The 252,634-nt window shown below is 39.5% G+C and overlaps 1 protein-coding gene across 1 annotated transcript; it reads right to left on the bottom strand.

Moving 5' to 3' along the window:
- Window positions 1–113,321: 113,321 nt before the first annotated feature.
- On the bottom strand, window positions 113,322–242,765 carry cdh17 (cadherin 17, LI cadherin (liver-intestine)). Its single transcript, XM_028817752.2, has 18 exons — window positions 242,606–242,765; window positions 196,282–196,355; window positions 189,838–189,939; window positions 189,409–189,546; window positions 187,453–187,591; window positions 186,652–186,810; window positions 183,969–184,168; window positions 179,571–179,702; window positions 171,251–171,401; window positions 161,428–161,655; window positions 154,335–154,411; window positions 151,482–151,673; window positions 146,069–146,313; window positions 141,679–141,803; window positions 136,585–136,818; window positions 132,007–132,117; window positions 131,241–131,357; window positions 113,322–114,674 (listed from the first exon to the last, which is right to left on the bottom strand). Exons 2-18 carry the CDS (start codon window positions 196,330–196,332, stop codon window positions 114,589–114,591), a joined length of 2,487 nt encoding a protein of 828 aa, XP_028673585.1. The 5' UTR covers window positions 196,333–196,355; window positions 242,606–242,765; the 3' UTR covers window positions 113,322–114,588.
- Between the last annotated feature and the right edge of the window lie 9,869 nt (window positions 242,766–252,634).

Genomic DNA, 252,634 nt, shown 5'->3' with positions numbered 1-252,634 from the left:
GCACTAGTCTATCTTGTAACTATTCTAATTTAATTTTCTTAATTTTGTTAAAATACTAGATTTGTTTCAAAGTAGACTTTATTATTACCCTCTTAAATTTGGTGATGGAACACTGCAGTAAACAATATGATGTATGGGATAGTGTAGAGAAATCTGTAGTCCAGTTCTGAAACTCTGGAATGGCAATGATGAAAAAGTCCTATGAAATTGTTATTGTTACAGTATTTAGTCCAATGTTCTTAGAATTTTAGACCTACAAAATTCTAGGATGTACTGCTACTACCAATTCTTGCATTATTTTTAAAGTCTGGAAACATTTTTAATGGATTAAGGTTTCATAACATTGACTCCTTTTTTTAAATAAATGACTGGTATAGATAATTATGTATAGTTGGAATTAGTAAATATGTATGCATTGGCATTTACAAATTAAAACAAAGTCTTCTTAGCATCATATAAACAGCATTTAAAACATATGGAGTAAGCAAATTGCAGTTTAAATGTATACGTTTAAAGATGTATTTAGTTTTTGCCTTGATTTTATATTTTTGTATATAAACAGGGAAAATGTGGTTGAAATTTTGTATATTCATAACATTACTTTCATGACTATACTATGTAATAAAAGTCTTTAAGAGAAAAAATCAGTGGTACTTTATTTGTAGCATTTTTTTTTTAATAAAAATATTGATAGTTATGTAATTTGTTTATACTGCAGAAATTACTTAGAACTTTCTCATTTTGTTATCCAAAATTCTTCTTGGATCATATGTTGTGTAAATTATGATCACTTTTTAACTTTTAGCCCTATAATTAAAAGTTTATATTGAACAAAAGAATGGATTGTGTCATCCAGTATTGGTTTACATTGTAACCGGTATTTTTCAAAGGCTATTTGTGTTTATGTGCCTTTTTTCAGTCATACTCTAGGCTAATTGCTTTCAAACCAAAGCAATGTTTCATATTTTTATTGAATCTATATTTCTTCATGTAGTTTTAAAATAAAAATAGGAACATATCTGGTTATCTATCTATCGTAAGTTTTTTTTTTTTGCCTAAAGTTAATCCTATATCGATTAAAGTTATTGACAAAAGCTGCACATCTGAACCATTGTGGTACATGAGCAGCTGTCAGGTGATGAGTCAGTGAATGTAAACAGATACATACATTAATGCATACATTTATACATAAATGGGAAAAATTGGTCCTTAAAAGTATTGTTGATTACATAGCAGCCAAACCAGAGTCTCCATGCTTGGCTGCATTTCAGTTCCATTGCTCCTTTCCTCAATACTCATGATGCAAGACCCCACTCCTGCCTGTGCCAATTGGAAGTGTCCCACTGTTTACATGGGGCCCAAAGTGACTGCTCCTTCTCACTCTTCACCTCTTTTAGCCAATCCATGCAAGGATCAAGGCTGGTCTTGAGCCAGACATCAAGTCCAATGAATTTTTTGCAAAAGAAGAATGTCTTAATTGATGAGTGCAGTCTTTCTCACCCCATCATATCACCATCTGTCTCTGAGGTCTGCCACATCAACTTTACAATATTGTGAGTTTTGGATAACTTGATTTTGGTGTATTCTTACAGTTTAAGAAATTTTCAGACTACTTCAGAAGAAAATGCAATGAGCAACAAAGACTAATAAGTTGTTACTAATAAAACATTTAACATTTTATTTTGATGTTCATTTATCAAAAATATTATAGGTTAATCCTAGGAGCAGAACTCTCCAGCCATAAAGCAAGCTCAGACATCATGTTGAGTTATTATTTTTATTAACTTTAATTGCATTTCACCAAGATGGAAAAAATATCTGCATGAAGTGTAGTTTAAAACATCTGTGCAGTGGCATCCTGCTGTCCGAAGTCTTCAATGGGCTTACGTAGGGAGCCTTGGGCTACGCCAATTCCAACGCTGGTCAGAATTCACAAAGGGTTTGCATAAGAAAACTTGTGTAGCTTACGCAAAAAAAGTTAGTGAGCATACGCCAGTCTGAGGCCGACTCTACTCTTCAGACGCTAACGCCAATAAAATGAATCAAGTAGATATTGCTGCAGACCGGAGTAAAATGGGCATGACAAATCAGTTTCGACTTCAGCCAATCATATATTAAATTTGTGTATGTCAGGCACTTATCAGCCAATCGCAAATTTAAATGTCATGGTAAATCACCTTTTTATTCAGCAAATCGCCAATCGGTGTTATTTGTCATTCACGTTCCACTTTAGCCAATTGCCTTATGGATATGTAAAAAGAAAGGTGGGAGTAATTTCTAAAGGTGGACGGTCGAGATAAAGTGACTGTAGTTTACTAGTGCTGATATCTTACACTATAGCACTCTTTCGAGTGAATTATTAAGACTACAGTGTATTTTTACCACCATTTACGATTGGCAGTTTTGAAAAATAATCATAAAAGTTTGGATGTGAGATATTTATTGTTCCTAAACAACATCTGAAGAAAATTTCAGTTAATATATGAATACAAATTTGTGTCCACCTAATTTCAATGTATTGGATTGGCTCCAGCAGACCCCCGTGACCCTGTGTTTGGATTCAGCGGGTTGGAAATTGGATGGATGGATGGATGATGTAGACTTAAGTGTGAGCTTATACTTTATTAAGTCAGTCAGAATAAAACAAATATTTAATTGTTGTTGTTTACTTAAATGTCCAAATGAAATAGTCGCCTATATTTAACATGTTACAGTAAAGACGAGCCATAAACATATTAGTTTTAAACACTGAATAAATTGTCAAGAGTTAAATCTTAACCTCTATAATACACAACCCCAAAAATGTTGATAAATAGTAATGAAAGTAATAAAACACTTTTATTTATTTATGTATTACTAATATTCCATTGTAGCCCCTTCTGCCTGCAGATCAGCCTCTGTTCTTTATTTGATGATGTCTGTCAAATATTCTACGGTATTCAAATCTATTCCCAACACACCAACAGTATTGTCACTACCAAAACAGAATTTTATTAATAATCATTCAGTATAAATTGTACAACCATTTCAAGAAATATTTACAATTAACAATAATGTGAATTTTTGTGAATTTCCCCTTGTAATTAATAAAGTATCTATCTATGTAATCATGGGTCAGTTGAACTGAAAGAAAAATTAATCTTTGTGCATTCTAAGAAACAGACTGATCAGGGAATATACTGAAGCTGAAGTATTAAAACTACAGCATTCCTACTTCTATATATCTATTATTAAAAAAATTCTTGGTGGAAGGGAGACCAGGGAGACAAGACGTTATCTTCTCGGAAGACACTTTAAAGACCTTCGAGATGAAAGAGATTGGCCATGGAGCGTCTCACGGTGACCTTAAACATGAGACTTGGTGCCAAGAGATTGCAATTTGACGTCCCGCAAGACAAGGCAGTGAGACAACATTTAAAACAAGTTCACAGACATCTAACCTAGTAGTTGTTGGAATGCTTTTGGCAGACAGACAGCATGTGCTCCCAGCTCTTAAAACAAAGAACAAGCAGAACACGCAGCTCGCCAGCAGCAGGAAGCCAGCAGATGATCCGACCGCTTCTCCTTAGCCTGCGTTCAACCAAACCCCAAAGCAAAGTGCAAAGTGGCAAAAGGACAGCTGCTGTACAGGCTTTAAAATGATCGACGCAAAGCACGACAAGCAGAAAATGCAGCTCGCCAGCAGATGATTTGACTGCAACTCATTAGCGTGCGTTCAGCCCCCCCTTCACAATGCAAGCAGTGTTTTTTGTTCTGCGAGAAAGAGATTAACCAGGGCCAGAAATTAAGGACAAGTATTGTTTTTGCAAAAGTTTTAAAACCCAACCACAGGGGATGCACAAACCAGTTTCTTTGCACTGGTCCCAAGCCCGGATAAATGGGGAGGGTTATGTCAGGAAGGATATCCGGTGTAAAATTTTGCCAAATCAATATGCTGACAACAATACAAATTTCCATACCGGATCGGTCGAGCCCCGGGTTAACAATGACTGCCACCAGTTGCAGTTTCACTTTTTGAATGAAATTACTGAAATAAATCAACTTTGTCATGATATTCTAATTTTATGACCAGCACCTGTATATATATATATATATATATATATATATATATATATGATACCTATTTCTCTGCTTTTTTTTTTTTTTGACATCATAGACCATAAGGTCCATACTAATTTAGCGTGAGCAGGAAAACTCAATAAAACTGAATAACACAAAATCAAGTGACGGTGAGATACGAAGAAGGCAGATTCACCAGCGTTTATGTGTCAGCTTTTATCCCTCCAGATCAGAGAATGTCCAGTTGCATTGCCTCAAAACACCACTCACATCTACAATTATTTCCAGTTTCAAATAAAAAGTAACAACGTCAGATCCCTGAGTAGGGGGGTCGGTAGTATGCTTCGTGGTCGTGACTGAGAGAATAAAAGTGAAAAAAAACGGTAACTTTCACAAGTCCTACTAATGTACAGCGGCTGTTACAGACACAAACCAAAATGCATGTGTGTACTGTATAATATTAACAATAAGAGCAGCTCACTACTGAAAACAGTAAATATAGGAGGCAGTTGGGATCGAACCGGGGTCTCTTGATTACAAGTCGGCAAATCTTACTGCTACGCTACGGAAGGTGTTGTATCATTCTTGAACCTTTTGTGAAAGTGTTTATTTGATCTTTGGACGTCAGGCTTCACACATTCTATAGTTTATACCTACATTTTGTAACATTTATTACTAAAATATGAAAAAGTTTCTGTTTTAAAAATGTGTTTACACAGATTATTGTAGAAACGGAACACACATGAAATGCATGTGTTCCAAATAACGATCTATTATTTCCACTCGAAAACTCCAGCACTTCACTCCCAAATAACCAATCAAGGCATGAGCTGGGAGAACATTGTGCACGTGGAATGGAATATCAGACTGCTTGCTGCTTGTCTTAATCAGCACATTTACAGGACAAAAGACGCTGAGGGAGAGGTGCGAACGGATTTTAAGGTAGGCCGGATCTACGAGTTTTTTCGTAGGTTCTGGTAATTCTAGTGTTAAGCAGCATACGATGGTGGTCTGTAGGATGACAGAGATCAAGAAGAGGAAGAGAGTGAGGGCAGAGCCAAGGATCAAATGGTGGAAGTTGAAAAAGGAAGACTGCAAGGTTGAGTTTAGGGAGGAAGTGAGACAGGCAGTGGGTGGCAGTGAAGAATTACCAGACAGCTACAGCAGATGTAGTAAGGGTAACAGCAAGAAGGCTGCATGGCGTGACATCTGGAAAGAGGAAGGAGGAAAAGAAAGCCTGGTGGTGGAATGAGGAAATACAGGAGAGTATACAGAGGAAGAGGATGGCAAAGAAGAAGTGTGATAGAGAGATGCAGAAAGTAGACAAGAGTACAAGGAGATAAAGCACAAGGTGAAGAGAGAGGTGGCGAAGGCTAAAGAAAAGGCGTATGATGAGTTGTATGAGAGGTTGGACACTAAGGAGGGAGAAAAGAACCTGTACTGATTGGCTAGATAGAGGGACCGAGCTGGGAAAGATGTGCAGCAGGTTAGGGTGATAAAGGATAAAGATGGAAACGTACTCACAAGCGAGGAGAGTGTGTTGAGCAGATGGAAAGAGTACTTTGAGAGGCTGATGAATGAAGAGAATGAGAGGGAGAAGAGGTTGGATGATGTGAAGATAGTGAATCAGAAAGTGCAACGGATCAGCAAGGAGGAAGTAAGGACAGCTATGAAGAGGATGAAAAATGGAAAGGCCGTTGGTCCAGATGACATACCTATGGAAGCATGGAGGTGTTTAGGTGAAATGGCAGTGGAGTTTTTAACCAGATTGTTTAATGGAATCTTGGAAAGTGAGAGGATGCCTGAGGAGTGGAGAAGAAGTGTACTGGTGCCGATATTTAAGAATAAGGGGGATTTGCAGGACTGCAGTAATTACAGGGGGATAAAATTGATGAGCCACAGCATGAAGTTATGGGAAAGACTAGTGGAAGCTAGGTTAAGAAGTGAGGTGATGATTAGTGAGCAGCAGTATGGTTTCATGCCAAGAACAAGCACCACAGATGCAATGTTTGCTCTGAGGATGTTGATGGAGAAGTTTAGAGAAGGCCAGAAGGAGTTGCATTATATCTTTGTGGACCTGGAGAAAGCATATGACAGGGTGTTTCAAGAGGAGCTGTGGTATTGTATGCGGAAGTCGGGAGTAGCAGAGAAGTACATAAGAGTTGTACAGGATATGTACGAGGGAAGTGTGACAGTGGTGAGGTCTACAGTAGGAGTGACGGATGCATTCAACGTGGAGGTGGGATTACATCAGGGATCGGCTCTGAACCCTTTCTTATTTGCAATGGTGATGGACAGGCTGACAGACGAGATTAAACAGGAGTCCCCATGGACTGTGATGTTTGCTGATGACATTGTGATCTGTAGCGATAGTAGGGAGCAAGTTTAGGAGATCCTGGAGAGGTGGAGATATGCTCTAGAGAGGAGAGGAATGAAGGTCAGTAGAAACAAGACAGAATACATGTGTGTAAATAAGAGGGAGGTCAGTGGAATGGTGAGGATGCAGGGAGTAAAGTTGGCGAAGGTGGATTAGTTTAAATACTTGGGATCAACAGTACAGAGTAATGGGGATTGTGGACAAGAGGTGAAAAAGAGAGTGCAGGCCAGGTGGAATAGGTGGAGAAGAGTGTCAGGAGTAATTTGTTACAGACGGGTATCAGCAAGAGTGAAAGAGAGGGTCTACAGGACGGTAGTGAGACCAGTTATGTTATATGGGTTGGAGACTGTGGCACTGACCAGAAAGCAGGAGACAGAGCTGGAGGTAGCAGAGTTAAAGATGCTAAGATTTGCACTGGGTGTGACGAGGATGGATAGGATTAGAGGGGCAGCTCAAGTTGGACGGTTGGGAGACAAAGTCAGAGAGCCGAGATTGCGTTGGTTTGAACATGTGCAGAGGAGAGATGCTGGGTATATTGGGAGAAGGATGCTAAGAATAGAGCTGCCAGGAAAGAGGAAAAGAGGAAGGCCTAAGAGAAGGTTTATGGATGTGGTGAGAAAGGACATGCAGGTGTTGGGTGTAACAGAACAAGCTGCAGAGGACAGAAAGATATGGAAGAAGATGATCCGCTGTGGCAACCCCTAACGGGAGCAGCCGAAAGAAGAAGAAGATTGTTTTTACAAACGTTTTAAACAAAAAGTGAAAATAATGCTTATGTAACAATTCCCATGAAAATAACAATCTCTTTAAATTGTATATCTGGTAAACCAAACCCGGGGGTGGGCGAGTGAAGCGAGCAGGTGGAGGAGCCCCCTAGTTATATATAAATAAAAGAACAATGTAATGGGGATAGACATGTTTGCTTGTAACATACAAAAAAGAAATAAAACTGTACAATGCAGTTATAAAAATTAAAGACAAAATGCAGATGACATGAATTGGCTAAATAGATACACAATTAGCTAACAGATACACAATTTCAAATATGCAGAACTTAATCAACAATCTTTAAGAAAGTGTCCTTTATTATTGATATCAATAGTTAAAACAAACACAACTCTATTATGCACGTAAGTTTAACACTCAGAAATAAAAAGGCCAAAGACAAATAAAGCAAGTGACATGTTTATTAGAGGAGGGGCTGAGATGGAATCCCAAGTTTAAATGCCTTAGTGATGCTGACCTTGTGCTTCCAACTGTCGCAATTCAAGTACAGAATGTCAAACTCTTATCTCTCACAAGATTTACTTTCACCAGTACTAAAAGTGTATTAATGCATATTTTAAATTTCACTTTAAACATATATTTACATTTATATATATTTAGTTTTTATTCTTTTCTAAATTCAGTACAAGTGAAATGGTATTCTGTTTAACAGAATAATGTGTGCTGAAAAGAACAAAGAAAGGACTGTCTCCCCTCCCAACACCACATGATGTACCACTCTCTGTCTGCTGGTCCATCAATGAACAGACCTTCTGCCTCTGGTAGAGAAATCCTTTCAACTGTTTCTAGAGCTTTAATAAGAGCCGATTACAAACACAGAAACAGAGAGGACATTACTCATAGAGACACTTTCTGTACTCATTACAGATTCACTGAAGCCAAATGAGACATGAAGAGTAATCTTCGAGAGCGTGAACTTTATATTAGAGCAAGTCAAATCAAGTCAAGTTGGGGAGCGTGCACTGGTACAGTGTGTTGCCGCACCCACTACACAACGAAACAACTCGGAATCCTGGTTTGCAACCCCCCCAGGCAGACACGCGGTCCAGTCCCACCCTCCGGAAATGACCCTCTATCTGCCGCAGCCAGTTGTTACGTGGGCGACCCCTTGGCCTGGTCCAGCCACTCGGGTCCCCAACAATGAGGATCTTACAAGCCGGATCACCCTCAGGGAAACACGCCACATGGCCATAGTGCCATAACTGATGCTCCCTCACAATGCAGGTAATGTGCCTCAATCGGGACTCCGTAAGCAATCGCTCATTCGACACAAAGTCAAACCAACGGTACCCAGTACCAGTGTACAGGCCGGCCATGATATCAGGCAACCTCGAGGGGATCCTGCAAACCCTCAGGATGTCCCACAGGGTAGCTCGATCAACTGAGTCAAACGATTTGCGAAAATCAACAAAGGCTGCAAAGAAACTCTGCTAATATTTGCATTTGCGCTCCATGAGAACCCTCAGTGCCAGGATGTGGTCAATGGTAGACTTCTTAGGTGTAAAACCAGACTGTTCCGGTCGCTGGTAGGTGAACAAACAATCACGGATCCTATTGAGGACGACCATAGAAAGGACCTTACCCGGCACCGAGAGCAATGTTATCCCCCAGTAGTTGCTGCAATCCAGGCGATCACCCTTCCCTTACCAGATAGGGACAACAAGTCCCGTTTTCCAGTCAGTTGGGATGATGCCAGTCTCCCAAATGGAAGTAAAGATTGCTTGCAATGCCAGGAGGACAGCCTTACCACCAGCCTGGAGAAGTTCATCCCGGATACCACAGATCCCTGCTGCCTCCCCCCCCGCCACCCTCAGCTGGTTCACCACCTGTGCAATCTCAGTGAGATTGGGTGGTTCACAGCTAATTGGAGGATCAGCCTCAAGAACCGTGAACCCAGAGATATCCAGCCTCCTAGCCAGAGGATAAGCTTTGAACAACTGCTCAAAGTAGCCAGCCCAGCGGGTCACAACTGCAGTACCATCCGTAAGGACCGTTCCATCAGCCGCCCTGACTGCGACTCTCCGACTCCGATATTAGAGCGTGCATTTGAAATGGTGATTAAAGATGACTGCTGCATTTCATCAAGATTGAAAAAATATCCACATGAAGTGTAGTTTAAACCATGTCAGCTTAAAATGAACAGGCTCTGTGCAGTGGCATCCTGCTGTCCGAAGTCTTCAACGGGCTTACATAGGGAGCCTTGGGCTACAACACTTCCTACGCTGGTCGGAATTCACGAAGGGATTGCATAAGAAAACTTCCCTAGCTTACTCAAAAAATGTTAGTGAGCATGCGCCAGTCTGAGACCGACTCTATTGGCGTTAGCGTCTGTGTCTAAGGAGTAAAGTGAATAGGGAATAGCTTGTCATTGCGTAGCTGGCTGCACGCGCAGGACCTAAGTGATGGCTTGCAATCCCATAGACATAGAATTACTAGACGCCTCATGACCAGCAGGATCGTACGTCAACGTCGCCGCCATATTGCGAGAGGCACTGCTGTGGGGTGAAGTAACGGATAAAAATGCCTCACGCATGTGCTGCTTGGGATTGTACAAACCGCTGTACGCTCCAAATCAGATCACAAGGATTACATTTCATAGGTAAAGCTGAACAATTGTTTTGGTTATATTTGGCCATTAGACAATCCCGTTTTATAATCTTAACTTTAGCTACGCCAGGCTAAACTAGCAAAGCTATTCATTTATGTGCTCAAGTGAGTCTCCAAACAACGTTTTGGCTAAACGTATTTAGTCACTAACCATGTAGACTGTTGTTAGCTGTGAACATTTCTCAAACTTTGAAAGTTTCCCAAAGAAATCCACCGCAGGAAGCAGTGGGAGGTAGCCCTTAGACGGGATTTTGAGAAAGCTGTCCTGTGATGTGTGCCGTGCTAGTTTGGTAACAGATGCTGTACTGGCATCATATGATCAAAGCTACCACTTGCCCACATTAAAAAAAACAAAGGAGGTTTGATGATTCCTTCTGAGGGTCCAGCCAAGGTGGTGAAAGTAGCTGAGCGTGTTGTCCGACAGTCGACATTAGGGCAAGCTGTCAGTGTACCTTTGATCAATCAGTTTGTTTGGCTGAGATTGGTTCGGATGATGTGTTTTTTCTCAAGGAGCATATTGAGGAAACACAGTTTGAAATTGACGGCGTCAATCATTTTATGCTCATGTCTTTAGTTGTGTCTGTTTTTCACAAACTAAAGCTGCACCATATTGCCAGACTGAATACCCTCAAATTACAGAGTGGCAACACACGGAAAAAGCTATGGAAGATAGTTCTGTTTCATGGATTTTAGATCCTATCCTGTATATATTTAAGTAACCACATTGTGTGTGTGTCAGAGAGAGAGAGATTGAGAGAGGAATGAATGAAATGTTTTTAGAAATTTTAAGCCAATTTGTATACGATAACATTGTTTATTTTTGTCATTGAGTGTATCATTTCACTGTTAAAAGAAAGACACACAAAGATAACTGGCAGTAACAGTGCAAAATTCACAATTGAAGTTTGAAAAGATAAGTTTTGAGGGTAGTTTTAAAATGTGTTATTGAATTGAGCTGACGTATATGAGAGGGAAGAGAATTCCAGAGTTGAGGAGCACAATGAGAGACGCTCGAGTTCCCATAGAACTGAGTTTGATGTGCGGTACAGAAAGTAGAGCTGCAGATGAGGATCTGAGGGAGTGAGATGAGTGTAAGTCTGTTGGAGATCAGTGAGGTAGGGGGGAGCTTTAAATGTTAAGAGCAGTATTTAGTATTGTATTCAGTAGTGAACAGGGAGCCAGTGAAGTTGAGAGAGAATAGGTGTGATATGTTCAGTGGATTTAGAACAGCAGGTTATTATCCTGGCAGCAGAATTTTGAAGAAGTTGTAAGCAATGGATAAGTTTTTGTGGGATGCCAGATAGAATAGCATTACAGTAATCTATACGTGGGGTGACTCGGGCATTAATCGATACTTTGTAGCGGGGCCACATAAGTGTTAAATGTCAGTACTGAGTGCGTCTCGTTTCATTGTCCCGTTTACTGTTTATGTGCATCAGTTAATGCTGTCCCCGAAAAAGGGGACGGATGATGGAAGGAGACCACAGCCGCAAACCTGGAAAACACCTGTTTACAATCAATCAATCACAGCCGTCACAGGATTATTTAAACCATCAGGAGGAGAAGGAAAGGGAGGAGAGAAGGAGATTTTGTTTCACCATCACGACCACGAGCAACCTGTACCTGTTTTCCATATTGCGCTTATCCATCCAGTTTGTTTTTCCATCTGCCGGATTTACTTCAAGGACCTCACCACGAGAGACCCCGGGGTAGGACTTAATCATCCACCACACACACGAGGATTCACGGTGAGGCTGTTCCATTTTTTCTGGGGAGAATCAAACAATGCAATATCACTAATTCAGTCATCCGCTTTCAGGACATTTTCTTTATTACCGGACTCACGTTCTCATTCATTTTCAGTTTATCATTCATTGTTATTCGTGTTGTGTGTTTATTTGTTACAGGGACAAGGGAGGGTTTTTGTTGTGTGTATATATATTTGGTGGTGTCTTGTTATTGCTGGGGTGAAGGGATATTTATATTTATATGTTTCTATTTTTCTATTTCATTTCACTTAATACATATAATCTGTTTAATTTTACATCCTGTTTTTGTGTGCTCATATTTTTCACCGTCGATTGTGGGGGGGAAAAGTTTAATTGGTAAGAAGTACGGCTTGATAGTTAGATCATTTCTCAGTCAATTATCCAGGCCACTGGTCTTGGAGGTGTAGCTGCCGGCTGGGTAAAAGGGGGGGCTCACAAGTGGAACAGGACTGGGGAAACTCAAAAACGTACTGGAATAAAGTACAAGCCAGTACACGAGAAACCCAGCCCCTAAAACCCCAGCGAGCCAAACCTTGCCAGTCGGAAGCCGATCTCGCCATCATGCAAGCGAGTACGTCCCTCCTGATCGTCCCAGTGAAGCTGCGGGGGTGGCAGATGGATGCGGTGGTGGATACAGGGAGCCATCACACCTTAATCCGCTCAAGCATGTGGAAGAAGATTAGCCGACCGACAGACAACTTAACATCTGCCCCATCTGTCCGATTTGTATTGGCAGATGGGAGTGAACACAGAGCCCTGGGCAAAGTCCCCTTGAGGTACAGTGTACTTTCCACCACCTGGGAGATGGATACGTATGTCCTGGATGACCGGCACCTGTCCGTCCCGTTACTCCTTGGGCTGGACTCTTTAACCACCATGAGGATGACCATCCATCTCAGTCCCAGGGGGTATACGGTGCCAGGGGAAGGGGTATGCGACTTCATTCATAAATCCAAAGAAGATCTGGGCTCGGAATTCATTGGCTTCTACGCGGCAGTGAGGAGTGACGTAAGCACCTCGGCGGCAGCCCCTGTGGAGGAACAGCCCGAAGAGGTACGGCCGGTGCTGAAGAAGTGGGCCGAGGTGTGGACTGAGAAATTAGGAGTCGCCCGTGGAGTTATCCACGTGATCCACACCTCGGACGAAGTTCCAATAAGGCACCGAGCTTACCGTGTTTCTCCACTAAAAAAGGGCATAATTAAAGAACATCTTGATCAAATGCTCGCCGAGGGAATAATCGAACCATCTTCCTCCTCCTGGGCGTCCCCTGTGGTCCTCGTGAAGAAGACGGATGACACCTATCGTTTCTGCGTGGACTACAGGGGGGTTAACGGGAAGACGAGCCTAGACGCATATCCCATGCCCCTGGTTCATGAGATTCTGGAGTCACTGCATGGAGCTGCAGTTTTCAGCACACTAGACCTCCGCAGTGGCTATTGGCAGGTGCCGATGGACGAGGGGAGTAAGAAGAAGACGGCAGTCATCACCCCTGAAGGCTTGTTCCAGTTCAAAGTCATGCCTTTTGGGCTTAAAAATGCTGGGGCCACCTTCCAGCGGCTCATGGAGCAAGTCCTGAGGGGGTTGATAGGCAAGATCTGCTTTGTATACATCGATGACGTCATTATTTACTCCCCTTCTACTAAACAACATCTCCAGGACCTCGACACCATCTTCCAACGATTACATCAAGCGCACCTTACGCTGAACACGAAGAAGTGTACCTTCATTCAACCCCACATACTCTTCCTCGGGCACATTCTTTCATCTGAGGGGGTCGCTGTAGACCCCGAGAAGACCTTAGCCATCCAAGACTACCCCACGCCCACGGATTTGAAATCTTTGCAATGTTTCCTTGGGTTAGTGGGGTGGTATCACAAGTTCATTCCCCGGATGGCTGATATAGCGGCTCCCTTGAACAACCTAAGAAAAAAAGATGTCCCGTGGGAGTGGACAACAGAGTGCCAGGACGCAGTCGAGCAACTAGAGTCACCTTCAAGAGCCGCCCGTTCTGGCCCAGCCAGATCCGCAGCTCACTTTCCAGGTACAAACCGATGCCAGCAACCTGGGGCTTGGCGCCGTGCTCACTCAGAAAATCCACCAGGCTGAACACGTCATCGCTTACGCCTCTCGAGCCTTGCACGGCGCCGAGCTCAATTATTCGACAGCTGAAAAAGAGTGTCTGGCTGTCGTGTGGGCTGTGGAAAAATGGAGACACTATCTGGAGGGGGTTGAATTTGAAGTGTACACCGACCATCACGCTCTGACCTGGGTATTTAATCACCCAAAGACCTCCTCCCGTCTAACCAGGTGGGTACTCCGCCTCCAGAACTTCACTTTCAAGGTGACCTATCGGAAGGGCTGTGGCAATATTGTGCCTGATGCTCTGTCCAGGGTGTCAGAGCCACCGGGGATGGTGTGTATGGCAGAGGCAAAGAAGATGATCCTCCCTCTGCCAAGAAGCCTTGAAGACCTGGCTCAAACACAAGCCACCAGTCCATTCTGCCAGAGCATCAGGGAGGGACAGGAGCAGCAGCGTACCGACCGGGTACACTTCGTGGACCTCCAGGGGGTTCTGTACAGGACCACTCCATCCTCCCTTGGGGGTCTGCAACACCAACTAGTGGTCCCGGAAGAGCTCATCCCAGACTTCCTAACTTACTACCATGACAGTCCTTTAGGTGGTCACCTTGGAAGGACAAAAACTTTATTAAAGATCCTGGGGGTTGCGTGGTGGCCGTCTGTCCGGAAAGACGTTTGCCACCACGTGAAGAAGTGCATCACCTGCCAGCAGCTCAAAAACCCACCTGGTAAACCGGCAGGATTTCTACAATCAACAATCGCGGATGGACCGGGGGAGACTTTGGGAGTCTACCTGATGGGGCCATTTCCTGTTACCAGTTCGAGGAAGACCGTCCTGATGGTGGTGATTGATTATTTTTCAAAGTGGGTGGAGCTGTTTGCCTTAACGGACGCCAAAACTAACAAGATCTGCTCCACCCTGAAGAACGAAATCTTCACCCGCTGGGGGGTGCCGAAGAACATCGTCTCAGACCGGGGTCCGCAGTTCACGAGCTCTCTATTAGATGAACTTTATACAGCCTGGGGAGTGAAGAAAAACCTGACAACAGCTTACCATCCCCAGGCTAACATGACAGAGCGAGTGAACCGGACCCTGAAGAACATGATCGCCTCCTATGTGGGTGAACGCCATCAGGATTGGGATAAATGGCTCCCCGAGCTCCGGTTTGCCCTGAACACCGCTGTGCATGAAGCCACAGGTGAGACGCCTGCTTTGGTTGCGCTGGGCAGACAGCTAAAGGGCCTGCTTGACCGACTCCTTCCCAGAGCCCCTAATCCAGAAACCACCAGTTACAATAACTTATTTAAAATGGAGGAATTACGGCGGAGAATCCAACAGAAGTTGGTGAGTTTGACATCCAGACATGCCAAGTTATATAATGCCCGGCGTAAGGAAGCGCACTTTCAGCCGGGTGATTTGGTCTGGATTAGAGCTCACCATCTCTCGGATGCCAGCAAAAGGTTCTCCGCCAAGCTAGCGCCTAAATGGTTAGGTCCAGCCAAAATCATATCTCAAACAGGTCCAGTCAACTTCCAGTTTCAAAGGGGTATCGGCACTGACTCCAAGATAGACACAATCCATGTGGCCAATCTCAAGCCATACTTCGGCCCTCCCTTGTCCAAGGTTGGGGGGGAATGTAGCGGGGCCACATAAGTGTTAAATGTCAGTACTGAGTGCGTCTCGTTTCATTGTCCCGTTTACTGTTTATGTGCATCAGTTAATGCCGTCCCCGAAAAAGGGGGACGGATGATGGAAGGAGACCACAGCCGCAAACCTGGAAAACACCTGTTTACAATCAATCAATCACATCCGTCACAGGATTATTTAAGCCATCAGGAGGAGAAGGAAAGGGAGGAGAGAAGGAGATTTTGTTTCACCATCACGACCACGAGCAACCTGTACCTGTTTTCCATATTGCGCTTATCCATCCAGTTTGTTTTTCCATCTGCCGGATTTACTTCAAGGACCTCACCACGAGAGACCCCGGGGTAGGACTTAATCATCCACCACACACACGAGGATTCACGGTGAGGCTGTTCCATTTTTTCCGGGGAGAATCAAACAACGCAATATCACTAATTCAGTCATCCGCTTTCAGGACAGTTTCTTTATTACCGGACTCACGTTCTCATTCATTTTCAGTTTATCATTCATTGTTGTTTTCGTGTTGTGTGTTTATTTGTTACAGGGACAAGGGAGGGTTTTTGTTGTGTGTATATATATTTGGTGGTGTCTTGTTATTGCTGGGGTGAAGGGATATTTATATTTATATGTTTCTATTTTTCTATTTCATTTCACTTAATACATATAATCTGTTTAATTTTACATCCTGTTTTTGTGTGCTCATATTTTTCACCGTCGATTGTGGGGGGGAAAAGTTTAATTGGTAAGAAGTACGGCTTGATAGTTAGATCATTTCTCAGTCAATTATCCAGGCCACTGGTCTTGGAGGTGTAGCTGCCGGCTGGGTAAAAGGGGTCGGCCGTTACAACTTCAGTATTGTGTTGCATAAGAACAGGACAAAGTCTAGAAATGTTTCGGAGATGGAAGAAGGCAGTCCGAGAAATGTTACTTATATGAAAGGAATTATTTAATAATAATAATAATAATAATAATTTAATAATTGCCATTATTAGTGTATAAATGGATATAAATAATTGCATATAAATGATTGGCCAAAATCTGTTGTATGTAAACGATACTGTTTTAGACGTTATTGTTTTTTCATCAGAAAGCCCAGTTTCCATGTTAACCTGTATCAGTTTAAATAGCACTTTTGCCACCCGCAATATGGCGGACGCCCTGACGTATCGTGTCGACTGGGCAACACAGTGAATGCGGCGTCTATCTATATATGTCTATGTGCAATCCCAGCCTCAGAATCGCCTGTGCAAAGGGGTGCTGAAATAAAGAAACACATTTACCTCGAGTTGTTTTTGTATTTTATTATTGTTCTGTTTTCCTTTACGATCTCCATTCACATGTAAAAAACGCAATGGCACACCAGATGTTTTGGCCACCTGTCAGCCGACGCTGTTGGTGTCAATCGTTCAAGTATTTCAAACGTGTTTCTCTCTAGTGGAAGGGATGGCCTTCGTTTCAAGTGTAACCTTATTGATCTGAATAACTGTCTGCCAAGTGTATAGCACTGCATCTTCTATCTGAAAAGCAAAGCAGTGGTTCACTGGGAGGCTGCTCGCTCTGGACACAAAGGATATAATGAAATATAGAGAGTGAAAGGAGGAATCGGAAGGGAGCGCATAAAGTGAAGGGGAAATGAAGGCATGAAGTGAACAGTACCAACTTAGAAACTAGAATGAAGAAACTGGCACAAGGCAAAAGTGACATTAAAAGTACAGAATGTGAGATAATGAATTGGTTTTTAAAATGCAATGGTAGAAACGAAGGCCGGGTGGAGCAGGCAGGGGACACGATGCTGGTTGCTTTGGACTGCAAGCGGTACTGCACGGCGGCTGTGGCTGCACGCACCGGCAAGACATGAAGAGCTAATCTTTGAGAGCGTGAACTTGACATAGAGCGTGTGTATGAAATGGTGATTTCAGGATGACACCTGCATTTCATCAAGATTGAAAAAATATCCACATGAAATTTATTTTAAAACATTTCAGCATGAAATGAACAGCCTCTGTGCAGTGGCATCCCGCTGTCTGAAGTCTTCAACAGTCTTATGTAGGAATCCTTGGGCTACGCCAATTCCTACGCTTTTTGGATTTCACGAAGGGATTGCGTAAGAAAACTTGCGTTGCTTACGCAAAAAAAGTTAGTGAGCATGCACCAGTTTGAGGCCGACTCTATTGACGTTAGCGTCTGCGTCTAAAGAGTAAAGTGAATAGGGAATAGCTTGTCATTGCGTAGCTTGCTGCACGCACAGGACCTAAGTGATGGGTTGTAGTCCTAGCCTCAGAATCGCCTGTGTAAAGGGATGCTGAAATAAAGAAACACATTTACCTCGAGTTTTTGTTGTATTTTATTATTGTTCTGTTTTCCTTTATGATCTATCCATTCACGCGTAAAAAGCGCAATGGTACACCAGATGTATTGGCCACCTGTCAGCTGATGCTGACGATGCCAATCCAAGTATTTCAAACGTGTTTCTCTCTAGTGGAAGGGATGGCCTTCGTTTCAAGTGTAACCTTATTAATATGAACATCTGTCTGTGAAGTGTATAGTACTGCATCTTCCAACTTAAAAGTAAAAAAGTGGTTCACAAAGGATTTAATGAAATGTAGACAGTGAAAGGAGGAATCGGAAGGTAGCATGTAAAGTGAATAGAAAATGAAAGCGTGAAGTGAACAGTACAAACTTAGTACGTAGAATGAAGAAACTGGCACGAGGTAAAAGTGACATTAAAAGTACAGAATGTGAGATAAAGAATTGGCTTTTAAAATGCAAAGGTATAAAAGATGGCTGGGTGGAAAATGCAGCGACACGATGCTGGTTGCTTTGGTCTGCAAGTGGTAGCGCACGGTAGCTGTGGCTGCACGCGCCAGCAAGACGTGAAGAGATAATCTTTGAGAGCGTGAACTTGACATTAGAGCGTGCATTTGAAATGGTGATTTAAAGATGACTGCTGCATTTCATCAAGATTGAAAAAATATCCGCATGAAGTTTAGTTTAAAACTTGTCATCTTAAAATGATCAGTCGCTGTGCAGTGCCATCCTGCTGTCCGAAGTATTTAACAGGCTTATGTAGGAAGCCAATCCCTATGCTAGTCGGAATTTACAATGTGTTTGCATAAGAAAATTTGCATAGCTTACGCAAAACAAGTTAGTGAACATGCGACAGTCTGAGGCCGACTCTATTGGCTTTAGTGTCTGAAGAGTAAAGTGAATAGGGAATAGCTTGTCATGAAATGAACAGTGTCACACACATGCGCATTGGAGGCTGCTAAAGGGCTTGAGTAAGGGCAATTCCGAGTCAGACCAGGATGTGGCAGAGTGCACAGATTCTTTTTCTCGCTTTCCTGCACACCATCCACGGGAGATTCCACCTGGCCCTGTTGATGTCACTTCCGGGTCCGAGCCTATGGTGGAAAACCTTTTCGGCTTCGCCCCTTTGATGTCACATCCGAGCTCAAACCTATGGCGAAGACCCTTACGGTTAGGTCCATAAATATTTGGACAGACAACTTTTTTCTCATTTTGGTTCTGTACATTACCACAATGAATTTTAAATGAAACAACTCAGATGCAGTTGAAGTGCAGACTTTCAGCTTTAATTCAGTGGCGTGAACAAAACGATTTTCCACTTCTTTGCTTTAATAAACTCATGGGTTGCTCTTGGCTGTATGTTTTGAGTCATTGTCCATCTGTATCATGAAATGCCGCCCAATCAATTTGACTGCATTTAGCTGGATTTGAGCAGACAGTATGTCTCTGAACACCTCAGAATTCATTCGGCTGCTTCTGTCCTGTGTCACGTCATCAATAAACACTAGTGTCCCGGTTCCACTGGCAGCCATGCACGCCCAAGCCATCACACTGCCTCCACCGTGTTTTACAGATGATGTGGTATGCTTTGGATAATGAGCTGTTCCACGCCTTCTCCATACTTTTTTCTTGCCATCATTCTGATAGAGGTTGATCTTGGTTTCATCTGTCCAAAGAATGTTTTTCCAGAACTATGCTGGCTTTTTTAGATGTTCTTTAGCAAAGTCCAATCTAGCCTTTCTATTCTTGAGGCTTATGAGTGGCTTGCACCTTGCAGTGCACCCTCTGTATTTACTTTCATGCAATCTTCTCTTTATGGTAGACTTGGATATCGATATGGCTACCCCCTGGAGAGTGTCGTTCACTTGGTTGGCTGTTGTGAAGGGGTTTCTCTTCACCATGGAAATGAGTCTGCGATCATCCACCACTGTTGTCTTCCGTGGACGTCCAGGTCTTTTTGCGTTGCTGAGTTCACCAGTGCTTGCTTTCTTTCTCAGGATGTACCAAACTGTAGATTTTGCCACTCGTAATATTGTAGCAATTTCTCGGATGGGTTTTTTCTGTTTTCGCAGCTTAAGGATGGCTTCTTTCACCTGCATGGAGAGCTCCTTTGACCACATGTTGTCTGTTATACAGCAAAATCTTCCACATGCAAGCACCACACCTCAAATTGTCGTGGCTAAAAATCGTCACCAGAAGGCTTTTTACCTGAAATAAAGGCTTTTAGGAGTCTCGGGATAGGCATACAGAGTCTACAGTTTTATTGCAATAAAATAAGCATAAAAATAACAAGGTCTCAACCCAATACGGCCAAACTGATCTGAGCCCCGTACAGTTCCAAACCCAAAACTTTTATATCCTTTCTTATCACTTTGTCCTTGCTTAATTAGCTCATTCTGCACCTGGCTTTACTGTCCATTGTTTCTCTCTTGGTTTCTGTTTGGCTTATTTTGATTGGTCTAAGGCTGGGCAGATGGCTTCCTCTTACCATCTTTGGGCTTTTCTGATGTCATTTCCTATCTTCTCCGACCTCACTCAAATAAGCTCATTTGCTCAGTTTCTCTGACTCCCCTCTACTCCTGTCTGGCCTCCCCTCTACTCCTGTCTGGCCGATACCTTGAGTTCCCATGGGAACCCTTATTATCTCCTGACTTCACTGCAGCTGGCCCCTCGGTATTTCTACTTGTCTATTGTTCACTTCTAGTTTGTTTTTTTCTTATTTCTTTAACTGGCCAAGGCCTTAATTCCATATATGGGTTTCCTCTCGTCATTTCCTTTTCTAAGCCTTCCATACTTTTTTATAATGGTGGCCTGAAGCTTAAGCTTTGATTTAAAAGAAATATAGCATGTGCCTTTATTTAATCATTTGCTTGGCATGCTTGATTTACATTTAATTTCTGTACTTAGGTTAAATGCTAGTATTACTAATTTTCTAAACTTATTTATGTTAGAACATATTTGTTCATTTTCCTTGCATTACATCACCTGACCTTGGCAGCAATGCCTTCTTGCCATCTTTGCTGATTCAATATTTCAGCTGGCTTCGTACATGTGTTTCAGAGGCATCTTTTCTCTGTAGTATCGTTCCTTTAGCTTCCTATCCTTGGACACAGGTGTTCTCAATCTTCTTATCCTGTTCTTTCTTTATCTGTTCTTTCCCACACTAGCAATTTTGCTGTAAGCTTAAATAATAATGCAGAAATGACTGATTTCTTAGTTAACTATTTACTTGACCTATCTTATTTTCTTAACATTCTAATTTATGCTTAATCTAATGTTTTAAAAGCTTTTAATTACTTTTTATGGCTCTTTATGTTAATTTGCTATTTTTATGCTAATATAAAAAAAATTTCCTTCTACAAAATCAACTCCAGGCCTTTTATCTGCTTAATTGATAATGACATAATGACGGACTTGCCCACACCTGCCCATGAAATAGCCTTTGAGTCAGTTGTCCAATTACTTTTGAGCCCCTGAAATGAAGGGATTGTGTTAAAAAATGCTTTAGTTGCCTCACATTTTTATGCAATCGTTTTGTTCACCACACTGAATTAAAGCTGAAAGTCTGCACTTCAACTGCATCTGAGTTGTTTCATTTAAAATTCATTGTGGTAATGTACAGAACCAAAATGAGAAAAAAGTTGTCTCTGTCCAAATATTTATGGACCTAACTGTATGAGCCTGACCCCTCTGACTTCACTTCCTGTCTTCCCCTTTAAACACCTCTACCTTTTCCTGATTCCCTCAGTTCTGTTTTGGACTCGGTTTTGTGCATATCAGTGCTTTATAACATTTTGCAACTTTGCAGCCAGGACACCAAATATACGGGTGGCTGCCCCACACCTTGCTATGACTCTGTGTGGAGTTTCTGACAACAGTATAAGCTTAGAACTTAGAATGAAGAAACTAGCACGAAGGAAAAGTGACATTAAAAGTGCAAGAAGTGAGATAAAGAATTGGCTTTCAAAATGTAATGGCTGAAATGAAGGCTGGGTGAAGAACGCAGGGGAAATGATGCTGGCTGCTTTGGACTGCAAGTGGTAGTACACGGCGGCTGTGGCTGCACCACTGACAGGACATGAAGAGTAATCTTTGAGAGTGTGAACTTGAAATTAGAACTTGCCTTTGAAATGGTGAATTAAAGATGACTGCTGCATTTTATCAAGATTGAAAAAATATCTGCATGAAGTGTGGTTTAAAATCTGTCAGCTTAAAATGAACAGCCCCTGTGCAGTGGCATCCCACTGTCCGAAGTTGTCGGAATTCACGAAGCATTGTGTAAGAAAACTTGCGTAGCTTACGCAAGAAAAGTTAATGAGCATTCGCCAGTCTGAGGCAGACTCTATTGGTGTTAGCGTCTGTGTCTAAAGAGTAAAGTGAATAGGGAATAGCTTGTCATTGCGTAGCTTGCTGCATGTGCAGGACTTAAGTAATGGCTTGCAATCCCAGCCTCAGAATCACCTGTGCAAAGGGGTGCTGAAATAAAGAAACACATTTATCTTGAATTGTTGTTGTTTTTTTTTTTAATTATTCTTCTGTTTTCCTTTACGATCTATCCATTCACACGTAAAAAGCGCAATGGCCCACCAGATGTTTTGGCCACCTGTGAGCTGATGCTGACGGTGCCAATCATTCAAGTATTTCAAATGGTGTTTCTCTGTAGTGGAAGGGATGGCCTTCATTTCAAGTGTAACCTTATTGATCTAAAGATCTGTCTGCCAAGTGTATAGCACTTCATCTTCCAGCTGAAAAGCAAAGCAGTGGTTCACTGGGAGGCTGCTTGCTGTGGACACAAAGGATAATTCTTTAATAATAATAATAATAATAATAATTCTTTGCATTTATATAGCGCTTTTCTCACTACTCAAAGCGCTCAGCAATTGCAGGTTAAGGACCTTGCTGAAGGGCCCAACAGAGCAGAGTCCCTATTGGCATTTACGGGATTTGAACCGGCAACCTTCCGATTGCCAGTGCAGATCCCTAGCCTCAGAGCTAGGGAAAATGAAATGTAGAGAGTGAAAGGAGGAATCGGAAGGGGGTGCATACAGTGAAGAGAAAATGAAGGTTTGAAATGAACAGTACAAGCTTAGAACGTTTAATGAAGATGAGATTGGGCGCGTTCATACTTGTGTGGCCGTAAGATTATCTCGTATCTTTCCCACAGAAATAAATTGGAAATCAAGAAGGTATCAAAGCTAACCAGCGAAATTACTTTAATAGATCAAGAACATGTCTGGTGTCCAAGTTAGGCTCTTCATAGGAAAAGGCAAGCTCTGCATTCAGAACTCAACCTCTTGACAATTAAAGAAACTGAACAACTCATTTTTAAATCATGACATCATTACTATGAACATGGAAAGAAAGCTAATAAGCTCTTTGCTCAACAAATCCACAAGCAAGAATTTTGCAATTCATTCCCAGCAATCACCAACAACAAACGCAGACAAAATCATTTACCATAAAAATATAATGCACACATTTAGAGACTACTATAAATCCTTTTAATTTAAAGAAGACAAGACACAATCTAATGCATTTCTGGATGTATTACAGATGCCACAAATAGATACTGTTAGTGCAGAGGAATTGGATAAACCGTTGGAACTATCAGAATTATTAGATGCTATAAAGTCACTTCATAGTGGGAAAGCAGCAGGCCCCGATGGCTACCCTGCCGAAGTTTAAAAAGTTCTCCACCCAGCTAGTTCCCCTTTTATTAGCAATATTCACAGAAGCTAGAGACAATAAAATTCTACCTTCAACTTTTCGCCAAGCCTTAATCACCGTCTTTCTCAAACAAAATAAGAATGTATTACAATGTGCATCTTACAGACCAATTTCACTTCTGCATAATGATGTTAAAATACTCTCCAAAGATAAGATGGAGAAAGTGCCGCCTTTGGTAATATCACAAGATCAAACTCGATTTATTAAAGGCCAACACTTAGCGTCCATTCTTCAACGCCTGTTTAATGTAATATATTCACCCGCAAACTCAAACATCCCAGAGATATTATTATCCTTGGATGCGCAAAAAGCATTTGATATGATTGAATGGAACTACCTTTTCACTACATTTGAGAAATTTGGGTTTGACCCGACCGAACATTTGTGCATGGATCAGTTCAGACTACTTTAAACTAGAACGTGGTACCAGACAAGGATGCCCCTTGTCACCACTACTTTTTGCAATTGCCATTGAGCCACTGGCAGTTCACTGTCAAAATGCTTATGAGATAAAGGGATTATCACAGAAGGACTTGAACAGAAAATTTCTCTATATGCAGATGATATGGTGCTGTATATATCAGACCCACAAAATACTGTGCCTGCTGTTCTTACAGCACTAACAGAATTTCAAAATATTTCTGGTCTCAGAATTAATTTGACTAAAAGTGTGCTCTTTCCAGTGAATTGGGCACCTTCCCTTTTATCATTGCAGATATCTAGGGGTAAACATCACAAGTAAACATAAAGGTATTTATCAACAAAATTTTGCAGTGTGTATGGAAAAAATTAAGCAAGGCTTGCATATATGGTCAACCCTTCATCTCACTTTAGCTGGAATAATTAACATTGTTACGATGAATATCCTCCCTAAGCTTCTCTTTTTATTTCATTCCAATATACATCAATAAATCGTTTTTAAAGAAATTAGATTCAACCATAACCTCATTTATTTGGAATTCAAAACATCCACGTATCCAAAGAGCGACCCTACAAAAGCCAAAGGCACAAGGTGGCATGGCTCTACCTTACTTTCAATTTTATTACTGGGCAGCAAACATACAAACTGTAAAAACCTGAACATGGACACAAATAAAAGAACATATAAAGGCTTGGTCTGCAATTGCAATAAAATCCTGCAGTACTTCTTTATATTCCTTGCTTTGTGCGCCAATAAATGCAAGTTATCGCCAATATACAAACATCCCAATTGTGCTTCACTCACTCAGAATATGGGACCAATATAGGAAGCATTTTAAGATGGAGAATCTTTTATCAGTGGTACCTCTGCATGAAAACCACCTTTTTCAACCCTCGCAAACATATGTAGTTTTTGATATCTGGAAAACATTTGGGATTAAATCAGTTAGAGATCTGTACATAGACAATGTCTTTGCATCCTACGAACAATTACATTCTAAATTTAACTTTCCAGCAACATATTTCTTTCACTACCTTTAAATTAGAAACTTTATTAAACAGAACCTGCCCAATTTTCGTCACCTCCCATCTTCATCTATTCTGAAAAAAATATTTCTCAGTTTCTAGGACTTAGGCAGCACGTCTGCAATATGTAAACTATTTTACAGTCCCTCCCTTTCAAAGATCCAAGAGGACAATGGGAAAAAGATCTCTCACTCATCATCTCAGAAAAGGAGTGGAAGGTAGCAATGCAGAGAATTCACTCAAGTTCTATTTGTATGGAATGTCATGTGAAAGAATTGGCTTTTAAAATGCAATGCTAGAAATGAAGGCCGGGTGGAGAAGGCAAGGGACATGATGCTGGTTGCTTTGGACTGCAAGCGGCAGTGCACGGCGGCTGTGGCTGCATGCACCGGCAAGACATGAAGAGTAATCTTCAAGAGCGTGAACTTGACAGTAGAGCGTGCGTTTGAAATGGTGATTTAAAGATGATTGCTGCATTTCATCAAGACTGAAAAAATATCCTCATGAAGTGTAATTTGTCAGCTTAAAATGAGTAGCCTTTGTGCAGCGGCATCCCGCTGTCTGAAGTCAAAAAACAGGTTTACGTAGGGAGCCTTGGGCTACGCCAATTCCTACACTGGTCAGAATTCATGAAGGGAGTGCATAAGAAAACTTGCGTAGGCTTATGCAAAAAAAGTTAGTGAGCATACACCAGTCTGAGGCCGACTATTGGCGTTAGTGTCTGCGTCTGAAGAGTAAAGTGAATAGGGAATAGCTTGTCATGAAATGAACAATACAAGTTTAGAAGGTAGAATGAAGAAACTGGCACAAGGCAAAAGTAACATTAAAAGAGCAGAATGTGAGATAAAGTTTTCGCTTTTAAAGTGCAATGGTATACCATATATATAAACAACAAAAGGAAGTTAGAGTGGCAGAGAAACTCAAATTGCGCGTACGCACTGTTTATGCATGAGGCTCCAGCAATTCTGAAAAGTTAAGGAGCAGCTGCACCAAGAGTAATTGAAATGTGACACTGTAAGTCATGGAGGAACACAGAATAAGATTTACAGCTAATTCTCCCCTCTTTCCTCTACCAAAGATAGCAATAACAGTAAATAAATGATATCAGTTGGTGCAAGGTTGGACCATAACTCCAGCTGAATATAATTAAAGCCTCTCCTTCCCTTTCTCTGGGTGAAAACACACACACATACCGCCTGATGGTTCAGGAGGTAACAGGCTCTCTGTACCACTACAGAGAAAAAAGTTGCATAGTTAATTTCTCTCTTTTTAGCTTTTTAGCTTCCCAAACTCCAAAAAAAAGATCTTTTTTTTAGACAAGCTCAATCAAAATCACTGTACCTTTCAAAATTATTGGAATTCCCATGCAAATTCATTGCTGAACCGTCTATAGAACAACCCATATAGAGCAAATTGGCATTGGACCCTGTATACAATCATGGCCAAAAGTTCTGAGAATGACACAAGTATTGGTTTTCACGAAGTTTGCTGCTTCAGTGTTTTTAGATCTTTTTGTTAGATGTTTCTATGGTATACTGAAGCATAATTACAAGCATTTCATTAGTTTCAAAGGCTTTTATTGACAATTACATTAAGTTTATGCAAGGAGTCAATATTTGCAGTGTTGGCCCTTCTTTTTCAAGACCTCTGCAATTTGCCCTGGCATGCTGTCAATCAACTTGTGGGCCAAATCCTGACTGAGGGCAGCCCATTCTTGCATAATTAATGCTTGAAGTTTGTTAGAATTTGTGGGTTTTTGTTTGTCCACCCACCTCTTGAGGATTGACCACAAGTTCTCAATGTGATAAGGTCTGGGGAGTTTCCTGGCCATGGACCCAAAATTGTGATGTTTTGTTCCCCGAGCCACTTAGTTATCACTTTTGCCTTATGGCACGGTGCTCCATCTTGCTGGAAAAGGCATTGTTCATGACCAAACTGTTGTTGGAAGGTTGGGAGAAGTTGCTCTCAGAGGATGTTTTGGTACCATTCTATATTCTCGGGAAGCCTCGGCTCTTAGTTATGGTGTGTAATGGAGCCGAATGAAACACAAGAGTCAGTAGTCAGGGAGTTCTCAATAGCCACAACAGTGGAGAAGAAATTGTCATAAATGTAAATGTTTATGGCTGATTTCTTTATCATATTGTTGCAGAGATACAAGACACCATTCCCTTTTTATTTCTATTTGAAATCATTAAGTAATATCATTTAAAAAAATAAGTAAATCATTAAGTAAAATGTTGATGAAAAGACAGGAGACAGAGTTGGAAGTGGCAGAGTTGAAGATGCTGCGATTTTGGATGTGGTGTGGAAGGACATGAAGGCAGTCAGTGTGATAGAAAATGATGTAAAAGACAAGGGTAGATGGAGAAGGATGATCCACTGTGGTGACCCCTAAATACGAGCAGCAGAAAGAAGAAAAAGAAGTAAAAGAATAATGAACTATTCTGTTTTCTGATTACCTCACTTATCCTCGGTCTCAAATTTTCTTCCTCTATTCACTGAGAAGGTGACTACAATCATAATCCATCTCAATCTCAAGGTATTAAGAGTGTATTACATCACTTTAAATATAACATGACCTCAAGATACCATGTTTAACCTGTTTATTTCTAAGTGGGATAGGACAATGGAGGGATGGATAATGAAATATGTTGGGAGGTGAGGATTACATCAACTCAGCTGAGTCTTTTGAGGATAAACTTCTCTTTTTTTTGTCGTAGGTGTAGGGTGATCTTTTTAGAAAAATTAATTTCTTTAGAAAAAAAAGGTTAAAACTGTTTGAATTACTCTGACAAATGTATGATCACTCTCTGGGAGATGCCATGCAAAGCATCTGACTGAATTCAATGTTACATCACACTGTTTGCAATACGCATTACACTGCTGACACCAGAGGTGGATCTTCTATGAAATCATTAAAGCTTAAACTTCAGGGCCCCTAATATCGGAGGAGGCCCAGAAGCAACTTTAGTCTGCATTGCTTAAAAACTGTGGGGGTCTACTCTGTGAGAAGGGTTTAAGAAATATTTTAATAATATGTTGTAATTCAATACAAAATAATACTTAAAATTAAAATAAAAAGGTTATTAAAGTATTAAAAAAATGAAATTTGTGGTGATTTGTCATGGAACAACCCCATTGAAGAAGATAACAATGGTTACCCAGGCCTTATTGCTGCTTGTAAATGGGCAGCAGTTTAAGCTTCAGGGCCACAAAAATGTAAGTCTGCCGGTGACTGACACTTTTCTAACAGTGATCTCATTGTCACTTTCTTCTGACAGTTCAAAGTCCTTACCTGAAAGCAAAAATCTTCATCTGTCAGCAAAATTCAAGTCATCATTAATCCACAAAACCTCTCCATAGGACATTTTGAGCAGAGGAACTGCCACTATCTAATGCTGTGCTGTGTTTGTTACCATCTAGTGGAAAAAAACTATAATACACTTCTTCCCCTATTTTCTTCTATCTTGTTGATACCTGCCTATCAACTTCTGCTGACACCTACTTTTAAAGAGCTAATGCAGGTAACAAAGTAATTGCTGAATTTCCCCACTAGGAGCTATCATCAGGAAGAGAGTTCACATGAAATTTCCCACCTGCAAACTTGTATTTCCCATATATCCAGAAGCAGCATAAATTCAAAAGGGCAATAATAAAATTGAAGTGCAGAAGGTCAACCAGAGAAAGGTGATCAAAAACACAGATAATGGAATCAAAAGGACAAAACAGGTGTACAGAAGCAGTAAAATATATAAAATAAATGTGTTTTCTTGCAAAGGTGCTACAGGCACACAACTGGATCTAATGCCTGGGGCCCTAAGGAAGCACTATTTTTATTTTCATTGGCCTGTCTTGTCATGTAACTAATGAAAACTGGAGGGATCCAAGGTGAAACCAAGTTGCCTGCTGATCATTAGCTCTTTTGGGCTTTTTTATTTACCCTTTGACCAAAGTAATATAATTATCTGAAAGGGTATCCAGACTTTAGCAAGAAAATAGATTTTACAAACTAAAGATTTGAATTAAAAATAGTTCTACATTGTACTGGCTGAGTCAGGTCCTTTCAGTGGAGAGGAAGAGGTTCAGTTTATTGTTATTGCATTACTTGGTACTGTATATTATACTTAAACTGTACAATGGCCCAATACAAAGTACCTAATTTAAAAAGGAAATCACATAGACTTGGAACTGGTCTTGATTAAAAATTGGTTAGAGTAAAAAGCATCATCAACAGGGGCACTTGAGAAGTAGGCTGAAATCAGACTTACATTAAAATCTCCACTTTGACCATTCATCTGGCATTAGATCTGTGTAATCTAAATTAGGTTTGAGGTGCACATATTCAGTTCTAGATGGGAAATAGATGAGACTGCTTGTCTAATATGCCATTGTTTTAGACATGGTCCTAAAATAATTTGCAAAGCATCCTAATTTGTTCAAGCAAATACTAAAATGAACAAGTCAGACAAATATGACAAAAACAGTATTGCATATTAAAAAGCCTTCACTCCAATCAAGGGAAACTGGTTGACAACAAAGCCTACGGATATTGTGCCTTTTCGTAGTAACATTTTTTGGTGCTAAACAAAAAAAATTCACATGCAGGGAACAGAAGTCCTCCATTAAGAAGACTAGAATCCTGAATTATCTTTGAGTGAAGAGAAGTGAGACCTCTTTTAAGACTTGGAAAGAAGAGAAAATGTGAAGACCTTTCAGGTTTTTAAATTCTCAACTGCATTTATAAAATCTCTTAATTATATATAAAAGATAAAAAATATATCATAGAGAGAAACCGCTTTCTTTACATAAATAGTTGTGGGGATCTGCAATAAACTAACCAGTCATGTAATTGAAGCAAAGACGATGATAACTTAAAAATATCAAGATCAGATATTACGACAAATTGAATTTTAGCTAATCAGTCTAGCTTGATGGACTAAAAGGTCTCCTGCTATTTATCAGAATTCTTAAATTATTAATTTATGATGACAAAACAGTGTAGAAAAGCTATTGAGCCAATTAGTCTTATTTTATATGTAAAGTTTCAATTGTTCTGACATTATTCCTTTACATAATCCCACAGGCTGAAATTAGCATGGCAGGAGTCAGCCTTGAGATGGAGCATCAGTCCATTCACTCACTCGGTTTTAGAGTTGCCAATAGCCTACACCTGTACATTTTTGAGATCTACCGTAGGAAGAAGCTTGTAGTAGAAAAAGTCTGTTCCCTGTGTGATTTTTGATTGGATTCCAGTTATGTGGATATTGAATAATGCAGTGTCATCACACCAGTCCTTATAAATGATACCTATCTTAATGCTGCATAACCCCTTCTTTGTGTTTTGTTATACTTTTTATCTTGCTATTGATAGAAAGACTATTTCAACTACAAAATTCATGCCTTTAGATTTTTTTTGACTTGCAGTGAGAAGACTATACTGTAAATTAGTTTAATACTGCCTCTCTTCTAAATTACATTTGTGTAGGAACTTTGCACAGAATCTATCTTTACCCCTTGAGTAATTTCACTTACCTAGAAGCCGATGGAACCACTACTTCAAATTGTTTACAATAATTCAGTCATGTCAGTCATTCCAGTGATGATTCTTTTTGTCTCTAGTGCTCATTTAATCTCCAATGTTAGGTAGGTGAGACACTGCCACAATAAATTCTGACCGCTGAAGAAAATGTGAACATATATTAATACAATGCTGTTAATTACTCACACTTTTCTTTCTCCTGGAGGGTATTTTCCGTACGTCGCTTAAACCATCCGAGATCAGGTGCCTCATCTTGGATGAGTTAATGCCGGTGAAACTCATCCGGGATAAGTCGGTTTTTCAAACGCAGCTGTGTAGTAGATTAGTCTAGCTGGATCTAATCATACGAGATGAATGTGCGCGCCCGCGCTGAGTGAAAAGCCCATATATATTGAGTCTAGAAAACATGATCAGCAAGTCTTTGATAGGCTGTAACAAAATGACAAAAGAACGGGCGCATTTTTTTTTTCACACACGCGGCGCAAGACCTTTTATTCAAAGGACATGAAGAATTTCAAGATTTAATAAGCACAAGGGGTAACACTGCAAAAGCAGCCCAAACCAGAAAAGACGGCTGGCAAAAAGTGGCCGTCAAATTAAACGCTAAGTAGTGTGCATTGTACTTACTGAAAGCAGCGTTTCATTTCCTATGTGTCAGATTAATTATTATTTAATATGTCATAATTCCAGTTCAAATGTGAGCACAAGGAGAACATGGGAACAGGTTAAAGTGAAGTACAAGAATATACTTCAAACTGGTAAATATTGGTATATAACTATTTAAAGAATTGTTGACATAAACAATCATATATAATATTAAAAAAACATTAATTTTAAAGCTAATAAGGAGGCAGACAAGCAAAAAACAGGTGGAGGTCCACGCGGTCCAGACCTAACCCCTGCAGAAGAGTTGGCTATCCAGCAAAATGCCCATCGCCCTGTTTCTGAGGGCATTCCAGGGGGAAGCTCCTCCTCAGAACCAGTGGCAGGATGCAGTAGTCACTTCATTTCAGGTAAAGGATGGTCATTGCATATTTGTCCTCAATGTGTGCCATAGGTATGTTCCATATAGCCCTCTTTTTTGTTGGGTCAGTTGCAGGGAATGTCATATCCCTTGAACCTGTGTCTGACCAACGAGATATTGACGAAGGTCAAATATTTCATGAAGACACTGTGTCTGATTATTCATCAGGAGGAGAGGTACATTTTCCAAATAATGTTTGATCAAACTCCACTCTGATCAGTCCCATGTGCCCCAATCACATTTGGAAACCCTGGTAATGAGAATGTTAAGCTGATTGTGGGATTCTTTATGGAACTGTGGGTGTTTTTGCCTGTGTATTACCTATCAAAGACTTGCTGATCATGTTTTCTAGACTCAATATATATGGGCTTTTCACTCAGCGCGGGCGCGCGCATTCATCTCGGATGATTAGATCCAGCTCAACTAATCAAATACACAGCTGCGTTTGAAAAACCGACTTATCTGGATGAGTTTCACTGGCATTAACTCATCCAAGATGACCCCCCAGGTTTGCGGATTTGGATGTGTTGCTATGACAACACTTCCAGCAAGAGTTTCAAAAAACCGACAGATCCAGGATCAGGCCAAATCGTCAACAATTACATCCGGCTAAGCGAGTAATCCACGTACGAAAAATACTGTAAGTATTAAAAAACATGGAATAAATACATTCAAAACTGTCAATCAACTAATTAAACACAATAAAACAGAAAAGGCAAATGTTAACCAGTCCTTTTCAGTCAGCTCAGAAGCTGTAGAAGTTTACCTCTGTTGCTGTGTCTCATTTATTTACAGTGTTGTGGTGTTTGAAGGGTCAGTATCTGGAAGCAGGTGTACAGATACAATATGAGGTCCTTTGTAGTTTGGTCACTTTCTTTTATTCTTCATAAAGCAAAGGTTCTTTAAAACCCATTGCAACACTGGACACAGAGATTAAATAAGAGATGCATCTTTTAATTCAGGTTAGTGCTGTTCCCCATGGAGAACTTCCTCATACCTGGCCTGGGACGAGAATGTGTGACGCATGTAGTAACTGAGATAGATTCTGGGGGCCACATCAATACAACACCACCATCTTAGTAAACAGCAATGTTCCTGACACTTTCTGTGGACATATAGTTTCTGCTGATCTTTAATTTGCTCATTGGTACTTTTACTAGTTATTAGGAATGTTTAGCTATTTCTCATTGAAAATCAGAATTTCTTCTAAAGTCAATGTGCAACGGTTTTACTTTCTTGCATTTCTTTGAATGTTTTACTGCTAACTTTTTGACTTCTCTTCAAAATGTGGAAGAGAACAGGAGTGATTACTTTTCCTTACTGGGTTGCCACACAAGATTTTGTTGTTTGCTTTCTGATACTGTCCCCTGTTAACGAAGAAAGTCATGATCCACAGGATGAGATGGGGTTTGGTGGTAATTCCTGCAGTTTGGAAGATAGAATGTGAGGTTTTCTGCAGTTAAAGGCAGAGGAGAATGAAAATAGCAAGTATTCTGAATAAGGTTGCAATTGTTATGGAACCAGTGGCAGTGTATATATATTATTTTCAACTTTTTAGTCTTGGGTTTGTTTTAGTATAATTTTATAATCAATATTTTAACACTTCCTTTAATATTTCTATCCGTTACTAGTGCCATCTATTGGTGAAATCTTGAACTATTCTTAAATATCGATTACAAGATTTGTACCAGACAACAAACAGGTGAAGTTAAAAGAAGCCTGGTAAAAACAAAGTGGATTAGGCAGGTTTATAGTTAATAAAAGAGAAGGTCAAAACCAAATGGAAAAAAAAAACAAAAGATGAAGTTAAGTAAAGACTTAAAAAAGCATTACACTCTGTCTATTAATATTGTACTATAGCCAGGGCTCATTCCTTGGCTTGTACTTATTTTATGTTTTGTTGTTTATAATAACTCATTTTTTATGTTTCTGTGTTATTTCTGTTGGTGTTGTTTATTATTCATTAATTAAGTTAATTATCCCTTTAAAGTTGTTTGTTATGTTATCAGTATGTGTAATGAATTGTTTTGCTATGCTCCTTGTGCATTGTGGGTGGAGCCACAAAAGGGGTCACACTGTAGTCACCACTGACGGACCACCCTCAGTCTTATCTTTGAAGCCGGTCCCTCAGTAGTCTACTGAAGTGCATAACTGTACATATTGGAGTTTCTTTTTCTTTTCTTTGAGTGGATTCTGTTATTTACAGTAGATTGCATATTAGGACTTCTCTGCCTAGGATTGACATTTAGGCCACAACTCTTTGCCTTTTTGCCATTTTTGTTGTCTCAGAATACATCATAGTGGCTTTGGCTGTCCCAGCCAAAGGTTTTGACTGTTTCTTCCCTCTATGAATGCATTCTTGTGTATTTTTATAGATTAGAGGACATTAACGAGATTGTAACTTTGAAAGTCAGTTCCTGATTTTGGGCCTGATTAGGACAAAGCCTTCTGTTAGAGTTGAGAGGTCACACTACTTGGTGTGTAGCATATTCATGGCAGGCTGGGAAAGTCTGGCCTGGCTTCTTGAGCCTTTTGGAGACCTCACTCCTTTTTCACTATAGAAGTGCACTTGAATCATAACCCCTTAATTACACAAAAGAACTTTGTTTTGAGAGTTTTTTTAGTCCACCAAGGGATACCTGAAAAATGGGTGCTGCCAATTTTATAGTGGAAACGAGAAATCGTTAGTTGTCCCACTCACGTGAAATCACACACCATGCCCAAATGGCCAGTAATAGTTGTTGTTACTATAAACAACATGACATCTCCCAGTGTTTAAAAACGGCAGAATGGCATCCAAATAAAAAAGAAAAACTTACAACAAAATGATTAATACAAACAAATTATTAATAAATGAAAACAGCATGATCCAATACCAGGATTTAAAACATCTGTACATTGAAAAGAAAGGAAAGTAGTAGTGTTTTAAAGACAGACATCATGCCACATCACAGATTATCCCTTCTGTCATTAATATTTTGCAGGTAATTGTCTCTATAATAATGTGACAGGGCATTTTCAGTAATATTGTTCTTTTTTTTTTTTTAATTCTTACTGTGCTAATCAATGTAAAATTGTAGCTTTGTGGTTAAATGCTTTGTTAACATACCCACCAATACATATTTGGTTTGATCAGCTTTCTGTTTTTGCAGTTATTTTAGTTCAAAAGAAACCCATGGATTATGTACTTATTACTGTTCAGACTCTGCTGAAGCTGAGCTTTCTGCTCTTGCAATCCACTGTTGTTGGACATCAAAACATTCTTCTGAAACTACAAACCCAGTAATGCTGCTTACCTTAAAAGGTCTTCTATAAAAAACAGAAAATGGAAAACTTTCTTCATGACGATGATAAGCATTTTAACACTAAGAATATTGTTTCTCACACTATGATTTTCTAGGGATGCTATCGTAACACTTTGAGTGAGATGTGACCGATGAAGTAATCCAATATAAGTTTTCTTATGTCAACAATCAGTAACATTATCAATGAGTCTCAATATAATGTTTCAGGTACAATATGTTCCCACTAAAGTGTCATCATGAGTTTCTTCTTTTATTTATGTAACAGACATCTCAGAATCATTATTACTTATCCATGCACACTCCCATTTCTTTTCAGTCTACAAACTTGTGAATGCTTACAGTAAGAAATGTTTTGGTTAGGTGCAAAACCAACTATGCATGACCTCTTTCACCTCATCTTCAATCACAGACACCTCCTCATTATAATAAGGTTTACTTTATCATTACATTTCATGAATTTCATTTCATGTATACTGCCTGGCATAGAAGTCACACTAAAACATGGTGTACAGACAAAAGTGGAAATGTATGCATGCAGGAAAAAAATCCAGATACATAAAACTGTGTACATCAACTTCCACGTATTTTCCCTTTGTAAAGCCCAATGAACGTAAAAATTAACACATGTGCATGTGCCTACAGGCCCACCCTGACTCCTCCCATGATTTTGTATATCTGAATATGTATATCAATATACTGCAAGTAGCCCCTTCAGTTTGGTGTTTTGTTAAAAGACAATGGCAAAAGCACGTAGAAAATAGAATTTTACCAAATGCGAAGTTGAGGTTGTACTCAGTGAAATGGAAGCCAGGAAAACCATACTTGTTGGTGGCTTAGGCTGTGGTATGAGCAACAAAAGGAAATTGATGGAATGCCACTCAAAAGTTCAAGTTCAGAAATTTGCACAGTGCCCAAAATTAAAAAGAAATGGTCAGATATTAAAAGTCGACGTGAAAAGGAATATCTTAGCCCACCATCTGAGTGTTATACGGAAGCATATTAGGGCACAGAGAAGGGAAAAAAAAAATACGAACACAGTGAAGAAAAAAAGGTTGAAATGTCCACTTTAATTTCGTTGTTTATTTTGTGATTAAAGGAAAACGTCAAAAACTTCCTCTTAAAATTAATGTTTAATTTACTAGAGTTTCTCAAATCCCATCATAACTAAAGTAGCACGTGAAATACTATGTGTTCTATGTGTGTGAATCACTACGTGCTGCTTAAACAGGCTTTCTCTTGCGGTGACAGGACACAGAATACATTACATTCATGATATTACAGCTCTCTGAACATTTTAGAATACTAACATATACACGTGATATCATTTTCATGATGAAATGCATACAAATGATATCAAGTATACATACTAGTATTCTAACAGCCACAGCTCCAAGAGGATAACACCTGGAAATCTAAATCGACTTAGAAGTCAGTCATCATCATGTAAATAAACGTGTTGTCTTCTGTTGAACTGAATTGAATTCCTTTATTATCATTGTATGGTACAATGAGATTCAATATGCAACTCCTCCATATTTTCCTACAAAATGATAAAACAACAATAATTATAATATGATAGAAAACAATGAAAAATATACAATATAAAAGCATGAATACAATATATATATATGCATATAGTAGAGATAGTTGAAATGGCTCATAAAGTGACTCATGCTGTGCAATATTACACGTGTGTTGCAAGTTGTTATTACAAGTGCAAGCAGTTCTATCGTGAATACTTGATGGACTGATTATGTGCATTTATAGCTCTTGGGATGAATCTGTTTCTGAGCCTCAGGGTCTGTGCAAGAAAAGCTCTGAAGCATTTGCTGGATGGGAGAAGTTCAAATAGGCAGTGACATAAGTGAGGGGAATTCATGCAGATGCTGGTGGCTTTCCTGAGGCTGCAGCATGTGCTATAAATGTCCTCCAGGGTTTTCCGATCAACTGCTGTACAGCTGTAATTCCACACACAGATACAATGGGTTAAAATACTGTGAGTGGTGCACTGAGAGTAACAACACTAAACCAGCCACGGTATTTCGAATAGTTTGGCCATTCCATGCACCATTATATCATTATAGAATGATTACAATGAAATGCCTTGAATTTCTAAACGATATGCAATTAACTACAATATGTTTGATAAATTCCGCGTCATTGATGCAAATCTGAAAAAAGGGAGACCACACAGAAACAGTACCACTGCTTTTATGCTGGATGCTGCCAATTTGCAAAACTATGCAGAAAAGTTTGTACGCAATGGGGGAGGCTGCCGTGAAAATGTGCATGGCTTTATGACAAGTTTAGTTTTTATACAGTAACACTTTTGTGTGTACACACTCTTTATGCCTGAGACCCCAGGACAACAAATCAGCTTTTTATTTTAGCATTAATAATTGGTTATAATATTATTTTTTGAAAAGATTATTTTCAGCTGACAACCAACTTTGTCACAGATATTTGAACAGATGTACGTTGTTGTATATTTGTGGAACAGTGCAAGTGTTCCCAAATCCACTTATTGATTCCTCTCCATATCTTAAATTATTGTAGGACATGACTAATGAGGTCTAAGATTTATGCTGTTAGCTTGTTTGCTTATCTTTTATAGTATCAGCTGCTGTTTTGTTGTTAATCCGATTATTTCTTTCTTGTATAATGCACTTAATGCGTTATTTATAACTGCTGTTATCTTCTGATGTTTCAGTTATTCTGCAAATAAAAAATCTGCTGTAACTCTAGGGTTTGTCAGTGAGTGCAGTGAAGTTTAGCAGCTATCTAGTGACCGGCGAGAGCTTTTAAAAAAACTTGTTGAATCTTAGTCTAAGTCTCAGGCCAGGTCAAAAAAATGAATTAATTTTCTGCCCACTCTTTTATGGCAATTGGCTTTTGTTAATATTCTTTTTTTTTTTTTTAAGTGAATTACATTTTTTTCTCAGTTTTGAAAATACTACCATACACTTTGAACAATAGAACAATGTAAGTATGAACAAACAGATATTTGTACACTAGGTGGCAATATTTAACTTACAATAAGTTTTGTTTGTGACTTTGCTGAATTGCAACATTTGTTCAGGTTTTTTTTTTGTAAATCTGTGATCAGTGATGTGAAAATGAATATTGTTTAAATCTGCATTAAAATACATGTGGCCCTGCATACTAAGTATAAAATAATTTGGTGTAGCTTATCCAGTTAAGCATATCAACATCTGTGCTTTATGGCTTTGTACTTATGAGTTTGTTTTATGACTTTTCAGTTTTTAATCCACATAAGTGCTCTGCTCTTGTCTTTAGTGAAGAATGCTGTATATGAATATTTAATGCATTAAAAAACAGAATAGTTTGAATCTCCTAGTCAATAATAGTGAATATAAACATATCTACTCTTTAATTCTTGAGGTTTTGCAACCCAGCCACAGGGGATGCACAAACCAGTGTGTTTCTTCGTGCCAGTCCCAAGCCCGGATAATTGGGGAGGGTTATGTCAGGAAGGGCATCCGGTGTAAAATTTTGCCAAATCTATATGCGGACAACAATACAAATTTCCATACCGGATCGGTTCAGCCCCGGGTTAACAATGACAGCCACCAATACTGTTAGCCAACAGGGTGATGGCGGAAATTGGGCTACTGTTGGCTGAAGAAGAAGAAGGAGAAGAAGAGGGGGGAGACGTGTCCGGTGGCAGGAGGAGAGGAGGAAGGTAAAGAGAGTGGAACTGAGGGTAGTAACTTTGAATGTTGGCAGTATGACTGGTAAGGAGAGAGAGTTAGCAGATATGATGGAGAGAAGGACAGTTGATATATTGTGCGTGCAAGAGATTAAATGGAAGGGGAGTAAGGCCAGGTGGATTGGAGGTGGATTCAAATTTTTCTATCATGGTGTTGATAGGAAAAGAACTGGAGTAGGAGTTATTCTGAAGGAACATTATGTCAAGAATGTTCTGGAGGTGAAAAGAGTGTCAGACAGAGTAATGATTATGAAGCTGGCAACTGGAGGTGTGATGATGAATGTTGTTAGTGCATATGCCCCGCAAGCTGGGTGTGCAATGGATGAGAAAGAAGATTTTTGGAGTGATTTGGATGAAGTGATGAACTGTGTACCCAAGGGACTGAAAGTGGAGATTGGAGCGGATTTCAATGGACATGTTGGTGAAGAGAACAGAGGAGATGAGGAGGAGATGTGTAGGTATGGTGTCAAGGAGAGGAATGAAGAAGGTCAGAGGACAGTGGATTTTGCCAAAAGGATGGACATGGCTTTGGTGAATACGTATTTTAAGAAGAGGGAGGAACATAGGGTGACGTACAAGAGTGGAGGAAGATGCACACAGGTAGATTACATCCTATGTAGGAGTCAATCTGAAAAAGATTGAAGACTGCAAAGTGATGGCAGGGGAAAGTGTAGTTAAGCAGCATAGGATGGTGGTCTGTAGGATGACGTTTGAGATCAAGAAGAGGAAGAGAGTGAGGGCAGAGCCAAGGATCAAATGGTGGAAGTTGAAAAAGGAAGACTGCAAGGTTGAGTTTAGGGAGAAGGTGAGACAAGCACTGGGTGGTTGTGAAGAATTACCACACAGTTGGGAAACTACAGCAGAAGTAGTAAGGGTGACAGCAAAAAGGGTGCTTGGTGTGATATCTGGACAGAGGAAGGAGGAAAAGGAAACCTGGTGGTGGAATGAGGAAATACGGGAGAGTATACAGAGGAAGAGGATGGCAAAGAAGAAGTGGGATAGTCAGAGAGATGCAGAAAGTAGACAAGAGTACAAGGAGATAAGGCGCAAGGTGAAGAGAGAGGTGGCGAAGGCTAAAGAAAAAAAGTGTATAATGAGTTGTATGAGAGGTTGGACAATAAAGAGGGTGAAAAGGACCTGTACCGATTGGCTAGACAGAGGGACCAAGCTGGGAAAGATGTACAGCAGGTTAGGGTAATAAAGGATAAAGATGGAAACGTACTCACAAGCGAGGAGAGTGTGTTGAGTAGATGGAAAGAGTACTTTGAGAGGCTGATGAATGAGGAGAACGAGAGAGAGAAAGGTTGGATGATCTGGAGAATGAATCAGGAAGTGCAACGGATTAGCAAGGAGGAAGTAAGGACAGCTATGAAGTGGATGAAGAATGGAAAAGCCATTGGTCCAGATGACATACCTGTGGAAGCATGGAGGTATTTAGGAGAGATGGCAGTGGAGTTTTTAACCAGATTGTTTAATGGAATCTTGGAAAGTGAGAGGATGCCTGAGGAGTGGAGAAGAAGTGTACTGGTGCCAATATTTAAGAATAAAGGGGATGTGCAGGACTATAGTAACTACAGGGGGATAAAATTGATGAGCCACAGCTTAAGAAGTAAGGTGATGATTAGTGAACAGCAGTATGGTTTCATGCCAAGAAAGAGCACCACAGATGCAATGTTTGCTCTGAGGGCATTGATGGAGAAGTATAGAGAAGGCCAGAAGGAGTTGCATTGCGTCTTTGTGGACCTGGAGAAAGCATATGACAGGGTGCCTCGAGAGGAGTTGTGGTATTGTATGAGGAAGTCGGGAGTGGCGGAGAAGTATGTAAGTGTGACTGTGGTGAGGTCTGCGGTAGAAGTGACGGATGCATTCAAGTTGGAGGTGGGATTACATCAGGGATCGGCTCTGAGCCGTTTCTTATTTGCAATGGTAATGGACAGGTTGACAGATGAGATTAGACAGGAATCCCAGTGGACTGTGATGTTTGCTGATGACATTGTGATCTGTAGCGATAGTAGGGAGCAGGTTGATGAGGCCCTGGAGAGGTGGAGATATGCTCTAGAGAGGCGAGGAATGAAGGTCAATAGGAACAAGACAGAATACATGTGTGTAAATGAGAGGAAGGTCAGTGGAATGGTGATGATGCAAGGAGTAGAGTTGGCGAAGGTAGATGAATTTAAATACTTGGGATCAACAGTACAGAGTAATGGGGATTGTGGACAAGAGGTGAAAAAGAGTGCAGGCAGGTTGGAGTGGGTGGAGAAGAGTGTCAGGAGTAATTTGTGACAGACGGGTATCAGCAAGAGTGAAAGAGAGGGTCTACAGGACGGTAGTGAGACCAGTTATGTTATATGGGTTGGAGACTGTGGCACTGACCAGAAAGCAGGAGACAGAGCTGGAGGTAGCAGAGTTAAAGATGCTAAGATTTGCACTGGGTGTGACGAGGATGGATAGGATTAGAAATGAGTACATTAGAGGATCAGCTCAAGTTGGACGGTTGGGAGACAAAGTCAGAGAAGCGAGATTGCATTGCTTTGGACATGTGCAGAGGAGAGATTCTAAGTATATTGGGAGAAGGATGTTAAGGATAGAGCTGCCAGGGAAGAGGAAAAGAGGAAGGCCTAAGAGAAGGTTTATGGATGTGGTGAGAGAGGACATGCAGGTGGTGGGTGTAACAGAACAAGATGCAGAGGACAGAAAGATATGGAAGAAGATGATGCGCTGTGGCAACCCCTAAAAGAAAAAGGCGAAAAAATAAGAAGAAGAATTCTTGAGGTTTTGCAAAGATGGACACTAGAAAAAAGAACATTTTTTAAAATGCAAGAAAATTTCCATCCATCCATCCATTTTCCAACCCGCTGAATCCAAACACAAGGTCACGGGGGTCTGCTGGAGCCAATCCCAGCCAACACACGGCACAAGGCAGGAACCAATCCCGGGCAGGGTGCCAACCCACCACAGGCAAGAAAATTTATTTTTTTTAATACAAGAAAAATATAACAATATTTCACTAACAAAATATACAACAATTGACGACAGGCTACTGAATCTCTAGTATCTGCATTGGTGAAAAAAATCACTTTTGGGTTAATGCACAGACTAGAAGAAGGACGCAAAATCTGAGATTTCCTACCCCATGAAAAGTTGCTGCCCAACCTCTCCCAACAATTCTGCATGCTGAAATATTCTACGGGACTCTTGGATGCTGTGGAGCTTCCTACACTGGTGAGGAAGTGATGTCACTGCTCTTCTGGCTGTCATCCCCCTGAACTGTGGATGGAAAAAGAGATTGAGTTAGTAACAGCATCAGCTCTCGACTTGGAGTGGTATTGCTTACCTGGTGTGAGCCTTCAAGGAGCTTCCTACTCAGACTTGTTTGACAGACGTTACTATAGAATATATTTTGATGCCACCATTGATGTCAAAGATTCACAGCCACTTTGACTTATCTGTCCCTCACTGGCATAGTAGCTTGGTTCAGATGTCAGTAACAGAAAGTGGCATTGTAAGATACCATGACAAAACTAGGAACAACACAATGAGCAATTTGAATAATGGTAGACCACTGTGAAGTAATATGTCTTCAATTTAAATTTTAAGGCATGGTGATGCTCCTATTAGTCTAGCAGACATATCAATTCAGTGTTTGACAGCACTGGACCTAAATGTTTGAACTCCTACAGTAGTGTTATCTTTCCTGGGACAGATGGATAACTTATGATTTTGCTCTCCAGCAAAGCCTTTTAATGAGTTCTGTTAAGCTGAACATATTAATGGCTTTATAGATCTGCAAAATGGTGTTTCGCAATTTAATAAAATCAAAAGTCACTGTTAGCCAGTTGTCAGCACTGTGAATTCTTGGTTTATGGACTTGATGTTATTCTGGAAGAATTAAGTGGATAGGACTGGCAACCTTTGTTGGACTGAATGGCCTGTTATCGTCTAGATCACAGGTGTCGAACTCCGGTCCTGGAGGGCCGCAGTGGCTGCATGTTTTCATTCTAACCATCGTCTTCATTAGTGAGACGTTTTTACTGCTAATTAACTTCTTTTGCTTTAGTTTTAATTAACTTGACTCAGGCCCCTTAATTGTCTCTTTTTCCTTAACTAGTAGCCAAACAATAATGAGACATCAAACAAGCCACCATATGACAGAAAAAACAGAAAAATCAACAGATTTAGAAATATCTGCTGTGGCAGAATGAGAGCAGCAACAAGCCATTGAATTAAATAACGGGCTTAATTAACAGCAAGAATCGGCTTCTCATTAAGAGACTGGTTGGAGTGAAATTGGTTGGAGTTTGAAATCCCAGTTTAGCTGGTCATCTGTTGGCTCGTTTCATGTCTCATTTCTGTTTGTCTGCCATTTAATGAAGAAACAAATCAATTCAGAGGACTGACTCCTTAAAAACAGGGCTGTTGAAATGAAGGGAAAAGGAGTTAACTAGCAGTGAAAACTACTCACTGATTAGGAAAAGGGTTAGAATGAAAACTTGTAGCCACTGTGGCCTTCCAGGCCCGGAGTTCGACACCCCTGATCTAGATTGTTTAAATGTAACTAAATATACGAATATTACAAAAGGATGCTCACCTGGCATAGAATTGTAGGGAGCCCCTCAAAGCCAGTCAAAGAGTTACATAACATAGCAGTGTGGGAAGCAGGAGGGCACTGGGGCCTCTGATACTGGTGATATGGGAACACCTGAGAGAGACACAGAGACAGAGAGACAGACAGAAACTGGGACACAGTTAGAAATTGTTGCCAATACAGGCAACATGGCAAAAACTAGGGGTGCCTGACTTTTTGCTCAGTCCATCTCAGACTAGGCAGGTCAGAAAAAGGTCTAGGATAACTACTGGTCAAAAAGGGCATGTGTTCTATTACCAACAACTTGGTTCATGCTGACCGTTTAAGTGGTGAAAATTGGCAGCAAGAAGGCAGCTCAGAAGGAACATGAAAACCTTGCGGTGTGGAGACACTAGTGATGCTAGAGGCACCCCTACAATGAAGGTTTAGCAGCAAAAGAAGGATTATCATTGACCTGAAAAATCAGGTATGGTGTGGAAGCTGACCCGGACACAGATAGGCAGACATCGTTTTGAATCACCCAACACACGTTTATTTACAGTCTCTATTATTTACAGTGCACACACAACCCCAATACATCTCCAAAGTCCAGGCCTCTATATACAATGATGCCTCTCTCTTCAGGCCGCCTCCTTTCCTCTCCTCCCGAGCTCTGTCCTTCTCCGCTCCCGACTCAAGCTAACGAATGGAGGGAGGCGGCCCCTTTTATAATCACCCGGACGTGCTCCAGGTGCCTCCCGATTAATCTCCGCTGGCACACCCCAGTGTGGCGGAAGTACCGGCCGCGCACCTGAAAGCACTCCAGGTGTCCCTGGTTGTCTTCCCCCCATCACTTCCAGGTGTGGTGGAAGTGCTGAGGACCAGGGCTCTCCAGGCATCGGGGCGCCCCTTGGCGGTGACCACGGGCCCCTATAGGGTTGAGCTTCTAAGCTCAGTTCCTGTGGTCCCCAAAGCCACCAGGGCAGTCGCCCCCTCGTGGTCTGGAGGAGGCGTAATCCCTCCTCCGGTCCTTCCGGGAATCCCGGCTGGGTGCCACCCCCAGCCGTTTGCCACGATGGTTGGAAGTGATGCCTGTAGTGGGTTTTAAACTGCTAAATGCCATAGGCATATTGAATATTGAGTCAAGTGTAGAGTGAAACATATGAAGGGGGAAATGACCATTTGTTATAAAGAAGAAAGAGAGGCAAATATGAGGCAATACTGGTGGAGTGAGCAAATGGATAAGCCATTCTACTTGGTAGATACGAGTGAAATCCCCCCACAGTTGGATTTGTTTTATCTTCTGATATTTTGTTGATATCTGCAAGATCAGACCCTGTCTGATGCAGTATGCAGCACAGCTTTGTGTCCAGGTACTAGTTGACTCCTGCAACTCTTTGCTGACAGGGGTACCTATGCAGGGGTACCTATGTGTATTGTTAAGACACCACAGCTGATCCAAAATGCAGCAACACATCTCATTTTCAACAAGCCTCATGTCTTTCTCCTTTTCAACTCACTCCACTGCCTTCTTGTAGCAGCATGGATGAAGTCCAAGTCACTGATGCCTGGCTCAGTACCTACCTTTGAAGGTCCTCTGTTCCTACCTGCGCAGTCAGGTCTGCTAATGAATAGCATCTGGTGAAACCACCTCCACATGGCATCACATTTTAGTTCCGATTTATGAGTAGCTCCTTACTAGTGGAATGAGTTGCCCACATTCATCTGAACCGCTGACATCCTCACTGCATTTAAGAAGTGTTTAAGATTTTCCTCTTTGGGGAATACCTTTCTAATTGCCAGAACATTAGATTCTTTTGTAGCAAATTTTAGATTAATGGGTTTTGTGCTTGAATTGGTTTAATAGTTGCTTAACTGCAGTGTAAGTCTGGAGCACTTTTTGCTTGTTTTTGTCAATTTTATGTAACCTACTCTTGTAATTCTTATTTCAAAACAGATCCATAACTTATGTTTACTGAATTATGTTGACCTTATCTGTACATTTGATTTAGACAACATCTGCTAAATAAATATAAATTTACAGTGGAACCTTGGTTGTCAAACATACTGTAATTTGTTCCTAAAGGCTCTTCAGAAACGGATTCGTTTGAAACCTGAAACCATTTTCCCATAAGAATTAATGTAAAATGGATTAATCTGTTTCTGAACCACTTATAAATTGTTTATTTAAATTTTTAACAGTATTTTATGCATAAAAGTATATATGAAAAGAATGAACACGCATAAACTCTTACACAAAAAGAATAAATAGATAAAATATAGATAACAAATTAACTTCACTTTACTTGTATGGAGGAGAGTTGATGGCCTAAGTAGAAGGTGGTGAGGAAGGGGAAGGGGAGAGATGTTATTGTTTAGAAGGGGAAGTCTCCTTCCATAAAAACATCAGGTAAATGTCCTTCTGGGGTTTGTTCTCTTTCTCTTCTCTGTCTCTTGGCACCATTCGACTTTGCTTGAGACTCACTGGGCCTCTGTCTCACTAAAAACCTGTCCAATGAGATTTGCTTTTGCCTGTGTTTTAAAGTGTTTCTTGAAGTGAGACATGGCATTGTCATTGAAATGCTTTATGATGCTTTTTGCCACAGCTTAGTCAGGGTGATATCTTTCCACAAAACTTTGCATCTCACCCCATTTTGCACACATTTCATTGATCAAAGAACTAAAAACATCCTTCCTTCCTCTGTCTGTCAAGACATTTCCTCCACCACTGTCTTTTGCTGCTTCTTCTGAAGGTGGTCTAGTTCTTCAGTGGTGAGCTCATTCCTGTGTCCTCCACTAACTGCTCCACATCAGATTGTCAGCTTCCAAGCCCATGAGAGACACAATAACAACAACAACAGCAACAGACATAACCTCAAAGCCCTCAAAGTCTCTGCTACACTGTTTGGCCTCAATTTCCTCCAGGTCGAATTCGTTGTCTTGAGTCACTTTCACTCAGGCTTTGTCAATGTTACTTAAGCAATGGAGGATGTTGAAGTGATTTTTCCAGAGTTCTCTGACTGTTAATTCTGTGTCAGAAGCCACTCAAAAACACCTTTGAAACAGGGCTTGGGTTTGGAGTTTTGTAAAGTTCCAAATGACCTGCTGATGCATGGGATGGATTAGAAAAGTCATGTTAGGGGCAGGAACTTCACTGTGAAAAAATCAGACTCCTCCACCAACTCGCCCTCCAAGCCTGGACGGTAAGCAGGGGTATTGTCCACCACAAAAAAAGCATTTTATTGGCAATTTTCTTTCTTAAGGTATAATCTCACATTTGGGGCAAAGACTTCATGCATCCACTCAATAAAAAAATTGCCTGGTTACCCAAACATTACTATTAGCCCTCCAAATAACAGATAATTTAATATTCATCATGTTATTTTTCTTAAACGCCCTTGGATTCTCAGAGCAGTACACACGCAATGGCTTGACCTTGAAGTCCCTACTTGCATTTCTATATAGCAAAAGTATCAGCCTGTCCTTCATTGGCTTGTGTCCTGGCAATGCTTTTACCTCTCAAGTGATGTGGGTTCTCCTTGGCATTTTTTTCAAAACAGTTTCAACACTTGTTGGGGAAGAAAACCCTCAGCCTTTACATAGTCACTAAATTCTTGCACATATTTCTCAGCATCTTCTTGGTATGAGCTTGCAGCCTCCCCATGCCTAACCACACTATGTATGCCACTTCTCTGCTTAAATTTCTAGAACCAAAATTTACTAACTTTGAACACATCAGTATCAGCACTTGTACCAGGGTTTTTCTTTAAAAGGTCATCATGTAATCACCTTGTTTTCAAAAATTATAGCCTCAGAAATATTGTCACCTGCTGTTTCTCACTTATCCAAATCAGCAATCATTTTTCACTTCTTCAATCGTCTGCGATCTTTCTTTAGTATAAGCTTTCTCTCCTTTTGCAACATCAGCTCCCTTGATCACCTCTTTATTTTTGAGTATAGTATAGATCGTTGATTTTGCTATACAGAACCGCATAACAAGATCTAAGATACAAACACCAGTTTCATGCTTGGATATGATTTTTTTTTCACCTCTGTCATAGTTCTAACAACTTTTCTTTTTGTTTTGCTGTTGTCACTATGCTTCTTTGGCCGATTGTGGCTTATTTAATAATACAGTTATTTATATAAAAACAGCAAAACACAAAGAAAATCAAGTAAAAGCACAGCAAATTTCAGCAGGAGTCTGCACTGAACGGAGACTGCACTGTAATTGATACTCTTCCGCCACATGTCTCAGCCCGCGGAACACATGGGTGCCAGTTTGCCCGTTCAGGATTAGAGATTTTGTTCGGAAATTGGTGCATTTTTTTGTTTGGGAACCTATTTGTTCGAGACACGAGTCATTCGGCAACCGAGGTTCCACTGTACTTTGTATTTTCCCTTTAGAAAATCTACTTTGTGTATGTTTTATTTGGCTCCATTAGAACCGAGTTAAAGCCCCTATTGTCTACAATACATGCAGCTAAGCATTATGACCAAATGAGTGTTCTCTGACACATCCAACCAAGCATTGCACATCATTTACACTCATGAGATAATTGTCCCCAGAGTGTGCTCACTCTGGATGGTGTCTCAGAAAGTCCCACATATTCTCTGTCAGATAAGGGACAGCTTGTTAACTTAGCAAAAGCATATACTACAGATGGCAGTTGTGTGGCTGAGTGTTGTCCTTTTGAAAACGGCACCCAGTAGGCTAACCTCAAAAGGATGACATGATCTCCTGTTTTGTGTGGTCAGACTGCTCCTAGCAAACACCAGGGACTATAGGGGAAAACCTACACAATGCAATGGCCACTCATTCAGAGTGTTCTGATAAAGGATGGTGTCCAGATTTTGTCATTGTTTTCATTTCTTCTATGAGAATCCAGTGGTCATTATTCCAAGAGAGAAGTAAGACTCATTCCTGAATAAGACCTGGAGCTAAAATCAAAAACAGTGGTCAGCAGCAAATTCTGCAATGGAAGCTGTGATTAGTAGTCTACAGACCATGACATGTGCCTTGAAATGGTGGAAAGTGTTATAATATACATTGGAAGCACAACAGACAAAGATAAAGGTCTGGGGTTCTGCCCCATATGTTAACAGGCAAGACCCATCGGGTTAGGTTGCCTGAACATGGGAAAGGGAATCAGCATTTGCATTAACCTGGAGACGACCTCTACAATAACTGACAGTAAAATGGTAAGGTTGGAGGTCCAAAAACCACCTTGTGACTTGTGGAATCGACTCCTTGTGCATGACCATCCATTGAAGGGTGGCAGGATCTGTGACCAGGTTGAACTCATGGCCTAGGAGGTAATACGTCAGTTGTGTCACTGCCCATTTAACCTCTAGAACCTCCCGCTTGACCGCTGCTTACTTGGTCTCCTGGTCCAGCAATTTGCGGCTCAGTGTTCAACACTATCATGACTTTAGCTCAGCACAGTACCCAGTCCTGTGTCCAAAGTATCGATATGGAGGATAAATGGTAGAGAGAAACCAGCACCACAGGTTGCAGCCAGAGGTAGGTGACAGGCTCAAGGGTGAAGGGTCGCGGGAAGTTTTTTCCTTCTAGACGCCGAGGGACGAAGCACCCAAAGGTCGCCTGAGGACATGTGTCCATGGTGTGATGGTGGAGCGAGCTCGGGAGAGAGTGAGGCTGAGCTGTGTCTTCCCTTCGGCCCGATCCATTTGCTGGAGGAGGAGAGCCCGGACGAGTTTCCTGATGCGGTGTCCCCACTAGAGGAGCTGGAGCTCCTCCCTGAAGCAGGTAAAGGGGGGAAGGGCGTGTATCAGTTGCCTGCCGAGGAAGGTTGGCAGGCAGGGATGACGGACCTTCTCTCCAAACCTCGGGATTACCTGAAGGGGCCTGTGGGGGATCCACAGAGCCTCGATGGCTCACGGTCGGCAGGTGAGGACGAGGGGAGCTCGAGTTCACCACTGACCGACTATAGTAACTTTGTGGACTGTACGGGAGGTGCAAGCTGTTCTCCTACCCCTGCAGTCCCTTGCTAAAGTTTTCCAGGTCCTGCAGGAGATGAAGGAGGGTCTAGAGAAGAAGCTCGGCGCCCCGTTAGGAGCCATTACCAAGTGGCTTTGGACATGCAGAGCGTCATCCTCCAGCCTGCAGGACACAACGGTACAGGTGAGTAGGCCTGTCCCATAGGGGAAAGGGGAGGGCGGAGCGCAGCGGGCACAGTCATGATCAGTACTGCTTGCCAGGCCGCTCCGCCCACTATAAGAGACGCTGCCACGATGACTGACAGAGTGGCAGGGGAGCATGCGGGGAGGTAGCTGGTGGATGTTGGCTGCCAAACAACCTCACCCCAACTGCCAGTGCCAGTCTCGCGGCCTTCTAAAGAGGTGCAGACGGCAAGGGGTCCCTTTTCTTCCCATAGAGGGACTCAGACCATCAGTGCACCCCAGAGAAAGAGGAGGACCTGGAAGAAGAAACCGGGAACTCCTGACAGTGTGCAGCGTCAGCCCGTCTGTTTGAGGGCACGTGAGGGCTACGCTGCAGAGGGGTGGAGAGGCCATGAGCCCTCAACCGTGCGGGCAAAGGGGCAGGGGTTTCCTGCCTACTTCCGCTCCCGCAAGGGTTGAGATAGAGGGGGTTGGCCTTGTTACAACTGTGGCTGCTGTGGCCCCGTCTGGAGGTGTTGTCCAGAGAGGACGTCCGAGTGGCAGGGATGTCGGGGCAGCGCCCCCTAGACATTATGTTTATATTTCCACAGTCCAGAGCCATGGATGCAAGGAAGCCGGCTCCCTAGCCTGGAGAGGACCAGCCCTCACAGGACATGCCAATGAGCCCCACGGGGCTCATCTGAGAGAGGGGCAATGTGGCGGGCTTGGTGGCAGCCTCCCTGGCTGAGGATGGTGCCTCAGTTTCCCGCAGGGAAATGGAGTTCTCCACAGCCCTGTTGGGATCTGGGGTGGCCGCCAGGGGGTGTTGCATGGGTCCTTGAGCTGGCCTGGACAACTCTACAACCCCGCCCGGAAGTGCAATCAGAAGCTGGTGATCAAGCACCGGGAGCACTTCCGGGTGGGCTATAAAAAGGGCTGGCAACCACCACTTGGGGCCAGAATCGGGAGGAAGAGGATGAGGTTGCCTGGGAGGAGTGATAGTGCCAGAGGAAGCTTGTTTGTTGTTTGGAGTTAAGTGCTTTTTGGGACTGTGTTGTGGCAGTTCAAAAAATAAAAGTCTTTGTATTTTTTTACACGTGCCTCTGTGCCAGGTCAGGAGCGCCTTTATCGCAATATATATACAGTAATTACTATATTATATATAGTGTTATATAACACTTGAATTGTTATCAGAATCAGAATTCACTTTATTGGCCAGGTAAACTAATGTATATTTGGAATTTGTATTGGTGCAACATACAAGGATAACACCAAATACAAATGATAAATATAAAATGATAAAATATAAAACAATAAAATATAATGCAGCATACAAGGGCAATACAAAAAGTAAAGAAATTGCAAGATTAAAATATCCAGGCAATCTGCAGGTATACATAGATATGGACTAGATGCTCAGACCTTATCAGTAAGAATAACTACACATGGGAAAAAAAACTATTTAGGTGACATGTTGTTTTAGCTTTTACTGCACAAAGATGTTTGCCGGATGGAGGTCACTGGAACAGGTGATACCCTGGTTGAGTCGGATCAGCAATGATCTTTGTGTTCCTCATCCTTACCCTGGACCTTTATAGGACTTCAGATGTTTAGTAAGTTACAGCCTATGATCCTTTCACAGGCTCTGATGATGCATTGTAAATTGGTGTTAACCTGAACAGAGACACCACCAAACCAGACATTTATTGATGAGATCAGAATGGACATGATGATGGCTGTGCACAAATGGCCTAATATTGCTTGAGAGAGATTGAATTTCCTCAGCTGACACAAAAAGAACATTCCCTGATGAACTTTAATAATGAATGTGATGTTATCATCCCACTTAAGGTTTTATGACAACAAAGTGCTCAGATACTTAAATGATTTTATCATCCTAATGGCTGGGCCATTTATAACAAATGTTAGTTGAGCTGGTGACTGTTTCCTGATATCTCTGATCATTTTCAGAGTTTTTTGAATGTTAAGGTCCAAATGACTATGGCTACACCATAATGGCAGATTTTCCACCTCTTGTCTGCATATGGACTCATTATTTGAAATGAGGCCTGTTAGTGTTATGTCATCTAGAAATTTAAGACATTTAACAGACGAATCATCAGAAGTACAGTCATTTGTATAAAGTGACAAGAGTAGTGGGGCAAGGACACATCCTTGCTGTGCACCAGTACTAAGGGTTAATGGGTCAGACGTGTGCACCCAACTGCACATACTGTTGCCTATCTGTTAGAAAGACTGTGATCCAATGGCAGATTAAACTAGATAGTTTGAACTGGGTGAGTTTCTTATCTAGGAGTTCTGGGATAATTATATTGAAAGCAGAACTGAAGTCCACAAACAAGATCATCACATATGCCCCTGGCTTATCAAGTTGTTGTTAAATAAAGCTCAGACCTAAATTCACTGCATCATTCATAAACTGGTTGGCTTTGTATGCAAACTGAAATGGGTTCAGCAAGTTTTTTGTAGCATTCTTGAGGTAATTCAGAATTAAGGTGTTCAAAGGTCTTCATTACCACAGAGGTTAAAGCTAACGGTCTACAATGATTTAGGCATATGACCTTTGATTTTATTGCTACTGGAATGATGGTGGGGGTCTTGAAGCCAGCAGGAACAGTGCACAGATTCAGAGATTGGTTGAAAATGTCTGCAGATGCCTTTGTTCTGCACAGTGTCTGAGTGTGGAAGGGGAAATAAGGTCCGGGCCTGCAATTTTTAAAAATATTTTGCTACTTGAATAATCTGCAGATATGTTTTGCATTGCTGACAGGAGGGGGGAAGCTGAGAAGAAGAGAAGTGCAGAGTAGATTTATGTCCCATTGTTTTTCAAAGTGACGTAAAAACTGATTCAACGGATTAGCCAGACTGGGATCAACAGAACTGTTTCATGTTTGTTGTAGTTAGTGACCTGTTTAAGCCCTCACCAGACTGATGCACTGTCATTTGCAGACCATTGTTCTTTCAGCTTATCCGAGTACTTTCTTCTTGCAGATTTGATCCCTTTCTCCAAGATATACTTGGCTTTCCAGTATTCTTCACGATTGCCAGATCTGAAAGCACACTCTTTGTCCTGGTGCAGTCGTCTGAGCTCTGGGGTGAACCAAGGCTTATCATTCAGAAATGGTTTTGTTAGAATGCAAACATCATCACAAAAACTAATATATGAAGTTACAGCACCAGTGTATTTGGAGGTGTTGCCTTGCTGGTCCAGAATTACTGAAGGGGGCATGGGAGAAAGCATGATGAGCATCATTAATAGCTGCATAGCAGTTATCAAGAATATTTTCAATCCTAGGTAGGGCATTTTATTTGCTGTTGATTTTTAGGGAGGACCTGGTTAAAACTGACATGGTAAAAAACTCCCAAAATAATGATTTGCAAGTCCAGGTTATCTTTTTCAATCTCAGTGATTACATCAGTGAGTCACCAGTGCACTTCATGAGGATTTGAACAAGGGCAAATGTAAACACTGGCTAGAATTACTGAGAAAACTGGCATACCAAATAAAACAGCTTACAGTTTATTATAAGCAATTCTAGGTCAGGAGAATGTGATTTAAAGAACTGTCACATCATTACACCAACCCTGATTAATGTAGAAACACACTCCTCTGCCATTTGTTTTGTTGCAAAATTTGATAACACGGTTCGCTTGAGTGAGTCATTCAGCCATGTTTCAGTAAAGCACCAAGCAGATAAAAAAGAAAAGTCAGTTTTAGTACATATTAACAGCTGCAGTTCATCGACTTTGTTTGCCCGCATGTGCACGTTACAGAGACATGTTCCAAGCAGTGGTTGCCGTAGTCCTTGTTTCCTCAATCGAACCAGGACGCCAACTCTTCTGCCTCTGGTCCTCCACCGTCAGGCTACTGTTTTAGCTGCATGAGCATCTGTGATCAACAAAGTTTTATCATCCACAGATGTGGTCATAATATCTGGTGTCACATCAGGTGGCACACTGCAACCGATATTCAGAAGCTCTTCCCATGTATATGTTAAATGACTTTGAATGGTGACAACAAAATTAACACAAAAGGACAGACAAAGTTTGAGCACCAAACCACTGTGGCTGCCATCCTGGGCGTCATCACATGCTTGTGCAGCAGCCTTACAACTTGTGGGCAGAAATTGTTCCTGATCTACTAGTGCAAGTATCAATGGTCCTGAAACATTTGTCAGAAGGTAGGAGTGAGGAAAGTGGCTGTGAGTTTGTCTGAGGTCCTATAACTATATTGTCTGCCTTTCAAAGGCAGAAAGTTTTATGCATGTCTTGACTGAGAGTACCTGAAGAACTTCATGAGAACAGATGCAGAAATGTGAGCCGTGCTCAGAAGACAGAGGAAAAAGATAAACTAGTGAGCATTTTTCATAAGAGACAAATGTTTTGTGCACATTTCAGTTCGTCAGTTATGGTCATTCTAAGAAATTTAAAGCTGCTCACTTTTTCAGCAGAATCCCCTTCAATGTAGAAGGAAGTTTGGTGTGCCATCTGCTTTCTGCAGTTACTTTTATATTTAGGGGTGAACAGGGAGAAACCTGAAACTGAAAGAGAATTTATGATAAAATAAAATAGTAGATCTGTGAAAAGAAGAAGAATATATGAAATCATTTTTGCAAATACAGTGGTGTGAAAAACTATTTGCCCCCTTCCTGATTTCTTTTTCTTTTGCATGTTTGTCACACAAAATGTTTCTGATCATCAAACACATTTAACCATTAGTCAAATATAACACAAGTAAACACAAAATGCAGTTTTTAAATGATGGTTTTTATTATTTAGGGAGAAAAAAAATCCAAACCTACATGGCCCTGTGTTAAAAAGTAATTGCCCCCTTGTTAAAAAATAACCTAACTGTGGTGTATCACACCTGAGTTCAATTTCCGTAGCCACCCCCAGGCCTGATTACTGCCACACCTGTTTCAATCAAGAAATCACTTAAATAGGAGCTGCCTGACACAGAGAAGTAGACCAAAAGCACCTCAAAAGCTAGACATCATGCCAAGATCCAAAGAAATTCAGGAAGAAATGAGAACAGAAGTAATTGAGATCTATCAGTCTGGTAAAGGTTATAAAGCCATTTCTAAAGCTTTGGGACTCCAGCGAACCACAGTGAGAGCCATTATCCACAAATGGCAAAAACATGGAACAGTGGTGAACCTTCCCAGGAGTGGCCGGCCGACCAAAATTACCCCAAGAGCGCAGAGACGACTCATCCGAGAGGTCACAAAAGACCCCAGGACAACGTCTAAAGAACTGCAGGCCTCACTTGCCTCAATTAAGGTCAGTGTTCACGACTCCACCATAAGAAAGAGACTGGGCAAAAACGGCCTGCATGGCAGATTTCCAAGACGCAAACCACTGTTAAGGAAAAAGAACATTAGGGCTCGTCTCAATTTTGCTAAGAAACATCTCAATGATTGCCAAGACTTTTGGGAAAATACCTTGTGGACTGATGAGACAAAAGTTGAACTTTTTGGAAGGCAAGTGTCCCGTTACATCTGGCGTAAAAGGAACACAGCATTTCAGAAAAAGAACATCATACCAACAGTAAAATATGGTGGTGGTAGTGTGATGGTCTGGGGTTGTTTTGCTGCTTCAGGACCTGGAAGGCTTGCTGTGATAGATGGAACCATGAATTCTACTGTCTACCAAAAAATCCTGAAGGAGAATGTCCGGCCATCTGTTCGTCAACTCAAGCTGAAGCGATCTTGGGTGCTGCAACAGGACAATGACCCAGAACACACCAGCAAATCCACCTCTGAATGGCTGAAGAAAAACAAAATGAAGACTTTGGAGTGGCCTAGTCAAAGTCCTGACCTGAATCCAATTGAGATGCTATGGCATGACCTTAAAAAGGCGGTTCATGCTAGAAAACCCTCAAATAAAGCTGAATTACAACAATTTTGCAAAGATGAGTGGGCCAAATTCCTCCAGAGCGCTGTAAAAGACTCATTGCAAGTTATCGCAAACGCTTGATTGCAGTTATTGCTGCTAAGGGTGGCCCAACCAGTTATTAGGTTCAGGGGGCAATTACTTTTTCACACAGGGCCATGTAGGTTTGGATTTTTTTTTCTCCCTAAATAATAAAAACCACCATTTACAAACTGCATTTTGTGTTTACTTGTGTTATATTTGACTAATGGTTAAATGTGTTTGATGATCAGAAACATTTTGTGTGACAAACATGCAAAAGAATAAGAAATCAGGAAGGGGGCAAATAGTTTTTCACACCACTGTAACTATAAAGAATAAATGAGTTAAAAACTCACCTAAACTACAACACCTACCTTAGAGAGCCTAAGAGAGATTAATTTAAGGAGACATTTAAATGAAGAATTTCCAGTGAGTTCAAGCATGAACTCTTACAAGTTTCTGCCCCTGTTATTGCTAGAGAAAAGACTCTGCTGGAAATAAGGAAAGAGAAAATGAAATGAAAAAATTGTTGCAAGAAGGAAATGTTAATATAAAGAACAGTATAGAAAGCTGAAAACTGCAGAACAGAAAGCCACAATGGGTGGACTCTCTCTTAAATATACTATGCATAGAAATACAGTACATGGAAAATATATAATTTCTGCCCATTTAAGATGTGTTTAAGTGGTAGAAGTGATTGATATTTCTTAATTGAAAGTGTAGATCATAGAATACCATGATAAGAACAGATATCATTGATAGAACAATGTTATTAGCAATGTCTTTTGCCTTACAGAGTACAGTATTGTCACACCCTTCAGGATGGGAGAAAGTTGACAAAAGTTTAAAAATTTCAGTAACAGATGGGAGGGGACAAAAAGGGGATAGGGAAACTTTGACCTGCCTTTGGAACAGAAATAGGGTAGCCACCAATGTTCAGAACTAAATTGTGAAATCTGAGAGTGTGACTGTACCATGTGAATCATTAACCAAGATACCTTTCCAGTTAGTGTAAGAACTAGAAAGCATATAATAGAATGGGTCCCTAATTCAACAACTATGTTTTAAGGTTTAGGGTAATAAAATGAAGACATAATAGAGAGTGAAAGACAGAGATCTAGGAACCAAATTATTGGTTTCAATAACAAGCCAGGATAGAGTGTTAGTGCAGCCAGTTCTCTATATGTGGAAGAATGAGTCCACAGCTAAGCAGGAAGTGGTCGGTTTTAAAATGAATAAATAAATAATTAGCTGGATCAATCTCTGTGGGTGTGTGCGCTTGCGTGGCTGCGGGAGGTTGGTTGGGGTGATTAAGATGGAGTGCACCTGCATGCAAGGGTGTGGTCTGTTTTGATTGCTCCATCGGCTTTCTATGATTCACAATTTAGACGCTGCACCCACAGAGGCATGTAACGGGGAGCCGGTATGAGAGAGGGGTGATCGATATAAAAAAGAAAGAACTGAAAAAGAGAGAGCGGAAGTTAAATGCAAAGAGATGGAAGAGACAGCAACAGAGATGGTGGTGGGGGGGGGAGAGACAGCCATGCTGAAGGGAACAGAGGCAGGTAGTCAGGAGTGAGCTTCAGGGCTGCATGAGCCTGAGGCTCAGGAAGGGATGCTCCTACTGAGAGATTGCCATGAAGTAGGAGCAGCCCAATATATGGTGTTCCTGCAGATGCAGAGGGACTGGTGGAGGAGTTGCTGAGGTCCATTCTTGCTTATGTTATCAATGCTGCGAGTTCAAGAGGCTCCCAATATTGTTTCAGGAGAACAATATACTGTGTCATAGCTTGAAGGCCCAGTGGTAGTTAGGGACGGAACCTCCACCCCGATTCACAATCATAAATCAAATAGGAGTGCATCTTTGATATACTAAAAGCAAGAGAGGAGGCATCTAACCTCAGACAAATATTTGACTGAAGAAAGAAGGGGCTACATTGCATTAATAAAGTTAAATGGCTGAACTATATTTATTTTAATAATGGCTAATCTAGAGTGAAATGGCAAAGGAAGAGAAGACCATGATGCTAGTGAATTCTTAGTATCTTTGAGAAACAAACAACAATTTGAAATTACAGTGTCTATAAGTAAGGAGGGTATGTCTAGACTGAGACATTTGATTGAATTAGCTAGTGAGACAGATGTGGGTAAAACAAGCTGTTGGCAAGAATTAGTGGAATGTCCATTACCAAGGAATAGTAAAATGTCACCTGAATAAAGGGATACTTTATGTAAGGAGGTATGCACTAAATGCACTATAGAGGAGATCACGTTATTAGAATGTAGGACAATGGTAAGAGGCCCATGAGAGAAAATAAAGAGTACAGTAGATGGTAAAGTGGACATATTTGTCTGGCACGTTTAGTAATCTAGAAAGGCAGAAACAATCAAATTGGTAGGAAATATGGATGTAAGTGATGTTCTCACTGAAAGAGATATAAATATAAGGGCAACATGGTCATGTAATGGTTGGAGCTGCTGCTTCACAGCATTCTGCATTCAAACCCAGAAGATGATTCTCTCTGCAAGGAGTCTGCATGTTCTTCCTATGTCAGCCTGTGTTCTTCTTTCCTTAAGTGCTCTGCTTTTGCTCCTTTATATCAGAGAAGTTGTTAATGGGCCCTGAATGAGCACATGTGCGTGTGTTGTGACGGATAGCCATGAACATTACCCGGCCGGAGCGCCAGCTGGGTGTAAGGACCGAGGGAGATAACCTCTTTGGGACAGTATCCTCCCCGAGATGCTAGAGGGCAGCCCCCCTGGGTTGCTACTGCATCACGGAACCCCGCAGGGCATCCCGGGAGTTGTAGTTTGGAGTAGACCAGTTGTGCTCAGTGGGTGCCACCAGGGGGTGCTGCAGCTACAGCTAAGCCCTTTGGGGCACCACTTCCGCCACACCTGGAAGTGCAGCTGGAAGAAGGTCAAGAAACACCTGGAACACTTCCATATGCACTCTAAAAGGAGCTCCTTCACCATTAGTCAGTGAGACAGAGTCGGGGGTGAAGGGCAAAGCTTGGGAGGAGGAGGAGTAGAGCTGAAGAAGAGAAAGAGGAAGAAAAGGACTGTGTGTTCTGCTAGTTGGTGCTTTTGTACTGTACTGTGAAGTGGGGAGCAAAAGAAAAAGGTGTGTGTATTGATCTGATTGTGTCTGATTCTGTTTGTCAGGGTTTGACGAGTGGTATGCCCCCTAGTGGTCCGCAGTGTGTGTGTGATGTGTGTTTAACTGGGCCCAGTGGAGGACTAATGCCCCATCAATGGTTGGTTTCTACTTTGCACTGTCTGATAGGCTCTAATCCTAGCAACCTTGAATTGGATGAGCAGGTTTGACAATGCCATGTGCTATTTTAATAATATAAAATTTAGCTCGAGATGCAATGTTATTTATTCAAATTTCAGTAAGTAAATATCTTGAGAAAGAAGACAGAAATATTTACATTATTAAGTGTATAATGTTTATCGACAGTATAAACACATTTCCCCTAATGGATTTAACAGCCTCAGCTACAATGAAAACATTACAACTTGTTATGCAAGAATAGGAGCAGCTTAATAAAGTAATGTGACTGTATTGTTTTACAGTAGTTGCCTGACCACAAATTAGTTAAATTCAAATAAAGGTTTTGACAAAATTGTAGAAGGTGAACTGTTTCATTTTAGGATTGCACGAAGAATCATTATCTGTATCCATTAAGTAAATGTAAGCTGTGCTTACAGAAATGGTGCTTTTTTAAACAGATGAATTTGAATGTGGATGTTAGAAGAGCTCTTGGCAGTCCTCTGTGAGGTGGGGTATTTCCAAGTAGGGTGGTCTCTAGTTGTAGATGCAGAAAACATAAGTTGCTTAAAATTCAAGCCTTACTGCAGTAAATCCTCTAAGCAGATTCTAAATCTTTGAATTTGACTCTGGGATTCATGTGAGATGACACTGAATCTATAATATGTGCCTCACAAAGGACAGAAGTGCTTCACCATGTCTCATGCCGAGACTGCCAGTCAGGAACATGTCATTCCCAGGTACTCATTGACCAGCATCTAGAATTTTTCAATGGCAAAGGCTCTTCACAAATTGACATCCTTGCCCCATTGTCACCATCATTTTCAAATCAATTCACCTTATTTTTCATAGAGCACATTTCTGTTTGTCTAGAGCAGGGGTCCTCAATCACAGTCCTGGAGGGCCGCAGTGGCTGCAGGTTTTTGCTCCAACCCAATTACTTAATAAGAAGCACTTATTGCTCAAGTAACACTTCTGCTTCACTTTAGTTGTCTCACTCATTAAGATTTTGAACCCTTATTGTTTATTTTAGTCTTAAACAGCTGTTTTCTTGGTTTTTAATGGCTCCTAATTAGCGATAGCATGCAAATGACAAAAGAGACCAGCATTTCTACATTTAGCTTGTTGCCATTTACACTTCTCAGTGAAGGACTGAGAATTACTCATCCATTTTAGACTTCAAATCATTTGGATGATATCCTTAGAAAGGAAAAAAAAATCCAGCATATAAGAATTACCTGACATAGCAGAGTTAAAGCACTAACAAGCCATGAAATTAAATTATTGTCAAGAATTGCTTTCTAATTAAGCAACCAGGTTAGAACAAAAAGCTGCAGCCACTGCGGCCCTCCAGGACTGTGATTGAGAACCCCTGGCCTAGAGCACTGTACATAATATGATTGCTGTTTTCAGTGCTTCCTTGTTGACTTTGTTACATAATTTCATTTCTATCAATACAACAGAGACTGGAATGGGTATCCGAGAATGAATGTCTTATGAGGTTTGCTGTTAATCTCATTTGATGCTCTAATTTTTATTCTTAGCGACTTCAATTAATGCATTTAGAAATAATCTCATGCAAACTGTTATCAAAAATAACATGTCAAACAATTAGCAATAAAAATCTTGATTTATACTACAAGTGAAAAAAGGGAACATAAAAATCCATAAATAAATGGTTGCTTGACTTTGCTAACAATAATTGTGTTGACCTCCTCCCCATTTACAGGGTAACCTTGAAATGTGAGAAGGTACTGACGAGGGTAATTAAAGTATAGACTGATGAATCTGCTCAGTGCCTTTTGGAATGCTTTCACTGTACATACTGTACAACATATATTTCAGCTCTTTAATTTCAGAGCTGTCCATAGTGAACAAAGCAGATTTCATTCCAGCATTTCCAACTGAATTAGATCTGGCCAGGAAATATGGAAATGCTGACAGCCTTTTCCTTTGGTTTCCATTTGTCTCAAAATCTGTGCAATTACACTTCTTTTGAGTACCACTCAATCACTGTTTCTTACCCTATTAACCTGGACATTGTTGCATTTTATTGACTTCCACTAAAGAACTTCCTTGTTAAGCTGGATGTGCTGCTCTCCTCACTTCCAGATGATTCTAGTCTTCAGGGATGTGGACATCCTCCTGGACAGCCCTTCTTCTACAGACTTTGTTTCTCTTCTTTCCTATTTCAACCTGATACAAGTCAACAACCCTCCCATTCACAAAGCTGCTAAACTTCTGGATCTTATTTTCTCAAGGAACTGCACACCCAGAAACATAAGTGTCACTCTACTACATACATCTGACAACTTTTTCATTCTGCTCTCTCTGCTCCTTCCCACGTTTTCTGCTGCTATTCCTCCCACTGTGTTCTTCCCTTACCTCTGCTCTCTCTCTCCTTCCAGTTTCTCTTCCCTAGTTTCCTCTGCTCTCCTTCCTCCTGACCATTTTTCCTCTTTTGACACCCATTGACAACCTGTGCGTAACTTTGTCCTCTTGCCCCGATACTGTCTGTATCTTCTCTGCCAGGCCTGGACGTGAAGGACCCTTCTTCTCTTGGATTTTTGAAGCTATACGAAGTCTTCAGACAGGATAGCTGAAAGGAGATGGAGGAAGTCAAATGCCGAGGCTGATCTGGGTAAGTATGAATATCTTCTGTCTTTCTTCACTTCTGCTACTACCAGTGCTAAGGTGAGCTTCTTTTGAAATAGGATTAGTAATTCTTTTAACACTCATGGCTTGTTGTCTGCTTTTCCTATCTCCACAACTCTCCAACCTCAGCTTCCTTGACTATTGATAACTTTGCAACATTTTTTCAGGAAAGGTGGCTGTCATCAGCAGTCAATTTTTATTATCCCCTACTAGCCAACCTGCTCCCTGCAGAACACAGCACAACATCCTACTCTTTCTCTCCTTTCTCCACCACTGATGTTCCCGAGCTCCTCTCTCTTCACCCCACTACTGATCCACTTGATCCCATCCACTCACATCTCCTCCAGGCTCTCTTTTCCCTTTCATTTTTGCAATTACACGTCCAGATCTCATTCCAATAGATCACCATTGGGATGTGCTGGAACAGGATATTCGCATCATGGATGTGCAGCCGACAAATCTACAGTATCTGTGTGATGTTATCCAGCACCTTGTTGAATCAATGTCACAAAGAACTATGGCAGTTCTGAAGGCAAAAAGGAGGTCCAACCTGATAATTACAAGGTGTACCATATACATATACAATATATTATATATATAGTGGCGGATGGCCAGGGCCTGAAGTAGAGAGTATTTCCAGGACAGTTTCTTCCCTGGACCGAGAGAGGGCAGCCCCCTTGGTTTTGAGCGGGGTCATGAGCATGGGAGCTCAACCCTGCACTACCCTTGTGCCACATGCATGGCTTGTTAACTGCTAACACACAACTGAACCAGTACTGTTCTTAGCAGATCATATATATATATATATATATATATATATATATATATATATATATATATATATATATATATATATATATATATATATAATGTACTTTTTTTAATGTATTCACGTTAAATTAGTTGTATTGACATGAGAGTATTGTTGTATTCTCCTAATGAAGACAAAATAATGAGGTATAGATGTACACAGAGTACTGTCACTATTACAGAGTAGCTGTTTGTCTCAGCAATCTAGGCTAGCTAGCATCCTGCCAATGGTGTTGGTGAAATTATGGAGAGTGGGAATATGTTACATGTTAATTAGCACCTGAAAGTACAAATTTTGCTGTACTCTGTACATGGAACAATATTGACCCTATAAAGCTATTGTTTTTAAAGGTTTGGAATATTAATGACTGGTTGTTAATAAGCAATTCTATTCTTCTCTTCTTGATGTCCTGAGGTGGAGTTGTGACTCACTGCTCCTTTGACTCAATTATCCCCCCTGGCCCTGCAATAAGCCTTCAAAGAGTAAATGAGATAGACCCATTGGCATAACCAGTGATTGACTCAGCAGCTTTGTCACTGTTTACCAAAATTGTGAACCCTAGTTCAAGTTCAAGTTTAAGCACTTTATGGTCATATAGTCTACCTTAAACTGTATTGTTAAATGCACAATAATAATAATAATCAATACATATCCAATGCCAACACTTATATATTCCTTTGGAGGTATATATTGGTCACGAAAAGACCTGCAATAGCTCCAAAGGAAAATATGAATGCTTCTCATAAAATCCCAGCAGCCATGTTAACACATGTTAGATGTTGAGTGAAGAAGGGATCTAAGAGATATATATAATTTACACAACACAGATTAATAATTTAAGAAAACTAACACAAAATATCAACACCACAGAAAGCAATAATTCATGCACACAGAAACTATAACCACTTAACCTACATAAAGTACCAGAGACAACATCACAGAGGACATAACAACCACAACACTTAAACCACAAATATGGATCCAGAAAACTTTGCATGGTGAACATCCTCTTGAGCTTGGTCAGCCTTGTGTGGATAAAATTGAATCAAATCTCTGGCTAAGCCGTGGTGATAGTTTGGCGAGACAGAAGGGTTTATGCTAGCCATACAAAAATCAAATTATAAGCATGAGAAACTACAAAAAATATTTTAAAGGATGCAGACAATACATGCAGATACTGCCACAAGGAACAAGAAACCAACTAATATATCACATCAGGTTGTAAACTACTGACACAGACAGACTACATGCACAGGCACAATCAGGTGGCAAAAATTATACATCAAGAACTGGCACTACAACACAAACTAGTAGACACATAAAAGCCATATTAGAAGTACAACCCACCACAATACTAGAAAATGCCACACTTAAACTATACTGGGAACTGTACAGACAAATAAAAGTATCCACCATAACAGGCCATACATAACACTGGCAGACAAACAAAATAAAGCTAGATATATTACTGTCACTGCCATACCAAAAACATACAACATGTCTTGTAGGCAGGTGCTCCACCAGCTCACATTTCTTCAGTAAGGTTTACATCACTAGTCAACAGGCTGTGTTCAGCAAAAGTAAACTACAGTGAAAAAAAAATGATAGCCCTGTCTGTTTTTTGTTATTTGTTAGTATCTTCCATAGGTCTCAATCTTTTTCTCAGCTTTATCATTGCCTATTTCCCTAGTCTGCAAACAGGGGGCATTCTTTGCAAATGTACAGTATGTCTTTGGCCAGACCTAAGATGATTTCCTTCATCCAGGAGACAATAATGAATTATACTTCTTTAAGTAAGCCTCTCTTTTATGGTTTGGTCTCTCCTTTTTAAACTGCATTATCTTCTTTCTGAACTCGTGGCCCCTGGCCCAAAAATGGGTTGCGGAGCCCTTTAGAGTCAGTTGCAAATGTGTGTTCGTCTAAAAAAAAAAATCAAATGTTTTGTTGCTGCTCTTTTATTTTGAAGGGCATCGACTTTCCTAAGGGGTATCATGTGTGTTAAGTAGCCATTTGCTGCCAGTGCTGCCATGAAAGCAACATCCAAACTAACATTGTTACTTTTGTACCATGTACAAAATAAAAAAAAATACAATGGAATACTCGGATGAACAACTGAGAGATCTGGGTATACTAACTGCTACAATGAGCTGTTATTCTGTTTGCCAGTCTCTTTCACTTTCTCTCCAACAGTCTTTTCTTTATCTCCCTCTCACTTGCATCCTTCTTTATCTTTGTGGAACTCTTCCTCCTAACAAACAACCATTATCATCATCCCATACCACCTGACTGAAACATTTTCAGTGCCCCTGTTAAACGTGTGTGTGTTTTGGGGGTTCCCTTCATCATGCCTTTTTAAAATTTACTTATTTTGCCGATGCCTTTATCCAAGGTGACTTACAACATTTATGATACAACTGGTTACATTTCTTTTAGTTCTCCAATTGGAGCACAGGCAGGTCAAGTGAGTTGCTGGTTTGAAGTCCAAAACCTTAACTACTAGATAGATAGATAGATAGATAGATAGATAGATAGATACTTTATTAATACATCACACTGCATTTAAAAAAAGGATTAGAAAAAGATGTCTTCAGTATCTGAGTACTGCTACCATCCTTGTTGTCACAGACCCTTTACAAATTAAAAATACAGGTTGCCAGGGCAAACATGAATCTGACTGACCATTTAATTCCTATTGGTCGAGGGTTAAGACCTGGCAGGAGCATATTGCTTGTTAATCTCCTAAATGTCCATCTAGAATAAAGATGAAAACTTTCATTACCTAAAAAGGAAGAACCACACAATTATCATTCCCATCACTATGGAGTTACAAATGCACTTTACTTATGGTTAATAAGAGCTTTTCCTTCTAACATTTCGCTTCATCCAACGTCAAATAAACAGTACATGTGTTAATTTTAAGGAGCTTATACTGGAAGGCCTTAGGAATTCATGATGAAAATGACATGCCAGACTTGGAGCCAAGGATTAAGGTGAAAGTAAATGGAATTAGGCATAAGGACCAAGATGACACTGTGAAAAGTTTTCATGTTCAGTGTTAGCAGTACCTGATCAACGTAATGTCTTGAATGGAAACAACAGCCCCAATAGATTATCTAAGAAGCTCTAAGTAATGTGCTCTCAGATGGAAGCAGATATCTGAAAAGCAACTAGTATGATACTGGATCTGAAATACAAAGTAAAATGAGTGTAAACTACCGTGTCATTGTAACATATCAAGTAGATAGGAATTATAAGAAACGTAGGGTGGGTGGAGATCATGGCTTACAGAAAATTGTGCACGATTCCTAGTACGGAAATATTTTTCTTCCTGCAATGAATGAGAAATATGAAATTAAATGTTATACAATGTATATTGTTGAATTATCATTCAGGTCTTAATATGCCTAAGAGCACTTTGTGAGTGTGAAAGTGAGTCATCTTTACATGGAGATCATATATCTTCATGCTGCTGCTGGAAAGATGTTATAAACATAAGGCCATCTGATGATATGTTTGTCAGAATTCTGTCTTCCTGCTTGTTCACATGGCCTCTGTTTTATGTGTTTTGGAACTTGTTGCCTAGATACAAGTTAACTGAGCTTTAAACAAAATTATAATGGTTTAAAAGTTGCCAGACCACCATAGACTTCTTTGAAGGGCTAAGCATATAAGACACAAAACAAATTAAATAATGTATTAGATGAAGACAAATATCATATATTCAGCATCAGATAAACTTTTCGCATAAGTAATTTTTCAAGACATTTGAAAGTTTTTAATACCATTAAATTGTTGATAATTTTATGAAGCTATGACTTTTTCCCTTTGAGACTTAATACAGTATTTTTTTAATTCTGTTCGCTTTAATCTTATTAAACACACTATCGGCCCCGTGTGCCATGCAATACAAATGGATTCCATCCAACCATCTATCCTCTTCTGCTTATCCGAGATCGGGTCACGGGGGCAGCAGCTTGAGCAGAGATGCCTAGACTTTTCTCTCCCCAGCCACTTCTTCTAGCTCTTCTGGGAGAATCCCGAGGCATTCCCAGGCAAGCGGGAGACATAGTCCCTCCAGTGTGTCCTGGGTCTTCCCCGGGGCCTCCTCCCAGTTAGACATGCCCAGAACACCTCACCAGGGAGGTGTCCAGGAGGCATCCTGATCAGATGCCCGAGCCACCTCATCTGACTCCTCTCGATGCGGAGGAGCAGCGGCTCTACTCTGAGCCCCTCCCGGATGACTGAGCTTCTCACCCTATCTTTAAGGGAAAGCCCAGACACCCTGCGGAGGAAACTCATTTCAGCCGTTTGTATTCGCAATCTTGTTCTTTTGGTCACTACCCATAGCTCATGACCACAGGTGAGAGTAGGAACATAGATCGACTGGTAAATTGAGAGCTTTGCCTTATGGCTCAGCTTTCCTTTTCGCCACGACAGACCGATGCAGAGCCCTCATCACTGCGGATGCTGCACCGATCCGCCTGTCAATCTCACGCTCCATTCTTCCCTCACTTGTGAACAAGACCCCGAGATACTTGAACTCCTCCACTTGGGGCAGGATCTCGTTCCCAACCCTGAGGGGGCACTCCACCCTTTTCCGGCTGAGGACCATGGTCTCGGATTTGGAGATAGATAGATACTTTATTAATCCCAAGGGGAAATGCACATACTCCAGCAGCAGCATACTGATAAAGAACAATATTAAATTAAAGAGTGATAACAATGCAGATATACAGACAGACAATAACTTTGTATAATTTTAACGTTTACCCCCCCGGGTGGAATTGAAGAGTCGCATAGTGTGGGGGAGGAACGATCTGCTCAGTCTGTCAGTGGAGCAGGATATTGACAGCAGTCTGTTGCTGAAGCTGCTCCTCTGTCTGGAGATACTGTTTAGTGTATGCAGTGGATTCTCCATGATTGACAGGAGCCTGCTCAATAACCGGATGTCAAACTGTCCAGCTCCGTGCCTACAATAGAGCCTGCCTTCCTCACCAGTTTGTCCAGGCGTGAGGCGTCCCTCTTCTTTATGCTGCTTCCCCAGCACACCACTGCGTAGAAGAGGGCGCTCGCCACAACCGTCTGATAGAACATCTGCAGCATCTTGTTGCAGATGTTGAAGGACGCCAGCCTTCTAAGGAAGTATAGTCGGCTCTGTCCTTTCTTACTCAGAGCATCAGTATTGGCAGTCCAGTCCAATTTATCATCCAGCTGCACTCCCAGGTATTTATAGGTTTGCACCCTCTGCACACAGTCACCTCTGATGATCACTGGGTTCATGAGGGGTCTGGTCCTTCTAAAATCCACCACCAGCTCCTTGGTTTTGCTGGTGTTCAGTTGTAGGTGGTTTGAGTCGCACCATTTAACAAAGTCCTTGATTAAGTTCCTATACTCCTCTTCCTGCTCATTCCTGATGCAGCCCACAATAGCAGTGTCATCAGCGAACTTTTGCATGTGGCAGGACTCCGAGTTGTATTGGAAGTCTGATGTATATAGGCTGAACAGGACCGGAGAAAGTACAGTCCCCTGCGGCGCTCCTGTGTTGCTGACCACAATGTCAGACCTGCAGTTCCCGAGACGCACATACTGAGGTCTGTCTGTAAGACAGTCCACGATCCATGTCACCAGGTATGAATCTACTCCCATCTCTGTCAGCTTGTCCCTAAGGAGCAGAGGTTGGATGGTGTTCAAGGCATTAGAGAAGTCTAGAAATATAATTCTGATTATATATAATATATATATGTGCTGATTCCCATCCCAGCTGCTTCACACTCGGCTGCGAACCGATCCAGAGAGAGCTGAAGATCACGGCCTGATGAAGCAAACAGGACATCATCATCTGCAAAAAGCAGTGACCCAATCCTGAGCCCACCAAACCGAACCCCCTCAACACCGTGGCTGCACCTAGAAATTCTGTCCATAAAAGTTATGAACAGAATCGGTGACAAAGGGCAGCTCTGGCAGAGTCCAACTCTCACTGGAAACGGGTTTGACTTACTGCCGGCAATGCGGACCAAGCTCTGACACTGGTTGTACAGGGACCGAACAGCCCTTATCAGGGGGTCCGGTACCCCATACCCTCGGAGTACCCCCACAGGATTCCCAGAGGGACACTGTTGAATGCCTTTTGCAAGTCCACAAAACACATGTAGACTGGTTGGGCAAACTCCCAATCACCCTCCAGGACCCTGCTAAGGGTGTAGAGCTGGTCCACTGTTCCATGACCAGGACGAAAACCACACTGTTCCTCTTGAATCCGAGGTTCGGCTATCTGATGGACCCTCCTCTCTAGGACCCCCGAATAGACTTTTCCAGGGAGGCCGAGGAGTGTGATCCCTCTGTAGTTGGAACACACCCTCCGGTCCCCCTTCTTAAAGAGGGGGACCACCACCCCGGTCTGCCAATCCAGAGGCACTGTCCCTGATGTCCATGCGATGTTGCAGAGGCATGTCAACCAAGACAGTCCTACAACATCCAGAGCCTTGAGGAACTCTGGGCATATGTCATCCACCCCCGGAGCCCTGCCACCAAGGACTTTTTTTGACCACCTTGGTGACCTCAGTCCCAGAGATGGGGGAGCCCACCTCAGAGTTCCCAGGCACTGCTTCCTAATTGGAAGGCATGTTAATTGGATTGAGGAGGTCTTCAAAGTACTCCACCTACCGACCCACAATGTCCCAAGTGAAGGTCAGCAGCAGACCATCCCCACCATATACAGTGTTGACACTGCACTGCTTCCCTGTCCTGAGGTGCTGGATGGTAGACCAGAATCTCCTTGAAGCCATCCGAAAGTTGTTCTCCATGGCCTCCCCAAACTCCTCCCATGCCCGAGTTTTTGCCTCAGCAACCAACGAAGCCGCATTCCGCTTGGCCTGCCGGTACCTATTAGCTGCCTCTAGAGTCCCACAGGACAAAAGGGTCCTGTAGGACTCCTACAGCTTGACGGCATCCCTCACCGCCAGTGTCCACCAACAGGTTCGGGTGATTGCCTCCACGACAGGCACCGACCACCTTACGGCCACAGCTCCGGATCAGTTGCCTCAACAGTAGAGGCACAGAACATGGCCCATTCGGACTCAATGTCTCCCACCTCCCTCGGAACTTGGTCAAAGTTCTGCCGGAGGTGGGAGTTGAAGCTACTTCTGAAAGGGGGCTCTGCCAGACGTTCCCAGTACAAATGGATTATGAAAATTAAAATGTAACAAAACATACACAGAGAAACATCACATAAGGTATTGTCAAACATGTAAGTCAAGTCTGGCTTTTACAGGGAATGGTACACCAGGGGAAGGTCTTGAGGGAGACACAATGACGTACATATCTTCCTTTTTGCATTTATCCAGGAAGATCACAAGCCAGGAGAAGAGCAGTGACACTGCCTCTGTCTTCTCCTCTTGTGGTCCATCCAGCACATATACTCATAGGAACAAAAGGTGGACATCCTTTACATTACCAGTTGCAGAGAGGAAGTATCTGTTGACATTAGACAAAGCTTGAATTATCTATGTTATTTTTTCAACTGCCATCTTTTACCCATTTGGTTAATAGGTAAGATCTTTGTTTTGGAGCTTCAACCCTTTGTCATCTGTTCTTGTGTCTAATTTTATTACAATCTACACAAAAGCACACACATACATACATATTATATATATGCAGTATACCCATACTTTATATACAGGATGGTTTTAAGTACAAATTTTAATTATCCTACATCATTTGCAAACTTCATTTTGATATGTAGAATCCAAAAAGTCTATGATATACAACAAAATCTGTACTCCAGGGCACTCCAAATGTGACTATACTACGGAAACACTAATTAATGGAAAATAAAAAGTAATGATTAATTTAAAAACAGTCTCAGCAGACACTGTATCAAGAGTATACAATATTAAAATAATGGGTCATCAGTTATGATTTAAAAGCTAAAAGTACAATACAATCAATTTATTTCTGTATAACCCAAAATCACACATGGAGTGCCACAATGGGCTTAAAAAGGGCCTGTTTTTTGACAGCCCCCCAGCCTTGACTCTCTAAGAAAACAAGAAAAAAAATCCCCAAAAAAGAACCCCTTGTAGGGAAAAAATGGAAGCAATCTCAGGAAAGGTAATTCAGAGAGAGACCCCTTTTCAGGTAGGTTGGGTGTGCAGTGGGTGTCAAAAAATGGGGTAAATACAATACAATACACAGAACAGAACACAAGTAAACCTCAATACAATATGACAGTACAATAGTAATATCACAAGTACAGAGCAAAATGCAAGAGTAGATGATATCAAATAATGTGAGTCCTGGAGACCTTGGCCATCAAGCTGCCTCCCCACTATTGGCCATTCCACAGCCTATTCAGTGATGGGCTGGCCAATATGATGAAAGGGCCCCTCTACCAATGCTCCATCAGAGATGACTTTACCTTAGGCAGGCAGACAACTTGGCATTAGAGCAGTGGAACCAAGTGCCACATTTGAGTAACTAGAAGAGAAACAGAATAGATGAGGGTTAGTAACAAATTACAACTATCATATTACTTGTGATTTAGTGCTAATGACTAACAACAGAGATGCAGTCTGTACAGTTAATCAGCAACTCTAGTCAGGATATGCTAAACTGAAGTAGTAAGTCTTCAGCAGGGATTTGAAAGCTCAGACTGAAGGGGCATCTCTTATAGTAGCAGGCAGACCATTCCAAAGTTTAGGGCCTTGTAACTAAAAGCTCATCCTCACACTGTTACTTTATTAATTAATAGAATCATAAGCAGGCCGGCATCCTGAGATCTTAATGTATGCTCTGGTTTGGAAGTAATAATAAGTTCAAATAAGTAAGCAGGACTTTGGCCATTTAAGGCTTTATATTTGGCTTTATATTTTAAAAGGAGGACTTTAAAATTTGCCCTAAAGTTAACTGTGTAAGGTCTTAAGAACTGGAGTTATGTGTTTGTATTTTCTTGTTCGTGTAATAATTCTTGCAGCAACATTTTCGATTTTACTGGAAGCTGTATAAAGAATAATTTGAACATCCAGTGAACACTACATTGCAGTCAATACTACTAAAAATAAATGCCATTAATTACTCTGAATCCTGCGTATTTAGAAAATTCCATCATTTCCCAACATTTTTAAGATGGAAGAAACATGTTTTGGATAATTTTGTAATGTGCACCTTTTATGACATGCTAGAGTCAAAGATAAGGCCTAGATTGTAGGCCGATTCAGTTAAACTAATGGTGATTCCAGCTGAGTTAAATAATGGCAAAATACTGTTAGCATCACTGTTTCAACGGTGCTTTAAAGATGAGGCATTCTCATCCACCCACTCCTTTAAATCACTAACACATCTAATTAAAGACGACATCAGAGAAGCATCATTTGGTCTAAAAGAAAGGTATAACTGGGTGTCATCTGCATACAGGTGAAAATTAAAATTATGTTTTCTGATGATAGCTCCCAGTAGAAGCATGTAAAGCGAAAAACAGTAAAGTGATGGGGCTTTAGCAATATTTATGAGATAACTACTCTTGTGTTTGGGTGCTGTATATCTAATGGCTGTGCTTCTTATGCATGATTTATTTCTCCTTGAAATTCTAAGGAGGCTTCCTCTTTGAGATTATAATACATGCCATGGAATATGTTCTGTAATGTAAATCCAGGCTAAACCATTTATGACATTATATGGTTTTAGACAAACTGAAATTCATGCTTTTTGAATTAAGTCTATTCAGTATTGGCAAAATATTCGTTGAGGTACCACCCACTAAAAGAACATTTGTTTTCTTTTAATTTAAGCTCTAATAATCATAATTTATTCTCCATTTTACATCAATAAAGCCATAAATTAATGATGTAATTGAATAAGTATATGTTGGATTAAATGATAAATATATAGCTGAATGCCATATTCATTTGATTGAAAATTGTTTCTGATTGACATCCCTTAATGGCAACCCTTATAGAGAAGAGAGAACTAATCTGACTACTGAACCCTTCAGGACACCATGTCTAGTTTCATGCAGGAATGTAAAGGGGTACTGTATTTATACTTTGGCACATATAGAAAATGATTTGATAAGTACAGTATGTAGCAAGCTAAGAACAGTGCCTGTCTTAGTCCTGTGTAGCAGAATACTATGATCAAAAGCAGCACTTAAGTTTAACACCATAATAATGGAGACATTTTATGCATCAGAGAAAATTAGGATATCATTTTCAAAAGGAGCTAGAGCAGTTTCTGTACCATCACTGGGATGAAAGGCAGTCTGAGTCACCTATACATTTTTAAAAGACCCCTTACCCAACTGGCAGCTACACTACCAAGACCTGTGTCCTGGATAAATTCCTGAGATGAATCTACATATACCAAGCCGTACCTCTAACAAATAATATTTTCCTCTCAATCGACGGTGAATCACGAGCACACAAAAGCAGGTATGTCAAATAAATGAATAAATATATTAAATGAAACACAACAACAAAACACTACTGCACATTCCCCACGTAGAAAATATATATATATAGATATGTATATCCCTCCACCAAAGCAGCAACATGAAAACACCATATATACAATAACAAACCCTCCCTTGCCCCTGTAACATAAACACATCATAAATAACAACAATGAATGAATACAGAAATTACAATGATCGTGAACTTGAGTCCAGGTATATTAACTGTCCTGAATACGGATGACTGGTCAACAAAGAATGGATGTGTTTGAATCTCCCGGAAAAATGGAACAATCTCACCGTGTTTCCTTGGTGTGTGGTGGATAATGAAATCCAACCCCGGAGTCTCTGGCGATGATTGAACTGAAGTAAATCCGGCAGAATGAAAAACAAACTGGATACAAAAGAGTGATGTGAAAAATAGCAGGTAATTGTGGTTCGTTGTCGTTAATTGAAAACTCCGTCTTTCTCCTTCTTCCCCTCTTTTCCCTCCTGATCATTTAAATAGTAAAGAGCTGGATGTAATTGATTGTGAACAGGCGCTTTCCATCTTGGGGCTGCGGTCTCTCTCCCTCATCCGTCCCCTCTGTATTTACGGGGACAACATTCACTGACGCACACATTATAAACAGCAAACGGGACGATGGAAACAAAATGCACTCAGCACAAACATTGAAAACACTATTACTATGTAGCCATGCTACAATGTTACATTATTGTGTGGTAACAATTTTACAAAACTTTAAGAACAAAAGGTAAACTGTATTTATTTCTGTAATTATAAATCTCCTTTCTTTAATAAAGGGATCAGGAATGATCCTATTTACTAATGATTTATTCAGTTTAATATTTTTTTACAACTGCAGCAAGTTAGTTTTACAGCAAAGAAGCTAGAATCACTGGTATAACACAAAATTCATGGATCCCTGAAAAAGTGGAAGTAGGACCCCCCCACTACAGAAGTATCTTATATCTTATCTGCTATATTCCTCTTCAAATGTCTTTTAGCCTCCCTGATATCCTTCTTAATGGTTGCTGTCATGTTCTCATACGCTCTACGATTCACTTTGCAGTCATTAGTCTTATATGCCTTATAAAGCAGTTTTTTCCTTTGCAACTTCTTTTTTAAATCTTTATTAATCCACTGTGGAGTTTTTTTAATTTCCTATTAATTCCAAATTTAGGTATGTATCTGTTCTGCATTACATGTAAAACATTTTTAAACCTGGTCCACTGCTCCTCGACTGTCTCCACACTTAAAAGCTTATGCCAGTTGTGACAGATAGGGGGCGCTATCACTCCCTTGAACCCTCCGATCAAATGCCAGGTAAAATCCAAAATATTGAATTTATTATAATAATTACGTGCACAAAGCACCCTCCACTCTACACTACTCATATACAATCAACAATAATCAATAACTAATCCTCCATGCTCCCAGACGCGTTGCCACCCTTCCACCCAGCTCAGCTCGACGTCTGGGATTTCCCACAATCCTTTTATAGTCCTTGACCTGGAAGTGTTTCGCTCTCTCTGTCCATGTGACTAGGAACACTTCCGGGTCAGATAAAAAGTCTTCTTTTCATCCCGGAAGTACATCATTCCTCTTGTCCATGTAACTCGGCGTACTTTCGGGGCGTAGTGCAAATAATCGCTGCTCCTCCCTGCAGCGCCTTCTAGTGGCCCCTGTGGTATCCAGCAGGACTGTAAAGGAAAACTCCAATGTCCATAATTCCCTGCTGGCCTTCGGGGCACCTCCAAGCTAAGCTGCAGGGAGGGCTTCACCTGGCGGCCTGGGGGTATTGCCCGGCCATATCACAAACAGTGTATCTTACTTAGACATTGTTACATCTGGTCAAAATTACAACAACATACTATTCATTTAAATAAATAATAATAACATAGCAGATTCTACTTCAAAATCAATACAAAGAAAACAAAAGAAAAATAGAAATATAAAGGAAAAAAGCAAACAACATTCAGTCCCCACCAAAGAGAGAGAGAAACAGAAGAGAGATACAAGTAAAAACAAACAAACAAAAAAAAGACTTTTTAAATATATTAATAGCATGAGAGTATCAATCACATGTCCAGCATGCTTATTCTAATATTAATGAATTCTTTCCATGTTTTAGAAACTTTTTGGACATATCCTTTAAGGTAGAATTAGATTTTTTCTAATTTGAGAGAAAATAGAAGTTGGGTTGGGATTCTTCCAGTTGAGAAAGATAAGTCTGCGTCCTAGTAGTGTTGTATAGGAAATTACAATTAATTTATCCCTGTGCACTTTAACCCCATCCGGAAGTATACCAAATATCTGTGATGGATATATTAATGGATTGGGGTGATTGTAACACAAAGGCTATCTGAAAAGTATGTGAATAGTTTTGTCAAAAAATATACTAATTTAGAACATTCCCAAACCATGTAGCCTGGTGATGCAGGAGCTAGATAGTATCTTTTGCAGGTTGGATCTTGCCCTAGGTACATTTTAGACAATTTTAAAATAGATAAATGTGATTGATGGAAGATTTTTTAGTTGAATTAAAGAATGCTTACCAGATATAGAACTCTAGAGTATATTCTATTTATGTCTGAGTTAAATTCCTTTTCTCCTTATTTTTATATACTGTTGAAATTCTGGCTGAGCTTCATCAGTACTAACCAGTATAGCCTCTTTGATAGATATGAGTGGTGAAGAAAGATTCACTGATCTTGACTTTGCGGACGATGCTGTGATCTTCGCCTGACTCAATGGAGGCTGTGATCGGGGCTCTTGAGAGATTGAATGAGGAGTCTGAGTGTCTGGGCTTGCGAATGTCCTGGATAAAAACATGATCCAGGCCTTTAATGACTTCTTGGGCAAAGAAATGTTTAGTGCGTCTGTTTGAGCAGAGGGTGTTGACCGCATCGAGATGTTTAGTTACCTTGACAGCGCCATTGATGTCTCTGGTGACATGGATTGGGAGAGCATAGGGGGTCATGAGGTCATTGGAAAGAAGTGTGTGGTGCTCCTAATATCTTTGCAAAACGATGAAGGTCCAAGTCTTTACAGTCCTAGGGCCTCATGCATAACGGCGTGCATAGAATTCACACTAAAACATGGCATACAGACAAAAGTGGAAATGTTCATACAGTGGAACCTCAGTTTGCGAGCATAATTCGTTCCGGAAACGTGCTCGCAGTCCAAAGCACTCGTATATCAAAGTGAATTTCCCCATAAGAAATAATGGAAACTCAGATGATTCATTCCACAACCCAAAATTATTCATATAAAAATGATTAATACAAAATATAAAGTAAAAATACATAAAACAAATTAACCTGCACTTTACCTTTGAAAAGAATCATGGCTGGTGTGAGTGAGTTTCTAAACTCTTGTGGGATTCCACCCAACAGGACGACATGTGGAAGAGCGTCCCAAAGCAATCGCAGTCTCCCAGCGCTGTAGTAGTTCGCCGTAAAACCGAATTGAAAAGATCGTGGACATGCTATAAGCGCCTGCTGTCGATGGGTGATACAAGGAACATTATAAATGCGCAGGGCACAGTATTACTTGGCCACGACCCTGCCTGACTGGTGTGTCTGTGTATAGGAGAGTGGCAGATCCTGCTACAATAAATAACCGCTCTGCTGCTGAATAAAGCTGGTGTTGCTAAAGTACTGAGACTCAGCTTCGTGTTTTGGGGTGCAAGACGGGGACTTGCACGTCACAGCATGCACACGCGCACACACACACACACACACAGTCACAATGCTGTAGTAAACAGTATACGCTCATACGGATGTTGACTATATGAGTGAGGCACGCCGACTCAGACGGAGAATAGGAGATGATTGCCCACAAATCCCACAGCGAGAGAGAGAGAGAGAAGAACCATCAGCTCAGTTGTGATCACATGACGTTCAGCAGACAAAGCGTATATGTACTACTCGTATTGCAAGACCTCGCTCGTTTATCAAGTCAAAATTTATTAAAAATTTTAGCTTGTCTTGCAAAACACTCGTAAACCAAGTTACTCGCAAACCGAGTATTCAGATGCATAAAACTGTGCATAAGCCAACTTTCACGCACTTCTGCTACATAAATCCCAGTCAGGGTGAAAAGTAATGCTCGTGCACACGCCTAATGCCTCACCCAGACTCCTCCCAAAATTTTGTATGTTTTAATATGCAAATCAATATAAATAGCCCTTTCCGCTTAGTGTTCAGTTAAAAGACAATGGAAAAAGCATATGAAAAAAAGAATTTCAGTGAATGTGAAGTTGAGGCAAGGAAAAACATACTATTTGTTGGCTTAAGCAGCAAAAAAACAACAAAAGGAAGTGGATCGAGTGCGGAGAAACTTGAAAGTTCAGAAAATCACTCAGTTCCCCAAATAAAAAAAGAAATGGCCAGATATCAAAGTCGCCATGAAAAGGCGAGTCGTAGCCCACCATCTCAGTGTCATATGGAAGGGTACAGAGAAAAGAAAAAAAAAGAAAAAAATGTGACACTGTGAAAAAAAGGCCAAATGTCCACTTCAGTCTCATAGTTTATTTTGTCATTAAAGTAGACCATCGTAAACTTACTCTTAAAATCAATGTTTAATTTCCTAGAGTTTCTCAGATCCCATCATAACTAAAGTGGCACAATAAATGCTTCACATTCGTGTGTGAATCTCTACGTACTTCTTAAACGAGCTTTCTCTTATGCCAACAGGGCACAGAATACATTACATTCATGATATTACAGCTCTCTGAATAATTTAACTACTGAGATGTATACTTGATATCATTTTCATCCATCCATCCATTTTCCAACCCGCTGAATCCGAACACAGGGTCACGGGGGTCTGCTGGAGCCAATCCCAGCCAACACAGGGCACAAGGCAGGAACCAATCCTGTGCAGAGTGCCAACCCACCACAGGACACACACAAACACACACCAAGCACACACTAGGGCCAATTTAGAATCACCAATCCACTTAACCTACTTGTATTTGGACTGTGGGAGGAAACTGGAGTACCTGGAGGAAACCCATGCAGACACGGGGAGAACATGCAAACTCCACGCAGGGAGGACCTGGGAAGCGAACCTGGGTCTCCTTACTGCGAGGCAGCAGCGCTACCACTGCGCCACTGTGCCGCCCATAATTTTCATGATGATAGGAATTAAAGCATGTATTAAACATGGGAACACAGTGGCGCAGTGATTGTTCATGCATCACGCAAGATGCTTCCTGCGCCATGTGTGACCTTTGATGAAATAATTTATTGCAGCAGTACTGTCTCTTTCAAACATACTAACCTCCAATTCCTGTCCTTACTTTTCTTTCTCCAAATACCCAATCGCCACACAATCAGCTCTGTAATAGACGTTAAGCCATCTGTAGGCTGAGAACGGCGATTCTTTAAAACTTTTAAGGAACATTAAAATATCTTCATAGTACATGTTTAATTATTCTATCTATCTGTCCTTCCAGTGTAATGCCAGCCCCAGCAAGAATACAGCACGAGGCAGAAACAATCCATGAACGGAGCGTCAGCTCCTTGCTAACACTGTGACACCGTGTCCTCACATGTTTAATTATTAACAATATAGATTATTTAAATGAAGTTAAAGTTTTATCTGTATAATATAATAAACAAATGTTTATGCATTTCATCTTAAAAATGATATTGTCATCGTATGTAAATACGAGCTAAAGTGGCTAAGGTTGTGCAATATTATAAGTGTATCGCAAGTTTACAGTGAGGGTGGCACGGTGGCGCAATGGTAGCATTGCTGCCTCGCAGTTAGGAGACCCGGGTTCGCTTCCCGGGTCCTCCCTATGTGGAGTTTGCATGTTCTCCCCATGTCTGTGTGGGTTTCCTCCCACAGTCCAAAGACATGCAGGTTAGGTGGATTGGCGATTCTAAATTGGCCTTGGTGTCTGGGTGTGTTTGTGTGTGTCCTGCAGTGGGTTGGCACCCTGCCCAGGATTGGTTCCTGCCTTGTGCCCTGTGTTGGCTGGGATTGGCTCCAGCAGACCCCCGTGATCCTGTGTTCGGATTCAGTGGGTTGGAAAATGGATGGATAGAAGTTTACAGTGAGGTAATTGTACTTATAAGTACAAACAGGTCTACAAGGAGCACTTGATGGACTGATTGATTGCATTTATAGTTCTTGGGATGAAACTGTTTGTGAACCCCGAGGTCAGTACAGTAAAGGCTCTGAAGCGTTCGCTGTATGAGAGCAGTTCAAATAGGCAGAATGGCTGAGGCAGTATATGCTAGATGCTGTATACCGATAATTCTCATTCCGATCAGCTGCTGAAGAGCTGTGATTCCCCACTCATATACATTGATATAAATACTCCGAGTTGTGCAGTGAGAGTAATATGGAAAAAGATGATCTGCTCTGGCAACCCCTAACAGGAGCAGCTGAAAGAAGAAGAAGAAGAAGGTGCCGTGAGAATAACAACGCTAAAGCAGCTATGGTATTTGGAATAGTTTGGCTATACCGTGGACCATTATATTGTTACAGGTTAATTACAATCAGATGCATTAAACTAATAAACAACATGCGGTTAATTTCAGTGTATATGATAAAGCTGCGTCAGGGATGTGGATCTAAAAAAGAAAGGGAAACCACACTGGAACAAAATGGGAGTACGCAATATTTTTGTGTGTATGCACCATTTATACATGAGGCCCCTGGACTTGATGAAGACTGGAGTCCTTCGGTATTGGGTCTCTTCAGAGAATCTTTGGGTACCGCTGGTTTGACCTTGTAGTTGAATGAGCAGTTGCTCACGGAGTACTGAATGAGGCACATTACCTGCAAGGGAGTGTCAGCTACAGACTACGACCATGTGGAGTGATTCCCCAAGGGTGATCCAGCTGACATGATCCTTATTGTTGAGGATTCGATTGGCTGGACCAGGCCAAGGGGATGCCCATTTAATACCTGGCTGCGGCAGATAGATGGTCACTTCTGGGTGGTGGGACTAGGGTGTTGGCAACTGAGACCCCAAGCTGTTTTGTCATGTGGTGGGTTCGGCAACATGCTGTACCAGTACATGCTCCCCAACCTGAACCTAACCTGACTGTGCATTACGAATATGGAGTGATGCGTTATTTGTTTGCTAATACATCTGCAGTTTTTCAATCATTTGTTAATTATATATTCAAGGATGTTCTGGGTATATTTGTCTTCTTTTATATCAATGACATTTTGATTATTTCAAAAAACATGGAAACTCATATGTAATATTGTGTGGGAAGTACTGCAACATTTTTGAACTAATCAAATTTTGCAAGATTACAGAAATGTGAACTTCATACTGCTCTAGTATTACCATTGGAATATAATATTAAAATAAAAGGGGTTAGCCACAGACCAGGCCAAGGTGTTCAGCAATTTTAAATTGGAAACTACCTGAGAGTGTGAAGCAGGTGTAATATTTTATAGGGTCTTCTATTTACTGTTGAAAGTTTGTTAAGAATTTTATTGTGGTTATCTCCTTTATCTTGTCTCAAACAAAGAAATCTAAGAAAAAAATTGCATGGACCTACAAGCAAAGAAACTTTTGATAAATTAGAGTCCTTGTTCATGACCATCCCCATTCTGAGATATCCTAATCCATGATACCAATTTATTCTTGGAGCTTTGTCTAGTATTAGGGGGAGAGCCATTTTATCAAAAACGTTTCAGATAAAGACAAATGTCATCCAAAAAAGCTTTCTTCTGAAGAGCAGAACTATGATAGTAATAATCTTAATACTAATTGTGATCTTTTAGATGTTACATTGCATATATTTCACCAAATACTTTCTTTTCTTTCTTTAAATATTCCTCGGTTGACTCAAATCTATCTTGTTTTAAACCTCTTTGTGCTCTTTTAAACCTCATGAGCATTGGGTGCCCTGGTGGCCAAGTTAATTCTTGCCCGGACCTGGATGGCACCTGAGCTTGTTACTGTAGACCAGTGTTTCCCAACCTTTTTGAGCCACGGCACATACAGTGCACCTGGAAAATGTTCACAGCGCATCACTTTTTCCACATTTTGTTATGTTACAGCCTTATTCCAAAATGGATTAAATTCATTTTTTTCCTCAGAATTCTACACACAACACCCCATAATGACAACGTGAAATAAGTTTACTTGAGATTTTTGCAAATTTATTAAAAATAAAAAAATTGAGAAAGCACATGTACATAAGTATTCACAGCCTTTGCCATAAAGCTCAAAATTGAGCTCAGGTGCATCCTGTTTCCCCTGATCATCCTTGAGATGTTTCTGCAGCTTCATTGGAGTCCACCTGTGGTAAATTCAGTTGACTGGACATGATTTGGAAAGGCACACACCTGTCTATATAAGGTCTCACAGTTGACAGTTCATGTCAGAGCACAAACCAAATATGAAGTCAAAGGAATTGTCTGTAGACCTCCGAGACAGGATTGTCTCGAGGCACAAATCTGGGGAAGGTTACAGAAAAATTTCTGCTGCTTTGAAGGTCCCAATGAGCACAGTGGCCTCCATCATCCATAATTGGAAGAAGTTCGAAACCACCAGGACTCTTCCTGGAGCTGGCTGGCCATCTAAACTGAGCGATTGGGGGAGAAGGGCCTTAGACAGGGAGATGACCAAGAACCTGATGGTCACTCTGTCAGAGCTCCAGAGGTCCTCTGTGGAGAGAGGAGAACCTTCCAGAAGGACAACCATCTCTGCAGCAATCCACCAATCAGGCCTGTATGGTAGAGTGGCCAGACGGAAGCCACTCCTTAGTAAAAGGCACATGGCAGCCCGCCTGGAGTTTGCCAAAAGGCATCTGAAGGACTCTCAGACCATGAGAAAGAAAATTCTCTGGTCTGATGAGACAAAGATTGATTTCTTTGGTGTGAATGCCAGGTGTTACGTTTATAGCAAACCAGGCACCACTCATCACCAGGCCAATACCATCCCTACAGTGAAGCATGGTGGTGGCAGCATCATGCTGTGGGGATGTTTTTCAGTGGCAGGAACTGGGAGACTAGTCAGGATAAAGGGAAAGATGACTGCAGCAATGTACAGAGACATCCTGGATGAAAACCTGCTCCAGAGCGCTCTTGACCTCAGACTGGGGCGACAGTTCATCTTTCAGCAGGACAACGACCCTAAGCACACAGCCAAGATATCAAAGGAGTGGCTTCAGGACAACTCTGTGAATGTCCTTGAGTGGCCCAGCCAGAGCCCAGACTTGAATCCGACTGAACATCACTGGAGAGATTTTAAAATAGCTGTGCACCAACGCTTCCCATCCAACCTGATGGAGCTTGAGAGGTGCTGCAAAGAGGAATGGGCGAAACTGGCCAAGGATAGGTGTGCCAAGCTTGTGGCATCATATTCAAAAAGACTTGAGGCTGTAATTGCTGCCAAAGGTGCATCGACAAAGTATTGAGCAAAGGCTGTGAATACTTATGTACATGTGATTTCTCAGTTTTTTTATTTTTATAAATTTTTAAAAACCTCAAGTAAACTTTTTTCACGTTGTCATTATGGGGTGTTGTGTGTAGAATTCTGAGGAAAAAAATCAATTTAATCCATTTTGGAATAAGGCTGTAACATAACAAAATGTAGAAAAAGTGATGCGCTGTGAATACTTTCCGGATGCACTGTATTTCACATTAGAAAAATCACAAGGCACACCACCAAACAAAAATGTCACAAAAAGTATATTTATTGAAATATAATGAAAACCTAGTCTCAATTTACTCTACTTGCTCAGTGTGAAACCTGAGCCTGTTTAGTTGAACACAAAGCTGATATTCTTGCAGGAATTGAAGAAAGACACACACGAAAATCTTCCTCAACAACTCTGAGCCTCTCTCTTTTTTTCGTCTTTATAGCAGTCATGCTTAAAGAGCCCACCTCGCATAGATAGGTTGTGGAGAAAGGAAGCAGAACTGAAATAGCTTTGTTTGCCAGAATGGGGAACTCCTTGGCAGCAGTCAGCCAAAAACTGTACAAAGGCAGATCAGCAAAGCTCAGTTTTAGACCACGATTTTGTCTCAGTTCAGTTATTTCTTGGAAATGTCCTTTCCAACTTCAGTTGAGCTGTATGGGTTCCTAACCCAGTCAAGGTAATCAGTGGAAAGTGAAGGGAAATAACATGACAACTTCTGCTCAGTTCTTTGCAGATATTTACCTATTGTTTCACACAGTGCAGCACTGTTGACACCCTGCCATTTCTGGGTTTTTGGGAACATGTTAAGGTTGGCACTTTCAATATGCTGTTTCCAGAGTTGCGCCTTTGAAAAAAAATCCCTTTATTTTATCTGTACTTGTGAGCAGGTTTTCATTTCGGCCTTGCATTTGTGTGTTCAGGTCATTCAGATGTTGAAATATATCTCGCCAGATATGCCAGTCTTGCACACCACTCGTCACTTGAGAGCAACTTAGCGTCATCATACTTCTGATTTGTCAAAAATACTTTAAGTTCCTCCCGCAGCTCATACACATGGGCTAAAACTTTGAAACGGGACAGCCACCAGATCTCCGTGTGGAGCAATAACACTTTATGTTGCGCTCCCATTTCCTCACACAGTGTTGCGAAAATGCAACTTTTTACAGGTCTCGTCTTCACAAAGTTTATCATGTGCACAACATCCTCCAGTACAGCAGCTAGGTCTGCCGGCACTGTCTTGGCAAAGAGTGTTTCCCGGTGCAGAAAACAATGTGTCGCATTGACATCTGGATGTTGCTCTTTCACTCTGTTTACAAATCCTTTGGTGTGCGTGAGCATGCCAGCTGCTCCATCAGTGCAAACACTTACGCAGTTTTACCACTTCACTCCTCCTTGTTCAAGGTACTCTGACACAACTTGAAAAATTTTCCTCTCCTGTTGTTCTTTCTGGCAATTCCTTGCAAAACAGAAAGTTTTCTCTGATGATGACTCCATGTACAAAGAGCATATTTGCCATAAGTTGTGCATGTCCACTGATATCCGTAGATTCGTCGATTTGCAATGCAAATTTGCCACCAATGCACAACTTTTCCAAAACTATCTTTTCAATGTCAGCAGACATGTCTTCAATATGTCTGGAAATTGTATTATTTGAGAGAGGGACTTGGGCTATTTCTTCAATAGCACCAGGGCCGATCATCTCTTTTAAGATAACTTTGCAGGCAGGCAGTATTAATGTCTCTGCTACGGTGTGTGGCTGTTTTGATTTAGCGATGAGTTCAGCAACTTGGTAGCTAGCTTTAAGTGCTTTCTGGTTTTCCTCATTAACGCTGCCTGTTTCTCAGTCTGTTCATGCAGTTGAACAAAATAGTCCGTGCTCTTGTTTTGAAGTTATGGGTGTTTTGTCCGGAGATGGTGTTTAAGTTTACTTGGAACCATGGCACTGTTTGACAATTTTTCCCCACACACCAGGCATAGCGGAATTGGCTCGGTTGTTTCCCCAGTATAAGTGAATCCAAAGGCAAGATAACTTTCATTGTATTGTCTTGAGCTTCCCTTTTTGCTTTCTTCTGACCACTACTCATGCTAGGGCCTTCATCTGGGTCGGAATTTTCTCCAGGACCCAGGTCAGATTGACTACTTTTTCTTTTCAAATATTTATCCATCGCTATTACCTGCGGCGTTGTCTCACTCGCAGCATGACTATGTACTTTCGTATTTCTTCTTCGTCTTCTTCTGTTTTACTGGCGGTTGGCAACCCACTTAATTGCAGCAAGAAGTTGTACTGCCCTCTAGTGACAGGCAGAACAAACAGGCAGCTTTAGAGTACCAATTAGGTAAAATCTTCCACGGCACACCTGATAATTTCTCACGGCACACTTATGTGTCGCGGCACAGTGGTTGGGAAACACTGCTGTAGACAACTGGTAGTCTTCTTTCTTCAATTTAATTCACTTTGAATCATTGGCAACATGGATTAATGATGCATCCCACAATGCATCGAAACTTGGTTTACTGCTTCTCAGTTGTATAAATTCTGGTTTGCTGTAATGCCTTGAGTTTGTTTTCTATCAACTATTGCTGTTTTTTTTTTTTTAATTTTTTGCTGTTGTGGCTTAGTCATGATTCTTTAACTCCCCTCTTCTCTTCTCTGGTGACTGGATTCTCCTAGAATATTTTACCTATTAGCTCAGGCTAGGTGGAAGATACTGTATATCACTAGGTGATATTTTTGTTTCTAATTATGTACCAACACACTCTCAGTTTCTACTCTGCCTATGAAGCTGTTAAGTCCCATGCAGTCTTCTGTTGACCTGTGATCATGACTCTGTTATATAGGCATGAATACTACCAATCAGTTAACAGTACTGATGCAGTTTTAAGATGTTATGGTTACTTATGTTGTGTGATACACATACGTGGAGTCACTCAGTTCATGTAAAGAGATTACTGACTAACAGATGCTGCTTACATTTCTCAAATACACTTGTCAATTACAGAAGTACAGTGGAACCCCGGGTTACGAGTTTAATCCGTTCCAGAACCGAGCTCGTAACCCGATCTGCTTGTAATCCGAACGAATTTTCCCCCTTTTAAAATAATGGAAATGAGATTAATCCATTCCAGTCCCCAAAATATCATAAATAATGGAAAAAAACATGTTTTTAAATAAGAAACAAACATCAAAATACTGTATTAGTAAATATAGTTAAATAAAAGATAAACCAACTTAAGAAAATGTAACCTTACCTTGGCGGCAGATAACGGAGAGCGGCTGAGGAAGGAGGGAGGGAGGACTAGAGGACTGGCTGCATTTTCGGCACCTTCACATCAAAAAAAACTAAAATTGCACTTTCTTAACTGTACGTACGTACCTGAATTGTAAAAAAATAAACTTTCTTAACTTTAAACTTAGCCTAACACTTAACATTACGTACGAATGATTTTTTTTATGCTAATCATCTGTTTTTGCCTTTTTGGCTGCACTTTCGGCACCTTCACTTATAGCAGTTTCAGTTTTAGTATAAAGATACCTATGCAACGACGTTTGCTTTTGCCTGCTTTTTTAAAAGCTTACGGAAGTGAGCCAAGCAGGTGTCATCATAATTTGCTGCAGAACGACTAGTTGCAACTTTTTCTGGATGTTTCTTTTCAATGAAACTTGTAACCTTCTCCCACATTCCCAGCACTTCTTTAATTTCACTTGTCGAAATTTCCTCTGTCTCGACCTCCTCCTCACTACCGCTGATCTCTTGCAGAGCCTCCGTACGTTGCATGTCCTGCAGCTCAAGCAACTCCTGTGTTGAGAGTTCCTCCTCATGTTCCTCGACAAGCTCGTTGATATTACCCTCGTCAACCTGCAGACCCATCGACTTGCCGAGGGACACGATTTCATGCACTGGATCTACGTCGGGCACGTTGGTCTCGGTCTCAGTCTCAGTCTCGATCTCGGTCTCGGTATCAAGACCAAATCCTTCAAAGTCCCTCGCTGCAACCGCATCAGGCCATAACTTTTTCCATGCAGAATTCAGTGTTCTTCTGGTCACTTCTTTCCACGCTAGGTCAATCATGCGTAGGCATTGCACGATGTTGAAATGTTCTTTCCAGAACTCTCGGAGTGTTAGCTCCGTATTTTTTGTCACATCGAAGCATCGTTTGAACAGATGCTTCGTGTAGAGCTTTTTGAAATTGGAAATGACCTGCTGATCCATCGGTTGCAGGACTGAAGTCGCGTTGGGTGGGAGGTAGAGGACTTTTATGAATTGATATTCTTCCCGGATGTTGTCTTGGAGACCGGGCGGTTGGGCTGGAGCATTGTCAAGGACGAGTAACGCTTGCAGAGGCAGTTTGTTTTCTTGAAGATACTTCTTCACCGCAGGTCCAAAGCAGAGATTTACCCAGTCGATGAAGAACTGCCGCGTAACCCATGCCTTTGGATTGGCGCGCCACATCACTTGCAGTTTTTCTTTAAGAATCCTGTGAGTCTTAAAGGCTCGAGGATTCTCTGAATGATAGACTAGCAGTGGCTTCACTTTAAAGTCACCGCTAGCATTTGCACACAATGCAAGGGTGAGGCGGTCCTTCATCGGCTTATGTCCTGGCATCTTCGTCTCCTCTGCTGTGATGTACGTCCTACGGGGCATTTTCTTCCAAAAAAGCCCCGTCTCGTCGCAATTAAAAACTTGCTGGGGGATGTAACATTCTGCCTCGATGAGCTGCGCGAAACGTGTGATGAACTCGCCAGCTGCCTTCTGGTCTGCACTTGCTGCCTCGCCATGTCTTACGACAGAGTGAATGCCTGATCGCTTCTTAAATCTGTCGAACCATCCATGACTAGCCTTGAATTCTGGTTCTACTACATCCGTAGATGTGGATGGTTCTTTCTGCTTCAGGTCATTGTAAATGATGCGAGCTTTTTTGCTTATGACTGTTTCAGTAAGCATATCTCCTGCCAACTCTTTCTCTTTTATCCACAATAACAGCAGGTTTTCCATTTCTTCGTGGATAGCCGACCTTTGCTGTGTAATTACGGTCATGCCTTTTGCTACTTTTACACTCTTTATGGTCTCCTTTTGCTTTAGTATTGTGCATATCGTGGACGTACTGCGGTCGTAAATTTTGGCGAGTTCCATCACACGCACACCTCTCTCATGCTTTTCTATAATTTCCTGCTTCAACTCGACTGACAGCATCCTTTTCTTCTTGCTGCTGTCCTTTCCACTTCCCACCTTCTTTGAAGACATGGTTAATGCCCAATATGTATGATATAGCTCTGGGTAGAAGGGGTAGAGGTTTCCGGGTAAGAAAGGCGAAGTGGAAACTAGCGGTGACGTTTCGGAGCTCGGCTCGTAAAAGGGGCAGGCCTCGTAAACCGGGCAGAAATTTTGCTCGGATCGCGGCTCGTAAACCGAATTACTCGTATACCGAGCTGCTTGTAAACCGGGGTTCCACTGTATGTGATTAGTTCCCCCCCCTTATGTTCTTGCTAGTTACTGATAAAAAAGACCCTTGGAGTCAGGATTCTGCTACACTAGATTATACTACGTAGTTCTCAATACTTGCTCTTGGGCTAAAGCAGCAGCAGGACTGAGTCATAGATCAAGAGGCTTTCTTAGAGTGCTAAAAGCAAAAGATAACAGTTAACAAGGACAGAGGTCATTCAGTATAACCAATATATGTTAAATTTGTGAAAATCAAATTTATCAGTAAAAATCAACTCTCCCAATATGTAAAACTATTTAATCTATTTAATTTCCTGCGGGTTCTCCTTTTCTCTCTGGGGCTTGCTCACAGTTTGGGTCTCCCTATGAGTAAGAGAGAGATCCTTTACTGTCTGCATCCCTTTAGATTTGGGTGAGACCGGCGCCGATGTCTTGAAGCTTGGGCCAACCCGGAAGTCAGCACTATCCCGCTGCTCCGACTGCCCCACTCCTTCCACTGGACACTTGGTCATCACCCCCATCTCAACTGTGGGACTTGAGATTACTTGGCAGCCGATACTAGTCAATCGCGCTGCCCTTGTCATCTGCGTCCCGACTTTATGTACGGTACCGGTTGAACTCACCTGTACCGCCGAATCTGTCATCTGGGGAAGCTCCTGTCCAAAGCGGCGTAAGTATTCCTCCACCCGCCATATAGGTGCCTTGGCCATTGCTCCCAACTCATCGATGATCTTCTTCATTGCAGAGATGACCTGAAACAGGCTTTTTACAGGCTGGATTATTTTATCTAACTCCCGCACATTAAAGTCACTTTCCTTATCAGCTGGAAATAAGTTGTGACTTTAAAAAGCCCCGTCCTCCAGCCGCGAGCCGACAAGCATCTCCTGCGCCTGCGCAGTTGGGCCTCGCATTGCCTTTTGGGAATTGGAGTTTCAGAGACTAGCCTCAAGCCGACCACGATCCGAACCTCCTTACCTTCTTTTATGGAGTGCGATGCTTTGTCTGCTTTCCCTTCCCTTTTCGGGAAAACCACATCTGTCGGGATGTCTTTACTCTCTATCCCGTTATTCTTTGGGTCTGGCCACGTGTCCATTGCTGGCAGACCGCATGCGGAAGTCTTCCATATTCAGACATCCCTCGGAAAGCGCACAACCCTCTTCGGAAAGATTCTCTGTTTTTAATACGAATTCTGGGTGAGCTCCTTCTACAAGGTATGAACATGGGACAAAGTGTGTTATTTGGAAGATATTTTTAATCCCTTCCCCGGCACATACCTCGTCTGGGATGACGTCACCTGGAAAATCTTCCTCCCATAAGGCATTGTTGCTCCGTTGCTTGTCTTTGACACAGGGGACGTCGAGCGTCTGACTTCTCTCCGCACTGTCGGTCTGTTTAATCTTCTTTTTTCCCATGTCGGACCGGCAAATGGGCTTGGCGGTTCCCGTGTGTCGCTGTCTGTGGGTTATGTCCCCGTTAATTTTTAAAAGGTTTTCTGACCTAAAGCAACGGTCAGAATCCTGCCGGCTACGCTAATTGTGGACGCTAGGGGTCGCTGTTGCCCCGTGAAACCCAACAGACAGACGTCCAAGACACACTTGTAAAAAGCACCAAGTATAATATTTAATATTTTTCTTAAATACAGTGCACAAAGCACCATACATGCCACAATTAACAATAAATCAATAATCACTATTCAACAATCCTCCACTCTCAGCAGCTTCGTCACCAAACCTCTCAACTCTGGCTCCCTTTGCTGTGTCTCCAACAGTCCTTTTTATATTCCTTGACCCGGAAGTGCTCCTTCTCTTTTTCCGAGTCGAACACCACATCATCAGTCCTCAAATATCACAGAAGTACTGTGGGCTTCCGTCCTCGTCGCTCCAAAGTACTTCCAGGTTGTAGGAAACATAGGAGTCCCCAGGTCCTTTAGGAGCTCCCCCTGGCGGCATCCACGGCACCCAAAGGGCTGAGAAAATGGACTCCATGCCCTGCGGGAATCAAGGGGAACATTTACCGTCCAGGGGAGCTGCCACCTAGCGTCTTGGGGGAGGCAGTGCCCTGGAAAGGCTACCCTTGTCCATTCTTCCCCTCCTGCGATGTCCTGACCGGATTGAGCTGCCGGCTGTCTATGACAATGTATTGATAGATATTTTTAATAATTATTTTATACTAGCTATCCCCTGTGGCTCAGCCCGTGTAGTAGTGAAACAGGACAATCTTTAGAAATCAATAAAAAAAAAGTTACACTTTGTATTGAGAAGAATTTATATTGATAGCTTTTGTATCCAAGGGCCTATTGATATACAATATTTTTGGTTTTGATATCAGTGGCGAGAATGTAGCTGTGATCTCTTTGCCAAAAATGTAAAAAGTTTGCAAGGTATCTCTGGCCAAGCGGAAGGTAGGTACGTAAGTTTGACGTAAGGTCAAACGTTGGCACTGATCGTGGTCAGCTCTGGTGGGAGAGGGTCTCCCGAGTGGGGAGAAGAGCACGTGGCCATGATATCTCTGCCAATGACCAGCTACCATTTAAAACACACACAGCTGAGGTCTCTCTCTCAAAAGCGTCAAACATTACTCTTTAACAATCTCTAGATGATAATGAAATAACAGGTATCACTAGATAAGCAGAGGCAAGGTACACTCTAACATCTGGCGAGAGGTAGAGCAACTTGAATGGACACTGGTGCGTGAGTGAGGAAGGCCCCATCTGGCTCCCTACTCCTGAGGTCCCAGCTCCCCCTTCCCTCATCCCACAGCCTATCTCTCGGATTTGCATGAATAAATCGTTGCTGCAAGCGAACTATGATATTTAGCATGATGAGAGAAGTTGCAAAATCAACCAGAATATTCAATGAAATTATAGAAAAAAAACAGATCTAAATCTGTTAAGTAGTTCCCTTGTGAAAAGTATGACAGACATACATACAGACAAACAGACATTAGATTTTATATATATAGAGATGATGCTAGTTTTATTGTGTCTAGTCCTTTACAGTATGTTCCTTGTTGTCTTTAAATTGAGCCAGGAGTTGGTCTCGTCCGTTACGAGAGATGGACGTCTGAAGAGGGGCTCCATTAGCAGCGGTGTTATTTTTTCTCTTATTTTTTATTATCCCGAGGTATCCTGTATTTACCCAACCTGAGGAGTTTCTATTACAGTATATGCAAGCATATATAAACATGAAGCATATATAAACATGAGTGGCAAGAAAGTGGCTCAGGAAGAAACGAAATCTAAAGCTACATCCAAGCCAGGCGAAATCACAGACTTCCCAGGGCATTGCTCCACTCGAATGTGCAAGTGATGCAGGACACTATAGCTCGTCGATTCCAGAAGATCACTTGAAACTGGAAATAGCCTTGCAGTCTGCGCTTTCATCAACTCCTCGCGAGCCAGGAGCATCAGCTGTAATAGGGCTTGCCACTTCACCTGCGGAGCACAAAGGCCAAAACGTTCTGCCTGAACTGAAAGTAATGATCACTACGACGGCCACAGCCACTGCTTATGACATAAATGAGCTCAAGAAAGATATAAATAGATATCAAGACAAACGAGAAGCTGCGGCTGGAACTGCAGGAGCTGTGGCAGGATAATAAAGACTTGGAGAAAAGCGTATATAATCGTTTTGAGGCAGCCTTTAAAGGTATGCTGGAAAACATTAAGGAACACATTCAGAAAAATGCGTCTAAGTTTGAGGAAAAACTGAGAGCACTTGGTGATCAGCTGGAAGACATTAAGCAATCATTTACAACTTGAATTGAAACAGCCGCACATCTGGCATCCACCGCTGACGGAAAAGCAACAGCTGCAAATTCCAAATGCAAAAAACTCGGAGACAGACTTGCTGCTCTGGAAGATGGATGCAGAAGGAATAATATTAGAATTGAAGGTCTACCTGAGAATCGTGAAAGTCCAAATCCAGTGAAATTCATTGCTGAACTATTCTCAAAAATAACTGGAGAGGACGTTAAATCAGACACCGAGATAGCAGCAGCTTATCGCATACGGGGATCAAATACCTCTAAACCTAGGAGTTTTGTTGTGTGCTTTGAGAAATTTCAATCTAAATTTAATGTAATGTCACTTCTCAGACAGAAACTAGAGATTATATTGGAAATTAACCATATTCGTATCTTCCCTGATTTCTCACCCTCAACAGCTGCTAAACAAGCTGCTTTTTAAAACATTAAACAGTGCTTACGGAAAGCCGATATCAGATAAAGCCTCTTGTATCCTTTCAAACTGAAGTGGATATTCAAGGCAAGCATTACATCTATACCTCTACGGAGGAAGCAGAAAAAGAACTAAGAAAACGGAGCCCGACACTTTTCTGAAATATGATCGTGAGTTGCACCCTGTCAAGGCATGGTAAAGAAGATCTTACCAGCTGTCTGATCCACTTGCAATAATACTGGTACCGTAATTATACATCCTTTTCCCTTCTCAGCCACTTTCTGTTTATGTTTTAATTACAATTATATGCATATATATGTATGTATGTGTGGAAGAAATTAAATTAGTAACTTTTTTTTTTTACTATTCTAAGGGAGACTGTTAAACATCATACCCTTGGTTTATTGTTATTGTTATTATTGTATTGGGATTTACTATGCTTATCCAGGGCCACTTTTTAACACCATTCCCTGGGTTTACTATCTTACTATTGAAGATTATACGTATTTTATGCTTATAGTATTTAGACTGTATAGGCAATAGATATTTCAATTGTAATCCTCACACGCCACTGCTGAGGGGCTTGTTTTGTTTTGGACATGCTCTGTCTCTAGGTATGTCAGAAGACTGGAACTTTGTGAAGTAGGGTATAGCCTCATTTGGGGAGGCAAAATGGGGGTGTGAGGGGACTAGGGGGGGGGAGAGAAACAGAGCAAGCTATCTCTAATCTATCCTTTAAATCCTTATAATTATAATTACCAACGTAACAATAGGCTGCATGGCAATAACTCCTGGGAAAATTGGAAATTAAGGTCAAAGCTGTCTCACTTTCAGTTAAGACTACAAAATGACATCAAAAATTCAGAATCAATGTCTCCAAGATGGGACAGTTAACTTTGTGAGCTGGAATGTTAAAGGCCTGAATCACGAATTAAAGACAAAGAAAGTATTCTCTCACCTAACAGGTCTAAACACTAAAATAGTATTTTTACAGGAGACCCACTAATTAAGCAAGGATCAGTTACAGCTGCAAAAAGACTGGACTGGCCAAATGTTCCATTCCAGCTTTACAAAGAAAACTAAAGGTGTGGGAATTCTCATACATAGAACAGTCTCATTTGTAGTATCACATGTAGTATCTGATCCTGAAGGGAGATACGTGATTGTCATGGTTAATTTATATAACTGTAAAGTGATTTTGATAAATGTTGATGCACCCAATGTGGATGATAGGGAATTTATGCAAAATGTGCATCCATTCCCAATGTGAACACTCATAACATTATAATGGCTAGGGACTTTAATTGTGTTTTAAATCCAGACCTAGATAGGTCTCCTGTCACAGGGGTGATGACATCTAACGTTGTAAAGACAATTAAACAATTTGTAACTGATCACAACCTATCAGACCCCTGAAGATTTCTAAACCCAAACTCAAGAGCATATTCCTTCTACTCACCAGTGCATCATTGCTACTCAAGAATTGATTATTTCTTTGTAGATAACAATTTCTTGCCTACAATTAAATCTTGCAAGTACGATGCTATTGTTATTTCCGACCATGCCCCTCTGATCTTGGAACTAAAATCATTATGCCCCACATACTCATCTTGCAGATGGCGTCTAAACCCACTTTTATTACCAGATGACAACTGTACAGAATTTATATCAAAACAAGTCAATTTTTATCCAAATAATCAAATACATCCTCCGAGGTCTCTGCAGGAATGCCCTGGGAAACCCTGAAGACCATCTTAAGAGGACAGATTATTTCATATCTTTCCCACAGAAATAAATTTGAAACCAAGAAGGTATCAGAGCTAACCAGTGAAATTACTAGAATAGATCAAGAACATGCCAGGTGTCCAAGTGAGGCTCTTCATAGGAAAAGGCAGGCTCAGCATTCAGAGCTCAACCTCTTGCCAGCTAAAAAAACTGAACAACTCATTTTCAAATCAAGACATCATTACTATGAACATGGAGAGAAAGCTAATAAGCTCTTAGTTCAACAGATCCACAAGCATGAAGTTTGCAATGCAATTTCAGCAATCACCAACACAAACGGAGACGAAATCATTGACCATAAAAATATAATGCACACATTTAGAGACTACTACAAGTCCTTATATTCTACTGAGTTTAAAGAAGACAAGACACAATCTAATGCATTTCTGGATGCATTGCAGATACCACAAATAGAAACTCTCAGTGCAGAAGAATTGGATAAACCGTTGTCACTATCACAATTACTAGATGATATAAAGTCACTTCATAGTGGGAAAGCAGCAGACCCCAATGGCTACCCTGTCAAATTTTATAAGAAATTCTCCACTCAGCTAGCTCCCCTTTTATTAGCAACATTCATAGAAGCTAGAGACAATCAAATTCTAACTCAAACTTTTTGCCAAGCATTAATCACCGTCTTTCCTAAACAAAATAAGGACTTATTACATTGTGCATCATACAGACCAATTTCACTTCTGAATAATGATGTTAAGATACTCTCCAAAGTCCTAGCTACAAGGATGGAGAAAGTGCTGCCTTTGGTAATATCACAAGATAAAACTAGATTTATTAAAGGCTCCTTGTCACCACTACTTTTTGAAATCGCCATTGAGCCACTGTCGAAATGCTTATGAGATAAAGGGAATTATCAGAGAAGGTCTTGAACAGAAAACTTCTCTATATGCAGATGATATGGTACTGTATATATCAGACCCACAAAATACTAATACTGTATCTGCAGTCCTAACAGCACTAATAGAATTTCAAAAGATTTCTGGTCTCAGAATTAATTTGACTAAAAGTGTGCTCTTTCCAGTGAATTCTCAAGCTCACAATATTAGATTGGGCACCTTCCCTTTTATCATTGCAGATCAATTAAAATATCTAGGGGTAAACATCACAAGTAATCATAAAGCTCTTTATCAGCAAAATTTGTCATCTGTGTGGAAAATATTAAGCAAGACTTGCATAGATGGTCAACCCTTCATCTCACTTTAGCTGAAAGAATTGACATTGTTAAGATGAATATCCTTCCTAAGCTTCTCTTTTTATTTCAAAACATTCAACTATTCATCAATAAATCATTTTTTAAGAAATTAGATTCAAACATAACTTCATTTTTTTGGAATTCAAAACATCCAAGTATCCAAATAGTGACCCTACTAAGACCTAAGGCAGAAGGATTACATGGCTTTACCTAACTTTCAGTTTTATTACTGGGCAGCAAACATACAAGCTATAAAAATCTTGACACGGGCACAAATAGATGACCATACACAGGCTTGGTCTGCAGTAGAAATAAAATCCGGCAGTACTTCTTTATATTCCTTGCTTTGTGCCCCAACAAATGCAAGTTATCGCCAATATACTAACAACGCAATTGTGTTCAATCACTCAGAATATGGAACCAATACAGGAAGCATTTTAAGATAGAGAAGCTTTTATCTGTGGCACCTCTGCAGGAGAACCACCTTTTTCCACCCTCTCAAACATATGCAGTTTTTAATATCTGGAAAACATTTGGGATTAAATCACTTAGAGATATGTACATAGACAACGTCTTTGCATCCTACGAACAATTACATTCCAAATTTAACTTTCCAGCAACACATTTCTTTCAATTCCTTCAAATTAGAAACTTTGTTAAACAGAACCTGGCCAATTTTCCTCACCTCCCACCTCCCTCTATGCTGGAAAAAATATTGATCAGTCTTGAGGACTCAGACAGCATTTCTGTAATATATAAAACCATTTTACAGTCCCTCCCTTTCAAAGATCCAAGAGGACAATGGGAAAAGGATCTCTCACTCAACATATCAGAAAAGGAGCGGAAGGTAGCAATGCAGAGAATTCACTCAAGCTCCATATGTGCAAAGCATACAAATATTCAACTGAAAACTGTATATTGAGCACATCTGTCCAGTTTAAAATTGTCCAAAATGTTTCCAGGGCAAGATCCAACCTACGAACAGTGCAATCAAGTTCCAGCCTCACTGGGTCACATGTTTTGGGCCTGCACCAAATTAACATCATTCTTGACCAAAATCTTTAAATGCCTTTCAGACAGCCTTGGTGTCACAAACCCTCCTAACCCATTAACAGCTGTGTTTGGTGTACTTCCAGATGGTCTTAAAGTGGAGAAGGACAAACAAACTGTGATCGCCTTTAATACACTATGGCACGTAGACTTATCTTGCTTAACTGGAAGAATCCTAACTCTCCTCTGTTAAGTCAGTGCGTAACTGATGTTATATACTATTTGAAACTGGAAAAAATCAAATTCGCACTTAGAGGATCTGTGCAGAACTTTTTCAAAACCTGGCAGGATCTAATCAATAACATTTTAGAATAAGCATTTAAAGCACTGAGGAAGCAGATTCTCTCCCCATTTCTTTTTCTTCTCCATTTATCTATATTTACTTATTAATTCATCTATTTACTTATTTTTACTAGCTATTACTCTGCTGGCCATGTTCTCTTTCTCAGGGGTAGGGGTTGATTTGTTTTCAATCCTATTTTTGTAAAAATGTATCTATTTGTATGGAATGTTGTGTGATTACAATAAAATCAATAAAATTAAAATAAATAAATAAATTCAGCCAAAGCGGATGGGCCTCCCTCTGACTCTGCAGCTGGGGAACCACCCCATGCCTTTATAACCCTCCAAACAGTGCATTGGTTCACTTCTTCACTTCACTTGTTGAAACTCTTGTGTATTAACTGTCTTTTTGACTTTCTATTGAATTCTCTAGTTTATGGAATACTCACTCTTGTTTCAAAGTATATATATATGTAGGGCGGCATGGTGGTGCATGTTCTCCCCATGTCTGTGTGGGTTTCCTCCGGGTACTCTGGTTTCCTCCCACAGTCCAAAGACATGCATGTCAGATGCATTGGCAATTCTAAATTGTCCCTAGTGTGTGCTCTGTGTGTGGGTGTGCGCGTGTGTGTGTGTGTGTGTGTGTGTGCATGTGTGTGTGTGTGTGTGTGTGTGCACGCGTGCCCTGCGGTGGGCTGGCACCCTGCCTGGGGTTTGCTTCCTGCCTTGTGCCCTGTGTTGGCTGGGATTGGCTCCAGCCGACCCCCGTGACCCTGTAGTTAGGATATAGTGGGTTGGATAATGGATGGATGGATATATATATATATATATATATATATATATATATATATATATATATATATACTGTATATTTATATAAATATTGCCTTTGTTTACTTTTGGGGTTATTTTTAGGCAGTCCATTTGGTTACTTTTCCCTCTGCCTTTGCTCTTGCACAGTTTAATCTTTTTGTCAATAGAATATTTAAATACTAGACAAAGAGCCCGTTTCGACAACGTAAGATGAAACAGGCACGAGTTTGTGTCAGCAGTGTATGAAGAACAAATGATAAGTAACAAAGAAGTTTCTGCTTTACTCATTACTGTACAGGCTTGTACTGTTAGTTGATGAATTTTCCAGGCCTATAGTATAATATTGAATGATGAATGTTCCAGTACAATATGGAATAGTAATAAATATAAGCACCACAAACCTGATATAGGTGTATTGAATGAATGCGTAATTGAATCAGAATGCGTAATTAGGCCTGGAGGTGTAGTCGAAATTGCTTTTCAGGCCTCTAGAGCTTTAATCGAAGTCGCCTTTCTCTTTGAATTTTTGCGGCCGTAAATCCGCCGCCTGCCTGCGATGTTGGGGTTGGATGTCGGTCTCATAAGGTTTTTCGGGCAGCTGCGCAGAAGGCGACTGCGCATTCAACTTCGGACGTGCGCAGAAGGTGACTGCGCATTCGGCTTCGGATGGACGTGAATGAGTGAGTGAGTGAGTGAGGAGGCAGGTGAATTATGTATTAAGATTAAGTAACTTTTTGTACCACAGGATTTTACGCTTCTCTCTCATCCCTTCCTAAGTTTTTTGTTGTAAAAGCCCTTGAAATGAAACTTTTCATTTCGAACCTATGCAGCACCATCTTCTGGAGTACTATCTTTGCTTAAATTATGTGTTTAAAAGCAATAGTTTAAAACATATTCATAGATTTAATAATTAAAATATTTGAAGAATTTAGTAGTTGGCTCCAGCAGATCCCTGTGATCCTGTAGTTAGGATATAGCGGGTTGGATAATGGATGGATGGATGAATTTTGTAGAAGTCAGTTGTAAGAAAAAAACTTTTCTAAAAGAAAAAGGGTTCTACATATTATCCGTAGCTCTAAAATAATGAGAAATTAATTAAATTATTAGATGATAATCTAAGAGAAGTAACACAGAGAATGAGACATGTATAATAAGAATGGCTTGCTGAGCATTATCAACTCCACTTATTCAATTCAAGGTTCTTGGGATACTTCAGCCTATGCTAGCACCATTTGCTACAGAGTAGGAAACAGTCCTTGACAGGGCACTAACTCATTGCAGGGTCCACTGACACAAAAATATCCACACAGTTTATCATTGGGGAGGTAGGAGGAAAACCCAAACAAAAAGAGGGAAAACCTGCAAACCACCGATCAGACAATGGCAGGACAGAGGATATGAAACCAGGATGCTAGATTTGTGAGGTAGTCCACACCTGACATAGTGTTCCACCATATATTTATGGAATGAAAAACCTTTTTAATCCACTTTGTTTGGCTATACTGTATGAAGTGTTGTGTCACAAGACAAAGATAATGTCACTGGTAAGCTGATTTTCATCCACACCAAATTCTTTTTAATAGCAGTTATAGAAAATAATCCAGACATTCATTTATTTATGGCATTATGACGACAGGCCTAGTAGTTTAGATGGAGATGGAATGGGGCCATAACAAGGTTAGAAGGGCATGAAAAATGAATAAAAAGTGGAATTGTATGTGTCAGTATTTCAGGTTTTCACATCATGTAATAGGTGAAATTTAAAACGTAAAGACATTGTAATCTATATTTTCTAGTGTATTTGTAAAAGACACTGTATAATGACAAGAACATTTTCATACATAAGGTGTAGATCAAAGTGCTTTGCAGAAAAAGAAAAATCACAAAATACGGTATGCACCTTTTTGGACAATGGTAAAATTTAAGATATAATTATGTATAGTTAATTTAAATTGGCATCAGAAAATGTATTACAACTTATGAAAGGCCAAAGTAAAAAAATGACATCATGTTCTCTCAGGGGTTCCGTGCTGGACTAAAAAAGTGTGTTTTTAAAATTTTTTTAAATGTTCGACTATACTTCCAGATGTTTGATGCATAAAAACAAAGGGCTGCCTCCCCAGCTCTTTTATGCCTCACTCTAGGAACATTGAGCAAACCAGACTTTGAAGATTTCAGACTGCAATGAAGTATGTGTGTGGACAAGCATTCAGTAATGCAGGGAAATGTAAGATTGTTTTAAACTTTAAAGACCATTAAAAGAGCTTTAAAGGTAATCCTAAAAGACACTGGCAGCCATTGTAATGATGGTGAAATGTGATCATATTTTGCTGCTGCATTCTGAACTAGCTGTATGTGATTTGTCTGCTTCATTGGTGTCACCAACAGAAGTGCATTGCAATAATGTTACTGTTTAAAAGCAAAAGCTTGTGTAGCAGTAGGATTCACACTTAATAATATTGACTTGTTGATATTATAATGGTTAAGCCATTGCACTACTCAGCCTGTTCCAACTTGCACATCCCTATCACAGAGACAAACTGCACTTAACGTAAAAATTCAAAATACTGTATGTATTCAGAAATATATTAACACCTCGTAAGAGAAGAGATTGAACATAGATAAAGGTTTGGGCACAACTGTGACACCATATAACATTAAGCAAAAGAAGGAATATATCTTAAAACAAAGATAGGCAAGACATCTTTTCACATGGGAGTCTAACACAGAACTGATTTGCAGAATTGATGTTTGATTCATAGTTTATAAGGACTGTCAGCAGCAAGGGGCAGCTCCAGGTAGATGGACAACAGAAGTGACATTATCAGTGGAGTGGCCATTATTCTTCCATTCAGCAGAGGGAATAAGAAAGAGAAGACATTAGAACACAGCACTAATCTCTGGTTTGACGGGTAATTACCATTATCAGAGCCCTTAAGATACCTCCGAAGCGCATGCACATGACATGACCGAACGCCCAGACCCATTGGCTGGTCCAAACCAAGAGGTCATGGACATGTGAAAGAGCATCAGCCTTAGTGTGGAGGGTAATCTGATGATGAAGAACTTTAAACCGATTATGCTGAAGGGCCTGGAACCATGTAGTGACAAATTGGTTTGACTCTTTTTGCTGTGCCATCCATGTAGTGGTGCATGGTCAGAGGCAAGAGTGAACTCATGGCCAAGAAGGTAGTACATCGGCTGGTTAATAGCCCACTTGATTGCCAAGGCCTTCCATTCCACATCGGTTTTCCAGTCCAAATGTTTCTGGCTCAGGAACATGATAGGATGTTCTACATCTGTTTCTGAAGCGTCAGATTAGAGGTTGAAGGACAAAGAAAATTTAGGAGTTACCAAGACAGGTGCTGATGTAAGGGCCTGTTTCAAGTCATGAAATGCAGTCTCTGTTTATTGTATACCATACAACCATATTGGGAGCCTGCTTTTTTTCGATTTAATTGTTTGACCAAATAGTTGAAAAGCCCTTTCCTTTCATGAATTTCAATTGTGCCTTGGCAACAGGCCAGTAATTTGGAATGTGAGATTGGAATGAGGACCATGACATAATCTGGAATGAAATTCACAGGGGCTCATCCAATGATCATAACAGAGGGCCTATGCTGACTGCGCCTGCTCCATATTTTTTTTTAGTATGGGCTGCATTTTAGAGACTCTACAGAATAACTGCACAATATACTCTAATATGTTAGATGAAATGATTCCTTCTTCCTCCCAACCTTCCCTTAGGATGTCTAATAATCTCTGGGGTTGTTGTCCATATTATAATTCAAATGGTAACAGCTCTGTGGAGGCTTGTGGAACTTCCCAGTACTTAAATAACACAAGAGGGAATAACTGATCCCAGTTCCTCCCATTCCCTCTGACTACCATGTCCAACATTTGTTTGAGCACCTGGATAAATTGCTTTACTAGACCATTAGCTTGAGGATGGTACATTGAGATCTTTAAGTGCTTAATTCTAAGAATTTGTCCACTTCATTGGAAGCCAACGAGGTGAAGGGTGTCCCTTGGTCTGTTAAGACTTCTTTAGAGATGCAAAGGTCCCTACCAATTCCTGTGCATTGTTTTTGGAATTAGCTACTCTTAATGGGATAGCCTCAGGATATCGCTTAACTTAGTCTACCAGTACAAGGATGTATTTATCCCTTGTCTACAGCAAGGCCCGGAAAATTCTAAGGAGTGGTTTGTGCTTTTCTGCTTCTAATTTTCGAACAGTCCCACCCCATTATCATTGGGTAAGGTGGACTGTACATAACAGCCACCTGAATTTTGCGGGTTGTAATTTCATAAGTAATGACACAAGAGGTGGAGTCATACCATCAAGTTTCTCCATGGCTACAGGTTAGACTGGTCAATCGAGATTTCCACTGTTGTGAAAGCACATAACGACAAACAACAATGGAAAAATGCTATAACTTTATGCCCATTTACCACCACCACCCCTGTATAAGGAAGGGATAAGGGATTAGCGCCCACCTGCAGTCCATCGGCTCATCAAGGTGAGGGCAGTTGAGGATGGTGTAGCCAGCCTTCTCACACTTGAAACAGTGAAGGAGAGGGGCGTGTTTCTCCTTCACTCTTGCCATGGAATCCATGTCGCAACAGGTACACTCAGGTTTGGTGACATATGCCATCCAAAGACAACAACAAAAAACTGCTAAGAAATACATCAAATGTATGGAAAAATGTCCAAGTGATCATCTGTTACAAAAAAATGTTAACCTTGTGCTACTGTGTAGTCAAATATCTGATGATAATTTGATGTAAGCAGCCTGCTCTGTATGACAATGACACGAAAGAAACAAATCCAACAAAAAATCCCAGATATTAAACAAAGAACACAAATCCAAAAAGAAATGTAATCTCCAGTGTAATGGTTTCGTAATCCAGGAAACATAAACAGACAATGCCATGCTGCAGTTGTGATACACCAATGGTCTGATGATGTGTCCAAGGATTTCATACCAATACCTAATGGCAGTCGAGGTGCAGTTGTCTAACCTGTAGAGGTCTGTGTGTTCCTCCATTGATATGCCTCCCCAGACCATTACCCACCACCAAACTGGTCATGCTGAACGATGTTACAGGCAGCATAACGTTCTCCAAGGCTTCTCCAGACCCTTTCACGTCTGTCACATGTGCTCAGGGTGAACCTGCTCTCATCTGTGAAAAGCACAGGTCGCCAGTGGTGGACCTGCCAATTCTGGTATTCTATGGCAAATGCCAATCCAGCTCCTCAATGCCAGGCAGTTACCACAGGGCCCACTAGAGGACATCAGGCCCTCAGGGCACCCTCATGAAGTCTGTTTCTGATTGTTTGGTCAGAGACATTCACACCAGTGGCCTGCTGGAGGTTATTTTGTAGCTTTCCTAAGGTAACTGCTTACCTCCTGGAATCTTCTCCATGTCCCTGAGACTGTGCTGGGAGACACAGCAAACCTTCTGGCAATGGCATGTATTGATGTGCCATCCTGTGCAACTTCTGTAGGGTCCAGGTATCGCCTTATGCTACTAGTAGTGACACTGACCGCAGCCAAAAGCAAAACTAGTGAAAAAACAGTCAGAAAAGATGGAGAGAAAAATGTCAGTGGCCTCCACCTGTTACACCATTCCTGTTTTGGGGGTCGTGTCATTGTTGCCCCTTTAGTGCACTTGTTGTTAATTTCATTAACAACCCCCTTCTGCTACTTAACTGACCAGATCAATATCCCAGAAGTTTCATTGACTTGATGCTATACTCTGATTAAAAAATATTCCTTTTATTTTTTTGAGCAGTATATGTTAGTTTGTCAGCCTTATTGTACAGGTATAAAAATTCTGACTCATGTTGCTTTTTTAAATGGAAAAGGTCAATCTTATAACATGACTAATATTTGACTTAAAATGTAATTCTGAATTTTTATGACACCTACATTCTTCACTTAACATTCTTCACTGCCTTAATTTGCAGGTAAACATGATCAAGTTTTACTCTTGTATCCTCACTTTTTTACTGCTGTTAATAATTTTTGTTTTTTTCTTTGTTTAATTTAAGAAAAGTACTGCTCATCCATTTTGCAATGCTAGTAAGACACTGAATGTTGTCTGTATAGCTACGGTAATTATCCTTATAATTCTAAATACTAGGGCCTAAATGGAGCATGTAAATTAAGAACAATAAAGGACCTAAAATTGATCACCAAATGTGATATTATGCATTTCTGACATGCAGTCACCAAGACATACAAAGAAATCCTTTCCTGTTACAACACACTACACGAAAGGCCAACTCACTGTCAAAGGTAATTAATAAGAATACTGTGATATATGGTATCAAACGCAGTGCTCAAATCTGATAGTACAGGGAGTGAATGTTATTTACATCACCATTAAGCCACATGTGAATGGTTACTTTGACAAAGCAGTTTATGTGCATAATTATATCTAAATCCTAACTTTATGCATCAAGAATATTTTTATACAAATATTCATTTAACTATTGATAAAACATTTTTCTAGAATTTTACTTAAAAACAGTAGATTAGAAATAGGTCTACATTTTTTTTCAGCAGAGGTTCTGGTACACATATTCAGGGCTACAGTTTGCTGACTACTTTTGGAAAAATGAGCAAAAAAGTTCAACCAATGCCTTACAGTACAACCCAGAGATAATCAGTTAACCTGACATTATTTCAAATTATTGAATTTATTCATTCAATTATTGTATAGAACCATATTTAATGTGAACTTACAAACAACCTTTACTTTATATTGCATCATTATGGAGTAGGCACCATGCCAAGACACATGATAAAACTGCCACATATATTTTTCATTTAATGAGTATTTGTAGGGCAGGCTTGCTCATTGTTTCACAGTGGCAGAAGTGTTTAGAGGTGATATACCCCGTTAAGGGTGACTAATAAAACAAAGTGAGAATGAAATGCAGTGGCCTATTTCCTTTACTGAATTAAAATATAAGGCTGCAGTTCTCTCTCTCTCTCAATGACTGTGTAGCCCGTCACCTTCAATTCAACACTAAACAGCAGCTCTTGCTCCCTAAACTTGTTTTGATCAGACACCTTCTTTTCTAGCCTTACAAGGCATTTTATGAGTTCTGTTACTGACTGGCCTGTCACAAATGACTCTACAGCCAAAGTTCATTTGTTGTTAAAATGCAATGAGCACAATGTCGGCTTTTTTCAAAAATTCATTTGTCTAAAATGAAGTGGGAGGTTAAGTGAAAGAACATGTAAAATTCCAGCTTTCTCAAAATATACTTTTTTATACTGGTTCTAGATAGTATCCATCCATCCATCCATTTTCCAACCCGCTGAATCCGAACACAGGGTCACGGGGGTCTGCTGGAGCCAATCCCAGCCAACACAGGGCACAAGGCAGGAATCAATCCCGGGCAGGGTGCCACACCACCGCAGGACACACACAAACACACCAAGCACACACTAGGGCCAAATTAGGATCGCCAGTCCACTTAACCAGCATGTCTTTGGACTGTGGGAGGAAACTGGAGTGCCCGGAGGAAACCCACACAGACACAGGGAGAACATGCAAACTCCACGCAGGGAGGATCCGGGAAGCGAACTCAGGTCTCCTTACTGCGAGGCAGTAGCACTACCACTGTGCCACCGTGCCACCCATTCTAGATAGTAACTCCTTTTAAATAATAATTAATATGTAAAATATTGTAAGTTGATTAAATTCTATTTAAATAAACAAACTGAAGGTATGTCATTTACATTAAAAGTTGAACATGCCTTCGTTTTTCAAGGATGTCCTGTAGGTTTTGCTACTCAGACTCATCTTCAAGGAGACACGACTTAAAGTGATAAAATAACCATCTTCACCCAGTGATGTCAAAACAGAAACCTCACCCCTGATATGAGAAATACAGAAGAGCCAAATGATAGATTTTAGGAAGCCAAAGGCAGATCACACTTCCACTTGGATCAGAGGGTACTGTATTGAAAGAATGAGCATCTTTAAATTTCTTGGAGTGACCACTGGCACTGACAGGGCTGGCTATGAGGGTTGTCTCTGTCCCCATGTGTCTGGCAGCCATGGTGAAAATAGCTCCATGTTCCTTGACTTTGCAAAAGGTCAAGGGCTGCGGTTTGCTGGATCCTGGTTCCACATTGTTGGACTTGGTACTCCAATACTGGTGATGTGGTGAAGGAGATCGATCACATCCTAGTGAGCAGATGCTGGAGGCTCTTATAAAACTGCAGGGTCTACAGAAGTGACGAGTTTGTGAATTATGACCAAAGACTTATTGTTGCTACTCTAAAGATTCAGCTAAGGTCCAGTAGGTTGCCACCTACTAGGAAAATGAGGCTGGACCTGGATAGACTCCAAGATCAGGCTGTTTTATAATGAGTTTGCATGCAGCTTGTGTGAGGAACTTAAGGACTTGGGTGCGACTGCTGATCCTAATGTGATGTGGGAGACCTTCTGAGAATTTGGTGTTTCATTTCACAGGGCACTCTGGATATCATCAAGAGGAGTCACGGCGCATGACTTGATGGCAACTCTGGTCTGTACCAGGAACTGAGAAAGATGGCTGCGAGAACTCTGAGGGCAGATAAGGAGGTGTTTGTTAGTGACCCATGTCCTGCTTACAGAGTGAATCAAAGCATTTACACACATCTGAATCTGTTCCTTGGAGAGTCACAGTCAGGGCAGCTGATGGAAAGGTCCTTATGGATGACACTGCAGTTGTTACTCGCTGGTCTGGCTACTTTGAGCATCTGTTTAAAGTTGATCCTCTGGCTAGGACACTGGATATCTCTGGGTCCACGGTTCTTGAGGTTGATCCTCCAATTAGCTGTGAATCACCCAATCTCACTGAGTTTGCACAGGTGGTGAACCTACTGAGTGTAGGGAAGGCTGCAGGCATCTGTGGTGTTCAGGGTGAACATCTCCAGGGTGGTGGTAAGGCTGTCCTCTTGGCATTGCAAGCAATCTTTGCTTCCATTTGTGAGACAGGCATCATCCTAACTTACTTTGCGGCAATGACAGGAGGATAACACTGCTCTCAGCATCAGGTAAGGTCCTTGCTAGGGTCATCCTCAATAGGATCTATGATCACTTGCTACTAGCGACTGAAGCAGTCTGGTTTTACACTTAAGAAGTCTACCATTGACTGCATCCCGGCACTGAGGGTTCTCATGGAGCACAAATGCTAATATCAGGAAAGTTTCTTTGCAGCCTTTGTTGATTTTCATAAAGAGTTTCACTCAGTTGATCGATCTGCCCTGTGGGACATCCTGAGACTTTGCAGGATCCCCTCAAGGTTGCTGGATATCATGGCTGGCCTGTACACTGCTATTGTGAGTGTTGAGAGTGGAGGCAGAACCTCTGTGTTTTTCCCAGTTGATTCTGGGGTTCGTCAGGGGTGTATTCTTGCTCCTACTCTGTTCAATGCTTGCATGGACTGGGTGTTGATCAGAGTCGTGGGTTCCAGTGGCCATAGGATAAAAACCAAGATCCTGGCCTTTAATGAACTCTTGGGCACAGCCATCAGCAGTCTGTCTGCGGAGAGTGTTGACCTTGTCAAGAGGTTTACTTAACCTCAGCAGCAACATTCATTTCTCTGGTGACTTTTCCTTTGAAGTCAATAGACAGATTGGGAGAGCATGGGGGATCATGAGGTCACTAGAAAGGGGTGTATGGTGCTCCCGATATCTATGAAAAAGGATGAAGATCCAAGTCTTTAGAGTCCTGGTGCTTCCTGTCTTGCTATATGGTCCAGTGACCTGAGATGAAGACTAGACTCCTTCAATACTGTCTCTTTGGAGAATCCTTGGGTACTGCTGATTTGACTTTGTGTCGAAGGAGCGGTTTCTCACATAGTCTCAAATGAGGCACATTACCTGCGTTGTGAGGGATCAGTTATGGCATTATGGCTATGTGGTGCAATTCCCCAAGAGTGGTCCATCTTGCAAGATCCTCATTGTTGAGGACCTGAGTGGCTAAACCAGGTTATGGGGACCCCCACGTAACACCTGGCTGCGGCAAACAGATGCTCATTTTTGGACCACGTGCCTGCCTGGGGGGTTGCCAATCAGGATTCTTAGCTGTTTTGTGGGTGCAACAATGCACTGTACAGTTCTTGCTCCCCAACCTGACCTGACCTGACCTGATCAAGGTGACATAATCAATTGGTCTCAAAGCTTTAAAGAGGTCCTCTCTTCCTGAGTTCTTTGTCTGCATCTAAGTGGGATTGGATAAGTGCTCACACATTTGAAAGATATATACCAATACATTAATAGGCTGATATTTTTGTTCTTGCCAGGCCTCTTTTACCAAGTCCAGAATACCCATCAGTTGTCTCCTGTACAGTAGCTGGAACAGGTAAAAGCACAATGATACCTCTTGATATGTGAAAAGAACAAATAGAATAAGTGGATCCCAGTCCTGTCCATCTTCATTTACCACTTTTCTTAACATTCACTTCAATTTTTGACTAAAACCTTCTACTAAACCATCTGTCTGCAGGTTATACACAGATGTTTTGATATGCTTCATGCAAAGTAGGGCTGCTAGGTCTTTAAAAATTTCGGACATGAAAGGGATGTCCTGATCCATTAGGATTTCTTTTGGGACCCCTAACCATGCAAACACCCCTAACAACTCCCAGCCAATGACTTTGAAATTAGCCAGACTCTGAGAGATAGCTTCCGAATACCAAATGGTGTAATCTAACAGTACAAGTATATATTTGTGGCCTCAGGTTGAGGGATCAAGAGGTCCAACAACATCCATACCTATGCACTCAAATGGAACATCAATTATTGGCAAAGGCCCAAGCAGCACTATATGGAGACATCTTACCTCCTCATTAATCCTCAGCCAATAGAAGTGCAATTTAATATGTTTGAGTGTCTTATCTGGGTCTAAATGCCCACCCATCAGGTGAGAACGTGCAAACTCACAAACTTCACGTGAGAAAATAGGCTTGAGCATTTCCATGTATTCAGTGTCACACACATGTGCATGGGAGACAGTTTAAGGGCTCAGGTGATGGTAATTCTTCATTGTGTGATATTGCGCTCTCTTTTCCTCTCTCAGCAGACTGGAAGACTGACAGTTCTCCTCCAACAATGTCATGTGTATGTGACCAGGTAATTGTTAAAAGAAGCCCAACTTTACTATTTGCTGAGTTTGTGCTTGAGTTTCATATTTTTATTTTCTGAGCTTATGCTTAAAGGCTTAAGGTGTTGTTTATTATTCACTATGATAAAGGCATTTTTAGTGACATTATAGCAAAAAATATATAAAGCTTAAGAATAGTACTAGGGTGTTGTACCGTGTTAGCCATTATGAATGTAGAAAAAAGCCAAGCAAAATGACACCTTTTATTGGCTAACTAAAAAGATTACAATATGCAAGCTTTCGAGGCAACCCAGACCCCTTCTTCAGGCAAGATGTAATACAGAAACTGAAGTTCCCTGTGTTTATATACACACTCTAGGACAAGAAACAACATTGGTAAATATTTAAATGAGAAATTTTAAATGTAAAAAATTAATAGATTCATTCAGGCTAGGGTTAATTTAACAGGAGAGAAAAGAACAATGTATTGTCAAGATCTCTGGATAAGATAACTGTCCAACAAAGTCTTATGAAGTTTGTAATGAGTTTTTTCAAAACAATGTGGGTCTGTAGACAGGTTGTCTGTCATTCTGAGAGATGTAAACAATCCTCATATCTGGCCATAAAACTCTTGTCTTTATTTAATCCATGTTGTAAAGTATTAAATTTTAGCATGAGTTTAACTTCCCATTCTTTTCTCTCTTGCTGTGTTTTGAAGTTGCCCATAAGCACTGTGACTTTAAAGTCCCTCTCACAGTGTCCTTGGCTGTTGAAGTGGCCTGCTACAGGAACATCTGTGTTGCCATGTTTAATGTGGAACCTGTGTAAATTCATTCTCTGGCGGAGCGTTTGTCCAGTTTCTCCCACATAGAGTGCAGTGTCAGGACATTTCATGCAGAAAATTAGGTAGACTACATTAGATGATCTGCAGGAAAATGATCCCTTTATGTGATGTTCAAGTCGGCAGTGTGGTATAACTATACGGTCTGTATCATAGATGTGGGCACATGTTTTGCATCTTTTCTGTAGGCATGGAGATGTGCCATTTTCTGTTGGTCTTTAAACTTTAAAGTCACAGTGCTTATGGGCAACTTCAAAACACAGCAAGAGAGAAAAGAATGGGAAGTTAAACTCATGCTAAAATTTAATACTTTACAACATGGATTGAATAAAGACAAGAGTTTTATGGCCAGATATGAGGATTGTTTACATCTCTCAGAATGACAGACAACCTGTCTACAAATCTACATTGTTTTGAAAAAACTCATTACAAACTAAGACTTTGTTGGACAGTTATCTCATCCAGAGATCTTGACAATACATTGTTCTTTTCTCTCCTGTTAAATTAACCCTAGCCTGAATGAATCTATTAATTTTTTACATTTAAAATTTCTCATTTAAATATTTACCAATGTTGTTTCTTGTCCTAGAGTGTATATATAAACATCGGGAACTCCAGTTTCTGTATTACATCTTGCCTGAAGAAGGGGTCTGGGTTGCCTCGAAAGCTTGCATATTGTAATCTTCTTAGTTAGCCAATAAAAGGTGTCATTTTGCTTGGCTTTTCTCTAAAGCTTAAAAGAAAATGTCATATTTTAAGGCATAATTATTGTTCTATTGTTATGCTCAGGATAAGCTTCCTGTTGATGAACTAAGAAGGAAAAGAAGGAAGCATATGGTTCAGAACGAAAATGAACGGGGCTAATTGTGGTTATTTAAGTTATCAGTATTTGTCATGTCCCATTAGCAGCTGGATGTAGCCAATCATGTTAAATGTTTTCTGATTATGTAATGAATTCCTTGCAATTGTGATTTAATTAATGAACTGTATAAATATAGTGCAGAGGACACGCCTTTCCTTTGTAACACATGCTAATAAGATATGCTGTGAGTGTTGCCTCTTGCAAGACTTAGATAATAAATAAGAATGATTGACGCTTTCTCCTGCCTGTGTTTACTGCCTATACAGGACACCCAATGACCATTAAAATTCTTCCACAACCTTGCCTCCAATTTGACACCCAACCAATGACAGGTGCTTGAAGCAGCCATCTTGTCTGTCCTGGAAGTTGTGGATGAGCAACCTGGAAGAACTTCCCTGTTTGCCTATGATATTATTACAAAGCCCAGGATAATAGTCTGAGAATGCCCATACCACCTCCTGGAAACCAAATAAGCTGAAGTAGAACTTAAGATCAGACAGATGCTGGATCTTGGAGTGACAGAGGAGAGTTTTAGTCCCTGGTCCAGCCCCATTGTACTGGTCTCAAAATCAGATGGAAGTTGGCACTTTTGCAATGATTTTGTTTGCTAAATCTAGTTTCACAGTTTAATGACTACCCGATGCAGTAAGTAGTTAAACAACTTGGCAAGGCTCTGTATTTGAACATGCCTGACATGATGAAAGGGTACTGGCAAATTCCTTTAATGTTATCTGTAAAGGAAAAGACTGCCTTTAGTACCCCTAATGGCAATTAGCAGTGCTGGGTCCTCCCATTTGGTTTGCATGGGGTGCCTGTTTCCTTACAAAGTTTGGTGGGTAGAGTGCAACGTCCTCAGTTTTCCTATAGTGACGCCTATTTAGATGATGTCGTCATTTATTCTGGCACAAGGGAGGATCCCGTAAGGCAGGTTTGTGCAGTGCTTCTGACACAAAGTAAAGCAGGGCTTACAATCAACCCTAAAATGTAAGTTTTTGGATTCACTGCAACTAATATTTAGGCAACTTTATTTTGATCCAAGCCATTTCATTTAAACAGGGTTTGCCCACGGGTGCCCCAGCACTCTCACTGTCTCCTTCGGTCTTATTACAAACAGGTAAGGATGCTCTTTTCTTTAAGCAATTGTTCCCAACACTGGATCACTATGGAACAATGGAGATGTTGCTTCCAGAATCAATTAGAGTTGTCACTACTGTCCTATAGATTTTAGGAGACCCTATGTAAGAAGAATTAGCCACCAACAAAGCCATATTACTGTTTGCTTTTGGTCCATCTGCACTCCATTTGCTTGTCCAAGTTGGGGCAGTTGGTAATGCCTGAGATCTCCACACTTGTGGAGATGACTGGAGGAGACTTCTCCTTCAGACATGCTGCAACCTCCTCACACTGACTTATTCTTTGTGGCTGCTTTTTCCTCCTTTCTTTCTCTTTGTTTCCATTCAGAATAGTGCGGTTCCTCTAAATGACACCAATTAACTAGTCCATATTATTCCATGTGTGCTGTTGCACCCACCTGACAAGAAACTCAGGTGAGCATTAATTAAAAAAAAAAAATCACACGCAGCAATTTCCACAATACCCTTCTTTGAATTCTCTTCCAGTCAGAGACTCAGGATTACCTTCCTCCATAGGTCAAAGGCTTGCACCTGCACCAGGCATGTACTATCAAATGGCCAGTCATGGCATTTCTTTGTCCTTATGTCTTGGGTATTGCCATAATGTGCCAGCATCCATGTCATAATAGACTTTTTAGGATTTATCTATAATAAAGGGGGTCATTATTTGAGTCCATTCAGGTTTTAGCCAGCTGTATTGGACCACAGCCCATTCAAAAATCAGCAGATATGCCTCTATATCATCAGTTTTTCAGGAGGGGTTTAAGCACCTCAGAAGGTCCCAAGGTGCTCTCCTGGTGTATCGCTACTTCTGAGTTTCTCAGTACCTCAACTTCTGTAAAGCTGGTCTGTTGGTTGGCAAATTGTACTTATGGCTTCAGGTGTTGTTCAGCCGTCTGTTGCACAATTGTTGCTAAGTCCATCTGATATGTCCTCTTCCACAGGAAATCCTGTAAACTTTGTCGCTGTATAAAGGAGGCAGGATAAGCAAAAAAATGAAGCAGAGTGTCCCTTTTAATGTCCTGGTTTGTTTGCAGTGAAAAAGGGCAAGTTGACATCAAGATGATGTAAGCTATTGGTCTAACTGCTTTAGAGACATTCTCTCTTCTTGAGTCCTTTGTCTGGTCTGACTATGATCTCCTGGTCAGGTGACTTTAAAAATGCAAACACATTTTTTGCAAATATACAAAAGCAGAAGGAGAGAAGCATTCATCAGGTTGGGTGGAAGTGTCATCAGATTGTGCTCCTCTATTCTAAGGGAAATATAAATCAGAACCAAATCCTTCCCTGTAACATACTGTAAGATATCCCAAACCTTGACTAATATTCCCCTAGCCTGCGCATTTGACTGTATATACTATATATACTGTATATGTTGTGATGGGCGGCTGAGCGCCATACTCAGCCAGGACGCCTGGAAGGACCAGGAGAGGGATTATACCTCCCCAGGGCCATGAGAGGACAGTCGCCCTGGTTGCTATGGGGGTCATGGGAACCGAGCTGGGAAGCTCAACCCTATAGGGGCCCGTGGCCACTGCCAGGGGGCGCCCGGTGCATCCTAGAGCTCTGGAAGCCAGCACTTCCACCACACCAGGAAGTGCTGGCGGAAGGAATTCCAGGGTCACCTGGAGTGCTTCCGGGTGCTCGTGCAGCACTTCCGCCACACCAGGACATGCTGGCGGAGGTTCATCAAGAGGCACCTGGAGCATATCTGGGTGAGCATAAAAGGGGCCGCCTTCAAACAGTCGAGAGGTGGGAGTCAGGAGGAAGAGGACAAGGCCTCAGAGTGGGAAGAGAAGGCGGCCTGAAGAGGACCATTGAGAGGCCAGAGTGCTAAAGGGTGTTTGGTGCTGGAGCACAGTGTGTTGTGTGGGACTTAATACACCTGTAAATAGTATAAATAAATGTGTGTGAACTTAAGAACTGCTGGTGTCTGTCTGTCTGTGTCTGGGCTGGCTCTCACAATGTATACAGTAAAATATATCTATGTGTACTGTAATTATAAATATATATTGTATTTATACATATATATATATATATATATATATATACTGTGTATAAATGTTGCATGCTATGTTTTGTTTTGTGTGTGTCTTTTCTTTGCAGGTTAGGTGCATTGGCGATTCTAAATTGTCCCTAGTATGTGCTTGGTGTGTGGGTGTGTATGTGTGTGTGCGCACCCAGTGATGGGCTGGCGCCCTACCCGGTGTTTGTTTCCTGCCTTGCGCCCTGTGTTGGCTGGGTTAGGCTCCAGCAGACCTCCATGACCCTGTTGTTAGGATATTGTGGGTTGGATAATGGATGGATGGATTTTATTTCAAACTAATATTCTGCTGTGTTATCTCGGATTCGTGGTCTTTCTTTGATGGCCCTGGCCAGGTTGTTAATAGAAATGACATCTGTTGCTAGAAGCACAATGGGGTGGCATTATGACGTGTGACGTTATCCTGTGACCTCTCATTAAGGACAAAGGTGTGCAATGTAAATTATCCATATACATGATTCAAAATGGAAAACTCATGTTTTGTGTTAGTAAGTGGGCAAAAACCATAGCTTGTTACACCTCCTTGCAAAGTCTATTTTGACCAAAATTCTGATTCTGCAGATAGGGTTTGGTGCTCAAATCTTACTGCTTTTTTGGTTCTTAACTTGTATTTGACTTCTATTCTGCATGCTCCTTTCACTTCCTTTCACTCTTGTGGGTCAGCTAATGGGAGACAACAAAGAAGTTCTACCAACAACTTATTTTTTTTAATACTTTAAAAACTTTATAAAATACATTATAATGAATTACACACTGAACAAACCAAAATTTGATTGTGTTAGTAGTGATTAAATGTAAAACGTTCATGTTCCATTTCAAATCACATCAATGCATCTCCAATTTGGAAAGCTATGTGAGAATAATGTCCAATATTCATTGGTTGATCCCGCAGGCTACATCATATATAACATTCTCAGCCCTCTTAAACCCCACTTTAATCTGTGGTAATCTCAAAAAAACTTGATAAAAAAGTCATTTATTAACAATAATCCAAGCCAATATTTCCGCAACACTTTATTTTTTCTTACAGAAAATATTTGTACAATAGCAAATATAGAGAATCATAAACATATAAAATATTTGAGTTGTCTACTTGTGAAAAATGTAGCAAAGTAAAAACTTCCGAGTCCATAAAAAACATATAAGTGTCTTCAATATCACACTCTTCAGGCAGATTCAGTACTTAAGGGAATTGTTTATTCAATTTTAGGAAGTGACAGACCATGTGGTTAACAGGATAAAAATGATCGGTCTCCTTTCATAAAATAGATATACACTTTGTTGTACATCACAAAAGCTACTTTATAATGTTAAACGCTTCAAATTCCTCCTACTTTAATGCCACATTCCCCTGCAGACATGGATATCTGGTTTATAGTGACAACCCCTCAAGTCCATTTACAATTTTAGATTGGTGGCTTCTTGCTTTTAATTTTGAAGTCTTCCACATTGTGTGTATGTTACCATCAAACACTGAAGTGCATATCCTTTATTGTTTTTTAAGTGATTGTAATGAGCAAAGCTTTTCACATTTACAAATTAATCATAATAAATAAGAATATGTCCAGATTATAAAACATGAGTATTGAAATATATTTCTAAGTAGGAGACCTGTAATGAATTAGACTTGAATCCATCTTTGCCAAATCAATATCTGTTTGTTGCCTTTTCAGATGAGGAGGAATTTATAGAGCAAGATTCCTTGTATGATATGATATGTCATACTCAAAAGTAACATTAAAAGTATTGCCATATCTGTTGGAAGCTGTGTAGTATATTTTTATACCTACAAAAGCATTAACATGTCCTGATGAAGCTCGAGGCTTCACTACTTGAGGAGTATCTGTTGCTCAGAATCATTTTATTATAACCACATGAACAAGCATCTCATAATTCTTTTTGCCTAGTAATTTTCTTTCCACTACAACACTACAATACACCTGACTGGGCATTACACTATTACTTTGTTTTTCGATACAGTTTTCTTTGTTACTTTTATTGTTTTCTCTCTGACCCTTCAGTTAACACATTTCAGTAACAGCATGTTCCACTATATAGGCTTTATCCAGGCCAATATGGAGTTGTTTGGGTGAAGCATTATCATAAAAAACAAAACTATAGTCCTAAAAATAGACAAAAACCTACATTTGATCTAATCACTCTATCAGCACTTATGTAGATAAAGGTTTATATAAACAGGATATTTTTTCAGCATTAGTCCACTTTCAATAATATGTTTTCTTCATATTTCTTTCTTCACTTCCTGACTTCTGTTTTTTCAGATGACAGAACACAGCAATCAAGATAGCACCTGCAAAAAGTTTAAATTAGATTTGATTTGAAATTAAATAATGAACAAACCATTAGAATGCACACACACTGATTCTGATTACAGTATATCATAAAATCCTTGAGCAATATGTCAATAAATAAAACAAAAAACTAGGTCTAGGATAGATATTATTATAAAGCATGGACAATGATAAGGTTACAAGCTTATCATGTTTGCAAGTCATTCCACTCACAGTCCAAAGAAATGGTGTTAGGTCTATTGATTTCTCAATTGCTTCAATAAATTGAACTAGATTAAACAAATAAGAAAAGGAATCAGATACTTATTTATGTTTGCACATGCTTTTCTTGCCTAATTATAATTTAGTTTGTCTCTTTCTAAATCCAATGGTACGTGACTGTGTAAAGTTTCATACTTTCTTAAGGAATATTATGCTGCTTTTCTGCTGACACCATGAACCAATCAGACTGATGAATTATTTATATGTAAAACGGCACTTATAAAATTACTCTATGTACTGAACCTGCTTAATGTAGATTCAGAGTTGTGGGGAGCTGCAGTCAATCAAGGCAGGATTGGTTTGCATGACTAGAGCCAGATCTGGACAGAGCAACAGTCCATTTGAGGGCACACTTATATATCCACCAACACTCACTTGCACTGCACTAATGTAGCTAAATCTGTCTTTTGGGGCGGGGGGTAAAAAGAACAACCAGAGAAGAATTCTGGTAGACATTTCAGGAAAGTTTAAGCTCTACACAGGCAGAATTAACTCTTGATTTGAACCCAGTTTTGTGGTGCTGTGAGTAATCCACCATACTGCCTTCCCTTCTTGTAAGATAAAGCTGTAAAATATATAGTGAAATAAAAATGAAGCCTTCTTCTTAAGATGACATGTATATTTGCAAGCCTGTAGTCTTATGTTATAAGTAGCTGTAAGATGTAACTCAATGCAACTACCATTGATGACTATCCTTGACTTATATAAGCTGTCTTTGAAACTTTAACTGAAATTATTTGCAAGATATTTTTAGTAAATATTGCCTACATGCAACTATTATTCAATTTCCAAATAGGATTTTTCTTCATAAAGTAAGATTTTTCATATTCTGTTTAATAGTTAAATTTCATGCTAGAGTCCTTGTGTCATTTTCTATTTCTGACCCATTATATACAGTACTGTGCAAAAGTTTTAGGCAGGTATGAAAAAATGCTGTAAACAAAGAATGCTTTCAAAAATGGAAGTGTTAATCATTTATTTTCATCAATCAACAAAATGCAGTGAATGAACAAAAGAGAAATCTAAATCAAATCAATATTTGGTGTAACCACCCTTTGCCTTCAAAACAGCATCAGTTCTTCTAGGTACACTTGCGCACAGTTTTTGAAGGAACTTGGCTGGTAGGTTGTTCCAAACATCTTGGAGAACTAACCACAGATCTTCTGTGGATGTAGGCTTCCTCACATCCTTCTGTCTCTTCATGTAATCCCAGACACACTCGATGATGTTGAGATCAGGGCACTGTGGGGGCCATACCATCACTTCCAGGACTTCTTGTTCTTCTTAACGCTGAAGATAGTTCTTTATGACTTTGGCTGTATGTTTGGGGTCGTTGTCCTGCTGCAGAATAAATTTGGGGCCAATCATACGCCTCCCTGATGGTATTGCATGATGGATAAGTGTCTGCCTGTCTTTTTCAGCATTGAGAACACCATTAATCCTGACCAAATCTCCAACTCCATTTGCAGAAATGCAGCCCCAAATGTTCAAGGAACCTCCACCATGCTTCACTGTTGCCTGCAGACACTCATTATTGTACCGCTCTCCAGCCCTTTGACAAACAAACTGCCTTCTGCTACAGCCAAATATTTCAAATTTTGACTCATCAGTCCAGAGCACCTGCTGCCATTTTTCTGCACCCCAGTTCCTATGTTTTCGTGCATACTTGAGTCGCTTGGCTTTGTTTCCATGTCAGAGGTATGGCTTTTTGGCTGCAACTCTTCCATGAAGACCACTTCTGGCCAGACTTCTCTGGACAGTAGATGGGTGTACCTGGGTCCCACTGGTTTCTGCCAGTTCTGAGCTGATGGCACTGCTGGACATCTTCCAATTTCGAAGGGTAATAAGCTTGATGTCTTTCATCTGCTGCCCTACGTTTCCTTGGCCGACCACTGCGTCTACGATCCTCAACGTTGCCTGTTGTTTGTGCTTCTTCAAAAGAGGTTGAACAGCACATCTTGAAACCCCAGTCTGCTTTGAAATCTTTGTCTGGGAGAGACCTTGCTGATGCAGTAGAACTACCTTGTGTCTTGTTGCTGTGCTCAATCTTGCCATGACATGAAACTGTCTTCCACAACCTCACCTTGGTAGCAGAGTTTGGCTGTTCCTCACCCAGTTTTAAGCCTCCTACACAGCTGTTTCTGTTTCAGTTAATGACTGTGTTTCAACCTACGTGTGACATTGATGATCTTTAGCACTTGTTTGGTGTAATTGGTTGATCAGACACCTGACTATAATCCTACAAAATTCCTGACTTTGCAAGTGGACCTATAAGAATTGATGCTGGTTTGAAGGCAAAAGGTAGTAACACCAAATATTGATTTGATTTAGATTTTTCTTTTGTTCGCTCACTTTGCATTTTGTAAATTGATGATAATAAACAATCATTATTTATATTTCTGAAAGCATTCTTTGTTTACAGCATTTTTTCACACCTGCCTAAACCTTTTGCACAGTATTGTATGTATCTCCACCCTCCAATACTTTCATTTAATTTTTCTATCTACCATTACTATCATTTTCTACTCTGAAAGCATTTGTCGCTCAATTTTCTGTCATTTCCCTGAAGCTAGAAGATTAAGTAGCATAGATAGATCTTTATTGTCATTGTCACTTTTACAAAGGAACAATGACATTGAAGTACCAAGATGTTCTCAATTATCCTGCACTTCAGCATCACTACCTTTCACTTTTTCACAATGAAGTGGAAACAAAAGCTTGGAGAAAAGACTTAACCCACTCATGCTACTGTCTTAATCTAAGGGCATTTTTTAAATGTTTTGACAAAAGTATGTTGTACTTTGTATAAAGAACTTTGAGCCGTGTATGAACGGCACTATCAAATAATGAATTTATCATTTTAAACTGCCATTAAATAATAAAGTATAAATAGCTATTGTCTTGTTTTCCATGTTAGCAGTCACATTTGTTTCAGTGTGTATTTCTGACACACCAATCACTACTTAGTATTTGGTGCAGAATTTGCAATAGGATGTCTGTTTCATAATTATCTTTATTTTTTTGTTACATAACACTATTTTCGCTACTGCCTTATTGCTTTGTCGATCTGGGTTTGATTCCTAGTTTGGAGTATGCATGTCCTCTCTGTATGTGCTCCTTTCAATTCAAAGATGTATCTAGTTAGCTGTTGATTCGAAATCATCCCATTGTGATTAAGTGAATGACTGTGTTTCTGCGAATATTTGCCAAATAAGATCCAGTACCACATGACCCAGTAAAAGGAAAATGGCATCAGAAAAGGTATGTATGAATACTGTGTTTTGTATACTTCCTGTCACATCACGCTAGTCTAATTTTCTTTAGACATTTGTATACTCAGTATGCTTTTGAAGAGTCAGGGTTCCACTTCTCTAAATTTTCAGTGTCTTTGTCTGTTGTTTTTCTTTCACCCTTAGCTAAAAATTCAGTCCTCAAAGATAAGATGTCTCTCTGTTCACCACTGTTTCATGTAACACTTCTTTTTATGCTGTTTCTTTAACCAGGTTTCATTTTAAAAACCAATCTCTGTGCTGTAGGCACATCTATTTGATGCAGACAAAAAGCATTTCAGTATTTCAGTTAGATCTACACCATTCTTTAAATACCAAATTCTAGCTCAGTGTGGAAGAAGTCAAAAATTCCTCCAAAAACTTTAATCCCCAATTTATCCAATAAAAGTTGTCCATAGGACTTGTACAATTCAATTGAAATGCAGTTTATTGGGCTTTGTCCAATTTGTAATCTATGCTCTCTTAAAGTGCCAGCTCCCTTTTTCAAATGTTTTGATCCTGCCGTCCCACCTCATCTTTGTGGTCCTCTATTTCCATCTCTCTTTTGTTTGCTTTAGATGTTATTATTTCCTTCTCTCTGAATTTTTTTTTAACTTCCGTAATTTTCATTGCCCTCTTTTTCATCGATTTAAAAGAAGTTGATTTCAAAACTTTAGGTTCTAAGACCACCCGGGAATCTTGGTGAAAAAACAAAGCAAAGTGTTTAGCCTCCTTAGTGCTAGACCTGAACGTTACTTGGGCAACTGTACGTGTCTTGCATAAGCATTAGAACTGAGAATCCCTCGGCCTGTAAAAGTGCTGTCAGTGCTGCCATTCTTTTTTATGTCTGAGTCTTCTTTTTCACTAATTACCAAAATTAATCAGGTCAGCTGACTCCATGAATTCTTTTTAAAAACAACTCAAAACTCATCTGTTCAGGAAGGCTTTTAGCTCTACTTGACTTTATTACCTTTCTCTCAGTTTACTTCTCTGTCAAGATGCTAATGTAACCTGTGTGTGTGTGCTAGACCATCAATTATGTTGTCTGTTTTTTTTCAGAATTTACTGTCTTAATCTTCTTTATTTATTTATCTGGTTTGTACAATGCTATATACTGTATATTCTGCCGTTCTTTATTATATTCTGTAAGTGCCTTGAGCATGGGAAAGGCGCTATATAAATAAAATGTATTATTATTTTATTATTAATTATGAACTTTATGCACTTTACCAACAATGAAGACTTTGATGAAAATACCCAAAATAAAGAAGAGTAGAGCGGAGCATTTATATTCTGGACAGAGATGTCAGAATCGATGAAAGTCTCATGGCTTATAAGAGCAGACTGTCATAGATACAGTACATCATGTCAAAATGAGCAAGATTTGGCATAAAGCTTTATGAGCTTTGTAAATCTAAAATGCGATGCATTTGGAATTCAGTTCTGTACACAGAGGAAGGGACAATGTTTGATCCGAAATGCAATCAGTACGGCATTACTATGTCATCAATGCTGACTTTGATAGATGCTCTGTTGGACCAAGGTTACTGTGTAACCATGGACAATTTTTTTTACTTCACCAGAGCTATTTGACATCTTGCTGCAAAGAAAGACTGGCACATATGGAACAGTGCATCCTAACCATTGTGGCATTCCTGAAGACTTTGGCAGAGCTAAATTACAGCAAGGTGTGCCAATAGCTTGGCAAAAGGGTAAAGTGCTTGCACTGAAATGGAAGGACAAGAAAAATGTTTGTCTTCTTAGCATAATGCATAATGTAGCTACAGTCACTGTATAGGTAAAAGGCAACAAGCAGGTTATGAAACCTTGTCCTGTAGTTGACTACAATAGCACGATAGGCGGTGTAAATAGTGTGGATCAAGAATTGACTTTCTATCCTGTTATGCGGAGGCAACAAAAGAAATGCTACAAAAAGATATTTCATCAACTGGTGGAATAGTGCATTTGGAATGCATTTCTGTTATACAAAAAAAAAGCTGGCAAAACTGTATCTCATGCAAACTTTACATGACAGCTTGTAGAACAATTCATTGCCACACATCCAACGGCTGGGCGGCAGAGTGGTGGAGTGGGTAGCGCTGCTCCCTTGCAGTTAGGAGACCTGGGTTCGCTTCCCGGGTCCTCCCTGCGTGGAGTTTGCATGTTCTCCCTGTGTCTGCGTGGGTTTCCTCCAGGTGCTCTGGTTTCCTCCCACAGTCCAAAGACATGCAGGTTAGATGCATTGGCGATCCTAAATTGTCCCTAGTGTGTGCTTGGTGTGTGGGTGTGTGTGTGTGTGCCCAGCGGTGGGCTGGCGCCCTGCCTGGGGTTTGTTTCCTGCCTTGCGCCCTGTGTTGGCTGGGATTGGCTCCAGCAGACCCCTGTGACCCTGTAGTTAGGATATAGCGTGTTGGATAATGGATGGATGGATATTTTGTTTGCAATGTTTATCACTACCTACAGTCTCTACATTTTTATCATAGTTATCATATCAGTGGTTAATATTTCTTCATGTTTAATTTTGGACAGTGCATATCGCAAGATTAAACTAAATTACTAGTTCCCACTCCTTCTCTACAAACAGACCGAACCATAAGAAATTAATTGTTCTGGTGATGCAGGCCACCACTGTGGATTTGTGGAAATTAGCTTTTGGCAGGATAGGTTGAACAGCTCTTCTTTTAAGTGTAAGCTGTTCTGTAGAACTGCCAACTGAGGAAATTCACTAAAAGATTGATTTTTAAACACTCAAGTTTTCCCAACAGTTCAAGAACTACTTAATTTTACATACTGTGTAAGTGGACATTTTATCAGTTGTTATTTATCCATTCATTACTTTACAAAGAGATTAAAAATAGGTATTCAGCTATTCATGTCTGATAAAAAATATTCTTCCATCATAACAAATGTAACATTCAAATGCATTTTGTCTAGACTTCTTTGCTCCAAATTACACAAGTCTGTGAAATTAAATTCTTAAATTGTTTTACTTATGAATAGTTATTTAACTTTCAATCATGAACATATTTCCATCATGTCTCCTTTAAATACAAAACTGGATATCATTTTTTTTATAAAAGTTAACAAATTACACAATTCATGTATGCAATATTGTCAAATATCAATGTAACTTGAAAATGATTTAGTCAGTCAAACATAAATGTAAAACAAACAACTGAACATATTATTTGACTTATGTACTGTATATCTGTGTATCACTTTTTTCCACTAGGTTTTTTAAGCCAAAACTTTGCTTGGTGGACTGTCATTTGTAAACTTTTTCTGGTGCGTCCTGAGGAATCATCCAGCAGTATTCTGGAATTATACAGACATCCTAGTGTTCCTGGTTCCTTCTTTTCATGTCCTTGATATCCTGATGGAATCTTTAACCCTGCACTTCACTCATTGCTCCAAGACTTTCAGTAAAAATTTCAAATGCAAATCCAAAAGTAAACTTTGAAACTCATGTTGCAGCCCAATTCCTTAAACTTAACTAACAATTTTTTCACAATTTCTTTATAACTTGGATCTTCATCGTTACCTAATAACTTACAAATTACATTCCAGGTCACTCATCACACCATCAAATTGTGCATAACAAATCAATTTTCTAGTATCAGATATGTCAAAAAAGCCCTCTTTTAATTTAGCCTTAAACAAACCCAAAAACCTTTGGCACAAATACATAAAACTGGCTTGATCTTTTGAAGTAGGGAATTGACAAACTGCTTCATTAAACCAAACTTAATTTGAAAGATGTGGCAACAACACTTTATATGGATCCACCAAGCTAGGTCTGATGAGGTTTTTAGCACCAAGCTGTGGGATTTTTCAGGCTGGCTATTTCTTCTGAATCCAGTGTAAATTTTTGGCTTTGCTATACTACTCACAGAGAAAACATGGGACATTTGTATGCCCTGACTGCTAACTCATTAAGATACACAAAACTTTCAGGTCAGCATGTATGAACCAATGGTGCTCATTGTAGTTAATTTTCTGAATAAGATTTTTGAAGATCTTATAGGTTTCTTTCAAGTGCACAGAATGAACAACACTTAATTGGCAGGTATTTATTACCATTATGAAGAAGTGCTCCTTTAGGTTTCTTTTAGATGAATATCTAAATAGTCTCTATTCTTCTGCATTGTAATCTCTGCCAAGTTCCTGCACAAGGCCACCTACATCAGGGCAGTAACTCAAAGATCCCTCTTTATGAAATAAGCTGCAAACTTTTCTTAATTTTGATAGTACTAGGGTGTTGTACCGTGTTAGCCATTATGAATGTAGAGAAAAGCCAAGCAAAATGACACCTTTTATTGGCTAACTAGAAAGATTACAATATGCAAGCTTTCGAGGCAACTCAGGCCCCTTCTTCAGGCAATACATCAGGTATTACATCTTGCCTGAAGAAGGGGCCTGAGTTGCCTCGAAAGCTTGCATATTGTAATCTTTCTAGTTAGCCAATAAAAGGTGTCATTTTGCTTGGCTTTTCTCTTAATTTTGATACCAAGAGAAGTTATGTTTTACTATAATAAGTATTTATCTTTAAAAATCGGACCCCAACAGCTCTGCACCATCTTTGGGAAGGCCTATATCTCTTACTAAATCATTAATTTCAACCTGCATGAATGGCTGTGGCTGATTGCTTGAACATCCATCCATCCATCCATTTTCCAACCCGCTGCATCCGAACACAGGGTCACGGGGGTCTGCTGGAGCCAATCCCAGCCAACAAAGGGCACAAGGCAGGGAACATGTTAGGGCAAATTCTTCACCATCACCTGAAGTACTTTCTCCTTCTGAATGATTTTCTACAGAATCTAAACTTTTAAATGGAGTATGTACTGGTTCATCAGATCCATGTCCTACAGGTCTTATTGCTTATAAAAGATTCGGATGAACAATTTCTTTCTGATTCTTTTTGCTATATTCTTGAATTTTGCAATAAGAGAAATAACAATCATCACTATGACATTAGGGTTCCCTTCATATTATCGAAATACCAAAAGCATGTGCCTTTTTATTACCTTTTTTTACATTGTCTTAATTCCTTAACACAAATCGAGCAGGGCCCACTGTTTGTCCTGTTCACCTAGTTTTATTCCAAAGTAGGCATAATCAGATTTCTATCTATCTCGGTTTTGTTTTCACTACAAACTTTCCACAAATGCAATAAAAGCATCAACCTCAAGATTGGTGGCTCTGAGGCTAGGAAATCTGTGCCAGCAATTGGAAGGTTGCCAGTTCAAATCCTGTTAACATCAGATGTGACTCTACTCTGTTGGGCCTTTGAGCAAGGCCTTTAAACAGCCACTGTAAACAAACAAACAAAAAAAAAACCTCATACCATTCCCATGTGGTGCTTAGGTGTCACCCATCATAGGGGGTTTGTCGTGTGGTGGGTGCAACAACGTGCTGTATCAGCGCTTGTGCCCAACCTCAACCTAGAGGCCTTAATTTGAGTTAAAAGTATGACAAAAAAGTAATTTTCCACTGATTATTTACTAGTGTGCTGAACAAGTGAGGGAGTCATAATGAGATATGTTTGCTACATTCCAACACTATGATTTGATCGACATGTTAAGCCTTCTAATCTTCTCAGTCTAACCTGGTGCAGACAGAACTTCGGAGAAGTCTACCTTGGCAGTTCTGTTCCTCAGCCTGGCACCTAATTCTTTAAATTTGGATTAGAGAACTGACAGACTATGTACCCTTATGTATGTCATTTGTTCTTACATGTACAAAGACAACTGGATCCTGACCCACTTTGGCCAAGAGCCTATCAACCCTTCCAAGGAGGTCTCCTACCTGTGCACCCAGAAAGCAACACACCATGCGAGACTCACTGTCTCCGGAGCAAACCTGCACTTCAATCCCCCTAATGATTGCGTCCCCAGCTATAACTACCTCTCTTTCTCTTTCTGGGGACTGGTTTTGAGGTGGCCCGTTGGTGCTCCTCATGTCTTCCTACCACTTCAGAATTTTCAGAGACATTGTCCAGCTCCACAAGGACCTGAAAACAGTTTGACACTTCCAATCTCCAGGACTAGATAATATTTACTCTCGAGTTCTGATAGAGGTTAGAGAGTACATGTATAAAACCGATGCCACATATGTTTGGGAAGTCACTGTGCATGGGGAAATTCTGAAGGATTGGAAAGTAGTAAATATCTCATTATATAAAAAAGGTGACCGGACAGATCTAAGCAACTGCAGGCCAGTAAGATTAACATGCATCACAGGTAAATTAATGGAAGGAATTATTAAGGATAAGATTGAGCAACACATGGCAAGAACAGGAGTTTTACTGAACAGTCAGCATGGGTTGAGAAGAGGGTGGTCATGTTTTACTAACATGTTGGAATTCTATGAGGAAGCAACAAAATGGTATGATCAAAGTGGAGCATATGATATTATTTATCTTGACTTTCAGAAAACATTTGATAAAGTGCCACCACATGATAGGATAATAGGTTGGGCATCAAACTAAAAGAAGTGGAAGATCAGGGTGATGTTTGTAGTTGTGTTCAAAATTGTCTCAGACACAATAAGCAGAGGATTATGTTGCGAGGAACCTTTTCAGAAGTGGCCAGGGACGTTCGGTCAGTTTCATCATGAAAAGTAAAAAAACTAATAATAATAACAAAATAAATTTGTCCACTGGTCTGTGTTATAAATTTGTTTTCTGTATGGTTCCAATAATTTTGATCATTTTTGTAGTCAAAATCGCTGAATTTGATTGGCGCATTTTCTGTTCAAATGCAGGGGAGAAATGCAAGGTGCAGCAGCAACGAGCTTCATCTCACCCCAGACAGCGCTATCCTTCACACACTACACACTAGGTTGATGCATGCAATTGGCTCGTGACTGTTGCTGTCTCTCTGTATGTCACCAATGTAATGTTTGCAGACACGTTTATTATACACCCTGACTTTCAACAGTCTGGCTAATATCTTTAATGAAAGTGTGTCTTGCTGATTGGACATAAAACCGCAATGAAAAGGCACAAGGTGAGGCAGACAGTACCGTGCCGCACTGAAGGGGTCTCATGTGAGCCCAGCAGGTGCTCGTTGTTGCTGTTCTACTATGCAGAGGTGCCAATAAGTTAGCGATATCAGAAAGTCAAGTGCACTGCAGCGGTCCGTTTATTTTTTGCTCCAACTGACTGCCAAAATGGGAGATTAAGATTTTTAAAACTAAAGGAAAATAAGGAGGACTTTTACAAGAAAGTGACAGAGATTTTCGTTGAGAAAGAACTTCTCTGCGCATGGACTTCTTTTACAAATATAGGTAAATGGTTTTCAATTTTATAAAAAATAGGATCAGACTAAGAAAAAAGCAATCCAATATTTCAAAACTATATTTTGACCTTAAATAAAATTTTCCTTTGTTTTTCTTATTATCCTTTTTTTGAACAGTCTGTACTTTCATTTGTATCAAATAAGTATGAATTGTGGAATTGCAATGGCAAATTTAGAACACATGGAGGGTGCAGAGCAAATGTGCTCTCTCCGCTCTGTCTCGTCGCTATAAATGTAACGTTCTTTCTTAGCCAAATATGTCCCTTACCTATGTGTGTGTAAAGAATGCTGATATGAAACATAACCAGTAGTGAATGTGCATTCTGCCAATTGATTAATGAATTAGATAGATAGATAGATAGATAGATAGATAGATAGATAGATAGATAGATAGATAGATAGATAGATAGATAGATAGATAGATAGATAGATAGATAGATAGATAGATAGATAGATAGATAGATATGTTATTAATCCCAAGGGGAAATTCACAACACTACTCTGTTGGGTTAATATATTTGTATATGTCACTCTGAAGGAGCAGTGCCTCACCAGCCATAAACCTCACTGCACGTTGCTGGAACTGGCTGACATTAAGAATGGTGTTCCATAGGGGTCAGTGCTAGGACCTTTGCTAATTTTATTATACTGTATATACAGGAAATGATTTGGATAGGAATATAAGTTAAAAGCTGGTTAAGTTTGCTGATAGTACCAAGATAGGTGAATTGGCAAGAAATCTGGAATCCATTGAATCATTTTCAAGGAACTTGGACAACATACAGGCTTGGGCAGATTTGTGGCAGATGAAATTTAATGTCAGAAAATGTAACATATTACATGTAGGAAGAAAGAATGTTAGGTTTGAATACACAATGGGAGGTCTGAAAATCGAAAATATACCTTATGAAGAAGGATTTAGGGAGTCGTAGTGGATTCAACACTATTCACTGTGAGACAAAGTACAGAAGCCTTTAAGAAGGCAAACAGAATGTTAGGTGATATAGTTAGTTGTGTAGAACAGAAGTCTAAGGTTGGTTTTATACTTCACGTGACGTGACGCGTACTCCAGCAGATGCTACTACTATGCAAGCATTGTACTGTTTATACTTGCACACGTACTTTATGTAAATCTGGAAGATTCCACGAGGTGCCAGGGAGAGATATCATCACTGTGAGAAAATGTTCAGCTTCGCTGTGTTGTGAATTGCCTGAAACATCCATTAAATTCTGAGGACACCTTGTCACAATACTGTAACTCTGAAAAGGATGTTTAATAATGACATCCGTCCATCCAGGGATGTGCCCATTCCAGCAAGCATCGGGCGTAAGACAAAAACAATCCCTGGACGGGGCATCAACTCATCACAAAGTGAACACAAGCATACTGTTGTGATGTGAGATTTTACATATAACTTGATGAATATTTTGTATGTCTTTATTTGATTTTTAGGCAAAGCAATGTAATTTAGTGTTACTTTGGTGAGAGGCATTCGTATTTGCCCCCCCTTTTACGGCTGAGCCTCTTTGAATTTTACGACAGGATTTGGGGGAAGATGTGCCTTAAACCGGTTTGGTTAGTGTTTCTTTGCTTAATACATTTCTACCCCCGCAAGAAAGACTTAAAGACATATGGTCTTGGGGTGGCAGGTATTAAGATGTTGTATTCCCCCATTGGTCTGAGGTATGGCTGCTTGGAATTGGCTTGTCTCAGAGGCCTTTAAGTACTACAACGCCCTATTGGCTGTAGGGGTTGGACAGAAAATCTATATATTTACTTGTTTAAGCTCACACTCTCTCTCTCTTACTAACCAACATCTGAAAGAAGCATCTCTATTGCTAATCTGTGATGATGAATACAATGCAATGAAGAGCACAACTCAGAAGCCATTTTGAACAGACATGTGGCTGAAAGCTGAGCACCAATGATGCCTTAACTACAGACATTTAAGTACCTACAAGTCTGTGTGCCACCTGAACTACATATCATCATTTAATCAGGTTGTATGGTTGCCAATATTCAAATATACTTTGCATTTTGTTATTATTTCTGAACATTATCAATAATACATTATTTTATGTGTAACTTAACTTCTGCTTGTCTTTTGTACTACATCTAATTGCCTGAGGTTATAGATGTAGAAGGGAAGGTGGGGATAAGTTATATACAATAATACCTTATAAACAGTGGTAAGTCTGTGAGCTTAGGCATTCTAAGGCTACATATTAATAATACAATAGGGGAAAGTAGAGCAATATATATATTACTCTACCAAGACAAAACAATTGGCGTAGTCGGGCAGGATTTTGGGGTAACCATTGTTTTGCACCTTGTTATACAAAACACATACAAATTCACTAGCGTCATTTTAGCGTCACCAAATCCCCAAACCTTCATGTCTTTGGAAGGAAACCAGAGCACACTATGGAAACCCACCAGGAAAACATTCAAACTCCAGGCAGGGAACACCAGGGACGTGACTCCCTGCAAGGCAACAGTGCTACCACTCTGCCACTGTGCCACCCCCACAAGTGTAGTTATTAACAGTATTCATTATTTAAATGAAGCTAATGACTTAACGACATTATAAAATGTAACATACATACTTTAATGCATTTCATCATGAAAGTGATATCAAGTATAAATCTAAGGATTCTAAATGTGCAGAGAGCTGGAATATCATAAAGATAATGTGTTCTGTGTGGCAATTGCTGCTTGCCACTGCTGTCAATTCAGGAGGAAGCCCCAGAAGCACGTAGCGATTAACAACTAACTCGGTTTTAAGATGATGTTTATGACAGTCTGCTTTAATGATAAAATAAACTACGAGTTTAAAGTAAACATTTCGAGATTAAAGCCGAAATTTCCACTTTAATCACAAAAAAGACCTTTTCACTGTGTCAAATATGCTGCCGTACATTCTGATGCTGTTGTGAAGGTGCAAAAAAAAAAAAAGATGGCACAAAAGATGGTATGTGCGACTTTTAAAATGTATCATGTCATTATGTTGGTGAATATGCGACGCTTGAATATAAAAGCACCACAAATGCATTTGTATGTCGGCATTTTACTTCACCACATCGAACCATTAATCAAACATCGAAGCACGCAAAGCAGCTTTCTGTCACATGTAGATAGTAAACAGAGACTCTGACATCACGTTCCAACTTGATCACACTGCGCCCCTGCCTTTTTCCTGGTATTGCAACTCGTGCACGCATTGCGTTAATTTCTGAGGACGTGCTCAGAGGATGCGTCAAATGAATGCTGGGAATGTATGGCAGCCACCATGTATGCGTGTACGTGTTCTGAGTGTGAAGTATAAACCGGCACTAGGAAGGTTATGCTCAAGATTTATAATGCACTGATGAGGCCTCATGTGGAGTACTGTGCACAGTTTTGGTCTCCAGGCTACAAAAAACATAGCAGCATTAGAAAAAGTCCAGAGAAGAGTGACTAGCCTTATTGCAGGGCTAAAGGGAATGAATTATGAAGAAAGATTGAAAGAGCTGTGCCTTTTCATTTAAGCAAAATAAGATTAAGAGGAGATATGATTGAAGTGTTTAGGGAATTAGTACAGTGGATCGATGCTGTTATTTTAAAATGAGTTCCTCAAGAACACAATTGGAAACTTGTTAAGGGTAAATTTCACACAAACATTACAAAGTTTTTCTTTACACAGAGAACCATTGATGTTTGGAATAAACTACCAAGCAGTGTGATAGACAATATGATATTAAGGACTTTCAAAACTTGACTTGATGTTTTTTTTGGAAGAATTCAGTGGATAGGACTGGCAAGCTTTGTCAGGCTGAATGGCCTGTTCTCATCTAGATTTTTCTAATGTTTTAATTCTGTGGTTGATGCCCCCTGACAGTGTGCACCCTTTACCTTGCGCGTTCTTACTGAGACCCACCGTTCTCCTTTGCTGCTACCTCAATGGAGGTACAGAGTGCATCCCATAACTGAGACTGCTTTTTTAATTTATTTATTGATAAAGTGTGCCTCTTTTAAAGTGATGATGCCAACCCAGCACACCACAGCATAGAAAATCGCACCTGCCATTACAGAATATTATTAGAATGAAGGAAGTCATTACCCACATTAAAAGAAAAGAGTCTGCTCTGACCTTTTTTATATAGTACCACTGTGTTGGAAGACCATTCCAGCCTGTCATTAATGTGGACCCCCCAAGAACTTGTAGGACTGGACCACTTCTACATCCATGAATAATTACCAGACACAGAAGTTCTTTGGTGTGGTGATAACTAGTTTCTTGGTTTTGTTGAAGTGGTAGAAAATTCTTTCTACAACAAGAAACAAAGTTCTCTACCTGACCCCTATACTCTGTCTCATCCCCTTAACTTATACACACTATAAGTCCAAATTCATCTGAGAATTTCTGCAAGTGTCATGACCTGGTGTTATATTTATACTCGGAGAGGTACAGAGTGAAGAAAAAAGACAACAGGACTGTTCTTTGTGGTGCTCCAGTTTTGCTCAAATCCACATCAGAAACACAGTCATTGATCCTCATAAGCTACAGTTTGCCAGAGAGATAGTCCATTATACAGGACACCATAGGCTCATCCACCTGCATATCGCTTACTCCTTAACAGGGATGGCTGGATGGTATTAAATGCACTGGAGAAATCAAAAAATGTCTTCACAGTGCTGCCAGCTTTGTTCACATGAGAATAAACCTTGTGAAGTAGATAGATAATTGCATCTTCCATTTCAATCTTTATCCAACAGGCAAACTGAAGTGAGTCCAGGTGATCTACCACAAGAGGACTCATATAGTCCAGGACCAGCCCCTCAAAGATTTTCATGATGTGAGATGCAAGTCTGGTCTGTAGTCATTAGGTGAAGAGACACCTGCCTTTTTTGGAAAAGGAAAAATGCAGGATGCTTTCTACAGCAGCAGCACTTTCTGGATCCTTCAGGAACAGACTGAATAGGTGGCAGGACAACACAAAGTTGGTCAGCCTAGGCCTTAAGAACTTGAGAACTGACTCCATCTGGTCCTGCAGCTTTATTTGTGTGTGGCTTCCTCAGTTGTCTCGTCACTTGGTTTTCAGTTACAGACCCACCTGTACTTATTGTCGCAGGTGGAGTTGCTTTGTACGTGCACCACATAATAGCTTGTGCACACTTTTCCTGAAGCTTGAGAAACATTGCACAAAGCAAGTGATCTACCAAAGGTCATAGCCAGATATGCAATCTGATGACATCATGACTCCACAGCCATTTCATAAACAACAGGCAAAAATGGGGTAGACATCCAATGGCAAAAAAACAAATACAAACAATAAAATCTGTACTATGGGAGAATGAAAATGTGTATTTGGTTTGAAGCTCTGTCCTGCATTTATTCCAATTAACTTTTCTCTTAAAAACCTAATTATTTTCTTATTTAGAAGATGCATAAAGAAAAATATAAAATTGCACAACTTTGCACAGTTCTTTCTGTATGTCAGTGATGGCTGCATGATAGTAAGTGAACATCAGTTTTGATAATGTTGATTGTGAACCAACAAGCTTTTTATAACTATCACTCTATATATAGCACATGACCAATCAACACTTCAGCTCACTTACTTTTATATTGTATTTATAACATGTCAGCCATTCTCACACAGTTTACAAAGATTTATTGCTCATAAACCATCAAAATAGGCCCCATAGGAATGGTACAGTACCCTTTAAGAAAAAAAAAACCAAATTATTTACCTATAAACAAAAGGGTTCCGAGAATTACTCCAACAGTCATTCCCACAGAAGGCATGCCTCTTAAATGCTGCACTTCAAGAAAACAGCTGCCAGATTGTGAGCATTTGCAAACGATCACTGAAAGAAGATTATGGCATATTCATTTTCATTGTAGCTCAATATTGACAAATTACTGTAAATAAATCACACACGCACTCAACAACAATTATTCTCAGTATCAATTTTGACATTTAAGATTTGACTTGTTACTTGATGCAGATTTGAACCACCCTGAGTTGTGACATGATTTGGAATTGAGTTCTGCTCTACCCGTGTCTCTTACTACTGGGACAGACACTTTGTGAACAGCAGCCATTTGGCCCAAATCATAGATTTTAATACAATATTCTTAAATGTTATAGGAAGTATTATTATATGTGTAAATCCAAATCTGGCTAAATTTATATAATTTCCATTATATTGTAAACATATTATTTGTTATATCAAGATGTGATCTAATGTGAACTTATATTACATTATATACAAAGCAAGAATTTGTACATTATACCACACTTCTTCAAAATTCAGAAGAGACTGACTTCTAATGATATTTACAGCTAATTTAATTTAGAACTGTTAGTAAGAATAGAACAAGGTTCAGTAAGGAATGCCTCATAATACAAAATCAATTTGTTAACTGTAAACTCAATTATGATGTAATGTTAAAAGTGACTTGATAAAATACAAAATGATTTCTTTGTAAATTAGCAAAACAAAATGCTATTACCAGTAACAGTCTGACTTTTTCCTTTTTTCCCATTATCTTCAACATATACTGTCACATTGTAATGCTTCTCTTCAAATTTGACATGCTTCATTATCAAATCTGCAGAATGGTCTAAATGAAAAATAAATAAATATGAGGTTTCTTATTCTTTTCCCAGTGAATGTCTTCTATGTTACAGAATTTTGTAACTGACCTGTTATATAACACACTTTTCCATACATTGTTACTGCTGTAAACCCATTTTTATTGGTCAAAATATGTAATACACATTGGTAACATTTGGTATCATTGTTTATTTTTGATAATGCTAGACTGAGAGGGGAAGTGGCGAACTGTGAGCAGTAATATGGTTTCATGCCAGGAAAAGTACTACAGATATGATGTTTGTTTTAAGAACATCGATGGAGAAGTACAGAGAAGGTTAGATGGAATTGCATTGCATGTTTGCAAACTTAGAGACAGTGTACCAAGAGAGGAGTTATGGTACTGTATGAGGAAGTTGGGAGTAGCAGAAAAGTATGTGATAATGGTGCAGGATATGTAAAGGCAGTGTGACTGCAGTGAGGTGTGCAGTAGAAATGACAGCCTGATTCAAGGTGAGAGTGGGATTGCATCAAGGATCAGCTCTGAGCCCTTTCTGGTTTACAATGGTTATGGACAGCTTGACAGATGAGGTCGGACAGGAGTCTCCATGGATTATGATGTTCACAGATGACATTGTGATCTGTAGTGAGAGTATACACCAGCTTGTGGCAAACCTGGGGAGATGGAGGTACACACTGGAGAGAAGGAGAATGAAAGTCGGTATGAGTAAGATAGTGTACATGTGTGTGAATGAGAGGGAAGGTGGTGGAAGGGTGTGACTGCAAGGAGAAGAGGTGGTAAAGGTAGAAAAATTTAAATAGTTGTGTTAAACAGTCCAAAGTAACGGAGAGTGCAGCAGAGAGGTAAAAAAGAGAACACAGGCAGGGTGGACTGGGTGGAGAAGAGTGACAGGAGTGATTTGTGATAAAAGAGTACCTGCAAGAGTGAAAGGGAAGGTCTATAAAATCGTAGTGACACCAGCGATGTTGTATGGTTTGGAGAAGGCGGTACTGACAAAAAGACAGGAGGCTGAGCTGGAAGTGGTGGAGTTGAAGATGCTACGATTTTCACTTGGAGTAAAGAGGATAGATAGGATCAGGAAAGAGTATATTTGAGGGACAACAACGGTACGATAGTTTAGTGACAAAGTGAGAGAGGCTAGTCTGAGATAGCTTGGGCATGTGCAGAGGAGAGAAGAGGGGTACATCGGGAACAGAATGTTGATGATGAAACTGCCAGGCAAGAGGAAAAGAGAAAGGCCAAAGTGCAGGTTTATAGCTGTGGTGAGGGAAGACATGAAGGCAGTCAGTGTGGCAGAAAATGGCGTAAAAGAGAGGGATAGATGGAGATGGATGATCAGCTGTAGCAACCTCTAAATGGGAGCAGCTGAAAGAAGAAGACATACCATAAAAGTGGATAGCGCTTTGAGTACTGAGAAAAGCGCTATATAAATGTAATGAATTATTATTATTATTATTAAAAGTGCTGCTGCAGGTAGTGAAAGCAAGAATAGCACCAATAGAAAAGCATCTAAAAGAAAGCATCTATACATGAGTGTGTAAAGAATAATATAAAGGAAAAAATGATCAATTATGTTAATGGTTTTGATACAGAAAAACATAGGAAACTGTTAAATACCTTAGAAAATAGATATACCAAGTCATGAGAATAAAATTATAGCTAATTTGCAGAGGAAACAGAAAGTATAGATGAGGACCATTTCAGAAGAAACAAGAGGAAGGGGAAATTAGGAAAGGAGTTCTATTTTAGCCTTTAAATGTTTTGCATAATTAACTTAAGTCTATTTTGATTCAGTTTTTCTTTGCTCTTTTAGCTGTTTTTTCTGCTCTGTCATGTTGTTAACATTCCTGATAGCTGCTTTATTTTAGTATTTTTGTTTGCCGTACTCTTTTCTGCCTTTTGCCTGTTTGGGCAATATCTTGTCCTCTTTATCATTTGCCTGTTTCCCAGTTCTTATCCTCTTATAAACACCACTGCCACTGAAGTTCAGTATTGCTCTACTTAGAGTCCACCTTAAGACCATATGATGCACGATTAACATAAACTTAACTGAAGGGGAAAATACAAGTGTTATTTATGATTATCTCAATATCTGATGCTGGGATGTCTAAGCATTCCTTCCAAATACAACTTATGAGCAAGCTATACAAGAGTTACTAAAACTAATAGAAGTGTCTAGATAGTTAATATATCATTGAGCTTAAAAGAAATCAAAGTTTGTGCTGTGAGTGTGTGATTAATTCTCAAATTCTTTGTTCTCATTAATAATAACAATACTACATTTTATTTATATAGTGCCTTTCCCATGCTCAAGGCACTTTTTTGATGTAACACACACACACAAATTTTCCTGAGCATCTGGACAGAGAGGTAAAATGAAAGAAGGGTCAGAATGTTAGGTTTAGTTAAACTCCTACCTGAACAGATGAGTTTTAATTTTTTTTTTAAAGGAATGAATTGAGTCGGCTGATTTAATTAATTTAGGGAGATCATACCAAAGTCTGGGCGCTACACAGCTGAAGGCTCTGTCACCCATTGAGTGCATGTTAGTGTTGGGCACAACAAGATCTCCAAAATCAGAGGACCTTAGTGGGTGAACAAGAGCATAGTGACGGAGGAGGTCACTAATGTTGTCTGGTGCAAAGCCATTTAAAGCTTTGTAGGTTAATAATAGGATTTTATATTCAATTCTGTAAGACACAGGAAGCCAGTGAAGATGAAGCAGGATGGGCGTTATGTGCTTGCTGTTACTGGTTCATGTTAGGACTCTTGCAACAGAGTTTTGAATCAGCTAGAAGCTGTGATATAAGATTAAAAGGAACACCTGCTAGTAGGGAGTTACAACAATTGAGTTGCAATGTGATAAAAGCATTGACATGTTTCTCAGCATGAGAAAAGAAGAGGAATGAATGAACAAGGGAGGTGAAAGTAAGAAAGGTGTTTAATGTGGTTTATATGGGTAGAATAAGAAAGGTAGGAATCAAAGATGACACTAAGATTCCTTGCATAAGAAGAAGGTCTGATGAGGTCACTGTCAAGACTGACTAAAAACAAGTTCATTTTCTTAAGTTGTATTTTAGTGCCAATTTGCAGGAGTTCAGTTTTGTTGCAGTTTAATTTTAAAGAGTTCTGATCCATCCAGGTTTAATATCACTGAGGCAAGTTGTGAGCTGAGAAAGATATGATGAAGTTTTACTTTTAACTTTGAAACAGAGTTGAGCATCATCTGCATAAAAATGATAACCCAGTCTATAGCTACGAATAATATGGCCAAGGGGAAGCATACTGATAAAGAAGAACATAGGGCTGAGGAACACTTTGTGTGACTGGCGCTGAGCTGGACCTGCTGTTGCCAAGACTAACAAACTCTTGCCTATCAGTCAGATAAGACTTAAACCATTGGAGGGCAGTGCCAGAGGTACACAGAATGTTCTCCATTCTGGACAGTAGAATGGCATGTCTGACAGTGTCAAATGTTGCACCATCAATTTATAAGAGGTAAATAATTGGTGAGTTGGGAGGCTACAACACGCTCAAGAACTGTTGACAGAAAAGATAAGTGAGAAATAGGCCAAAAATTAAGATCGTCAGCATCAAGACCAGACTTTCACTTCTGTAACCATAATGTTATTTTAAAAGTGGCTGGCACAAAGCCACTGTCAAGAGATGTATTTATTATTGTCGTAATAGTCGGGATTATGGCATGAAGGCAGCATTTAAAAAGTGTGGTGGGGATGGGGTCCAGTACACAAGTAGTCGGCCTCATCTTACAAAGCATGTTATTAACAAATGCAGATGTGACAGGTAAAATTTAATAAAGGAGTTGGATGGAGTGGGAAGACAAGGAAAGATATAAATGGATGATGGATTTATATTACTTGAATTGCTTAGATCTTTAATTTTATTATGGAAAAAGTGGAGGGATTTTTCACAGACTTCTTTAGAGAAGGTAATTGAGCCAGATTCAGGTTGACGTGGTTTATTAACTACGGAGAACAAAATCCTCGGATCATCATGGCCACTTTCTATTATTCTGCCATAATGCCTGTTCTTAGCTACAGTTAGTGTAGCCATCATTGTCATTAAATGAAATCCACATGGAATTCTACATCATTAATTCACCAAAATGCTGCAAAATCAAACCAATAATATTGCAGCTGGTTCAGTATTAAATAAGAAAGGAATTTATTCAGAACTACAACCAAACTAGTTTAGTGCCATTGTTATTTAGACTTTCTCAAACTGTAATTCAAACAATATATTATTTTACATGTTTATTTACCATAATTTCATTGTACTGGTACAATGACAATAAAATTTTCCTTCCTTCCTTACTAACACTATAGTTCTTTGCTTTTCACTGTACTTTCAAATTTAAAAATTTTGAGCATGGCTTTGAAAATGCTGCAATAAGAAAGCCCTGAATTTGATATTAGAGTATACATGAAGGTTAAAAACACAATAAGTACTCACCATCAACCACAGAGATTTCCCAGTCATTCAAATGCTGCTGCTGAATTGAAAACTGAAATGGGGGTCCATTGTGGGACAAATCCTTATCTGTAGCATTTATTCTCACATGGTACTTTTGTTGTAGAGGATAACAGAAAATGTGGGGATTATTCCTAACATCCAGTGATGGAGGGTTATCATTGACATCCTCCAAGGAAATAGAAACATAAACTGAAGACACAAGGTCAGTCGTATCTGCAAAATATAGCAAATTATTTAATATCATAGTTAAACTTTAAGTACCCTCATAGATATTTTAGAAAAACAAAGAATTTTAAACATTACTACTACAGATCAGGATTCAGGGTTCAAGTGCCTCGTTTTTGTCTGAGTGAAACTGATGGTGGGGGGGTAGGGGTAGTTCAGCTTCTTCCCATATTCAAAGATGTGAGTTTATGAGTGGCAGGTTCAATGGTGACTCTCAAACTGTCTCTTTATGAGTATCAATGTGAACATGAGTGAACTCTGCACTGCACTGGGTTGGTCTGTGCATTGTGCCCAGCACCACAAGCTTTCTTAATCACTCTTGCATAAGTCCTATTTGGTCTCTTTCACTCATTTTTTAATCTTTGTTGCACTTTTCTCTCTTCATTCTCAAAATAATTTGGTATTTCATTAACATCTCCTGTAGCTACTAGAAGTTTTTTCGTCCAGCTTTGGCAGAACACACTCCATCTTGTATATATGATTAATATATTGTCTGCATACAGTATTGCATTTTTACATTAAACATTTTCCATGTGTTCGCCGAGTTTTGAAGATTGGCATGGATTCTTTCACTGCCTCCTCAGTATTCTATCCCTTCATTTTTAATATCAAATTTCACAAGTTGAAATCAGAAGACATAAGAATCTAATCGTTAAGGGAATCTTCTGCATTGTTTTATGTGTATTCTATGTTTTCACCATGTTGAACAAAATGAAATCCAGTTTTGTAAGTTACCACTGATCCCGATGTAGCCCATTTGAATTTAAGGGCTGCCACAATTAATTAATCTGTCACTTTAACAGACCTCTACTTTGTATAGTTAACAGACATTCTAGCAAGAGTGTAGGTTTCAGAAGACTGAAATGACTCTGATTGGTCAGTGGGGCAGGTGCATTGCTGTGATGGGTGGGCTTGCGGGCATGCAAGGGATTCCTGAAAACAGAGACAGGAAGAGGGAGAGGAACAAAGAACGGGAGAGTGGGAAAAAAAGAAAGACAAAAGTAGTAGAGCTCCAGAATTCATGAAAAGCAATACAAGAGTAGGAACAGAAGAGAAAAAAGGAAAGAAAATCAATTTTAGTAGACAAGCTGGCAAACTTTGGCAGTACAATATTAAAAACAGCATCTAAGTTATTTAATAAGTAACTTGTTGACTGTTCACATGAAATACAGTTTAAGTTTTTTTATTAAGATGTCAATGAAAAACTGTGGTGGGTTGGCACCCTGCCCGGGATTTGTTCCTGCCTTGTGCCCTGTGCTGGCTGGGATTGGCTCCAGCAGACCCCCGTAACCCTGTGTTAGGATATAGTGGGTTGGAAAATGACTGACTGACTGTCAATGAAAAATGTGTGTTTTAATTTACTGTGATTAAATTATTTGAAAAGAAGTAAAAGAGGCCGTTTTGGGACAGACAGTTTACCTGTTTTTCGAAGAACTCCTGATATAACTCATCACTGGTGAGGTGTACAGAATTCTTCACTCCATGTGCGAGAGGCACTGCTTGTTTAAGACAGTCTCGTGTAGATGATGTGGTTATAATGTGCTTTGACAGAGGTAACCTCTTTTCTTTTTATCTGAGCTCAGTTGAGTGAAGAAGTCCTTAGATTGTTTTATGGCCACAATGCTCCCAAGCTTCCAATACAGGCTTGAAATGTGTGTGTGGACCAATACACTGGTTGATTATTAATTTCATTCTGGACTGACATACTACTAAAATTGTTGACTTTACAAACATTTCTGTTGTTAAAAATATTTACTTGAGTTCTTATATACTGGTACTGCATAATAGTGGTTTCCTATTATGTAAATATATGGGTTTAGTATGAATATTTTTTAAGTTAAAAAAATATATATCTTAGTTAAAAAAGAATATATTCAACACACATCTTTATTATTATCATTATTGTTATTGCTTTAAAAGATTTTTTTTTACTCAGTAAATGTTATTTCCAATTTAAGTTCATTTGCATTTTCTGTTTTGTTATTAGCAGCTTAACCAAAAGCTAATATTCAGTACTGAACTTTAAAGTTTTTTTGAAAGCCTAAATGAATGATATTGCATTGTATTGTCTCAAACTGAAGTTGCCATTGTAGCTGCCAAAGTTTTCTTTGGCTCAACTGACAAACCAAGTTACTTTCTATGTGGTGTAAAGAACTAAGAAGAACTAACATCTATGATCACTGTGCTGATTGCTTGTAATGAGAGCACCACCCATATCAAGAGAATATGGTTAAATTTTATTTTCAACATGAAATAATGAAGTTTAGGACATTTAGTATAGTAAAAAAAAGGTACACATTTTTAAAATAATAGCAATTAAGTAAATAAAGGTTTTGAATAAGAAAAGAAAGGGCATGTAGGCAACAGAGAAAAGAAAAGCACAAAACTACTCCTGACAAGGATCTTTGAGGAAACACTCTTCTGAGTGTCCATGATCATTTGTAATTGACAAATTCACAGACTATCAGCATCTGTTGTACTTCTTATTTTATTTTATTATTTTTAAACACTGACAATAAGAATGCACCAAGACACACAGATTAGCATTATTTCAGAATTCCTAGGCCATGTGACTGCCTGGTAGAGTCTGCATGCTCTCCTTGTATCCACATGGTTTCTCCTCCATCCCAAAGACATGCATGCAAATGGGAACTTGATAATGTCAGGATAAGCTCAATCCCTGTTTAACCATGAAACTGGATGAACATGTCGAGAGATAAACTACTGGTCTAAAATCTTTCACAGATTCCATAGAGATACTGAGTTCTACTTTTGAGGCCATCAATATGCAGTGTGCAGGAGTAATGTGTTGCCAATATTAATTTGAAATAAGATTGTTAGAAAACCCTTGATGCTGCTTTGGTTCAGTTAGTGATTCCTCACAACTCTCTGTGCCTGGGTTTAAATCTTGACAATTTTCTTTTCAAAACTTTTCATATTTTCCCTGTGCCTGCATGAGTTTTGCTCAGGGGTTGCAGTTTCATTCCAAATTCTCCAGATGTAGAAGTTTAACTTACTGGAATCTTTAAATTAGTCTAGTTTAAGTTTCTAAGTGTGGGTATGCCTTTTGTTAGGTAGAGTCTCATCTTGATTTTTTTCTTCTTTGCACACAATGCTTTTAACATAGGCTTCAGCTTTACCTGACTCTGGAATCAAAATGCATTTCTGTAAAATGAAGGGATGGGTCCAATTTAATATGCCATGCTAATGTCAATTTTACACCACAATTAAGAATTTGAGAGTAGATCGCCTGCAAGATAGATTGAAGAAATAAGGAAAACAGAACCTGACTCTTTCAGTAAAATAAGTTTTGGTAATCTTTTATAATGTTTCCCTCAATACCCTGGCTTGAAAAACAGTATGGGGTGACAAATAATCAAAAAACAATATGACTACAATATTAAGCAATGGAGAAAGTCATGTATTTACATGATTATCCTCTATACAATCGAAACAAAATGATTTTAATGTTCACTTCATAAAAATGTTAAAAACAAAAAAGTAACACTCTAAGTCTTGTTGTGGAAAATCTTACTTTTTAAATTCTGCTGAACCTCAGCAAATCTTTGCCAAGAATTTGACCTTTGTAGATAATGTTTGCAAATCTTCATCCAACACTGCATGATTTGTGAGTTTACAAGTTACACCAATCGCTCATTGTAACATTTTGGCATTGGACAATGATGTCCGTCATGTTGCAACTGTTCTCTTTAATTACATCCTAAAGTGTGTTTAGAACCTTCTGAATAATATTTAAAGAGGTGAAGGAAACTATTTGAAAGCGCACATAATGAGATTTATACTTCAAAAGATGTTGTAAATTAAAAAAATTAGTAGCGATCTAAGAAGGAAACTATGCAACTTTTTTTTCTTGCATGTAAGGAAACAGATGCAGTATTTAAAAGTTGAAATGGCAAATAAATGTAATGAGATTAGCATTCATATCCTATGTGAAATCATTCCCCATAGGTAATTTAATGCATATTGCATAGTACCAGAGTATGACTTCAGTATCCAGTCAATACTGGAGCACTAACAGGACACCCTGACTACCACGGACTGTTTCTCACATAGAACTAAATCACAAGTATGATTCACAACCTTATAAGTTGACTTATATAAGGTTGATTGCCAATTATTATTATGTGTAAGCTATGAAAGAGTTCTCATAGCACTTTCACATGTGAGTTTACAAAGTAATAGAGTTCTAAACAGGCCAAAGAGTCAGTGCTTAAAAAATATTGACCACAAACCTCAATAATATAAAAGAAAACAAAAAAGAAGCAGTGGTTGCCATTGAATCATATGACCAGAAATAGACACTTTACAAGATAGCTGCTAAATGCCACAAATGTATCGGCAGTCATTTTGCAGGACTTATTGGATATGACGACTGCTCTGCATGAATGTTTAATAGCCATTTTATTGGACCTAATGCACCATATGGTGAACCCCTATTCATGTACAGTGTTCCTCTATTCCAGAATGATGATATCCCCACATACACTCTGCTAAACTAATTTGAGAGTGATTTCATGAACACCAGAATGAACTCAAACACCTTCCATGTGCCTTTAGGGGAAGTACTAAGGCACAGAGTGCAAAGTACATTTTCACATCCTTCATATTACAAATAATTGAAGGCATTTATTCTTCCTGAAGAATGGTGCAATATCCCACCACACACAATTTTATGGCAGCACTGAAGTTGTTCCAAAGGCAAAGAGTGGCCCTAATCCTTATAGGTCCTTGATATGAAAATATTTTAGATGTTTCCATTATTCTGTCCATACCTGGTATTTTTTGATTCTTTCTCATCTCATCTGCTCAATATTAAGAACAGTTTACCTGTAGCCAAGACGCGGATTGTATAGAGGCTTGTCACTTCTCTGTCCAGATATGCCTGGGTGGTGATTTCTCCGGAGTTAGGATCAATTGTAAGCCAATCAAACTTGTCATCTTCTAGTCTGTATCTTAATATTGAAGTAAAGAGAACAACAAGTGGTTTTGAAGAGGTCAGTGTAACTATATGAATCACATCCTGTCAGTATAAATGTATAATAAACTTCTACTAATAAAGCCAATAAGGAACCTTGGCACATGGAAAAAATATGTACATGTGATGCTAGGAATTCTCAATAAACTATAACAAAGGTGGCGTTGTTATGATGTGGAAGCTCTTTCCAAACAAAATCTACAGGGCTGGGGAGCATGCTATGCTCTTCACTGGTGCACACAGCAGAGACACACTTAATTCAGTCAATTCCCAGGGGACACCTTCAGGCCTCAGGGGGAGCAGGCCCTCAAAATAGAAATTAGACCACAGAGTTACAATTCCCAAAAATACTTAGCAACTGTCCGGAACAGATGAAAGGGTAATTTATATAAGGGGCAGACTAAAACACTTAATAAAGTAAAAAATGTATTTTCTCAAAAGCTATGTAACAAAGAACTGCTCCATAGAGTGAAAAAGGCATAAAGGATATGCCCAAAATAGCAATACGAAAAGCAAACGATGTCTCAATACAGAAATCCAAAGCAAAAAGGTCAAAATCCAGAGAATCACTATTAAATATCACAAAACACAACATAACAAAACAGAGCCAATAAATACAAACGAGCCACACTTGAACAGTGGGTCTCCTCAGCCTTTATAGGGCTGAAGGTGGTTCAAAGATAAAGACAGACAAGTGGCCCCGTCTCTTGGGGAACTACCCACAAAGCACCAGAGACCAGGCAATGCATGTAGCCATACAAAGAAACAGAATTGCGTAATTCAATATAAAACATAAATATATGTAAAAAATATATGAAAAATACCTAAAAGAAAAAAGACATAAAGAAGCATAGACAGAAAAACAAAACAAGCTGGTCAATAAATAACAGGCATGACTAACCTATGTGGGGCAAAACACATGCAGGAAAAAAGATGCACAACTATACATTCACATTTAAGGTATCACCTTGCCTTTTCTGCCCCATATTCACCATTCAGGATGTCAGAATGCATGCAAAACTGTCTTTCCAGCAGCACAGCTAGTGGGTGGCTTTTCCCCTGTCGGTCACCATGAAGATAAATACAGTAGTACTAGGGTGTTGTACCGTGTTAGCCATTATGAATGTAGAGAAAAACCAAGCAAAATGACACCTTTTATTGGCTAACTAAAAAGATTACAATATGCAAGCTTTCGAGGCAACTCAGGCCCCTTCTTCAGGCAAGATAAATACAGGAATTCTATTTAGATGACACTCACAAAAATGAGAAAAAGGCATGCCTGCACTTTAAAGGGCTATTAGCTTTTAAGGTTTGTGCCTTGTGATTATGCCCTTACTTGTGAAGAGCTTGTGAATGTTTCCCCTCTAGAGCTTTGGATTCATCCATATCAAGATACAGTGTATACTTGGCTTAACTGCCACCTTGATGTCAACAGGTGCTGCTTTTCGTTAATCGTGCAAGGAATAGCATATAATGTTAAATTGCAGAGTATAATTTCCTTTTACATCCCCAGTTTTGTGATTTTTCTCTGTTTATGTATAGTGATTTTACTTGTATTATATATTTTGTTTTGACAGTTTTATTTTGCCATATTTTTTTTCTTTGCATGCACTTTTCTCCACATGCTTTTGTCTCATCTATACTTGTCAGTGCATGCTAGAATTACAATTCTCATGAGCAAACTGTCACCACAAAATATCCAAATACACTGATAATATCATAAAGAGTATCAGAGTTCTATAATGTATAAGACAAAGAAAAGTATAAGTGAACAGAAGGAGTTTATCATTTAGTAAGAGATCTAAAATGCCCAGTAAGAGTTATAAGTTTTATTGTTTTGTGTTCCCATCCAGACATCCATTTATTAAAACCTGTAAGTCAATATTCTTGAAGCTAGAGTCTATACTGACAATACAAGTGGATGCAAGTCAGGAACTAAGTCTATTGAATAAAGGGCAACATCCAATGCATAACACACTGACTTATACCAGGCCAAGTTAAAATTGTCAATGAACTTTTCCTACACAGGTCTGTGACACAGGACAATGCTAAGGAATTGAGGCAAACCCTACATAGACACACGTCATTGGGCGCAAGCATGATTTGATCTTTTGCTCTGCACAAGTGAGGCTGTGTCAGCCTCAGTGTACATCTGCTAAAGGAAAAAGAAGTGAAGAATAATTAGTTCTACCTTATAAAAAGCTAAACAGTTAGGCATGCAACTTTTAGGCTATTGAAATAAAATCAACATATAACTCTTCTACGCGGTGGTGTGCTGGGGAGGCAGCATTAAGAAGAAAGACGCCTCACGCCTGGACAAACTGGTGAGGAAGGCAGGCTCTGTTGTTGGCATGGAGCTGGACAGTTTGACATCTGTGGCAGAGCGATGGGCGTTCAGCAGGCTCCTATCAATTATGGAGAATCCACTACATCCACTGAACAGTGTCATCTCCAGACAGGAGCAGCTTCAGCGACAGACTGCTGTCACTGTCCTGCTCCACTGACAGACTGAGAAGATCGTTCCTCCCCCAAACTATGCGACTCTTCAATTCTATCTATCTATCTATCTATCTATCTATCTATCTATCTATCTATCTATCTATCTATCTATCTATCTATCTATCTATCTATCTATCTATCTATCTATCTATCTATCTATCTATCTATCTATCTATCTATCTATCTATCTATCTATCTACTGCATATGTAATGAGTTACTTCATAAGCAGTGCACAGAATATTACTTATACAGGAATAAAATTGAGCTTATTACATTAGGGGCTGTTTTCAGAGGTCTTCTATCTAAATGAAATTGTTGCTTTATTGATTACTTGCCAAATAATTATTGTAAGAGAGGTGGAATTTGGACTTAAAGCCACACTAATACATATAAATGTGTATTTATGCTATAGTTGTGTTACTATAAACAGCATCTAACTCATAAATGTAAATGAGCTTAATAAGAATACCTTGAATTTAAAAAAAATTAAACAGATATTTTTGTATGTTAATGTGTTACATTTACTATGAAATGGTTTATGTACTATATCAGGAAACTAGTTTATTTAATGTTCTCATTCATCCCTGACTTCATCTTGAATTTTAATTGCTAAAAATTCAAGAGTGTTCCCCTCGACTTTCTTGTATACTGAGATAGAGGAAAAGGTCATCAGAACAACTTGCAGTTGCGCAATATTCATCAAATATCAAATGTCTTTGTTTTTCATCATAACTAATTGATAATATGGATACACAATCATTTATCTCTATTTATAATCAAACTTTATATTAAAATTATATTTTCACACTTAGGGAGGTTGAAAACTGTGGTGGAATTTTTTCATGATTACATATGCATTACCTAGATTATGTGCAATGTAAAAATTGTCAACTGAAAACATAGAAAAGGTGTTAGCATTATATAATATTTGTTGCAATAAATTGATATAGGTAAAACTGCATTTAGCCATATTTAATTATGATAATGATGGTGGAAATAAAAAATAAATCATAAAATTAAATGTATTACCAGGAACATAACGGGGATGTAGCTACTTATTGTTCCCATTACAATATTTATATTTACATGGCACGTTCAATGTTTACATGTTATTGTTAAACTGATGATGTATAAATTAAAATAAAATTAATAATAGTTATTGAAAGAATATGCGTTATATTGAATACAGTTTTTAATATTGTGTACACATTTATATTTCCAGATACAAAAAAACTGGATGGTTGTTAAAATAAAACACTACATCCAGTTGAGTCATTTTTCTCAAATTTCATATCTGTTTGCTTTTTATCATTATAAATATCTATACAAAATTTGAATCATCTTTCTGTAATTATAACCATAGTTTAGTTGAAAATTTGTGACAGTATTCCATTAAATTAATACTTTCGGTTGTCGATAAGTGGCCCAAAAGTTGATAGGATTCCTTATTTCTGATATAAAGCAGGTGTACAAAATCTCATTGACCTAGGTCAAAGCATTTTCAAGTTATCATGTTTACACACAGACAAACAGACAGACATAATTTTAAAAATGGTATTGTCGGACTCAGGGAGGTCTAAAACATCGAGATTCATCAAAATCTCAAGGTTGAATTTTTCATGATTCCTATACTTACGCTATACTATGTATATGAGAAATTAAAAATGGTAATAGTTGCGCTATTATTGTTGACAAGACAAAAATCACTTTTATTATGATAAGACTCGGTTCTTCATTCTTACCTCACAAGGGAACCTTCAGGATCAATGGCATGGACACGGAGAATAACACTCCCTACTGTAATGTTCTCCAAGACCACCTTGTGGTAAAATGAGCTATCAAACTCTGGAGCTTCATTGACATTATTCACACCAATGGCAAGATACATTGAAGAGTTTGAGTTATAATCAATTCCAAAAACCAGTGGTTCAGGATTTCTGGCATCAATCCTTAAATGGTAAAGGGACACCTTCTCAAAGTTAAGGTGCTAAGAAAGAAGAAAAAGTAAAGAAATGTGAGTTAGTTTCTGTTTTTGTATATTTTTTTGGGAAAGTGATACATTTATAAATTTTGTATTATATTGTCATGTGAGTAAGAAACATAAACATAATGTGCTAAACATGCCATTATTCATTCATTCTTGCTTACAACTCTGGTTTTCTTATGCATAGTTTTGTTTTTATGCAATTAGTTTCCCCTTGGAGACTGTATATGTATACAAATAAGCCATTTTAATGTTCAAAACTCATAATATTGAACTGCCTTTTAATCAATATATAAAATAAGAAAACAGACTGAAGAAAAGAACTCATAGTGTGAACTGTGTAAGTCAACATTGATTAACCTGCCAGCCATAAGCACGTCTGAGTAAATTTTTTGACAATTATTTAAACAGAGTCTCTTTAAACTTTTAAACTCTGGACTCCCCAATTCCATGTTAAATACACTCTCTATATATTTTTAAACAACTACTATACATTGATTTTAATTTCTGTATTTTTACTGACTTGAACTTTATATCTTTAAGATCATTCTTTTAGAATCATAAAAAGACTGTTAATTTATTAGACCTAGGTTAATTAGGATTGGAATGGACAGACAGCTACAGAAAGGCAAACACTGATTGGTTATTCTTGCAATCATTGTTAATTCAGCATGAAGTTAGGCCTTTATCTTTGGGTGCATGCTAAGCAGATCAGAAGATAGGAAGGCAGGCAGAGCAGAACAGGAGAGAGAAAAGCAAGGAGAGCAGAGAAAACTAAGAAATTCACAAGGACCTTTGCAGACTGAGCACCAACTCTGCACCCAGACTTTAAAGACTCATCTTCCATCACTTTAATTTTCTGTATAAGTGAAAGTATATTGTTAAGAGCACCTGCTGTGGGTGTTTGTCCTATTCCCACAAGGGTTAGCAGCTGAGTAGAGACGTCTTTCACTCAAAGCAGCATGGTGACCGGGCACCTGCTTTAGTGATTGGCACAGGTTTATCTCATATCTGAAGACAACCATTTTGCCTGCTTGTGCACAGCCAGTAAGTCTCTTTGCTTGAGACAGCTGTCCATGTACAGGTAAAGCTGTACATATGGGGCACTATAAAGCAGATACCAAATACTCACATAACCATTATACTTAACTGTAACTGTAGCATAGGTGAACCAAAATAACAAACATAGGAATCTTTATAATACTATATTCAAGGTATAATGATAAGAGCACCTGGTGTGGGTAATTGCCATATTTCTACAAGGGTTAGCAGCTGAGGAAAAGACGTTTTCCAATAGAGGGAGCACGGTGAGCAGGCACTTTCTTTGGTGATTGGCACAGGTGTAGCTCAACTGTTTGGTCTGCTTATGCTAAGTTAATAAGTCACTTGGCTTAAAGCAGCTGTCTACGTCCAATTAAGACTGTACACAGGGGCCTCTATAAAGCAGCAAAAGGCAAAATTTCACAATAATACAGGGAAAAATAAAGTTATCTGTTTCTGTATCTAATTACAATGCAATTGATGAGGGGTGAGACAGACAGAGAACAACATACGAGGGTTGTTTCATAAGTTTTGAGACTCGGTCACTTGCCGTCATCGGAGGCGGACGAAATATTTTTCTATTGTTCTACAATCCTTTCACATCTTCTAATAAATTTTTGGCCCACCCAGCTACAGATGGGGATGAGAAAACGAGCTCGAAGTGGGGTCCAAAAGGTTGCCTTCCTCCACTGAAAGCCAAGCGCCAAAGGTCAGCCAAGAGGACCATGTTTGCCATCTTTTTTGGCTACAAAAAAATTATTGCTTCAGTTCCATGTCCTGAATGCACGACGATGAACTCTGATGTCTACACAACCCTGTGCCTTCCAGAAGTTTTCAAAAATCTCACTAGAGGTCGCCCTGATCGCACCTTGAAAAACTTCATCCTTCACCATGACAACGTGCCGCCTCACAAGTCAAACAAAACTGTTGAGTTCCTCGCCAAATCTGGGATTGAAGTCCTTCATCCGCCCCCTTATTCACCAGATTTGGCACCCTGTGACTTCTGGCTGTTCCCGACGGTGAAGAAGGAGCTGAAAGGAATGGATTTTGAAGACAGGGACAGCCTCATTTCTGCGGTGGAAGAGTAGCTTGACCAACTGACTGAACCTGATTTTCGTCACTGTTTTGATCGTTGGATTTATCGCATGAAAAGGTGCATTGAAATCGGGGGAGAGTATGTTGAACAGCACTGAAGTGTTGCCAAATGACAAGGTTATGTGAGTAAAAATTTTCTTTGGAATTGACCAAACCATGTTGGATCTATTTAAAAAAGTCTCAAAACTTATGAAACAACCCTCGTATATGACATGGAGTAAGCAGCATAAATTGATGTTCCATGCTGGCATTTGATTACAACCAGCTTGATCATGTATTAATGTTTGAATCAAGCAGTAGCATATACTGTATTTTAAATGGTCAGTGCAGTCTTTATCCCGTTTCAGAAGAACAACAATTAAAGTCATATTTATTGAAGGGTTCAATCTGGATGTAGAGTTAATCAATTTGAACATTTGGCAGATAGGGGCTGACAATTGCTTCCAGAAAGCTGACGAGAGTTTGGGGACAAAAATTCTGGACCTGGAGATCCAACAGAACTTATAAAGGCCTCCTACTCCAAGAGCTTCGAGATGGGCAAATTCTTCATAAATGAGTGGATATTTGTGGTAACAGATGGAGGAAGAAAGCAGTTTAGCATTTATTAGAGTGGGAGATCAATATGTAACTGAGTCCTGAAAGATAATGACAAAAAGGAACATTCCCTGGTTGGTGGATAATAAGTCAAAAAGAATCATTTAAGCTCTAAATTACTCACAAAAGTACATAGACAGTGAGTAGATGCAGTGGCACAGCAGCCTTGGAGTGGAGAGGATATTTCCAACAATGGGTCTGTGAATTAATTGACATTCATGCCAGTGACAGCTTGCTTCCTTGATATTTGAGAATTTCATTGGTAAGGCTCTGGGGGGAAAAAAGAACTGCTATATGGTGTTGGGACATATACTGAAATAAAGGCAATTTTCCTGATGCCAACATTGGGAAAAAAAGATAACAAAGCCTGCACTTGGAGGCAAACCTTGAGTCATAAACCCTCAGATGGTCAGCACACCAGACAAGAGTGGCAGCATTATGTTTTGGAGCTTAGTCTGAGGATACAATCAAGAAATTGCACCATCTAGAGGCAATGTGATGTACAGTAATCCCTCCTCCATCGCGGGGGTTGCGTTCCAGAGCCACCCGCGAAATAAGAAAATCCGCGAAGTAGAAACCATATGTTTATATGGTTATTTTTATATTGTCATGCTTGGGTCACAGATTTGCGCAGAAACACAGGAGGTTGTAGAGAGACAGGAACGTTATTCAAACACTGCAAACAAACATTTGTCTCTTTTTCAAAAGTTTAAACTGTGCTCCATGACAAGACAGAGATGGCAGTTCAGTCTCACAATTAAAAGAATGCAAACATATCTTCCTCTTCAAAGGAGCAAACAAATCAATAGGGCTGTTTGGCTTTTAAGTATGCGAAGCACAAAGCTGTTGAAGGCGGCAGCTCACACCCCCTCCGTCAGGAGCAGAGAGAGAGAAAGAGAGAGAGACAGATAAAAAAATCAATACGTGCCCTTCGTGCTTTTAAGTATGCGAAGCACCGTGCAGCATAGTTAAAAGCTGCACACAGAAGGTAGCAACGTGAAGATAATCTTTCAGCATTTTTAGACGAGCGTCTGTATCGTCTAGGTGTGCGAACAGCCCCCCTGCTCACACCCCCTACGTCAGGATCACAGATAGTCAGCGCAAGAGAGAGAGAGAAAGAAAAGTAAGTTGGGTAGCTTCTCAGCCATCTGCCAATAGCGTCCCTTGTATGAAATCAACTGGGCAAACCAACTGAGGAAGCATGTACCAGAAATTAAAAGACCCATTGTCCGCAGAAACCCGTGAAGCAGCGAAAAATCCGCGATATATATTTAAATATGCTTACATATAAAATCTGCGATAGAGTGAAGCTGCAAAAGGCGAAGCGCGATATAGCGAGGGATTACTGTACATCACATTTTAGTAAGTATGTTTATTAAAGAGATGCAATAGTTATGAATGACTGAAATAAGAAATCAACAACATCTCTCAAGACTAGACATGTTGTTCTTCCCAACAGGCATGCTTCCAGTGAGCATGTGTCTGTGAGACTGAAAGCTATAAGGATAAAGGTTTATGATATAATCCAGGTGAAAAAACAAACCAAAGGCTGTTTCAGTGCACCCCATATTATTTCTTTGGACTGTATTAAAGTAAGCAAATGATTAGGAACAACTATACTCACTTACTCAGTTTCAATCTATTAATATTATTGAGGGCTGCAGGGAGAACCTTTAGCTAGGCTGACAAGGCCACCTTCAATTCTCAGCAAAATAAAACAACACCCATTGGGAAACTACATGGATATCAGAGAAATATAATGCCCCTGTGTGTCCTGGGTCTGCCCTGGGTCTCCGAGTGGGTCATGCCTTGTAGTCCTTCAGGGGATGTACCTTGGGGCATCTTAACTACATACCTAAACCATCTCAGTTGTCTCCTCTTGATTAAGCAAAGCAGGGTTTGTACTCTGAGATCCTTTCATATTGAAGAGCTCTTCCGCTTGTCACAGTGAGCAAGTCTAGAAATGCTGTGTAGGAACTTCATTTCACTCTTGATCTCATTTTTTCAGTTACTGCCCAGGGGTCATGACTATTTTGTCAGGAGTTAAATGTTCTCCTGACAGTGTTACCCCTGGCATATTGGTCTAAGTGAAAGGGCCAGACCCAAACAAAGCCGAAAAGAAACAACCTTGCTCAGCACACAGTCCAACTCTTGGAGCCAGGTCTGGTAGTGGTTTTCTTGCAAGCACCTACTGGCCAGAAGATCCACATAGTCTAGTCACAGACAGTTTGAAAATGCTCCATACCAAAAAGTAAAGATGAGAATCTGGTATGACAGATCCAGGCATGCTAGACCTTGCCAATTGGAAAAAGTATACTAAAGTGTGTTTAAAAAAAAAAAAAACTTCAGATGTAAATAATTCTGTTTTATTTGTTTTATGTAATTGAGCATTCCAAACAAAAAATACTGACATACTAAGAAGTAAAGGGGAATTGCTGCACCTTGTTTATCTTCACATATCCTTCATTAGTTTCTTCATCTGTGTCAACAATAAACATGCCAGTGGGGTCTCCCTCAGCAACTTTATATATGATTTTCCAGCTACCTGTTCCTGGATCATCTGCATCAGTGGCGCGAATTTTACACATGAGGGTTCCAATTGCTGCATCTTCTGATATATTGAGTGGAGGGTACTGGAAAGTAAATATGAAAAATGAATATGTTGTTAAGTACACTAATTTTTCAAGATTTGCTCAAATTACCTTTTACATTTACTGGCTCATATGGCATGTTTGTGAAGGACAACTGAACGTCACTGTGCTAGAAAAAACCTCAGCTACACCAGAGAGTAGATAACACCCTTTTCCAGCTTGCTTCAAGTACTTTAACAGATGTGTATACGTAAGTGCACGTGTGATAATTTGTCAGTAACGCACAACACACAGTTACAAAAGGTTACAGCAAACTATAACTTGAAAAAACACAAACAAGCAGGCAGAGACTGTGAGCATGTTACAATTCAGGAACAAAACGGCGTGCATGTGCAATAGTCTTGTGGGCCGTGTCTTGCCTAGGTACAGTCACAGCATTAAATTAGTCAGCTTTTTATTATGTTTAAATATACATTAATCTAATAATCAAACAAATATTTTCTAGGGCATAGAATGGATTTGAAAAGCCATCATTTGGAGAAGAGAACTCATTTCAGCCTTCATTAATTTCAGTCATTTCAGAAGATTTATTATTTTCTGCGTCGAACTGGACAGATGCTCTTATTTTATTAATTTGGCAATTATTCCTTAAAATCCTTAATTGTAATTTATTGATTTATACAACATATAGACAAATGCTCATACCATACAACTATACAGTATTACTAACGTACTTGGATCTCACTAGGTCTGCATGATTAAACAATGTGGATGTGTTAAAAACAACTTACCATTTATTAGTCTGCATCATTTAAAAATATCTGGAGTTTAAATCAGAGTTATCTTCAGAGCTCCAGAAGGGTAAGAACTACCAACTTCAACCAGGAGAGGGTGCCAACATTAATGCATCTCTCCTCTCTGTCCACTGTCCAACAGCTTCAGGACAGAAAGAAACGTGACATAACTTCTGCCTCAATCTCCCATCCCTTCCGGGCAGACAATAAAAGGGGACCATGGCTGCTGGAAGTCAGGCAGGAGACCAATTATACCACTTAGATGTTCTCTTTATCACCTTGTTCTGACAGCATTGTTGAATTTTGAACTCTTGTGTGCCTTTTTATTTACTTAAATTTAATTTTGACAGTATTAAACTAGGTTGCCATCACACACCCCAGCACTCTTCTGTGAACCCATGTTTTCTTGTTACAGTGTATACTAGACATCAATGTGGCTCCCTTTGGAGTGTAAGCCAATTATTTAAATTCTTAATTTTCTTGCAAACAACATTAACTAAGACAGGCAAATGAAAGCATTGCTAGAAATTATTATTTGTTGTTGTTTTGAACCATTAATCTTCTGATATATTATAAAGTATTGATATTTGCTCCCAGGCAAGTATTGAAAACTTGCTTATTTATTTATGAGTCAGTCAGTCAGTCATTATCCAACCCGCTATATCGTAACACAGGGTCAATGGGGTCTGCTGGAGCCAATCCCAGCCAGCACAGGGCACAAGGCAGGAACAAACCCCAGGCAGGGCACCAGCCCACCGCAGGGCACACACACACACACACACCAAGCACACACCAGGAACAATTTAGGATCGGCAATGCACCCAACCTGCATGTCTTTGGACAGTGGGAGGAAACCCACGCAGACACAGGGAGAATATGCAAACTCCACGCAGGGAGGACCCGGGAAGCGAACCCAGGTCTCCTTACTGCGAGGCATTATTTATTTATTTGGTTATTTATTTTTAAGTAGCAATTTACACAATTTATCACATGGTGAATCAACATTTTTAAATATAAATATAGTAGCACTATTTCTTACATTCTAACAAGACCTTACTTGCTAATGAAATTTTGTTTACTCCATACATCATTATTTATAATTTATTTATCTGGCTAACACCTTTTTCCAAGGTGACATACAACATTTATGATACAATTAGTTACATTTATTTTGGTTTTCCAATTGGAGCTCAGGCAGGTAAAGTGATTTCCTCAGAGACACACAGTTTCAGTAATAGGATTTGAATCCACAACCTTGGGGTTTGAAGTCCAAAGCCTTAACCTCTATACCACACTGCCTGCATTCTTATTATTATTCCATTCAATTATTATATTACACTATGTAATGAAATGTCCATGGAAGCAAAGGGTAGCCCAATTAATACAAACAAAAAATAGCCTGAATTAAAGAATCAGCTTAAATACTTGAAAGTTATGTAAGGTTTATTAGTGTTGAGGGCATACAAATATGTCAGAACCACAATAAAAAGGGCAAGGCTCTCCAAAATTACGTTTGTGCATGAAAATTATAGGGTAGAGTATGGGGCAATAGTAAGACCCAGTTCATGAAAGGGTGTGGAAGCAGACCTTGGCCTTGTGCATCTAGAGGAGCAGGAACTGCAAATAAACCACTTTTTTTAGATCCCATAACATGGTTAATATCAGGTAAGCAATCTCAAAATTGCCTCAATCATTACTAGTGAATAAACCACACAGGCTTAATCAAGTTACACGATGAGCATTCATAAGGTATGAAAAATCTAAGTTATGAAGTATACCTTGGAATAAAGAAGTCAGTGTTAAGATGCTGAATGAAATGTACCTATCTTAATTCAACAGTCACTTCATGTGTTTCATGACACATTTATTCATTATATTTTATTTCAAAAGAAACAAATGGGTAAATTACCTGCTGTTTGTCAAATACAGGAATCTTGTTGTTTATATCAATGACTTTGATGGTAACGCTGCAATTAGTGCTGAATCCTGAAATAAAACATTTTAAACCAACTTTTAATTTATTTTTCATTTTACATGAAACACAAAAGTGTACAAGAGAACTTTGAACACCTGAATGACTGCTTTCTATCCAGCAAGTCAGTGGAAAATATTTCTCCATTTAAGAATCCAACTAAACTGAAAGGAGTTTTTCCAGAAAGAGTTATACCTATTTGATAGTATCTTTTAAAAAATATTTCTTGTCCTAAACTCAGCCTCTTTCTTTTCCTAGTAAGGATTATTTATAGTTTCAGTCTGTTTAATTAATTTAAGCGGCAGTCATATCTTCCAAGAATATGGGGAGCAGGAGTATATATATTGAGTAAAAGGCAGGAATGAATCCAGGACACTTTTTTGTGGTAACTGTTTCATTCAATACCTCTTAAGTGTGTAGATGTTTTGTCTGAAGGTAAAAAGCCTTAAGCCAACGTGAATTATCAGTGTTGAACTTATTTCCAGGTGTATTTATTTCTTTGTCTGCAACACAGATCATTTTTATTCATCCACAAAAAAAACATTTCCTCCTTTATTAAGGCAAATCATCAATTCAACAAGAGAAAAAGAGTAATCTACAGTAAGTACTAAATTAACACTATAATTGGAGGAGTGACTAAGTCATAAGAAGAAAAAATGATAATTTACAGTAATATAGGACATAGCCTAAAGTGATGAATGTGGTCAAATACAGGTAAAAAAACAACAGTAAGTCATATAGCAGTCATTCAATTAAAAACAATGAAGTAGAATGAACAATCTGAGAATGTAGATTACAATATATCTATTTAACCTTGAAGATATTAATGTCAAAAGATGAGCATATTAGGCTTTTTTGAGTGAATGTAGATAGTGTGCGAGTGTGCCAGGCACTAGACTGGTAGCATGACCAAGTTTCCTTCGTACCTTGCACTCTGTTTTACTAGGACACAACACAAGCCCAGAACTGGTAAATCAGTGTTTCTCAAACTTTGTGGTGCTGCAACCCACTTTTTCCTATTTAAATGTTGTCGCAAACCACAGAGTAAGGGAGGGCCTCTTGTGAATGGAGCTCAATATGGAGCTCAATCGTCACACCGTCTCAGAATTGAGCATGATCATTGGAGTGACCCACTAGCATTATAAACAATAGCAACTCCCAATCCAGTGGTTGAGAAACACTGTCAGGTAAATGATTCTGATCATTTCTAATTTCAGTTAGTTTAAGACACTTTCAATTGGCTTTTGTTCTGAGCAGTAATAAATATATATTTTTTTGTATTCCAAGAACATGGACAATACAATATATTTACTAAAAACAGATGTAACGTAACAAGAAGTCCTTTCTCACTCAAACATTGCAATCTTTATCAAGTTAGTGATGTTAATTGATTCATGTTGAAACTATGAGTGCTAACAAAAACACATAAAACATAGCACAAATCCTGGTCTGGGCATTCAAAATATTACAACCCCTTCTTTGTTAGTAGCTACTATTACATAACTGACAAGTAATTTAAATGTATTTAACTCTCCCCAAATTAAATGCATTGCAGCCCATATTCTTTTTAATCTAAGCATAACAGAATTTCTAGTGATAAGATATTTAATAATGTCTATGGTAGTGGGTCCAAAACAATGTTTTTAATTTACAGTAATCATTGTTGCATTTGTTGCATACCTTTTAAAGAGACTATTGTAACATAAAAAATGACCACTGCAGACTGGGTGAAGCATCTACAGGGATAGGGTTGGTTGGGGGGGTGTTTTGGAGGAGATGGTGTTGTCTCTCATTAATTGATTGTACAGTAGGTCAGCACACATAGTGGTAATTAAGGCGATTCAACACGGATTCATTTAAAATTGCCACAAATCATGATGCCATATTAAACCAAACTCTAAAACTAGATCTGCCTCATCATAAAATGGATTTTGAATTAAATGTCTACTAACAGGAAAGAGTTAAAACTGCAGATTACTTTTACTTACTCAAACTATGTAACCTCAGTCATTCTTTTTCTATCATCTTCTGATGATGTAAGTGACTGGCTTACATTTAGAAAAAAATCGTACTTCATTCAGGTTCTTTTTAGCTTGCCTATAATGCATATTTTCCCTTTTTCCTCTCCACTCTTTTTATCATTTGTGCAAACAACATTGCGCAAAAAGCACATAACACTAAATGCACTGCACAACCATTTTTGTTTTGAAAAGTCTTGCTTCCTGAAAAGTTTTTGCTGATTGTGACAGGTACCTACTGGGTATGCACAAATATAGTAAAATATTTACTGCATCATGTAGGAACTCTGAGAAATAGACATTTATATATTTACTGACAATAAAATATTTAGTCACGTTTATGTTTCGCATAAGCTATTAAATTCAACAGAATTAAAAGTGTTTTGCTCCTGATTTACTTTTGTATACAATGTCTGGTGCATCACGTTGCAGTGTCAAACAGTAGTCAGCAAGCATTTACAGACTCCAGTTGCCCTGGTATCGTTTCTCCATTGTAGCAATGTCCTGGTGAAACCTTTCACAGATTTGCGGGGAAGAAGTCCAAGTGTGAGTGGAGGAAATGAATCTTGAGTGACATGTTGCACTTCATTGTCTTGTATGCTTTGAGAAGTTTGTCTACCAGCTGAATGTAGTTTGGGGCTCTGTAATTGCCCGGAATATTGTCAACAATGTCTTTGAAGGCTTTCTAGACAATTTTTTCCGGCCAAACTAACAGATCTTCAAACTGATTGTCACTCATAACATGTCTGATATGGAGGTCAACAAAAATGCCCTCTTTGATATTGGCGTCAGTTATTCTTGGGAACATCTGTCTTAAATAATGAAAACCTTCGCCTTCCTTGTTCAGTGCTTTCACGAAATTCTTCATGAGTCCCGGTTTTATGTGAAGAGGAGGCAAAAATATCTTTGCCTGGTCGACAAGTGATTCATGTGCCACATTTTTCTGTCCTGGAACTAACTTTTTACGGAGTGGCCAGTTCTGTCGAGAATAGTTCGACTCTTTGGCATGACTGTCCCATTCACAGATGAAACAACAGTACTTTGTGCAGTCCTAGTAACAGAGCAACAACTTTAAGATCTCCACAGATATTCCAGTTGTACCTGCTATACTGGACATGCTTCAGCAACAGTTCCATATTCTCATATGCTTCTTTCATGTGTGCTGCATAGCCAACAGGTACCGAAGGATAAATGTTGCCATTGTGTAGTAGAACAGCTTTCAGGCTTAACATTGACAAATCAATGAAGAGACCCCACTCTTCCGGGTTGTGATCACAACCCAAGGCTGAGAACAGTCCTTCAATGTCACAACAGAAACAGAGACAGTCAACTTGTGCAAAAATTTGGTTATAAACACAGAAATTTTTATACCTGGTGACAGCAAACATCATTCCTGCAGTCTCAAACCCAGCAGCTTGGCTTTTGCTTTTGACAGACCCAAATCTCTGACTAAATCGTTCAATTCGGACTGTGTTATCAGATGTGGATCGCCTGATGAGCACGGTCCAAAATCCGGGTCAATGTCACTGTCAGTACCCTGCATTGCAGTTTCTTCATCTGGTTCGTCTAAGGTCCAGCCCTCTGGTGGTTTTGGAATTGGAAGATTGTTGTCATGTGGCATGGGTCTCATTGCTGAAGGCAGATTAGGATATTCAATTGACTTCTTGTTTTTGACAGAGAAACCAGACACATTAGTCAAACAGAAGTAACAGTCTGTCACATGATCTTTCTGTTCTCGCCATATCATCGGAATAGCAAACGGCATTGTCTTTCGAGTGCCTCTGAGCCAGGCTCTCAGACTGACAGCACATGTCGCACAGCAAATGTGAGGTGCCCATTCCTTGTCTTGATCACCAATTTTGCAGTCAAAATACAGATGATAAGCTTTCTTCACAAGAGCAGTCATCCAACGTCTCTGAGGTGCAAGTGTATATTCGCCACAGATATAGCAGAATGTATCGTGGCTGTTATGACATTGACAAGACATATCGCCCGACACCAAAACATCTATAGCATCAAGCTTACGTACTGTTATATTACTACAGATACTATACTGATACTATACATACACACTGACTATCTGTATTAACCAAATGAGCAGGATCGGTGTATGCAATCCACCATTATAGTATGCTAAGGCAGCTTCAAGCTCGTTCAGACCTGCCCAGGATGTCAGCTTCCACAGGAACAGCTTCCACCCTGGCTTGATTCCATGCCTGGATATGCCCAGGCTGCACAAACCGTTGTTGATAAGTCACTTATGGGAGTGAACATGTTTGGATACAAATATAAGAAAAAGTCATGACAAAACTGAAACAGTACATGATGGGTAAATTTTGATGTGATATTCGTGATCAGCACCCAAAAATCTATAAGAAACACCCAACAGTGTTCAAGAAGCAAAAATTTTGTTGTGCAGTGATGTTGGTTGGTTGGTATTATGATCACCATGTAATGTCTGATGTGCAGGTGTATAATGGCACTGGTGTTTAATAAATGTAAGGTATTGATAAAAAATATGTCAGTTTATTTCAGATTTATATTCTTGTATACACAGAATTCCATTCATATATGCCTGCTAGACCAACAAGCACAACCATGCCACCACTGCTCGACAACTTATGAAAAACATAATATCAGAAAATACTGCAATGGTGCTGACAAGTTGCATCAAGCTAGGGATGAGCCACCATCAGTATGAGCTTACAGTACATTCTGTCACGCAAATAAGCTTCAAAGCCAGTTTCAGGAAAACAGCAAGCCTGCTAAAGACACACAAAGAGTTCCAACTATTACAGTAACAGCGAGTAATCCTTTTAATGATAGTGAGCTACCCAAAAGAGCAATGTAAAGAGTGAGAAACCATGGGCATTATCACTGGGAAGTACCGCAGTGGCGTGGCACTATACAATATAATATGTAATAATAAGCAAAAGAGCCAAATTTCCCTTTGTTTACAATTTTGCAAGATTTACACAAAAATTTATTTTATATGTGATTTTTTCAATCACAAAACACACTAGAAAAAGTTTTTTGGAGGCTTTCTGGCAAGTGGAAAGAAAGACACATTGCTGCTTAAGGGTTTAGTAATGCAATACAGCCAACTGCTGGACCTGTCATTTTCTCTGAAAAGTTTCCAGAGGAAAATAAACAGGGAAATAGCATATTTTTGGAAATACAATATGGCTAAAGATCAACCTACGATGAGAGAAAAAATGTTCTGTTAAACCAAAACTGCAATCCAGCAAGACAATTAAAATGTTTCCAAGGACTTGAGGGGAAAAAATACCTGTAGTCTTCCCATTCAAACTATCAGCCACAGCGCTCTCCTGCTGCCTGTCGTCATACAAAATTATAAGGAAACACCATTCTTCTTGGCTCAATGGTGTCACAACTCTTTTTCAGAACTGAATCAAATTCAATTTGCCCAAATTGCTGGCTCATCTAAGGGCCGGCCAAAGCCTTTATGAGACCCTAAGCAGAACAAGATTTGCCCCCCACCGCCCATGCCAAAACTACTATTATCAATGCTTGATCATTCACACACCTACTATAAATATAACACACCCATTATCACTTTTATTAGTTGTTGCTGTTGCTTACATTATACCAATGTCAGCCTGGCATGTTTTCACCCTTCTGTGGTTTTTAATCTTAAAAGGTAGTAGACTCACCAAAGTGGTCTTGTGTCAATGTGCACTTTAATATTCAAAGTGTAACGTCCCTAACTCAGTCCTCATGCTCCCCTAGACAGTTCAACTTTTTGTTTGATCCTAACTGCCAGCACACCTGAACCAGCTGTTCAGTATTACTGAATGCTTGGCTCTGTTGTAGAGGGGAGTTAGAACAGAGCAAAAAGTTGGACTGTGTGGGAGGGCCTGAGGGCTGGGATGAAAATCCCTATCCAAAGAGATACAGTACTTTGAGTACAGCACAGTGATAAGTTGTATACTGACTGTGGTGTGTTGAAAAGTAACCAAATAAACCAGTAGGCCATGCATTTACTGTAAATATGTTAAACACTTTAATTGCTTTTTGTTAAAATTTTTTCAACATGTAAAAGTGTAGAACAAATATCAATTTCAAATGAAATAAAATAAAATAACTTATTTTAACAAATAAATTGAATAAATGCTTAAATAGTAACATAAAATGAAAAGATGAACCTGTAACAACATTACAATAATTGTTCAAGAATAAAATATAAAGCTGAATAATAATGAAAACTATGTACAGATGTGCAAAGAAATTCCAAGTAAAATTTAAGCCATTTAATTCTTTTATTCTTTTTTTCAGATATTCTTATTTCTTCCTCTGACTATCTACCTCAGTATTACACATTCACCTTAGAATCTCTCTTTTCTGGCTTTCCTGGAGGCAAAGTTATTTATGACATCATTATAAGAGATCTGACGGCCAGCTTTTTTTTATGATGCTTAAGATTATAAAGCTCTATCTGTCATTTTTCTCCATTTCTTTGTCATGTGGCCACAATGCTTCACTGCACGATGATAACACATGGTATAATTAATGAGATTTTGGATAAATCTCATGGCTTAAATCCGAGTGACATGGATCCATGCCAGAATACAACATGTCAAGATTTATACATCACACTTTTTGTCCGACACCATGCAGAATTACATATATTTTAAATTTAAAATGCATCAATTTTCCTGTATAATCCGGGTAAATTGCATCATTTTTAATGAATTTATAAACCTTTCTGAAAACATGCCTTTACTTTGTCATTTTAGGCAACCGAGTGTAGATTGATTGGCAACAATGGCAGTTTAACCATTTAAAATTAAGTGTACACCACAATAAGTTGTATTAAAAGTGAAAAGGTCTGATTACTGTCTGAATCACTGTATGTATATATAACAAGCCCAAAACATGACAGATACTATAAGAGTTTTGCCACACATTTATTATGTTTAAGTACTTTCTGAAGTTGAAGAATTCTGCATCAGGAGTTAGTTACTTTTCTAAATTTTAAATCTATCACTTACCTGTGGGTTCCCCATCCATGTCAGAGACTCTCACTTTTAACTTATATTCAGACACAATTTTCTTCTGGAAGTTGTCATTGGATATCTGGATATTCGCAGAATATGGATCAATCATGAACATCCTAGCATTAGGCTGATCTGGTTCCTGGTCTAGGAGTTCATACTTAAGGAAAGAGTTCTCTTTTTTTCTATCCATGTCTGTGGCTTGAAGGATGCCTATTTGATTTCCTTAAAAAATAATGGAAATCAGATAATAAGAATAAATTAAAAGTAGAAATGTCTTAATGCTTTAATTTATGGAAAGGCCGTTGGTCCAGCTGACATACCTATGGAAGCATGGAGGTCTCTAGGAGAGGTGGCAGTGGAGTTTTTAACCAGATTGTTTAATGGAATCTTGGAAAGTGAGAGGATGCCTGAGGAGTGGAGAAGAAGTGCACTGGTGCAGATATTTAAGAATAAGGGGGATGTGCAGGACTGCAGTAACTACAGGAGAATAAAATTGATGAGCCACAGCATGAAGTTATGGGAAAGAGCAGCAGTATGGTTTCATGCCAAGAAAGAGCACCACAGATGCAATGTTTGCTCGGAGGATGTTGATGGAGAAGTTTAGAGAAGACCAGAAGGAGCTGCATTGCGTCTTTGTGGACCTGGAGAAAGCATATGACAGGGTGCCTCAAGAGGAGCTGTGGTATTGTATGAGGAAGTCGGGAGTGGCAGAGAAGTACATAAGAGTTGTACAGGATATGTACGAGGGGAAGTGTGAAAGTGGTGAGGTCTGTGGTAGGAGTGACAGATGCATTCAAGATGGAGGTGGGAATACATCAGGGATCGGCTCTGAACCCTTTCTTATGTGCAATGCTGATGGACAGGTTGATAGACAATATTAGACAGGAGTCCCTGTGGACTCTGATGTTTGCTGATGACATTGTGATCTGTAGCAATAGTAGGGAGCAGGTTCAGGAGACGCTGGAGAGTTGGAGATATGCTCTAGAGAGGAGAGGAATGAAGATCAACAGGAACAAGACATAATACATGTGTGTAAATGAGAGGGAGGTCAGTGTAATGGTGAGGATGCAGGGAGTACAGTTGGCGAAGGTGGATGAGTTTAAATACTTGTGATCAGCAGAAAGGAGTAATGGGGATTGTGGAAGAGAGGTGAAAAAGAGATTGCAGGCAGGGTGGAATGGGTGGAGAAGAGTGTCAGGTGTAATTTGTTACAGACAGGTATAAGCAAGAGTGAAAGGGAAGGTCTACAGGACGGTAGTGAGACCAGCTATGTTATATGGGTTGGAGACGGTGGCACACACCAGAAAGCAGGAGACAGAGCTGGAGGTAGCAGAGCTAAAGATGCTAAGATTCGCACTGGGTGTGACGTGGATGGATAGGATTAGAAATTAGTACATTAGAGGGTCAGCTCATGTTGGACGATTGGGAGACAAAGTCAGAGAGGTGAGATTGTATTTGTTTGGACATGTGCAGAGGAGAGATGCTGGGTATATTGGGAGAAGGATGTTAAGGATAGAACTGCCAGGGAAGAGGAAAAGAGGAAGGCCTAAGCAAAGGTTTATGGATGTGGTGAGAGAGGACATGCAGGTGATGGGCGTAACAGAACAAGATGCAGAGGACAGAAAGATATGGAAGAAAATGATCCACTGTGGCAACCCCTAATGGGAGCAGCCGAAAGAAGAAGAAGAAATGCCTACAATTTATATTTAAATGTTATCAACTGTTAAACTCCATTCTTATTACATTTTTTGCTTTCTGATTTCAAGTGATTTCAAGTAAAGAGCTAGTAACACTCTAATATATGATTTTTGCCATGTCACTTATTGTACCATTATGATAAAAACACATACTGTATGTTAGCTAAGAAAGGGCCATGTGGAAATAGCCACAATAAAAAATGTTGACATAGGCAATATGACAGCTGGCTGCCTAACACTAGAATCCCTGAACCCTATGAAAATATTCTTAATGCCAGGCCACCTTAAATTCCCTCACACCACTTCATCAGCACCTTTGTTTACACTAGAATTACCAAAGCCTACGAAAAAACTCGCAAATCCAACCCACCTTAAATCCCTTGGCACCTCTCCGTCAGTGACTTTTGTCTTGTAAATGTGCCGATCAAGACAAAAAGCAAGCAGCCTACTATTCCATCCCCCCACTGCCGCAGAACGTGCACAAAGTTCTCCCAGCTCATGCCTTGATTATCTGGGAGTGAAGTGCTGGAGTTTTAGAGTGGAAGTAATAGATTGTTATTTGGAACACATGCATTTCATGTGTGTTCCGTTTCTACAATAATCTGTGTAAACACATTGTTAAAAGAGAAACGTCTTTCATATTTTAGTAATAAATGACAAAATGTAGGCATAAACTATATAATATGTGAAGCCTGAAGTCCAAAGATCATATAAACACTTTCACAAAAGGTCCAAGGATGATACAACAGTTTCCTTGGCGCAGCCGTAAGAATTGCTGACTTGTAATCAAGAGTCCCCAGGTTCGTTCCTCACTGCCTCCTATATTTACCGTTTTGAGTAGTGAGCTGCTCTTATTGTTAATATTATACAATAAACACATACATTCAGTTTGCGTCTGTAACAGCCAGTGTACATTTATAGTACTTGTAAAAGTTAGCGTGTTTTTTTTTTTTTCACTTTTATTCTTTATAGTCATGATCAAGATACATACTACTGTCGCCCCAGGGATCTGACGCTGTTAGTTTTTATTTGAAACTGGGAATAACTGTAGATGTGAGTGGTGCTTTGAGACAATGGAACTGGACATTCTCTGATCTGGATGGATAAAAGCTGACACACAAACGCTGGTGAATCTGCCTTATTCATATCTCACAGTCACTTGATTTTTTTTTTGTTCAGTTTTATTGAGTGTTCCTGCTCACGCTGAATTAGTATGCACCTTAGGGTCCATGATGTCAAAGCCGCACTGACAAAAAATACAGAGACATAGTTATATATGATATTTGGAATTATTCATTTTATGACCTGTATAGTACATTTCGGAAAACATTGTGGCACGGATGCAACATTATTCATATTATTCATATTCATTTGCATAACATCTTCTGGTTGTAATCAGTGACCGCGCTTTTTTTTTTTGCCCCCATCTTGCCAGTCTCCACATGTTGCTGTATGGTGGCATTTCTTTTGTACTCCAGGACACACAGAGGAAAGAATAGTACAGTGAGGTCAGTTCAGAGCTATATGCAATCATCAAATTCAAATATTAACAGTTCACAAACACGCAAGGACCGTCCTTCCTACATTTATGACATGTGTACCTATTGCAATGTACACACTTCTGTTTTAACAATGTGTTTACACAAATTTTTGTAGAAACGGAACACACATGAAATGCATGTGTTCCAAATAATGATCTATTATTTCCACTGTAAAACTCCAGCACTTCACTCCCAGATAATCAAGGCATGAGCTGGGAGAACTTTGTGCATGTTCTGTGGCGGTAGGAAGATGGAATAGTAGGCTGCTTGCTACTTGTCTTGTTCGGCACATTTACAAGACAAAAGACACTGATGGAGAGGTGCGAAGGGATTTAAGGTGGGTTGGATTTATGAGTTTTTTCGTAGGCTTTGGTAATTCTAGTGAGCAAATCTGTCAATCAGCATAAGCAAGCAGCCTGCTCACCCATCTCCCAGCGGGGTAGCTGAAGTCAGGCACAAAATTGTCACAGTGTTGACGTGAAATGTATAATATGTGAAGACTGAAGTCCAAATATTAAATCGACACTTTCACAAAAAGTATAACAAAACAAGTGCGCTTTTATTCAAAAATATAAACAAAGAAAAAGAAATTATTCAATTTACATATTACTGTCAATGTGTAAAAACCAAAGACAAAATATCAATAGACACAAAGTAAACATATCAGCTTAACCGGTGCAGAGGTAAGAACTGTTGTCCCATAATCAGGAGATTATGGGTTTGATCCCGGGTCCTCCCTGCATTTATCATTTTGAGTTGTGAGCTGCGATTATTGTTACTACTATATAATAAAAACATACATTTGATTTGAGTTTGTAACAGCCAGTATAAATTTATGGTACTTGTAAAAGATATCGCTGAAAGGATATAAGCAGATACACAAATGCTGGTGAATCATTTCTTCTTGCTATCTTATTGTCACATTAATTTTTTTTATTCAGTTTTATTCTTGAATATAAGCACCCTTGTTTCATTATACCTTTGTAAAAGTGTTTATTTTATATTCCAGTAACCACTTGAATTACATCAAATCTGTCTCTACCTGTCTTTCGCATGCACACACACACATATACAGTGCATCCGGAAAGTATTCACAGCGCATCACTTTTTCCACATTTTGTTATGTTACAGCCTTATTCCAAAATGGATTAAATTCATTTTTTCCCTCAGAATTCTACACACAACACCCCATAATGACAACATGAAAAAAGTTTACTTGAGATTTTTGCAAATTTATTAAAAATAAAAAAACTGGGAAATCACAAGTATTCACAGCCTTTGCTCAATACTTTGTCGATGCACCTTTGGCAGCAATTACAGCCTCAAGTCTTTTTGAATATGATGCCACAAGCTTTGCACACCTATCCTTGGCCAGTTTCGCCCATTCCTCTTTGCAGCACCTCTCAAGCTCCATCAGGTTAGATGGGAAGAGTCGGTGCACAGCCATTTTAAGATCTCTCCAGAGATGTTCAATCGGATTCAAGTCTGGGCTCTGGCTGGGCCACTCAAGGACATTCACAGAGTTGTCCTGAAGCCACTCCTTTGATACCTTGGCTGTGTACATAGGGTCGTTGTCCTGCTGAAAGATGAACCGTCGCCCTTGTCTTAGGTCAAGAGTGCTCTGGAGCAGGTTTTCATCCAGGATGTCTCTGTACATTGCTGCAGTCATCTTTCCCTTTATCCTGACTAGTCTCCCAGTTCCTGCCGCTGAAAAACATCCCCACAGCATGATGCTGCCACCACCATGCTTCACTGTAGGGATGGTATTGGCCTGGTGATGAGCGGTGCCTGGTTTCCTCCAAACGTGATGCCTGGCATTCACACCAAAGAGTTCAATCTTTGTCTCATCAGACCAGAGAATTTTCTTTCTCATGGTCTGAGAGTCCTTCAGGTGCCTTTTGGCAAGGAGTGGCTTCCGTCTGGCCACTCTACCATAAAGGCCTGATTGGTGGATTGATGCAGAGATGGTTGTCCTTCTGGAAGGTTCTCCTCTCTCCACAGAGGACCTCTGGAGCTCTGACAGAGTGACTATCGGGTTCTTGGTCACCTCCCTGACTAAGGCCCTTCTCCCCCGATCGCTCAGTTTAGATGGCCGGCCAGCTCTAGGAAGAGTCCTGGTGGTTATGAGTTTCTTCCACTTACGGATGATGGAGGCCACTGTCCTCATTGGGACCTTCAAAGCAGCAGAAATTTTTCTGTAACCTTCCCCAGATTTGTGCCTCGAGACAATCCTGTCTCGGAGGTCTACAGACAGTTCCTTTGACTTCATGCTTGGTTTGTGCTCTGACATGAACTGTCAACTGTGGGACCTTATATAGACAGGTGTGTGCCTTTCCAAATCATGTCCAATCAACTGAATTTACCACAGGTGGACTCCAATTAAGCTGCAGAAACATCTCAAGGATGATTAGGGGAGACAGGATGCACCAGAGCTCAATTTTGAGCTTCATGGCAAAGGCTGTGAATACTTATGTATATGTGCTTTCTCAATTTTTTTATTTTTAATAAATTTGCAAAAATCTCAAGTAAACTTTTTTCACGTCATTATGGGGTGTCGTGTGTAGAATTCTGAGGAAAAAAATGAATTTAATCCATTTTGGAATAAGGCTGTAACATAACAAAATGTGGAAAAAGTGATGTGCTGTGAATACTTTCTGGATGCACTGTATATGTGACATTTTGAATAAATCACTTTATGACCTGAATAGTACATATCAGAACATTTGGGCACTGATGCAATATTATATTCATTCACATACCTTCATGTGGTTGTAGTCTGTGATTGTGTTTTTTTTTCCAATCTTGCCCAACCTCCACGTTTTGGTGCATGGTACTTAGAATGCAGACAGACTTCTTTTTGGGCACACCGTCAGAATGACACTGTCAGATCTAAATACTAGTGTAGAGAATTGCTTGCATACTGAAGTGACTTTAGCCATAGGTGGAGGTTCCCATCACACTTTATTTATGGTGCCAAGTAGAGTGGTGTAGCGGTGCAGCAGTCTATTAGCCAGCAAAAGTGATGTGAAGAAGTTGGCTGTTGTTACGGTTCTGCCTTTGTCTGGGAATGGCTCCTTAAGCTTTATGACCACAGTCTCAGAAAGTCTTTCTCCTGTGGAACAACTGTACTTTGTATCCAAATCTGCCACAATCCAAAACTTTATGCCAAATTTGTTAGACTCGTTTGAGATGTATTGCAAAAAAGGACAACAGACCTTGGTAAGAAACATATTAATTTTGATGAGCAAATGTTGTCCTGGTTTGTAACTCAAAACAAAGTTCTCAACAAAGCATTACCAGATGTCTGAGATTTCAGTTAATCTGTCGTTTTTCACATGTTTTACACGGGTGTCCTTGTTGTCAAAGCACAAGTATCGCATGATAGTCTAATTGTGGGTCACTGGGCATAGTATCTTTGATTGCCGGTACAAGAAATAGTTCTGACCAGGCATCAACCACAGCACCAAATGTGGTCATTGCTGCTCTTGTGAAAAGAATGGAGATAAACACCATCAACTCAGAGAGGGAGAGGCAAGTTCATTATACCACGTCTTTATTTGAAAACGTGAACATGTGAATTTGAATGTGAGTGTGAATTTCCCCTTGGGATTAATAAAGTATCTATCTATCTATGACTGGATGGAATCCACAACTTCGATTATGAGACAGCAGTTCTTACCTCTACACAAGCCAAGCAGACGTGTTTACATTCTATCAACTGATATTTGTGCTTCGGTTTTTACACATTGACAGCAACATGTAAATTGACCAATTTCTTTTTCTTTGATTATATTCTTGGATAAAGGCACACTTGTTTTGTTATACCTTTTGTGAAAGTGTTTATTTGATATTTGGATTTCTGTCTTCACATCAACATTTTGTCATTATTACTATAACATGAAAAAAGTTTGTTTTAGTTAAGTGTTCAACATTTCTTGCCTGGCATTTCCTGTCATTTCACATTTACACAGATCGTTGTAGACACGGAACAACCATGAAATATATGCATTCCAAATAACAATATATCATTTACCCTGTACAATTCCAGACAGCTAACTCTCAGAGAAACAGACTTCAGCTGTGTGAATTTTGTGTCTGATTTCAGCTGCTTCAGTGGGGGATGTGATAGCAGGCTGTTTGCTGCTTCTGCTGATTGGCACATTTGCAAAACAAAGGTGCTGATGAGGAGGTGTGAGAGAATTTCAGGTGGCCCGGAATTACGAATATTTTTGTAGGCTTCAGGGATTCTAGTGTTAACCTACTGGTCCGCCTCTTCCATCCACCAATAGCCCTCCCAGATCTCTTCAATCAGTAGGAGAATATTTCTTCAATATTCTCATCAACGTTATCTTTCTAAAGCAAGAAAAAAATGGACAGGATAATTTTTAGATGGATTTCAGTGGCAAACCAAGGCTCCTCTGACAAAACAGAAGAATTGTCAAAGATCTAGAATGTATAAAGGCAGCTGCCTCTCATCACAGCATTCTCGAAGGACACTTGTTTGTGTGACTGAGCTGAACTAAAATCCATCTGCTACTCTAGTATTATCCAGCATCTGCTAGCAAGCCTTATGAATTGTATCTTATTAGTGTTGTTAATCAAAGAGGAGCCTGTGGACTTTGGTATGGCAAAAAGTGCCTGGAAGGTCATTCATTTTAAGCCTCTAACCATATGGTAACTTTTTCCTTACTACGATGGGCACACTGATGTACAAGTGAACAGACATTTATCTGTGCTGAAAGTGGACTATGATCAAATCAGCAGAAACAACACTTTTTCTTAAAAAGAAGGCATATTTGTCTTTTTAGCTTGAAGCTCACACTCTTGTGGTGGTTAAACACACTCTCTCATTGGAACAGTTGAAACTGGCTTTACTCTGAAACCTCTCTGAATTTCTGCTAATATTTTCAGTGGAGTTCCATCTCTGACTTGGTTCTTTTTGTTCCAGTTACTTTTAGGCCCATTTGTTTGTTAGCCTTTTCATTTCCTCGCAAAGACTGAACCAAAAGGGCTGGTACCTGTATATGTCTTTGTAATGACTTATAAACTACCATTTAAAGCATAATGCAGCCTTTAATTCCTTTTGGAAACATTTTTATTGGTGGATGTGTTGCATCTTGTAAATTTGCTTAATTTGAATACTGTAATAGCACTGAACTTTTCTGCTATCATTTAACTTTTGCTTTTTGATCATGACCTTTAAATATGTTTTTAAAGATTCGGTTGCTATGTGATACCCTTGCATGTTAATTATTTTATCTTTTTCTTGGTTTGTTTTTTTAATTTATTATTAAGAATTGGCATTTTATGTAATTAGGATTGTGAATTACTTTTGATTATTAAATTTTGTGTTTTGAATATATGTTTTCCTCATTAAATAGTTCCATTTAGCTTTCAAAATATTTAATTGGCTTCTTTTCATAGTCTCCTTGCTTGTTTGCTTTCTTGTTTTTTTCTGTTTAAGTCTCTTGTGTTAAGATAGACCTAGAATCTAAATATTCTAGAAAATAACATGTTTCTTAAAAGGAACCCCAGTGTCTAAACTCTTGGAACAAACACATTAGTCGGTTGTCCAGTACAGTCACTCAGCTGCAGAGGACATGGCTAAAAGCCCACTATCCAAAGTGAGCCGAAAAAGACCACACCACACCATACAAGGACATGGATAAATTATTGCTCTAAATTAGTAAAAAGTATGTGAGGTGAATTTTTGGATTTTATAAGCATTTCCTTAAACTGAGTTGTGGCATAATACTAAAGCAGTATCTCACACGTGACTATGCATTTAAGCAAAAACTGTGATCTAATGCAAAGGTTCCAAAGAGAAACCAACAAATAATAAAGCTCATGATATGATAACAGCCTATTTTTCATGTTTGCTTGTCTTTTGTCTTATGTCATATAAGATGCCAATGTATAAGCGGTTCCCCCATTTCATATTATTCTATTTCTTAGAAACAGTGTGGTGTAACCTTGATACAGGTCTAGCAATCACAAATCTCTTGCATACAGTAAGATAAAGAAAATAAACTAGAAGCCTTCCTTGATTCAGACCTTGCATACCATGGCATAATGACTGGCCCATAACGGTTTCATAAAAATTGGTTGATTACTTGCAGGTGCAACTATTTCTTTGGGCTGGCATGGAGATATGTCATTTCTGTCTGGAGGACAGAACATCTGGTAAACTTCAAAAGGCCATGCAAAAATTGCATTTTGCTCTTAAACATTTTTATGAGGTTACATAACACAATTTTTCTGTTTAGATTAAAGCTTTTAACTGTCAGCTTTCTCTTTTAGTTCAGTGTTAGCAAAGACTAACAGGCAAGGAGACAAAGGAGACTGAAAAAACACAGGTATCTTAGAACACATGAGATGGCATATAAGCCCTTAAAAGGTCTGTGATTAAAGAAAATGTATGCATATGAAGACTTTGAACTTTTAAGTATTAAAAAAGTATTATTTCTAAAGACATATATAATTAAAAATATTTAATCAAAATTAATACAATGCATAATATAATATTTGTGAAAATATACTTTTAGACAAAAAGCATAAAATAAAGCAAGTTTTTTTTACCTATTTTTTCATTCTCTTGAACTTCAAAGGTTGTTACATCCTGGACACAAACTGGTGGGTTGTCATTAATATCTTCCACTAATATAAGAATCTCTAATGGTTGTTCAAGGTTTTCATTATTTTTGCCTTTTGCAAAGACCACCAGCACATACTGCAAGAGTGTATTAAAAATATTAATTTACCATTGCACATTGAAACTACATTCCTTATGTTACAAAGTACTCAATTAATTGTATAGGTGGTGTGCAAAGTTTGAGATTATTACCAATAAAATGACAATGTAATTATCATGACAAGCATTAATAAAGTAAAGATGGATTGAATTTTAAATCAATTGTCAGACATTTTTAGGGATGTTGGAGAGGGAAAGTCAGATGTAGCCAAAGCTGAAATACAACAGGTTTGTTGACCATTCATCATATGCAAAAGGAGACTTGCCAACAAACCCAGAGTTGTAACCAGAATATTCAACCAAAAGTGTGTTTTTGGTGCTAAGTCATACCTTTATTTTGCAACAGAATTTGGATATTGTTTAATGCACACATCCCAGGTAACGTGACACAAGCAACACATGCCTTTTAATCTCATTGCATGATAGCAACCATTCAAACAAAAAATACAGCGCCATATAAACTAATACACAAAACGGTGGCATCCTTGGAAAAATAATCTTTAAAAGAGTTGCAGAGATTATGTCACTGAAATAATAAAAATAAAAGTAGAATAGTATTAATAAATTCATGAAAATAATGCTATCTTAAATAACTAGCACTGGAAAAATGAGAAATGAAAATAAAATACTCTTTAAATACTTATTCTTCAATCTAATCAAATATTTTTATTTTCTTCCAACTGTTTATCTCATTATCAACACCAGGGGGGTATTTTTCGTACGTCGCTTAAACCATCCGAGATCAGGTGCCTCATCTTGAATGAGTTAATGCCGGTGAAACTCATCCAGAAAAGTCGGTTTTTCAAACGCAGCCGTGTATTAGATTAGTGTAGCTGGATCTAATCATACGAGATGAATGCGCGTGCCCGCGCTGAGTGAAAAGCCCATACATATTGAGTCTAGAAAACATGATCAGCAAGTCTTTGATAGGCTGCAACAAAATGACGAAAGAACGGGCGCATTTTTTTTTTCACACACGCCACACAAGACCTTTTATTCGAAGGACACGAAGAATTTCAAGATTTAATATGCACAAGGGGTAACACTGCAAAAGCAGCACAGACCAGAAAAGACGGCTGGCAAAAAGTGGCCGAAAAAATTAAATGCTAAGTAGTGTACATTGTACTTACTGAATGCAGCGTTTCATTTCCTATGTGTCAGATTAATTATTATTTAATATGTCATAATTCCAGATCAAACGTGAGCACAAGGAGAACATGGGAACAGGTTAAAGTGAAGTACAAGAATATACTTCAAACTGGTAAATATTGGTATATAACTATTTAAAGAATTGTTGACATAAAGAATCATATATAATATAAAAAAACATTAATTTTAAAGCTAATAAGGAGGCAGACAAGCAAAAAACAGGTGGAGGTCCACGCGGTCCAGACCTAACCCCTGCAGAAGAGTTGGCTATCCAGCAAAATGCCCATCACCCTGTTTCTGAGGGCATTCCAGGGGGAAGCTCCTCCTCAGAACCAGTGGCAGGTTGCAGTGGTCACTTCATTTCAGGTAAAGGATGGTCATTGCATATTTGTCCTCCATGTGTGCTATTGGTATGTTCCATATAGCCCTCTTTTTTGTTGGGTCAGTTGCAGGGAATGTCATATCCCTTGAACCTGTGTCTGACCAACAAGATATTAACGAAGCTCAAATATTTGATGAAGACACTGTGTCTGATTATTCATCAGGAGGAGAGGTACATTTTCCAAATAATGTTTGATCAAACTCCACTCTGATCAGTTCCATGTGCCCCAATCACATTTGGAAATCCTGGTAATGAGAATGTTAGGCTGATTGTGGGATTCTTTATGGAACTGTGGGTGTTTTAGCCTGTGTATTACCTACCTGCAATGGCATGAAACACCTCTTTTATTGTCTGCACACGCAGGTGTCCAGGAAACACAATGAAAACCCGAAGGAAATGTTTCAGAGCCAAACAGACTTTACGAATTGCCTGGCAAACTACACTTTTCGATAGATGTTCCACATCGCCTACAGTATATAAAAAAGTGCCGCTTGCAAGAAACCTCAAAGCAATGCCTACTGTCTGTGTGGTTGTGAGAGCCCGACTTCGCTGAGTTTGACTTCGAATATACGGAGCTAATAAATCTTTGAGGTACAATATTCCCCCTCGGCTAAAGCGGTATCTTTCGTACAGAATTTCCTCCGGGGGCAATAAAGGATCTTGCCGATCGCGCAAAACCCTCTTTATATGAAATTCTCTTCGTATAATTTGCGCACCAATATCAATTGGTCGCTCATTCATGAACGGCGAAGCCCTGACTGGATGACTTCCACACCGTCACCGATCACGTGTGTAAACTAATCCTTGTTTACGCAGAACAAACCTGCTCCGAGCAGGTTTGCGGATTTGGATGTGTTGCTATGACAACACTTCCAGCAAGAGTTTCAAAAAACCGACAGATCCAGGATCAGGCCAAATCGTCAACAATTACATCCGGCTAAGCGAGTAATCCACGTACGAAAAATACCCCCCAGGGTATTTTCATGTCCTTCGAATAAAAGGTCCTGCTCCGCTTGTGTGAAAAAAAAATATACCCGTTCTTTTGTCATTTTGTTACAGCCTATCAAAGACTTGCTGATCATGTTTTCTAGTCTCAATATATATGGGCTTTTCAATCAGCGTGGGTACACGCATTCATCTCAGATGATTAGATCCAGCTAGACTAATCTACTACACCGCTGCGTTTGAAAAACCGACTTATCCCGGATGAGCTTCACTGGCATTAACTCATCCAAGATGAGGCATCTGATCTCGGATGATTTAAGCGACGTACGGAAAATACCCCCCAGGGGATCTGGGCACAAGCAGAACCAAACAAAAAAAATGCACATTTACAAATGACCAAGTAGATAGATAGATTATACTTTATTTGTCCCTCAGGGGAAACAAATAATTGACAGTACTGTATTTCTCTGCTTCTTGACCATCTCGGTACTACTGTTCAAATTTAACACAACTTCCTAATCAAGTTTTCCCCATCAGAGTTTTGACCATGCTATTATATTTATGTTATATAGAACTAGGATCTGGGGTGGGGTGCTGTTCTAAATATATTGTGAGAATGTTTGTTTCAGAGTAATGTTTTATTAGATGGGCAGCCTGTTAAGAGTGAATCATTTTGATATTCTTCAGTTGCTTATTGAGACACATTACATGGCCACCCTAGTCAATTACAGTGACAGTGAAATACTGAATCATTATAATGTACACATAATGGAGCTGTGAGCTTGGTTAAGTGTAAGGTAAATGGTACACATTAACACTAGAATCCCTGAAGCCTGCGCAAATATTCGTAATGTCAGGGCACCTTAAATTCCCTCATCTTCAGCATCTTTGTTTTCAAATGTATCAATCTGCTATCCCATCCCGCACTGAGGCAGCTGAAGTCAAGTCAGATGCAAAATTCTAATAGCTGAAGTCTATTGTATAGTGTAAAAAATATATTGTTATTTGGAGTACATACATTTTATGTGTGTTCCATGTCTACAACGATCTGTGTAAATGAAGGATTACTGGAAATCTGAGGCAAGAAATGTTGAACACATACTGTATCTAAAACAGAAACTTTTTCATGTTATAGTAATAATGACAAAATACTGACTTCTGCTCTGAGAATTTTGCATCTGACTTGACTTCAGCTGCCTTGGTGGGGAATGGGATAGCATGCTGCTTTCGCCGACTGACACTTTTGCAAAACAAAGACATTGATGAGGAGGTGCAAGGTAATTTAAGATGGCCCGCTATTACGAATATTTTCGTAGGCTTCAGGGATTCTGCTGTTAAATGTGTATTTGCTCTGTGCACAACAATAAATGCTAAGGGTAATTCATTCATAGGTAGATAACCCTTTGTTTTCCTTGCTTGAATTTTATACTTTTATGGTTGGTAAGATCATTTAACTTGCAATTGGTTCACAGAGGGCCATGTTGTACAGATGAACATGGCTTTCGCAATAGGTGCTTTGTGCAGTATATAGCATGGGAACGTGCCTACGTGAGAGTATAATATAGTTATCTAAAGGGTCACAGTTATTTAGAGGAAATGTAGTTATTGTCCATATCAATATCTAGCATTTGTCTTAAAATGAGTATGAAGGGCTAAGCATGCCAGGGTGTGTGAGCAGCAAGGAGATGGAATGTTCTAGGTGGTGGTTTAAAAAACTGGCTAATGGCATGTACCCAGTAAGACTTAAAAGTTGTAATGCACACAGAAATTGCATAAAAGGGTAAGAGTTGAACTTAAATATTTGAGAAGTATAAAAAGGTAGCGGAAAAAGACTCACTTTTGAATGTAAACTGACTATGCTCTCTGCTGAACACATCTCATGTTTTTTGAGCCAATCAGAGTAAAGGTTGGATGATGTGTAAGCATTAATTCAGCACTGTTATGTAAATGCAATTGTCTATAACTATGGGACTATAACTTTGCTCTATGACCATTACTTCACAGCCTGTTGTGACGGAGTGTATCCCTCTTCATGAAGTGATAATTAAAGATGCAATGAACAAGCTTCATCTTGCCTAGTTTCTGACTCAAAGAGGGTCTAGGGAAAAAATGTCTTTAATATATTTCCAATTTATTTCTCCTACACATAGGAACAGTTGTATAAGGCGTTAAAGACAGATAACTCCATTGTGAATTGTAGGACACATGAGGGCCACCATTAAGAAAGATATTAGGGAAAATTAAAGGAAGTTTGGGAGGAATATTACAGATAAGGTGAAAGGTGGGACGGAGAAAGAGAAGTACCGCTCAGAAAAACTGCTTTTATAATTTAGTAGAGGTATTGATAACCTTGAAAATACGTTTTTGTAACATAATATTTTCAAATCCACAAAATCGAATTGATGGTTATATATGCTGCACCATGCACAAGTTATGAACAGAATCTGGGATGGGGCATTCATCTATTGCAAGATTCTCTCATATCCCCAGTCCCATTAGATCAGTTTTAAAGTCACAAATTAACATAGTCTTTCATCCAAAAAGACTTGCAGATTGAATTCCCGTAAAAAAAAAATTCAAACACAGAGAGAACATGAACATGCAAACTCCACAGAGATCATGATCAGCTGGATCTGTGAGTCAGTAGTGGTAACCATTGCACCATTGGGGTGCCCTTACAAACTCATTTTAAGAAATGTAAGTAATTGAATTGACTCCATTATAAGGTATAAGGTGTGGCAGGAGGCTGGGGGCCAGACCCAGCCGGGACGTCTGGAAGGACCGGGAGGTGGTCTATATGTCCCCCGGGGCATGAGGGGGCAACCACCCAGGATGATGAGGGGACCACAGGGATGGAGCAAGGAGGCTCAAACCCACTGGGGCCTGTGGCCACCGCCGGGGGTGCCCCAAGCGTCATGGAGCCTGGGAGACCTGCACTTCTGCCACACCTGGGCAGGTGGAGGAAGAAGCTTCCAGGGTCACCCGGAGTGCATCTGGGTGCTAGTGCGGCACTTCCGCCACACCAGGAAGTGCAGCCGGAAGGTCATCAACGAGCACCTGGAGCACATCTGGGTGGACATAAAAGGGGCCGCCTTCCTACAGTCAGGGATCTAGAGTCACAAGCTGGAGCAGGAAGAAGCTCCAGGAACAGGAGGAAGAAAGGCAGCCCACGGACATTTAGAGAAGGGCCCGTGTTGAGGGTGATTGGTTTTGAGAGCACTGTGTGCTGTGCGGACTTTATTAAAGAAATAAACATGTGTTTTATAAAGTGCCGGTGTTTGTCTGATGCTGTTCGGACCAGTTCTCACAGTGGCATCCCAGATGGGACTCTCCGCCTGTTCCAAGGTGGGGACCCATCGTAAAAATAATTTTGTGAGTGGTCCGGCACCTCAGACCACCACACACACACGTCATGTGGAAGAGGCCCGCACACGCACCACGAATGGATTGCGACTCATCCCTCAACCGCCAGCGGTTCATTGCAGCACCATCTCCATCCCGATGGGGGGGAGGAACGCCAGGCAAGGCAGGAGAGCTGCGGACTCCCCAGTGTTCGCCATCGCCATGAAAACTGCGGTTGGCACATCCATGGATGCAGCCGGTAGGAGGTGAGGAGCTCCGAGAAATGGGATCCAAGAGGTGAGTCCCAGGCCCTACAGCAGTTGGCCCGCTGGGGTCGGTCATGCCGGGCCCTGTATTTATGTTGCAGGAGGGGTCTGCCTGGATCCATGTCGCTGGCCGAGGTGTGCCGATCCATATAGCAAAGCTGGGGCGGCAACGCTAAGAGAAAGGGAGGATCTGCTGCGCCTTGAGAAGCCGCGGCAGAGGACCTACCTCGAGTCTCACCACCCAATCGGGAGAAGGAAGAAGATGACAGCAGCGAACCGGAAGTCCCTTCCCGTGACAGGCGAGTGATTGGACGGTGTGTGTCGTGTTCTCACTGATAATTGGTCAGAGGCGGGACCAGTGAACATCCATCCCAAACTGGGGGAGGACCTGAAGAAATGTGGAATAAAGCTCCACAGTGCATAGCCGGCGCGCAGGACTGATCAACAGGTAAGTCCTCCGCCGGCTGATGCTCTGTTTATGCGTGCGGCTTGGCGTGATCCGGGGGTTTCCCTTCAGTTCGCCGAATCGCTTTCGCAGGTGATACACGACCTTCGAGACTGGATAGACAAGATGGAGGGGAAGGCGATCGCACCTCGGAAGATGCTGCGACAGTGGGCGGAGCAGCACAGCGCTGGAATCTCTGGCCGGAGGATCGTGGCGGTGCAGGTAAGTGAGGCCTGTACCGTAAAAAGAAATGAAGACGCGAGCAAATGCGTCCCGGTATCGTGTGGTTCCAGTGACCTAGTAGCCGCATCTCTGATAGTGGATGCGACGCGGAGGGCTGATCGCATGGTGGGAGTGGAGCTGAGATGCCTCAGGGATGCAGACGGGCAGGGGTCTCTTCCTTTCCCATAGGGAGGCTCAAACAGTCACGGCACCCCAGAGGAAAGGGAAGAACCGGGGAAGTACAGCCAGCTCTTCCCACAGAGTGAGATGTGAGCCTGTGTGCTCACGTACGGTGACGGGCCGCCCTCTGCAGGGGCAGAAGGAAAACAAGAGGTCAGAGGGGAAAACGGGAGTGCAAGCGGCCCCGTTGAACATCCCAAGAAGGGGGGCACGAATGCTGCAGAGTGGGTGCTGAGGTTTCGGCTGCTGGGGTGCTGGCCTAAGGGTAGAGCGTTGGCCCTTTGGCTTGAAGGAGGACACCAGGTAGTGGTGTCAGGGCAATGTCTCTGCCCCTGTGTCTGCTTTATATTTTGCAGGACTGGGCCCTGGACGAGTGTGATTTAGACCCGCTTCATGGGAGACCTGCCCTCACGGGACAGGCCGCTGCACCCGACGGGTCTCCGCTGGTGATGGGGCAGTGTGGAAGGAGGCTGTGGGCCAGACCCAGCCGCGACCGGGAGGTGGTCTATACATCCCACGGGCCACAAGGGGGCAACCACCCTGGATGATGACGGGACCACGGGGATGGAGCAAGGAGGCTGAAACCCACTGGAGCCCGTGGCCACTGCCAGGGGGCACATCGAGCATCGTGGAATCCGGGAGACCTGCACTTCCACCACACCTGGGCAGGTGGAAGAAGAAGCTTCCAGGGTCACCCGGACTTCTTTCAGGGTGCTAGTGTGGCACTTCCGCCACACCAGTTAGCCGGAAGATCATCAACGAGCACCTGGAGCACATCCGGGTGGACATAAAAGGGGCCGCCTTCCTACAGTTGGGGAGCTGGAGCAGGACAAAGCTCCAGGGACAGGAGAAGAAAAAGCAGCCCACAGACATTGAGAGAAGGGCCCGTGTTGAGGGTGATTGGTGTTGGGAGCACTGTGTGCTGTGCGGACTCTATTAAAGAAATAAACGTGTGTTTTATAAAGTGCCAGTGTTTGTCTGATGGTGTTCAGACCAGTTCTCACAAAGGAAAGACAATTAAAACACTATATCTGATGCAACCTAATGTTAAAGTCCACAATTGTTTATATCTGAGTGAACAATTACAAATATAAATATTGTGTATTTAAAAATATTTAATACATATTAAAATTGTTATGAGCAGCATTCCTAGACATACATTTTATATTGATCTGACTGGCAATCTGAATTGTGGCATATAAATATAAAATTCTTACCCTTTCTGATTCTTCACTGTCTAAGGGATCAGTCACATAAATGTTCCCATCTCTATTAATCATAAAAGGGAATTTTGAATATCTTTCCTTTTCACCAAGCTCATATATTGCTCCAGGCTCATTCCACCTAACCTTTAAAGGGAAAAATTTCTATTACTTCTCTTATATGATGCAAAAATGTCATGCTAAATATGAAAAAGGTTACATTACAGTTTTAGTATTGACTTATGTGAAATAGTTTAGTACAGCATATCTAAAATGATGTAACATTTTGCTCTTCATTTATTCCTTTATTCATTTGCATAATATGTCATATACAAAATGCTTAATCCAATTCAGGGCTGCAGGAGTCAGAGCCTTTTTTGGTTTCTTGACAACAATGAGCAGAAGGCAGGAACCTTTCCGTCAGGGGGCACCATTCTTTTTTATGGCCTACTGAGATAGGGACCCACAATCACACTAAGTTAATTTAGAATCACCAAAGGCATTAACACATGTCTTCAGAAAAAAATGCAGGTACAAGAAGAACATGCACATTCCACAAACACAACAAGTAAATTACCATTATTACCATTACCAGAGAAAAGTGATCTTGTTTATTTCCTCAGAAGAAACAAATGTTTTGGCACTCCAGTTGCTATTTTCACATACAGTATATGAGGGGGAGTCAAGCTAAAGTTAGAAAATAGGATTTATTACAAAATGAAATGAACCTTAACAAGACTCATAATGTCGTTTCTCAATGTAGTCTCCACCCTTCTCAATGCACTTATGCCACCTGCCTGGAAGTGCCTGGATTGCAGCAGAATAAAAGGTTTTGTCTTGTCCTCGCAACCATATATAGTAATAATGACAAAATGCTAATGTGAAGTGTATAATGTGTGAAGACTGAAGTCCAAATATCAAATTAACACTTTTGTATTCTGTTTTATTCTGTCAGTCACATTCATGTAGTACAACAAACTTGCCTCTCCTTCTCTGAGTAGACACTGTTGATCTCCATTCTTTTCACAAGAGCAGCAATGACCACAGTTGGTGCTGTAGTTGATGCCTGGTGGTGACCACGGGCCCCTATAGGGTTGAGCTTCTAAGCTTCTTTCCCGTGGTCCCCAAAGCCACCAGGGAGGTCGCCCCCTCGTGGTCTGGAGGAGGCGTAATCCCTCCTCTGGTCCTTCCGGGCATCCCGGCTGGGTACCACCCCCAGCCACTTGCCACATATGAAAAAGTTTCTGTTTTAGCTATGTGTTCAACATTTCTTACCTCGCATTTCCTGTCATCCAACATTTACCCAGATTGTTGTATACATGGGAAACACATGACATGTATGTATTCCAAATAACAATATACATTATTTACCCTATACAATTCCAGACACTTCATACCCAGATAAACAGACTTGAAGAGGAAGAACTTCAGCTGCGTCGGTGGGGGATGGGATAGCAGGCTGCTTGTGTCGAGCAGTGTAAAAAAACTGCTGAAAACAGATTATTTTAACATGGCCTTCTCATAACTTCACTGTAATTTAAATCCTGATACTCTGTATATCCAATTCATTATAATAATTATTCATGGTGGCTCTAAAATCTGTACTAACCCCTACTCTCTCTTCTGTTTTCTTTTCCGGTGTCCTTTTGGTGGTGGCTTGCGCCACCACCATCTACTCAAAGCACCGTGATGTTCCAACAATGATGGATGGATTAAAAGCCAGAAGTCTGTATGACCATCAGCATCAAGTGACTCTGTGAGAACCCTAACTACAAAGAGGACTATTTCAGTTAGGTAGAATGCCCAGAGGGGACTGGGCGGTCTCGTGGCCTGGAACCCCTACAGATTTTATTTTTTTCTCCAGCCGTCTGGAGTTTTTTTTTTGTTTTTTCTGCCCACCCTGGCCATCGGACCTTACTCCTTTTCTATGTTAACTAATGTTGTCTTATTTTAATTTCTTATTTTTTCTTTTATTTTTCTTTTCTTCATTATGTAAAGCACTTTGAGCTACTTTTTGTATGAAAATGTGCTATATATATAAATGTTGTTGTTGTTGTTGTTGATTGACACTTTTGCAACACAAAGATGGTGATGAATAGGTGCAAAGGAATTTAAGGTGGCCTGGCATTACAACTTTTTTCGTAGGTTTCAGGGATTCTAGTGCTAAACCCTTGGATGTTCATCCTTTTGCAAAGATATCAGGAGTGCCTTAAACCCCATTACTGCCTATGCTCTCCCAGTTTGTCTATTGACTTCATAGGAAGACTCACCAGAGACATGAATGTGGCTGCCGAGGTAAGTAAACCTCTTGACGCGGTCGACATTCTCTCTGCAGACACACACACACTGCCGATGGCTGTGCCCAAAAGGTCAATAAATCCCTATATCTTGGCTTTTATCCTGGACACTCACAAGCCGAGACATTCAGTCTCCCCCCTCAGTTTCTCAAGAGCCCCGATCAGAGCTCCATTCACTCTGCGAAGATCACATAATCATTGGCAAAGTCAAGATCAGTGAATCTTTCTTCACCAAAACATGTCCCACAGCCGCTGGACCCCATGACCCTGCTCAACACCCAGTTTGTGCAGGCACTAAACAGGGTAGCAGCAAGAACACACCATCAACAAACCCCAGAATCAACTGGGAAGTTCTGCCTCCACTCTACACAGCACTCACAGTACCAGTTTACAGGCTGGCCATGCAAGTTCAGGGGGATCCCGCAAAGTCTAAGGATATCCCACAGGGCAGCTCGATCAACTAAGTTGGACCCTTTATGAAAATCGACAAAGGCTTTTTGCAATGCCAGCAAGACAGTCTTATGACCAGCCTGGAGAAGTTCACCCTGGATATCACAGATCCTTGCAGCCTTCCCTACCCTCAGCTGGTTCATCACCTGTGCAATCTCAGTGAGATTGGATGGTTCACAGCTAACTGGAAGATCAACCTCAAGAACCATGGACCCAGAAATATCCAATGTCCGAGCCGGAGGATCAGCTTTAAGCAGCTTCTCAAAGTAGCCAGCACAGCAGGTCACAACTGCAGCGTCGTCCATAAGACTTGTTCTATTACACACCCTGACTGACTCTTTGAGGAACAGATTCAGATGTGCGTAATTCTTTGATTCCTCTAGAAGCAGGACGTGGGTCGCTAGACCACTGATAGTGTGTCAGTTGCTCACAGATTCCTCTAACAAACGCCTCCTTATCTTTCCTCAGTGCCTTCACAGCCATTCTTTTTAGGTCCTGGTACAGACTGGCGTTACCATCAAACCGTGCGTTGTGACTACTCTCAATAATATTCAGGGTGCCCTGTGAGATGAAATACCTTCTTCTGGGAACACCAGCAACAACAACACAATCCTCAGCCACCTTCAGGGTCTTGTCATTCAATGCTATTTAAAAATGCTACAAGTCATGATGCTCTATTTGCACCAAAGCCTAAAATTGTTTGTGCCTCATCGTAAAATTCACTTGATTGAATGTCTACCATCAAGAAGCAGTAAAATTTGCTAAAACCATCCATAATCGGTCTCTTTCTACCATATTTTGAACAGTGACTCATCATGAGCAAAAAAATGCCATTTGATTCTGTTTCATCATAGCTTATCTCTATCATACTTACTAACGATATGCACATGTACTGCAGAATTCAAAAAGTTTTACTTTTAATAGGCAGTGGTGAGTGAAACAGCCAAGCTTCTTTTCACATACATTTGCAAATGCAAAACCAACTAAAAAGGGAATTGTGTAGTTTTAAAATTTTTTGAGGGTTTGAAAGAATGGAACTTTGTTACTTCCGGGTTTGGTAACACTGTATTCCTCCCACCCCAAGCCCCCCACGACCCCCCACCCCACCCACCCCCACATTAGACTGGGACATTTCTCATAAAATTGGAAACTCAACATGGCTAAACACAATCCATGATGAGACAAAATGACATATTCATAGACAAAAACTGTAATTCAGCAAGATAATAAAACTGTAATACACATTAATTGGCCAGTAAACGCTATACCCGTGGTCTTAAATGAGATCTCTCTTTAATGGGTACGCTGCGCAAGCTGGTTAACAGTGTCTTCCTATCAGGGCCAGTGCTCTCTTGCTGCCTGATGGTAATTGTAATTTTTTGGTTGCCCCCCTCTTCCTGATATACCATACTGTATAGTCTATATGTTAAACTGGGCCAACAGCAACACGCATGTAGAATTTTGTGAAAATTGGTTCAGCTGTTTTTTGTGGGACTGACAACCTGACAAAGAAACAGCTTATAATTTTATTTATATAGATTATGTTGTATCCCTTCACCCTCAGACAAAAGCAGGAAAAAAACACTGGGCAGTGTAATTTTTCATTGCAGAGCATATACAGACTCACTTAGGTCATCTTAAAACAACAAATGTCTAGGATTCTTACCTGTGTAATAAAAACTGGGTGAGGTTCTGTGGAATTTTCTTTAATTGATACCGGCCCTGGAGGCTGCCATAAGTTTTCTTTTACTTCGATTTGCACTTTTGCATTGTCAGATAAGGAATTTACTGACAAACCTTCTAAGTCTTTTACTGTAATAAACAGGACATAGTGCATATGCTTGCTTGGGTCCAACTGTCGGGTGCCTTAAAGTAAACAAAAAACAAAAAAAAACACTTTATATACATAGTACAAACTTGAAGACTGTGCATCAGAGAAAACATATAAAGTGATGAGGCACCCTGATTGTGTAAGTATACCTAGTAAGGAGTACTTATTGTGAGTAGCATATCATACAATTAATAGAAAAGGACTACAGTACTTTAACTGATTTTGTAAATTAAAATTGCATGTGGGTGCACATAAATCTGTCAAAATGTTGATGTTATTATATAGTATACACAATTGAAACATCCACAAAAGCTACTCATTTACTCAGCTAATGTATTAGTGATTTTAGTGTCACAAAGAATCTATTCAGAAATCCATGAGTGAAATCAACCTAGGAAGTTAGCTTTAAAATGAGTTAAGTTTAAAGTCATTAATTAAAATCCGTATACTTGGAAAAGAGCTTACAAATACGGATGTGCCATAATGCTGATCCACTATGCATAGATATTCATCTAAATTAATGTGAAAGATACATACTAACAATTAAGTTGATTTTTTTTATTTAATTTTTCTTGGGCTTTCCTTTAGCTGAAAAGTCACTTATACATCTTTTCTAACTCAGAGAATCCATTCCATTGTTTGAAGAATTGCATTGCAAGTTGTTTATAATTTCTCATTATTTGTGTCATTTTGTTTGGCTGATGGGAGCTGCCATTTTGAGAATTTTGATTAACTCGTTAACATGGTAATGCATCCCATGATGCACCAGGATTGTATGACGGTGATATCATCAGTGTGACCATATAAAGATCATCTTGCACAGTGCCCATTTATCTGAGACTGGATAAACATACAAGATTATGTGCTACTTTCTTTAATACTTCTGGTTTTGATATTTGCATTAATTATAAGACAATTAATTGTTAATGTTAATTGCTTTTGGCGATCAATATTTTTGACTCCCAGTTTTTACTCATGCTCTGTTTTTCCACCATATCGTTTCTCCAGGTCATTCTCATAAATGTTTACTGGATTGCCTTCCATCAGTACAACAATGTTCATATACATTGCATTAAGTGACATATGAAAAGGTAACCAAAGTATGATGCACACTTGAACCGCCTTAAAGAGAAAGGCAGCAGTAGTTCAAGAAAAGGAACAGAAGATAAGACGCGAAATAAGGGACAGGCAAGACAGGAACTCAGTAACAACCACAAACTCGAATGAACAGAAACTGCTTGTTTAAATCTTTATGTCCATGAGTGCTTCTTTGCAGTAAGGAGATTGTGGGTACACTTTGTCACACACGTGTGAATAGGAGGCAGCTGAAGGGCTTGGAGAAGAATGGTAATACATCTGCCCAGGGGGTGGCGGGGTGCACTAATGCTCTTTCTGAGTTCCCTGCAGACCTTTCCCGGGAAATCCCACCAGGAGCCACTGCTTCAACTCAAGACATGCCACTTCCGGTCCCGGCCCTGAGGACAACATCACTTTCCCCAGACTTTCTATAAAGCCTCACTCCTTTTCCCTGGAACTCAGTTCTGTTTTGGACTGTCTTGTAAACTTGACTCAACCTCAAACATTTACTTTTAGCAGCCAGGATACAGAATTATACGGGTGGCTGCCCCCCAAACCTTTGCCATGTCTCGTGTCTCTTCATATCACAACTTCCTGGTTCCTCCCTGCATGGATAGCACTTTGAGTAGTGAGAAAAGTGCTATATAAATGTAAAGAATTATTATTAATATTTTTATTGTTGTCACGGTCTATTTCAGGTGGTTTACCTAGAAATGCTATCAACAACTCCACAAAATGGCTGTGCCTGTGCTAAAACAGCATCACAGAAGAGGTGGTAAGTTCAACTTTCTGATGCAAATTAATGTCAATTCAGAATTCCTGGATTAAAAAACCCTAACTATATGCATACTTTTCAGAAAATTCAGGAATGGCACAACATTTAAAGAAAAGTGCAAATCATAACAACAGTGAAGTAATTCCTGTAATATGCTGACTGCAATTTGAATTAAGCAGGCATTTCAAGAATGCTAAAGAAAGATGTCCTTTTTTATGTTTTTATTATTTAGGTTGTCAAAGTAGTGGACACTATGTGTTAAATTCAGGGATAAATTAAAGTTTGTTTAATTAGTTAGAATAACAGCAATCTTAGAACTTCATCAGTATGTTCTATTATATCAATGTTCCAAATAATATAGATTTATTTTTTTTTATTTTTTGAAGCTGTAAAATATAAATAATTTAGTTATCTATGCCATTAAAGTCCATATAAAACCCAGCCATTCCAAATAACACTGACATGCTGCATCTTTATACCAGTAAAAGATGATGAAATTCAAAGGAAAAATAAATAAAGTGCCATAACATCAAGTACAGCAGATCGTGCTTGATCACCATGTAATGCTTCCTGCTACAGCTGTGTTAACCATGTGTGGCAAGGATTTATAGGTTTTAATCAGTGGTTTACTTCAAGAAGAGATTTTAGCTTAGTGTTAGAATGTACCATCTGGAGTGGAAGAGATTTCCCCGGTTTCACTGTCAATCTGAAAGAGATTCACTTGATGGAGTTCTGGGATTTGGGTTAGAATTGAATAATTGAGTTTAGCATTTGGAGTGTTTGGATCATCCTTGTCTGTGGCAAAAACACGCATGAAGGGCCGCCCTGCAAGGTGCAAAAAAGAAAAGAATGGGTTTAACATTATCAATAACTGCATATAGTGTACACCCCATCCTGTACAGTTAACCCCAGAAGTTTACATTTTTTCAGATACAGTACACATTATATGAACAGTATATTTATTTATATACAGCATATACATATACATGGATTGAGAAGAAATGCAGTGATATTTCTGAATAATGAAATAATGAATATAGCGAAAGAGCTTAGCTTTTGACAAAACTGAAAACAAATATTTCTTTTACTGTACATGCATAAACCCATTTTCTGCACTTACTGTAATTCAAGGTTACAGGCATTTTTAGTAAGGTACAAACCAGCTCTGAAAGGAATGCAGTTTATCTGCACAGAGTACACGCACTAAAAATGGATCAATTTACAGTAATGTTAATCTTAACATGCATTTCTTTGAGATGCAAGAGGAAAACAGGAGTACCTGGAGAAAAAAAACACAGATTGTGACCAGGCCATGATTTGATTTCACTTCCCTTGGCCTTTGAAAGTGCAGGACTAAACTTTGCACTTCTATGCCACCCAATCCATCTACTGTAATGCATTTTCCAGCATTAATAGTAGTGACAAACATCACTAACTTAATTCCCCCAGCATGAGCAAAAAACATACCAGGTCGTGAGTGCTGTCTCACTACTCCATTGTAAATGGTCTGATTGAAGATAGGCTTATTATCATTAATATCCAAGACAGTTATTTTAATGTTTACTGGTCCCTCCACAGTCACTGAGTTCTCATCTTGCGCACTTATCTAGAAAATAGGTGATAAGAAAAAAGCAGTTAGGATTTAAATACTGAAAGGACTACAAACCAAAGGATATATTCATTAATGCATGACATCCTGCAGACTTTCTGAATGCGCAGAGGTGACTATTGTAGGAAAAAAAAAGTCTCTTCCCACTAAAAAATAAGAAGTCTGGATATTTATATACACTAAATAGAGGCAGCTGTAAAAAAATTATCTAATTGTATTTTTTCAATTAAACTAGTGGCAAATATTTTAAAAGCAGCTGCATGAATAATAAAGGCTATTGCAATTTAACAATACATATTAAATAAAAAAATATTCAAATTAGTTGCAAAATTGTACCACCTTATTTAGATAGTTTATTATTAAGAAACAATACATTTTAAGTTCATGTTTGTTGTCATGTCAAATTGCACAGTAACTGTAAAGGACAGAAGCTGTCACAATACAACACATTCACGATGGTTTATGGTAGTTTGAACATGCACAGTGAACTGCTCTGCAGTTAGTATAGCTGAAGTCAATTTTGGGTTGTCTTCAATGGTTTTTGAAATATGAAGATTCCATATTTATTGACAGACTTTTTCAAGGATCAACATTTAAAGTTGTTAACACTTTTTCTTTTGGAACTTTTTGTTTTGCCCTCGATGCTGTCAATTTGTGCAGCATAGCTGTGCACGCACTGCAGAAGTGTACAATTCATCACCCCTGCATGATAGCTGCAAAGCGATAAAGATCTGTGCACTTCCTGATTATCTAAGTTTGTGGATAGACTCTGTGATTTAGCAACTGCATTTCTCTGATTTACAGTATGCTGACCATTAGCAATGAATTTTTGACAGCACATTGTGTTTTCGGTTTATTTTAGATAACTGAGGACTAATCTCAGACAATGAATTTATCTAGTCTTGACTATGTCTCATGTTCCTGTCATTTTCATCAATTGCTGATTTTTTCTGTGGTTTAAACCAACCTCAAAAGCACGTGGACTTTAAACATCTGAAAGAAAGCCAGGTTCTTAAATAAAGATTGGGATAAAATTGAAAAAGGAAGTGGTTTGGAGTGGTACTCTGGTGGGCAAGTGGGTGAATAACCCAGTTAAAGACAGACAGGCGTTCAAGGTCTTTTTAGTTATATGCTAAAGAGACAAAGTGTTGCTATGTTTCCCTGTTTCCCTTTATCTATTTGTACTTTATGTAGGTCTCACAGTTTTCATTTTCTCTAATAAAGGCCCTTTTCCAACTTTATGTTGTTCTTGATGATAACATCTGCATATGGATGCATAGCACATATTTCATGACAGTGAGCTGGCACTCCATTTTGGTTTGCTGTCTGCCTTGCATGAGATAATGCTGGGATCTGAACAGGTGTGAAAAATGGATGAATGAAGGGGTGCATGGCATCTTTGAGTGCAACAAGATATTTGTTTTTTTAATTAAATATACTATACAGGGCATTGTGTTTATAAACGTAAAAGTGATGAATAATAAATGAATTGAGTATTATAGATAGTTTGAAAGAAGAAGCTCATAAAATTTTCTGAGAGTTCGAGGAAGCTTATTAGGACTGTAGTAAAATCAGTTCAGAAAAAGAAAAGCGACCTTTTGGTGAAACTAAAATGATTTTAACCATGCAGATCAAACTTGAGACTAACAATAAAGAATCATCATCTCTGTTATTCTTCAACATAATTATTCTCCAACATAAATAATGAATACATTTTCCAGTTCCTTTCTATATAAATTATTCAGATAAAAAAATCTTAAACAAACTGAATACAGAAGCAAAAACAAAAAAAAAATAAGAGTCACATTTAGTACCTGTATGTTATGAACATTCCTTGTTTCCCAGTCTAATGAATCATTCAAGAACAAACTACCATCAGAGTCAATGTGGATTTTGTTTTCTGTTTCTCCCGATACTGTATATTGCATGATGTTGGTGTTATTTGATATAAACTTTTAAAAAAAAGAGAAAAATAACTAAGAAAACAGCATTTTTGAAAATACAATTGATGTTAGTATAAAATGAGCAAAATGCATGGGAAGTTGTTTATCTGCCATAACATTAAAATTTACTTGTCAACCCAATAGAATGACATTTACCAGACATGTCACTTTTACTAAAATAAATCAGAATAAGAACATATTTCTATTTCCTCTATTTTGCATTGTGATACTATCTTAAATCTGCATGTTACTTACAGAGATATGAGGGCTAATTAAATTTAAGGGAAATAAAGAGCTTACTTGGAAGATGAGGTAATCTCCTACAGTGTTCTCTGGGATAGTAAGAACTTTGTCTTCAAGGGGTCCTTTTCTTTTAACCCATTTTGAAGCAAATGTAACATCCTGTTAAACAATTCAATGGTAAACATGTAAAGATACAGCTGACAAAGTTATCTGTTAGATTTCCTCTTAAATTCATTTTCATTTTATTGGGAATGAGTGACCTTTACTAAGACCAATGTGTGAAAGACAAAACACTTCCTAGATGAGTTGCCTAAGAAATTAAAAAAAAAAACCTACACAGAAGCAATGGATCCCAAACAGCCTACTGTCAGAATTGCAGGCTCTGGCACAACCACCAGAAATGGCAGGTGAGAAAATAATTTGCACTTTCCTCATATGTGTTGATGGTGAACAAGTAACCAACTTCACCATACTTTGATAAAATTCCAGAAAACTACAATATTAGAATATCATGCCATTATTTCTTCAACTGATATACTGTATGAAGTATAACTGGTTTGAACATAGCATGAGATCCTTTTCCTGTTAAATGTGCAGACTCTTCCCCAAAATGCAAACTGGCAAGCCAAACACATTTACCAGTTTGAAACTGCAGGGATCACTTGACTGGAATGAGAGCACCCCATTCTTCAACAATGAGCTCCATTGCTGATAAGCCTCACAGAAAGTATTCAGAGACTAATAACAAGCTGTCCAAAGATGATCTGGCTCAGTTTATATCACAGAGGGCTCGCTGCATTTGGTCTTTTCAATTATTGATTTCTATAGGTTCTGCAACTATAATTTTGCTATGTTTTGCAAATTTGTATTTCACATTTCGTAACTGTTTAATGTTTTTCTTTTATTATTTATATTATTAGTATTATTTTCTGTTATTATTACGTATTTACTTTCTGTCTTTAGCCAATGTCTGGAAGCACAAAAATTTTTCTCATCTTGTCATAAAATCAGCAGCATTATCAACTATCAGTGATCAATGGGGAACAAAGGACTATCGCTCGTGTCGCATGTGTCTATCGCTCCTTCAGATAAACAGCAAAAGCACAAACAGATCCTTTAGGTTTCCATTCATCTGAAATAAACAAATCATTTGTAGATCGTCTAGTCTTTAACACATTCCCAGACCTCATATCTTGTATGATCTGCCATCTTTTCCATCAGGTATATAAGTCTCTAGAGACATCCTTGTCTTTTTATATACTTGAATTTCTGAGGGTGCCTCTTCCAAGCAAAAATCAATTTTGCTACAGTAACTCTTTATAGTATTAGCTGTATTTCTGTTAATTTAATGGCATTTTGACAAATACAAGTTATTATGAGGTAAGAGACTATTCAACAAGAAAAAGAAAAAAAAACAACAAGTGAATCAAAGAATAATTAATTAAACAAAATAATGAGCCATGTCTTGGTTCTTGCCTTGTGCCCTGTGTTGGCTGGGATTGGCTCCGGCAGACCCCCGTGACCCTGTGTTCGGATTCAGCGGGTTGGAAAATGGATGGATGGATGAGCCATGTCATGTATTCATGTTATTTTTTGGATATTATTATAATATAATGTTAATATCATTTATTACATTACTATATTTATTATATATAATATTATATATATTATATAATATTATAAATATTATATATTTTTGACTCAGGCGCCGCTGAGAGTGGCAGCCTTTTCAGCAGCTCCATGTACGACTTTATTTTTCTACTTTTATTTTTCTCTTTTTTATTGATCACTCCTATCACTTTTTTTTTATGTGGATTCGTTCCCTGGACACACTTATTTTTACAACGTGGGCATGTATTTTTACACGCCGAGACTCGCCTATTCAAGTACTCAACTTCGAGCGCTGAGAACAAATGCCAGTGCCGGTGTGGTTCCCTATTTACCCGACGAGATAAGAAGGCGGTATCGTGGCAGCAGAGCCGGCAGTAAGCTAAAAATGAAGTGGCTTGCGAGAAAGTGGCGTTTTAAGCCTTCGGTGCCTTCTGTGATTCTGGGAAATGTGAACTCAATCTCAAATAAGATCGACGAACTGGCTGCGCTGGTGAAAAATGTCAGAACTTACAGAGAATGCAGTTTTTTTGTGCTTTTGCGAAACGTGGCTAACTACCACCATCCCAGATGCTAACGTGGAGTTACCCGGGTTTAGCACAGTTAGAGCGGACAGAGATGCAAGTACCTGCGGGAAGCACAAAGGAGGAGGACTTGCTCTCTATGTTAATACACGGTGGTGTAACTCTGGACATGTAAACGTCAAAGTCTCCACTTGCTGCAGGGACATTGAACTGTTGGCCGTAAGTTTGCGTCCCTATTACTTGCGCAGAGTTCGGACACGTCATTGTTGTTATTGTTTACGTCCCTCCTCGGGCAGACGTGGAGACAGTGAGTGACATCATCCATTCTGCTGTTGCTAAGTTACAAACGCAGCACCCTGAGGCGCTTGTGCTAATCACTGGAGACTTTAACCATGTGACGCTGGACAAAACATTACCTGCCTTCTCCCAGTATGTGGATTGTAACACCCGGGGAAATAAGACTATTGATTTACTGTAGATAGATAGATAGATAGATAGATAGATAGATAGATAGATAGATAGATAGATAGATAGATAGATAGATAGATAGATACTTTATTAATCCCAAGGGGAAATTCACATACTCCAGCAGCACCTTACTGATACAAAAAACAATATTAAATTAAAGATTGATAATAATGCAGGTAAAAAACAAACAATAACTTTGTATAATGTTAATGTTTACACCCTGGGTGGAATTGAAGAGTCTCATAGTTTGGGGGAGGAACGATCTTCTCAGTCTGTCAGTGGAGCAGGACAGTGACAGCAGTCCGTTACATGCGCTTGGGAAAGCAGATCATAACCTGGTTCTGCTTCAGCCTCACTACAAACCAAGAGTGAGGGTCCTACCTAAAACTACACGCTCATTCAGGAAGTGGTCCCCTGAGTCAGAGAAGGCTCTGAGAGAATGCTTTGGAACAACAGACTGGGATATCCTGCAGGGATCACATAGTGAGAACATTAAGGAGGTTGTTGACTGCACTACTGACTACATCAACTTCTGAATGGACATTGTAGTTCCAGTAAGAACTGTACGCTGCTATCCTAACAACAAGCCATGGATTACAAGTGACATCAAGGGCCTTTTGAACCAGAAGAAAAGGGCTTTTAAAGGCGGTGATCAGCATGAGCTTAAGCGCGTGCAGAAGGAACTTAGAGTCCAGCTCAGGGTGGTGAAGGAGCAGTACAGGAGAAAGCTGGAGCAGAAGTTGCAGAATAACAGCATGAAGGAAGTGTGGGATGGGATGAAGGTCATCACTGGCTGCAGCTCGAAGCGGGGTGCCACCATCGAGAGAGACGTGAAGAGAGCAAACCAAATGAACAACTTCTTTAACAGGTTTGACCACCCTAACCCACTCTCACTCTCACCTCGGAGTACTGCACCCTCCACACATCCTTTCTGCTGATACCAGCATAGGAGAGACATCCCCACCCACAATTACAACAGCGCAGGTGAGCAGAGAGCTGAGGAGACTTCGTGCCAGCAAAGCAGCGGGTCCAGATGGAGTATCGCCACGACTTTCTGAAGGTCTGTCCACTGGAGGGGGGAGGGTCCTCTACAGCGCATCTTCAACCTGAGCCTGGAACAGGAGAGAGTCCCGAGGCTTTGGAAAACATCTTGCATCACCCCAGTCCCAAAGGTATCACGTCCTAGTGAGCTGAATGACTTCCAGCCTGTTGCTCTTACATCACATGTGATGAAGACCATGGAGAGGCTGCTGCTTCACCACCTGAGGCCACAGGTTCAACACACCCTCGACCCTCTGCAGTTTGCATATCAGGAGAAGGTGGGAGCGGAGGATGCCATCATCTATATGCTACACCAATCCCTCTCCCACTTGGACAGAGGCAGTGGTGCTGTAAGAATTATGTTTCTAGAATTCTCTAGTGCCTTCAACACCATCCAACCTCTGCTCCTTAAGGACAAGCTGGACTACCAATACTGATGCTCTGTGTAAGAAAGGACCGAGCCGGTTATACTTCCTGAGAAGGCTGGCGTCCTTCAACATCTCCAATAAGATGCTGCAGATGTTCTATCAGACGGTTGTGGAAAGCGCCCTCTTCTACGCAGTGGTGTGCTGGGGAGGCAGCATTAAGAAGAAGGACGCCTTAAGCCTGGACAAACTGGTGAGGAAGGCAGGCTCTATTGTTGGCATGGAGCTGGACAGCTTGACATCTGTGGCAGAGCGACAGGCGCTCAGCAGGCTCCTATAAATTATGGAGAATTCACTGCATCCACTAAACAGTATCATCTCCAGACAGAAGAGCAGCTTCAGCGACAGACTGCTGCCACTGTCCTGCTCCACTGACAGACTGAGAAGATCGTTCCTCCCCCAAACTATCTATCTATCTATCTATCTATCTATCTATCTATCTATCTATCTATCTATCTATCTATCTATCTATCTATCTATCTATCTATCTATCTATCTATCTATCTATCTATCTAGCTAGCCATTATCTTCTCAATTATGAAAAATGTAAATGTTTTTGTTGCTACTATAAATTGTGTGCTTTGAAGATGTGCAAAATCTGTGAGTTATTCACCATGCTTGCCTTTAAATACTGCAGTCTGGCAGTTTCCACATATTTTTGTGAATATTTGTACAATTTTACCCACTGAATGTATGCATCTATTGTTGTTAAATTGAAAACATCTGTTATTGGGGATGTTTAAAGCTAACTAATTTACATATAAGCATCCTGTTTGCTTAAAGCTTTATAAGCCTTTTACAACAATTTTATAGTAAGCAATAAGTTATGATGTACCACATGCATAATGTGCTTTAATGATAGTTTTATAGTGGGTAATTAATTTTTCTAGTCTTGTAATTATGGCTTCCACCCCAGCATACATAGATCCCTGACCAAACCTATTGGGCCCAATTTATACCATTTGAAGTCACTCTGATGGACATAGATGAACTGAGTAATACCCTGACCTTTAATTATATTATTAATGAATTTCCAAGAAGAAAAGCAGCTTATCTACAATAGGTCAACTGATTTATTAATTATTTTATACTTCTTCTCTACTTGCATTTTCTACTGAATTCAGACTTGGTGACAGGTGTTGGCCCATATTGGTTGACTGAATTACTATATTAAACAGGCTTAATGTTAGCTATAATGTTAGTGTTTGTAGATGTAAAGAATTGGCCTGGTATGAACCATTGCTGGCTGCAGCCCTCAGCAGCTGCACCGCTGTTTATTGACATATCACGGTGTAAACTGCTTAATCCGGACCAAGGTCACAGTGGGGCTGGAGCTTATCTCAGTTACATGGTGAACACATATATACACCAAACACACACAATGGCCAATTCAGCTTTACCAATTTACCTAATCTGCACATCTTTGGACAGTGGGATGAAAACAGATCACCCTGAGGAATCCCATGCAGACATGGGGAGAACATGCAAACTCCATGTACTGGAGGGCCCAGGATGTGAACACTGGTCTTTTTACTGTGCGGCCACCATGCTGCCTGCTGTTCATCACATGCCAGAAAAATAACATGCAGCACAGTTTGTTTGGCTTTAATGACAGTGACTTTTGTGATCAGTTGTGCCAGTCCTTGATATTACATGATGTGTTATAAGGGGAGATGCACTGGCATATGTGAAGGAGCTCAATTATATCTTTTTTTTTTAACCAATAAGGGCAAAGGCGATTATGAGATTGATCAACAAATCAGTACAGAGGGTGAAGGTTTGAAAATGTTATAGTAGACTGTGCTGATGAGGCAGAATTTATTTTACTTGATGAAGCTTTGAATTTACCAGTTGATCTTCATCTCATCCTCAACTGTGGTCACTAGCTCTGGGCAGTGAATGCCATGAGCAGAAGCAGCCCAAATGAGGCTGTCACTCTCCAATGTTGTATGGCATCAATTTTACTTTAGAAAACAAATACTGATTCAGCGTGAAATGACTATACATATATAGTCACACACACGTCACACACTGACTATATATATATATATTGTCACACACGCGTGTTTGGGACACATCTAAAGGGCTTGAGTACATGTAATTCAATGCCGGACCAGGGGGTGGCGAGGTGCACTAATTCTCCCTCTCGACCTTTTGCAGACCATTCTAGGGAAATTCCGCCCAGCTCTGGGGCAACCAATGACGTCACTTCTGGTTCCAGTCCTGATGACATCACTTCCTCTACGGCCTTTAAAGCTGCCATCTTGTGTAGAATGAATGTTGCATGAACATGTCTGCGCTTTGGCATCAGTTTTGCAGCCGGGAAATATTATATGGCTGCCCCAATCCTTCGCAATGTTTTATAATCGTTCTACTTATTATATACTATATATTATATATATATATAAATAAATAATGGTACTTCTTGTACTTACCATTGACCCATAGAAAGCCAATATCAGGATTACATGCTGAATATGAGACATGTTCTATTGTTCCAGTTATTTTCCTGTAATAATATAACATAAAAATTAAAACTATTTCATTATCAATTACAAGATGGAAGAATGTTAAACATAAAGAGACATTTATCTATTTTCCACTTGCACATTTTTGCATCTTTCCATGTATAAGAGAAAAAAAGGGATATTAATTTATTCATCCATCCATCCTTTCCCTGAACCTGCATAATCCATATATAACAATGCATGTGTCGGGAGACTGTTTAAAAGACTTGAACAAACCATGGCAAAGGGCAATGATATTTTCTGAGTCAATGAATTATCGATTACTATGTTTTATTCATAATGAACTAACATTCTGTCTAGGGTTGTTTCCTATCATGTGTCTGTTGTAATAACCGTTAACGGGATGACCAAAACCACAAGAAAAAAAATACATCTTTATTTTCAGGTAAAACCCTACACCCTCCGGTGACCTGGAATAAATACGTGCTAATAATGCAGCACCTGCTTCCAGGACTCAATCACTTATGGGTTTGTGATCCAGACAAGCTGATTGAAGGACAGTTGTCTGAATTTTAGAGCACGGCTGCAAAGTGACAACAGCTTGGGTCAGAATTCAGCTGAGGTTGTGGAGACAGTGGTGGCATAGCTAACTGCCCAATCTCTTCCACCTTTTCTTTCAAGATCAGTATAAACATCCTTCTGGAATAACACAGAGGAGCTATCAGAGTTAGCCAGTCCGCACTTCAATGTCTCATAAGGCCTGGTGTTTTTTTTTACTTTCTACAATACAAATTAGCTTTACAAAAACTAATGGGATGATGAGACAAGAAAGCCTTAACCTGGCAGGGATAATCAGGTGGGCTGCAGGTTAGGTCATTCAGACAAGGTGGGGAGCACCCTGTGAAAATACAGATGATGAGGAGGGCATTAGTTTGTGGCACTCAGGTGACAAGTCGGGTGTTAGTTTGGGGTACTCAGGTGATAAGGTGGGCAAAACCTCAGGGCACTTAGATGACAAGACGGGTAGTAGCTTGGAGTGCTCTGGCAGTGGAGCAAATAGAAAACTCCTTGCACTCTGGCAGCAAGGCTGCAAAGACAGAAACTGGAGATCAAGGATGGGTGGCAAAAGCAGAAACTGGTGAAATAAGCTGGTCAGCAAAGGTAGGAACTGGAGACCCAGACAGAGCAGTGAGCACAGGAACTGAAAACATGGCAACAAAGACAGAAGCTCATGATCCAGGCTGAGCAGCAAAGGCAGGCTCAGATGTCTCTGTCAATAAAGCCCAAGAAAAAATGAAGGCAATCAGTGCTGGAAGTGGGTGGGGCAAATAAATATAGCATACAAATTTCAAAAATTTTGAAAGTCAGGAAGAAAAAAACAATGGATACAGGAATTGGTGGATCAATAACTATAGCAGCACATAAAGTAATGGGTGATTGAAAAAAAACTAATATTTGAGGTTCGATGTTCAAAAACTTGTGCAGAAAACAATGGAGTAGCTGTCTCAAAAGATTTAGTAGCAAAAATTGGACACATGAGTGTGAGGACAGAAGCAGACATGAGTGCAGTAACAGCAGATCTGGGTGTAATGGCTGAAGACTTCGTTTTAGTTGATTTGGGTTTTACTGAGCTAGAAGAAAACTACTGTCTTGACTTAGATCAAACATTGTCACCAGTATCATAAAAGTTAATGTCTTCCTTGAGGTCTGAGATTTCCTCTGCAAAGGAAAAAGCAGCTGATGGTTTCCTAGCTATACCCTTTATCTATTTATAATTATCCAAGGAAATAGGGCGATATAGTGTATCTTTCAGAGCTAAATATTATTTGTGAAAAAACAATACAATCAGAGATTCTTGCAAAAAATCCAGCTTGGTTTGAAACTAGGCAACTTTGGAAAAAAATATTTTACATTTGGAGAGAAGTTCATTTTGTTGTAATCTGGAGTTACAAAATAGGAAAACAGGATGAACAGATCTCAGTATAAACAAGAAACAGACCTGGGGCCTCATGTATAAATGGTGCGTACGCACAGAAATGTTGCGTACGAACCTTTCCATCGCGATGTATAAAACCTAAACTTGGCGTAAAGCCACGCACATTTCCACGGTAACTCATACCTTGGCGTACACAATTTCTCCGCTCAGTTTTGCAGACTGGCGGCACCCAGCGTCAAAGCAGTGCTACTGTTCCTGTGTGGTTACCCTTTCTTAGATCCACATCCACGGCGGTGGCTTTATCAAATACACTGAAATTAACCGCATATCGTTCATAAATTTAATGCATCTGATTGTAATTAACCTGTAACAATATAATGGTCCACAGAATGGTCAAACTACTGTTCCTGTGTGCTCATCCTTTCTTTCTTAGCTCCACATTCCTGACGCGGCTTTATAAATACACTGAAATTAACTGCATATTGTTTATTAGTATAATGCATCTGATTGTAATTAACCTGTAGCAATATAATGGGTCAGGGAATAGCCATAGTATTCCAAATACCATAACTGCTTTAGCGTTGTTACGCTCATTGCATCTTGTTCTTCTTTTTGCTGTTCCCGTTAAGGGTTGCCACTGCGGATCATCTTTTTCCATATTACTCTCACTGCACCACTCGGAGTATTTATATCACTGTATCTGAGTGTGAATCACAGCAGCAGATGATCGGAAAGAGAATTATCGGTATACAGTTTCAAGTACACACTACCTCAACCACGACAAAAAGCGTCAAAGCCTTTCCTGTACGGACCTCGCGTTTCAGAAACAGTTTCATCCCAAGAACTATAAACGCACTCAATCAGTCCATCAAGTGCTCCTTGTAGAACTGTTTGTACTCATAAGTACAATCACCTCACTGTAAACTTACACTACTGTTATAATATTGCACAACCTGCGCTACTTTATAAAGCGCGTATGATGACAATATCATTTTTAAGATGAAATGCAGCAAAATATGTTGCTTATAGTATACAGATAAAACTTTAACTTCATTTAAATAATCTGTATTGTTAATAATTAAACATGTGAGGACACGGTGCCGCAGCGTATAGCTAGTTCAAGGATAGCTCCTGCCTTGCGCTGTATTCTTGCTGGTGCTGATGCGACACTGGAAGGATAGACGAATAGAATAATTAAACATGTACTACGAAGATATTTCAATATTCCTTAAAAGTTTTGAAGAATCTGCGTTCTAAGCTTTCAAATGGCTTAACGTCTATTACAGAGCTGATTGTGTGGTGATTGGAGAAAGAAAAGTATGGACAGGAATTGGAGGTTAGTACATTTGAAAGAGACAGTACTTCTGTAATAAATTATTTCATCGAAGGTCGCACATAGTGCAGCAAACCTCTTGCGTGAGATACGAACAATCACTGCGCCACCTTGTTCCCATGTTTAATAACATGCTTTCATTCCTATCATCATGAAAATGATATCACGTATACATCTCAGTATTTTAATTATTCAGAGAGCTGTAATATCTCGAATGTAATGGATTCTGTGTCCTGTCAGAGAAAGAGAAACAACGGAAGCACGTAGTGATTCACACACATAGAGCACATAGAAGATCAAACACAGAACAAAGCATTTAACGTGCTACTTGAGAAACTAGTAAAATAAACGATTTTAAGATGAAGTTTATGATGTTCTACTTTAATGGCAAAATAAACTACATGATTAAAGTGGAAATTTCGAGATTAAATTTGAAATTTCGTGCTTTTTTCCCACTGTGTGCCTATTTTTTTTGTCTGTACCCTAATAAGTTTTCATATGACACTCAGACGGTGGGCTACGACTCGCCTTTTCACGGCGACTTTGATATGTGATTTCTTTTTATTTCGGGCACTGTGCGACTTTGTGAACTTGGATCTTTCGAGTTTCTCCAACACTCTGTCACTCGAGCAACTTTCTTTTGTTGATTATACCACTGTTTAAACCAACAAATAGTACGTTTTTCCTTTGCCTCCAATTGGTATTCGCTGAAATTCTTATATTTTCACCCGTGCTTTTCCCATTGTCTTTTCACAGAAGGCTATTTATATTGATTTGCATATTCAAAGAAGCGTAATTCTGGGAGGAGTTGGGGCGGGACAGAAGGCACGTGCACGTACGTTACTTTTCACGCTGATCGGGATTTATGTAGTGGAAGAACGTGAAAGTATGCGTGCGCACAGATTCCTGCATCTGGATTTTTCTGTGTGTACGAACAATCCCGCTTTTGTGCTTACGCTATGTTATAGTGTGAGTTCTACGCACGGCGTTATACATGAGGCCCCTGGATTTTACCAAACTTCCCCATAAACTTGATTTACCCCTGGTAGCCTGATTCTAAACTTAAAATATGCAAATATGCCATTCAAGGAAGAGGCCTAAAAAGGACAAAATCAAAATAATGTTCTATCAGCATTAAAGAATTTATTAGATAGGATAGACAGATAAGATAGATCCGTATTTGTCCCCAGGGAGAAAGTTGGCTTTTTACAGAAGCTCTTGTGCTACATCCAGGTCACCACTGATTCCATAAATAAAACTGTCTCGTATAAGCCCCTTACCTGAGGGAACCTTACTGGCCACAATGGATGTTGAGGCACTTTACACAAACATCCCCCATGATGATGGCATATAGACATGTGGAACATACCTCAAACAACATGACTTACCCACAGAGTCACTTATACAAGTGATAAAATTAACTCTGACACATAATTCATTCTCATTTGGACAAGACTTCTACTTGCAACAAATGGGGACTGCAATGGGCTATTGGTTTGCACCTTACTATGCAAACCTATTTATGGTAAAATTGGAGGAATATTTTATGTCAACATGTACAGTATCTTAAAACCAATGTTTTGTCTCCATTACATAGATGACATCTTCATAATCTGGACTGCCAGTGAAAAGGACCTCCTCTATTTTCATAATGAATATAATTCTTTCGCAAGCTGACAGGCAGACGGACCAACCTGAGAAATGATATCTTTCACCCCAAGGATATAAGGTGCTCCATTATTTTCAGCCAAGCATTACAATACAGCCATATTTGCTCAGACTCAACAGACCGGGATAAACAACTGCAGGATCTTAGACAGGATTTCATCAGACAAAGACAACAACTGCATTCCTCTTGTTTTCACCTATAACCCATGTCTTGAAGCACTTCGAAAAATTATAAAACTTTAATTTTCCTGAAGATCATCTAATGTGGTCTACCTCATTCTCTGCATGAAATGTACTGACACTACACTCTATGTGGGAGAAACTGGACAAACACTCCGCCAAAGAATGAATTTACACAGGTTCCACATCAATCATGGCAACACAGATGTTCCTGTAGCAGCCCACTTCAACAGCCATGGACACTGTGAGAGGGACTTTAAAGTCACACTGCTTATGGGCAACTTCAGAACACAGAGAGAGAGAGGTTAGGAGCACACGCTGATACAGCGCATTGCCGCACCCACCACATGGCAAGCCAACACTTGATCCCAGATTGGGACCTGAGTGTAGCCATGCAATGGGTGACACCTCAGCACCACACTAGTTCAGATGGAATGTAACCAGTGTAAAGGTTTTTTCAGAACACAGCAAGAGAGAAAAGAATGGGAAGTCAAATTCATGCTAAAATTTAACACATTACAATTGTTTTGAATAGAGACAAGAGTTTTATGGTCAGGTACGAGGATTGTTTGCATCTCACAGACTGACAAGAGACAGAACTGTTCTACAGTATGTGCTGTTCCAGTGTTTCTCATATAATGTATCAGAAACAGTTATTGAGTCTCACAAACTGAATTCTGCCTGACAGATAGTCCATTGTCCAAGACACCAGCGACTCATCCACCTGTATTTTTCTGAGTTTAACACTTAACAGGGATGGCAGGATGGTAGTAAAGGCACTGGAAAAAAAAACAATCCTCACAGTGCTGCCAGCTTTGTCCAGATGAGAATAAGCCTTGTAGAACAGACAGACAATCGCATACTCCACTTCAATCTTTGTCCATCTGCAAACTGTAGTGGATTAAGGTTTAATAAACAAAAAAAAGAAAATATGGCAAGGCAAGAATAAGGAAAAAGAGAACCAAAAAGAATTTGCCTAAAATGGCAACCCAAAGTTAACAAATCAAGTCTGTAATCCAGAAATCAATGCCCACAAAGACAAGCAAAAACCAAATACATCAAAAAATCCAAGACAATACTATGGGGGACCTAACTCCTTAGCCTGAATATAAAGCCTAAGGACAATCACCAGTGATGTCATGGTGGCCCTGCATTTTCAAACACATGTACAATAACCATAAAACGAATAACCACAATACAAGAACACTACCTAATATTTAAACACAAGAAAAACTACAAAATGACAAAGAACATAAGAGAAATAATAAGCCAAGAACAAAAGAAATTACAAAAAAGGAACATGTATCCACACCAAAACATAACAGATATAGTATACAGCAGCAAGTAACCCATTATCAGAATTGAACATTAGTGAGTATAAATGTAATAAAGTTAAAAATCTAAATTTTGAAGGCCTTTTTGCAATTGAAATAAAAAACAATACTATAATGAATGTCAACGTATTGTCACTATAACATGTTTACGCTAATTAGCTTTCAAGGCAACATCTTACTTAAATAAAAACGGAGTAAAAGAGAATAATTTATTTTAGTGTAAATGATAAAAGCAGTACAGCATGCTAGGCTCAAATAGTGAACAACAAGGTTACGTTTTCTTTTACACATTTCTGGCTAGAAATACTAGTCTGTTGACTGTCTCTGGCTTTGGGTGCTCTGTGCCAGGATGCAGTGTTGCCACCAAACACTATCTGTGTGGTGGTCTGGTGGCAGGAATGCAAAGACACCATCTTTCTAGAAGAGTAATGATGATGTAAGAGTAGGAATGATTTGAAGATTTTCTACTGGGGTGGACTGTTAACATTTGAAAAAATTATACTAATTGTATGAAATAAAATTTATTTTAGTGTGTGTTAATTGTTTATAGGGTACACAATAAATACAGTAGAAGCTTATGAAATATTCCAAAGAGTCTGGTCTGAAAAAAAAAAATCACACAACTGCCTGCATCTTAATTTATGAACAGGGTTGCATTTTTCTTTTATTTACTTGGATCCATTTGGTGTCATTTGGTCTTATAACACGTTCAAGAGTATCCAGGTCAGGCTACAGTTGGAGTAGTATAACTTAGTCACTTTGACTTTAAGTAAATTGTAAGAACAAGATGCCAAGGTTAAACAATTAGGACTCATACCCATGTTTTCCAAAGTAGAAACTGAACAATAAATACTGTTAGAAAAAACTAATTAAAAAATGCTTTATTAATTATTGCAACAAGAACATACAAAATAATAGACATTAACACTTCATGTCACACCCCCATAATCCCAGTACCACACATAGCATTAAATAAAAAAAGTACACCGTGATTCAGTAAAAGTTCTTGCAGTGAAGAAGAAAGAGTCAATTCCCTGATGGCAAAAGTTTAAATGCATAAGCTTGAGTTACTGAAAAAAGTAAAGTTGAACAGCCTCCAAATTAAGTTTCTCCAAATAATTTCTCCTGAGGGCCAGATTATCAAATGTTAAATTTAAGGAGGGACAAGTATAATTTTTGGATCTCAGCATAAAAATAGCTAAACTACATATAACACTCTGAATCAAAGGATATGTGTTGATATTAATATTTATATTTAAATTGATATGAATCACAAACAGAAAAAACAATCTTATAAACTGAGGGATGCCCTTTAACTGTGTAACAATTGGAATGGCTTTCAAGCCCTTGATATATTACTTTTTCTTATATTTGTTATAATCAGATGTTATGCCTTTGTTAAAGTCAATTTTATTTTAAACAAAAATAACTTAACCGTACAAACACAGCTAACATTGCCAAATATTCCCAATATCAGTAAACTTTCATTCTCTGATATGTCTGATTTAACTTATTTATGTAAGGCACAAATCTAACAACCAGTACTCTGCTTTCTAATGATTAAAATTGCACTAACTTCATTGTGCAATAGCAGTAAAGTTAGGTTCATAAGAAGTGAGAGCATTACTATTGAGCAATAAAGGTGGCTATCTTTATATATAATCTTCATTTGGATCGTGATCTTTGTTTGTCCGCGAATTCACTGCCTTGTGTGGTGTTCCTGCTGTGTTCAGTAGAGGGCAGTAGTGATGGAGGAGGAGAGGAAGCGAGGGGGAGGATCGTTGGATGAGATTGTAGTGTGGTAATTAAAGAGGATTGAACTAAAGGAGACTACATGCTGTTTGTACTGGCTGAATACACAACACCTTGGTTGTTACTTTTGTTTACAAACACTGTTGATAGCACTCTTTGTGTTTAGATCTGGCGTCGACACCGTGCTTTGTGTTTAGATCTGGCGTCGACACCTGCTTCGTTGTCGAGACTGTGGTTTTTTGTGTTTCTATCGACCATCGTTGGCAGCACTTCGTCCAAATCGAATGTTCACCCACTTCTTGGAGTCAGCAGTCAGAGTATATAAGTCAGGCACACTTCTGTGATTTTCCATCAGTCGGCGTTTGTAGTTCAAGAAAGAAGCATTGGTTCTTCCTTACTCTTTGGATTGCCACAAAGCAAACAGCGAGATTGGAGAAAGGTTGAGAAGAGATTGTGAGAGGAAACAACAGCGTCATGAAAACGAGACGGACTGTGAACAGAGAGAAGCAGAAATGCTCCTCCACCACCACCACTTAATTACTATTTGGACAGTGATTCCAAGTAGGCCGTTCCTATCGAATCAATGTCCAAGGGTTTTGTTTTGTAATTTTGTTTCCCTTATAAAAAATCATAATGCTGTGCGATGAAGGGCCCAGTTCACAACTGGCAGCCGCGTTTAAACAGGGAGCCCTTCACAGACAACTTTAACACGCGCAACGTAGTTGGGCGCACATGGCTAGTTTTTTTATAATATTCATATGAAAACAGCATGTATACAGTACATCATAGCTAACATTGGTTTTCTTCTAGTAGGCAGCTTTTTAGTATTTGGGAACTGGACCTGGTTCAGCGTTGTCCTAAACTGTGCACATTCCACAGGAACAAGTGCCTGCTTCAGTTCAGGTGTTCCTTGCATGTGTATCTGTTCTGAATGCAGGAAACCTTTATTATGCAACACAAGCACCTGTTTGCCATTTGACAGAAACACTCCTCACCTATTAAATGTAAAAGGCTCCTTTGAAAATTGCATCACCTCTGCAGGAATGCCAAAGTTGACCAACCTTGCAGTGGAGCTTCAACCTAAATGAGTGTAATAGAACTTTGGCTTTAAAAAGTTCAAAATAATCGCTAACTTGTAAAGATAATCCAAAATTAGATGCTTTACAAAAGAAGAATTGTAATGACAGAAGGCAAAAGACAGTGAAAAATAAGAAAATAGTACTCAAAGTTAAAAGGAACTGCCTTAAAGGCAATCTTAAGTGAACAAATCCTAAAGCACAATTAAAAATGGCTTTATCCACAAACAGAAGCAAGAACCAATAAACCATTAACTCCAAGGAAACAGACAGTACTCACAGAAATAAACTCCTAACCATTGTCAATGAACAAGTGCCAAATCCTCTCACCAAGTCAAGTCAAGTTGGGGAGCATGCACTGCTACAGTGTGTTGCCACACCCACTACATGATGAAACAACTTGAGATCCCGGTTGGCAACCCCCCAGGCAAACACGCAGTCCAGTCCCATCCTCCGGAAATGACTCTCTATCTGCCGCAGACTGGTGTTACGTAGACGACCCCTTGGCCTGGTCTAGCCACTCAGGTCCTCAACAATGAGGATCTTATGAGCTGGATCACCCTCGGGGAAACGCGCCACATGGCCGTAGTGCCGTAACTGACGCTCCCTCACAATGCAGGTAATGTGCCTCATTCGGGACTCCATGAGCAACCACTCATTTGACACAAAGTCAAACCAACGGTACCCAAGGCTTTTCCAGAGAGACACAGTACCAAAGGAGTTCAGTCTTCGTCTCAGGTCACTGGATAGCATCCATGTCTCACAACCATATAGCAAGACAGGAAGCACCAGGGGCCTCATGTATAACACCATGCGTAGAACTCACACTATAACATGGCGTAAGCACAAAAGCGGGAATGTGCGTACACACAGAAAAATCCAGATGCAGGAATCTGCACGTACGCAAACTTCCACGTTCTTCCGCTACATAAATCCCAATCAGCATGAAAAGTAACGCACGTGCACGCGTCTTCTGTCCCGCCCCAACTCCTCCCAGAATTACGCCTCTTTGAATATGCAAATCAATATAAATAGCCTTCTGTGAAAAGACAATGGGAAAAGCATGGGAGAAAATATAAGAATTTCAGCGAATACCAAGTGGAGGCAAAGGAAAAACGTACTATTTGTTGGTTTAAACAGTAGTATAATCAACAAAAGGAAGTTGATCGAGTGACAGAGTGTCGGAGAAACTTGAAAGCTCAAGTTCACAAAGTCGCACAGTGCCCGAAATAAAAAAGAAGTCACATATCAAAGTCGCTGTGAAAAGGCGAGTCGTAGCCCACCGTCTGAGTGTCATATGAAAGCTTATTAGGATACAGACAAAAAAAATAGGCACACAGTGGGAAAAAAGCACGAAATGTCAACTTTAATCTCGAAATTTCCACTTTAATCACGTAGTTTATTTTGCCATTAAAGTAGAACATCATAAACTTCATCTTAAAATCATTTAATTTACTAGTTTCTCAAATCCCATTGTAACGAAAGTAGCACGTTAAATGCTTTATTCCGTATTTGATCTTCTATGTGCTCTGTGTGTGAATCACTACCTGCTTCTTAAACGGGCTTTCTCTTTCTCAGACAGGACACATAATCCATTACATTCATGATATTACAGCTCTCTGAATAATTAAAATACTGAGATGTATACGTGATATCATTTTCATGATGATAGGAATGAATGCATGTTATTAAACATGGGAACACAGTGGTGCAGTGCTTGTTCATGTCTCACGTAAGAGGCTTGCTGCGCCATGCGCGACCTTCGATGAAATAATTTATTACCGAAGTACTGTCTCTTTCAAACGTACTAATCTCCAATTCCTGTCCTTACTTTTCTTTCTCCAAATACCCAATCACCACACAATAAGCTATGTAATAGACGTGAAGCCATCTGTAAGCTTAGAACGCCGATTCTTCAAAACTTTTAAGGAACATTGAAATATCTTCGTAGTACATGTTAAATTATTCTATCCGTCTATCTTTCCAGTGTCGCGTCAGCACCAGCAAGAATACAACACAATGCAGGAACAATCCCTGAACTAGCTAGCGCTACGGGACCGTGTCCTCACATGTTTAATTATTAACAATACAGATTATTTAAATGAAGTTAAAGTTTATCTGTATAATATAATCAACATATTTTGCTGCATTTTATCTTAAAAAATGATATAGTCATCATATGTAAATACGCACTTTATAAAGTGGGGCAGGTTGTGCAATATTATAACTGTAGTGCAAATTTACAGTGAGGGGCGGCACGGTGGCGCAGTGGTAGCGCTGCTGCCTCGCAGTTAGGAGACCCGGGTTCGCTTCCCGGGTCCACCCTGCGTGAAGTTTGCATGTTCTCCCCGTGTCTGCGTGGGTTTCCTCCGGGTGCTCCGGTTTCCTCCCACAGTCCAAAGACATGCAGGTTAGGTGGATTGGCGATTCTAAATTGGCCCTAGTGTGTGCTTGGTGTGTGGGTGTGTTTGTGTGTGTCTTGCGGTGGGTTGGCACCCTGCCCGGGATTGTTTCCTGTCTTGTGTTGGCTGGGATTGGCTCCAGCAGACCCCCGCGACCCTGTGTTCAGATTCAGCGGGTTAGAAAATGGATGGATGGATGGAAGTTTACAGTGAGGTAATTGTACTTATAAGTACAAACAGTTCTACAAGGAGCACTAGTTCTTGGGATGAAGCTTTTTCTAAACCGCGAAGTCCGTACAGGAAAGTCTCTGAAACGTTTTGCCGTGGCTCAGGCAGCGTTTGCTTCATGCTGTATACTGATAATTCTCTTTCCAATTAGCTGCTGCTGTGATTCCCCACTCAGATACAGTGATATAAATGCTCAGAGTGGTGCAGTGAGAGTAATATGGAAAAAGATGATCTGCTGTGGCAACCATTAACGGGAGCAGCTAAAAGAAGATGAAGATGCATTGAGAGTAACAATGCTAAAGCAGTTATGGTATTTGGAATACTATGGCTATTCCCTGGACCATTATATTGTTGCAGGTGTGACAGATTAAGGTCTCGGTGACCCCTTGAACCCTCAGACCAGACGGCACACAACAGATAAAAGTCCAAATAATGGTTTATTATAATAATAAATGTGCACAAAGCACCACTACTCCACACTACTCTAATAAACAATAATCAATACAATAAACAATACTCAATCCTCCACTCCCAGACGCATAGCCGCTCTTCCTCCCAACTCAGCTCCACTTCTGGGATTTCCCATCGTCCTTTTATATTCCCTTGCCTGGAAGTGGTTCCAATCCTACAGTCCATGATTCCTTATCACTTCAGATTAAAAAGTCCTTTTCTTCAACCCGGAAGCACGTCGTTTCTTCTGGTCATGTGATCATGACGCACATCCGGGTTATAGGGCACGTAGCACTCTGTAAGCCTCCCTACAGCAGCTCCTGGTGGTCCCCATGGTACCCAGCAGGGTTGTTTATAAAAACTACACCGTGCATAATGCCCTGCTGGAATTTGGGGACCTTCCATGCTGCTGGGAGGACTCCATCTAGCGGCCTGGAGGTGTGGACCGGAATATTCGGCCGGCCATCCCTCACACAGGTTAATTACAACCAGATGCATTACACTAATAAACAATATGCAGTTAGTGTCAGTGTATTTATAAAGCCGTGTCAGGAATGTGGATCTAAGAAAGAAAGGGTGACCACACAGGAACAGTAGCACTGCTTTGACACTGGGTGCCGCAAGTCTGCAAAACCGACTGCGTACACCAGGGTATGAGGTACTGTGGAAATGTGCGTGGCTTTACAGCAAGTTTAGGTTTTATACATCGCGATTTGAGTGTGGTTCTTACGCAACATTTCTGTGTGTACGCACCATTTATACATGAGGCCCCAGGACTCTAAAGACTTGGACCTTCGTCCTTTTGCATAGATATCGGGAGCACCACACACCCCTTTCCAGCGACCTCATGACCCCCCATGCTCTCCCAATCCATCTACTGAGTTCATAGGAAGAGTCACCAAAGACATGAATGTCAATGCCAAGGTAAGTAAACCTCTCGACAAGGTCGACACTCTCTCCGCAGACAGACACTCTGCTGATGGTTGTACCCAAGAGGTCATTAAAGGCCTGGATCTTGGTTTTTATCCAGGACACTAGCAAGCCCAGACACTCAGACTCCTCGCTTAGTCTGTCGAGCACCCCAATCAGAGCCTCCATTGACTCCGCGAAGATCACAGCATTGTCAGCAAAGTCAAGATCCATGAATCTTTTTTTACCAACAAATGCCCCACAGCCGCTGGACCCCACAACCTTGCCCAACACCCAGTACATGCAAGCATTGAACAGAGTAGGAGTAAGAACACACCCCTGACGAACCCCAGAATCAACTGGGAAAAACACAGAAGTCCTGCCTTCACTCTGCACAGCATTCACAGTACCAGTGTACAGGCCAGCCATGATATCCAGCAACCTCGAGGGGATCCCGCGAATTCTCAGGATGTTCCACAGGGCAGCTCGATCAGTTGAGTTGAACCCTTTATGAAAATCAACAAAGGCTGCAAAGAAACTCTGCTGATATTCACGTTTGCACTCCATGAGAACCCTCAGTGCCAGGATGTGGTCGATGGTAGACTTCTTAGGTGTAAAACCAGACTGTTCTGGTCGCTGGTAGGTGAGCAAGTGTTCACAGATCCTATTGAGGACGACCCTAGCAAGGACCTTACCCGGCACCAAGAGCAGTGTTATCCCTCTGTAGTTGCTGCAATCCAGGCAATCACCCTTTCCATTCCAGATAGGGACAACAAGTTCCGTTTTCCAATCAGTTAGGATAATGCCAGTCTCCCAAATGGAAGCAAAGATTGCTTGCAATGCCAGGAGGACAGCCTTACCAGCCTGGAGAAGTTCACCCCGGATACCACAGATCCCTGCAGCCTTTCCTCCCCTCAGCTGGTTCACCACCTGTGCAATCTCAGTGAGATTGGGTGGTTCACAGCTAATTGGAGGATCAGCCTCAAGGACCGTGGACCCAGAGATATCCAACGTTCTAGCCGGTGGATCAGCTTTGAACAACTGCTCAAAGTAGCCAGCCCAGCGGGTCACAACTGAAGTGTCATCTGTAACGACCGTAATCACCCGCCCTGACTGCGACTCTCCAAGGAACAGATTCGGATGTGCATAACGCTTCGATTCCACTGTAAGCAGGACGTGGGTTGCTAGACCACAGATGGTGTGTCACTTGCTCACAGATTCCTCTAACAAACGCCTCTTTATCTGCCCTCAGAGTCCTCGCAGCCATCCTTCTCAGTTCCTGGTACAGACCAGAGTTTCCATTGAGCCGTGCGCTGCGAATCCTCTCGATGATATCCAGGGTGCCCTGCGAGATAAAACACCTCCTTATGGGAACACTGGTAACACCAACACAACCCACAGCAACCTTCAGGGTCTTGTCACGGAAGGTCTCCCACATCACATTAAGATCGGCAGTTGCACCCAAATCTGCAAGTTCCTCTCACCGACAGACTTAAATAGCCAGAGAGAGGATCCAACAGTGACATAAGGGTGGCCCAGCCACCTGGGGTAGCATACACAAAACAAAAGGGACATAAGAGATCAAGATCTTACACATAGAAAATATATAATAAATAAGTAGAACAATATTAACCACAAAAAATTAAACACATAAAATGTTCAAAAATAAATAAAGAATGTTCTAGCTAAAAATCCAGCTAAATCATAACAAAAAGTTATTTATTAAGTTGTTGCCCTAACTTAGCCATGTTTCATTGTTATACACAAGTAAATAAATTATTGGGCTTGGCTGACATACCTGACAGGAATTTGCAGAACAAACAGTGCTGTAAGGCTTGAAGTTGCTCTGATGACATTGATCATCAACATAAAACTATTCATTGTGTTTATCTCATCATTGAGTTTTACATAGAGAATGCTTAAATGTCTGCGGTGGGTTGGCACCCTGCCCAGGATTGGTTCCTGCCTTGTGCCCTGTGTTGGCTGGGATTGGCTCCAGCAGACCCCCGTGACCCTGTGTTCGGATTCAGCGGGTTGGAAAATGGATGGATGGATGCTTAAATGTATCAGGCAATGCAAAGATTTAATCTATGGCACAAATATAGCCGGGTGGACAGAAAGGCCCTGTACACTTCCCACCATGGAAGGGCACCATCTGTTTCTAGCAAGTTTACTGATTGCAGATATAATTGATTCTAAATGAAAGATGAAAAATTTTTCCCTAAAATTATTTTCCCTGCTGTCAATTTCTCCAATGTAATTAGACTGAGCAAGTCCTCATAAAAGCACACCTCACTGAAAAATCACACATACAGACATAGTTGCATGATGTGGCTGAGCTATTCAACATCTAGCAATATTACATTGGACTTTTCAATTTCTCTAAAAGAGTTTTGAACACATCACTTCAAGTTCTTCTTATGATTGTTGTATTGTTAATTTCTGAATGGGTGAAATTACTTTATTTTTTGTTACTTTTTACTTTTTATTTTTTTGTTGTGTGTCACTACCTCACCTAGAGTAGCTAACATTCATTTTTTCAGTGTCTGAGTCACATAACAGTGCCCACCCCCAGAGTATTCCCGCTACATGGATCAAGAGATGAGGCACAGAACATGTCCAAGAATGGTTGCAACAATTTTTAAGAAACCAGAAGATGGCTAATGAGAGCAGAACTTAGAAACAGCAATTATAAAGCAAATGATAAAGTTATTAATTGAAAGTCAGGAACAAAAGAAGTTGAAACCAGAAACCAAAAACCAAAACTTAGCACTAGAGTCTACTAAATAAATAAATAAAATAACCACATTAGTTAACATTGATGAGTGTTTCACAGCCACTGAGGGATAATGCAAGCTGTGACTGTTGTTATTTTCGTGATGTGTGCTGTGCTATGATCACAGTCACAAAACACCTTCCAATGTTATCATGTAAACAAAGAAAGCAAGACACAACCAAAATAAATTTTGTCAGATGGTATCAAAATAAAAAAATAAACTACAGAAATGGAAACCTTATGTGAAAAAAACAAAAGCTGCAAATTTACATGTATAACAATGTGTTAATATGGCAACATGATTAAATCATGATAGATTGCCTGCTATCACAGATCATTACTAGGTTTTGCATTTTGATGTTTACAAGCATCTGAGTCTGCAAAATGAATTCAATTGCAAGAGGTCTTGCAAAGAGGAAAAACTGTTTTCTATTTGAGGTATTAAACGGCATATATTTTTTCTCAGAAGCAGATTTATTTGAGGTGATAAATGCATTTTAATGGGTCAGATGTATTTTTATGGGCTGATTGTGGCCTGTGAACCAGCAGTTCAAGAGCCCTACTCAAAAGGAAACAGCACAACCCTACCAGAATCCTCTGTTGTGGTTACCTCATTCTGATCCTTAGTAAATGTTATGCCGTTTTCACTTTGCAAATTCTTAATGAATCTGGAGAATAAAAACCTTTAGCAAAGTGGCTTACATTGATTTATTCAGAAGCCCGACACACAGTGCAATCTTGTTATGCAATATTCCCAAAATGGGAGTACCTGTAAAACTATTAAAAACCTTGGCCACAATGCGAAATTAAGTACAAAAGAAAGTAAATTTAATAATCAAAAAGAATAATTTCAAAAAGAGTAAAATCACAATTGTTCAAAACATGTATTAACAAATTTACAAAAATAAAATATTTTAAATTCAAAATAGAAAACAAAGTATCTAAAACCTCAAAAAAACCATAACTCTAAGACAGGGTTCACCAGCTCCAGTCCTGGAGGACCACCATGGCTGCAGGTTTTCATTCTAACCCTTTTCTTAATTTTGCTGCTAATTAACTTCTTTTGAACTAATTTTAATTGACTTGTTCTTGAAGACTCAGACCCCTTAATTAGAAGCCAAACAATAATGAGATACAAAATGAGCCAAAACAACTGGTGTCCATCCATCCATCCATCCATCCATCCATTTTCCAACCCGCTGAATCTGAACACAGGGTCACGGGGGTCTGCTGGAGCCAATCCCAGCCAACACTGGGCACAAGGCAGGAACCAATCCCGGGCAGGGTGCCAACCCACCGCAGGACACACACAAACACACCCACACACCAAGCACACACTAAGGCCAATTTAGAATTGCCAATCCACCTAACCTGCATGTCCATCATACAATATTTGAAAATAAAGAAAGATGAAGGTCTCAGGAATGTTGATCTTCTCAGGTCCCCAAAACATTTTAACAGGGCTCTTACAACTGAACACCGGCAAAACCAAGGAGCTGGTGGTGGATTTTAGGAGGACCAGGCCCCTCATGGACCCCGTGATCATCAGATGTGACTGTGTGCAGACCTATAAATACCTGGGAGTGCAGCTGAATGATAAATTGGACTGGACTGCCAATACTAATGCTCTGTGCAAGAGAGGACAGAGATGACTATAATTCTTTAGAAGGCTGGCGTCCTTCAACATCTGCAATAAGATGCTGCAGATGTTCTACCAGACAGTTGTGGTGAGCGCCCTCTTCTACGTGGTGGTGTGCTGGGGAGGCAGCATAAAGAAGAGGGACGCCTCACACCTGGACAAACTGGTGAGGAAAGCAGGCTCTAATGTAGGCATGGAGCTGGACAGTTTGACATCTGTGGCAGAGCGACAGGCACTGAGCAGGCTCCTGTCAATCATGGAGAATCCACTGCATCCACTAAACAATATCATCTCCAGACAGAGGAGCAGCTTCAGCGACAGACTGCTGTCACTGTCCTGCTCCACTGACAGACTGAGGAGATCATTCCTCCCCCACACTATGTGACTCTTCAATTCCACTCGGGGGGTAAACGTTAACATTATATAAAGTTATTGTCTGTTATACCTGCATTTTTATCACTCTTTAATTTAATATTGTTTTTTTATCAATATGCTGCTGCTGGAGTATTTGAATTTCCCCTTGGGATTAATAAAGTATCTATCTATCTATCTATCTATCTATCTATCTATCTATCTATCTATCTATCTATCTATCTATCTATCTATCTATCTATCTATCTATCTATCTAGAAACAGAAATTCAAAAAGACGGAGTGGCTACATGAAAATGATATAGTCTCCACTTAAACAAATTAAAGTATCTACAGTCTATTAAACAATCAGTGGTCTCATCAAAAATTATAACACAATTAATAAGACACAGAGGGTACATAATTAAATTGACAAAGGCGAGTAAAGAAGGGTGATAAACAAATTCAAAAACAATTAACAATGTAACAAAAAAAAGAAAATAATTTGAAATGGTAATGAAATCAAAATACAAAAAAAAAAACTACAAAACCACACATAATCATGACAAATCTAAATAAATACATCTTATCACCACTTCAAAAATGGTCAGTAGAGATTAAGTTCCTCTTAAAACAGGAAGTACCTCTCCAGGCTCATGTTGCCATTATGCATGGCACTCTAAATATATACAGTAGATACAGTATAGTTCCATTTCCCTTAGCAAAAAGTATAATCACCAAACACATATAATTAAAAAGGATTTAATTCATAAAATCATTCCCCCAATATGATATTTCTAAAAGACTAATGTGACAAATCATGCTACATTTGAATACCCTGTTTCACTCATCACCTTTCTAGAGCTCATTTTTCTTGGCTGTGTGGAAATAATTTCTTTTATCCATTTTACAAGTGGTGTTTCTGGTATTAACTGCTGATGAGTCTGCTGCTCTTCAATAAGTGAAAAACATTTTGGGCTGTTTATGTATAGCTTTAGTAAGTTATCCTTAAAATTGGCAGACTGGCAAGCTGTGATAATGAGAATCCTCCTGTGTGCGCATATGTAATGATAAATATTTAGCATGCCAGGAAATAATACAGCTGCATTTGAGAAAGTCACTTCATGCTACAGACCCAGTGAAAATCTATGCAACTGACAATTTCATCTTAATCTTTATGAACAGAATGCTCTCTGCTGTTAGGGTTCTTTTTTATTTTGTACAATATACAGTACTTCCATTACATGCTGAAGTGCTTTGTATCTTAGTGCTTTGCTTTTTATCTAAATGATTTTGACATACTTTTGGTTGTTGTTGAAAGTAAAAAAGCAAACTTTGGTCAGTCTTTATATCTTCTACAGTATGAATCTTTTATTTTCAAATAACATACTCATTTATGGAGGGGAAGTCTACTAAAATCTTGGAAATCTATGAGTCTGCCTAATTGTTCTTCAGTTTCATTCATGTCAGAAAGCACATTAATTTGTACATTTGTTTTTGGCACAAATACTGGTGGAAAACTGTTGAACATGGAAGTGCTGCTTCTGCAGTAGCCATGAATATCGATCAACTGGTAAGAGTGAAGCCTCCACTGAACTAAATGTTCCTGTGTGTTTTAAGGTGATAATGTTTAGTCACACAATTGAAGCTGCTAGACTGTGTAAATCATATGTGCATTACAGCTAGAACTAATTAATATTTTTATTCAAGACATAAATGAGAGTTTAACTTTTTGACATTTTATGATAATTGTAAAAAGTGTTAGGTTACTGTGTATTAGAAAACAAAAGTTAGAAATTTCTAGTTTCCACATGGCTAGATTTATTCTTTATCATATTTATAACATGCAAACAAAATTGTAAATGAAAATAAACAACACTTAGTGGTCTTTCCATTTAGCAGATTTTGTCATCTGAACTGAACAGCAGACAACTGTTCCACACTTGTAGGTCTACAACATTAGCAATGTTTTTGATAAGTTAAAAAAAAATTCTTGAGATGTTTTGCGACCAGTCGAAGGATAAACCATTTGTGTTCCAAATCCTTTGTCATTATGTCATTGACCTTTTCAATGTGACCTATTCCTCTTTCAATTGCATTTGTCATGTATCGTTTACAAAATTTGTGAAAGAACAGATCATCTCTCCATTGTTCTGGTGGTTTCTTGAGAAACAACTGTAACATTTATTTGCCCTTTTCCATAAGGACATCCAAGAAGGAACTTGTTCTTTCTGTTACCAGATGCTCCAACTTCAGCTGTTCAGATTCATTTGTCAGTTTAAGATGTCAAGTAATGTCTGGTAACAATGGCCGCTGCAAGCTTTGCAACATCTATACCTTTGTTTCTGCTGAGCCTCTGTCATTTAAAGGGTTAAAATAGAACCCCCTGTCCCCCTACTTACTTCTATAATTTTCTTGAAACTCCTATTTAATACCAGAATGTTTTGGAAACTTCCACTTACAACTAACATGTTCTGAAAACTTCACCTTAGTACTAGAACTATACTTTCTTAGAAGGCTGGCGTCCTTCAACATCTGCAATAAGATGCTGCAGATGTTCTATCAGACAGTTGTGGCGAGTGCCCTCTTCTACGCGGTGGTGTGCTGGGGAGGCAGCATTAAGAGGAAAAACGCCTCACGCCTGGACAAACTGGTGAGAAAGGCAGGCTCTACTGTTGGCATGGAGCTGGACAGTTTAACATCTGTGGCAGAGCGAAGGGCGCTCAGCAGGCTCCTATCAATTATGGAGAATCCACTGCATCCACTAAATAGTATCATCTCCGGACAGAAGAGCAGCTTCAGCGACAGACTGCTGTCACTGTCCTGCTCCACAGACAGATTGAGGAGATCGTTCCTCCCCCAAACTATGCGACTCTTCAATTCCACCCGGGGGGGGTAAACGTTAACATTTAACATTATACAAAGTTATTGTCTTTTTTTTCACCTGCATTATTATCATTCTTTAATTTAATATTATTTATTGTATCAGTATGCTGCTGCTGGAAAATGTGAATTTCCCATTGGGATTAATAAAGTATCTATCTATCTATCTATCTATCTATCTATCTATCTATCTATCTATCTATCTATCTATCTATCTATCTATCTATCTAGAATGTTCAGAATGGTGTGACCGCTAAATGTTTCACAATCAGGCAGAATTTTCACTAATGAGCAAGCTATCCCAAATTCACATAAGTAAACCTTGTGGGGAAATGATTCTACAAAAATCAACTCTTTGCATTGCTTTGTGGACCACCATAGTGTACTATTTACATGCTATACCTGTCTGAAGAGGACCTCAAGATTCTGCAATGGCTCACAGGTGAAAAACAATACTTTGTCATGCAAAAAGGAAAGTATACCATACCATCAATGACAGCAAAAAGGGTTGTGTCCAAAGGCAAACAAGAGTGAAGTGCAGTGTAAGATACTAAGAAAGAAAACAGTAGTATGCACAACCTTGTGAAAACGAAAGCAATACAACTGACAATGAGAAAGGACATAGCACAGTAAAGTAACTGCACAGTGTAGATTCTAAAAAGCAACCCATTTTCTTGAAACAGCAAGAACAAAGTGCAATGAAGGTGAGGAATACTCTGTGCTTCTAGCAGAGCATTATGCAGCTGAGTCAGTCAGTCAGCCACTCATGGCTTTCCATGGATCCCACAATTGCACTGTCCATCCATTTGTCCATCGAACATCCCCCCCACTCCTGTGTGTATGCTGGTGGGAAAGCAGCTCAATTTGGAAAAAGGCAGACTCATGAGCACACTAGGCAGTAGGTTGGTGCCTCTGTTCTCCTCGTTGGTGGGTCTTTCGTTGGAAGTGACAGACTCTTTTCATAACGGTCCTTCTCTAAAGGACCCCCAAAAGCATCTTGAGCTGCCAGTGTGGAATGGAGCAATTTTCGTGGTCCTTCCAGTATTTCTTTGGGTCAGCCAGATGTCGAGATCCTTCAGCAAGTTCACCATACAGGAACATCTAATAAAGCCAAGACATCCACAGAGACAGCATGCCCAGTCCAGCCCTGATTATGGAAGGACTGGAGGAGAGAGCCTCAATGCTAGTTGATGAACATTGTTCTAGAATTTTCTTGTGGGGAATCCTGTCCTTACAGAGGTTCTGGTTGGAGAAGACCCTCTTGCAGAGGCTGCTGAATAGAGAGGTTTGTTGTCAGTGGATCGCAATATCCTCAGTCACAGAGGCATCACTAGAGATTATACTTCCAAGGTAGGGGTAGGATTGTGTGTTCCCCAGTGTTGTGCTGCCAGTTGTGATGTCCATTGGAAGACTTTTGTGCTGGAAGGGCATCTGAAAGGTCAGTATCTTGGGGGTGCTAATTTCCTGGCCCATACAATAAGCGACAGAGAGTAAGGTCTCAGCAGTCCTCTGAAGGCTTTCTGGATGAAACTAAATCATCAGCATACTGGAACTCATAGATGATTGTTGAGGCTTTTTTTCGTAATCAATTTTTTATTGATATCAAAAATAAACAGTAAGACAACAAAAAGGAATAAAGACATTTTTATGTATAGATTTTGAAGAGCCACTTTGAGATAAGGTATATCTTCCTGACTAATGTTTATTAACGCAAGAGTAGAAATATCTCTATATAATAACTAATATTCTAATGAATGAACCATTCTGAAACTAGAATGCTGTTAACATAACCAGGGGGACATCAGATTTATGGACACAAGAAGCTGGTCCTGCTCTATTCATAAGTCAATGCCTCTAAATGTAAACCTACAGTACAACTGAGCAGATCCGATCACATCTTACTATGACCTGGTTTTATATATAATTTTGTACATTTTTTGTTATATATTTTTATTTTTCTTGAGCTTCTCTAAAGTTTTAATTTTCCTTTGGTGACAAATAAAGTATATCTACCCATCTATTATGACGGATGGTTGGGGCTCTAACCCGGCTGGGACGCCCTGATTATGGAAGGACTGGAGGAGAGAGTACTTTCAGGACAGTTTCTCCCCTGGACCAACAGAGCCACAGAGAAAACTGCTCCCCAGCTGTAAATAAAAGTGTGTGTTGAATACTGAACCTGTGTCCAATCTTTCTGTGTTGGGGTTAGACCGGGTGTACATCCCCGGGCATCACACTATCTAAATTACATTGTAGTGTACAGTTTGTCAAGAAACAAATTTTAATAATACCATGTAGAACCAATAAGGGAGCCGAAAGACAGTTTAATTCAACATTTTCACCAGTTTGATGTTGAGGCCAAAAGTCAAATAACTAATTCAAAAATAAATGGGAAACATTGGAATAATAAAATCCTACATCTAGTATGTTATAGAATAATAGGTCTGAAGCCTCACATTCAAATTACATTAAGATATGTAGGTGTAAACAATGAGAATAACTATTCTAGTTAACTTAATCATAGTATTCATGGTGCAGGATGAAAGCTGTAACTTTGACTGAAGGCCACTCAATTACTGAGGCACACCTTGTTCCACTTCCTTCTTTAACAACTGTTCTCAGGAATATCATTAAATGAAACTGCCATTTTATTAGGTTACTAGGTCAGTCAAACATTGTATTTTAAGTACACTTACTAAATGAAGATTTTAGAAAATGTTGTTTCTGTAGACAGGTATAGCTAGGTCTGATTTTATATTTGTTGCTTTATGCTTTGTAATCAACTAATAAACTATTAGTTTTTCTGTGCTTCATATTGTTCATTTAAAGAAAGTTAATCAATGCAACTGATTTCATATTCACTTTCAGAAGTCTAAGATCTGTTAGGGATTTGATGGTAAATTTCATTTAAATTTCAAGTGTATGTGTGAATCCAGATCTGAACATCCCATGAAATTTAATCATACAAATAGTATGTTCAAGACATAGTACTGTGTAATACTAGGAAAGGTAAAAGATGTACACAGTTGCATAGTTTGGTGGGGGGTGGGGTGGGGTGGGGTGGAAGAAGGAACATCAGAACAAGAATAAAATCATTTGATTCAGTCTGAACATAGTATGAAAGGCCAAGGTTGACCTCCCCCCCCCCCCCCCCCCCCCTCTTATTCAAGGGGGTCCAAGATCTCCTGCCCATCTCTTAATCTTTATTATTTTTTAAAAAAAATTTTAATTTTTTATATTGCATAGACAATTGCACAGGGGCCATAAACCCGCACCTGAGAACCAACTCAAACCCCCCACTCTCTCCCCACTCTAATAATTTGAATAAGACTGCAAGCACATATCACAGAGTGGGCTAAGACTCTCATCTCTGCAAATCCCTGCAATCCCGATGACCTTTCTTGATATGCTTACATTTAAAAAAAAAAACAACATAAAACAGAAATATCAAGAAATTAAATGCACTGAATCATATGCAACTGCTGAAATTACATCCATAGGTATATGATTAGCTTGATATTTTTTTTTATTCAATTGACTCTCTATGAAATTAAATTAGATGAGTGTTTCAGTAAATGGATGGATGTACGACTCAACAGATGTATGGAAGTTTTTATGAATGATCACAAAACTTTGTGTTGCATGTTTAGCTATTTATCCTATAATTTTTTAGAGTGACTATCACTAAATGACACAACACATTTACTCTGTTTTCGAGATGCCTTTACTTCCTTAGATGCTGAGAAAAATTCAGATTTCTCCATTTATTATTACTGACTTCTGCAAATTCAGACTGACTATCACATCCTGATACAGTACCTGCTCAGTTCATAATCATAAAGCACTGCAGAGAGTGGGGTGAAGATGGTATAGAATACTATGAACACCCATCTGTCCTCTCTTCAGGACATATGGCCAAAAAGAATGGCGAAAAGAATAATTAACAGGAGAATTCCTGAAGCCTACGAAAAAACTTGTAATCCTGGCCCACCTTAAATCCCTTCGCACCTCTCCATTAGCGTTTTTTGTTTTGTAAATGTGTTGATCAGCACAAGCAGCAAGGAGCCTGCTGTCCCATCCCCCACTTTCACGGAGCTCAGCTCGAGCAAAAAGTTCTCCCACCTCAAGCCAAGGCTCCTTATTTGTGTGTGAGGTTCCTGGAGTTGTATATGGTAAATAATACAGTATATTGTTATTTGGAATACATGCATTTCATGTGTGATTCGTGTCTACAAAGATCTGGGTAAGCGTAGGATGACAGGAAATGCGAGAAATGCAAGAAATACTGAACACATACATGAAGCAGAAACTTTTTCCATATTATACTAATAATGATGTGATGTGTATACAGTAATCCCTCCTCGATCACGGAGGTTGCGTTCCAGAACCTCCTGCAAAAGGTGAAAATCCGCAAAGTAGAAACCATATGTTTATATGGTTATTTTTATATTGTCATGCTTGGGTCACAGAAACACAGGCGGTTGTAGAGAGACAGGAACGTTATTCAAACACTGCAAACAAACATTTGTCTCTTTTTCAAAAGTTTAAACTGTGCTCCATGACAAGACAGAGATGACAGTTCTGTCTCACAATTAAAAGAATGCAAACATATCTTCCTCTTCAAAGGAGTGCGCGTCAGGAGCAGAGACTGTCAGAGAGAGAGAGAGAAAAAAGCAAACAAAAATCAATAGGGCGGTTTGGATTTTAAGTATGTGAAGCACCGCCGGACAAAGCAACTGCAAGGATGTACAATGTAAAGTTAGTCTTTCAGCATTTGTTAGAAGAGCATCCATATCCTCTAGGCCAGTGTGCAAACAGCCCCTCTGCTCACACCTCCTCCGTCAGGATCAGAGAATGTCAGAGAGAGAGAGAGAGAAAGACAGTGAAAATCAAACAATCAAAAATCAATACGTGCCCTTCGAGCTTTTAAGTATGGAAAGCACCATGCGGGAAGCATGTCGCTTGACAAAGCAGCTGCACAGAATGAAGCAACATGAAGATAATCTTTCAGCATTTTTAGACGAGCGTCCGTATCGTCCAAAGGTGCGAACAGCCCCCCTGCTCACACCCCCTCCATCAGGAGCAGAGAATGTCAGACCAAGAGAGAGACATAAGTAAACAATCAAAAATCAATACGTGCTGTTTGATCTTTTAAGTATGCGAAGCACCGTGCGGGAAGCATATCGCTTGACAAAGCAGCCACATATAAGCCCAGCAAGGAAGGGATCAATGTGAAGGTAGTCTTTCAGTGTTTTTTGAGGAGCGGCCGTATCCTCTAGGGGTGCGAACAGCCCCCCTGCTCACAATATATTTGTGGAGTTTTATTTAATACGCAATACGCGCTCTGGTTGGGTGGCTTCTCAGCCATCTGCCAATAGCGTCCCTTGTATGAAATCAACTGGGCAAACCAACTGAGGAAGCATGTACCAGAAATTAAAAGACCCATTATCTGCAGAAATCCACAAACCAGCAAAAAATCCGCGATATATATTTAAATATGCTTACATATAAAATCTGCGAGAGTGAAGATTTTATATGTAAGAGTGAAGCTGTGAAAGTCAAAGCACGATACAGCGAGGGATTACTGTAATGTGTGAAGACTTTAGTCCAAATATCAAATAAACACATGCACTTTTATTCAAGAATATAACCAAAGGAAAAAAAGCATTCGATTTACATGTGGCTGTCAATGAGTTAAAAACTCAAGCTCAGATGTCCATTGACAGGGAGTTTATAAGTATTCTTGAATGGTGCAGGGTAAGAACTGCTGTCTTATAACCCAAAGTTCCCAGGTTCGAGACTGGGCGCTCTGTCTTTTGAGGAGTGAGCTGCTATTATTATTATTATTTCTACAATATAATTAAAACATACATTTGATTTGAGTCTGATTCAGTAGCTGCAGGTTTTTATCACCTGGTTTACTCTAATTGACTCCAATAACCCTCAACCAACTCTAATCTTAACCAAGCCTGTCACTTACTGTGAGAGAGTAAAAAAGAAAGGGAAGAGAACAGGAGGTAGAGAGAAGACAGGAAGCAGGTGGAGAAAGCCGGTGTGAGGAAGGAGAGCGAGCAAGAGCAGGCTCGCATATGAGAAAGCAGGCAGCTGGGAGGAGAGCCTACAAGAGGAGTGTTTGGCTGACACTCAGTGGGGCTGAAAGAAGCGGTCGCTCCAGCTGAGCGACTAAGTAGCTGGAGTGACCAGTAGAAGTATTCGACTTGGCCGTTGCTAGGAGCGGGAGTTGAGAAGGCTTTGGGCAGGTGTAGCCCCAGCATGAGTGCTTTGGCCGCTGGGAAATATCCCAAGTCTCGGTCTGGTTGGGAGCCCGACGAAGCCAAAGAACGGAGGGCTACCGGACCTGTTTGAAGGGCTCCCTAACAGCCGATGGGAGCATGAAGCTGAACCCGCATCGTCACACTGACGTATAATGTAAGGCGATAAGCTCCTCAATGGAGTGGAGCTCAGGAGGTCTGCAGCTAGACACTATTGAGATTTAGGGATAGTTTCTACCTATAGGTCATACGATTACTGAATGGTCAATCATAAACACTATAACTAAAAACACTATCTGTATATAAACATATTATATATCACTCATACACACACACACACACACATATGTACACATACATATATATATTTTATATATATATATATTTTATATTTTATATATATATATTTATTATATTATATATATATTATATTATATATTTTATATATATATATATATATATAGCATTCTATGTGTACTTTTGAGGCGGCACGGTGGCGCAGTGGTAGCGCTGCTGCCTCGCAGTTAGGAGACCCGGGTTCGCTTCCCGGGTCCACCCTGCGTGGAGTTTGCATGTTCTCCCCGTGTCTGCGTGGGTTTCCTCCGGGTGCTCCGGTTTCCTCCCACAGGCCAAGGACATGCAGGTTAGGTGGATTGGTGCTTCTAAATTGGCCTTAGTGTGTGGGTGTGTTTGTGTGTGTCCTGCGGTGGGTTGGCACCCTGCCCGGGATTGGTTCCCTGACTTGTACCCTGTGTTGGCTGGGATTGGCTCCAGCAGACCCCTGTGTTCGGATTCAGTGGGTTGGAAAATGGATGGATGGATGTATACTTTTGTCTGTGTGTATTTTGTCTTGGAAATGTATTATTGTTACTATTCTGAGATGAAATGCAAGTTCATAGTTTTGTTTGTCCTAAATGTGTCTTTGTGATATAAGCATTGTATAAAAAAGTGTATTCTCAATTGCATTTATATACACATCCACATAGTGCTGCACCTGCATAACATTGTGTTGTATAATACAAAAATCACAAAGCTATATGAAAATAATGTGATAATGTGAAAGCTTTTCACTCCCTGACAAATGCCAATCAACAAAAGAGAAAAGAAAAACAGGGAAGGAATAAAACACTGCAATAAACCTCCTAGTCCACCTGTGCCTGGCTGTAAAGGTTTTGGACTTCATTTACCAGGTGGGATGGCTCTCCTCCTCTACCACTTCAGAAGGATTTTTATTGCCTCATTTTCACCCAAAATTGCCCTCTCTCTCCCCACCCCCAACATTGCCTTCACAGCTGTGCTTTTGCCATAAGCTCTTCTTCTGATGCCAAAATATATTTGGTGACTTTAAACCCATTCTGAATGTTCACTTTGAATGTCAAGAACTGTGCAACATTTTCTCCAGTAACACTGTGCTAAAGCTCCACCAGAGGCTGTTATTGTCACAGCACCTCAAAGGGCCAGGTTTTCTTAGAGGCCTTTAAATGGTCAGGACATGTTTCAGTCAATGGCATTCTGTTTTTCGGTTCTTGGTGTCAAGGTCTCTTTGAGAAAAGAGTCAGACATGTCTGCCCAATTCCTGCTCCCAGTATCTTTGAAAAGCATTGCACACATCTGCCATATCACTTTTATCTTATTAAAGCTACTGTCAAAATAATTTTTTTATACTTTTATTTTAATAATAATTCAGGTTCTTCATATGCTTATATACACAGTACAAGTATGTAATTAAAAGCAATAGTATGACTTTATAAAACATTCCAAGTCAAGAAAAAAAATACTGGTGTTTTTAGTCTTGGAAATATTAGTAATACAACATGAGGCAAAACAAAGAACAACTGAAACATAAATGACCTTGGATCTTTTGTTAAAAATAAGAATTCCTGCACTCTCAACTAATGAGTGAACATCATTATCCTGCAAAGTTCACAGAGTATCTTGATGTGTGTAATTAAGAAAATCCTATAAACTCCTTACAAGTATTTTCCAGATTCTACAGTATAATTGAAAGAGGATACTGTGCCTACTAGCAAGTCATTTAACCTGCCTTAAATATAAATATTGAAGCATTAAGTTCAGTTTGTCCCATTTACATATACAGAACTGTGCACATATACAAATACAGTTAAAAATAGTACAAAATAGCATGCAAAATAACTCAAAGTTAAACATAAAAGACATAATGTTCTCAGACCTTCCTACTCAAATTTAGGGAGGCAAAGGGTCAAGGCTGATCCCTGTAGGTGGGCTTAAGATAGAAAACAAATCTGGAACAGCACCAGTTCATCACATGGCCAAGACAAGGCACACCCATACTCACTCTCATCCATTTTGGAATAACCATTACATCTAGCATGGGAATTTTTTGGGGATGTTGGAGGAGAACACATTCAGAAACATTGGGAAAATGTGCAAAATCTACACAGTCCAGAATGAAGGACATGCTGGGTACCTCTGGCAATGCCCTCCGTGGTTTAAGTCCTATCAGTCTGATAGGCAAGAGTTTGTTAGTCTTGGCAACAGCAGATCAGCTCAGCACCAGTCACACAAGGAGTTTCTCAGGGCTGTGTCCTCTGTCCTCTTCTCTTCTGTATCGATATGCTTCCCCTTGGCCATACCATTCGTAGCTATGGACTGGGTTATCATTTTTAGGCAGACAATACACAACTGATTTCAATATTAAAAGTGAAACTTCATCATGGTTTTCTCAGCTCACAACTTGCCTCAGTGAAATTAAAACCTGGACAAATCAGAACTCTTAAAATTAAATTACTTATTTGGTCTTGTCTTTATCGGGAAATGGACATCTGAGATGGAACTATGTTAGTAGTGGTGTTATTTTACCTTTTTTTTTAATCATTTAGAGGTATCCTGTATGTACTTAACCCGAGGGACTGTGATTACAGCATATACAAGTGTATATAAGTATGAATGGCAGAAAAAAGGTTCAGAAAGAAATGAAAAAGACAGCTAAAGCTTCATCTAAGTCTAAACAGGCCTTAAGTTCAAGTTTAAAATACAGCCTGGCAGAAACTGACCTGGAACAAATGGGCAAAAGAATGGACCTCCCGGGACCTGACGCTGCAGCACTGCCTCCAGCTGAGAGCAAAAGTGGGACCGAAAGTGCAAGTGAGTCAGGCCAGCAGACCTCATTAATTCTAGAAGGTTAATTGAAACTGAAAATGACCTTATTTTCCAGTTGTTGACTACACACCACGAGCCTGTCACTGACTCCAACTGGGCTTGCTACTCCACTTGCAGAGCTCGGAGAAGACTGAAACAAGCAGTCAGGTTGCCTCAATGATCACCGCAATAGCTATCACACTCAGGGAGGACATAAATGAGATAAAGTGAAATATAAAAAAGATCACAAATGATATAAGGAAAGATATAAAGGACCTAAACATGACAAATGTGAAACTGTTTCAGGATATTAAAGAAAGGTTTTCTTTTCTTCTTAATAAAAATTTAAAAGCAGTACTTTGCCGGTGCCAAGCGCGGGGATTTCAGCGACTGACACATACAGATATATTCATGAGTGCAGGTACTATGGAAACAGAGCACCGTGTAAACCTAAAGTTTAAATTAAGTTCATAGACCTACAAAAGGTTGCCATTGATTTCAGGCAAGATTGCTTTTCTCCTGTACAACTATACATTGCATTCTCAAGAGTGTGCTTGCACGGCTTGGTCATATTACAACCGGAGTGCTGAACTGACAAACTGGTATACAAACAGAACAATCGTAAAAACAGGATTAAATAAAAAGGCTGCTTCCATTGGCGAAGCAACGAAAAAGGAAGACCTTATATGACGTTCGTTTATAAAACAGCGGAGAGGCTGTGTGAAGTCAGCTACACAAAAAAACAGATCCTTAACAAATTGTTAGTGGTATATTTTACCTCAATTTAAAAAGGTTTTCTTTTCTTCTTAATAAAAATTTAAAAGCAGTACTTTGCCAGTGCCTAGCGCGGGGATTTCAGCGACTGACACATACAGATATATTCATGAGTGCAGGTACTATGGAAACAGAGCACCGTGTAAACCTAAAGTTTAAATTAAGTTCATAGACCTACAAAAGGTTGCCATTGATTTCGGGCAAGATTGCTTTTCTCCTGTACAACTATACGTTGCATTCTTAACAGTAAGCTTGCACAGCTTGGTCATATTCCAACCGGAGTGCTGAACTGACAATAGATATATATATATATATATATATATATATATAGATATATGTGTATGTATGTAGATATGTATATATGTGTGTATATATGTGTGAGATATAGATAGATAGATAGATACAGATATAGATAGATAGATAGATAGATAGATAGATAGATAGATAGATAGATAGATAGATAGATAGATAGATAGATATATGTGTATGTATGTACATATGTATATATGTGTGTATATATGTGTGAGATATAGATAGATAGATACAGATATAGATATATAGATAGAGATATATATATAGATAGATATAGATATATAAATATATAGATAGATAGATAGATATATATATATATAGATAGATAGATAGATAGATAGATAGATAGATAGATAGATAGATAGATAGATAGATAGATGTGTATGTATGTAGATATGTATATATGTGTATATATATGTAGATATGTAAATATGTATATGTATATATACTGTATGTGTCTGTATGTGTGTATATATATGTATATATATGTGGATGTGTATATGTATATATATATATGTAGATATGTAGATATGTGTATATGTAGATATGTACAGTATATATAAGTATATATGTTTATGTATATATATGTTTACATAACCTCTTTAACACACTACTTCTCCGCTGCGAAGCGTGTGTATTTTGCTAGTACATATATATACATATACATATATATATATATATATATATATATATACATATACTTGTGTGTATGTATGTGTATATGCATACTTTATATACAGTATATGTATACTTTCCTCCCCATGCCCCCCCAAACGGGACTGTTTAACATCACAACCCTGGTTTATTGTGTTAGGATTGTACTATCATACATTATCTGCATCTCCATGGGTACTGTTTAACATCACATCCTTGGTTTATTCTTTTGAGTCTGTTCAAGATTATATTCTAGGTTTATAGTATGTGGACTGTATTGCTAATAGATATCTCTACTCTATTCCAACTACACCACTGCTTGGGGAGCTTGTGTTGTTCTGGACATGCTATGTCTCTAGGCATCTCAGAGGACTGGGACTTTGTGAAGTGTAGTCTAGCCTCACTTGGGGAAGCACAATTGGGGGGAGGGGGGTCTGGGGGAGGAGAGAAAGAGAGAAAACTATTTTTTATCTATCCTTTTCATCCCCACAATTGTAAGTGCTAACACAACAATAGCCTTCATAGCTAGAACTCTTGGCAATATCTATACATGTTAATAAAAGGCAAAGCCCTCACTGACTGACTGACTGACTGACTGACTGATTGACTGACTGACTCATCACTAATTCTCGAACTTCCCATGTAGGTGGAAGGCTGAAATTTGGCAGGCTCATTCCTTACAGCTTACTTACAAAAGTTAGGCAGGTTTCATTTCGAAATTCTACGCGTAATGGTCATAACTGGAACATGATTTTTGTCCATATACTCTAATGGAGGAGGCGGAGTCACATATCGTGTCATCACGCCTCCTACGTAATCACGTGAACTAAAAACAAGGAAGAGATTTACAGCACGAGTCAAACGCGGGAATGAAGGTAAATGGCGTTAATTTTTGAGTGTCTTTTAATACTGTGTAAGCATACATATTAACACATGTGCAATTAAACGTGTGCATTTACGGGGTGATTTCTCAGGCTTAAAAGCTCGCCTTTTATCAAACGCGGGAACAAAGGTTAATGACGTTGTTCACTGTCTTTTAATACTGTGTAAGCATACATATTAACACATGTGCAATTAAACGTGTGCATTTACGGGGTGATTTCTTAGGCTTAAAAGTTCGCCTTTTACTAAAAAGGTAAATGCAAAACTATTTTCAATCATTCTATGATCTGCTTCTCACAACTGAAGGCACCGTGGTTGATGTTACATCACTTGCTGGCCAACTATAAGCGTTACCTGGTAGGTAACCAGCCACTCACTTCACTCCCTTACGGGAATCGAACCTCTGAGGTTTTCTTTTGTTCTTAATTAAAATTTAAAAGCAATACTTCACCGCTGCTAAGCCCCTCTAGCACTGACGTCCGAGGTTCGATTACCGTAAGCAAGTGCAGTGAGTGTGTACGCCTGATGAGTCAAGAATAAGGGGGAAAGACGTGTCGCGTACTCTTTGCATTATTTGACAGTAAACTATTTTCAACCATTCTATGATCTGCTTCTCACAACTGAAGGCACCGTGGCTGATGTTACCTCACTTGCTGTCCAACCATAAGCGTTACCTGGTAGGTAACTGGACACTCTCTTCACTCCCTTTCGGGAATCGAACCTCTGAGGTTTTCTTTTGTTCTTAATTAAAATTTAAAAGCAATACTTCACCGCTGCTAAGCCCCTCTAGGGCTGACGTCCCAGGTTGGATTACTGTAAGCAAGTGCAGTGAGTGTGTAATTACATTCATGGCATTCGTAGTCTGATTCACAATCTGATTGTATGGGTGGTTACCTACCAGGTAACGCTTACACTTGGCCACCAAGTCAGCTCGAAGTGATCACTCGAGTGAAGGCAGCTTCACAAAAAAACAGATCCTTAACAAACTGTTATTAGTATATTTTCCCTCAATTTAAAAAGGTTTTCTTTTCTTCTTAATAAAAATTTAAAAGCGGTACTTTGCCGGTGCGAAGCGCGTGGATTTGACCAACTGACACATACAGACATATTCATGAGTGCAGGTACTTCGGAAAGAAAGCACCGTGTAAACCTAAAGTTTAAATTAAGTTCATAGACCTACAAAAGGTTGCCATTCATTTGAGGCAAGATTGCTTTTCTTCTGTACAACTATACGTTGCATTCTCAAGAGTGTGCTTACACGGCTTCGGATATAGATATATATATATATATATATATATATATATATATATATGTATGTCTATATATAAATATGTAAGCTTATAAGTACTGCCTTACTTCTCTTTAAGAAAGGAAGATGTAATGATACTTGATTTAAACGATTCCATGTCTTCCTGGGTTTGCTTAGCTTATTGTCAATATCTTTACACCTTTTTTTAAGACTTATTGACTGAAACGGGCTTTCATGAAAAAAGTTAGGGCTTTGCTACAGGATACACCCTCCACAAGTTAAGCAACTAAAAATAAAATATATATTTCTGTTTTATTTAAACCTTTTCAGTTCGTATGCATAGTCCCATTTGGCTGTTTCATTTTTTTTTTCTTTCTTCAGTAATATTTAATCTCCTTAAAGAAAAAGAACATATCCATTTTACTTTTTTTGTATCTCTTTAGTAATATTTTAGTGTAAAAGGATAACCAGTATTTAAACCTTTTATGTTACTTTATAAATTTATTTTACACAATGTTGAAAAATTAATAAGAAAGCTACATATTTGGCAGCTGCTGCTTTAATTTTCAATGAAATGATAAAAGCTCTCCAAGAGAAAACGTCAATGAAGAAGAAACAGTTTGCACTATCTAAAAATGAGAAACCCTCATTTATAAAAGTTTGCTGCAGATGACTTAACTGAAAATAAATTAATACTTCCTATGTGTATAATACATATTTATCTATTTTACTTATGCCTTTATTCCAGCAACTTGCAACATCTGAGGTACAATTTGTTACATTGCTTTTGTTTTTTGCAGCACAGGCAGGTGAAGTGACTTCCTCAGGGTCACACAGTGGTGTCAGTACCAGGATTTGAACTGACAAGCTCCGGGTTTACTGAAATATTACTGAAGAAAGAAAAAAAACGAAAACGGGCAAATAGGGCTATGCATACAAATGTCCATCCATCCATTATCCAACCCGCTATATCCTAAATACAGGAGCCAATAAGTACATATGTATATATACAGTATATATATATATGTCGTGTACTCTTTGCATTTTGACAGTAAACTATTTCAACCATATATATATATATATATATATATATATATATATATATATATATATATATGTGAATGTATGTATATATGTATGTCTATATTTATATCTATATATATATATATATATATATGTAGATATGCAAATTTGTATATGTATATATATATGTATATGTGGATGTGTATATGTATATGTACATATATGTATATGTAGATATGTGTATATGTAGATATGTATATATATGTATATATGTTTATATATATACATAGTTACATAACCTCTTTAACACACTACTTCTCCCCTGCGAAGCGCGGGTATTTTGCTATATGTAGATATCTGTATATGTAGATATGTATATATATGTATATATGTATATGTATATATATATGTTTACATAACCTCTTTAACACACTACTTCTCCCCTGCGAAGCGTGGGTATTTTGCTATATATATATATATATATATATATATATATATATATATATATATATGACAGCAACACTCATAACAATGACAACACAATTACATATATATATATGTAGATATGTATATATATATGTGTCAATCTATCTATGTATGTATGTCTATATATATATAAATATATAAATATATATATATATATATATATATATATATATATATATATATATATATATATATATGTAGATATGTATATATATGTAGATGTGTATATATGTAGATATGTAAATATTTATGTATATATATGTGTCTGTGTGTGTGTGTATATATATATATATGTATATATATATATATATATAATGTGTGTGTGTGTATGTATATGTGTGTGTTTATGTATGTGTGTATATATATGTTAATATGTGTATATATATATATATATATGTATATATATGTGGATGTGTATATGTATATATATATGTAGATATGTGTATATGTAGATATGTATATGTATATATATGTTTATGTGTGTGTGTGTGTGTATATTATATATATATAAAAGACAGCAACACTCATAACAATGACAACACAATTACATTGACAATCATGTTACGTTATTTTTAAAATGTTTCCTTTTTTTTTTCATAACCTCTTTAACACACTACTTCTCCGCTGCGAAGCGCGGGTAATTTGCTAGTTGGAAGCTAAGGTTAAAGCTATCATAGGCAATAATGTACTAGCTTAATTTAAGATTATAAAATGACAACTTAAGTTCAGAAGCAATGACCAAATAGTGAACTTTGTGAGCTGGAATATCAAAGGTCTTAATCATGCATTAAAGAGGAAGAAAGTATTCTCACGCCTAACAAGTCTAATCGCCAAGATAGTATTTTTACATGAGACTCACTTAATCAGCAAGGATCAGTTTCAGTTGCAAAGAGACCGGACTGCCCAAATATTCCACTCCAGCTATTCAAAGAAAACTAGAGGTGTGGGATAAAACAATTTAATTTGCAGTATCAGATGTAGTATCTGATGTTGAAGGGTGATATGTGATGGTGATGGGCAATTTAGTTTATTGTAAAGTGATTTTGATAAATATCTACACACCCAATGACACAGACTTTATCCAAAATGTATTTGCATCGATTCCTAACTTGAACACTCACAAAATTATAATGGCCAGAGACTTTAGTTGTGTTTTAAATCCAGACCTGGGTCGTCATGCATAACGCCGTGTGTAGAATTCACACTAAAACATGGCGTATGGACAAAAGCGGAAATGTGCGTACACACAAAAAAATCCAGATGCATAAATCTGTGCGTTCGCTAACTTCCACATTCTTCCGCTGCATAAATCCCAGTCAGCGTGAAAAGTAACGCACGTGCACACGCCTGCTGTCCCGCCTCAACTCCTCCCCGAATTAGGCCTCTTTGAATATGTAAATCAATATAAATAGCCCTTAAGATCAGCCTTCTGTGAAAAGTCAATGGACAAAAGCACGAGGGAAAATAAAAGGGTTTCAGAGAATACCAAATGGAGGCAAGGAAAAATGTATTATTTGTTGGTTTAAACAGTGGTATAAACAACAAAAGGAAGTTGATCGAGTGACATAGCGTGTCGGAGAAACTCGAAAGCTCAAGTACACAAAGATGCACAGTGCCTGAAATAAAAAAAAAAAGTTGTCAGATATCAAAGTCGCAATGAAAAGGTGAGTTAAGGCCCACTGTCCGAGTATCATATGAAAGCTTATTAGGGTACAGAGGAAAAAAAAAACAAAAACTTTAATCTTGAAATTTCCACTTTAATCATGTAGTTTATTTTGTCATTAAAGTAGAACATCATAACTTCATCTTTAAATCGTTTACTAGTTTCTCAAATACCATTGTAACTAAAGTAGCATGTTAAATGCTTTGTTTTGTTATGTTCTTCTATGTGCTCTGTGTGTGAATCACTACGTACTTCTTAAGTGGGCTTTCTCTTCCTCCGACAAGACACAGAATCCATTACATTCGTGATATTACAGTTCTATGAATAATTAAAATACTGAGATGTATACTTGATATCATTTTCATGATGATAGAAGTTAAAGTATGTTATTAAACATGGGAACACAGTGGTGCAGTGATAATGACAAGCTGGCGCGCCCTATCCAGAGATTATTCCTGCCTCCTGCAAGATGCTTGCTGCGCTGTGCGCGACCTTCAATGAAATAATTTATTGCAGCAGTACTGTCTCTTTCAAACATACTAACCCCCAATTCTTGTCCTTCCTTTTCTTTCTGCAAGTAACCAATCGCCACACAATCAGCTCTGTAATAGATCTTAAGCTATCTGTAAGCTTAAAATGCCGATTCTTCAAAACGTTTAAGGGACATTGAAATATCTTCGTAGTACATGTTTAATTATTCCATCTATCCATCCAGGATCTCACACTAGTCCCAGCAATCATACAGATTGTCGCTAGCACTGCACCACCATAGATAGAGATTATTTAAATGATGTTAACATTTTATCTGTATAATGTAATAAACATATTTTGCTGCCTTTCATCTTAAAAATGATATTGTCATCATATGTAAATATGCTCTTTATAAAGTGGCTCAGGTTGTGCAATATTATAACTGAATCACAAGTTTACAGTGAGGTGATTGTACTAATAAGTACAAACAGTTCTACAAGGAGCATTTGATGGACTGATTGAGTGCGTTTATAGTTCTTGGGATGAAACTGTTTCTGAACCGCGAGGTCCGTTCAGGAAAGGCTCTGAAGTATTTGCTGTTTGAGAGCAGTTCAAATAGACTGTGCGCATGGCTGAGGCAGCATGTGCTTGATGCTGTATACTGATAATTCTCTTTCCGATCAGCTACTGTAGAGCTGTGATTCCACACTCAGATACAGTGGGATAAATACTCTGAGTGGTACATTGAGAGAAACAATGCTAAAGCTGCTATGGTATTTGGAATAGTTTGTCCATTCCGTGGGCCATTATAATGTTACAGGTTAATTACAACCAAATGCCATAAACTAATAAATGATATGCGGTTAATTTCAGTGTATTTTTTAAAGCCACGTCAGGGATGTGGATCTAAAAAAGAAAGGGAAACCATACTGGAATAAAATCACTGCTTTGATGCTGGGTGCCGCCAGTTTGCAAAACGAAGCGGAAAACTTGCGTACGACAAGCATTTAGCTGGCGTGAAAATGTGTGTGGCTTTATGCCAAAGTTTAGGTTTTATACATCACGATGTGAGCGTGGAAACGGGCTTATGCAACATTTTTTTGTGTACACACCGTTTATACATGAGGCCCCTGGATAGGTCTTCAGCTACAGGGACGACAACATCTAACACTGCATAAATAATCACACAGTTTTTAATTGATTATAACCGATCAGACCCATGGAGATTTATAAATCGATACTTAAGAGCATATTCTGTCTTCTCACCAGTACATCATTGCTACTCAAGAATTGATTTACTCTTTATAGATAACAATTTCTTGCCAGCGATTAAATGTTGCAAATATGACATTATTGTTATCTCCGACCATGCCCCTCTGATCATGGAGATCACATCACTATACCCCATATACTCATTTTGCAGCTGGCGTCTTAACCCCCAATTATTAGCTGACGAGAACTGTACAGAATTTATATCCAAGCAAATTGATTTTTTTTAGAGACAAATGGATCCTCGGAGGTTTCTGCAGGAATACTCTGGGGAAACTCTAAAGGCATTTTTAAGAGGACAGATTATTTCATTTCTCTCCCACAAAAATAAATTAGAAACCAAGAAGAGCTCAGGGTTAATCAGTGAAATTACCAGAATAGATCAAGAACATACCAGGTCGCCAAATGAGGCACTTTTTATGAAAAGACAGATTTTGCAATCAAAACTCAACCTTTTGACAACAAAAGAAACGGAACAAGTCATTTTTAAATCGCGACATCATTACTATGAGCACGGAGGAAGGCTAATAAGATCTTAGCTCAACAAATCCACAAACAGGAAGATCGTAATTCAATATCAGTAATCAACAACACAGACTGAGATAGAATCATTAGCCATAAAAATATAAGGACATTTAGAGTCCTTATATTCTATTCAGTTTAAAGTATACAAGAGACAACCTAAATCGTTTTTAATACATTACGGATACCATAGCTATATACTCTCAGTGCAAAGGAATTAGGTAAACCTAGAATTAGGTTACTAGACGCTATAAACTCACTTCAGAGTGGGAAAGCACCAGGTCCTGATGGCTACCCTGCTTAATTTTATAAAAAATAATTCAATCAAATTAGCTCCCCTTTTATTAACAACTTTTATAGAAGCTAGAGACAATAAAATTCTACCTCAAACTTTTTGGCAATCATTAATTACCATTCTTCCTAAGGGAAATAAGGCCTTATTACAATGTGCATCATACAGACCAATCTCATATCTGAATAATGATGTTACGATACTCTCCAAAGTCCTAGCTAGAAGGACTGAGAAAGTGCTCCCTTCAGTAATATCACAAGACCAAACCGGATTTATTAAAGGTAGACATTTGGCTTCCAGTCTTCAACATCTATTTAATGTAATATATTCACCTATAAAGTCCAACACTCCAGAGAACTTATTATCTTTGGATGCAGAAAAAGCATTTGATATGGTTGAATGGGATTACCAATTCACCACTTTGCATAAATTTGGGTTTGGCCTTAACATATGTGCATGGATCAAACTACTGTATACCAGTCCAGAAGCTTCAGTTTGCATTAACAATACTATCTCAGACTACTTCAAACTAGAACACGGTACTTACTAGACAAGGATGCCCTTTTTCACCACTGCTATTTACATCTGAGATAAAAGGGATTTTCAGAGAAGGACTTGAACAGAAAAAATCACTATATGCAGATGATATGGTACTGTATATATTAAACCCACAATATTCAGTGCCTGCAGCTCTAATTGTACTAGCAGAATTTCAAAAGATATCTTGAGTCAAAACTAATTTGAACAAAAGTGTGCTTTTCCAGTGAATTCTCTAGCAAACAGCATTAGATTGGACACCTTCCCTTTAATCATTGCAGATCTAGATTAAACATCACAAGTAAATATAATGCTCTTTTTAAACACAATTTTGCTGTTTGCATGGACAAAATTAAACAACACGTGCATAGATGGTCTACCCTCCATCTTACTTTAGCAGGGAGAATTAACACTATCAAGATGAATATCCTCCCTAAGCTTCTGTTTCTATTTGAAAATATCCCCATGTACATTAACAAATCATTTTTTAAGAAATTAGATTAAATCATAACCTCATTTGTTTAGAATTCGAAATATTCAGGCATCCAAAGGGCAACCCAACAATGACCTAAATCACAAGGTGGCATGGCTCTACCTAATTTTCAGTTTTATTACTGTGCGGAAAACATACAAGCTATAAAAACCTGGACACTGACACAAATATATGAACACACACTAGCTTGGTGTGCAATAGAAACGAAATCCTGCAGTACCTCTTTATATTGCTTGCTTTGTACACCAGTAAATACAAGATATCGTCAATATTCTAACAACCCAATTGTCCTTCATTCACTCAGAATATGGAACCAATGTAGGAAGCACTTCATGTTAGAGAATATTTTATCTGTGGCACCTCTACATGATAATCATCTTTTTCCACCCTCTCAAACTTAAGACAGTTTTTAATATTTGGAAAATGTATAGGATTAAATCATTTAGAGATTTGTATATAAATAATGTCTTTGCATCCTACAAACAATTACACTTTAAATTAAAGACATGTACCAAATTAATTTCATTCTGGACAAACATTTTAAAATGCCTGTCAGAGAGCTTTGGTGTCACAATCACTCCTAATTCATTAATAGCTGTTTTTGGTGTACTCCTAGATGGACTTAAAGTGGAGAAGAACAAACAAACTGTAAATGACTTTACTTCACTATTAGCACATAGACTTATCTTGCTCAGCTGGAAGAATCCTAACCCACCTCTGTTAAGTAAATGGGTAACTGATGTTATATACTATTTGAAATTGGAAAAAATCAAATTCTCTCTTAGAGGATTTGTTCAAAACTTTTTAAAAACCTGGTAGGATCTAATCAATAATATTTGAGAATAAGCACTTATACTGGGGAGAAAGACTCCTTTCCCTGTATACTACTCTCAAAAGTTTTACTCTGGCTGTTGGCCTCTCTCTTTGTCATGATCTGGGGGCTGAATTGAATTTAGCATGGAATGTTACATGCTTTAAATAAATTCAATAAAAGTTATAAATAAATAGATAAATAAAATTAAATTACTACAAAGCTGAACTCCTGCAAATTGGCACTGAAGAGCAACTTAAGAAAATGAGCCCTTTCTCCGTTACTCTTGATGGTGATCTCATCAGACGTTCTTGCAAGGAATCTTGATAGTATTTTTGATTCCTGCCTTTCTTATTCTGCCAACATAAACCACATTAAGAAACTCTTACTTTCACTTCTATGACACATCCTGTGTTAGCTCATTGCTCTCCTTTACTAATGCTGAGAAACTTTTCCATGCTTTTATCCCTTCCTTGATTGATTATTGTAACTCCCTATTGGCAGGTGCCGCTTCTAATCTTATATCACAGCTCCAGTTGATTCAAAACTCTTCTGCAAAAGTCCTTTCGTGAACCAGCAACCGTGAGCACAAACCCATCCTGCTTCACCTTCACTATAAAATTCTATTAACCTACAAAGCTTTAAATGACCTTGCACCAGACTACATCAGTGACATTCCCCATCACTATGTTCCTGTTCGTGCACTAAAGACCTTGGATTCTGGCAATCTTGTTGTGCCACACACTAACCTGCACTCTGTGGGTGACAGGGCCTTCAGCTATTATGGCACCCAGGCTCTGGAATAACTTCCCTAAATTAATTAGATAATCTGAATCAATTCAATCTTTTCAAAAACTTAAAACTTACCTGTTCTGGAAGGCTTTTGACTTAACCAGACATTATTTACCCTCTTTCAGTCACCTTCTCTGTCCTGATGCTTAGTATAGTTTATGTGTGCATTATATCATTATATTATTTGCTAGGCTTTTTTTTAATATTGAATTTAGTATTTTACTCTGGTTTATCGTCTTATTTTTGTAGCTATTTATTTTAGTGTTCTATTCAGGAAAGATTTGTATCCAAATGTTACATATACCTGATGTTCTTTCTGAAACTTCTGAAGTGAAGTGTCTTGAGCATGGGAAAGGTGCTATATAAATATATGTATATTAAATCATACATTAAAATTCCACACTAAAAGTAATATATGCAATAAGCAAATACATGCATGAATTTTAAAATTAAATTCTTAAAGTGGGCAAGTATTTACAGACACATTGAATTAGAAATATTAAGTCAAATATATCAAGGTAAGAATAATTAACTGGATCAAATGGGTGGCACCGTGTTGTATGGGTGAGAAGTACTGCTTCACACCTGTGGGTTCAGATCCCAGCCTGGGCAATGTCTGAGTAAAGTGGGGGCATTCTCCTCACGTCAGCTTGGATTTTTCACAAAGTATTCCATTATTCCTTCTACATTCCTAAAACTAGCACAGTAATGGGCAAATGTTAATTGGCCTGGTATGAGTGAGTGTGGGTCCCAATCAAGGTGTGCCCTGCGACAGAATTAGGAAATGGACAGATGGATAGAAAAACAGAGCATTTCAATCTGTAAACCACTTAAAACCCAATTCAGGGTTGTAATGGGCACAAAGCAGGAAACAACCCTGGATGGTGTGCTAATAAATCATACAGTTCACTCACACACCAGTGGTCAGGTTTATAAAACTTGCATATGCACATTTCAGCAACTTCCCATGCAAACATCTGAATTTATAAAAGAAAACTTGACAGAAAAACTTGCATATATTTATGACAGCTCTGACCCATGCAAAAGTAGCATTCTAGAGATAATGGGAAATTATGACACTCTTGATCAAATAGGCAAATGCAGCCAAACCTGCTAAATGATAACTCCTACGCTCAACAATTCATATCACTGAACTTTTATTCTAATGAGCATTGAAATGACCTTAAAAGTGAGGAATACCCTGTATGATGTGTCAATATTTTAGTTCCCCTTTAAGAGGCCCAATGTCACCCTAAAGAACTTCTTTGGCTTTTTGTCAGTTTATATTGACTACCTGTTATCACCTCTCAGGGAACTGGCCAAACAGTCAGGAATATCTCAGCCAACCTTCAGCTCCATTATGGCTGCTGTGCTGAAAGCCATTAACCAAGTATGCAGACACTACATTCAGTTTCCATTTGGTATGGGTGAACATACATAAAACATGTTTTTGCCAACATAAAAAGGGAATTTGCAGCAGTGTCCCATTTTCCTAACATAATCAGAGCGATTTATTGCACTAATAAGAACACCTAGCGAGAATTAAGCTGTTTTTGTTAATTGTAGACAGTGACATTCTGATAATGCACAAGTCATCTGTGATGCCAAGATGCGACATACAGTATAAACATCATGGCTCAGCAGCCTGGGTCAACCCATAATTCACTTATTCTGAGGCAAAGTAACTTTTGCAGACAACTTGATGGTGGTGCTCTATGTGGTGGGTGGCTGGTTGGTAAGGTAATAGACGGAAGGAACCCAGCATTTCATTTCACCTATATTATTCATTTTAACAGCAATCGTGCCATTACATGTGCCAGGTGATATTGACTCAGACGATGGTGACATAGACCTTACCTCGAACCACAGAATGCAGGGAAGAGGTGTTATAATGCCAGGCATGCTTTTGCGCACTTTGGTATGGAGCCCACCATAGATGCAAGTGCTGGTGTCTGAATTCATCGGGTGAGGAGATGCTGTACCTGCCAATTAAGGTATGCAGCATTGTGACTGCATATTTAGGAGGTTAATAAGCATAGTCCATGGTTGGTTCTTTGCGGCAACCTGGCAGAGTACCCACATGTACAAGATGATTGTGATTTATAAATGGTAAATTGCATAGAAATGTGCATACGCCAGGTGTTATAAATCAATGTTTTTCTTTTGGTGTATGCATTTTCCTCTTTTTTGGTGTATGCATACTTTGGTACTCAAATCTAAACAAAGTTTTATAATTGAGATTCTAGCACCTACACTTACAAAGATGGTAATTTGGAATCACCAGTTAACCTAACTTGAATGTCTTTGGAGTTGTGGAAGAAATGCCCATGCACACATGGGGGAGGTCATGCAGCTCTATCTACTGAGTAACCATGCTTCCCTATAGGGAGGTAAATGGCAACACAATAATTAAGGCTCTATTATAAGAAATATTAATAAATAAATATGAAATAATCTCTGCTTTGCTGTGCATGCAAAATACCTTAGAAAATATTGTACATTTGTAAAAAATAAAAAGTATTTTGAGTTTGTAAATCTAAACTTATCAATTTGGGCTACATCAGAATGAACTGAAAAAGTTTTGATTATGGTTTGATTTTATACCATATATTAAGCTTCACATGACTGGCACTGGTGGTGCAGAACTTAGCACTTGCCCTCACAGCTTCTGACCCTGGGTTTAAATCTGAGCTCCGATGACTGTCCTGGAGTATTTTTCTTCAGGCGCTGCAATGTTCCTCCCACATACCATATGCTAGATTTATTGGTGTCTCCAAACTAGTCTCATATGAGTAAATACGAGTTTTACAGATTAGCGCCCTGTACAGAAGTAGCACCAGCTTTTGATTGACAGAGGGTTATAAGTTGATGCCTCATGTCCTTGAAATGAAATAAGCATATTCAAAACTGGATAGATGGAACAATGGATAAATATATGGATAGGATGGATTTGAAAAAAGAGGAGTTAATGGATAAATGGTTACAGTACAAAGAGAATTTGAACATCAGAATTAAAATAGCCCTTTCAATATTAAGTAATTTGCTCAAAACTCCACATTCAGCTAGTGATGGGATTTACTTTTAAACTCTCTAGTGCTTTTGGCACCTGAAAACATGAAGTTCCACATATCTTTATTAAATAAATAATATTTAAAATTAGGACTTAAATTAATGGTAAACATACTAAATATATATTTATTAGGCTAGAATATTATTAATATAAGCATTTTACATTTTGTGCATTACAATTACAAATAAAACCAACAATAAAAATAAGTTTTGAATTGTTTGGTTAGTTATTGGTTTTAAATTAGGAGAACAGTATTAGATTACCTCACCAGGAGTTTAAGAAATTCATTAAAAGTCTCATTAAAGTATATCCCTATTAATTTATGTATGAATTTCAAAAGTTAAAACTGCATTTAAACAGAGGAGATGTAAAATATTTTAAAAGTTTTTTCTGTAAGTAATTAATTTCCTGCTTGCAAAGAAATAGCAAGGTGTTACTTTGTTTTTCATTCATGAACCACGTTTCTCATTTTAATGCAGGTGAAATTCCAATTCCCCGCTTTTTTTTTTTTTTAAGATTAGTTGACAAGATAACTATTTTAATCAATTCATACAATTAACCCTGCACCTATCAGATATTAAAACGCCCTTAGAATCGTCCATCAGCAGTATGATAGATGGTAACATTAGTAAATCAAGATATTAAAAAATGTCGAAAAAGAATAGCAGATTAACAGGTCTTACCTGCACTGAGATGGCTGTTTTCTTCCTTGCACCGGAAGTCGCACAAGTTTATGGCAACATACCTTTGTCTGGTCAAGCATTAACCATTAACCACTTTACTGGAATTAATGATTTGCAAACTAGGGTTATAAAGGAGCTTTCAGTAAATGGTGTGTTTGAGTCATGAGCAACAATTTGCATTTATCTTTACTCTGTGCTCAGAAAGGACATCTTTTTGGAAACATTGGTAAAAAAGCATTCAAATTTTTAAGATTTGATGGAAGCTCATTTTTAACAATCTATAGTATGAGAGAGTATCCTTAAGGAAGCCGATTCATCAGAAGGAGATGATCCACCACAGCAACAGCTACTCCCTGAGTATGGCAGTCACCAGAGCAACCAGACCAATAACAGGTGTACCCACCCACAGATCTGGCCAGTCCAGAAAATGCCGCCCCTAAAATGCAAAGCTTACAAAGCCCCTCCAATAGAAGAAGATGGTCTTTATGGCAGAGAGACAAGACATGCCTATCTGGATGGGCCGCCACAAATTAGGACATAAATGCTTACAAGCAACGCCTTAGCACCACACCAGTTCTAATTCCCAACAGGCTTGACCCCATTGACTTTCTGGCAGTTTCAACTTTTCCAGGGATGAGACTTCTGAGGGCTTTCACCCATCCTTTTCATAATGTGAGCAGCCTTCCTATGGGTGGCTGCAGCAGGACTATTTCCACAGAGAGCAGAAAGAAGTCCTGTCTGCCATTTTGGAAACTGCATAAAGTTTTTAAGGTTGCTGGAGTTACAATCCTGCCACCAACCCCTAAGTTTTCCCTGTAAATTGGAGGGCTGGATACAGTTTAACATCATATCCAGAACACCACTTACCATTGCAAACCACGCCCAGATGAACATAACAGAAAAAGTGAACAAGTCCCTGAAGACCGTGATGGCCTCCTATGTGACTCCTAGAGCTCCAGTTTGTCTTGAACACCACAGCACAGGAGGCAACTTGCAAGATGACTATTACCATTATGCTAGGTGTCATGAAGTTGCTTGGGTTCAAAAGGACAGCTGCCAAAACCACTTCCAAAATTGCCCACTAGAGTTGGAAAACAACATCAAAACACCCCATCTGGAAAGCCAAAGGGCCAAGACAAAGCTTGATAAAAATAAATCTTTTTTTTTTTGCAAAACTGGATGTGCAAGAACAAAGCAGATACCTGAAAAGGCAAGGTGATACACAGTAAACAAAGTCCCAAACCAGAGTTCCAAATCATGGTTCAGAAACTCATAAAGCACAGTTCCAAAACAGATTCCAAGAGGCGAACTCATAAATAAAGCACAGGGTCAAAAATCCAGACAACACAAAGCAAAGCAATAGCGCAATAGCACAGTAACTCACCAAAACACTCTCCACTCCAGCACATTCAATGAACTGCGAGGAGTCATGGGGAGGCCCTTGAATAGGATGGAGGACTTTTCCTAGTGGGGAATTGGCAGGTGGCCCCCGCCCCTTTGTGGGACCACCCATAAAGCACAAGGGACAAAGACAAATGAACTCAAAAAATAATAAACAAATAATAAACAAAATAAAATAACACAAAACAAAACAAAAAAGAAACACAATTTTGAACTCCAGCCAGGGAGTAGAAGCTGGCTAAACCATGACACTAGGTAGACAGATCAAATCAAAATCAAATCAAATTAAGGGCCCATTTGAACAAATTGTTACATCTGCTCCTTATCTGGGTTCCTCACCATACCACCGTATATATGACCTGCAGCAGGAGAGGTCCAGGATCTAGGAGAGGTTGATAGTCCAGGTATTACAATGTCTTAAGATGGAAGCGCCCCTTCAGGCAGGAAACCTGACCTGAATTACAGTTCATCACCTCTCTGATGCTTCCGTCATATTCTCGAAGACTGAGACCTGTCAATTATAAAGGGGCATCAAAGATATCACCCATGTAGCCAAAATCAAGCTGTATTTCAGCACTCCTCTGTCCACAAATTGTGGTGTGGAAATATCTAGCATATGTAGCATTTAAATATCTTTATTTATGTTCAGTGTACACATATTTGTAGCCGACCTTTTGCATGTATGTATGTTTGTATGTACACTGTATGTACAGTAAAGGCTGATTACTGTTAAATGAAAATGGAATAGGATGGCAGTAACAAACAAAAATTTTCCCTTCCTTGCCCAGTTGCAGGAGCTTCTGGTTTTTCATCTTTCATCTGTTCCAATTGTTTGGATTTGAAAGCGCCATGGCAAAGCATGGCTGTCCCCATCAGTTTTCCCAACTACCTGCTCTGAAAGCATCCAGATATCAGCCACCTGCAACCCAGAAATTACCCTTGTTCATCTCAACATTTCTTCATGTTTGGATTCATGCAGTCACTAAGGTGGACACCAGAATTCTTACTTTGGACAGTGCTCCCACAGCTAGCTGCATCTTCACGAAATGCACAGTAAGATCATTCTAGTTGTCTTTTTCTTGGGGATTGTGATGTATGCCTTTAACTTCTCCACTAGCTTTAATTACTGCAGTTCCAGACAGGCTCATGCCGACATTATAATCAAACCAATTCCATTTCTTTCACTAACTATTTTGTTCAATAAACTTTACTTAATTTAATGTATTCTCTCTTTTCATTCTTATTCAGTTATTAGTTGTTTTTCTTGTTAGCTGGGACAGTATGGTTTAGTATTGAATAAGTCTGAACAAATTTGCTCAGATTCTAATTGGGACTGGGCAGTGGGATGCTCCATAGTAGGTTTTTGAGTGAAAATTTTCACTGTTACTATTCATTGATGTTGGGATTGCACAGCATGTTATGTAATCAATGCAATCGCATAAAGGTTAAAGATGTACAATTCTTAATATCCTATCAATGCTGGAGATAAGGCAGTTTATTTTTAGCCTTGTGTTGAGCATAACTTGATAAACAAAATAATCCATCCTATCTTTTATTGAACCAAAAATCATAACCTCAAAGTCATACAGAGGCAGGGCTTGTTAAAGCCCATTGCGGCACTTCCTGTGCGATTTTGGGCTATACAAAAATAAACTGTATTGTATTGTATTGTAATGTGCACAACTATTGTAAAGTTTCTTTTAACCCTATGAAGCATATATCAGACAAGCAGATTGGTTTTCATAGAGACCATTCCACAAGATGTCAACCTTAATAACAAAAACAAAACTGAGTTGGGAAATATGAAAAAATATTAATGACCTAAAAAACACATCCACAAAGATCTGAAGAGCAGAAATGAATTCTGCATGTTTCAAAATGATAATATGAAAGTACTAGAATCAAAATCTTTACAAAGATCCTGAACTGTGTTGCCATGCCCCCTCCCACACAAAGACGAGAGTGTGGTGATTATTTATTTAAAAACGCCAAGCAGCCACAGACCTCACTTTACCACAATCTGTCACTTAATATTTCAGAAAAGGAGTGGAAGGCAGCCATGCACAGTATACACTCTAGCTCTGTATGTGCAAAGCATTCTGTCATTCAACTTAAAATCTTTTATCGACAGCATTTATCTTGTTTAAAATGTTTCCAGGGCAAGGTTCACACCACATGTTCTGGGTGTGCACCAAATTAACATCATTCTGGACAAAAAATGTGTATGCCTATCAGACAGCCTTGGTGTCAAAATCACTCCTAACCCATTAACAGCTGTGTTTGGCCTTAAAGTGAAGAAGGACAAACAAACTGCAATTTCCTTTACTACATTTCTAGCATCTAGACTTATCTTGCTCAACTGGAAGAATCCCACCCCACCATTCTTAAGTCAGTGGGTAACCGATGCTCTATACTACTTGAAATTGGAAAAAATGAAACTCTTACTTAAGAGGATCGGTTTAAAACTTTTTAAAAATATAGCAGGATCTAATCAATAACATTTTAGAATAAGCTTCCATTTTGGGTAAAAGAAAACCCTTTGTTTTGCTCCTTTTATAGTGTAGCTGCAGTTGCCGACTCCTCTCTCTTTGTCTTAGGTGGGGGTCAAATTTTGCTTTGAATTGTTAAATTTGCCTTGACTGTATGGACTGTTATCTGTTACTAATTAAAATCGATAAAAATATAAAAAAGAAATTCAGAAGTTGGTGAGGAAGAGCAAGGTAGGTGGTAGAAATTGTTGGGAGGAAGTTATAATCACAAGATTACATCTTGGACACACAGGATTAAATTATCCACTGTTTAAAATAAATAAGTATGAAACAGGGATGTGCAGGAGATGTTTTTTTTTTCCTGAAACAGTAAAGCATATATTAATAGAGTGCACTGCTTATAAGAAAAAAAAAGATTGCATCTTTTTAAAAAAATGAAAGCTATGGGACAGGAAGTTATTTCAATGAAAAATTTACATGGAAAGTATTGGCAATATAGTGTCTCAAAACACGTATTTGAATTTTTAAGAAGTGTGGGACTTTTTGATATTGATATATATTTTTTTTGCTTCCTGAATCTCTGCTCCACACTCCAGCTCAGTAGGGGGTGGTAATGAAACCATTTATGTTGGTCTGCCAACCTCCATAAAAAGAAGAAAAAGGGGCCGTCAGTGGACCTAAAGGCGAGGTAGGGTTAAGCACTGCTGAGATACGGAGGGAGCACCTGTTTTTCTTGATGGCTTTGTATATATATTTTTATTTGTACATATCTCTGAGTGATAGTTTTGGTGGAGGTGTATATTCTATGGAAGCTCTGAACTTCAAAGTGAAAAATATTTTGGGATAACCCTTTTCTAGCATGTATGGGATACTTTTACATATGTACAAGATGTTTTCATTTACGTACGAGATAAAGTTAGTTAAAAAATTACAAAAGTGCGCTTTGGGGCTACCTGATAATGACTTTATCAATGCTATGGCACTTTAGTTTGACATCACTTCCATCTCTTGTAGTGTGGTGATATAAAAAGCAGGTGGGTGGGCATTTATTTATTAAAGGAGTGTGGGATGTTTTAGGTATGTGCTTTATTTTTACAGTTATCTATCTGCAGACTCATACCGACCCCCTGAAGGGATATGGTATGTCAAGCCGAATTAACATTTAGAGATATCTCAAAATGAATTTCAGATATCTTAAAATGTAGTTTACTTTTTAAGATATCTGAAACTCACTTTCAGATATCTTAAAATAATTTCCTTTACATTTTAAGATATCTGCAATACATTTTAGGATATCTCAAATGGATTTCAATACATCTCAAATAAATTTTCAAATACCTCAAAATAACCATGCCTGCACTTCAAGATATCTTCAAATGAATTTTCAGATATCTTAAATTGACCTATCATGCATTTTAAGGTATCTCAAATGCATTTCAAGATATCTCAAAATATTTCCTGTAAAAATACCTATTCTTTCAATTGTATTGTAAATATCTGAAAATGCTTTTGAGATATCCTGAAATAATTAAGTGTCTTTTTAAAGATATCTTACAATGTAGATATCTCAACATAACTTCCTGCACATTTTAAGATATCTTGAATACATTTTGAGATATCTTAAAATAGACAGGAAGTCCCATTGGCACACTGGGTCATCTGTTACACTGTGCAAAATGAACTGTGATATTTAAAGGGCACAGCAGAATGTTAAATTGTGTTGCGGCCATTTTTATTATCACATTTTTGACAAGACAAAGCTTGATCTATGGAGAGAAGCTGTGAAGGATAGGGGATTTAAGATTAGTAGAAGGAAGAAAGATTATATGTGGCTAAAAAGAGAACTTTGAAAAGGAGGCATTCAGTTGCTGTCAGAGAGATTTACAAGAGTAAATGAATTCAAATACCTTAGTTCCTATGTGACAACTGAGTATGGATTAGATAGTGAGGTACACTATAGAATCAGAAAGGTTGGAACAACTGGAAACAGCTGTCTGGTGCATTATATGATAAAAGGGAAGACTCTATAAGATGGTAGTCAGACTAGCAATGACCTATAAAGCTGAAACATGGCCCCTGAAGAGGTCCCAAGGGAGAAAGATAGAAGTAGCTGAGATGAGGATATTGAGGTGAATGTGTGGAATGACAAAAATGGATAAGATCGAAAATGAGAGAATAAGGAAAACAGAACAAGTTGTGGAAATCACAAGGAAGATCCATGAGAAAAGACTGCAATGGCATGGCCATTTTATTAGAACAGATAATAGCTATGTAGGCAAGTTTTGTGGAGAGATTGGATGTTGAGGGAAGGAGAAGTAGGTGTGGACCAAAGCAGAGGTGGATGGATTGTATAAGTAAAGATCTGAGGGAGAAAGGATTAAATGGGAATCAGTATGAAGATCACAATGGAGAGTGTGGAGGAGTCTAGTCAAAATTTGTGACTCCATGTAAAAATAGGAAATATTAAGGAAGAAGAAAAAGAAGGAGGTGTATTATGACCAGAAATAAGCTTCTGAAATCAATAAATCACCAAGTAGCCCATATGTATAAAACAAAGGTTTTTTTTTTTGTAATAAGGGAAGGTTTACTCAGCAAAGAGAGCACAAAGTACAACAAAATGAGAACATGACAAAGACTTAATGTTCTTTGCATCTACCTTTACAAGTAGTTCACCCTGACTACCATGTTGTCCACCTATCCACCAGTACTCCCAAAGCACTTATGCTCATCTTTTTTCAAAAAAGCCCCCAAACACATTCCCCACATCTTTTCTTCATCTTTCTTCTACCTGTTGAGCTCTAGGCAATAATTTTTCTCCTGACTCCAATCTCAATAGGCCCTTGATTGGAAGAAGTTTTTAAGCACTGGCCATTTACTACTTTCAGGAACAGCATAGAAATGATTTCCTGGGTCCAGGAAGCTGTGCAGAAGAACTGGAGCTGACTCTTCTTAGATCTTATTCCAGATGTCCTGGTGACCCCTCACTTATTTGGTAACAGGCAGGCTGTTCTCCCAAAGGGCCAATACACTCTGCAATTGTATCACATACTGCCATCTACAGATTTTGGAAACTCCCAATACATTAGTGGACATTGCACATTTACTTTTCTTCCTCAGTTCAGAGCCTTGTAGTTATCATTCCACATTTAGTTCTGTTTATATATATTGTATGGTGCTTTTTTTGGTGGGTTTTCTTTATGTACTCCATTCTTTCTCCCACATCCCAAATATGTGTATGTTGCATTAACTACCGACTTTAAACTGCCTCCCTATGAGTGTGTAAATTAGTGTGCCATGCTAGGGACTAGAATAGGGTTGGTTTCTGAAGTGTACACAATTTTGGGGTAGGCTTTGTTCCCTGTGACCCTGAACTTGACTAAATTAGTTTGATAATGGATGGACAGATTTTAATATTATGAGGAAGATCTAGAACTCAGTACAAGGTCAAGAAGGCCATAACAATGGTAAAAGGTTTTATTTAGAGTAATAGGAAGGCTAAAGGATGAACAGTCAATAAATGTAACATAGATTAAATAAAAGTAGACTAACAAGACACCTTTCTAGGCCTAAAGGACAACCCTACCCTCAATCAAGGTTAGGCTGTATTAGGCCGGTCCCCGAAGTAGATGCGTTGAAAATTAAAATAAGTGTCATGCACAAAATACAGCATTAATAGGTGGTGTGTGAAGAATCATCAGGATGAAAGCTAGAATTGTAGTGTACTTAATGCCCTGCTGCATTTGCACAGAATGTAAAAGGAAAAAATTCATTGTTTTATCTATATATATATATAAAATTCTTTTCGCGTTTGAAATGGAAATTACGTATGACCACGCAATATGGAAATTACGCATGAAATGGAAATTACGTATGACCACACGATATGGAAATTACGTATGACCACAGAACATATTATAATACAGGAACTAATCACTTTGTTTGTGGACGCCATTTTTATATCGTCTTTACAAATTGTTATTATTTGTGTGAGAGTTATTGTACTGATATTGAAAAGAAGTAAACACAAACACGCTGATCTATCCCATAGAAGTGCACCCCTTGTCGTCCTCTCCCAGCCCTCCTTTCTGGACTACAGCGCTGAGCCGTCCGCCGCCAGGCGTGTTCTGACAGACAAGTTTTATTTATTCATCCACGTGACTGTCGCAGAAACTGCCACATTGTAACTTTTTTTTAGTTGGCAGTACTTGATAGTAGAAGAGATGAGGAAAACAGCTTTGCATCTTTCTACTTTTTAACTGCGGCGAGCTGTAAACAATGTGCGTGAGAACAAAATAGACGCTGGGAGGTGCGGAATGTCGGGCTGCTCCGTGGTGTCGAGAGCTTTGCAGTTTCGGGCAGCGTCCTCTCTTCTTGCACTATTTGTGACACATCAAGTGCCCTGTCGGCTCCTGGGACAGTGGAAATCTTTGCGAAGAAGTGTAATCGGTGCCATCGATGCAGGACTCTGTTTGTAAATTACCCTGCACTACTACTTACTGTCCCTTAAGGTGAGTTCGGGTCACTAAAACCTCGCAACATTCAAGGTTCCTTTTGTGATGAATTATTTTAAGAAGTAAATCACAGGCACATAGTGCAAGGTTGTCAGGCAAACATATCTTCCTCTTCAAAGGAGTGCACGTCAGGAGCAGAGAAGGTCTGAGAGAGAGAAAAGCAAACAATCAAAAACTGACAGGTGCTGTTCGGACTTTTAAGTATGTGAAGTACCACACGAATCGCGCGATAGATTAGCCGCAAGTAAGCCCAGCAAGCAAGAGAGCAATGTGAAGGTAGTCTTTCAGCGTTTTTTTGAGGAGCGTCCATAACCTGTAGGGGTGTGATCAGCCCCCAAGCTCACAATCTAATGATATTAAAACTTAAAGAATTATGTGGCATCTATGGTATTACAGAGAAAACAGTTGATTTATCTCAGCTAGGAGAAAGGATGTGGACTACTGCACATGCTACACCTTCTTCTTCTTCTTTCAGCTGCTCCTGTTAGGGGTTGCCACAGCGGATCATCTTCTTCTATATCTTTCTGTCCTCTGCATCTTGTTCTGTTACACCCATCACCTGCATGTCCTCTCTCACCACATCCATAGACCTTCTCTTAGGCCTTCCTTTTTTCCTCTTCCCTGTCAGCTCTATCCTTAGCATCCTTCTCCCAACATACCCAGCATCTCTCCTCTGCACATATCAACCTTCCCTCTCTCCATCATATCTGCTAACTCTCTCCCCTTACCAGTCATACTACCAACATTCAAAATTCCTACCCTCCAGTACTGGTAGCAGTCGTTGTTAACCTTGACCGATCTGGTATGGAAATTTGTATTGTTGTCCGCATATTGATTTGGCAAAATTTTACACCAGATGCCCTTCCTGACGTAACCCTCCACTGCATATGCAGAAAGGATCAAAAAAATTTACTATGATTCTAAAAAACAAATTCATTGTTGTATATTTTCCGCATTTTTGCTTTTAGAATGAACTTTTATGTTGGGTGAGTTTCTGCTATGCGGCATCCAGCCATACATTGGTATTAGTTGTTATAATTAGTGATTAAGCTGGACATATATTGATTTGTATATTTCCAGGTCTGAAGGGAAAGTATTAACAAGCTCTTTAAAAGCTGCAGACACATCACCGCAAGGCACAAAACTTAAAGCTAATAATATTTTAGCATGCAAGCAAAACTTATTATTTTTTGCAAGTGTTTACTAAAATACATTCTTACTCTTTTCTCCACAGTGATCATCTAACATTTAAATCAAGACTGTCATTATATAGCACACTCATGTTAGAGCTGATGTAATGGCTGTTTACTGTATATTGTTTTGTAATAATTGATACAATAATTTAAGTTGGTTGCAAATCTTTTCTATTCTCTTTCTTTACACTGTGTTTTGTTTCCTTGTGGGGGACAGTCAGGGCCCTTACCTGGCCGGGATGCCTATGAACTGAAAGGACCGGGGGAGAGAGCAAACATAGGGCATTACCTCCCCCAGAGCACTAGATGGCAGCCCCCTGGGTTGTAGCGTTGCCTCAGATTCCCACAAAGTTTCATGGGAATTGGAATTTGGCACAGCCATGTTGGGTTTTGTGGGTATCGTCGGGGGTGCTGCAGGGACTGTGGAGCCCTACT

The sequence above is a fragment of the Erpetoichthys calabaricus genome, chromosome 13 (genome assembly GCF_900747795.2).
Source record: "Erpetoichthys calabaricus chromosome 13, fErpCal1.3, whole genome shotgun sequence".
In the NCBI taxonomy this organism is placed as follows: domain Eukaryota; kingdom Metazoa; phylum Chordata; class Cladistia; order Polypteriformes; family Polypteridae; genus Erpetoichthys; species Erpetoichthys calabaricus.
The sequence above is the reverse complement of the archived record's forward strand: the minus strand, read 5'-3'. Positions and strand labels throughout refer to the sequence as shown.

What these genes read in the sequence shown, in the direction of transcription:
- cdh17 (XM_028817752.2), bottom strand. Translation starts at nt 196,332, where the DNA reads ATGTCTCATATTCAGCATGTAATCCTGATATTGGCTTTCTATGGGTCA. An exon ending in GAGATTACCTCATCTTCCAA is followed by an intron (nt 189,547 to 189,837) that starts GTAAGCTCTTTA and finishes TTTTTTTAAAAG; the next exon opens with TTTATATCAAATAACACCAA. An exon ending in CATGGATGGGGAACCCACAG is followed by an intron (nt 154,412 to 161,427) that starts GTAAGTGATAGA and finishes GTTTTATTTCAG; the next exon opens with GATTCAGCACTAATTGCAGC.